Source organism: Peromyscus maniculatus, chromosome X, assembly GCF_049852395.1.
Source record: "Peromyscus maniculatus bairdii isolate BWxNUB_F1_BW_parent chromosome X, HU_Pman_BW_mat_3.1, whole genome shotgun sequence".
Lineage (NCBI taxonomy): Eukaryota > Metazoa > Chordata > Mammalia > Rodentia > Cricetidae > Peromyscus > Peromyscus maniculatus.
Window position 1 is genome coordinate 124,087,102 of NC_134875.1, and position 288,358 is coordinate 124,375,459.

The 288,358-nt window shown below is 38.7% G+C and overlaps 3 protein-coding genes, 2 non-coding genes and 1 pseudogene across 17 annotated transcripts in view; 2 read left to right on the forward strand and 4 right to left on the reverse strand.

Annotated features, from left to right (window-relative positions):
* The window catches only part of Rgn (regucalcin), an 11,623-nt gene extending 2,558 nt beyond the window's left edge, over positions 1–9,065 (reverse strand). Inside the window, exons 1-4 of one of the 2 annotated variants that reach the window (XM_006991405.4) lie at positions 8,901–9,065; positions 8,205–8,381; positions 6,064–6,246; positions 1,684–1,899 (exon numbers count right to left, since the gene is read on the reverse strand). In XM_006991405.4, coding sequence (XP_006991467.1) covers positions 1,684–1,899; positions 6,064–6,246; positions 8,205–8,367 — 562 coding nt within the window. In that variant the 5' untranslated portion in view covers positions 8,368–8,381; positions 8,901–9,065. Of the gene's footprint in view, positions 1–1,683; positions 1,900–6,063; positions 6,268–8,204; positions 8,382–8,900 lie in introns of both variants that reach the window. The other variant, XM_042269193.2, reaches the window with a different exon arrangement.
* Positions 9,066–31,583: 22,518 nt separating this feature from the next.
* Jade3 (jade family PHD finger 3) lies at positions 31,584–175,934 on the reverse strand. Of its 11 annotated transcripts, none has more exons than XM_076562013.1 (14): positions 175,842–175,897; positions 172,323–172,431; positions 168,707–168,798; positions 108,743–108,799; positions 107,909–107,988; positions 89,346–89,503; positions 77,683–77,760; positions 75,049–75,239; positions 70,119–70,330; positions 60,165–60,332; positions 56,949–57,065; positions 38,516–38,986; positions 37,378–37,495; positions 31,584–34,561 (listed from the first exon to the last, which is right to left on the reverse strand). In XM_076562013.1, the coding sequence occupies exons 4-14, from the start codon at positions 108,789–108,791 to the stop codon at positions 33,651–33,653; spliced, it is 2,553 nt and encodes an 850-aa protein (XP_076418128.1). In that variant the 5' UTR covers positions 108,792–108,799; positions 168,707–168,798; positions 172,323–172,431; positions 175,842–175,897; the 3' UTR covers positions 31,584–33,650. The 11 variants fall into 11 exon arrangements, with proteins under 11 accessions (XP_076418128.1, XP_076418126.1, XP_076418127.1 ...); XM_076562011.1 differs by lacking the exon at positions 175,842–175,897 and adding an exon at positions 175,437–175,570; XM_076562012.1 differs by lacking the exon at positions 175,842–175,897 and adding an exon at positions 173,618–173,746.
* LOC121825957 (U1 spliceosomal RNA) lies at positions 113,932–114,095 on the reverse strand. The gene has a single exon (XR_006068318.1). It is a non-coding gene; the product is annotated as a U1 spliceosomal RNA (small nuclear RNA).
* Positions 175,935–202,756: 26,822 nt separating the features above from the next.
* Rp2 (RP2 activator of ARL3 GTPase) lies at positions 202,757–243,099 on the reverse strand. 2 transcript variants are annotated; one of them, XM_006991402.4, is made up of 6 exons: positions 242,794–243,099; positions 225,716–226,381; positions 221,233–221,347; positions 206,599–206,684; positions 205,950–206,044; positions 202,757–202,839 (listed from the first exon to the last, which is right to left on the reverse strand). In XM_006991402.4, the coding sequence occupies exons 1-5, from the start codon at positions 242,893–242,895 to the stop codon at positions 205,961–205,963; spliced, it is 1,053 nt and encodes a 350-aa protein (XP_006991464.1). In that variant the 5' UTR covers positions 242,896–243,099; the 3' UTR covers positions 202,757–202,839; positions 205,950–205,960. The 2 variants fall into 2 exon arrangements, with proteins under 2 accessions (XP_006991464.1, XP_015865181.1); XM_016009695.3 differs by lacking the exon at positions 202,757–202,839 and having other exon boundaries at positions 203,478–206,044.
* Positions 243,100–252,043: 8,944 nt separating this feature from the next.
* LOC102913861 (PRELI domain-containing protein 2 pseudogene) lies at positions 252,044–252,590 on the forward strand (annotated as a pseudogene).
* An 18,345-nt stretch (positions 252,591–270,935) lies between these two features.
* On the forward strand, positions 270,936–271,099 carry LOC121825967 (U1 spliceosomal RNA). Its single transcript, XR_013048342.1, has one exon. It is a non-coding gene; the product is annotated as a U1 spliceosomal RNA (small nuclear RNA).
* The last annotated feature ends 17,259 nt before the right edge of the window (positions 271,100–288,358 follow it).

Sequence of the window (288,358 nt, forward strand, 5' to 3'; positions counted from 1 at the left end):
GCAATTGAAAACCAAAACCAAAACACGACAAAACAATGGGTCATACACCACTCACAAGTAGACAGTGAACTCTCAAGCTGGTTATAAATACTGGTCACTTATGCTTGTCTAGGGGCTGGCGTTTGAACAAAGGATTTTTACCACACGATTTGGGATAGATTCACTCCCTTTTGTCTTTATAAAGATGTATCTGTCTAAGATTTCTAAGATTTCAGAGAAAAGGAAATGTTTTTTTTTCTTTTCTTTTTCACTTCTGGAGATAGAATTCATAGCCTTGTGTATGCTAGACAAGTGCTCTACCACTAAGCCCAATCAAGCTGAATTATTTATTTATTTAGAGGCCAGGTCTCATTTTATATCTAAGGCTGGCCTAGAATTCATTGTGTAGCTCAATCTATCTTTGGAGTCTTAAAATCATCTTCTTGCCTCAGACTTCCGAGTGCTAGGATTAGTCTTGAAGGATCAGTCACCATATCATTTCAGAATTCTTAATAAAGTATCAATAGGTAGCTGTCTGAGACTGACCTAAACTAAGGCTTTGCAAGCCTCTCTCAGACATTCTTCAGTCTGTGGTTAAATCACTATCTTAGTTACCAAAATCCCTACTTTGACCAAGCCGAAGATCTATACGGCAGCTTAATGGTACCATGTGAATAATGCATGCATAAAACCTGGGCAGACAAGAATTATTTTTCCTTTCTTGCTACAAAATCAAGAAACAATATCTAAAGAGCTTACTTCTTAAAAGGGACATTCTAAAGTCCATAGGCTGCTTAAAGGAGATCCATAGTATATAAACAATGAACACTGAAAAGTAGAGGAGGGCTGGAATTGCACCTTAGTGCACACACAAAGAAATTAGCTTGATTCCCAGAACCTCAAAAAACAATGCAGAAGAACAGCCAGCTACAAAATTCAGGTCATTCCAGCAATCAGAATGAGGTATAATGGAAAAATGTTAAAACCATGTGTAAGGAAATTGGGTAAGAATAGTCATAAAAAAGAGCACTACATACTTCAAAGAAAAGCATCTGTCCTGGAATATTTTGCCCTTGATTAAATCTACATAAAGCCTTGTGACTTTTTTTCAAGTCATTTTTTATGATTGGTTTTGCTCTTCCTGTCTGGCACTTTTCATCAAACAGTTTCAAGGTCTCCCTTCTAAATTCTTCTAAATGATTTCTTCCCTAGAAGTTTCCAGTGATGGCTCATTTTACAGAACACTGATGGAGCTGAACCAACCTGGAAGCACTTTCCTGTTATTTTTCCATTTCAAAGGTTGTTCATTTGCCTCTGAATACTTGCCTATGGTTAACTAAAGATCAAATAAGAATCAGGAACCAAAATGTTCAGTTTTCCCCCTTTATCACATTCTGTTGTATATTGTGTGTCTCTAGGCACTGTCTGATAGGGTAAGATTCATTCTCCAGGAAGGCCTTTCCATTTGTGGAAAGAAAACGTACAGGCCTAGCTGCAGTAGACCAGCTGTAGCCTTAGTCCCAAATACCAGAGTTCAGATGTGCTGAGGACCACAGTTTGACTGTCTGTGTCACCATTATTTTGAAGTTTTCTACTTGTCAAATAAAGACTTTTTCACATGGGCTTTGGGAAAGATCCCTCACTGCTCATTAACATACAAAATGATATGAGTGATATTGTAAAAAATAATAAAAATGTTTATACCGATCTGTCCTGTTTGCAGGTCATAGTCAAAGGCATCCACAGAGTAGGACAGGCTGTCAATATAGTAGAAAATTTTATGGTCCAGGGACCAATCCAAACCATTAGAGATGTCCACTTGGTCAAAGTATTTCTTCACATTGTGATCAGGAAAGAGGGAGTACAAGGACCCCTGGTGTCGTTCAAGAACTGCTGGGGCTATTTCCTCAGCCATGGTGCCTTTGGGAAACAAAGAACATTATCTCAGTCCTGCAGATACTCACCCTGCACACAACCCCATTCTTCCTCATTAGGGATCATTTGCAGTATTTAAGAGAATTTTATACAATCTCAAATTTAAACAATCTCTTTTATATCTTTTAAAGATGGCAACTGCCTATCTTATAATGGAAATAAAAATCCAAAGTAAGGCTAGGTGTGGACACACACACCTTTGATACCAACACTTTAGATCATAGACAGGATGGTGAATTTGAAACAGCTTGGTGACTTTGAGGTCCAGTTGGGCTACATAACACCCCCCCCTCTCTCTCTCTCTCTCTCTCTCTCTCTCTCTCTCTCTCTCACACACACACACACACACACACACACACACACACACACACACACACACACAAATGCATACTCACAATTTAGCAGTTTAGAGATATGGTTTCAAATATGAAGGGATAAACATGAACTAACCTCATTTTCTCCTACTGAGCACAAGCATAAAACCTGAACAAAATGCATGTTATAAGCCAAGTGTGGTGGACCCCTCCCCTGTAATGCTAGCACTCTGGAGGCCAAAGGAGGAAGATTGAGGACAGCCAGAGATATGTAAGAATGTAACCCCTTAAAAGATATTTATGAACGCTTAGGCTCATCCTCAGCCTGTATCACATAGATCAGATTGTAATCAGCATTCCAGAGATTTTGGGAATGGAGGGAATGGAGCTAATGGGTAGAAGTTCTCTGCCCCAAATTAGCTGAGAGGTTCACATGTGGGATAGATCCTCCTTGTTCCTAATGCAAAGCAGGTTGGAATGACTGGCCTTACTTTAAATGTATATGCTGCTTCCTGAAGTAACTATAACATGCTCTAAAGGATTTAAACAATGTTCAGGGTCCCATGAGACAATATGCATAATGTCTAGGATATAACCTAAAATTATTTGGTGCTATAATTTGGTATTGAATGTCTCCAAAAGCCCATATGTTAAAGGCTTGTGAGATGCGGTGGCTCTTTTGGGAGCGAACCTGTTAGAAGTCTTCAGGTCATTGGAGGCAAGACCTTTAAAGGGACTGTGGAACACTGGCCAGTCTAGTCATCCTTTGCTTGCTGGCTCACGAGATGTGAAATTTGCTCTACCACACAGTCTCAACACAATATATTGCCCCACCAGAGGCCCAGAGCAATAGGATTATTTGATCATGGACGAGAACCTTTAAAAACATTATCAAAATAACCTTTTTTTCTCTTTGTAAGTTAATCACCTCAGTTATCTCATTATTATGATGGAAAGATAACTAATAAATTCAGCAACACAGAGAAGAGTGGAGGACTCAATCAGTGTAGGAAATCAAGAGATTCTGAAAATTATATGGCACAGATGTTAGAAGGTTTTGGTAAAGACTAATGAAAGTTTTATAAAAATAATCATAAACAGTCATGAAACTCAAACTAGAACATGTTACCAAAGTGGTAGAAGCTGTGAAGTAGAACAACAAAACTGGAGACTGCACTGGACCAACTCAATAGCAGAAGAGCATCAACAAGAGCAAAGAGTCAGTGGAGCCTACGTTAGAGCAATAGAAACCAGGTAAAGTGAAAAGCAGAGGGGAAAAGAAAACTTTGGAAGACAAAAAGAACAGAGCCTGTAGCCATGGGACAGTAAAAGGGCTAATACCTCATTGGATGCCTGGAGAAAAAGAACAAGTGCAAGGTCAAAGGTTTTTGAAAATTTCGTGGCTCAAAACTCCCCAGATTGGAGAAAAGCATAAAAGTTTTCAATAGATTTAAGAAGCCGAGCAAATCTAAAACATAACAAACAGAAAGGAACCCACAGCCAGACACACTGTGATCAAATTGCTGAAACTCATTCAAATAAAGATACTTGAAAACATTGATAGAAAAATGTCAAATTACATATGTTGGGCAAAGCGGGGAGTTACAGGTTGAAAATGGCTAATTCACCAAGAATACACAGTAATTCCAAATGTTTATGTGTTCAATAGTAGAGATTCAAAATACACAAAGCAAAATTTGTCATAACTGAAAAGCGGTAGAAAAATACTGAATTAGCTGGGCGGCGGTGGCGCACGCCTTTAATCCCAGCACTCTGGGAGGTAGAGTCAGGCGGATCTCTGTGAGTTCGAGGCCAGCCTGGTCTACAGAGCGAGATCCAGGACAGGCACCAAAGCAACACAGAGAAAAAAATAAAAATACTGAATTATACTGGGAACAATCAGTATCATTCTCTTAGTGGTAGCTAGAAGTAGACAAAATGTTGGCAATGCCATAGAAGAACTGAAAGCGGAGAGTTACTGATGCTTACAGAATGCTTCACCCAACAGCAGCAGGATATGCTTCTTCTCAAGTGCTTCATTCACTAAAGTCATTATTCAGTATTCAGGGAGATGGACTTGGGTGTCACATGATCTCAGAGGCCAGAACAGACTCTGATTGGAATGAAGAAACCGACAAACTACCATACCATACTTCATTTGAAAGAAGAGGAAAATAGATTGCAAACAAGAGAAGAAGCTTGAGTAGCAAGAGGACAGGGTAGGTCCTCCTTCCCTGGGGATGACAGGTTACTCAGCAGTTTCCTGCTATCTCAAAGTTGGGTTTCCTTCATGAACTTTCTTCCACACTAGCTACCTCCCGGGAAGAGAATGAAGAACGTGTGGAAGGGCTATCCTTCCTCTTTCCTCCTTCTTCTTAGGTTATGCTTTGTAGCCCAGGGTAGCCTTGAACTTGCACTATTCCTGCCTCAGTTTCCTGAGTGCTAGGATAACAGGTGTATGGCATCAAGATCAGCTTCAGGATTCTTTATCTGGCAGAAATTATTGGCAGAGGAACTCTCCATGGGTTCCCATATTTAATCTTTCAACCTGGTTTCAACCTTACATCCAATATCTGTGGTTGTAAATAGTCCAACAAGATGAGGATCAATACATACATAGCCAGTTTCTCAGATCTTACCTGCCTTTCATGGTTTTGAGGGTGAGTCACCATAGGAAGGGTATCATAGCCAACAACATGGAAAGGTAGTGTAGGGAGGGAAAAATAGAGACAGTGAATCAACTCTGGCTAGTTTCCAGGGTGGTTGTGATGGGAGGTAAATGAGAAATAGCTGTGATATTTTAAACTACAGCTAAAATTCTTTTGAAGTTATACATAGTCAGATGTGGTGTTTGATGTATGTGTCTATAATCCTAGCATTTGGGAGCTGGAGGCAGGAGGATTGCAAGTTCGAGGCAAGCCTCTGCTGCATAGCAAGTCTGAGGGCATCTTGGGCCTCACAGTGAAATTTTTTCTCAAAGCAACAAAACAAAACAGCAGTTACTATGAAGCAGAGGAATGCAGCAGGACTTCAACATCACCAATGAGGGGCATAGGGACAGCGTGTACCTCCAGGCTGGATGCCCTGGGAAGGACAGGACATCACCTCCACAGTACTCCAGCCAGGAATGTCTAACATTAAGCTAATCGCAAGGAAACATCAGACATCTACAAAATGAAGAATGTTCTATTATTAAAGAGGGTGGGTGGGACCATATTCTTTAAAAATGGCAATGCCATAAAAGAGAGAGAAGGGGGAGGGTCAAGAAAATGTTTCATATTAAGAGGATGAAAAGACAAGTACAGTATGTGATTCCAGACTGGCTCTCTCACTGGAGGGGAAAATTCCATAAAGGACATTATTTGGTCAGTTGACATGACAGGAGTATAGACTTATTGAATCAGTGCTAAACCTCCGTAAGTTGCTTACTAAATTGTGTTCATGTAAGAATATGTCATTCTTACCAGGCATGGTGGCACATACTTTTTATCCCAGAACTCAGAAGGCAGAAGCAGGTGGATTTCTGTGAGTTCAAGGTCAGCCTGGTCTACATAGCAAGTTCCAGACTGGCCAAGGTTGCATAGTAAGACCCTGTCCCAGAAAAAAGCCATTTTCCTTAGAGAACATACAAAACACACACACACACACACACACACACACACACACACACACACACACACACACACACAGAGAGAGAGAGAGAGAGAGAGAGAGAGAGAGACAGAGAGAGAGAGAGAGAGAGAGAGAGAGAGAGAGAGAGAGAGAGAGAGAGAGAGAGAGATATTCAAACACAACAAATAGGGGCAAAAAAAAAAGAGAGAGAAAGAAATCATACCAGCAAAGTATCTCCCAGCAGGATCCACCTTCCCATCGTTGAATCGATTGTTTGTCTTATCTTTATCCACCATGGCTAGGACAAATACTGATTGATCCTCCCAGTTCAAAGCACAAAACTTGGTTCCAATGGTGGCAACATAGCCTCCCAACTGTCGAAGTGCCACTGAGCTGACTGGGGCATCTGCAGAGGTAAAGACAATATCTAGAAGGTAGTAAGTACTCTGGTGGTCCAGCACAGAGGTCATTGTGTCATGTAACATCTCTTAGGAAGGGGTCTAGTGACTTAATGGTACCAAGATGTTGTCTGACCATGTAGGTGAGGGCAGCCTCACTCTCAAGATTCTCTTGCCTGTACATTCTGAATGCTGGTATTATAGGTGTGCACTGCTATATCTAGTTAATGTTATTTTCAAATTTAATGTACTTAATTACAAATTGTTTCTCATTTCTCAAATATTTTTTTAAAGAATACATGGTAAAAATAATACAATTATATGTGCAAAGAAATACAGTCCTTATATGTTTTTATTATATTCCTATGTTTTTATTTTAATAGTTTAGCTTTTCTGGTTTTAATATTCTTCCCTGTATTTAAAAAAAAATCTTTTTAAGTGAGAGAGATTACCATGGTGAGTATCACAGGAAATACATTTATCTGAGTTTGTTTAGAAACATGTCCTAAGCACCTCATCAAAGCTAATGCCCTTAGCTCAAAGCCCTGCTCAGAAGTTGACTCAAGCCCTTGGGGGCCCTGGGAATATGCAAGACCCTATAAGGAGGGTCATGCTCTTAACAAGGAATCTAACTAGGACCTGAGATGCCTCCTGATAGTTTAGCTTTCTAAGCTCCTGCTAACACACAGACCATTTTGTAAGGCTGGGAGGCTTTGCAGATTAGGGGTAGGAATTTTGTGAATGCTGGGAATGAGGGACCAGGGAAGGCAGAGGCAGAAGCATTCTGCTTGGAACTATAAACACGTTGATAGGTAAATTAGAAACTGCTCCTAGTGAAAGCAAGAATCTGTGAGTTTCACATCAATCTTAGCTACATAGCAAGTCCTTGTCTTATAAAGAAAATGGCTCAGCAAGTCTGATGATCTGAGTTCAATCCCCCAAATTCATATAGTGGAAAGAAAGACTCCCCCAAACTGTCCTCTGACTTCCACACATGGTGGAGTGAGTGAACGAACTCCTGCAAGTTCTTCTCTGACCTCAACATGGCTGCTGTGGAAGCAGTACGCCCCCAAACACGCAAAATCAATTTTTTTCAAAGAAAGCTGCTTTTAGTCTGGGAATGGAGCTGGTGGTATGCGCACGTCCTGGGTTCAATCTCCAGCACCAGGGAAAACAAGCTTTAAACTCGCAGTTGGATTCGTGGGAAGAGATAGCAGAAACCAGAAATTCCCGTAATCTTAGGAAAATCCTGCTATCTCTTCCCATGAATCCAATAACAAAAACAGAAACTTGTTTGTCTACTGATAATCACACCCGGGCCATTGCCTTGAGCCATAGAAAGCCCTAGAAACTCCTCTGAAACCACAAAGCTCTCTTGGGAATCCTGTCAGTAATCTCACATTTGTGCGGTGAATAAACAGTCCTGGTTGATGCTTTTGAAGCCTAGGAACTCTTCTTTTTCACAAAGAAGTAAATGATCCATCTGCTGTTATTATTATATTGTTGCTTTTTTTGTTAATGGCCAGAGTAGATAGCTTGCTATGCCACTAGTGGAGTCTTCATTGTGGATGCTGTTATCTGAAGTCGATCAGGAAATAGACACTATAGTACCGTAGCATCAAAACAAAAATAGGGCACTGGAGGTATAATTTCATAGTAGAGTATTTGCTGAGCATGCCGGAGGCCCAGAGTTCCATCCCCAGCATCACAAACTAAACAAAGGAAGTTAGGAATGCTGTGCTCCATGCAAGAGAATGAGAAAAGTATTGATGATCCATCATTGAGTTCAAGAGAAAACACATGGATCACAGACACAGAGATCATGACAACCCAAAAGGTCTCAAAGCATTTTCAGTCACGCTTTAATAAGAAGGACCCAGGGCAATGATGCCCCCTTCACCTCCCCCACCTCTCTCTGGGAAAAGATGGCTAACTACAAGGCAAGGAGCTCAGCTTTCATTCTTACCCACAGCCACTCGTTGCACTTGCTTGCTGAGTGAATCCCATCGACAAACTTTCTTTGCAGGGATGTCTACGAACAGCAGAGAGTTGGATGCTTCCTCCCATACTGGAGACTCCCCACACCTGCAGTTCTCACGTAAAACACACTCAATCTTGATGGAAGACATGGCTGCAGGAAAACCTATTAAAGTTAACAGAGAATAATGAAAGGCAATTACACGGAGCAAATTCAGCACAAGACCCAGTACAGATGGCAGGGATACACTGGTTTTTGGCATTGTGCAGATACTACAGTTTTCACAAATTGCAGGTTAACGGCAATCCTGCATTGAGCAATTCTATCTGCACCAGGTTTTCAACAGTTCAGACAGTACTTAGAGTTTTGAACAATAAAGTATTTTTTTTTAGTTAAGGTATGCACAGTAGCATTTCTGCACATTGTAAATGTAACTTTTATATGCACTGGAAAGACAAAATATCCGTTATTTGTTTTATTATAAAATTAATCTTATCAAAGCAGTCTGGGACCAAATATGAATTCTCCTTGAGGTATGCCAGTGTTAGATCAGAACAGAAAGGTGGGTGGGTGTACTTCCCCTACCCCAAGAGCAAGCAAGGTGTGCAGCATGACAGGTGGTGTGTAGGAAAAAGAAAAAAAAGGCTGAGAGGACATGACATGAGACACCTTCAGTCAACTTACCAGTGAGGGCTTTTTCAAGCTACCTTTAAAACAGAAAAGAAAGGAAATACTCTGCCACCCACACCTTGGCGATCATAACTCTCAGCAAGACTGCTAGTCAGTCAGTGCCCTTTATGCGAGCACTCTGACCTTCAAGGGGCGGGCAGCTCCCTCATTGGTGGCCCCTCTGGGTGTCTGTAGGTCACCTTTTTATGCTGTCACTCCCCCCTCATCCATTGATGCTATTGATCTCCTTGGGGGCCAGCCAGATTTAGAAATGTGTTTATCAGTGATAATATACTGAATTAAGTTACCAGCCAGAGGCCTGGTGTATTGCTGGGGTAGAAGAGTTTCCTAGCCTGTGCTAGGGCCTGGGGTTAAACCTATGTCCATTTTCAAATTCAGACAATGGCAAGTGTGAAGGGCATTTTCTCTGGTACGGGAATATACTTTTAGTGGCAGTGCTGGGGATAGAACCAGGACCTTGAATGCATTCTGCTACAGAGCTACACTTCTGGCTCCACTACGAGTGAATGGACTCACAGCTTCCTTAGTTGAACCTTGCCTCCTTGAGGCCAGTTTAGCAGGGAGCCTTGAACCACACAGGAAGAGAACATTCTATGCTTGAATTTTAGGACCAAGTCTGTGACCAGTGAACTGGAGAAATAAATAAAGAAAAAATTATCAGGAAAATAGAGATCAGTTGAGAATCCTCCCTTGAAAGGGCAGGAAACTTTGCTCTGCAAGTCTGCCCCAGTGGGCCTTAGAGCTGATGGAAATTGCCTGCACCTTCACACTTCTTCCAGGTGTTTACCTGCTTTGAACTAAGCAGTCCCATGCCTGGGTGGGCAAATGAATACAAGCGGCGCGGGTGGTGGTGGTGGTGGTGGTGGCATGTGTGTGTGTCAAGTTTTGGCTTAATGTTTCCTTTAATAAATTGCATGTTTTTGGAAACATAGCTCAGACCTGTCTCAAAGTATTAACTCCCAGCGCTGTAGCATTTGCCACGTTCATTTGCTGTTAAAAATTGGCCCAGGCTCCAAACAGCTTTCATGCTATCCAATCTTAGATAAGCCCCAAGATCAGACGTGGGAATTTTGCAATAGCATTTTTAACCCCACGGTCTGTCTGTCCTGAAAGCAATGTGTGCGTGTGGAGGCGGGAGGGGGCAGTGCTGAAATGACCCATTTCTGCCCCTGGTTCTGGCTGCAAACTGGTGGCTTGGGCGGGGTGGGGGAGGGGTGGTGATAAAGGACTGCTGTCAGGGGTCCGCACTGATGTGGAGTACCTGTGCCAACGGGGTTTCTCCGTACAAGCTGGTAGCGCTGCTGCGGCCTCCCGGGGTTGGGGGCAGTGACTGCAATGGCAGAGCTCTGGGAAGCTGAACGCTGCAGCCGAGCCTGCCCTTGCTCCTGGCACTGGTCTCCGCTGGTCACAGGACAGTCTCTGCCCTGGTTTGGGAGAATGGGGTGAGCGAATCTAGCTTCCGGGTCACCCGGGAATCTAGCTTCCTTGTCTTCTCCACTAATGCTGTCCTGTCCTGGATATTCACAGGGCTAGTGAGACTGCAAAGGCGACTCAAAGGTCAGGCAGGGAACCTTGGGAAGGGGGCAAAACCTACTCAGGGACACAGAGGCCAGGTAGGTGGATAGCCGCAGGCCTGGGGATTAGCAGAGACCAGCAACCCCTGAGGGCTCACCCTTCTGGTTCCTGGTGCTCAAACTGTCCCCTCATCTCCCACAGCAACTGGAAGTACCCAGCTGAATCCACTCGGGCAGACGGAAGAAGCGACTGGGGTACAGCAAACGTAAACTTTGGAGTTTGAACAGCTATCTAAAGTTAATCTCTTAGTTCAACAAACAGAAAGAAGTTGTTAAAATGCCCAAGGGATTGGGACAGAGATCTGGTTAAACACAAATAGGTTAAAAGGAAAGAACAAAGCGGTTAAACAAAGCCCTTCCGCTCCCTAGCTGGGAAGACCTTGGTGGCGGCAGGCCAACACTTGCAAAATACTTTTGGAAGGAGAAAAATGACTTTATTAGATAAGGATTAAAAATCACATGGAATAAATGATCCTAAACAACACTTAGCTTTACAGTCCCCACTGAGATCCATGCATAGCTACACCTTTCTCCAAAAACACTCCTGAGTTTGGGCTGGTGCTAGAACTCAGTAGTATATAGTGCTCACCTGGTATATCTGGGAGTTTCAAAGGTACTTTTATGTTATTTCTATTCCTTTCAATTTTGTAGGTTTGGGGTCAAACTCAGGGCCACCCACCTCCAGGTGTTCCACCACTGATCCACACCCCTAGCCTCTAAGAAATTGTTGCGTGACAGTCTCATTGTGTATCACCAACGCCAAATCAAAACTCAGGCCCCCTTTCTTTTCTTTTGAGACTGTCCCAGGTAGCCTCGGTTGGCCTTAAACTAGTTATGTAGGTGAGAATAGCCTTAAATCCTCCTGCCTCTGTCCCTCTTTTTCTTTTTCTAAAGAATATTTATTTTTATGTGTGTGAGTGTTTTGCTTGCATGTATATAAGTGCACTGCATACATTCATGCCTGGTGCCTGTGGAGACCAGAAGAGGGTACTGGGAACAGAACCCAAGTCATCTGCAAAATTAGCAAGTGCTCTTAACTGCTGAGCAATTTCTCCAGCCCTAATTTTTCTTCATCTTCTTCTTCTTCTTCTTCTTCTTCTTCTTCTTCTTCTTCTTCTTCTTCTTCTTCTTCTTCTTCTTCTTCTTCTTCTTCTCTCTCCTCCTCCTCCTCCTCCTCCTCCTCCTCCTCCTCCTCCTCCTCCTCCTCCTCCTCCTCCTCCTTCTCCTCCTCCTTCTTCTTTGCCTGCATGTATGTCCCTATGAGGGTGTTGGATACCCCGGAACTGGAGTTGCAGTTGGGAGCTGCCATGTAGGTGTTGGGAATTGAGCCCCGGTCTTCTGGAAGAGCAGCCAGTGCACTTAACCACTGAGCCATCTCCCCAGCCCCCTAAATTTTTTTCTTAAAAAGCAGTGGAGGGTGGTGGATATGGTGGTGTATGCATAAAATCCTACCACTCCAGAAGTGGAAGCAGGAGGTCACTGGAAGTTCAAAGACAGCCTGGTTTATGTGAAGAGTTCCAAGCCAGCCATGGATGCATAATGAGATCATTTCCAAAATTCAAAATTAAAATAGGGGCTAGGAACATGACTTATTTGGTAAAGTACTTGCTGTGAGAGCATGAGGACCCAAGTTTGGATTGCCAGTGCCTACTGAAAAGGCCTGGTATAGCATGTGTCCTCACATCTGTAACTCTGGAGTAGAGACTGTAGCATCTCTGACCAGCTAGCCTAGCTAAGTTCAGTCCCCAGGATCCATATGGTGGAAGGTAAGAACAGACTCCCACAAACTTTCCTCTGACTTACACACACAAACTATGACATAAGCATGATTTCCCTCTCTCCTGTAAATGAATAAATGTAGTTAAAAATAAAACATCTAGTATTTCACTTGAGATTTGTGTACTTTATTGTATGTAAATACTCTGATAGTCTGTCCTGAATATACTCTCCCATTCTTTCCATTCTGAACTATGCTAAAATCCCCTGACACATTTAAAACATCATCAGCCTGGCATTATAATTTTAATTCACTAATAAGGAAAGGAAGAAAAGGAGCAACCCAAAGCACACACACACAAAATGAGACATGTTGGACATGATCAGAATAAACTCAGTTCCAAGTTTTCTTTCTTTGGGGACAGTGCTCGGGATGGAACCTAGGCTTTGTCCATATGCAGCACACACAGTAGCCCTGAGCTGCACTCTCGGAACTCAATTCAAAGTTTAAGGACAGGAACTTGGAAAAAGCAGTTTTTGGCTTTCTTCACCCAAGGACATACTTAAACCAATTACTCTACTGTGTTGTCAAACATCTCTCCAGACAACTTAAGGGACTCTCTTCTTCCTCTATGTAGGTTCCAGGGATCAATCTCAGGCTGTCAGGCTTGGCAGGGTAAGTGCCTAAAAAAAAAAAAAACAAAACAAAACAAAAAACACCTAGCCATCTTTTGGCCCTAGTCTTGTATTTATATTGATCCCTCACAGTCACAGCGCAGCCCTGTCTGATGTTGGCGATCTATGAAGCAGTGCATATTCAATAGGAGAAGATGAAGACCTTGCTAACAGCACCATGGCAGCTTCTGACTGTCAGGAGCTGCATTTTGTGTTTGGTGTGTGTGTGTGTGTGTGTGTGTGTGTGTGTGTGTGTGTGCGCGCGCGCGCGCGCGCGCGCTCGCGTTGCTGGGAGAGAACCCAAGCCTTGTACATGCTTGGCAAACATCCCATCCCTAGCCTGGAACAATTTTTATAAGACCAAATTGTAATGATGGGAAGACCTTGACAATCAGAATGGGTCTCCAAAAAGAAATGGACTTGTTAAAATGTTTAAGGGAGAAATAATGAAATTTTTGTCAACCAAAAGTTAAATTCGAAGTAGTGACTCTGATCCAAGGAGAAAGCCATCAGAGTGATTTCTGTTTCTTCAGCCAGGTGTGGTAGGTAGCACACACCTGGCATCCCAGCATTTGGGGTGGGTTTGCCAGCAGTAGCAGAGGCAGAGGTACAGCTCTACACTGTCGCCTGGAGCAGTCTCAGGAGTTCTCTTAACCATTTAAGGATCTTAACTAGGTAAAACCAGATCCTTGGCCCCAGCACAGAGACTTTCAGGATGAGCCAGTAGGGAGCAGAGTTGGAGTTCATTAGAAACAGGAAGAAAGGCAGGCAGGGGAAGAAGCCAGCACACTCAAGAGTATGGGTATGAGCTTCTCAAAGAAGAGGCACTTTGAAGTCTCTTGGCATTGGCTACATATACAGCTTTGATAGCTCTCAAGTTACATTTCAAAGGGCTGCTAAGCAATCCTTGCATTTTTTTGATAAATGAGATTATAAGGTGGCTCTGGAGGAGACTTGGAAGGGACTACAACTGATAAGAAAAAATCCGGAGCCACTAGGGCTACACAAGGGATCAGGATGTGTCTTTTTTTTTTTTTTTTTTACTATAAAAGGGTATCTGGTGAGATTCCTAGAAAATTGTACGTTTTCATCTGGGAAGGGAAAAAGGCATTCAGCAGTTGGTAACTGTGATGGAGATTTTTAAAGATTTATTTTTAATTATGTGTTTGTGTCTCTGTGTGGGTATGTGCACATGAGTGTGGGTGCCTGAGGAGGCTAGAAGAGGGTGTTGGATCCCATGAAGCTGCAGTTAAGGGTTGTTGTCAACTGCCTGACGTAATTGCTGAGGACTGCACTTGAGTCCTCTGCAAGCACTGTTAACCCTTCAGCCATCCTCTGCAAGCACTGTTAACCCTTCAGCCATCCTCTGCAAGCACTGTTAACCCTTCAGCCATCCTCTGCACCTTGTGTTGGGAATATTGACTCTCAGTTGTTGAAAGGCTTCAACCAGACTTTGGGATGAGGGACTCCTTTCCGTTCATATGTCCCTATAATCTCTCCTGTCTTTCTGTCCTGCTTCAGGGGCAGGAGGATCCGGAGTTCAAGGACACCCTTGCCACTAACAAACAAAGAAATGGGAGAAGACTCTCAAAGGTAAAAAAAAATTACTGAGTGGTTAAATAAAACTCTATTGTGCTTCCTATGGAGTTGAGAATAATTTTCAGCTCCTGAAACTTCTGCCACTTCATTCCAAATGCTGCTGTTATAGGCATGCACTACCACACTTGGCTGTTCTGTTTTTTAAAACAAGGTCTTACCCTGTAGTCCAGGCTTGTCTAGAACTCACAATGTAGCCTGGATTGATTTTGATTTCAAACTCTTGGCAATCCTCTTGGCTCAACTTCCCTGGTCCCAGAACTACAGTCATGTGCCACCATGACTAGCAATCCATCACTGAACAATAGATATACATTTTTCCAAAATTTTTTTTTTCTCAAAGTCACAGGCCTTCCAGTTGGTTGCTGTGTGAAGTACAGTAGGCAAGATAAAGTGGGAAAGGGGAAGAAAGATTGCTGAAGAATCAGGAAATTAGCCTTGGACTGAAGTATCTATTTGTCAGTAGCTTCTGAAGTGTTCTTAAGAATTCTTAGGGTTGTTAGAAGGTGGTGCATGCCTTTAATCCCAGCACTCAGGAGGCAGAGGTAGGTGGAGCTCTGAGTTTAAGGCCAGCCTGGTCTACAGAGTGAGTTCCAGGACAACCAGGGCTACACAGAGAAACCCTGTCTCAAAAAAAAAAAAAGAAAAAGAAAGAAAGAAAGAAAGAAAGAAAGAAAGAAAGAAAGAAAGAAAGAAAGAAAGAAAGAAAGAAAGAAAGAAAGGAAGGAAGAAAGAAAGAAAGAAAAACCTAGGGTTATTTTTTGCAGGAGGGGAGAAGCTGGAGGCTAGAATTCAAACAGGGCCTGTTACATGTGGGTTAAACATTTACTACTTAGCTACATCCGAAGCCTGAATTCTTAGCTTAAAGTGGCCCTAGGGAATGGTCCCAGCAAAGGGATGTTTACTTGTCAAGTCAGGAAACTGGAATTTTATGTGATGTCAGTAGCTGACAGTGCCTGACAAGATCTTTTCATTTAAGGCTTAAGGGCAGTTTTTCTCTGGCATCTTTTAGAAAACAACCTTTAGGTTTGAGATTTTGTACATGCTTGAGGGCATTTTTTTCCTTTTTGTAGTTTTGATGATGAAACTCAGGGAAGCCTTCTCCTCCTGAACTCCATTCCCAACACTTGTGCTTACTGAGGATGAAGCTGAGGTCATATCTGAGACCCTAAAATAGTTGGTCATATCTTCTTAGAATAGGGCACAGCTCAGAAATGAGAATATTTTCCAAGTACCTGTACAAACTCATTATTAGCTCAGAAGGAGCTAAACTTGGGACTGCCAGAGGAGACAGAACTTTTTGTCATTAAGATGACAGCAAGCCAGGCATGGTGGCACATACCTGTAATCCCAGCACTTGGCAGGTAGAGACAGGAAGATCAAAGCTAGTCTCAGCTACATAGAGAGTTCAAGGTTAGCCAGAACTACACAAGACCTTATCTAAACAAACATCTAAAAAATGAGTCAACTATTTATTATGAATGATTAATTTATTTATTTTAATGGCTGCATTTTAATTTTCATTCCTGTAGTATTCATCTGTGAATGTAGTCAGTACAGGAAAATGAAGCCAGTACAGGAAAATGAAGCCATACTTTTTGACTGTTAGGGTATTCATCAATCTGATTACTGGAGTAAGCCAGTTCAATTCAGGTACCCTCTCCACTATTTCTAGTAGTCCAAGCTGGGGTCATCCTTGGGGATTCCTGGCAACTTCCCTAGCACCAGGTTTCTCTCTATGCCCATGATATCTCCCTCCATCATGGTATCTCTCTCATTGCTTTCCTACTCCATCCTGTTCCAGCTTGACCATCACATTCCCTTATGTTCTCATCTCCCATCCCCTACCCTTCATTGCCCATCCCTCACCCCCAGTTCATTCATGGAGATCTCATCTATTTCCTCTTCCCAGGGCGATCCATACATCCCTCTTTGGGTCTTCCTTGTTAGCTACCTTCTCTGGAGTTGTGAGTTGTTGTCTGGCTATCCTTTGCTTTACATCTAGTATCCACTTATGAGTTGGTAAATACCATGTTTGTCCTTCTGAGTCTGGGTTACCTCACTCAGGATGATATTTTCTAGTTCCATCCATTTGCCTGCAAATTTCATGATGTCATTGTTTTTCTCTGCTGAGTAGTACTCCATTGTGTATATGTGCCACATTTTCTTAATCCATTCTTCAGTTGCAGGGCATTTAGGTTGTTTTCAGGTTCTGGCTATTACAAATAATGCTGCTATGAATATAGTTGAGCATGTGTCTCTGTGGTATGATTGGGCATTCCTTGGGTACATGCCCAAGATGGTATAGCTGGGTCTTAAAGAAGATTGATTCCCAATTTTCTGAGAAACAGCCATACTGATTTCCAAAGTCTAGCCAAACATTTATAATTAACATAAGCCTCTGTGTGGTAATTTGGGAAGCAGCTGCCTGGGTATTTAGTAATTGCTGACTGGACAGAAACTTCCACCTACAAGCTGACACTTAAAATCCTTATCATTTGTAGCAGCAATATAAAAGTTTTATAAAATTGGACTTTTTTTTCTAAGACATCTGTTATTATCATTCTATTTAGCTGTTTTCATGTGTATGTAACTGTAGAAACAATGGGGACTCATTCAAATCCTGAGGGTGTAGGGTGCTGGGTGTGTAACCAAGTGGCAGAGCACTTGCTCCATAAGCATGAGTGAGGCTCCAGGTTCCATCCATAGCACTGCAAAACACAACAGCAAAACCATAAGAAAGTAGAACAGGGAATTTTAAAAAGTTTAAATAATGTACCCCTTGTTCTGTATAATCTAATATTACATATACTGTGCTGGCAATTTAATTTTACTTCATTTTTTAATGCTGTGGATTGTTGTTGTTTGTTTTTGCTATTTTGGGGGGCCTGCCACCCAGCTCCCAAATAAATCACACATGAAGCCTTATTTTTAATTATAAATGCTTGGACTTAGCTTGGCTTATTTCTAGCCAGCTTTCCTTAACTTTAAATGAACCCATCTGTCTTTTGCCCCTGGGCTTTTAACTTTCTCTATTTTTGTATGCTTTCTTTCTTACTCTGTTGCTGGCTGTGTAGCTGGGTGGCTGGCTCCTGATCTCCCTCTCACAGATTTCTTTTATTTATTCTCTCTGCCTGCCAGCCCTACCTATCCTTTCTCCTGCCTTGCTATTGGCCATTCAGCTCTTTATTAGACCATCAGGTGTTTTAGACAGGTACAGTAACACAGCTTCATAGAGTTAAATAAATGCAACATAAACAAAAGTAATACACCTTAAAATAATATTCCCCAACAGTGGATGGAGTTCAGGGCCTTGTTCATGCTGAGCAATATCTCTATTACCAAATTACACCTCCTGCCTTTGATATTATTTTTAAATTGTAAGTGAATGTTATAAGACTCCCAATTGTGGGTGAGCTAGTGGTGGACACATGCTTTTACTCTCAGCACTTTAGGAGGTAGAGGCAGGCAGATCTTTGAAGACTAGCCTAGTCTACATAGTGAATTCCAGGCCAGTCAGGCTATGAAGTGAGAGCCTGTCTCAAAACAAGAAAAACAAAACCATAAATAACTCAGTTGTGTCAGAAGCTCTTCTTCGTCTTGGAATTAAGTTTCTTTCTTTCTTTTCTCATAACAATAGTAACAAAGTCTTTTTGTCATGTGAAAATATTCCCAGGACCCACAAAAAGAAACACAATTTAATAATCTTTTCCCCCTGTTTTTAGACATGACACATTTGATGTCACATTTAACATTTTATCTAGACACCATATTCCTGGAGTGTACCTATAGCAACTAAATGGTCTCTTTTTTGGATTAATCTTTAACATTTTGCCAAGGAGAGTAAAAGACAAGGATGGCAAACAACAACCTAAAACTTCAGAGGGAGCCACCTTTAGACAAGCATACAGTCATCATTGTAAGGGACTTTGTTTCTTCTTGAAGGATAGAGAATAGCAAGATAGACAAAGTTCAGTCTGACAAATACACTGTGAGGGAAGGGAGCTAGATTACAGCAGGTTCAGAAGACAACATGGGCCCTTGACATTTCTCTCTCTCTCTCTCTCTCTCTCTCTCTCTCTCTCTCTCTCTCTCTCTCTTTTCTTTTTTGTATTACTGGGGATGGAAGCCAAGACCTTGCTGGTATAACTCAAGTGTACTACCACAAAGTTCCAGTTTCTCTGGTTTATTTATTTATTTATTTTTGATTTGGGGTATCTCTATGTAGCTCTATTGAGTCTCAAACTCCAGGATAGTCTTAAACTCATAATCCTCCTACTTCAACCTACTAAATTCTGGGGTTACAGGCACAAACCATCATATCCAGCTTCAGTACTTAACAGTTTTACCAATCTGAGGAAATTTAAAGTTTAACTACTTCTTACTTCTTGAAATATGTTATATTGATTGATTTTTCTTTCTTTTTTCTTTTTCAAGACAGGATTTCTGTGGTGATATATTCTGTACCCTAATAAAATTTACCTGAAGATCAGAGAACAGAACAAGCTACTAGATTAAACATAGAAGCCAGCCAGTGATGGCACACACCTTTAATCCCAACACTTGAGATCTCATGCCTTTGCTTGGGAAGCACACATGCCTTTAATCCCAGGAAGTAATATGGCAGGGCAGAGAAAACTATATAAGGTGTAAGGAAATAGGAACTGAAGGCTTTTCAGCAGAAGCATCTCTTTCAGCTAGAGGCTTTTTTTGGCTGCAGCCTTTTGAGTGAGGACTCAGAGGATTTCAGTCAGAGGATTTGTGGAGTTGGCAAGGTAAAACATGGCAGTGGCTTATTCCTTTGTTTCTCTGATCTTTCAGCATTTACTCCAATATTCTGACTCTGTTTTTTATTATAATTATAAGACCATTTTAATATTTGTGTTACATCTGGTGCCCAATGTGGGGCACAAATTCACAAAAAGCCACTTGCCTGTGGCCTTGTAGTCCCCAGCTCAGGCCAGAGCTGCATGCAGCTAGATCCTCCAGCCCATGTGGGCCAGACTCTAAGTTTTTGTTGAAGCCTTTCTGTGGCAAACTTCATAGGCTTTTGGGCTCTAAAAACCGCAGGAGTTAGCCACTTTCACATACTTCTCCCATGCAGATGGCTGGATCTTTTGCTTCTTTCCTCTCTTGGTGGATTTTGGCTTTCTCTGGGCCCCCTCCTCAGGCTGCTGCCACACTGTCATCTGAATTGCCACTGTCAGCAGATTTGGTAAGTCAATTAGGATTTCTTAAAGGGAGGAATTAGCTAAAAGAAAGCTTTTTTCCCCACATTAAAAAATGGGAAACATTTTTACAATGGAGGGAGTTTGGTCTCTGTTTGATAATACAATAATGATTGATGGTTTAAAAATGGAACAATTCAATGAGAGGATAATTAATGTTAATGGGATTTATGTAATGTCAATTATAAATATTACTTGTTTGATAATTTTTGTTTTATCATTAAAAATTTGGTTAATATGAGTGCCAAGATAAAAGTTTTAGAAAAACTTGTTTAAAAAGACCATAGAGATATTCAGACCCAGACAGAAGAATTTAAAGGTGAGCCAATCTCAACATTGCATTATAAGGTTACAGAGAAACAACCTAGTGCTTTCAAACAGCCAACCTTAATCTATCCAGTAACCTTACAGGAACTCCCCAGTGATAGACATCCTCAAGGCTGTGTAAGAGCTGACTGGGCTCCTGTGCAAATGTTAGATTTGAGGAGATTCAAAGAAGCAATAGTCTCATATGGCATTCACTCATCTTTAATGAAGCAGATGTTAAACTTGTGGTCAACTTGTAATAGAATTATCCCTCAAGACTGGAGAGATTTGGTTACAGCAGTTTTAGAGGTTGGTCCCCAATTACAATGGAGGACCTGGTAGAAGGATGAGGCTAAAACCATTGAACAACAAAGTAGAGCTAGAGGTATGGAAATTTCCCAAGATTAACTTCTTGGAGAAGGTGATTATGCTGATATGCAAAGACAATCTTTATATGATGACCACACCCTGGCTTTGTGCCACATGGAGGCCTTGAATGCTTGGGACAGAATTAAAGAAGTAGGAAAGAAAATTGAGTCATTTACAAAAGTTATACAGGGCCCAAAAGAAAACTTCACTGATTTCTTACATAGACTTACTTCAGCAGTAAATAGAATAATAACAAATTCAGAAGCTAGACAGCTAATAATTGAATATCTGGCTTTTGAAAATGTTAATGCAAAATGCAAAAGGATAATTAGGCTGTTAAAGACAAGATCCACTGCCCTTGGAGGAATGGATCCAAGGTACAATTAATATTAAATCTCATGACCATGATGATACTTGGATAGGAGAGGTTATTTCCAGAGGTTTGAAGAAAAATAGTAATGTCAAATGTTTCAATTTCAGTATACAAGGTCACCTAAAAATGGACTAAAAATAGAGTGTTCCTATAAATAATGTGTTTTCAAGGAATAATCCCAATAGAATGCCCCCCCTTCTAGATTATGCAGAAGGCGTGGCAAAGGCAGACATTGGGCTAATGAATGTAGATCAACAAGGAACAGACAAGGTAATTCCTTACCTTTGCCTTCAGGGAAAACCCTGAGGGGCCCCTCGCAGCCCCCCATGTCAAATTCAGTTCAGTTGTTCCCTTCCATCATTGAGGAAACTCCTTCCCAGAGCAATTAAAGAATCTAATGCCTATTGTAAAAAACCATACTGCTCTAGATGATAGAACAGCTTTAGAAAATAAAACAAAAATTTAAGGAGAAACCATAAATCAAAATTGATAAAGATTAGAAAAGGGAAACTCCCCAAAGTTAGGATTGGGGAAGGGTTTTGTTTTTGTCTTTCAGAAGAGTAAAGGCTAAGGAATCTGAAGAATCCTGGACAAATGAGACATCTGAAGAAAAAGGACAAACCATCAGAAGAAAAATTTCCCATGAAAAAGATGGCCATGCCTAACAGCAACTTTGAAGTCTCCAAAAAGATGATGGGACCCCATAACAATGATTCCATCAGGACAATTATAATGCCATTAAGCTGACAAACACCACCCAAAGATCAATCAGTTTTGGACTACAAACTGCTCAGGACAATCTTGAAATGGCTAGCTGAGATGATACAGCCTCACAGACTACTCCAGTCAGATCTTGATCATAATTCAAAATTTTCTTTGTGTCCCCATAAGATTACCAGCACCCCCAATCAGCAGGAAGTAGCCTAGAAAACTATGCTCACATTCCCCAAAAATGGATTACAGGTGTTTGTCTTTGTTTAGGAGTTGGTTAAAAATTATTGGTCATAGTCAAGCTCTTTCTAAAAGAAGAAAGAGGGATATGATATAGAAATGTATTATATAGAAATGATAGGATAAAAGGGTAGATTATTGAATCTACTCTGAAAAGAAAAAAGGGAGGATATGGATATGATAAGATAAAAAGACAGATTATTGAATCTACTTTTAAAAAGCAGCTACTAGTTTTAAATATTTTATATTGGATTGGATTTTTGTATATTGTATACAAATTTTATTAATAACAAATTTTGAGATTATTTTTGTTAGAACATACTGTGTACATGTTTCTAATCATGTTCAAGATTTTGTACCTACACAACTCATTTATCAATATAATACAAATTACTAGTCATTGAAAGTTATTATTACCAACTAATTAGGATATAAAGAAATGAAAGTTAGTAGTTAGTCATTACAATCAAACTTGTAGTCAGGCTAGGTATGTTTTCAAGGTCAAGCAGAGATATATTTTAGATAGCCAGGTCATCTTCAAACACTTCAGAGATCTATAGAATATGGCATTTAAGGTGTTTTAATAACCTAGATTCTTTTTTTTTGTGTGACTATGAGACATGTCTGCTCCTAGCAGCACCAATCTACTTCAGAGAAGATGATGGGCATCGAAGAAACTCTACATGGAGTTTACTTTTTTTCTTTTTTTTTTTAAGATTTATTTATTTATTATGTATACAGTGTTCTACCTGCATGTTTATTTATTTATTATGTATATGGTGTTCTGGCTGCATGTCTGCCTGCAGGCCAGAAGAGGGCACCAGATCTCATTACAGATGGTTGTGAGCTACCATGTGGTTGCTGGGAATTGAACTCAGGACCTCTGGAAGAACAGCCAGTGCTCTTAACCTCTGAGGCATCTCTCCAGCCTGGAGTTTACTTTCTTTGTGGCAAAAGTTAGCCACTGGGCAAGAAATTGCCCTTGCCTCAACTGCTGACAGTATGCTCTCCAAATGAAAAAGTAGGATATAAAAGCAAGGACTGCTGAACCTTGCCAAGAAAAGGTAGAAAAGCTCTTTAGAAAATCTTGCTTCATAGATGAGTCTGTCAGACATGTTAGGCCTGTAGGCTGAAGATGGATGCCCCAACATTGCAGAGAAACCTTGGGTGACTGTCTAGGCAGCTAGCTGTTTCTGTCATTACTCACATTTTTTGGAAGTCACTTGTTTGCACTTCCTGTTTAACTAGGTAATATTATTTCCTTCTCAGGTCTCTGACAGAGTTGAAGATTAGATAGTTATAATTATAGTTTTCCTTGTTAACAAATTCAGGAAAGAAACTAAAGAGGTGTAAAGTGTATACGTTTGAAAGACATCAAAAGACAGTTTTAGGTTGTTAATACAAGTTAAGATAGAAAGTGAATTATGTACAACACTTTGGACTCACCAAAATAGGATAAATAATTGAGTATTTTCTCTGAATCTGTCAAATGTTAATGAACTGGGAATTGTTAATGTAATTCTTGACTGTATATAGTTATTGTATTTATTATATATAGTTTTTGTTATATTAGTTATAACCTTTTATTATTTTAGATAACCTTTTATTATTTTAGATAAAAAGGTAAATGTGGTGATATATTGTGTATCTTAACATTCATGTTACAGATTTCTCTGTATAACATCTCTGGCTGTCCTAGAACTCTATAGACCAGGCTAGCCTCAAACTCAAGAGATCCACCTGTCTCTGCCTCCCAAGTACTGGGATTATAGGTGTGCACCACCAAGGCCTGATTTAATTGATTTTTCAAATGTTAAATTGACCTGATTTTCAAATGTTAACTATTAAAAGTATTTCTGAGGTAAATCTCACCTGGTCATTTGACCTACTGTGGGATTTGGCTTACCAAGTTTTTGCTTTTGTTAAGATTTTCCTAAGAGCTTTGCATATATACTTACACTAATAAATCTGTGGTTTTCTTTAGTGTTTGGGCTTGTTGCCAGGGTAAGTTTGGCCTCCTAGAACTATTTTATTTTGTTCATTTTTGGGGATTTTTTTTAAAGAATCGGTCATATTTGTTCTTTGAAAGCTAGTTAGACTTTACTAATGATGTCATCTGGACATGGAGTTGCCTTAAGAAAGTTTTCCAGAGTTACTCAATAATAAAGAGCTATTCAGGTATCCATTTCCTCTTTAGTGAACTTTTAATGTACCTTCAAAGGCATCTGTCCATTGTTGATATGTTCATCTGTCATTGACTTTTTTTGTATGTTTGTTCATCATATTTTGCTGTTATCAACCTTCTTAGTGTCTATATATCATCTCCTCTCTCATTTTCATATTGATAATTTGCCTTTCTTTTGTTTTTCTTAATAAGTATCATAAGACTGATTTATCTCATTTTAGTTTTCCAAAGAACCAACTTTGGAACGTATATCCCCAGCATTCAGGAGGCTGAAGCAGAAGATTAGTTTAAGGTCATCTGTTGCATAGCCAGTTTGAAGCTAGTCTGGGCTACCTTGCCTCAAAAAACAACAACAAAAATAAAATAAGTAAGCAAGTAGACAATCAAAGCGACTTTTGGTTTAAAAACTTTCCTTTTTTATTTCAGGACTGATGTTTATAATTTCCTGTCTTCTACTTACTTGGAATTTCTAAACATTTACTCATTTGTTCACTATTTATTTATGTATGTGTGTTGTATGCACTTGTTAGTGTGGGTGTGCATACAAGTACATGCATGTGAGTGTAGAGGCCAGGGGTCAACATTAAATCTTGACTTTTATTTCTTGAGACAGGGTCTCTCTTTGAATCTGAAGCTCATCAGTTCAGCTCGCTTTAATTGGTCAATGAGCCCTTCCTGAGACCTAGGTGCTGTGGTTATAGGTGTGCATTACCATGCCAGGCATTTTACATGGTTCTGGAGATCTGAACTCAGGTTGTCTTGCTTGTGTGTAGACACTTTACAGACTGATCCATTTCCCCGGCCAATTGTTTTGTTGACTTGTTTTTATTTTGAGATAGGATCCCACTATGTAGCCCTGACTGACCTGAAACTATGTAGACCAGGCTGGCCTTGAAACTTGTGTCAGTCTGCCAGCACCCCCACTGGACCCTTGCTTTCTAATATAAGCACCAATATTGCTTTAGTAGCATCCAAGTTAGGTTTTCTTTTCATTCTATTTAAGGTTTTTTGTTGTTATTGTTAAGATTGAAACTAAGGCCTGTTCATGCTAGGTAACATACTCTTCCATAGAACTACATAGCCATTCAAAACATGTTCTATAATTTCATTTTGAAAAATTATCTACTATCATCTATCAATCATCTATCATCTATCTATCTATCTATCTATCTATCTATCTATCTATCTATCTATCTATCTGTCTGTCTGTCTGTCTGTCTGTCTGTCTGTCTGTCTGTCTGTCTGTCTATCTATCTATCTATCTATCTATCTATCTATCTATCTATCTATCTATCTATCTATCTATCATCTATCTATCTGCTGTCTGTCTGTCTATCATCTATATCTACCATGATTCTGGGGATTGAAGCTGGAATCTTTAGCATACTAAATCTTAAGCATGAGTTTTGCCACTAAGCTACACCTCCAGTCCCATTATTTCTTTTCTTTTTTCTTTTGAGTACTCTACTGATGTATTACTTAGAAGTGTGTTTTTTAGTTTCCTCTACTTGGATTGTCCAGGAATGTTTATAATTGATGTATAATTTCATTTCATTGTGATCAAAGAACATACTCTGTTTGACTTGAATCCTTTAAAATTTGTTTTGGCTTAAAATAGAAATGTATTCTCTTAGTCCTGGATGACAGAAGTCCAAGGTTACTTACATTGGACTAATATCAAAGCGTTGGCAGGAATCACTCCTTATATCATCTAGCTTTGATGGCTGTTGGTATTCCTTGGATTGTGTCTTTTGAAAGTACTAAGATATGGGAATGGTGCTACATGCCTGTAATAGCACCACTTGGAATGCTGAAGGAGGATTGTGAGTTTGAGGCCAGCCTGGTCTACATAGTGAGCTTTACGCCTTTCCTGGATCTCACTCTGTAGACCAGGCTGGTCTCAAACTCACAAAGATCTGCCTGGCTCTGCCTCCCGAGTGCTGGGATTAAAGGTGTGCACCACCGCCCAGCGAGACCCTGTCTTAATACAAAGCAAAACAAAAAATTGCTTATTGGCCTGGAAAATGTTTTTTTTGCTTTAGTAATATTCTGGGTCTTTTAAAAGTTTTATTAATTTTTGTATGGTTTTGAAATGTGCTGCATATGCATGTGCTCAGAATAGAACCAGGACCTTGAGTATGCTGGGCAAATGCTCTGCTATTGAGCTATACTCACAGCCCTGGTCTATCTTGATAAAATATTTCTTGTTCACTTGAAAATGTTGTGTATTTTGGAGTTGTTAGTTTATACGTGTCCATTAAATCTAGCTACCTGAGTTTTATTAAAATTGTCTACATTTCTACTGATGTTTGTACTCATTCTATTATTTATACTGACTATAATTGTGCAATAGTCAATTTCTCCTTGTAATTCTATCATCTACCATTTAATGTGTTTAAAATGTTTAACATTATTATCATGTAAGATGTATGTAAAGATGAAGAGAGAGAGAGAGAGAGAGAGAGAGAGAGAGAGAGAGAGAGAGAGAGAGAGAGAGAGAGAACATGCCACAGTGCATATGTGTAGTCAAAGGACAACTTTGTGGAGTCAATTCTCTTTTCACCTTTACTCTAGCTCTAGGAGTCAAAATTGGGTCATCAGGCTTGTGCAGCATTTTTACCTGCTAAGCCATCTCACCAGCTCAGTTTATTGTATTTTAAAGCTGTGACAAGGTATATAAACATTTAGAATTGTTTATGTTCTCTTGATGAATCTATCTTTGTAGGCTATTCATACAGTGATTCAAGTCTTCTTTTGGTATATCCCTTTCTATCCTTTTATTCTTTTTTAAAAGCTAGGGTTATACTGTACATCTCAGGCTGGCTTCCAAGCTGGTATCTTGCTTTAGCTTCCTGAGTGCTGGGATTACACTGGTGTGTTACTAGATCCAACCTCTATTCTCTTGGTTTTTAACCTATTTGTGTCTTTACACTTTAAGATTTTTTTTTATAGGCATCATAGAGTCGTGTTATTTGATTCCCAAGCTCTGACCAGGTATTGGGCTCTCCAGGAACTCCCTCTTGCGCCACTCTCTTTTTTGGAGGAGGCTTTGCTAGAGCATCATTCCTCACAATGAGCTAGTACTCCCTTCTATCCTCTCCCATCTGGATGAACACTCAAGGATTTATTTATACTTTCCAAGGACACTGCTTCAGACAGCATGGATATACAAACTTATGCTAACCTGACAAGCAGTGCCACGCTGGTCATAAGTAGGTCTGTGGATGATTACTCAAGGATACTTGAGAAGTACTGAGGGCTACTGGAAAAAGTTGGGAAGGCAGAAATGAGAAAACTGTATTTCTATAGGAAAAGATTTTACTGATAGAAAAAAATTCATGTGTTTTCCATTTCAAGGAAGTGTTTCAGTTAAGAGCAAAAGTAAGGGCTGATATGTAGCCCAGTGGTAGAGAGTGGTTCCCTATCATGCACAAGGCCCTAGGTCCATTCCCTAGTACTGCAAAACCAAAGTGAAAGTACAGGGCCAACTTGAGGGTAATCCAGTTCAGACAGCTCAGTTGGGGATTAGGAGCACCTTTCTGAAAGGCTGGGGAGCACATACTCTATGCTCAATGTATTAGTTTCCTCCTTCTGATGTAACAAATTGTCACAAATTCAGTGCCTATTCTTATTCTTCCAAAGTCTAAAATCACAGTGTGGGGGAAGGCTGAGTTTCTTCTGGAAACTTCTAAGGAGAATGTATTATCTGGCCCTTTGTGCTTTCTGGAGGCCATTGGATCACGGCTCTTCCATTGTCACATATCTGGCTAGGAACTTTCATCCTTCTAATTCCCTACTTTGTATAAAGTACCCTTGTGATGATATTGGATGAGCCTGGTTAATAATACGAGATAATCTATTTCAAAGATTTTTTTCAAAAGAAAAGTCTTTATTTACGAGTTAACCCGATGCAGCAGCTGAGCATGAGAGACCCTGAGTAGCAATCAAGCAAGGTTTTTTAAATAATGGCTAGGGTAGGGGATCTGGGAGAATTCCAACTCTATATAGTTACAAGCTCAGGATTGGTGCTTACTTAAGGTTAGAAATGCTTGGCTTGAACTGATTGGGGAGTTGCAGCTGCAAGGAAATTGCCATTTCCTCTAGCAATCTATATCATCATCAGACCCATTTTTTTTTTCTGACAATAAGACATGCCATTTCTTATCTGCAGGAAATTTGCTCCCTCTATGGTATATAATCTATCATATCCTTTAGGTTATGGCAGGAAATGTCTTCCTGAGTTACTTCTAGAGGGGGGAATGAGAGGATGAAAGGTTTGCAGCCATCTTAGAGAAGGGTCAGACTGGGGGCAGCAGGCCCTGGGAAACCCCCCAGACGATGTGTTGCCCCTCCAGCCTAAGCCCTGGGAAACTCATCAGAGGACTAGACTGGGGGAAGCAGGCCCTGGGAAACCCCCTAGAGGATGTGCTGCCCCTCCACCCTAAGCCCTGGGAAACTCATTAGAGGATTAGACGGGAGGAAGCAGGCCCTGGGAAACCCACCAGAGGATGTGCTGCCCCTAGACCCAGACAATTAAGAGCCACATAAAAAAATGAGTTCCAGATATTTCAAGGATCTTAACTTTAGTTAAATTTGGAAGGCCCCCTTAACCATTCAAATAACATAGTAGGTTCTAGGGATTAGGGTGTGGGTGTATTTGGAGATCCATGGCTTAATTTCTATAGCCAGTTAGATGATTGACTAGTTAGGCAGAAAGTAAGATCTCCAGGTCCTAGATCTGATGTGGGGCTTACCCTGCCAAGATTTGTTTGAATCATCCTGTTCCTTGAATACAAGTTTCTTGTTTGCTTTTGTATAAGATGTCTAATTTTTTAAAGATTTATTTTATGTGTATGCATATTCTATCTGCATGTATGTATCTGCACTATGTGCATGCCTGGCACCATGGAGGCTAGAAGAATGTGTTGGAGCCCCTGGAACTGGAGCCCTGGATGGTTGTGAGCCACCATATGGGTACTGGGAACTGAACCTGGGTACCCTGCAATAGCAACAAGTGCTCTTACCACTGAACCATCTCTCCAGCCCCTAAGATGATTAATTTTAATTCTTCAGTTCTATCCAAGATGGCAAGGATTAAGTGGCATTAAATCTATGACTAATCCTCAACAAAGGTTGATTTCTTCAGGGAGAAAATAAGTAGGAATTCTTGGAGAAGGTACCCTGCATACAGGAATCAAGCATGATTGTACTGGCTTCCATCTTGATGCTGCTGTATACTTACCTGTAGGGCCTTGAACAAGTCTTAACCATTTGGCCTGTTTTCACATGTGCCAAATGGAGCCAAAAGTCTCATCTTCCTGTAGTTGTGTATAGGCCTGACATAGCAGTGTTTTATTATTTGAAGGCTTAACTGGTCCCAAGTGGGGTTCCTGGTTTGTCTTTGGTTGTTCTGTAAGGAACCCAAGAAACTATCTTTTTTTTTTTTTTTGGTTTTTCGAGACAGGGTTTCTCTGTGTAGCTTTGCGCCTTTCCTGGAGCTCACTTGGTAGCCCAGGCTGGCCTCGAACTCATAGAGATCCGCCTGGCTCTGCCTCCCGAGTGCTGGGATTAAAGGCGTGCGCCACCACCGCCCGGCTAAGAAACTATCTTGAAAGTAATCTTTATTTACTCTATTCTTTGCCCAAATAGTTCTGTCCATTTGTGGGATTTTGAGGGCATGACACTGGGACAAATTCTCTGAGATGCAGGCAGGCCTGTTCCTCATTGCTCCACCACTACTATTCAGTTAGCAAACATAACCGAAAAGGCTGAGCGGCCACAGTTATTGACTCAGCCAATAGCAGCCTTGTGAACACTCTCCTTGTTTTTACCCCTGTAGACTCTGTTTGCAGAGACAGAGAAATGGGGAAGAATTTTAACTAGAGTTTCTATTTTCCAAAGTAGGAAGAGGAAAAGCTTGGTGGGAAAAAAAAAAGCAAGGATCACAGGGCACAGGGCAGGCTTATCAAAGCAGGAAGAAGCATTTGATGCCCACGCCCCCATGAAGCAGAATGATCTAGAATAGGTACTGTCCAGCTGTGGCCATTTATTTATTTTATTGTATTTCTTTTAGTGATGGCATTACTTCTGTGTAATTTTAATTTTCTAAATTTCAAGATTTTAAGAGTTTAAGGGGAGAAATGACTAAAGTAACCCATGATTTTTACATGTGCTTCAGGAAAGCAGCTCTATTACAGCACAATACTTCCCAGAACTCAGCAAAAGGTGGTTCTGAAGATGTTCTCTCAGTTCTAGCCTCTGGTTGTGGTCACAGCCTGTGCTGCTCAAGGTTCATCTTTCCAGATTATTTCTAAGCTACTTGCCACTTACTTATCCTAACTGAAACAGAAGGGAATTGAAGGAATAGTGAAGGGAGGGAAAGGATGTTTGGAGCCTGGTGGTCAAAATGCTCACACCCCAATCCACCTCAACAAAATGATAAATGTATTTGGAAGTATAAAGTGGAGGAATTCACCAGCGACTAGACACAATGGGTTGTGCAATTGCCCATTTCATTGCAAAGACAAAAGTCTTTAGATCATATAATCTCTTCCATTTTGTGAAGTAAAATCATCTGAACTCCTAGAAGCCTCCTTTAACAGTGCTAAGCTGTGTTAGAAAGTTGGCTGCAGAGAGGGCCAGTCCCAAGGTGGGACTTATTAACTAAACCTTCCTTTAAAGCCATTATCACATAACTGCTGTTTTCCACAAAACAGTCAAACTGAGAAACCAAATGTTATATAATACAGTTTTTGAAATAATACCACATGAGTTAATGGGTGCTGAATATACTTTTGCTGTTGTGTACTTTTCTTCAGTTCTTGCAGCTCAGTGGGAGAGTGCTTACCTAGCATAATCAAAGTCCTGGTTTCCATTCTCAGCACTGCAAAACAGAAAAACAAAACAAAAAACCCAAATAAACAAGCAAACATTGAGGATTTTGATCTTGCAGGGAAAAAAAACCCGAGACTGTGCATTATCTGGCTTGCTCTCTACATTTAAACATTTCTTCAACACGAAAGTTCACCTCCCACTAGAAATGTACACATTCTTATAAACCCTTTGTTAGCTGTAACAGGATATACTTAGTAGTTTAAAATCTTCAGAATGAATTATTAGAGCAGTCAACTATTAACAAGTGAGGTAGGTAGAGGCAGAAACAATCACTTTTATGTTTCACTACTGATTTACTCAATGACCTTTGACAACCTGAAAATATTTACCCTTTCAAAGTCCTGCCATGAGACCATATAACCTTGATTACATGACAGACTCCCAGAACTCGGCATTATATAATGAGTATTATAAACAATAGCTTTGTGTATCCTGTCACTTTAAATAAGATCTATGTCCCCGGCCATTTTAAATGATGATCCTAAGGTCTTTATTTTACTAGCCTGATGAAATCATGGTTTCTGGGCAAAGTACAAAGGGTTCTCTTTGACTTCTGGTATTGACCTGAATTGTGAATTTGTGCCTTTTCTTGATAGGGTCTTGATATGTATTCCAGGCTGTCCTAGAAGTTATTATCTTCATGCCTCAGCCTTCAATGCTGGGATTCTAGGCGTGTGTTACCATACCCAGATGATTTGTGCTTCTAAACATTCAATTCTTCATCCCTGAACCTCTCTTCTAACATAAGTAAATTCATAGATTTTAAAAAAATCAGTATGCCAAAACAGAAAATTACCACACTGACAATAGTTAACAGTTTTCATAATTTAATGAAAAAGTATTGATAAAAAGGTGACATTTGAAAAAAGATTGATTTTATCTTCAAAACTTGAATTATATAAGACAAGACAAAAACATTAACAAAGGTTAAGAGGTAATACTTCAAAGAACAAAATGTTGCAGATGCAGTTTGGGGCATTTGGAATGTATACAAACTGAAGGCTCATTTGTTTACCCAGGAATATTCTGTAAAAATATTACCATTTTATCTCCCTGACTTGAATGATATTTCAGGCAATACTCTCCCAATGGCATTACATATGGAATTTGGCTAAAGCACTGTTTTCATGTTTGCTACCCCCCCCTCAGAATTCAAAGGCATGAAAGGACACAGGCAATTGACTGGCCTTTAATGTAAGGAACTTACCACTCACCTCCATTATACTCTCATTACCATGAAAGTGTCAAATTTGTATGTACCTATGAGTATTCAAATAAGCAGAGGCCAAGGGTATTAAGAGGAAATTCTCTTCCTCATTTTTCAACTAAAACAAAATACAGGACACCTACTACATGTTATATTATGTTCACACACATTCATAGGCACAAAAGAAACATTTTGAAGATGCAGCAAAAGGAGAGGCAAAATATAAAAGTTTTCAAAAAAGAAAAAAAAAACAAACCCCAAAGAAGCCTTTAACAAGGTTCTATGAACGAAAGTGGGAGAGAGGCAAACTGCTCCACAGCATTGGCTAGAGGGCTATTGCCCTCTCACTGCAGCTGGCTTCTTTCACCAGCATGAAACTTCAGAAATTGAAAATGGCCTCTTGTTTGAAAAAAATCTCTCTATATGTTCCCAAACTAGAAGAAAGAGAATATTATTTTAAGGCTAAGAAGAAAAGGGAGCTGAGAATTACAGTCTGCCTCACATTTTTACAAACTGATACTTCCCCCTTTTTCTTAAATGGGAAGCAAACCTGTTTCATCCTCTGCTTCAAAATTCTCTTCCTCTAGAAATGAATCAAGGCTGATTATTTGGTAATGTGGTATAAGCAAGTTCTGAAAAATGGCTCCAACTTTTATGCTTGGGAAATTGCCTTGGTTTCAAAATTCATACAAAGCTAAATTATATCCATGTGTTAAAACACATGCTTTCAAATTTGTCTGACAATAAAAATCTGTTTCAAAATTAAAGCAGGTAAGAATACTTAACCCTCTGTGCATTACACTATATTTTAATTATACCTCAATAAAAATTTTATAAACATTAAAGCAGGTATACAAAAACTGTCAGCCAAACTTCAGTCAAACTTATTTGAAAACAACACAAAAAACCCTGACCTGGTACAAATATCCCAGAAAAGGTCACACTTTGGGAAAGGCTCTGGAGGTCTTCACAAATGCCTTGAGAAGCAGAGCATTTTCCTTGGAAGTAGTACTTCTGTACTTTTGTAAACACTATCCACAAGTTAGCTTGTTAGCTGGATAAGAGAGTTATGAGTGTGTTCCCAGCAAGCAGGTCTAGGAACAGGCACTGGACACTTAGGAGAACTGACTCTATCGGATACGATACTGTGAAAGAAACTCAACCTTGCATGAAGCAAGGAAGACAATAGTAAGTGACAGTATCTGAGAATGCTGCTCTCCTGGTCTCTCCCTTGAAGAGGTTTTATAGATACCAGTGGAATTAGAATTTTTCTACAAACATGAGCACTAAGGAGTCACATGTTATAGTTTTAAAAGATAAGTAGTTTTAGTGTCTGTCATGTTCTTTTGCAAATCCATCAACAATGCAAAGGATTCTTAATACGTAGATCAATCAGTGTTTTAATGTAACCAAAAAGCAGCCCAGAAGTACTTACTGAGCAAATACTCTGGGCCCAACTATTCCCAGCAGCCTCCAACAAAGCAACCCCAGACAATCTGCAACTCTTGTAATGTGCTTATAAAAACTAGACCTGAAACCTTTTCAAAAAACGTCAAATCATCATTTTCCCTGCAATTCCTCCTAATATACACTAGAATCCTTTTGGTGTTTAGATTTCCCCCAGTATGTGGGGCAAAGGCAACGGCTGCGTTACCCTTAGGTGTTTCTGATCACCTTTGCATTGAGCTATGGGAATGAGGATGTGTCTTACTTTTCCCATGGCACTCCCGAGCAGAATCATGAGAAGGATTTTCTCTGTCAGAACTTTCTCTCTTTACCCTTGCTGTTTCTTTATTCCCCTCCCCTTCCGCTTCTGAATCGCTGGGCTCTAAATCGGGGCAATACCCATCGGTTTCCTGATATGGAGCTCTTCCTGTCGACCGCCTGAGAAGCTGTCTACCCCACAACTGCTCCTTAGAGCTCACATTCTTAGTTGGCTTAACACAATACTGGAGGTCCTCAGTGGGCCTCACCCATGTATTGGTGGCCTCCTTAAAAGACCTGCTGAAGTGTTCTATGCCAGATTTTCTAATGTTACCCTGACTGGGCAAGTGGGAACTGAGCATGGACTCCTGGTCACAGAACATCTCATCTGAATTATCTTTCTGGGTGATGTTCCCAGACCAGTTGCCCTCCAGGCCATTGGAACTGGCAAGCCTGGAGTTAGGCTGACTCTTCCCATTACCAATAGAAGCCTGTCCATGGAGGGCAGCCTGAAGGGCCAGAGGCTTCCCTAGTGATTGCCCATGATAGAACTCTGCAGATGGAGTTCTCTGAGCAGGACTGGAACTCTTGGCTTCACTTCGAGAATGGCTGCGGCTAGCCAGCAAACAGTTACTCTTGATTTCTAGTGGATGTCTTGGATATATTTTCACATTCGTGTCCAGTGGCTCCTCAAGCATCTGTGGGCTCCTTTTGTTGTGACCAGGGGAGCTGCTGCCAGGAGAGGAAGGTTGATTCTCGGTTTCTGTGGAGCTGTCTCTGCAGTCTTCTGAGGTTGATTTAGGCATTTTCAACTTTAAGGTAATTCGTGGTGGTGGGTAAAACAATGAGTTCTCTAGTGCATTTGTCAAAGAAAGTCCTGAAATCAGAAAGAAAGATTTGCTTAACACCTGATTTAATTATTAGCATATGTGCATCACAAAGTGAGTTCATGAATTTATTGTTCTAAATGTCTAATGAGCACCTGTCTTTGATGAGAATGTATACTAAGATGAGCAGATGGAGTGAACTACAGTACAGGATGAACCCAGAGTCCCACAGAAAGCACTATCCATGGCTTTCAACCTTTACACCTTTGCTTTCCTAACCTATAAAACAATAGCAACAACTAGTGTGCTCTGTGCTGTGGGACGGTCTGTATGTCAAATTGCTCTGATTGGTCAATAAATAAAACACTGATTGGCCAGTGGCCAGGCAGGAAGTAGGTGGGACAAGGAGAGAGGAGAATTGTGGGAAGCAGAAGGCTGAGGCGGAGAGACACTGCCCGCTGCCGCCATGACCAGCAGCATGTGAAGACGCCAGTAAGCCACCAGCCACATGGCAAGGTATAGATTTATGGAAATGGATTAATTTAAGCTATAAGGACAGTTAGCAAGAAGCCTGCTACGGCCATACAGTTTGTAAGCAATATAAGTCTCTGTGTTTACTTGGTTGGGTCTGAGCGGCTGTGGGACTGGCGGGTGACAAAGATTTGTCCTGACTGTGGGCAAGGCAGGAAACTCTAGCTACAGCTCTGTTTTATGACTCTATCTCCATGCCTTTCTTTCTTTGTGTATGTGTGGGAGCAACTGCACGTGTGCGCATGCATACATACATATAGAGGCCAGAGGTCGATGCTAGATGTTTTCTTCAATCACCCTCTACTTTATTTTTTGAGACAGGGCTTTTCACTGAACCTAGAGAGTTTATCAGTTGGTTAGACTAGCAAATTCCTGGGATCTTCCTGTCTCCACATAACTAGTACTGGATTCACATCACAAGGGTGTGCACCACACAGGCTTTTTATCTGAGTGCTGGGAATTGGACTCACTAACAGAGCTCTTCCCCTAGACTTCTCCTTGCCTTTCATTGCTATAAAGAATGTCACTCACAGTGTTTTGGAATGAGTTCTTTGTGTGTTTATGATTGGGCATACAGGTAATAAGCAGGATTGAAGATGTGCTTCAAATACAAGACATTTCAGATTTTATCCCCCTATCCTCTCCAGGCATTCCCAAACAAGTAAAACAGAAAACTGCAGAAACATAGTTCAGGATTTGGTAGGGGAAAGGTACATAGGTATTTTAACTCGGCATTAGAAGTGGTGGGTGGTTCCTGAATATTGTATGCCCTTAGTCTGTAATATCCTGATTACAAATTATCATTATGGGATGTGGAATCATTAAAAATATTACTGGACCCATGCTATGGGCACACATGCAATAGCATGCGTGTGGAGGTAGATGATGTTATGGAGTCAGTTCTCTCCATCTTTACATGGGTTCTAAGGATCACACTCAGGTCACCAGGCTTTTGAAGCAAATGCTGTTACCTTCTGAGCCATTTTGCTGGCCCTGGGGGAGGTTTGATAGTGGTAAGGGCCAGAAAGAAAGAATCACAACATATAGGATTATCCAGGGAAGTATTAATTACCTGGATATATCACCCTACACCTGGCATTTGCCCATTATAGTCTTACAATATGTAGTTTCATAAAAATGAGATATAGAGAGGATGGCTTGTAAGTACCCTAAAAGGTAGCATGCATTCCCCAAGGGTTCATTTTGAACAACTACAGCCTCCATCTCTGCTAGGGATTTTGCCATCTGTTGATGCTGTAAGCCATATTCTTATAATCAGAAGCCACTTGGCTGAGTCTAATCTTGTCAGCACACAGGGGGTCCTCCCTGTTGTCTTTTGCTTCTTATTGCTTTGACAGTCATGTTACAAGGTAACCTTGTGCCTGAGTATCCCTGTTACTTCCTGCTGCGATGTAGTCACAAATACCCTAGGAGCTTTTGATGCCTACCTGACATCTTGTTTCTATGTGTTTATTTTATTTTATGGTTGGCTTTTAGCAGGTGCTGATTCTATATATTTTGCCCAAGTTACCCTTAGTGATGATCAGGTTCTCCCACCTATTTCTGTATTAAAATAAACATAGGGAAGTGTCACTGTATATGACTATCATAATGCTAGCCAAGCTTCCACTTTAGGTACCGTAATTATCATTACCTATCTCTCTCATCAAGTGGGTAATGCATGGATTTCTCTGTTGATTGCTCTATCTTCTAGTTTAGTTCTTAGTCCCTAGTACAGTGGTTTTCAACCTTCCTAATCTGCAACCCTTTAATACAGTTCTTCATGTTTAATGGTTCCCCAACCATAAAATTATTTTGTTGTTACTTCACAACTGTAATTTTGCTACTGTTAAGAATTGCAATGTAAGTATCTGCATTTTCCAATGGTCTTAGGTGACCCCTGTGAAAAGGTCATTCAACCCAAGGGGTCATGACCCACAGATTGAGAACCACCGCCCTAGTAGGTTCTGAATAAATATTAGAATAATTTTTTTAAAGCAGGTGCTAGCTTCTTGATTTTAAGTGAATTTGATAATTACAAAACACTTTCATGGCTGTAATTACTAGATTATCTGCCTTAGACTTGCAACTCCTCTAATCCTATCCTCAAATTTCTTTTCCTTCCTTTCATTTTTTTTCCAGGAGGGGGATTTCTACCCAGAAATTAATTTACCACCTTGTAAGTCGACAGTGAAATAGGCCACATTATCAGGATTAGATTGAAATAAATGAAACAATTTTTAAGTGGCATAATAGATATAAAACTAAACTGTAAAAATAATTATAATCAGAGTCTCTATATTTGCTAGGACAGTTTTAACACACAGGTTGTTACCTTCTGTAACTTCTTGGTTGATAAGCTGGACTTGCAAACCGAAGATCTGTTCTTGCACTTTGGTGTGTGACAGTTTCAGCTTTTCTCGCCTGCTTATCATATAGCATAGATTTCGGACCTACAAGCCCAATCCCCAGCAAATAAAGATTTTTGTTATATTAAGCAAATTTATAGTTGAAATTGTTCAGTTCATTCTGGTGGCTGTGGGAGTGAGGAGTGAAGGGCCACAGACCATGACCCAAATCAAAGGAATTACTATTACAGCATGACAATCATGGGGACATGGTTCCCATGTCAATCTGCATTAAGAGCAAGTGTCTAAGCTTCTCTCTGAAACCTATTTTCTAGTCTACAATCTAACAGGATCAATATTTATGTACACAGTCTAACTGAGAAGATAATGACATCATACTTTAGTCTTCCCTTTCTATCCCTGAGTATGAATGATAGCACTTGGCATCTGTACCACCAGGCCTGGTTCATTTCTAGAATTCAACACTTACGAAATTTCCTAGGGTAAACACAGCACCTAACTTTTCTTTGAATTCTTAAAGCGCTTAATCTACCTGATGAATATATCATGAGTTAAATTACCCAGTGAAGTGGCTGTCAACCAGAGATGGTTTTAGTCCCTAGTAGGAACCTAGTAAATTTGGGAAACAATTTGTCAGAACCAAGTGTGTAAGGGGACTGGCATCTAGTGGGCAGAGGTCACTGACACTGCTCAACATCCTATCCTGCCACTTACAATAAAGGGTAGTACTCCACAATAAATAACTAACGCAGCTCGATGTCAACAAGTGCTGAGTCTGAAAATCCCTGAGATAGTGCTTTTCTGAAAAAAGGCTTCAGTCTCTGGAATATGTCAGTAAAATATAGCTGAGCCATTTTTGACAGTGAATTAAAAAGTAAACAACTGAGAATAATAAATTCAAAGTCAAAGTTCATAGAGCAAATACACGAGGCCTTTCCAATCACCAGTCAAAATTTAAACAGAACCCAATGTCTGGAACCACAGTGAACTTATATGATAAGGAAAGACACAGAAGCTCACACTATATAATGCGGTGATCATTTTAAAACTGGAAGTGGTATCTCCTATCTCTATGTAGACAATAGTCAGAGCTGGTCACCTTACCCTCTCTAGGTCCTGTCGCAGGTGCATAAACATTCTCATGCGAGTATGAATGCTTTCTTCTTTTGGCTGTACCAAGCCATTTTCCTCTTCCTCTTTTGGAGGAATTAATGGCTTGTTGAAGTTGCTTTTGCGCTTCAGTTTCCAGTAGTTATAGATAAAGTCGACAGTTAACGCAGATAGCCTCAGCTCTTTGGCAACATCTTCTACCTGGACCAAGGTGTAGAATTCTTCCTCTAGTTCACGAAGCTTCTGTGCCCGCAGGCTGGTTTTCTCACTTTTTGCCTGGCTCTGCTCTGCAGCTCTGTGGTGGTGGTACTCAGCCTCCCCAACTTTCGGCTTGTTTTGGCTATGCTTGATGCAAAATGACTTGAACTTTACTTCATCACCCTCATCTAGGATCGTCTTCATTTCTAGGCCGTGCTCAAAGGCACAGGTGACATGGAAGGCAATAATACAGCTTTTCACAGAGCACTGAAGGAGAAAAAAAATGTGTTAAGGCAGTACATGGGACGAGGACAGGGAACTCTCTGCCTCTGGGCCCCAACTGTGAGCTTATAGAAAGCAAAGGAAAGACAGGGGGAAGGCTTGACCATGACAAATATTTTATAAGTAAAGAAAAAAAAGATGAAACAAAAAGAAAAAGAGAAAAATATTTTCCAAGTAAGAATTTTTTTAACAAGTTACCCAGGAAACTTGCTCATATAGAAAACAGCAAAAACAAAGGCAAAAAATATGAATTTCCATTTTTACGTTTCAATTCAAGCAGCAAGCATTGAGTTGCCTTTTTTTTTTTTGAGAAGTCTCTGATTTATGTAAAGTTATATGGTTTCTTCTCTGCATCCTCCACATTACCTATATATGCTTTTATTGTAGTACTTTTTATACACTCCCTACTAATAGCTGAAAAATTCCTGGACATAAAGCTTAAGACAGAAGCTATGTCAACTACCTCTATGCACCAGTATGTCATCAATTCAGGCAATACCATAAACTACTGAGAAAGCAGTTGCTCAGAATAAATGAAAGAAAAGACACAGTTAATATTATTGCTAGGACATCAATGGCTCTAAAAGGTCACAAGAACTCCAGTATCTAAACAACCTAATTTCCTGAAATTGTTCTGATACAGCTGAGCTACGCGTCAGACTAGACAACTAGTCATGAAAGGCTATTTAAATTTAAATGAATTTAGGGCTAGAGAGATGGCTCAGCCGTTAAAGGCTAGGCTCACAACCAAAAATATAAATTTAAATGAATTTAAATGGGGCCAAGATGTTGAGCCATGTTAGAACCCTTGTGCTACACATGCGAGGCCCTGGGTTTCATCTCCTAAACTACAAAAAAAAGTTAATTAAAATTACATACTATGAGGACCAATGGCTCAGCAGATAAGGAGGCCTTGCCACCAAGATGACTCTTAAGTTATTCCCTAATCTCCACATGTGCACTCCCTCAATAAATACACATTATTAAAAAAATGACATACAATGAAAAATTTAACTCCTCAGTCACATTAGCCACATTTCAACCAAACTAGATAAAACACACACACACACACACACACACACACACACACACACACACACACACACATTTGGTTTTTCAAGACAGGATTTCTCTGTGTAACAGTCCTGGCTGTTCTGAAACTCACTCTGTAGACCAGGCTGGCCTTGAATCACAGAGATCCGCCTGCCTCTGCCTCCTGAGTTCTGGGATTAAAGGCATGTGCTACCACAGCCTGGCAAGAGTAAATATTTTTTAAAAGAAGAAAATAGTAGGATTTTTCATAGTTAAAGCAAGTGCTAATTCTTTTGGAAGCCTGCATTGGGAGGCCACTATGCTTACTATACATGCGTTGAAGTCTTGATAATTAAACAGAGAACAAGCTTGGATATAAATTAAGAGAAAGAACACAATACATGACAGTCTTCTTAGAAATTCAAGATACCCAACAGAAATGAAAACAAAATAACAGCAGCATTATTTTCTAATAGTCGGCTTTTCCTTTTTACCACCAAAATGTACAAACCTTCAGTTATAATATCATATAACTTTAAAAAATATTTGTTTTATGTGAATGTGTATGTATGTTTACTATGTGTATGCAGTTCTCATAGAAGTCAGAAGAGGTGTCAGATCACCTGGAACTGGAATTACGGAGTTGTGAGCAGCCCTATGTGGGTGATGGGGATTGAACCTGGGTCTTCTACAAGAACTACAAATACTTTAACTGCTGAGCCATTTCTTCAGCTCCCAGAATGATCTTTTGTAAAACTAGATGGTTTTATGACAGTTTGCTAAGATATATTCCTAATTATCATCTATGCATTTTTATTTGGTGCAGTCTATATTTCTATGTTCTATAACTTTGATCTGAGAGACAATTTGTTTTTAACACCATATTGATAGTTACTGAAGAATGTCTTTTCTTATTTGTTGTATAATTATTTCATTTCTCTTGAATATTCAATCCTCTTAACACAATGCTGTCAACCATCAAAGCAATTTTTTGGAGACAGGTTTTCTCGTGTTAACAGCCCTGGCTGTCCTGGAACTCAATATGTAGACCAGGCTGGCCTTAAACTCACTAAGATTGTCTGCCTCTGCCTCCCAAGTGCTGGGATTAAGGTGTGTACCACCAACTGCTGGCAAGAGGTTTACACTTAAACTCAATGGGATAAAAGAATTTCGGGAATGGGACATAATTCTAACATCATCTAACCCAGCCTCACATTTACTATTAATTAAACTTCTAAAAAGTACCTGATTTAAACATGTCCCTTTCCAATTAAGTGGTAACTTAGCCACATACTAGATTCTTTCACTGAAAAAAGCTCACATTCTCACAAAAACATCCCTCCTTAGCTCTGGATAGTTTTTGGAAAATTTGGTTATATTACATGGAAATATGTATTCTTAAAATTTCCACATATTTGACAAACCTCATGAAAATGAGGATGATGGTAAGCTCAAGATGCATTTTTTTTTTTTGGTTTTTTCGAGACAGGGTTTCTCTGTGTAGCTTTGTGCATTTTCTGGAACTTGCTTTGGAGACCAGGCTGGCCTCGAACTCACGAAGATCCGCCTGCCTCTGCCTCCTGAGTGCTGGGATTAAAGGTGTGCGCCACCACCGCCCGGCATGATGCATTTTTATCTGACTATATTTTTTATTATCACTTGGCTAAAAAACTATACAGATACTTAAAAACCAAACAGGCCGGGCGGTGGTGGCGCACGCCTTTAATCCCAGCACCCGGGAGGCAGAGCCAGGCAGATCTCTGTGAGTTCGAGGCCAGCCTGGTCTCCAAAGCGAGTTCCAGGAAAGGCATAAAGCTACACAGAGAAACCCTGTCTAGAAAAACAAAAACAAAAACAAAAAAAAAAACAAACAGTAAAAGGCATATTTTAACAACAACCATAGAATGTTAAAACAGATGTCTCTCAGGACAAATTTATAGAATGTAGAGAAATAAATTATTTAAAAGACAAATACATGGATGATAGTAAAGAATGTTTCTTAGCAAACTCTGCCATAAAACCATCTAGTTTTAGAAAAGGTTATTCTATGGTATTTGTAATTGGAGGTCTGTACACTTTGGGGCTAAAAGAGAAAAGCCCAGCCAGGTTTTGGAGCCAAACATTTATTTATTGCTATTATAAAATAATGCTATGAAAATTTATGTAGAAGTTTTTATTTATGTTTTCATTTCTTTTGCATAATGTATAGCAAACCTTGCCCAAAGAAGAGTTTGGCCCTTTGTCTCTAGTACCTGAGAAGTAACAAGCCTTTGGACTGGTCTGCTACGTACAGTCTATGCTAGCTGTGTGACTATGGTAGAGGCTTTTGGTTACATGCTATCAACCTGCCTTCCAGAAGGACCCAAGAACAAGGTGTCAGGCAAATGGATAGTTCACTCTTTCTATGTGGTGAATCCCCAATATTACCTCTGGCCTCCAAGGCTCTGGTGAGTGGAGAAATAAACACTGAATGCATGGATTTGGGATTGGTAGGGAGCATAACACATACAGCTCCTTGGATAAGCTGTGGCATTTAGCTAGTGAGTGGAGGGCATGGTGGTCACTGACCCTGACCACTGTAATGAGTCATAAACCCAATTATCTGAAGACTACTGTGGAGACTAAGAGCACAGAGTGCTTGGCCTTTGGGGCTGATACTTGGCCATTAGGTAGGCCTAATCTAGGGGTAGCAACTTATTTCTGCAGCCTTCTTTGGGGTTATTAATTCCTGGGTGGGGTCCGGCAGGCAGAGTGCTGAGTTTCCTTGATTCTTTCTGTCTGGTACAGACCTTGGTGCATTGTTTGCCTCCCTATTCTTTGATGCACTTGCAGAATACTCCTAAGCATATGCATTAACTGGCCATGTAAGCCTTAAATCAAATATGAGGATTTGGTGTGAATCTTGCTATATCCCAACACACACAGACACACACACACACAACACAACACACACAACACACACACAACACAACACACACACACACACACACACACACACACACACACACACACACACACACACACATACACACAGAAACAGAGAGACAGAGACAGACTAACAGACAACCTGCTTGGCTCCTGGGCTGCTCACTACAGCCAGCATTGGCTTCTAGTGGCTAAAGAGGGGAAGCTTCTAGAGCAAATGCATTCCTGATATGTACAAAGTATCTTGGATAGGTCCAGCCCTATAGGAGCAGCAGCATATAGCACCAATTTGTAATCTGGGAAAAGAGGTATTAAGATAGATCCAATTCCCTCCCTTCCCCAGAGCTGGTGCATTCTAATATTTAAAGACGGGGAAAGGAAGCTGTATCAATTATATATTTTAAAAAAACCAATCGATTTATCTTTTTACCATAGTTTTAAGCCTTTCAAAAAATTGTTTATAGTTTATTCCTATTCTTACTTTAAGCTGCTTCTATTTATATCTTTTATATCTGTATTTTAAAACTGCTTATTCTTTTCCTCAGCTTCATTTTCCCCCTTTTAAACCTTGCTGCTGCCGGGCGGTGGTGGCGCACGCCTTTAATCCCAGCACTTGGGAGGCAGAGCCAGGTGGATCTCTGTGAGTTCAAGGCCAGCCTGGACTACCAAGTGAGTCCCAGGAAAGGCGCAAAGCTCCACAGAGAAACCCTGTCTCGAAAAACAAAACAAAACAAAACAAAAAAACAAACAAACAAAAAAAACCTTGCTGCTGCTTTTCCCTCCATTTTTCCTATTCCTCCTTTATTTTATTTATTACCTTTATTCATTTTTTAGTTTGGGTTTGCCTTGAACTTCCAATCCTCCTGCATCCCCCTCCCGTGTGCTTGGAGATTACAGGTGTGCACCACCTTTATTAATTTTTTTTTTTGAGACAGGGTCCCACTAGGTGAAACTTGGCTGGTCTAGAACTTTCTATGTAGACTAGGTTTGTCTGGAACTCATAGAGATATGCCTGCCTCTGCCTCTTTAGTGCTGGGATTAAAGGTATGTGCCACCACTGCCCAGCTCTACCTTTATTAATTTTTAACTCCATAGTTTATTCCACATTTTGCCACATTCTTTTATTCATAAAGATTACATTTTAGGTCGGGTGGTGGTGGCGCACATCTTTGATCCCAGCACTTGGGAGGCAGAACCAAGTGGATCTCTGTGAGTTCGAGGCCAGCCTGGTCTACAGAGTGAGATCCAGGACAGGCGCCAAAACTACACAGAGAAACCCTTTCTCAAAAAAACAAACAAACAAAAAGATTACATTTTAATTTTCAATTCTGTATATGTGGGTGTCTATACATGCCATGTGGATAAGAGTGCAGTGTCTGTGGAAGCCAGGTGGCTTTGAATCTCCTAGAGCTGGAGTTATAGGCAGCAGCTGTGAGTAACCCAACTCATGCTGGGAAACAAACCTGGGTCTTCTGGAAGAGTGTTATGTACTATTAACTACTGATACATCTCTACAGTCCTGCCACTTTCTTTTCTACAGCTACTGGTGATATAGCAGTTTGACTTTTGTTATATGTTTTATATTTGCTTTGTTTTGGTGTTGTGAGGATTAATCACCAATGTCAACTGACAGGTTTTAGAATCATCATGAAAACTTCTTTGTGGTGTCTTTGAGACTATTTCTAGAAATATTTAACTGAGCAAGGAAGGCTGACTGAATGTGAGTGGCACTATCCTCATTGGTTAGGGTTCGAGAATGAATTAAAAAGGAGAAATTGAGCTGAGCATCCATCTCACTTTCTGTTTTCTGACTGCAGACACAATATGACCTGCTGCCTCATTCTTCAGACATTGTGCTTTCCCTGCCATGGTAGACTGTATCTTCCAATTATGAGCCCAATTCAACCCTTCCTTAAGTTGCTTTTGTTAGGTATTTTGTCACAGGAACACATAATAAGTAACTAAAAGATGTGTTGCTGTTATAGCATTTTCTTTTTCTGACTGGTACTCATTAGGCCCTCAAGGGAAGGCTGCTGACTAAAGACCTCCATACAAACCCAGAATCTACTTAATAACAGATGCACTGTAATACAGAAACAGGAAATACAAAAAATAGAAAGAAAGAAGCAAGGCAAAATATGCAGATAGTATCTACCTGGGACACCCAGGGTCTGATATATGCATCTTTAGCAGTTCTTGTCATGCCATGGGAATAATATCCACTTTATTGTCTTTAATCTTTACCAAATAGATGGTGTCAGAACAATTTGGACACAGATCTGAGTGTGGTGGCACTCAGGAAGCAGAAGCAGGTGGATCGCTGGGAATTCAAGGCTAGTCTGGTCTATATAGGGAGTTTCAGGACATCCAGAGCTACATAATGAGACTGTCTCAAGTAACAATATATAATTTATTCTTTACTGTAGACTGATTTTTCTTTGAGCTGAGACACAGACACAGCCAGCACAGAGTGCAACCAAGAACAGCTCCCTCAGACACAGACACCTCTTGTACCTATTGGAGGAAGAGATGGGTAGACACCAATGCAAAAATACATACAACAGCCTAAAGAGCAATATGGCACCACCAGAACCTAGTGGTTCTACAAGACCTGAACATCACAACGTAGAAGAAACAGAAGAAAGCAACCTTAAAAATAACTTTATGAAGATGATAGAGGCCTTTAAAGAAATGAAAAATTCCTTTAAAGAAATTGAGGAAAAAACAAAAAATGGGAAGAAATCAATAAATCCCTTAAAGAAAACCAAGAAAAAGCAATTAAACAGGTGAAGAAAAACAGTTCAAGACCTGAAAATGGAAATAGAAACAATGAAGAAGACACAAACCAAGGGAATGCCAGAAATAGAAAATCTGAGTAAATGAACAGGAACTACAGATGCAAGCATAACCAACAGAATACAAGAGATGGAAGAGAGAATCTCTGGCGTGGAGGATACAATAGAGGAAATAGATTTGTCAGTCAAAGAAAACACTAAAGCCAAAAAAGTCATAACACAAAACATTCAGAAAATCTGGAACACCATGAAAAAGCCAAACATAAGAATAATAGGGATAGAAGGAGAATACCAACTCAAAGGCACAGAAAATATATTCAACAAAATCACAAAAGAAAACTTTCTCAACCTAAAGAAGGAAATGCCTATGAAGATACAAGAAGCTTACAGAACACCAAATTGACTGGATAAAAAAAACCCCAAAAAACAAAAAAAAAATCCCCCACTACATAATAATCAAACCACTAAACATACAGAATAATGTAAAAATATCAAGAGTTGCAAAGGAAAAAGACCAAGTAACATATAAAGGCAGACCCATCAGAATAACACCTGACTTCTCAATGGAGACTCTGAAAGCCATAAGGTCCTGGACAGACGTTATGCAGACACTGAGAAACAATGGATGCCAACCCAGACTATTATACCCAGCACAACTCTTAATCGCCATACACAGAGTAAACAAAATATTCCATGATAAAAGTAGATTTAAACAAATATATATCTATCCACAAATCTAGCCAAATTCAGAAAGCACTAGAAGGAAAAATCCAACTTAAGGAAGTTATATACATCCATTAAAACACAGGCAATAGATAATCCCACACCAACAAATACCAAAGAAGGGAAACACACAACACTATCACCAAAAAAATAACAGAATTAACAATCACTGGTCATTAATATCCCTTAATATCAATGGACACAATTCACCTATATAAAGACACAGGCTAACAGAGTGGATATGAAAACAGGATCTGTCCTTCTGCTGCATACAAGAAACATACCTTAAGGAAAAAAAAACACATCTCAACTTCAAAGACAGGCTGGGAAAAGACTTTCCAATCAAACGGACATAAAAAAGCAAGCTGGTGTAGATATCCCAATATCTAATAAAATAGACTTCAAACTAAAATCAATCAAAAGAGATTGGGAAGGACATTACGTATTTATCACAGGGAAAATCCACCAAAATGAAGTCTCAATCCTGAGCATTTATGCCCCAAATAAGAGGGTACCCACATTTGTAAAAGAAACATTATTAAAGCTTAAATCACACATCAAACACCACTGTTGGGGATGTCTTTCTGTATGCTGTGAATGTGTTGCTCTGATTGATTGATAAATAAAACGCTGATTGGCTAGTAGCCAGGCAGGAAGTATAGTATAGGTGGGATAAGCAGAGAGGAGAATTCTGGGAAGTAGAAGGCTGAGTCAGGAGATGCTGCCAGCCGCTGCCGCCATGAGAAGTAAGGTGTAAAGTACCGGGGTAAGCCACAAGCCACGTGGCAACTTATAGATGAATAGAAATGGGTTAATTTAAGATACAAGAACTAGATAGCAAGAAGCCTGCCACAGCCATACAGTTTTTAAGTAATATAAGTCTCTGTGTGTTTACTTGGGTCTGAGCAGCTGCAGGCCCAGACGGGACTGGAGAAAACTCCAGCTACAACCCACACACTAACAGTGGGAGATTTCAACACCCCACTCTCACCAAAGGACAGGTCTGCCAGACAGAAACTTAACAGAGAAATAAGGGAACTAAGAGATGTTATGACTCAAATGGACTTAATAGACATCTACAGAACATTCCACCCTAACACAAAAGAATATACCTTCTTCTCAGCATTCCATGGAACCTTCTCTAAAACTGACCACATTTTTGGTCACAAAACAAATCTCAACAGATACAAAAACATTGGAATAACTTCCTGTATATAACCACCATGGCTTAAAGTTAGATTTCAACAACAACAAAAATTACAGAAAGCCTACAATCTCATGGAAACTGAACAATGCCCAACTGACTCACCAATGGATCAAGGAAGAAATAAGAAAGAAATTAAAGGTACTAGAGAGATCAGGAATACAAGGAACATACCTAAACATAATAAAGGCAATTTACAGCAAGCCGACAGCCAACATCAAATTAAATGGAGAAAAACTCAAAGCAATTCCACTAAAATCAGGAACCAGACAAGGCTGTCCATTCTCTCCATATCTATTCAATATAGTACTAGAAGTCCTAGCTAGAGCAATACAACAACAAAAGGAGATCAAGGGGATACAAATTGGAAAAAAAGAAGTCAAACTTTCGCTATTTGCAGATGATATGATGTAAGTGACCCCAAATATTTTACCAGAGAACTCCTACAGCTGATAAACCCCTCCAGCAATGTGGCAGGATACAAGATTAACTAAAAAAATAAGTAGCTCTCCTATATAAAAATGATAAATGGGCTGAGAAAGAAATCAGAGAAACATCAACCTTCACAATAGCCACAAATAATATAAAATAACTTGGGGTAACTCTACCTAAGCAAGTGAAAGACCTATATGACAGGAAGTTTAAGTCTTTGAAGAAAGAAATTGAAGAAGATCTCAGAAAATGGAAAGATCTCCCTTGCTCATGGATAGGTAGAATCAACATAATAAAAATGGCAATCTTACCAAAAGCAATCTAGAGATTCAATGCAGTCCCCATCAAAATCCCAACACAATTCTTCACAGACCTTGAAAGAACAAAACTCAACTTCATATGGAAAAACAAAGAACCCAGAATAGCCAATCCTGTACAACAAAGCAACCTCTGGAGACATCACCATCTCTGACCTCAAGCTCTACTATAGAGCTATAGTAATAAAAACAGCTTGGTATTAGCATAAAATCAGAAATGTGGACCAATGGAATTAAATTGAAAACCCTGACATTAACCCTCACACCTATGAACACCTGATTTTTGACAAAGAAGCCAAGACTGTACAATGGAAAGAAGAAAGCATCTTCAACAAATGGTGCTAGCATAACTGGATGTCAATATGTAGAAGATTGCAAATAGATCCATATCTATTGCCACGCACAAAGCTCCAGTCCAAGTGGATCAAAGACCTCAACATACATCCAGTTACACTGAACCTGATAGAAGAGGAAGTGGGAAGTAGCCTTGAATGCATTGGCACAGGAGACCACTTAGATATAATACCGGTAGCACAGACACTGAGAGCAACAATAAATAAATGGGACCTCTGAAACTGAGAAGCTTCTGTAAGGCAAATGACACGGTAAATAAGACAAAATGACAGCCTACAGAATGGGAAAAGATCTTCACCAACCCCACATCTGACAGAGGGTTGATCTCCAAAATATATGAAGAACTCAAGAAACTGGACATCAAAATACCAAACAATCCAATTAAAAAATGGGCTACAGAGCTAAACAGAGAATTCTCAACAGAAGAATCTCAAATGGCCAAAAGACATTTAAGGAATTGCTTAACATCCTTAGTCACCAGGGAAACACAAATCAAAAGAACCCTGAGATACCATCTTACACCTATCAGAATGGCTAAGATCAAAAATAACTGGTGACAGCTTATGTTAGAGAGGCTATGGAGCAAAAGGAACACTCCTCCACTGTTGGTGGGAGTGCAAACTTGCCACTTTGGAAATCAGTATGGAGGTTTCTCAGAAAATTGGGAATCAATCTACCTCAAGACCCAGTGATAGCACTCATGGGCATATACCCAAGGGATGCTCAAGCATACCACAAGGACACTTGCTCAACTATGTTCATAGCAGAATTATTCATAATAGCCAGAACCTGGAATCAACCTCGATGCCCCTCAACTGAAGAATGGATAAAGAAAATGTGGTACATATATACAATGGAGTACTACTCAACAGTTAAAAACAATGACACCATGAAATTTGCAGGCAAATGGATGGAACTAGACAATATCATCCTGAATGAGGTAACCCAGACTCAGACAAACATGGTATATACATAAGTGGATACTAGATGTAAAGTAAAGGATAACTAGACTACAATCCACAGCTCCAGAGAAACTAGGTAATAAGAGGGACACATGGGTCCCCCTAGGAAAGAGAAATAGATGAGATCTCCTGAGTAAACTGGGGGTGAGGGGGGCAATAGATGGTAGGGAATGCGGGATGGGAGCATGGGGGAATGGAATGGTTGAGCTGGAACAGGGGCAGAGAGGGAGAGCAATGAGGGAGATATCTTGATAGAGGGAGACACTGTGGGGATAGAGAGAAACCTGGTGTGAGGGAAGTTCTCAGGAATCCACAGGGATAACCCCAGTTTAGATTACTAGCAGTGGTGGATGGGGTGCCTGAGGTGGCCTATCCCGTGGTCAGACTGGTGAATGTCCTAACAGTCACCATAGAGCCTTCATCCAGTAACTGATGGAAACAGATGCAGATAGCCACAGCCAAGCACCAGGTCAAGCTCCAGAAGTAAAGTCAAAGAGAGGGAAGAGTGATTCTATGAGCAAGTGGCATCAAGACCACAATGCGGAAACTTACAGATATAACTGAACCAAGCCAGTGGGAACTCATGAACTTTGGACTGACAGCTGTGGAGCTTGCATGGGACTTGACTGGGCCCTCTGCATGGGTGAGACAATTCTGTAGCTTGGTCTGTTTGAGGGGCCCCTGAGGGTGTGAATAGGATCTATCCCTGGTGTATGAACTGGCTTTTTGGAGCCCATTGCCTATGGTGAGACACCTAGCACACAGCCTTGATGCAGGGGGAGGGGCTTGGACCTGCCATATCTTTTTGGAGGAGGGGATGGGGGATAGGTCGGGGCGGGGGCGAGCAGGAGGAGGGTTAGGGGAGTGTTGCTGGAGAGCTTCTCTCCAGGTTCCCCAAGCCCCACAGTCCCACAATCCACTTATAAAATAATCACTCAGACGCTTATATCACTTATAAACTGTATGGCCATGGCAGGCTTCTTGTTAACTGTTCTTTTATCTTAAATTAACCCATTTCTATAAATCTATACCTTGCCACGTGGCTGGTGGCTTACCAGCGTCTTCACATGCTGCTTGTCCTGGCGGTGGCTGCAGTGTCTCCCCCCTCAGCCTTCTGCTTCCCAGAATTCTCCTCTCTCCTTGTCCCACCTACTTCCTGCCTGGCAACCTACTTCCTGCCTGGTCACTGGCCATCAGTGTTTTATTTATATAGAACGATATCTACAGCATTTCCCCTTTTCTTCTTTTTTTAAAAAGTAAGGTTTTAACTTTAACATGGTAAAATTACATATAACAAAACAATTACCGAGCAAGAATTATAGTTACAATATTAAAGATGTCCTATCTATCTTATATTTGTGAGTTTAAGGTTTTATATCTAACTAATCTTTTATCATAACTGAGGAAATTACAACTATCTAGTTTTCATCCACATCAAAGACCTGAGAAGGAACATAATGGTACCTGAGAAGTAGTAGATGATTGAAGACTAGCAGTTATAGTTACAACTTAGTATATATAATATCTTAGATAGAACATATTAAGTATTAGATTCAGGTTCTTTAGGATAGGACACCTTTGAATGATCTTTATAACATGCTGCTTACCTATGCTCTATACTTCTCTGGATTTTAGTATGTGTTTCTTGCTTGATATTGTTTGCATTGGTTGTAGTTACATCTTATCTAGGTCATTATCTCTCATTATTTCTGGACAATATTTGATAACCATTCCTTTGTATATAGTCTTGTATTAGTTTAGAACCTTCTTATTTAGACAAAAGGGGGAGATGTAGTGGGTAGCCATTCTAGCTTGGTTCTGGAAGTTCCAACCCCCATTGAGACTCTGGCAACTGTCACGCCTACGAGGCGGGGCAAGGGGAGGCGCCTGGGGACCCGAGAGCTGGATGGGCCAGCGCTCTCTCTGGGCGCTCTCTCGGTGCCGGGACGCTGACCGGTGGAGATTGACTGTGCAGAGCTCCGGAGAACACCGCTGGACTGCGTTACACCTTCCCCAGACCCTGCGACCTACCCATTACTTAATTTGTGAGTTACGCCATTAAATAAATATCCTTTTAACTACGTGGAGTGGCCAAAATAATTTCTCCAATAGGGGAGATCTGTGGTTGGTATGTGGAATTAATAAAAAGTTTCTTAATTAAAAAAACAAATTGTGAAATATGTGAAAAAAATGAAGTGCTTTCCTAGGTGGAAAGTAAAGGAGAGTGCCCTTTTATGTTGCTATGTGCACATATGTGGGGGCTTGACATCAGCTGTCTTCCTTAATTGCTCTCCACCTTATATTTGAGACAAGGTCTGTCTGTCTCTGAACATGGAGCTCACTATTTCAGTTGACTGGCTAGCCAGTTAAGTGATTCCAGGATCTGTTTGCTTCTGCACATCACTCCCAGTGCTAGGGTTATAGATGTAGGAGGCCAAACATTTAGTTTTAAATAGGTGCTGGGGATTCACATTCAGTTCCTCATGCTTGTGCAGCAAGTACTTAACCATTAAGTTATCCCTCAGAATTCCTTTAATCTTATTTCATTTTCCTCATTATATTACTTTTAATAGTCACTGAAAAAAAAGTACTTTATTTCCCAGTTCCACACTTCTTGAAGATTTTTATCTTTTAGAAGTTAATTTCCATTATAACTGAACTCACATGGGCTTAAGAGTAAACTCATGTTAGCTTTCCAATTTAAATTCTCTATACTTGTATGTGACTTCAGACAGGCTCATATCTCTCTACCATCAATCCAAGCCACAAATGTTGGATGATTCTATTCAGTTTGGCTGGCCAAATGAATGTTAGAGATTTCTATCAATAATCAGATTTACTCTAGGGAATAATAATATGGACATATGCAATTATTAGCAGTCCCACTAACTTGTATATTTATCTTTTAGATTCTATGCTAAGCTCTCTGCCATCTTAAGTAATTAGTATTATTGTCTCCACTTATAGATGTGCTAGCTGAAGCCCAGAAAAGTTAGGTAACTTTTTTTAAAGTTAGGTAACTTTTATAAGCTTACATAACCAGCAAGAAGACCAGGTTTCAAATCCTGGGAGACTGGCACCAAAGAGTATATTCCTCCTTTTATCTCGTCTCTCCCTTTTCCCTCCCCACTCCCTCCCATCTTTTCCTTCTTTCCATTCTATGTTTTTTTTTTTTTTTTTTTTTTTTTGGTTTTTTCGAGACAGGGTTTCTCTGTGTAGCTTTGCGCCTTTCCTGGGACTAACTTGGTAGCCCAGGCTGGCCTCGAACTCACAGAGATCCGCCTGCCTCTGCCTCCCAAGTGCTGGGATTAAAGGCGTGCGCCACCACCGCCCGGCCCATTCTATGTTTTAAGAAAGGGTCTAACTATATATGGCCTAGGTTGGCCCTGAACTGGTGGTACTATTGCTCCAGCATTCCAAGTGTTAGGACTTATAGGTGCACGCTATCATGCTCAGTTTCAAAGCCATATTTTTTTCTAGACATGGTCTCAATTTGTAGACTAAGCTAAGCCTCAGGATCTAGAGAGACTTCAATATAAGATACAGAACAAGCCGGGCGGTGGTGGCGCACGCCTTTAATCCCAGCACTCGGGAGGCAGAGACAGGCGGATCTCTATGAGTTCGAGGCCAGCCTGGGCTACCAAGTGAGCTCCAGGAAAGGCGCAAAGCTACGCAGAGAAACCCTGTCTCGAAAAACCAAAAAAAAAAAAAAAAAGATACAGAACAGAGAAATTCGAAAAATCTGGCAATTAGAGCAAGTATGTCTAGAACCTGGGCAAAATCCAGGGCTTCCTAGACATCTATCTTGAACCCAGACTAGTGTCTGCTAAAGGATTATCAGAAGCCTTCATGTTCAAAAAAGGCTCTTGTTTGTTTAAATATTGTCTATAGCTGCCTTTGCATTGCAAAGGTGGTGTTGAGCAGCTGTGACAAGAAACTACATGGTCCACAAAGCCTAACATATATTTACTATCTTGCTATTTATAGAACAAATTTACCAGTCCTTGCTCTAACCAATAAAGCCCCATATAATCTTTGATCTTCTTTTCCCAAACATTCCATTCTCATCTTGCTGGATTCTTTCTTGTTGATCAAATAGGCCAGGCACACTCCTATCTCATGGTCTTTTCAATAGCTGTTTCCTCTGCCTGAAACACTTTTTATCTTAAACATCTGCATAGCTTTTTCTCTTGCACTAAGTCTTTGTTCATATGTTACCTCCATAGTTAGTCTTACCCTAATCACTCAGCTTCAACTTGTAACTCATGCTCCCTACATCACATTTCCCAACTTCTTACTGTCTTCCACAGTCTTTTCTATAGCAGCTATCACCTTATAACATTTTATTTAACATCTATTGCTTACTGTGTACTTTTACAAACTAAATTATAAGCTCCACAGTGCAAAGTTCTTTGTTATTTCATTGGTAGACCCAAACCTTAGTATACAATTAGGCATACACATTTGCTGAATAAATTAAATCCTTTATACTAAAGTTTGTGATAGAGATGCAGTTCAGTGGTAGAGCATTTGCTTAACATACTTGAGATCTTGGGATTAATCCCTACTACCACACAAAAAATAAAAATGCACAATAGCCTCAATTTAGGGAGATTTCTCTAAAATCAAGAATCTGAACTTTAAAAAATGAAAATAAGAACCATTGGTCTGCAGATGAGAAACCTCCTTTAGAATGTTCCATCTACTCATCTGTTCATCCATCATCCATCCATCAATCTAGTGTCTATCATGTCAAGGTGTGGGAAAAAGCATAGAACAAAATTAGGGAAGATAAAACTCATAGATAAACAATACAACAGAAGACAGAGTGTGGAGCCTAAGGCTTCAATGCAAACTCAGATCTGCAAAGGCTAAGGCCAATGTTTTCTCTCACTAGCTATGTTACTAATTACTAACCAGTATAAAAATAATCTTTAACAGCAAAATAGTGGGAAATGCAGGTACCATAGTGAGAATAAGTAATTTATTGAATATGAATTCACTCTCCACTGTAAATTTATTAAATAATACACATGAAAAATATTTTGTTTTAATGGAAAATATGTATTATAAATTAATTTGATACAAGGAAACATATGTGTATTTATTCAGTATACCTTAAATGAATACTAGTGGGGGAACAGTGTATCATCTTGGCCTTTAAGAGGCTCATATATGAAGAGCAAATAGGAAGGAACTTAGATAAACAAACAATGTGTTAGGTTAGTGGCTTAGGATTTCTATTGCTGTGATAAAGTATCATGACCAAGTCTGGCATGGTGGTCTATGCACTTAATTCCAGCACTCAGGAGACAGAGGTATATGGATCTCTGTGAGTTTGAAGCTAGCCTGGTCTACAAAGTGAGTTCCAGGACAGCCAGGGATGTTACACAGAGAGACCCTGCCTCAAGGAAAAAAAAAACTCCAGAAAAAACAAAACAACAACAACAACAAAACAAACAAACAAACAAACAAAAACAAAAAAACTCACCATGACCAAAAGTAACTTGGGGAGAAAAGGATTTATTTCATCTCAGAACTTGCATCATCCAGGGAAATCAGGATAGAAACCCAAGGCAGGAACTGATGCAGAGGCCCTGGAAGAGTGCTGTCCACTGTCTTGCTCCTTATGGCTTGTTCAAACTTCTATCTTATAGCACTCAGGACCACTAGCCTGGGACTGGCACCCTCACCCCACAGTGGGCTGGAACCTCCCACATTAGTTGTCAATCAAGAAAATGCACCACAGGCTTGTCTACAAGCCAATCTATTTAGGGGCATTTTCTCAACTGAATCATTTCCAAAATGACTCTATCTTGTGTCAAATTAACATAACACTAGCCAGCACAGTCAGTATATATCAGGGGGATATTTTTCCTTTATAAATACTAAAATGTTATAGCTAAGATAAAATCAGCTGAAAGAAATTTTTAAAAAGGTAAGTGCTCATATGTGTTAGATGACAAGTCTGAAACCTGCTAAGCAGGAGAGAACTAGGGCTGGAGAGATGGCTCAGAGGTTAAGAGCACTTAACCTCTTCCAGAGGTCCTGAGTTCAATTCCCAGCAACCACATGGTGGCTCACAACCATCTGTAATGAGATCTGGTGCCCTCTTCTGGCCTGCTGTCATACATGCTGTATACATAATAAATAAATAAAATCTTAAAAAAAAAACAGCAGCGAACTAAATGAAACACCTAGAGCCACTGCCCTAAGTTATGACATTACAGAGACTCCTTTCTCTGAAAGTCTGCAGGAAAATCTAATATCAACCCGTCTGCAGCTTACACACACAGTAAGTCTATGGAATAGAAGGTCAGTCCTTCCTTCCTTACAAGTCCTTACAAGCAGTGCCACCTTATTATGTTTGGAACAGAAAGTGAAGTGATATTGTACCTCAGATATCTCAGAACACATTACCTGTACTACCACATGCAACATAGATGCCTATGAGAATGACTTTCAAAACTAGTAGCCAGACTTTATCTATTCAAATGTACCTTTCCACACCCAAATATTCACAGAGCCATCTATGTAATCATCCTGGATCTTAAATTCATTGACAATTAATGGGTAAGACTCATCAGAACACGGGCTATATAGTTTAGTTATAGCTTATTCCCACTCAGAATGAAATCACTCAGCTTCAGAGTCAGTTAACTCATGAGTGCTGACATTAAAAGATAAAGCTTTAATACCACTATGAGTATTATTTTGAAAAGGGTCTCACTATGTTATTCAGGCTGGCCTTGAACTCCTGAGCTGAAATGATTCTTCTGCCTCAATTTCCTGAATAGCTGGGCCTAAGGTGTATATCACTAGGCCAGGCAAACAATATGAATGTTAAGAACATTTATTGCTCTTTCAGAGGATCCAAGTTTAATGCCCAGCATCCATGCTGGGTGGTTCACAACAACCTGTAAATCCAGCTCCAGGAGATCAAACACCCTTTTCTGACCTCTGGGGGCACCCACACACATATGGTAACCCCAAACATACACACAAATAAAAATAAATCTTTGAAAAAGAAACAGGCTGAATAATTCAGAACCAACATCTGAAAAAGATTACCACAAACTGTCTCTGGAATGGCAGCATCCTGCACATGAGAGGGGAGATTTTGGGTTAACAGGACACTCTTACTGGGACCATGAGTCAGGTCAACTTGGTTTTGCTCATTTCACTACTTCTCAGGGCACTTACCTGAATACAAGCTCCTGTCTTCAACTTGCACAGGCTGCAAACTAAGGCCCACCGGCTAGGTGGAATATGGGAGATTTTTGTGATAGGTTCCATTCTCTCAGGACAAGCAATGCTGACCTACAAATAAGGCAGAAGCACCAGGGCATCTCAGAAGCATTTTTTTACAAACTGTTATATGTTTTATATATGTTATATGAAGCTGAGAACATTAAAACAATGAAGTAAGCCATATCTTCCAAGGTTAGTATGGAACTAAGAATAAACAAAACACATCTCTTTCCATTGCTCAGTCCTTCAATCATTTTTAGTAATGTAAACAATTCATGTATGTGATGAGAGTGCAGGAGTATAGACTAGGTAGGCATGGTTACCTTAAAGAATCAAAATATATCTATCTTAGGAACCAAAGAAAGCTACTAAGGAAAGAAAATAAAGTTCAGAAATTCTAGTATCTGTCTTATGTTAGAGATGGTACCACAAGCCTTGCTATTTCATATAATCAACTAAAAATAAAGATAGGCAGTGACAGATCTTTATATTTGGTTCACAAAGCAGGATCATATTGTTGGAAAGTAGCAGCAAATTTATGTAATGAAGAGACTGCAGCATGTAATTAGAAAGAATGAGGATGACACCACATCTAAACTCCAATTTTTAAAACTATGTAACTATTACCAGCTTACCCTACTCTCTCAGCCAAAGTAGCTTCAAAGTGAAATTAAGTCTTTAGGGATGCTGAAAGGAAAGGGATACTTTAAAAAAGATGAAAAAATATTTTTCCATATGGAAACAAAGGGTCATGTAACTACTGGTAAAAATATGTTTTCGGTTTCTCTTTTACAACTATATACATGACTTTTTAAGAAATAAACTTTAAAAAAGATTTATTTATTTTATTTGTATGAGTATTTTGCCTGCATGTATATGTGCATCACATGCATGCCTGGTGCCATGGATCCCCTGGAACTGAAGTTCCAGACAGTTGTAAACTGCCATATGGGTGCTGGGAACTAAACCCGGGTCCTCTAGAGGAGCAGCCAGTGTTCTTAACTGCTGAGCCCTTTCTCTAGACCCAAGAAATAAAATTTTAAAATTATTATTTTTCATTTTGTTTTGTGTGCACGAGTGTTTTGCCTATATGTATATCTGTGCATTACATGTATGCAGCGCCAACAAAGGCCAGAAGAAGGTATTGCATTCTCTGGGACTGGAATTACAAATGGTTGTGAGCCACCATACAGATGCTGGGATTTGAACCTAGGTCTTCTGGTAGAGTAGCCCAGTGCTCTTAACCCCTGGACCATCTCTCCAGCACTGAAAAGAAACAGGTTTTAAAAAGTGAGTAACTATCAAACTAAGATGGTTCATCTAATACAAGTTCTGTTCAGATCAGGAAAAAGAGATCTTTAATAATCCAAAATGTACTGGAAATCAAGAATTAGCAGCCCTAAGAGAAGGTTAATATTTGTGAAAGTTTATATTATTTTATTTTTGAGATAGCATCTATGTAGCTCAGGGTAGCCCTTAACTCATGATCTTCTTATTCCAGCCTTCTGAGTGTTGGGATTATAGGTGATTTGTTTTATTTTTATGTGTGTGGTACTAGGGATCAAGCCTAGGCCTTTGCACATGCAAAGCAAGTGCTCTACCTCTGAGCTACATTCCCTACCTCTTGTTTTTTGGTCTGAGACAAGGTCTCACTCTAGCTTAGGCTAGTCTTGAGCTTACTATGCAGCCCAGGGTTTGAACTTTTGATTATTCTGCCTTTCCATGCAAAGATGTGGGTTTACAGGCATATGTACCAGGCCTGGCTTCAACCTTTTTTAATTTTAATTTTTTTGATACGGGAGAATTGCCTTGTTCATGCTAGGCAAATATTCTACCACTAACTCATGCCCAAACCTAGCCCAAACCCTTAGGTTATTTTTTGTTGTTGTTTACAAGGATCTAGGTATGTAGGCTAGCTTTGAGCTCACTACACAGTTTTAAGCTGGCTTCTAGATCTTAACCCTCTTGCCTTAGTCTCCCAAGTATAGGGATTACAGGAATGTACTACCATGCTTAGTTTAGAAGCCATGTTTTAATTAAGTTAATTAATAATAGCACCTTAGGCAATACCTGCAACTACAGGATTGGGGTAGATAACAAGGAAGAGAATTTTGAATAAAGTCTTAGATAACTGTTGAGTTTAAGGCCCCCAAAGAGCTTTATAAGTAAAAGAGAACTAGGTATGGTGGCCTTTAATCCCAGAATTTGGAAGGCAGAGGCAGGTGGATCTTTGTGAGTTCCAAGGCAGCTAGTCAGTCAAACAGTTAGACCCTGTCTTTAAAAAAGTAAAAAACAAAAAGCAAAGGACAACCACCACAGTAGGCTCACTTTATTTTTAACAGCCTAAAGTCAGAGACCCAAAGTAGAATGGATAAATAGTATATCCATATAATGGTAAACTACTAAGCAATGTAAACTGATGAACTACTGATATATACTACAACATGGAATGCTAGCCAGACACAAAAGAATACTTACTCTATGAATTCCATTTACGTGAAGCTCAAAAATATACAAAACTTATCTATACTGATAAAGATCAAAATGGTTGTTGCTCTCAGGAAATAGGGAAAGGAGGGGCTATGAGGGGGCCTTCTGGGATGCTATTTGTATATTCTGTGGCATTTCATATCTTAGTCTGATTTGTGGCTACAGGTATTTTAAGGTAAGGTTTATTTTAAAAAAGTGTTTCTCACACCTTTGTATTTTTTAAAAAATAGTTTTATTCATTTTATAAATAGTTTTAAAATATTTGTTTTTAAAATTATGCATATATGTGTACGAGTATGTGTATATGTGTACAGGTGCCTCTGGAGGCCAGAGGCTATCAATTCCCTGAGAGGCAGAATTAAAGGCAGTCAGTTGTGAACCTGACATGCTACTGGAACTATACTCAGATCCTCTACAAAAGCAGTATGTGCTCCTAACAGCTATGCTATCTCATCACCCTCTTCTCTCACACAAATTTATCAAATACCACTGAAAGTATCACCCACAAATAAATATGTGCTAACATGCATATTTGTGATGTGCTACCTGATGTAGCACAGAAATCTCAGAAATAGTGGTGAGCAGGAAGAATTTCCATGACAAGTCTGAGTCTGTCTAAACATCATGGGAAGGAGGGCACCCTGGAGTAAATGGGCCCAGATTTGGATGGTTTCTTACCTCTGGAATCCACAGGGCACAGCTGACATGAGCCCATTTAGTCCCTGTCCTGGTGGTCTTCATGGCTCCACCCTTCTTAGGACATAAAACACACTGTGGATAAATGCCCAGGACACAGGAACGACATAGCCAGCTGCCTTCTGGAATTTTAAGGATGCCATAACAAGCCTGTAGGCATGAGGAAGAGAGGGAAGAATGGTCAGTGTCTTTGTATTAGCACCAACACCTGCTTTGACACAGTTAAGAAAATAATCTCTGTTTCTAGGAGAAAGACAAATATAGTTGAACAAATTATTCTGGATTTAGCAATATTTAAACACCCTAAAAAACCAAGCATCTGAACTAGGATTAGCATGCCTATCTATAAGAACTAACTTTAAAGGGAAATAGAAAAAGATAAGGTGGAGATTCACCACAAAGTTAGCCAATTATTAGTTGAGAGTTGGGTTATAGTCATTTTTCTTTCTTTTTAATTTTTTTTTAAATTGAAAATAGGTTCTTTCCCCTGTTTTCTAAACTGTCTTCAATTTTATATATTATAACAGGTCAGGAAAGCAATAACAGAGTAACTTCAACATGTCATGTAACTATTGTGATGAAGAAAAAAGGTGTTAGAAAATAGTGAAACGTATGAGATACAAATAAGCTAATGTTTATAGTCTAATAGTACCTGGTGTATAAAAAATTTCAGCATATTGTAGAAATTATTTGCTTGGGTTAGACCAAAAGGAGACTTGTGAATTGAATCACAATAATCCATAATGAGTTCAGGGAGCCTTTTTAATTCTTTATGGAATGATATTAGAAAATAAATGAATAACTCAGGGAGAAGGATGATAACTTAGAAATTATTCTAGACAACCCCCTACCTTCAATTGTCCATTTCACCCTCTTTATTGCTCTAATCTATTTCAGAGGAAAACTAGGTGCCTCTAGGTTCCTCACATGGCTAAATATACCCTATACCATCAACTGATTCACCCTAGCAGTTTCAAAATTTGTGGGTTCCAAGATATTCACCCTTAGGTGAGATTCATCAACCATTTCTAATCTTCTTTCCATGTTATACCATGCTTCCTTTTCCATCTTTCAGATCAAATTTCTGGCTTTTTATTACTCATTCACTGGTCCCTGGTACTTGCTTCTTACACCAAGGCTGAACTTCCTTTCCATTCCTATCCTCACCACTACTGCTCCTTCCAACTCATTGTCATACTATTCTACGATAAATTTATTTCTAAATTTGTTTATTCATTCTTTATAGCTTTAACCCTTACTCTAGTTAGTCATCAAATTCTTTTCAGTAAAATCAAGAACAGCAGTAAATTCTCCAGGGATTTCTCCTGTTCTTATCTCATTTGCCCACCATCATCTAAACTAGGTGTTGGCTTGTAGCTAGAGTTTTCCTGCCTTGCCCACAGTCAGGACAAATCTCTCCCACCCACCCGTCTCACAGCTGCTCAGACCCAACCAAGTAAACACAGAGACTTATTTTGTTTACAAACTGTATGGCCATGGCAGGCTTCTTGCTAACTGTTCTTATATCTTAAATTAGTCCATTTCTATAAATCTATACCTTGCCATGTGGCTCGTGGCTTACCGGTACTTTACATCTTCCTTGTCCTGGCAGCTGCTGCAGGCAGTGACTCCTTCTGCCTTCCTGTTCTTTTATTTCTCCTCTCTGTTAGTCCCGCCCATACTTCATGCCTAGCCAGGGCCAATCAGGTTTTATTTATTGACCAATCAGAGCAACTTGACATACAGACCATTCCCCAGCACAGCCAAGTGCAGACCATCTCAGACACCTGCACTCAGGCTTGTGGACCTCTATGCGGACCTGCTGGGTAAAGCCACGAGGAACCCAAGAACGGGCTCCCACAGCACATACAGAACATCCCACAGCACTGGCTACTACTTAAGACCTGTTTTATATGGCTAAAACACTGAGAATGTTTTTTACATTTTTAAAAAGTTGTAAGAGGAAAAAGAAAAAACACAGAATAGGACTGAATATAGCTGGCAAAGTCTAAAGTATTTCTGAGCCTTTAAAGAAAAGGTTTGCTGGCCTCTAATCTGAAGTTTGTACCTACTCACACCTTACTATTTCTTCTCACCTCCCATCATAGTTAAACACATGGTATCTAATTTGTATAAGCAGGCCTCTCAGTTATCTCCATAACTGTTCACTCTAGTTCTCATGTCCATGTGTCTTGTATCTGCCCTACTGCCGGACTCTCATCCTCTACTTCATGTGATTTCCCTCATCAACTAAACAGCATCTGTATTTTAGTCTACTAGTTTCGTTCTTGTGCTTCATAACCTCAGTGAGAATGGAAGGTAACTAGGCATAGCTTTCATCACTGATTTATAACAAATGCCCCTCTCCCTACTTAGTTTAAATAGGTAGGTGTGTTGTGGGAACAAATTATTAATAATTTAGCTCAAGAACCCAAGCTGGACTTCCAACTAGGCTAGACTTCAATGAGGCTGCTCGCATGTGAGCAGGGCATCATTTTATAAGCTTCCTATCTTTGAAATCCCTTTTCTCTGAGACCTAGAATGTTGCCAGGGAATGACAAAAAAATTCCTCCTCAAATTGCAGCCTGTTTGAAGTCAGTGGTTGGTTCTAAGAATGCTCTTGGTCTTTCTATGGAGCACAAAATAATTTAGAGTGAGCTCCTTTATAGGTATAATCGTCATAAGATCATAAAAGCTTATATATCATAGTGATTCTCAACTTTTTTATGGATCACAAATGATGACAGTTGTAAATTCTGTTGAGAAACTAGCATATGTTTGCTAATATGTTTTAAGGATAATTTCAGAATGTCAGACTCAGTGTCAACTATATTCATGACAGCTATAAAAACTACAGTATGATTGAGCATTCCTTGGGTATATGCCCAAGAGTGGTATAGCTGGGTCTTGAGGAAGACTGATTCCCAATTTTCTGAGAAACCTCCACACTGATTTCAAAAGTGGCTGTAGAAGTTTGCATTCCCGCCAACACTGGAGGAGTGTTCCCCTTGCTCCACATCCTCTGCAACATAAGCTGTCTGCAGTGCTTTTGATCTTAGCCATTCTGACAAGTGTAAGATGGTATCTCAGAGTCGTTTTGATTTGCATCTCCCTGCATGCAGCCTTGAGGCAGGGGAAGGGCTTGGACTTGCCTCTACTAGATGTGCCTCCCCATGGGAGGCCTTGCCTTCTTGTTGTGGGGAGTGTGGGTGGCTTGGGAGGGGGAGGCTGGGGGAGCAGGAAGAGAAAAGAGGGGATATTTGATTGGTGTATAAAATGAATGAAAAATTTTTCTTAATTAAAAAAACAAAACAACATCCAATGACTGATGGAGGCCGATGCAGAGATCCATGGCCAGGCCCCAGGTGGAGCTCCAAGAATCCAATTGGCGAGAAAGAGGAGGGATTGTATGAACGAGAATTGTTGAGACCAAGATTGGAAAAAGCACAGGGACAAATAGTTAAACTAGTGGAAACACATGAACTATGAACCAATAGCTGAGGAGCCCCAAATGGATCAGGCCCTCTGGATAAGTGAGACAGTTGATTAGTTTGAACTATGTAGGAGGCCCCCAGGCAGTGGGAACCTGTCCTTAGTGCATGAGCTGGCTGTTTGGAACCTGGGGCCTATGCTGAGACATTTTGCTCAGCCTGGGAGGAGGGGACTGGACCTGCCTGGACTGAATCTACCAGGTTAAGCTGAATCCCCAGGGGAGTCCTTGCCCTGGAGGAGATGGGAATGGGGGGTGGGCTAAGTGGGGGGTGGGGGTGGGGGGGTGGGAGGAAGGAGAACAGGGTAATCCGTGGCCAATATGTAAAATTAAATCAAATTATAAAATTAAAAAAAGTTTTAAATAAAGCCTTTATCACAAAGAAAAAACAAAACAAAACAAAACCCTATAGTATGTGCTATTAGCTAAATTTAATCCAATCTCTATCTAAGTATTCAATATTTATACTAAGAAGCAGAAATGAATACACACAAAAGGACCTGGAATGGTTTTAATTAACTTTCACATGTTTTTAAGAAAAAATTAAGTTGAATGATGTTAAAATCTAAAATCTATTGATACAAACTTCTAAAATAATGTATTGTTGTCACTGAAGAACAAACACTGAACACAATGTGGTGGAACAAAGAAGGTAAATTATGTTTAACAAATCCAGGTGCCAATATGTCACTATTCTTTTAGAGAGCAAACCAATATTCTAAATTATTATTTAAGTTACTTTATAGTCAACAGAGGGAGCTCTAACCTAAGTAGTTATTTATGATTCAAGTAATCACACCCACTTTAACTTGCTAGGTAGCCCACCAAACTCATGAATCTCCTGCCTCAAGTGTACTGCCATGCCCAGATTGGAAGAAGCTCTTTTTATGAAATTTCATATATTCCCAGCATCCACATATATCAGATTATAGTCTCCAAGGTCCAGTAAGCTGTTATTGCCAAAGTGTGAGAAGATTATCATTCATAGTGACTTGGTGTGTTTCTAAAACAAATGCCATATTCTTGGGGGAAATTATTATGTTACAGCTAATTTTGTTAGTACAAGAATCTGAGAATAATTCTTTAATATTTTGCCCTAATTGTAAAAGACAAACACAGAAAACAAATACAGATGACCTCTGCCTTATTGCCTTCAAGCCTACTATAGATCAATAATTATCTGAAACCTCTTTGATAAGAAACATTATGAAGTTCAGAACTGTTCAGATCTTAGGAAAGTTATACATATTGGTATATTATATAAGCCCAGTGGTACCAGGAACAATACCATATAATATGTTACTATTTCTCTAAAAATGTATTTGCATAAAATAGGTAAAGACTATAAACAGCCTCATATTAGCGAAATTCTGGTATTGTCCACAAATCAGTTCTGGTTCAGAGATTTCTAATTTTGAAATTAACTGTATGAGAGGATCTATGCATCTGTACTATCAGATACTTTAAGTTCATAGTTAAGTCATAAAGATTTTGCTTCCATTGAAAATATAATACAAATGCCAATAATTGGTACAATAAAAATAAAATTTCTAAATTCACTATTTTAAAGATAGAAGTAAATGAAGAAAAAGGTTAAATTTTAACCTTTAAAGGTATGGTGGTCTGAATAATAGTGGCCCCCATAGGTTTGTATATTTGAATATTTAGTCACTCGAGAGGAGAGTGGCACTATTTGAAAGGATAGGATTAGGAGGTGTGGCCTTGTTGGAGAAGTATGTCACTAGGGTGGGATTTGAGGTTTCAAAATTCCATGCCAAACCGAGAGTCACTCTCTTTGCCTATGGATCAGGATGTAGCTCTCAGCTACTGCTCCAGTGCCTTCCTACCACCATGTTCCCTCCCATGATAATAACAGACTAAACCTCTGAAACTATGAACAATTAAATGCTTTCTTTCTTAAGAGTTGCCTTGGTCATGGTGTCTCTTTACAACAACAGAACAGTGATTAAGGTAAGTGGTGACAAAAAATTCTGGTATCCTCCTATGATACAGAAGGCTATGGTTAGGAGACCCAAAGAAGTCTTAAGTCCTGGTTATTTTCTATCTCCTATGTGTGGTGGTATTGTGTTCCCCAAAATATTGTGTACTCTAATAAATATATCTGGGGTCAGAGAACAGACAGTCACTAGATACAAAGGCTAGAAAATGGTGGCACTCACACCTTTAATCCTAGCATTCCAGAGATAGAAATCCCTCTGGATCTCTGTGAGTTCAAGGCCACATTGGAAATAGCCAAGCATGGTGACACGCCTTTAATCCCAGAAAGCCAGCCTTTAATCCCAGGGAGTGGTGGTAGAAAGCAAAAAGATATATAAGGCGTGAGGACCAGAAACTAGAAGATTTTGGCTGGTTAAGCATTCAGGCTTTTGAGCAGTAATTCAGCTGAGACCCATTCCGGATGAGGACTGAGAGGCCTCCAGTCTGAGGAGACAAGACCAGCTGAGGATCCGGCAAGGTGAGATAGCTGTGGCTTGTTCTGTCTCTCTAATCTACCAGCATGGACCCCAATAACTGGCCTCAGGTTTGATTTTATTAATAAGAACCTTTAAGATTCCTGCTACATCTGGCGCCCAACGTTTGTGTTATGAATTCATGAAAAAGCTGGTTGCCTGTGGCCTTGTGAGCCCCAGCTCAGGCCCAAGTTACACTCAGCCGGTTGTGGTGGCGCACGCCGGTAGGATTTGCTGAAGGAGATAGAGGCAGGAGGATCCCGAGTTTGAGCCGGCCTAGGAGGCTTGGGAGAAGCTTTGGCCTGGACTGAGCCACAAACAGTGGTGGGACCATGGAAGCAGTGGCTACTGCTCCACGTTGCCAGCTCCTTCTCATCATGTTGGTGACTGCGGTGATGCTGCTACCTGGGACGAAGGGTTTACTGCTGCTGGTTCAGAGAAGAATTGCCAGGACCATCATGTTACAAGAAAGCATCGGCAAAGGTCAGTTTGGAAAAATTTGGCAAGACAAATGGTGGGGAGAAATTGTTGTGAAGATTTTCTGTTCTAGGGAAGAATGTTCATGGTTCCGAGAGACAGACTTTTATCAGACTATGATTGCTCCAAACCACAGAGGAGGCAAAAAAAAAAAAAAAGTCTGCAGGAAACCATGACCATGCCTAACAGTGACTTTGAAATCTTCAAAAAGATGACAGGATCCTACAACGATGATTCCACATGGACTATGATAAAGCCATTAAGCCGATTAACACCATGGAAAAATCGACTTTGGACTACAAACTGGTCAGAACAATTTCGAGAGGACTAGTTGAGATGATCCAGCCTGACAGACTACTCAAACAAGGACTTGAAACAAGCCCTGAACTTTCCTATTATGCAGAAACTAGACAAATGATACAGGACTTGATGATTAACCCAAAAATTTTCTTTTCAAGATTCCCTAAAGATATTTTCACCCCTAGAAAGCAAAAAGAAAAAGAGAATATAGATATGAGATAGATCATCGAATCTACTCTGAGAAAAAAGATAAAGAAATAATAGGATAAATAGGTAGATCACTGAATCTACACTGAAGAAAAAGGGGAAGATATAAAAATGACAAAAGGTAGACTAATGAATCTATTATGAAAAGAAAAGAGAAAGAATATGGATATGATAAGATAAAAAGGGAGATTATGGAATCTACTTTTAAAAAGGAAGTACTTGTTTTAAATAAGATAAGTAATGAAAATTTTTTGGTCTGAGTTTATCAGGTGTTACTGGACTGGACATTGTTAATATATATAATGGAGTTTTTTTTATCTGAATCTGTCAAATGTTAATGGACTAGATATCATTAATGTAATTTTTGGTTGTATATATTGTATATACTTATTGGATAGTTTTTCTTGTATTAGTTATAAGTTTTTTTTAATTTTAGACAAAAAGAGAGGAAATGTGGTGGTATTGTGTTCCCCAAAATATTGTGTACTCTAATAAATTTATCTGGGGTCAGAGAACAGACAGTCACTAGATACAAAGGCTAGAAAATGGTGGCACTCACACCTTTAATCCTAGCATTCCAGAGATAGAAATCCCTCTGGATCTCTGTGAGTTCAAGGCCACATTGGAAATAGCCAAGCATGGTGACTCATCATGCCTTTAATCCCAGAAAGCCAGCCTTTAATCCCAGGGAGTGGTGGTAGAAAGCAAAAAGATATATAAGGCGTGAGGACCAGAAACTAGAAGATTTTGGCTGGTTAAGCATTCAGGCTTTTGAGCAGTAATTCAGCTGAGACCCATTCCGGATGAGGACTGAGAGGCCTCCAGTCTGAGGAGACAAGACCAGCTGAGGATCCAGCAAGGTGAGATAGCTGTGGCTTGTTCTGTCTCTCTAATCTACCAGCATGGACCCCAATAACGGGCCTCGGGTTTGATTTTATTAATAAGAACCTTTAAGATTCCTGCTACACCTATGTTTTTTTTTGTTGTTGTTTTTGAGACAGGGTTTCTCTGTGTAGTTTTGGTGCCTGTCCTGGATCTCACTCTGAAGACCAGGTTAGCCTTGAACTCACAGAGATCCGCCTGGCTCTGCCTCCCGAGTGCTGGGATTAAATGTGTGTGCCACCACTGCCCACCCTATCTCCTATGTTATGTAGGCTCATCGTTCTAGTAGTTTTGACCAAAATTATATTTCTAGAATAAAAATATCCTTTTAGGGTTGATGGAATAAATCAGAAATTTATTAGTTTGTCAGAAGATCCTTCACATGTGTGCCTTTTTTCCTTCCATACCCCCAGCTCCTGGATTTTCCTACTCCACTCCTCTATTCTTAAAGTACTCATAGATGGTTCCAAAATATTTTGCCCACTTTGACTACTTGCCACAAACATATATTCTCTTCTGATTGAACAGACCTCTCTGGTTTAACTGACATCTGTTTTTACTGAATTAAGATTCAGCATGGGTGCCACTTATTGGAAGTTGTTTCTTACCTTGCATTTCCACATGGATTTATAATCTATAAAATCGCCTGGCACTCTGGTAAATTGGTAGTCATTATACTGTGGTTTTCCTGGGAGCAGGGGGAGAAAGCCTATCTGATTCTTCATCACTATGTCACAATAATGCAGCAAAGTCCTGGCTCATTGATGGTGTTTAGTGCATTTACAATGTTTGTTAGATAAACTAATAATATGAGTAAAATACACAACTTGTTCAGAAGAGGAAAAAATTCAGTCAGGTGAGAGAAGTCGAGAATTGAACTATAGCTTGGAAGATATGTACACTTTGATAACTTAAGGTAGGAGACAAGACTGTGTGTAGGTATGCTCATGTATACATAGGTACTTGTGCGTGTGTGTGTGTGTGTGTGTGTGTGTGTGTGTGTGTGTGTAGGTCAGAGGTCACTGCTGAATATTTTTCTCAATTGGCCTCTACCTTGTTTATTGAACCAGGGTTTCTCAAAGGATTTGGAGCTTGATTCAGGTAGACAGGCTGGCCAGCAATTACCAGGAATCCTATCTCTGACTCTCCATGTGTGCCCCTGTACATGCATTTTGGGAACTCAGGTTCTCATGCTTTGACAGCAAGTACTTCACCAACTGAACCATCTCTAGTTCTCAGAAGTTTTTTTAATTCAGACATGGCTGTAAAATGGAGATAGGATAGTGTTAGCAATATTAATCACTGTACCTTAAGTGACCCTGTTTTACCACAAAACAGAGCATAGGATATGGGCAAGAGTTGAAATGAGTACCGATACCATTAATGTTAGCATTATTAATATGACAGTGTGACAGAATGAATGTCAAATAACTTGGGTAAAGTCACTTAACCTTTCCTTATATTGTTTGTATTACTAAGGTGTTAAGACAGCCCTTTAGAGTCCATGAATACTGTGGTCTCTAAAAGTACGGTTGACCTAGTTTCTGGGATAGGGAGGGCCTCAGGTACTAAAATAAGAAATCTTGCCTTCTCTTTATATATGTTACTGATAACGGGTCAGTTATGATTTCCTAAAGATTCTAAGGCATAGGAATATCTCCAATGTAGAGGAGAGTCTCGTAGGCAAGCATAGGGACTTCCTGAGTGAATCAAATGATAAAAATCTCAATGGTCTAGACATGAAATGACATAATAAAGACCTAGGTTTAGCCTCTTGGGGGAATATTAGTAGGTAAAGCAGCTTAGGGATCATAAGAAATAATGTTTCTAGAGAAGTACTGAAGAACAGCAGAGCCTAATTTTATTTTCACCTTTAAATATAAGACATTTTCCAGATATGAGTGTTAGAAATAGTAATCACTGAGCTTCAAAAATGTTGACCATTGGACCAATGAGGTGGTTCATCAGGAAGGGCACTTGGACCAATCCTGATGATCTTAGTTTAATCCCCTGAATCCCAACATAGAAGAACCAACTCCTAAAAGTTGTCTCTTGACTTTGACACTAACGTTAACCTTGTATGAGGGGGTGGTCTCCATTTTCACTAACCTGATGCACACAGACGTTACACTTATCACAGAATACCATATCATTCCCTTCTTCACTGTCTGGAGAACGGCATACATCACAGATCACATCTTCATCATATTCTATTCCTAGCCCTTCTTCTGTTTCAATAGCATGGTTCATATTTTCATGGCAGTGGCGTTCCAGAACTTCTATTGTCTTTTCCATAAGAGTCTCATCAATTGGCCCATAACCTGCACAAGAATAAAAACAATCAGCCAACACATCTGTCAGCTGTCATTCCCAAATCATCCACTGAAGGGGGGTAGGTAGGGTGCTAAAGGATAAAGACATCTTTTTTCTGATCTAAAGCAACCAGATTTCAAGGATTTTTTTTTAACTAGGGAAATTCTAACACACCAATATAATAAAATTAGCATTTGATACATTTTTTTTTTTTTGGTTTTTCGAGACAGGGTTTCTCTGTGTAGCTTTGCGCTTTTTCCTGGAGCTCACTTGGTAGCCCAGGCTGGCCTCGAACTCACAGAGATCCGCCTGCCTCCGCCTCCCGAGTGCTGGGATTAAAGGCGTGCGCCACCAACGCCCGGCGCATTTGATACATTAATGAAGAAATACATTTTAGCACATTTTCTTAAAAAATTACAGACATTTACAGTTTTTACTAAATCATAGTCATGGGGCTAGTAAATGGCTCAGTGGATCAAGGCACTTGCTGCTAAGTCTGATGACTTGATTTTAATCCCTGGGACCCTCATGGTGGAAGCAGAGAATCAACTTTTGAAAGTTCTCCTCCACACACATGCATATGAGATGTGGTATATGAGTACCCACACATACATAAATATATAAAAAATTAAAAAATAAATCCTAGTTAGTCTCCTGCTAAAACTTTAATTGATTTTCTCTTATTCCTACTAATATAGGACTTTCACCAAAAGGTGTAACTTTGAACACTTTTAATTTGGAGCATTTAAATCTCTTACTTCTTTGAACACAAATAATATATTATTAGTAACTTAGCTTCACTAAGAACTATCAGGAATTTTTCATATGATAATGTATTACCCATAAAAGAAAATTCTAGGTAATATGTATATGAAATACTGTTTTTAAACCTAATTTTTAAAAAAATCAAATACTATTTTCAATGACAAACAGTAATAGAAACCTCTTAACATTCACAAAGATTTAAATGTAATTCTGGAATTACCTTTTCTTTCTGATTCTTTTTTCTTTTCATTTCATTTATTTTTCTCCTCACCCTCCACACTTAACCCAACTGAAAGATTCATAGGGCTGATGCTGGTAAAAAGCTAAGTATTTTTCTTCTTAAGAGAACCAATGATTTTTTTGGGGACATTATTTATTTATTCTTAGAAGCTAAGAAATAATTTTCAAAATGATCCAAGATAAATTTACACAACGATATTTGTAATGTAAGACATCATAAAGAATTTTCAAATCTGTATGAATTACCTTTTAAATTTTTATCTATTTATGAAGCAAATTTTCTCAGGCTTATTCTTCAGCCTAGACATATATATATACACACTTATATACACATATATATGTAGGAAAAAATGTATAGTGTCTAGTTTTGGTATATACCCAAAGAACTCTATATCTCATCACACAGATATTTGTATATCCATGTTTTTTTTACCGCTGCTCTATTGAAATATCAAGGAAATGGAATCAGCCAAAATAAATGCCCAATTGATGAATGGAGAATAAAAATACAGTATATATATACAGCAGAACTTTATCAAATCATAAAAATAAAATTCACAGGAAAATGGATATAATTGGAAAATATTGTACTAAGTGTGGTAGCCTGGTCTCAGAGAGATAAACATCATGTTTTCACTCATATGTGGAGCCTAGAGTTTAATTTTAATATATTTATATTTATGTGAGAATGATTATGTATAGAGTTCAGGAAAATAGAAAAGGATCTATGAGATGAGAAAAAAAGAGGCCCTAATTAAGAAAGAGGGATAGGAAAGGTAATATAACATGTGATTTGAAAACAGAAGGGGGAATACCAAGAATGTAAGGGCTTAAACAGGGATGGGAAGTAGGGAGATGAGGGACTGGGGACAGGGTCAACCAAAACTCAGTATTATGAAAATGTAATAAAGAAACTTGCTACTTTGTAAGCTAATTTTAAAAAGCAGAGTTATAGAGTCTAGTTATGAGAACTTGGATTCAAATTCCAACCTTATCTCATATTAGCTATGTAAACTTTGCTATCTTACTGTTCTTACCTATAAAATAAGGGTAATACCAAATTCATTAACATGAAAGGATGAGATATTTGCTCATAGCTTAGTATAGTACCCACTATGTAGTCAGAATACATTTTAAATTCTTTAATTTGAACAAAAATGCTTAACTTAACATAATTTTTTTTTTTTTTTTTTTTTTTGGTTTTTTGGTTTTTTCGAGACAGGGTTTCTCTGTGTAGCTTTGCGCCTTTCCTGGAGCTCACTTGGTAGCCCAGGCTGGCCTCGAACTCACAGAGATCCGCCTGGCTCTGCCTCCCGAGTGCTGGGATTAAAGGCGTGCGCCACCACCGCCCGGCAAATTTTTTTTTTTTTTTTTTTTTTTTTTTTGGTTTTTCGAGACAGGGTTTCTCTGCGTAGCTTTGCGCCTTTCCTGGAGCTCACTTGGTAGCCCAGGCTGGCCTCGAACTCACAGAGATCCGCCTGCCTCTGCCTCCCAAGTGCTGGGATTAAAGGCGTGCGCCACCACCGCCCAACTTAACATAATTTTTAAAAGTTTATTTTAAGCTCTAAAATATGTGACTATAATATCATTCATCTTATGGAAAAACTTGACACAAGCCAATCCTCCTTAAAAACTCTTCTAAAGGGGCTGGAGAATTGGTTCAGTGGTTTAGAGCACTTGTTCTTCCAGAGGACTTAGGATCAAGTCCCAGTACCTACATGGTAGCTTTTAACCATTCATCACTCCAGTTCCAAGGGATTTTATGCCTTCTTCTGGTCCTCGCAGACACCAGGCATGTATGCAGTGCATATACACAAACTCTCAGTTTTTATTTTTTTGAGATTTTAATATATTCACATCATTTCTCCCTCCAAACCTTTTGATATACCTTCCTGATTTTCCTTCAAATCCATGGATTCTTTTTTCATTAACTGTTGTTCCATGAATGTGTATATACATATATGTTCCTAAATATAACCTGTTCAATCTGTATAATGTTACATGTATGTATGTTTTTAGGGTTAACCATTTGGTACTGGGTAACCAATCATTGTGCTCTTCTCTATTTCTCTTGCTCTCAGCATTGCTGAATTGCTTGTAGTTCTTTGTGTAGGGTTGAGCATAGCACAATAACTCCAAGGATGCAATAGTGGTATGCATATCTTGGCAGTAAGCAATAGCTCTCTAATTGAATTTAAAATCCACTTGATAAGAGCAAAACTGTACTGGAAACTTAGCTAATTACTCAGTGCAAGCAAAGTCATGGATATTGAAAGAGAACCTGCAACCTCTACTTTAATAAACCAGTACAATCCCTAATTACATTCTAAACACTTGTCCTTATGTCCACAGATAAGTGTAGCCTTCACCCTTCATCAAGGAAACTTGTCTAGATAGAGATCACCACAGAAAACCACAATCAATCAAAGTGTGAGTTGTGGAGCACAGTCTCAATTGATGTATCTACAAAATATGTCCACTAATGCTCAAGGAACATTGCAGATGAGGGAGCAGAATGATTATAAAAGCAAGAAGACCAGGGCGTTTGCTTTGAGATTGTATCTCCTAGTGATGTGAGAAGCTATACACATAAAATCTCACCAACATGACTACCTAAACATGAGCTGAAAAAGGACGAACAGACATGCTAAACTAGACAGGGAAAGAAGCCATGAGGCCTCACCCCTACATATATAAAACACTTCTGAGATTAAATGAAATGTGTTGTCCTGGATGGGATCCTAGACAAGAAAAAGATTAGTAGAGAAAAAAATCGAAAGCCCAAAAAAGTCTGGAATATCAGTTAATGGTGATGGTACCTGTGCTGGTTTCTTTATCCTGACAAATGCATCATGGCAAAGAAATATGCTAATATTACGGACACAAAATATATTTTAGGTATACATTTGTATTCTCTGTACTGAATGTCCATTTTTTTCCTATCAAACTATTCCATTCTCTGTGATTTACACTCTAAATTGGCTACTCCCAATTCCTCTTAGAGGACAAATTAATAGAAAACAAAACATACTAAAATTTTAAGAGCAAAAATTAAGATTTAGTTGTTAGCAGAATAACTTCCATCAACATGCCAAAGAGGATTTAAATATAATTTTAACTTTTTTTTTTACATGTATTCATATACTAGCTTTAACATAGAGAACTCACTGAAGGTAGCAAAGAACTACTTTGGATATATTTTTCCATAGGCCTACCATTTTGAGCAACAAAATAGAAGCCTATAAAAAGTAACCTGTCACTTGTAGTGGGATAGTGTTAAATGCTGTAGATAGACCTTTTCTCTAACACCTGGAAGACACACCTCTACCTATGGCCTTGCCCATTAAGAGTTATTTTCAAGACTGATCCAAGAATAGGTCTCAGTATCCTTTCAAACCAGAAGTTCAATCAACCTACACTAACATTTAGCATTATGAAACAACTTCATGAAACTTATGTGCCATCTATGTTTGTGCTATTGTACTGAAAAATGAGTCATTTAAATTTTATTAATGTATTTTAATATAGATTAAAATTAATATTGATAAAATACTGCTATATTTTATGCACTTGAATAACTCATTTCTTCAAAAATAAAAATAAGTGAAAGGGTGGGTAAGAAAGGAAAGCAAGATGAAAGTAAGTTTTATAGGGTTCTAAAACTTAAAAAAAAATCATTGGTGAAGTTAATGTACAACTTACTTGTAAGAAAACAACTTACCCATTTCTCCAAGGTCTTCATTGAGTTCCTGAAGCCAGAAGGTGTCCATGTCATCTAGGTCATAGCGGCATGTAGATGCTGCCAGCTCTAGGGTATTGATATAGCCAGGCTCTGCAGACTCTGGGCTGGAGCAACGGATATATTTCCGGGGCCGGACAAAGAGAACTTCCTTTACTTTTTCAGATATAATCCTAGAAAAGCAATAGAAAGACATTGGTAACAATTAACAAATGGCATATTTCAGGTACTGACAGGATAAGCCAAACAGCTCTGGTCATACCGGGGATCATGCCCTGCTATTCACTCTGGGAGATATGGCAGACCCCTTTTTAGAATCAAATGGTTCTGTGAATTCAGTTTCATCATTTGCTGTGAACTTTTTGACTGATAATGATATACTTCATTCACCTCCACAGATCTGGACCTCACTACTATTTATTATAAGAAAATGTTAATGTATTGTGTGTTCTTGGTCTAATGACACCAAGTATATTTAGAAGATAAAAATCTGGTAATGAGTGTTATCTGCACAAAGGTATCACCCTTAAACATACACCTCAGCAAAATCTATGATTTTCTTCCACGATAAGACTACTAGATGGTAGTGCAGAGCACAGGTTTTAGACTCACACAAGCTTGTTTTGTTTTCTGTTATTCATTTGTAAAGTGGTCCTGAAAAATTACTTAATTTAGATAAGGTTCAGTTTTCTTTGTAAAAAAGTAGGGACAACAATAATAAAGTTATTAAATTAACTTTTATTAAAGTTATTAAAATAACACCAAACTGGTAATATTATTATGCTTACATGAAATAAAATATTTGGTATGGTATATAATAAAAACAGTAACATTAGTGTTATATTTCTTACTACTTCCATTATGCAAATGAGTTAAACTCAAGAGATCATAGAGTTGCATAAACTCAAGGTATTTCCCAACCATATGTCTGGGCCAGGGCTACATGATGGAATAAAAGATTCCTATTATTGCATCGACTTTTGTAGTAAGCTTGAGCAAATCCATAGCCCTCCTGATACCTAAGAACCCAAGGCAAGAAAACCAATCAGGGGAAGAAATGGAAATTTTTCATGCCTACAACTTATTTTATAACTGATGGTTTAAGTACCAGATGAGGCATCAGAAAATATAACCAAAAGAAAATCTGGATTATTATTTCATGGCACTTTTTTTTAAAGAACAGTGTGGATTATCTAAAAAAAAAAGAGAGAGAGAGAAAGGAACAGACACACACGCTCATGTTATCATAAAATAATGAAAACCATTCCTCTGGAAGGATTTGAGAGCTAATTTAATTCTAGAGTCATTATATATGTAGGAGAATTAATAAACATATCAATACATGTAATATGTATAGTTGACCATGTAAGTATAGAAAGTACATATTTTCTTCTAAGCATTCTTCCCAAAGCCTGATTCCAAATAATGTATTTTGAATAGTTAATAACTACATATTTGTACATTAAAATTCTTCTATCACATGGAGATCCAAAACCAAAAGCAATAAATATTTGAGGAAAATGCAGAAATTTTAAGAATTGAAGCTAAAATTTTGGGAACTGAATTCAGAGGACTGTTTTCAACTGAAAAGGACAAAATACATGCTCTCCAGAGACTTCAAGATACAGCGCTTCTTTGGTGTATGGCCTTACAAGGCAATTATAGAATATTTGAATTTTTCCAAGATATCTTTTTCTAAAAAAAGACTTTATAGCTAATGATTCATCTCAAGTGCTTTAAATTGTACAAGGAAAAAGGTAGATTATAAATTTTCTTGATTGAAGCTTATTTTCATAAAGCTTCTGGAAGAACACAAAGGAGAATATGTTTATAACATCAGGGTAGGCCAAGATATTTTAAATGAAACACAAATGCCATCAAACACAAAAGGAAAAGACTGAAAAAACACATATACTAAAACTCTGGTTATTAAAAGAGAGTGAAAAAGCAATTCATGGGGTAGATGATATTTGCAATTAAAGACAGACAAAAAATCCAATTAAAAACTAAGCAAAAGATTTAGACAGATACTTCATAAATGAAGCTACCTCTTATGGCAAATAAACAACTAAAAGGCTTTCAACCTCAGTAACTATCATAGATACTGAATCATAATCTCTTGTTATCTATCAGAATGGCTAATATTTAAAAGACTGACCCCAAACTAGTCTATGAAGGTCTAAGTGATGGTTAATAAACTGAAGCAAATAGACCTATTATTACGTTGCCAGCTTGGGCATGAATTGATAGAAGCAACTTTGGCAGCAAATATTATAGTTATAGGGTATATATAGGTTATGAACAGACATATGTCCTTTGACCTAGCAAATCTACTCCTAGGTATATATTTAATAAAAATGTACAAACATGAGTGTAAAAAGGTTCAGTTTCTACAATAGCTGGAAACAACCTAAATGTCTACTAAAGGTGAGTGGATAAATTGTGGCATATTCACACAATGAAATATGATGCATGAGTGAAAATTAATGAACTATTACATGCAACAGCATGGATGGATCTCACAAGCATAATGATGAACAAAACAATCCAGTCTCAAATGAATACATACTATAGGATTCTATTTATATGAAGTTCAAAAACTGGCAAAACTGTTACCTACGGTGAGGGAGGTCAGTTACTGGCAGGGAGCAGAAGAAAGGCTTCTGGGGTGTTGGTAATGTTCTATTTCTTGATCTGAGTGGCAGTTAAATGAATATGTTTAATTCATGAAAATTCATTCAGCTATACAATTATGCATTCTATATTTTCTGGGTGTACATCATATTTCAATGCAAAGCTTATCATAATGATAATTAGAATGGTGATGTCATCTTCGTCGTCTTTCCATTTAGTATAATGAACTAAAGTCTGAATCTAAGGACTAAAACAGTAATACCAAATGCAAGAAAATACATGGATAAAAGGTCAAATTAATGTAAATTTATAAGAGAAGTTATTGAATTTATGATAGAGGAGAAGATCTGTGAAAATGTTATATTGGGATTTTATTTTATTTTTGGCTTTTTGAAATAAGGTTTCACTATGCAGCCTTGGCTATCTCGAAATTCACCATGTAGATTCGGCTAGTCTCCAACTCAGAGATCCACCTACCTCTGCCTTCTGAGTAATGGGATTAAAGGCATGTACTACCATGCCTGGAAGATTTCTTTTTTTGAGACAGGTTCTTGCTATGTTCTCTGCTTCAGCCTCCCAAGTGCTGGGATTACAGGTGTGTTAATATCCCCAGCCAAGGCCTTTTTAGAAGACAGTTTAAATCATCATTTACACACACGCACGCACACACGCACGCACATGCACAGGTACACATGCACACAGGCACACAAGCACGCACGCACAAACTTCTGGTTAGAGAGAGACAGAGACAGAGAGAGACAGAGAGACAGACTTCTATAGCTTCAGAAGTGGTTCTCAACTTTTCTAGTGCTGCAGCCCTTTAATACAGTTCCCCATGTTGTAGTGACCTCCCAACCATAAATTTATTTTGTTGCTATTTCATAACTGTACTTTGCTACTGTTATGAATTGCAATGCAAATATCTGATATGCAGGATATCTGATATGCAACCCCCCCAAAGGAGTTGAGACCCACAGGCTGAGAACCACTGCGTTAGAGAAAATCCTAGGATACTATGATTTTCTTTGCAAGCCACTATGGACTAGGTATAGAGACACTATGAATGGCATCAGATCCCAAACAAATCAGCAAATGTTCACAAACTCAAAGGTTTAAGTAATTTTGTCAGGACAAGATAAGCATAGTTTTCAATTTAGATCCTTTAGTATAACTGAATGTTGTAGTAACTTTCTAGATGACTGGCTTTTGGTAAAGGACCTGCATCCACATCTCTATATAGAAAGGTTTATTCACCTGTTCTTCACCTGTAGGTCAGAGTGGCTGGAATACTATTATCTCTGGCCCACTATTATTACTATTAACTGATGTGCCACTGAGGAGTCCATTGAAAATGAAACTACTACTATTGTTGTTTGACCTAAAGCTTAACATAGTGTCTTATTGACAGTGACCTCTCAGGGACTTTCAAATGATCTAAGATTTGAAAGATAGAGACTACGCTGTTTTCTAATGAGTGCCTAGAATTTTTGAGCAGTACAGAAACTATATAAATATCACATTATAGAATTTTTAAAGATTTGAAATGAGTATCTTAAAATTAACTAGATAATAGTCTCAAAATTGCCTTTTTTTAAAAGATAGGGTCTCAACTCTGTAAACTCACCACAAAATCCAAGCTGTTTTTAAACTCATGCTAATCCTTCTATTTTTTTCTTCCCAAGTGCTATATTTATAGAAGTGAACCACAATCCCTGACTTCCTAAATATGTTTAGGTATAGTGTCCCCCAAAATGCCCCTTGTTAATCTTGTTACTCTGTGATGACCTCTTCTTCCAAAGTCTCTGTGACTTAGTGTATGAGACAGATACTATTTCTATGACATAATGGCATTTTCCAAATCCCACATATTCTTTTACAATGTGACCCTGATATTCTCCAAGTTCTGAAGATTTACTCTCCTCTCTTTGAATAAGGGGTGGCTTGTAATGGTTTTGACTAGCAGAAGTAATACTATGAGCACTGAAAGGCTGGGTCATAAAAAGGAATGCAGCCTTCACCTGGCTGTCAGGAAGGAACAGATGTACTTCAGAATCTTGTGCCTGGAGCCTATAAGGAATATGACTGTGCTGAGATTGTCAGACTATGAGAGAGTCAAGCCACATGTAATTCTCATGTCATGCCAGTTTAAGGAAAATGCCTTTATAGGTTTCTAAACTTACCCCCAGCTACTGTGCACCCTTCAAACTTCAAGTCCAGTTGCTCTGAGCTGCTAAGTTTGGGGGCAATTTACTATTCGCACTGAAACTTATAATGGAAACAAACAATAGGGACAGCTTTAAACTTCAAATAACATAAACATGCATGAAAATGCTCTATATATTGTACATGCTACTCAATTTTCATATTAAAAATATCAAGAGTGGTAGAATTCTGTAGCCAAAAATGGAATGGGAAAGAGGTGGGAAGACAGGGGGTAGAGGAAGTAGTTGGAGGTGCAAGATGCCCAGATGCCCAGTGAAGTTAAAAGGCAGGCCTCTGTACCCATGCATCATTAAGGGACATTTTCTTTCCAACTTAGTACATGAACTCTGCATGTATTTTGAAAGTAGAGTCAACAGGATCTCATGCATATGGAAACTGAATATGGGTCATAGGACAATAAACAGTAAAAGATGATCCCAAGGATGTTGGTCTCAAAAAAACCCTTATCTCTTATAATATTTACTGTTGAAGCATTCCGTGTGTGTGTGTGTGTGTGTGTGTGTGTGTGTGTGTGTGTGTGTGTGTGTGTGTATGCGCACGTGGGCATGAGATCAGATGACTCCCCCAACCCTACCCCTGGCAGAAGGCACCCTGTTCTCTACCTGACCTTATTTGACTGTCTCTAGACCCAGATGCAGTATGACTCTTGACACAGTTCCCTGCAGAAGCTTTACCCTTGCTGCCCATATGGTAATTAGATATTGTGCTAAGGGGCATTACAATAGGACTGTGCTTCCACATATGATAACTAAGACTTGTACTAGGAGCTTTATGATAGGAGTAGGCTATTTAATGCCAATTAGGTGATGCCCCAGACTATCTCCATCCTTTAGATCTCCCCTCACTGTGGAATAAAGTTGAGCTAATTTACTGAAGTTATCTCCTGGAGAGCTATATCCATTGTGCCCACAGGCCACACAAAGCTCTCTGTTGTCACTTCTGTCCCTTGTCTTTGTGGACTGGTGACTAACAGGCCTCGAGAAAAATGGTGTGTGTGTGTGTGTGTGTGTGTGTGTGTGTGTGTGTACTGAGAGGACTGAATCCAGGGCCTAGGCAATCACTCTACCACAGAACTACTCCTCCAGCCCCCTTTGAGTATGCTTGATAAGTCATTTCTTATTGAAAACTAGATATCTGGGGTATTAAAAACCTGGGACCAAATTTAAACCTTTAGCTGGATTCATACCGAACTACTACAGTTGGTCATGGTTGGTCATCAGAGTTGGGGTGGAAGACACTGTCTTGTTATTGTCAAGAAGTCATAGTTTACCACTTGTCCTGTAAGACAGGGATTTTCTGTTACTAATGGGGTATGTCTGGAAGTTCTGGCTCCAACTAGGCCTTCAATGATACCTCCCTCATTGAGATTAGTAAAAATGACTGAATGGCCTTGACTGATATCACTAGGGAAGGAGGAATCCTCATTATTACCACGTAGAAATGAAAATATTATCTCTTCATTAAGTTTCCTGTCACAACCCTAGATAGGCTCAATCATCACTGTAGGGTTAAGATAAAGTCTAGGCTTCTTACTGCACCTGTGCTGGAGGAGAGGACAGAGGACAGAGGACAGAGTAGCCCCAAGTATTTTTTCATGGTGTTTGGCTGGGGATGAACATTATCTGAAAGATTTCTGTCTTGATAGGCTGTCCCTTTCCCAGTCACTATAAAGAGTAGGCTTTTCTTATATATTTTTTAAAATCATTGCTGGATGGTTGTTTCTTGGTTGCTACCTTTTCCAGTATCAAGTCTGGGAGCAAAAAGAAAATTTAGGGAACAGATAGCTCTGTTGTTCCACCTTCTTTTGATCTTTTAAAGACTGAGGTTTAGTGTTTTACAAGATGCTCAGGACTTTTAGTTGTACTTAATGGGAGGTGAAGTCATAGAGAGAAGTTCATCTACTCAATCTTTGTGGAAGTGAAAACCTAGCCAAGACTGTCGAATTTAAATATGACATCAAAAGAAAGAACATATGAATATATGCATACATATAAATTTGACAACTTAGATAAAACAAGCTAATCCCTTAAAGCACTCAAGTACTAAAAGTCACCCAAATATGAACTATGGAAGGTAACTATGAAAGATTAAATTTATAGATAAAATACCAAAAAAACAGATTTAGAGTATTTCACTGGAGAATTATATCAAACATTTAACTAAGAATTGAGGTTGAAGAGATGGCTCAGCAGTTAAGAGCATGTAACTTCTCTTGCAGAGAACCTGAGTTTGGTTACTAGCATCTATCTACCAGCTCATATCCCCAGCTATGAAAAATCCAATACCTATGGCCTCCACATGCACCTACATGTATGTGCACATACCTATACTCCTTCTCTCTACCTCACATAATTAAAAATAATAAAAATAAATGTAAAAAGAATCAACACTAATTTTATATAATATCTTCTGAAAAATAAAAGGGTAGAATATTCCCCACCTAAAATATAAAATTTATTTTTAGCATAATACTTTTATTAATTTGAAATTTTTAATATATTTCCAATGTATTTTATTATATTCAGCCTCCACTCCCCCTGTGAATTTCTCCCAGATCGACCCTCCACCTCCCTCCTAACTTCATGCCCTTTATTTTTATAACCCACTCAGTTCAATTTGTGTTCCCCATATAATCATGGGTGTGGGGCCATCCACCAGAGCATGGTTTGACCTGCCAAGGGACTATAACCTTAAAGAAAAATGACTTTCCTCCAACAGCCACCAATTGCCATTAACTCCTCAGCTAGAGGTGGAGGACTTAGAATCCCTTCCTCCTTCCATACCAGAAGGCTGACTGGGACTTGATCTTGTACAGGCCTTGGGCAGATATTTTCTGGGTATGACAGGACTGTTGCAATCATGAACTCACAGCAGCTGTGGAAGCCTGTACAAGGCCTCCCCAACTATTTTATTAGGTCAGTATCATCTCTATAATATAACACTTAATAAAAACATCATGAAGAAATAACACAGGGTTTTTCTCATGTCACGAACATAGACAAGACATTCTTAACAAAGTATCACAATTGTATCAAGCATTGTACCAAAAAATTCTAAATTCAAATAAACTGGGTGTTATATACTGAATTGTGTCATTCCACAGCCAAAAACTAACCTCAATGTGACTGTGTTTGGAGACAGGGTAATAAGGGTAGTTAAAGTTAAGTGAGGCTATACAGATAAAGCTCTAATCTAATGGGACTATCACCATTATCAAAGAGAAAGAATTCATTCTCTCTGCATGTTCATGAAGAAAATGTCAGGAAAAACTAACACCCTTATCAGAAGCTGAATCCAGCTGGACCTTAATCCTGAGAAGTTCAGCCTTTAGAATTTTGAGAAGTAAGTTTCTGCGGTTAAAGGCATTCAACCTATGGGATTTTATTATGGCAGCCCAAGCTAATATATGAAGGCTTGTTTCAACAATGCAAGTATAGTCAATATTCAAATACTTCCATCACAATCTATGATATTAACAGGCTAAAGGAGACAAATCCACATGCTCCTACCATTTCATACAGAAAGAGAATATGAGATGATAAAAATTATAATGGTTTAGGAGCAAAGGTGAGATTCTTCAACTTGATAAGCAACATTTATAAAAACCCTAAAGGCTAATATCATACTTAATACTGAAAGACTGAATGTTTTCCACCTAAGACTGGATAGAAGGTAAGAGTCTCTCTTCTCAATGTGATACTTCAAGTTTTAGCCACTGTAATAAGTCAGCAAAGAAAATAAAAGATGAAGAGACTGGGAAGGAAGAAGGAAAACCATTCTTATTTTCAGGTGATATGATACTGTATGTAGAAAAATCCCAAGGAACTGAGAATTTGGTGGTTCATGCCTGTAATCCTAACACTATAAGCAAGATCCTATCTCTAGCCTCTGTGGACACTGCCCAGACATATATGCAGGCAAAACACCCATACAATTTAAAAATAAATACAAATTAAATATAATACAAATTAAATAAAAAAGCCATACAAACAGCCAAACACCTATATGCATAAGAAATAAATAATTTAAGAAAATTTAAAAAGTGAAATTATGAAATTTGCTAAAAATGGACAGAACTAGCAAATATTGAGGTAACCCAGACACTCAAAAACAAATGCTCTTTCATATGTGGATCCTAGCTTTGAAAATGTATGTAGATGTTGTGTTAACTTGGAGTGTCTATAAAGACCAGGCAAACCGGGCAGTGCACGCCTTTAATCTCAGCACTCCGGAGGCAGAACCAGGTGGATCTCTGTGAGTTCGAGGCCAGCCTGGTCTACAGAGTGAGTTCCAGGATAGGCTCCAAAGCTACACAGAGAAACCCTGTCTCCAAAAAACAAGAACAAAACAAAAGACCAGGAAGCTAGAAAAGTGCCTTGAGAAGGAAATAGTGGAATACAAGTGATACAAAAGTTGTGAGGAGAATACTGTTATTTAGAATGGGTAAAACAGAAATTAAGGTGGGTGGAAGAGAGAGAGAGATGAAGGAATAGGAGGAAAAGCTAATAAAACTTAAGAGCTATGAAAAATCTATATGGAAACATACTACTAAATGGTTGTAGGATAGGGAGAAATGTTGTAAAACACTATCTCTTGGACATGATATGGCTACTGCATTCGTGAGATCACAGCAGCTATGATTAACTTCATAAGACCTACATAAGATTTGGCTCTTGAACATTCCATCATGGACAGGGGAGCAGGCTGGGAAGCTCCACTCTTCCCTTGAGGAATGAACTATTGGCTACTGGGGAAGAAGATCCATTTTCTTCAGTGGTGTAGCCAGTAGATGTTGCCTATGTTCTCGTAAATAACCTTCTACTCATGCTCATGTAAGCAATCCTAATTAAGCTTAAAACACACACACACACAATCAAGAGCGTTATTTGTTGGGAAGAAGTACCTCAATAGGAATAGGAGGGGATTAGAGAGGGTAATGGAAGATGTATATGATCAAAAGGTATATGTATGAAATTGCCAAAGAGTCAAACTTTAAAAAAATTAACTCAAAATAGATCATACATTTAAATGTAAAGTACACAACTATAAAATTCTTGAAACACATGAGAAAATCTTTGAAATGTACGCAGGGTTAGGTGAAAAATTCATAGATTTGACACCAAAAAAAAAAAAACAACCTAAAAGAAAAAAAAATGACCTAGAGTAAAAACACCTTTACTTTCTAAAAGACTGTTAAAAGGATGAAAAGAAAATTTAAATTCTATATTAAGCTCTGAAAAAGTAAATGCAAATCACATTTTTTGAGGCAGAGGCTATGTAGCTCTCTCTGTTTGTCTTAGAACTAGATATATAGATCAGGCTGGCCTTGAACTTCCAGAGATCTTCATGCCCTGCCTCCCAAGTGATAGGATTAAGGACATGCACCACCACACTGGAGGCAAACCACATATTTGACAAGAGACTCATATTGTAAATGTAAAAATAGTTCTGAAGACTCAGTGTTAATAAACCAATATTAATAAACTCAATATTAATAATACTGTCAAGGTGGCTCTGTGATTAAGGGCACTTATCACCAAGCCTAATGACCTGAGTTTGAGCCCTGGAACATACAGGCTAGATGGAGAGAATTGACTTCTGAAAGTTATTCTCTCACCTCTACATACAAGTGTGTGTGCCTACCCCATCTAAAAAAAGTAAAAGGAAAAAAAAAAAAGAATCAGAAAGTGATCAAACATCATGAAGATCCATTCCACTGAAGAGAATCAGGTCTTATACAGAAGCCAGTCTTGCAGCCACTTCATGTTATGGGGTCAAATAAGTCTGATATAACAACCCAAAACATTAACTGAATTAATTTGATTTTATTTTTGAGTCAGTGTCTCATCATATACAGCCTGGCTTTGAACTTTTGCTTCCTAAGTATTGTATGTACCAGTATGGCTAAATTTATCTTTGAAAATAGAGATGAAGGCATAGAAATGTATTATTTTTCAATATTCTAATATCATGTCACAAAGAATTTTTAAAGGTGGTCTACAAAGTCCAAAAAGTAAAAACCATAGAACAGTTTGACCTCTGAAAAATGCTAGTTATTAAAAGTAGCAGGTGCAATAAGCAGTTGTAATTGAGATCAGGTATTTCAAGCATAAAGCTTCAATTCTATAATTGAACCTCCAAATATAGTTGATTACTACAAACTGCAGAGGCTAGGAAGATAAATTAGTTGGTAAAGTGCATGCTTTGCAAACACAAGAACCTGTGTTTGATACACAGGACCCTCATAAAAACAAGCAGACAAACAAAAAAGAAGCCTGGCATAGTGGTGTGATTTTGAAATCCCAGCACTGGGGAAATGGAGACAGGCAGATTCCCTGGGGCTTACTGGCCAGCCATCATACTTGAAGAATTTCATACTAGGGAGAGACTGCCTCTAAAATAGAAAAAAATAAGGATTCTTCTTCTAAGTAGCCTGAAGTGACTTGTGAAAATAGTTCACTATTCTCTTGGCCTAGAAAACTCTATAAAATCATACAAATGAAGAGGTTCAAATATTTGTATTCCCTTTAGGAATACCCCTGAAACTTGTCTAATTCATCAAGGGCATGCACATGAGAAAAGCCACCAAGTATCTGAAAAATGTCACTTTAAAAAAGTAATGTGTGCCCTTTTGGTAGTATAATATTGAAATGAGTAGGTGTGTCCAGGTCACACAGTGGGGCTAGACATAGGGTCTATGTTTCAAAAACAATGCTGAGTTTTTGCTGCATATATTTAAAATTGCAAAGAGTAATGCTGAACTTGAGGGTTTATATGTAGAATCTGTAGTCATTGGACACATACAGGTTAACAAAGCACCTAATAAGATGGGCTATTGAACTTACAGAGTTCATGGTCTCATTAACCCATACATGAATGCCCTCTGTCACACTGAGATGATCTTCACTAAGAAAGAACAAATTGTTCTTTAAGCCAGAAGAAGTTGCACAGAATAAAAAGATATCCCTGAAGAAACATAAACACTTATGGCTTGGGAATAAATTCAGCATAAAATAAATACAAATCAAAGTTAATATAAAAAAATGGATGGCACCTGAGGAATGGCATCCAAGGTTGTCCCTGGAATTCCACATGCTTGTACTTAAATATGTATGTGCTCGCGTGCGCGCGCATGCACACACACACACACACACACACACACACACACACACACACATACACACAAGCACACATATGCACTAAATTCTATTAAATTCAGGAAATATGATTAACATAGGAAATATGATTAACATATTCCATAAAAATTGTTCCCAAAGTGTCACTCCTAGACTATTGGTATAAACACTGTGAGAAACTGCTAGAAATTTTTAGCTGAGTGCAGTGTTGCATGTCTGTAGTCCCAGCACGTGGGAATCCCACACAGGAGGTGGCAAGGAGCTACATACACAGTGATATCCTATACAGATCAACAAAACAAAACAAACTTAATCCTCACAATTCAGATCTACCAAATCAAAAGCTCTGAGGATATAGTTTAAAAGTCTTTTTTTTTTTTTGAGACAGAGTTTCACTATATGTAGCCATGGCTGGTCTGGGAATTTGCTATGTAGCCTGGGCTGGCCTTGAACTCATAGAAACAAGTTCGCCTGACTCTGCTTCACAAATGCTGGGATTAAAGGCCTGTATCACCACGGCCCCAGCAAGAAGTCTGTTTTTTAACAAATCTTTCAGGTACCTTTGCTAAGCAAAGGAAATATATATTATAGAATAATTCTTATTTGACACCTTCTAAGAAACTGAAAATACAATCTACCTATCAAGAGCATCCAGTTCTGAATTTCATTAAGGAATTTGATATGATCAATAGTTAATTTAGTAGCTTACCTTGGCCAATTAAAATTAAGAGCTTTATAAGATAGGCAAAGAACTATGTGAAACAGAGGAGATTTAGTAAAAATCACAACATATAAAATGGTAAATATCCTACATTCTCAGAACAAATATTAGAGCACTGAGGGCTCATATGAATTAGGGAGATTAGGGAGTATATGTCTCTGTGAGAGGAAGCTCTCAATCTCTAAATTTACTCTTCTTAAACCATCCTAAGTTTATTGTGCTACTTATCAGATAGATGTAATTTTTAAAGTAGTACATCCTCCACTTATCCCCCAAAATTATCCCCCAATAAAGTATATTTGATATACTGACTTACTACCAAGACCAAACATTGAGGTGTTTCAATAGTCCTTGGAGTATTAATGGAAAATGCAGCACATGGGTCATTATATTTATATAAAAATATGACAGCAAAGACATGAAAATATGACCTTCTCTCTCTCTCTCTCTCTCTCTCTCTCTCTCTCTCTCTCTCTCTCTCTCTCTCTCTCTCTCTCTCTTCACTCCTGATGTTATTCTGTTTAGGAGGCAGGAGATGGTCAATGATAAGCAAGTGAAACTTTGAATGTGCGTTAAACAAGAAAGGGTTTGGGAGCTTTCCTTAACAGAGTGTGGGGTACCTGGGTCTGCATTCCTAGAAGTGATTCAATAACCACTTCTAGAGTATAAATAGGACATATGAACCTGGTGATAGGAGTAAAGAAATTAAGGATGTTTATCTCTATCCTTTAAGAATCTAACATGTATTAGGTATGGTTGTAATCCCAATACTCAGAGGGCTGAGGCAGAAGGAAGCTATTCTGGGTATATAGTGAGTTCAAGGCCTCCCTAGGCCATACAGTGAGACACTATCTGAAAAAAGGTACTTTATTAAGTAGTAGAAATAAATGTACAATGAGATCTATACTTTCTCACAGTAACCAAAAGGTTCTACCAGCCCTTTATCTGGAGCTGTGTGTTCTACTTATTCATTCTTGCATTCGCTCAAACTTATATTGAACATTCTACTTCATGTCAGACTTGTGTAAAGCACTGGGAACACCAAAACCAGTAGGATCAAATGGTTTCTAAATCAGCACTACTCTTGAAGACCTTACTACATCCTCTGGAATAAAACCTCTTTTCCACAAAATCAGTCTTTCTATCTTAATTGTTTTCACATCTTTAAAATGAAGGTCATGTGCTTACAGTCACCTTAACTATTCTATTACTCCCTTTCCATTTGAGTTTCTGTTTTAGAAACTATATGCTCTGGCTACTTATTAGTACCATCACTAATGAGGCTCCACTTATATTGAAGCAATTTCCTATGGGAAAGTTATCTCTTCAAAGACTAATAAATGCTACCGATGGCCGAATCAGATATGGAAATCTTGGAGAAACCTTTTCCTAATTTTAGATTGGACTTCAAAGCATTTCATCTTATAAATTTCTTAGATAAACAAGCTGGGATTTATTGATCAATCATGATCTGGTTTGTGAGTTAGGTTAACTCTGTATGTTAGAAATACACAGAAAACCAAGAGAGCTCTTTCCCTAAGTCAAAGTTGTAAACATGCCAATACCTGAGAGAAGGTGTTGGAACAGAGTCTGGATTGGCTGGTACTTGCACTCCCTTTTCCCATTCTTCTTTCCATGTGTCAGTAAAGAGGTAATAGCTGTCAGGATTAACATGATGAGAGTCAGGAATTTTCATGGCACTGATGAGGTCCTTTCGGAATACCTGGAAAGATACATTGCACATACTTTAAAATCACTATGAAACTGATACTGTTTAATGTTCTTTTAAAAAAGATTATCCCTGCTCAACATTTATTTCCAATAAGAGAAACATCTCCTGATTCCTAAATGGGAATGACAATTTCTGTTTGGGAAGATTTGACATACTGACAGGGAAGCCAGCTGTTCTGGATTTAATAAAGGGTAAAAGAAGTCCTTTCAGTATTTTTTTTTTTGGTCTTTGAATTTAAATAAACAATATAGGTTATTCCAAAGGATTTATTTTAATAAAAGAAACAATCCTTAACTCTCTTAAAGTAATAAATATCTGCTAATAACTTCTAACTATTTAGGCATTGCCTCATTTAAAACTTTACCTAGAAATAATTATACTTTACTTTGAGACAATCTTAAATCCTGCACAAAAGAATTATGAAAATGCGGGCTGGAGAGATGGCTCAGCGGTTAAGAGCCCTGGCTGTTCTTCCAAAGATCCTGAGTTCAATTCCCAGCAACCACATGGTGGCTCACAACCATCTGTAATGAGATCTGGCGCCCTCTTCTGGCATGCAGGCAGAACACTGCATGCATAATAAATAAAACTTTAAAAAAATTATAAAAATGGTACAGTATTCTTATATATCCTTCAGATAGTTTCACATACTATTACTATCTTAAATGATCAGAGTAAATTGTTCAAATTGTTTTGCTTTGAGACAGGGTCTTATTGCATATCCCTGGCTGACCTGGAACTTGCTAGGTAGACCAGGTTGGCCTCAAACTAAGAGATTCTCCTGCTTCTGGATCTTAGTGCTGGGAGTAAAGGCATGTGCCACCATACCTGGCCTCAGAATAAATTTATCTAAACCAGAAATATTTTGATTTAGTTTTGAAGAAAGATCACACTCTAGCTAATGTTGATAAGAACTTACAGGAATCTTGCTGCCTCAGCCTTATAATTGCTGGGATTACAGGCCTGAATTGCTATATTGGCTCCTAAATTAAGAAACTAACATTACAACATACCATCACCTAATCTATAGACTTTATTCAATTTTCACCCATTTTCCTTAGTATCTTTCTGTTCTGGAGTTCAACCGAGGATCTTGTATTACAAACATAGTTATACCTCCTTAGTATCTTCTTTTTTTTTTTTGAGAGTGTTTCTCTGTGTAGCTTTGGAACCTGTCCTGGAACTTGCTCTGTATACCAGGCTGACCTCGAACTCACAGAGATCTGACTGCCTCTGCTCCGGAGTGCAGGGATTAAAGGAGTGTGCCACCACTGCCTGGCTCCTTGGTATCTTCTAATCTGTGAGAACTTTTCAGTCTTTCCCTGTCTTTCATGATTGACACTTGAAGAACATTTGTAAAATATTTTGGAGTGTGTCCTGCCAATTGAGAAGTGTCTGGTGTGTTCTTACTGGTTTGAGGATATACATGTTTGGGTTTTAGGGTTCTTTTGGTAAGAATATCACAGAAAAATTGCTGTGTTCTTATTCTATCAAGGATGTATGTTAAATGTCGTGTTTACTGAAATTTGACTACTCAGTTCAGACAGTATCGTGTTAAATTTCTTCAGATGCTGTCTCACTAGTTTTCATTGCTGTTAGGTTAGTATATTTTCCTTTTGTAGTGTAAATATCTTGGAGTAGACACTTAGAAGACTATAAAAACATCTTGCTTCTCAAATTGTCACAGTTGCTTGTTTCCTATTTAATGGAAATTACTGATGTTTTGTGAAAATATTTTATCTTATTCTGGATATGCACTTTTAAGGCACTTGAGAAAGTATATTCTTTATTGTCTCTAGTAGCAAAATACACAGTTTGATAGCTATTAGTTAGATCTACCTTACTATGTATGTTCTTTAGAACTTCTATTTCCTAATTTGTTCTTATTTACTTAATCTGTGTGATACTCTAAGATGTGTTCTGTTTAATCCCCCACCCCTAGTGGTGTTGGAGCTGATTCAACCTTGGGCTTCTTATCTACCACTGAGCTATATTATCTATGTTCCCATTTTTTTTTATAAAGCAAGGTTTAAGACTGTAGCCCAGGCTGGTCTCAAACTTGTGGATATCCTCCTGCCGCAGCCTCCTACATACTAGTATTATAGACAAAAACCACTGTGCATAATCCTTCAACTATGTCATATTTTATAATTACATGCATTATGCTATATTTTCTGTTTCTTTCTTTACCAGATGTGCATTTTTTACTCACATGTACACACAAGTGCATGTGTGTACACCTAGAGATACATTACACTTTGGAAAATAGATAGCTTTATTCTAAGTTATCTTTATATTCAGAACTTTATCTTAGCCAGCTTATCAATGATTTTCATTATCAGTGAATTACTCATGAGTGAGAAGGATATGAATGATAAATATACTATGGCCCAAGAGACTCTTAATGAAGGCCTAAACTCCATCTCTTGCAGAGAGACCTAGCTGTATAGGAAGTTCAAATGTCAGAGGTAAGGCAATGATTAATGTACATAGTTATAGTTTGGACTCATGTAAATTAGCCAGGAAACGTGATTCAAATGTTTATGGTAGCCAGCTTAAAATTCTGCCTTGCCATCAAAAGAACAAAAAAGGTATAACACAAATTCTTAAGCTAACATGGCAATAATTTTGGTAAAGAATGTCAAATTAACATCTAATAAAGAATCACACTTTTACATGAAAGCATACATACACTAGTCTATGCTTCACAATGCCTACTATGAAATATCATACCATTTACAGGACTAAGATAAATGTGCCTACATTTCTAGAAAATCAAGGGAAGAGATGCTATCAAGCAAATTTTGGTCTTTAATATGCTTATCAAGTCTCTCAAAGGAGAATGTCCAAATTCTGTATAAGCTGAAAGTGGAAGTACATATTATGAGCAATGAATTCTCAGGAGCTACAGTCATGTTTAAACTGACATCATTTTTACAAAGTATAAGGCCAAACTATTACATAATCAAATGGTGACATTTAAATGAGGAAGACATCACCTCATTTCCTACTTTGTAGGGACAATTGAAAATATTTGTTGGTTTCACTTAGGGAAGATTTTTAGAGCACAGCATAGAAGTCGTCTATATTAAACACAAAGGTGGTCAGGTGGCAACAAAATGATTTTACTAAGAATCCTGGCTAAGCTAAGGCTACAAGAAGCAAAAACTGGTGGTTTCTTACATAATGTCTCATATAAGTAGATAAGAGATCATAGACATAATTGTTTACCATGTTTTGCACAGAGCTCAGTGTTCTTCTGAGTTATTAGGAGACAATAAATCATTTTGCTGAACAATATAACCCATTTTTATAAATTACTAGAGTGCTTTTAACGAGCCAGTGGCTAAGTAGCAGTAGACATAATAACTAATGTCTTTGAGAAAAGGTAGTAGCAGGGTGGTAGTGGCGCACGCCTTTAATCCCAGCACTCAGGAGGCAGAGGCAGGCGATCTCTGTGAGTTCGAGGCCAGCCTGGTCTACAGAGCGAGCTCCAGGAAAGGCGCAAAGCTACACAGAGAAACACTTCCTCCAAAAACCAAAAAAAAAAAAAAAAAAAAAAGAAAGAAAGAAAAGCTAGTATTGTGGTAATCCTATCTTAAATCTGGAAAAGACAACTAGAGCTAAATATTTGACAACAGCCCCAAATATGTCATTATTTTCCAAGTGATGTTCTTTAAAGAAAGATTTATTTACTTTTATGTACATGCTTTGCCTGCATATATCTATATACACCACATGCCTGGTGCCCACAGAGGAGAAAAGGGCATCAGATCCCTGAGTTACAGGTGGTTGTGAGCTGCTATCAGGATGATGGGAACTGAACTCAGTTCCTCTACAAGAGTGGTAAGTACTCTTAACTGCTAAGTCACCTCTCCAGACCTGCTTATAAAATATATCAACTGATTATAAAACCACACTATGGACTTTAAAATAAAATTACAGTATGAACTTTAAAAGCCATACCATCAAATGACACAGTATAAGCAATGTGTTCATACTTTATAACTCTGCTTATGAAAATCTGTTCTATATGGTTTCTTAGGTAGCCTGGAAACATGTTAGTAGGTTGAATGACCACATCCTAATTTCCAGAATTTACAGATGTTTAAATGTTTAGAGAAAGAGATTTTGCAGCTTTATTAAGTTAAGGATCTGGCAAAGAGATAATTATGGAATGTTGGCATGGACTGTAAATCTGGTAGTAAATGCTCTTACTAGATAAAGGCAGAAGGAGATCTTTGAGAAAAGGAGTGGGAGGCAGTGATTGGGTGATGCACTGATAAAAAAAATCAACAAACAAAATCAATAAATGCTACCAGAAACTGAAAGAATTATGGAATCTCCCCATAAAACCTCTCGAGTTCAGACTGGCTGATTTTGGACTTCTAGACTCTAGAACAGAGAATAAACCTCTATTATTTTAAAAGTCACCTACTTTGTGGTAATTTATTAACCAAGGCCTAGGAAGCTAATACATATATTTATCAAACAGAAGAGTAACTTAAAAAAAGAGTACAGACAAGGAGAGCGGAGACTAAGGACATCTGGTCCTTGCCCATGGTTCCAGAAATACTAAACCTCCAGGGATCAGGTACTCTGCAAAGTCTGGGGAAGCTCAAATTGCAGACTAACCAACCAACCTATACTCATTTTTCTTAAGCAAGTAAATCCAACAGCTAGTACAGTTTTCCCTTCCCCCTTTTGAGAAAAACAGATGGCTTATGTGATCAAGCCCAATTTCAGCTTTATAAGTTAGTTATATTAAAACGTGTCAGACCCAAGTTTTCTAGATTAGCATTTTTACTCAAACCATAGTATAAAAGTCTGGACTATCATGATATGTAAGTTGTGGTGGTATTGTGTTCCCCAAAGTATTGTGCACCCTAATAAACTTATCTGGGGTCAGAGAACAGAACAGCCACTAGATACAGAGGCCAGAAAATGGTGGCCTTAACGCCTTTAATCCTACCATTTCAGAGGCAGAAATCTGTCTGGATCTATGTGAGTTCAAGGCCACATTGGAAACAGCCAGGCATGGAGACACAGCCTTTAATCCCAGGAAGTGAGGGCAGAAAGCAGAAAGGTATATAGGGCATGGAAAACCAGGAACTAGGCTGGTTAAGCATTCAGGCTTTCAAGAAGCAACTGAGCTGAGATTCATTTGGATAAGGACTCAGAGGCTTCCAGTCTGAGGAAACAGGATCTGCTGAGGAACTGGCGAGGTGAGGTAGCTGTGGCTTGTTCTGCTTCTCTGATCTTCCAGCATTCACCCCAATACCTGGCTTCAGGTTTGATCTTATTTTTTTTTTTTTTTTGGTTTTCGAGACAGAGTTTCTCTGTGTAGCTTTGCGCCTTTCCTGGGACTCACTTGGTAGCCCAGGCTGGCCTCGAACTCACAGAGATCCGCCTGGCTCTGCCTCCCGAGTGCTGGGATTAAAGGCGTGCGCCACCACCGCCCGGCTAGGTTTGATTTTATTAATAAGAACATTTTAAGATTCATGCTACAATAAGTCAACTATTTCAAGCATGAGGCAATGCTGAAGAGGGGGATAGATATGTAGGTTCAGCAGTCAGCTCGATATCTGCAAAGTGATAAATATATTTACTACACTTGTCTTATGAACCTATTTTTAATTAGAAAAGGTATTCTCAACATTTAAAAAATATGAACATAAAGAAAATAGCTAAAGCATTTCCTGATGGAGATATATATATATGCATATTTGAATGTATTTTCATAAATAAACTATAAAAGGATGTGCAGGTGAGGTGAAGCAAAGGGAAGGGAATATCTTAGACTGTATCTTATTGTTATATAGTATTTGAGATTGACTCATTTAAAAAAACAGATTTATCTGGCTCATAGCTCTAGAATTTGGAAGTTCTAAGATGACAGTGCTTATATGTGGTGAGAGCCTTATTCCTGCAGCATCCTAGGGTGGAAGGGAATAAGGGCATGAAACAAAGACCAAGACAAGACCAAATTTGCAAATTACAACAAATCCATTCTGTTTTTTTTTTTTTTTGGAATTTTTTCAAGACAGGGTTTCTCTGTGTAGTTTTGCACCTTTTCCTGAAACTAACTTTGTAGCCCAGGCTGGCCTCGAACTCACAGAGATCCACATGACTCTGCCTCCCGAGTGCTGGGATTAAAGGCATGCGCCACCACTGCCCAGCAACAAATCCATTCTTATGAGAGGCAGAGGGAAACGAAAGCTGGATTTTTTTTTTCATTATTTCAGGGATGAGGACCGAACCCAGGGCCTTGCACTTGCTAGGCAAGCGCTCTACCACTGAGTTAAATCCCCAACCCCAAAAGCTGGATCTTTTAAAATGTATTTTATTTTATAGTTTGATGTTTAAACTTAGAAAATGTTTTATACAGCTAAACATTTTTAAAGAAAGGAAAAAAGGTACTGTGATAAACTACCTGGTTTGGTCTAGTTTTCAGCAAATTATCTAAATTCTCTTTCTCACTTTACTTATCTATAACATGGGGATAGTAACATTGTTCATAAGTGTTGTTTTAAGGATTAAATACATATATTTGTATAAAAGGCTCAGCATTGTATTGGGTTCACTGTGGCTGTTAATGAATATTAGGTGGAATTATTTTAATAACACCATTAGTTTCAGCTTCCTTTCTAAAAGCAATCAAGAAGTATATAGTTGAGTTCTATCGAGTCAATCAAGTAATTGTTGAGAAAGTGAGAAAGATGTGAGATGGTTACTTAATGAACATGTGCATTGTTTGACTCCAAAACCAGCAGGATTCCCAAGCAAGAGCCCTAGCAAGAATATGAACTAACATTCTAGAAGTCACAGGTAATACAGAAACTTCATAAGAAAAACATAAACATTAGTTGCCAAGTTAAAGATTGTAAATTAAAGTTATAAATATATTCTTTATAGACAATGAAGGTGAGAAGTTTTACAAGTTCTTAATTGTGTGTCTATTTTAGATGCAGTAGTGGTTTTCCCCAAAGTTCCAGAAACAAAAGGACTTTGTATTTACCAGATAACTGCTCATTTATGGTCAAAGAAGAGATTCACAAGCTAACATACAGTCCAGAAGCTATGCCAAGTCCAACACTGTGTATGCATTTGGCATCACAGATGCTTGTAGAAACAAAGGAGGCCTCACTATGAATCCAACTAGAATATCAATTCAGACAGACAGATAGACAGACAAAGAGAAAAAGAGACAGAGAGACACACAGAGAACAAATACTGACAAAGATTTAGGAGAGGGAGACCTATATACACTGCTGGTAGAAATATAAACTAGTCTAACCACTAAGGAAATCAGTATGGAGGTTCCTCTTAAAACTAAAAATAGAACTACTATATGACCTACTTATGCTACTCCTGGGAATATACTAAAAAGGAATCTAAGGTATCTAGTACCATCTTCTTGGTGCAGGACACCTGCATGCACGCACACACACACACAAATAATAAAATAAATCTTTAATAAAAAAGAACAAAATTAGGTAATCTGTAGAAAAATAGATGAAACTAGAGATGATAATCATATTAAGTGAAATAAGCTAGACTCAAAAAGACAAACAAGCCATATTTTCTTTCATATGTGGAGAATCTGGATTTAAAAATATAATAACATAAGGCTGGGAATTAAGCTCAGTGGTAGAGCACTTGCCTAGCAAGTGCAAGGCTCTGGGTTTGGGTTCTCAGGTCTGACAAAAAAAGACAAAATTACAGAAATATAGTAACATGAAAACTAGAAGGGACACTAACAGGTAAGAAACTAATGGGAAGGTGGAGGTAGAACTAAAAAATGTAATGGGGTTGGTAACCATGAGCAAAGTGGAAGATATACATGTGTGAAGCTATCATAATGAAAAAACTATTTTGTACACTCATTAAAAAAATCAAACAGTATGGGTCCTGAGGCCTATATGATGGAACACATCTGTAATCACAGAACTCTGAGTGTTTGAGGACAGCCTGGGTAACATAACCAATTCGAGACTAGCATGAGCTACAGTGTGAAACCCTTTCTCAACTCTTCCCTCGTCAAAATAAAAATAAAACACAAACAAACAAAAAACAAGAGTATGAGCACTTTGGGGAGGGTTACTGGCTCAAGAAAAAAAAATTCCCTGTAAGAAACACCCTTAAAACTCTCTATATAATTTTCAGAAGCTATATAAAACCTCTGAATCACATGTGAAAGTCATAAAACTTTACTAAAATCTCTTTAACAGATAAATTGGGAGAAGCATGCATAGCAATCTTACTGATACAATATTAAAAATAGCTATTAATGTAGCTAATTGAACCATAAAGAAAAAGAAAATTCATATTATACTTCAATGACTGTCTTCCAGAAGAAAACAAATCATCATAATATTTGATGCCTCTTCCCCAGATCCTACCACCAAGTGAAAGCCTCTACTGATAGTAAGAGTGGCTAACAACTGGGAATGCTACCAGAGACAGGATCTCTAAAGACAAGAACAAAGGGACCCTAAGACCCTAAGTCAAGAGGGCAGACAAGAAGGTCACTAAAGAATCTGAAATCCGTGGTACTCAGAGTGATAACAAATTCAAACACCAGTATACACTTCTGGTAAGTTTGAAAAATGCTGACACCACTTTAGAAAACAGCCGGAGAGCTCTTCAAATGATTAAACAGTTACTATATGATCCAAGAATTTAAGACAACTGAAAATATGTTAAGTCATAATAGCTAAAAACTAGAAACAATGCAAATATCTATCAACCGATGAATAAATAAACAAAATGTGGTTGTTTATACAATGTAGTATCATTTGGTTATAAAAATGAATGAGGTACTGGTATGTAGTACAACATGGGTTAACCTTGAAAACAGTATACTAAGTGAAAAGAAACTAGACACAAAAACCAAATACTGCATGATTCCACTTATAAGAAATGTCTAGAATAGGCAAATCCAGAGATAGTGGTTTTCAAGGCCTAGGAACAGGGAGACTGGGGAGTTAACTGCTATGCGTGAAGGGGTTTCTTATAGGAGTGATGAAATATTCTAAATTTAGATTGTGGTAAAGGATACATAACTGTGGATATACTAGAACCTATTTAATATTATACTTCGAGTTGATAAGCTGTATGAGGATTATATTTTAAAAAATATATTGAAAAATTTTGAGACAGAGGAGATGTGTCTCATGTAGTCCAGGTAGATCTCTAGCTCACTGTGTAGCAAGAGGATGACCTATGAACTTATGATTCTCCTGCTTCTACCTCCTAAGGGCTGGGATGCTAGGCAAATGCTCTATCAACTGAATTACACTCCTAAACTATGTATTGTCTTTATAGGATAACTAACATGGTATTAAAGGCTACCAACGGAGAAACCTTGATGTCTACTCCTATCTATTATTAGTAAGGAGTTCCCCTTGTCAAGGTGGTGTCAGCACAAACTAGCTAGATAGCCTGAGCTGTTATCACTGCATATCAGTAATATGGTACCCCTTGCTACTACCACTCATCCTATTAGTTGAGGCAATAAGGTGAGTATTTCTATCCCTACCAAGTAGTAACAGAATCCCATGTCTCCTAGATAAATAGCAGAACTGAGAAGGGGAACCCAAGTATCCTGCCACTGGTAGAAACAGCACTTTTATTCCCACTACCCTGGTTATAGCAAATTGTGGTGATATATTGTGTGCTCCAGTATATTGTGTACCCTAATAAAACTTATCTGGGGTCAGGGAACAGAACAGCCACTAGATTAGACATAGAGGCCAGACAGTGGTGGCACACACCCTTAGTCCTAGCATTCTGGAGGCAGAGAGCCATCTGGTTATCTGTGAGTTCAAGGCCACACTGGAAACAGAGCCAGGCATGGTGGCACACACCTTTAATCCTAAGAAGTGATGGCAGAAAGCGGAAAGGTATATAAGACATGACGACCAGAAACTAGATGCTTTTAAACTTTTAAGCAGCAGTTCAGCTGAGCTCTATTCCAGTGAGGACTCAGAGGCTTTTAGTCTGAAGAAACAAGATCAGCTGAGGAGTTGGTGAGGTAAGGTTAGCTGTGACTTGTTCTCAGAAATTACCCAATATCTGGCTCTGGATTTTTTTTTATTAATAAGACAGTTTAGCAATTCATGTTACATCTGGCTTACAGCAAAGGTTTGATAAAAGAAAAGATTTAAATAGATTCAGTGTCTTATAACATAATAACAAAAAAGTTCAGAGTACAATAGAAAATTAGTTGCTATACTAAGAACTAGGAATGAGAATAGACAATTAATAGGCACCAACACCAAGATGACCAGAATGTTAGAATTACTGAACAAGAATAGCATTCAGGGGGGTGGGGGGGAAGAGCAATTTCCTGAATTTATAATTTATCATTATTCCTTAGAAAGAATGTTTGAAGAAATAAAGAAAAAATCGCCTTGTTGGGAATTACAAATTGTTCCTTAAAAGATACAAAGAGGAGATTCTATTAATTATTTAGGACATAAAATAGGTCTACAAAAAATTAAACCCCAAAAGGTGCAAGTTAGGAGAGATCGATTACAGACTTTCAAAGATTTTCGGAGACATTTCTCATCTATGGATTGTTGTTGGGGTAAAAAATGATGAACTGAGTAATTTGTTCAAACCCTTAGAAGGTGACAAGGACTTAAGTAGTCCAAGAGAATTATCAGCTGAAACTGAGAGAGAATTTACTTTGGTGGAAAAGAAAATACAGGATGCACATGTGGATCTTGTGGATCCAAAGCTTGATTGTATTTTGGTTATTTTACCCTCTAAGCATTGTCCTAAAGGAATTTTCATGCAGAGGGAAGATATTATATTGGAATGGATATTTCTACCTAATAAACAGAGTAAAAAATTAAAAACTTATGTGGAAAAGATCTCTGACTTGATTTTAAAAGGAAAATTGAGACTTCATCAATTAGCAGGAATAGACCCTGCAGAAAATGTTGTACCTTTAACTAAGAATGACACTGATAAATTATGGGCAGAGAGTGAACCTTGGCAAAGAGCTTGCAGTAATTTTTTGGGAGAGATTAACAGCAAATATACCAAAGTGATAGAATTCAATTTATAAAGAGAGCTGATTAGATTCTGCCTCACATTGTATGGGAAATACCATTATCTGGAGCCCCTCCCTACATTTTATTCAGATGCAAAAAAAGAGGGAAAAAAAGGAAAAGCAGGTTACAAATCAGAAAATTTAAGTGGTTTGAAGTCCTTATAATTTGGTTCAAAAATCAGAATTGTATGCTATTCTGTTGGTATTAATGGATTTTTTGGAACCTCTCAACATAGTTACTGACTCTCAGTATGCTGAAAGGGTGGTCTTCCATATTGAGACTGCAGAATTTATCCTTGATGAGTCAGAATTAACTTTGTTATTTATTCAGTTACAAGCTATAATCAGGAATAGGAAGTATCCCTTATATATAATTCACATCTGATCCAATACGGGTCTGCCAGGTAATGATGAGATTGATAAATTATTGATAGGAAATGTGCTGGAGGCCTTAGAATTTCATTTAAAAACATCATTTCAATAGTAAGGGTTTAAAAAAGGATTTTTCCATAACCTGGCAACAAGCCAAGGAAATTATAAGGAAATGTCCTACTTGTTCTTTTTACAATCAGACTCCACTACTAGCAGGATGTAACCCAAAGGGTACTCAGAGAAATGAAATCTGGAAGATGGATGTGTTTCACTTTGCAGAATTTGGAAAACTGAAATACATACTGCTCTATTAACTGGATTTTCTCAATGCTAATGAGAAAGGAACAACAGCTGAGGAGAGACATTGGATAATAGAAAAAAATTACAGAATTAAATCAGCCTATATACTTTAAAGATGTGATGACCTCAGAATGGAAACCAGGATATGTATTACATTGGGGATGATGTTTTGCTTTTGTTTCTACAGGAGAAGATAAGCTATGGATACCATCAAAATAAAGGTTCAATTCAAACAAGAGAGACCTCTTGATTAGAAGAGGTGATAGTTCATGATAGTTCAATCAGCATGATCACTCAATTTAAATTAATTTATACAACAACTGCTTTTCATTTAATCAGATATAACTTGTCAAAGGGGAACCTCTCCAAAGTTAGAGTTAGGGAATGTTTTTTGTTTTTGTCTTTCAGGAGAATGTAGGCTAAGGAATCAGAACAACACTGGACAAATGAGACATTTGAAGAAAAAGGACAAATCATCCAGAAAAAATGTCCCAAGAAAAAGAGGAAATTGGCCTATTGGTATATCACATATAAAATTTTGTAAGTCTTCCTAAATGTTTGTTTCTGCTCTTCTCTAAAGACACTTAACACAAATGGTCTTTATGTAGTCCCAGTTCAATTAAAAATTAAAGTTGGCATTGGAGTTGGAGAATGGCTCTCTCTTTCTCTAAACCCAAGCATGCTTGTTAAAGGAAAATGCAAAATCTCTGTATCATGTCAGAAGAAAGAGCCATCTTCTGATATGGGACAGAAGAAAAGGAAAAAATTAAGGGACTATTCTATTGCCACTAATCTCAATTGTTTGATTCTATTTTGATTCTTTAAACTTTTCTTAAGGTATGAATTTTATATCAAAATTTATAAGATTTATATATACGTATATATATAACTTTTGTCATGATATTAATGGTCATATAGAGTACTAACTGATCCTAGAAAAAAAAAGGCTTCAATCTAGCTTCCTGTACATGATTTCAGGTTTGAGTCTCATCAGTTTTCTGCAGGGAACCATAACAGCAACTTTGAAGTCTCTAAAAAGATGATGGGGCCCCACAATGGTGATTCTATCAGGACAATGATAATACCACCAAGCTGACAAACACCACACAAAGATTGGCTTTGCACTACAAACTGCTCAGGACAATTTCGAGATGGCTAGCTGAGATGATCTAGCCTCACAGACTACTCAAGCAAGGACTTGAGACAAGTCCTTGCACTTTTGCATTATGCAGAGGCTGAACAACAAATAATACAGGTAACTCTTCCAGAACCTAAAAATTAACCCCAAAATATTCTTTTCAGGATCCTCTAAAGATGTTTTCACTCCCAGACAGCAGGAAGTAATTTTAAGAAAATGACGCCCACATTCCCACAAGGTGGGGTGGGTGGTTTCTGGTCATTTAATGGGTTATGGATAATTGTCTTTGTTTAGGATTGCTGGTTACAAGTTGTTAATTGGTAATGATCAGAAAAAAGGCTAAACAAAGGAGATTAGATTTAGGGTTCTTGTTTGAAGAAAGAAAAAAGAGGACATAGATATAAGATAAAAGGTAGATTATTCAATTTACTCTGAAAAAAAGAAATGATGGCTAAAGGGTAGATTATTGAATCTACTCTGAAAAGAAAAAAAGAGGATATAGATATAAAACATAGATCATTGAATCTACTCTGAAAAGAAAAAAAGAGGATACAGATATGATACAATATAAGGTAATTATTGAATCTACTCTGAAAAGAAAAAAAAAGAGGATATAGATATAGGATAAAAAGGTAGATTATTGAATCTACTTTTAGAAAGCAACTACTTATTTTAAATATTTTACATTGGATTAGACTTTTGTATAATATATACAAATTATGTATATTGATACAAATTTGAGATTGATTTTGTTAGAAAATACTGTACATATATTTCTAATCTTGTTCAAGGTATTATACTTATACAGCTCATTTAACAACGTAATGCAAATTTCTAGTCCTTGAAAGTTATTATTACCAACTAATTAGGATATAAAGAAATAAAAGTTAGTAGTTAGTCATTACAATCAAATTTATAGTTATATTAGGTATGTTTTCAAGGTCAAACAGAGATATAGTTTAGATAGACACGTCATCTTCAAACACTTTAGAGATCTACAAAATATGGCATTTAAGATGTTTTAATAACATATTTTTTTCTTTTTTTATGACAATGAGACATGTTTGTTCCTAGCAGTAACAATCTACTTCAGAGAAGATGATGGGCATTGAAGAAACTCCTTATGGAATTACTTTCTTTGTGGCAAAAGTTAGCCACTGGGCAAGAAAATGCCCTTGCCTTCATTGCTGACAGTATGCTGTCCAAAATGGACAAGCAGGACACAAAAGAAAGGACTGCTGATCCTTGCTAAGACAAGGTAGGAAAGCTCTTTAGAAAATCCTGCTTCACAGCTGAGCCTGTCAGATATTCTAGGCTTGTAGGCCGAAGATGGGGTGCCCCAATGTTGCAGAGAAACCTTGGGTGACTGTCCAGGCAGCAAGTTGTTTCTGTCATCTCAATTTTTTTTTAGAAATCGCTTGTTTGCACTTCCTGTTTAACTAGGTAATATTATTTCCTTCTCAGGTCTCTAAGGAAGTTGAAGAGTAGATAGTTATAGTTTTCCTTGTTAAGAAATTCAGAAAAGAAATTCACTAAAGAGGTGTAAAGTGTATAAGTTTGAAAGACATCAAAAGATAGTTTTGGTAATGCAAATTAGGATAGAAGGTAAATGAAATACAATCCTTTGGATTCACAAAAATAAAACAGATAATGGAAAATTTTCTCTGAATATGTCAAATGCAAATGAACTAGACATTTTTGATGTATTTATTGCCTTATATATTGTACTTATTTTATATAGTTTTTCTTATATTAGTTATAATTTTTTTATTTTAGACAAAAAGGGGAAATGTGGTGATATATTTTGTCCCCCAATGTAAACTAAAGTTTATCTGAGAATCAGAGGAAAAAGCCAGCCACTACAGTAAATATAGAAGTCAGGCAATGGTAGCACATGCCTTTAACCCTAGCATTTGGGAGGCAGAGATCCATCCAGATCTCTGTGAATTCAAGGCCACACTGGGAACAGAGCCAGGCGTGGTAGCACACGCCTTGAATTCCAGCACTAACCATAGAAGTCTGGAGGTCTGTACAGACAGACAGGAAGTGATATAGCTGGGCAGAGACAGGAAGTGAGATGCAGAACAGAAAGGTATATAGGCATGGGTATATAGGAAGTAGGTCTTTTGGGCTGAGAATTTCCAAGTGGTAAGAATGTGGCTGGCTTCTTTCTGCTTTTCTGATCTCTCAGGTTTTACCCCAAAATCTGGCTCTGGGTTTTTTATTAAGACTGTTTAGCAATTCATCTTACATAACCTGAGTGAGGTAACCCAGACCCAGAAAGACAGACATGTACTCACTTGTAAGAAGATATTAGCTGTAAAGAATAACTATGCTACAATCTACAGACCCAGAGATGCTAAGTAACAAGGAGAGCTTGAAGGAAGATATATAAATCTCCCTGGGAAGGGGAAACAAAATAGACATTGCAAGTGGAGAAGGTGCATGAGGAAGGGGAAGAGGCAGGATCAAGTTGAGGGAGGTCGGAGTGAGAGAGTACTGGGAGAAACAACTGGAATTAGGGGACATTCTGGAGACAAGCTAGAAATCTAGTGCAATGGAAATTCCCAGGAATCTACGAGGGTGACCCTAGTTAAGACTCCTAGCAATGGGGTATATGGAACCTGAACCAATCATCTCCTGTAACCAGGCAAGACTTCCAGTGGAGGGATTGGGACATCAACCCAGCCACATAACCTTCAGCCTATAATTTGATGTGCTGGGGTAAAGTTGACATAGAAATTGTGGGAGTGGCTAACCAATGACTGGTCCAACTTGAGACCTATGCTACCAAAGGAAGCCCACCCCTGATACTGCTTGGAGAGCCAGGACCTAGAGACTGGATAGCCCAGAGACCTAGGATAGAACCAAACATGACTGGTCAAAAAAAAGTCAATGAAATGATTCCTAATGATATTCTGCTATACTTGTAGAATGGTGCCTAGTGCAATTGTCATCAGAGAGACTTCATTCAGGAACTGATGAAAGCAGATGCAGAGACCCATAGCCAAACCTGAGGTGGACCTTGGGGAATCCTGCAGAAGAGGGGGAGGATTATGGGAGCCAGAGGGGTTGAGGACACCATGAGAACATGGCCTATAGAATCAACTAACCTAGGCTCATAGGGGCTCACAGAGACTAAACCAACAACCAGGGAGCCTGCGTGGGACTGACCTAGGCCCTCTGCATACATGTTACAGTTGTGTAGCTTGTTCCTCTTATGGGACTCCTAACAGTAGGAACAGAGGCTGTCTCTGACTCTTTGTTGGCTTTTAGGATCCTTATCCTCATACTGGGCTGCTTTGTGCAGCCTTTAACTTGATATGCCATGTTTGGTTGATATCTATGGGATGCCTTCCCTCTTCTGAATAGAAATGGAGGAAGAGTAGATGGGGGGTGCAGAGGGGATGTGGAGAGCCTGGGAGGAGAGGAAGGAGGGGAAACAGTGGCTGGTTGCAAATACATAAAGAACTAAAAAAATTATGTAGAATTAAAACCTAAAATATAAAGTAAGATAGGGATGTAGCTCAATAATATAGTACATTTTCATTACTTATTCATTATGCATGGATGTGTGTGGATGTGGATGTGCCACACCTCAAGTGTCAGGGAAAGAGGAAAACTTGCTGGAGTGAGTTCTCTACTTCTACCATGTGGGTTTTGGAGACAAAACTAGGTTGTCAAACTTGGCACCAAGTGCCTTTACCCACTGAGCTATCTTATCAGCCCTATATTTTTTTTTAAGTCAGGGAGAAGATAAAAATTTCTACAGGATATTATCAAATATATTTGTTAATTCTTTCCTTCAGGAAGTGATTCCTTGCCTAATATTATCCCTGTATTTTAGTATACCAGTCTTAGTGAAAAGAACAAGAGAAAGGAAGAAAAAAAAGAATGTTAATCAAATGATAATCCTTGATATAATGTGACAAGAAGGGCTCTTCATCCTGTTATATCATTCTCCCAAACCTTAATTATAGTCTAATCATAAGATATATACAGACAAACCTAGATTAGAGGAAATTCTATTAAACACTCAACAGTATTCTTAAATTTTTTTTAAAAAGATTTATGTGTATGATGAGTGTTTTGTCTCCATGTATGTACGTGTAGTACATGTGTGCCCACTGACTGAAGAGGACAGAAAGTGTCAGATCCCCTGGAAGTGGAATTACAGATGGTTGTGAGCTGAATCTATATTCTCTGGAAGAACAGCCAGTGTTCTTAATTGTAAGCCATTTTTCCAGTTCCCTCCAGTCCAGTTTTTGTGCATTATATTCCCTAAGTTTTTCCTGTATGGTAGACACTTATGAAAAATACCCTGACATTCTACCAGGCCCACAAAGATCCCTGACAAAAGGAGATGAAACTTGACTACTGAGAAAGGAAGAAATGCTCTCTGATGGACACACTTGAAAAATAATCCCCATCAGTTAATCTATTTCTGTTAGAATGAGTAGAACCTATGACTTGCTTCTAACCATAGACTATGGTAAATGTTTTAGAAGATAAAACAATTTTTAAAGAAATGTTGATGTCACTGTCATTATTTTGTCATATAAAATTTCATCTTAGCATATGAGAGAGAAAGATTCTCTTTGCTGCCTCTGAGAAATTGGCCCTGTTGTGAGAGAAGGCCAAATTGCAAGAAACTATAAAATCTGTCAAAAGACTACAGGAAAACAAGAATCTCGAGTCTTTTAGCTTCAAGGAAAGGAATTCTGCCCATAACTTGAAAGTAAATTCTTTTCTAATCCCTAGTGAGAACATCCCAGTAAAAGCACAGAGATCACAGCCCTTAAAGACTATGAACACAGAATCTAGTCACATTTAGTACAGACTCCTGACTCACAGAAATTGAGATAATAAATGTAAACTATTTTAAGCCATTAATCTTGTGATTATTTGCAATGCAGAAACAGACAACTAATGCACTCTCTTCTTCCTTTCTAGCTAAAGATGTTTATTCTTAGTGAAAATGAAGGAGCATAGAATCATTTTTTCATAATTTAATTTCCACCAAGGAAAGTCTGTATGATCTAAGAAAGGCAAGTACAATTTTGATAGCCTGATACTCTTGGGGCAGATGACCAGCATCAGAGAAGTGAACTTTTTTTTCTAGTCCAGTAGTATTTCAAAAGCTGTTAGTACTCAGTCCTTCCCTCTCCACATACAACCTCTTTAACCTATCCCTTCTTGTACTATTTAAAATAACTTTTCAACACTAGGCTATAAGAGCTTGGAGCCTTCACAGATCTCCAAGTCTAGGTCTCTTTGATTTCCTGGCTAGGGGAATCTATACTATAATGCTGGGAACTTATTCTTCAAATGAAATCAGTGTAAACATTACCATTCTCATAAAGGAGAAAAGAAATGAAATATTTCTTAGAAGATAATCATCAGAAAATGAGCCTATCTATCCACTGGTATGTATTTCTTTGCACATTTTCAAATTCTGAGTATTGTAATTATGTTGGCAGGAGATAGATACTAGTTAAGTGTAAAATTGAATATCTAATCTCACCTCAGCAGACTTCTTATGTTCCTTAGGATTTTTTGACTTCTTCCTATACATTGAGCTAGAAGTAAAGGAAGTGGAAGGACCTGCAAAAGATAAATTAGAAAAAATACTGAAACACAGTACCCACTACTCTAACTAAATGCCAAGTAACTAGATACATGAAAGACAGGAGACCAGAAATCTCATACTACTGAAGAAAGTATTCAATTGTACCCAAGAGAGTCTTGATGGAGTTTAATGTTTATTAGTGACCATCGAGACTACAAAAGCTTTAATAATGGCTGTAAAGATTCAACTTGGTGTAATCATACCTCATAATATTTTGGAATTACCCAATTCATATTCTGCCTGGAAAAAAAGGTCTACCAACAAAATAAAACAATGCCCCCCCGAAAAAAAAACCAGAAAAACTAAGAATGTGGAACAAATAATCTTTTAGCACTTCCCTAAAAGGTATTGTTAAGGCTTTAAACAAATCAATGACTGACCCACAACCAAACATTTAGCACTGTAGTTATAATCAAAATCAGGATTTACAGTTTATATTCTCAAAACTTTTTTCTTCCTTTCTAGAGAAGTTCTATTAAAGCATTGGTAGATCTAGCTTTTGTTATAATTAAATTTAAAGTAAAAATCAAAGTGTTATATGATACATAAAACCAATTCTTTTACTTAATTTATACATTTCTAATGAAATTAAATGAAAAAATGGATCTTGACCTTTCCTTCTCAGAAACACTTTAACTGTTGGAGGAAGCATGAAACAGTTTATTCTTAAGTCAAAGAACAGATACTCAAGAGACAAAGATACACAGGTTACTAGATAGTTCTACTCACACTCATCTGAACTCTCACTGCTGCTGAGAGGTCTCTGACGTTTCATCATGGTGCATCCTGGGAAAAAGAACAACACTGAGTGAAATGATCAATATACACTTGTCCTAGAGGTCAGTCAACACTGTCCCACATTGAGAGGCTAACATCAAAGAACTGCTATGAATTCAAAGCCAGCCTAGATTATAATAGTGAGACCATCCCAACAAACCAATACAAAGTATGCCCAAGGTTGAGTGAGGCCATAACATTAGTCCAAACTACAGACACTGAGTGGTACAATGCTGGCTAGAGTCAAATTAAGGGGGTGTCAGCTAGGCTATCTCCAGTCAGAGACCCCAATAAGAACATGAAAAGAAAAATCAGTCATGAAGACATAGCTTTCAAGAGCCTAGGCTGAAAGGCATAAAAAACAGATGGCTGATGGAAGCACACCTATCCTTTAATAGAATGACCATGACCACACAGCCTTTCCTCCTGCCCCGTTTCCCTTTTCCTTGTTCCCATTTCCCAAATAAGAAACCTAATCTAAAATATCTCTATGTACACAGTGAAGTTTTCTTATAAAAAGTTCCAATATTGTGAAGCTTTGGACTACATCTTCTTAATGCTTCAAGTGCCCTTCCCTGAGTGTTGCTAATAACAGATTAAAAGGGACCATCACCTTTCTGGGAACACACTCACACTAGACTTAAGGAAAATACAAATACCTAAAATGAGAGAGTGGAACATCTGGCTTCAGGTCATGGTGTTAGTGGTGTTGAACACCAGGGGACAAATTAAAAATGGATGATGCTGTGGAAGGCAAGAAGATTTTTGTTCAGAAGTGTGGTATTCAAGCATATGATTGGCCCAAATCTCCATGGTTGGTCTGTTTGGGAGGAAGACAGGTCTGCTGGTTTCTCTTACACAGATGCCAACAAGAACAAATATATTACCCAGGGAGAGAATACACACTGATGGAGTATTTGGAGAATTCCAAAAGTATATACCTGAAACAAAAGTGATCTAGGATTAAGAAGGGAGAAAGGACATACCTAATAGCTTATCCTAAAAAGGCTACTAATGAGTAACACCAATGTCAGATTTATTACAAAACGGACGTCTCATGGCTTTTAATGTGTACCATAATTTAATTCATACACCAGAATCCAGATCATGAATGTCTAACAATGTTTTTGTTGGACCGTCCTGATTTAAATAAAATTGACTTGTTGTAAAGTGGATATGATCTTTCTAAAAACAACAATTTCAGTTGGCATAAATACTGCCACTGCTTTCCCTTTCTCAAGATAGGGCTGGACTTAATTAGCAATGTTCAACTTTCCACAAAGATGGGGTGTTACCTCAGAAGCTACTGAAAGGTTTTATACTTAGATTTATATAATTGGCATTTGACTGTGTTTAAACACTGGGAAAATACTCACTGTCTCTGAACAAAGCAGAAGTTACCTGTCTTTCAGTTTGTGATCTCTGGCCTGTTACAGACAGTGGTTAAACACCAGGAAGTAACTGTCTATTCTTAACAATGCCAATTAAATTAGAATTCCCTATATCAAAGGATGCTGCCTTTTACTGCTCAGAGGCATTTTATTGTGGTTTATGTATAATATCAAGTAGAATGTTTAACACTTCTTTAAATTAAATTAAGATGCTTTAAAAACCCAGCAACTTAGACCCCTACTTTTAAATTCTTTATTATCTAAGACTAAGTTGTAATTCAGAATTGCCTTAAACACACATTCAGAAACACACAAAACTGGAACTGCTGTATATATGTGATTGGTAGTAGTATTCTTTGCAACTTTATTAGATGTAAAGATTAAAATAAAGGAGATAGTTTGTAAGTTGTCAACAGTAAGAAATTAATTAAGGGGCTGGAGAGATGGCTCAGAGGTTAAGAACACAGGCTGTTCTTCAAGAGGTCCTGAGTTCAATTCCCAGCACCCATATGGTGGCTCACAACCATCTGTAATGAGATCTGGCTCCCTCTTCTGGCCTGCAGGAATACATGCAAACAGAACATTGTATACATAATAAATAAATAAATCTTTAAAAAAAAAGAAATTAATTAAAAGCAATCACAGATCAAGAATAGACAAAACAAAAACAAAAACAAAAAAACCAAAAACAAAAAACTCAAACACTTAAAATCACAAAGGAAGTATTAAAAACAAAGTAGAATTGACTTTTGTCAGTTAAGGACTGACATTCTTTTATATGCCACAACAGAAAAAATGCTAGCAGGCACTACAAGGGTTCTATATATAAAGACCAAAGGTGTTGACTTCAAGCCGCTCACAATCTACCAAGAAGGAAGAAATTCAAGTCCATGGTCACTACTGAGTAACCATAAGCAACAAGAGCCACAAGACTGTATGTTAAAAGGCTTGCACAGTCCTACTTCTGGCATAACTGTATATAGAGCTCTGTGGATCCATTCCTTTATAAAACTGGCGAGGTTATTTCAATTAAAACCACAATAGCCAACCATCAGAAATCTCTATAAATGGTCTTAAGGACATATAGCAAAGGAAGGAACATCTATTCAGGACAATCTACTAAAACTCAGAAAGTAAATTAAGTAAATGACATTTTATGGCATTTGACCTCAATTCATTTCCTTTGTCTCTCTAGCACAGACCTCATGCCAAACTGGTGCAGCTAAGAACATAGGGCTTCCTCTTCCCCAAATGCCAGTTGGAAGTCTTTCTTCCTGGTGGGAGCAGGACCATCAACAATGCTTATTCTGCCACCAGCTACCTGCTGTTGAGGCAGTTTCAGTTGACTAGGGATGAGAGGTTGTGTGGGGTAGACTGGTTTTTTTCTACCTAACCCTTAATCATGGGATGGAGACAATGCTTTGGCTGTGGTACTGCTAAAAATACTGAGTCCTTGATTGTCTTGGTCCCAGCTTGAGGGGGTCAAGATTCTATGGGAAAGGCAAGCCCAAAAGACCTAGAGCTTCCATTCAGAAGGACTTTGCTGTGACTCACAGATTATTCCCTGCTAAAGAGAAAGGCAAGCCACAGAATAGAGGGCTCCAATTCTTCCTGAGTGGATATGACTTAATTTTCAGATGAGTATGACAAGCTCAAGCATAGATTGTCCAATATACCAAAGCAAACAAGAGGAAGAGGGGAGGGAAGAGCCTCTTGGAGTCAGAAGAAACCTCTCTCTACAGTGCTGGGATTTTATCCATGGCCCTGTACATGCTATGCAAGTACTCTACCACTGAGGTACACTTATTCCACCCCAAAAATCTCAAATACCAATTATCAGGAACTACCTTTTCAAAGGACCACTAATTTGATCTGATCAGTTTGTGTAGCAAATTTATGCCCCAAGCAAGATGCTACTGAAAATAGCAGAATAGGGGCTTGAGTGATGGCTTGGTGGCTAAGAGCATTTCATGCTCTTGTAGATAACCTGGATTCAATTACCAGCATCCACATGACAGCTCACAAACATCTGCAACTCCACTTAAAGGGGTTGTGATGCCTTCCTTCTTCTGGTCCCTGTTGGCACAAGGCATATACAAGATGTACATACATATATACAGGCAAACTGATACATCTATAATAAAAATAAATTAATATTTTTTAAAAAGCAGCAGAACAATTAGCTATCCATTAGTGGAGTTTAAAAGTGAAATGTGAGGGGCTGGAGAGGTGGCTCAGAGGTTAAGAGCACTGGCTGCTCTTCCAGGGGTCCTCAGTTCAATTCCCAGCAACCACATGGTAGCTCACAACTATCTGCAATGAGATCTGGTGCCCTCTTCTGGCCTGCAGTTGTACATGCTGTATACATAATAAATAAATAAATCTTTAAAAAAAAGTGAAATGTGGGGCTGGGTGTGGTGACACATACCTTTAATCCCAGCACTCTGAAGGCAGAGACAGGCTGATCTCTAGGACTTCAAGGCCAGCCTGGCCTACATAGTAAGTCCTAGGCCAGTCAAAGCTACTTAGTAAGACCCTGTCTCAAACAACCACCACAAAAATCAAAGAAAATGGAGTGTAGTTATGGAGGGAAAGAGACAAAGGAACCCTTGTCAAAACTACCATCACCCCAGGGTGACTATGGACATATCCAAGACTGTACTTATGAGGCTATATTAGAAGCTTTACACTTCAAGATAGAGGTCAGGGATTAGTAAACGAACTTCAATAAAGTAATTCAGCTACTCACTAAAGAAGCAAGCAAGCAAATAACAAAGCTGGGTGTGTGTGTACTCACTGTTATATTACTGAAAACATCCAATTTCCAACAAAACTGGCAAGACATTCAAAGAAACAAGAAAGAATAACCAAATAGCAAAAAAGTAAGCAACTGAAACTATCCAAGATAGATTTAGTAGACATAGACTCATATTACCTATGTAAATATTTTCAAAGAACTAGAGAAAACCATGTTTAAAGAAGTAAAGCATGATGACAATGCTTTGATAAACAGAATTTCACTAAAGAAACAAAGTATGAAACAGGACTAACTGAAAAAAATCTAGTGTTGTAAAGTATAATAACTAGAAATGTAAAGAGCTCTAAGAGTAGATTTAAACTGACAGAAGAATCAGTGAACTGGAAATCATCCCATAGATATTAGGCAAGCTGAAGAGTAGAGAGAAAAAGAGATGAAAATTGAACAGAGCTTTATAGAGTAATGTGAGGTACTTATTATATGCATTAACATATATGTAATGGGAATGCCAGTGAGAAACATCCTCCCTGCCAAGAACTTTCCAAATTTACTGAAAAATAGTAGTTTTCATATGCAGGAAATCGAACAAACTCCAAGTAGGATAAATACAAAGAAAACCACAAATACAAACATTATACAAAAACTGATAAAAGCTACAAAAAAAAAAACACACTGAGAAAACCTTGAAAGAAGCCACCTTGAAAAAAACCTCCTCATGCACACCCCCCCAATAAGATCAATATGATTAATGACTTCTCATCAGAAACAATAAAAATAAAAAAAACAGCAGGCTAACAACTTTAAGGTGCTCTGTGGTAATGACTGCACATATCTGTAAAGTTATTAAAATCATTGAATTGTATACTTAAGCAGGTGAACTATATGGTATATGTTTTATCACAATAATGCCGTTAAAGAAACAAAAAAAATCTGCATCAAAAGTTGTATGTTGATCAAGCATGGCCTTGCAGGTTTTTTGTGTTTTTTTTTTTAAGGGGAGAGCGCGAACGCAGTCCCCCACTACCACAAATTATGCAGTCGAGTTTCCCGCATTTGGGGAAATTGTAGGGGTCAGCACATCCGGAGTGCAATGGATAAGCCTCGCCCTGGAAAAACCACCTTCGTGATCATGGGATCTCCCCTTCCAGGTAAGTTTTTTCTTTAAACTTTTATTGATTCTTAGTGGATTTCCCATCATTCCTCCCAATTCCACCCACCACCACCCCAATCTTGTTAACTTCCCCCCAAAACAAAATTCAAAAGAATACTCAAAACCAAAGCATACAAACAGACCAAAACAAAGCAAAACAAAACAAAGCAAGAAAAAAAAGAACCAAAACCAAACCAAACCAAAAGAGAAGAATCTCATCATGGAAGCTGTAGTATGGCCCAGTGTGTCATCCAGTTCACCCTTTAGTCCTTTCATCTTCATTTGCAAGTGTTCATTGCCATGAGTCATTGGTCTAGTTTGAGGTCTCTTGTCTCTGCTACACCATCAATAATGGTCTCTCACTGGGGTTCCTCTTGGATATTCTCTTGTCCTGTGTCATGGCGATCCTGCAGTTTTGGATCTGTAGGTTTGTCCTCTTTACATGCTCCAACAGTTTATAGATGAGGTGGATGTTGGGGTGGGCCCACTCATAACCCTGGGCTGGTCAGCCTGCCAGCTTTCCCTCATTGCCACCACCCAGGAGAGCTCTCTGCCTTGGCCAGCACACCCAATGCAGCCTGCAGCAAGAAGTGGGGGCCAGTTCTCTTTCTCTCAGAGTCTCCGGTCCAGTTCACCCACACTTACACCACCAGGGCCAGCTCCACTGTCTTGCCCAGGAGAGGTGCAGGGCTCTCTCTCCCAATTACCGTAGGAGGTATATGAGGTCAGCTCTCCTGGCTCACCTGCATCCAGACAACAGGGTCAGCTCTAGTGTGCTGCCCTGGCAGGATGCAGGTTCTGCTCTCCTGTGTGGTGAGGGGCAGGGCTAGTTCTCCAATTCTTGTGATCTAGGGGCCAGTCCTCACACCCGCTATGGGCTGGAAGGGGTGGAGGGGAGGGCAACTTTCCCTGGCACAGGCCATTACATGGCAGACAAGTGTGTGTGTGGGGGGGCAGAGATAGCTCTGCTACTCTCACACCCTCAGGGCCAGCTCACCTTGAGTCCCCTAAAACAGGGGCAACACGAGCACACCTTTAATCCCAGCATTCAGGAGGCAGAAACAGGAGGATCTCTGTAAGTTTGAGGCCACCCTGGCCTACACAGTGAGTACCAGACCAGCCAAGGCTACATAGTGAGACTGTATCTTAACTAAATGAAAGAAAAGAAAAATTAATACTTAATTTAAAATCACAATGAATATGGAAATTCAAGTAAAAATAAAAATAATGTATTTTCTAACTATTCCATTTTGAATGCACAAATTTGCTTGTGGGATCACTTCATTTGTATAATTGCACAAGGATATTACTACACACATTCTCTCTTATGTATCAATGTGTGTGTATATGTGTGTGTGTGTGTGTGTGTGTGTGTGTGTGTGTGTGTGTGTGTGTTATGGCCAAGCATTTACAATCCTAATTATTTGTCAGGTTTGATAGTATATGCCTGTTATCCCACTTGGAGTTCGGAAGCTGAGCTACTTGGGAAGTTGAGCGAGGAAGGTTCCAAGTCCCAGGCCAGTTTGGGCTACACAGCAAGACATTGTCTTAAAAGAATAAGCAAAAATTAAAAGCAGAAAAAGTTCGTAGCCATTTAATAATGGGAGCTTTCCTAAAATATCTGTTAGTTTAGTAGTGTTACAGTAACAAATTACCATAAAGTTGGTGGCCTAAAACTATATACATTTATTTTTATGTTTCAGTGGGTCAGAAATGTAGTCTGGCTTCACTGGGCTAAAATAAAATTTGCCAGCAGGGCTGCATCTCTTTCTAGAGGCCCTTTGGAGAATTTATTTCCTTCCTTGCCAAGTCCAGTTTCTAGAGGATTCATTTTCATTTCATGGACCTCGGCCATCTTTAAAGCAAACAATGCTACATCTCTCAAATAATAACTTCTATAATCAGATCTAGACATCTTTTCCACTTTTTCACTTTCAAGACCCCTGTAATTACATTCAACCCAACCAAATAATCCAAGATAATGTCTCTACTTTAAAACCACTGCTTAGCAACCTTAATTTTCCTTTGCTATATAGCCTAACATATTCCTGTTCTTAGACTGATATGTTTTTATCTTATTTTCAAAAGACTTCCCCATAAATATGCCCAATATATTTTAATAAAAGTATACAAATAGTGTTGGAATGGTACTAGAATGAGAACCTCAACCAAAGTCTAAGTTGTTATACAAAATTTAATTCATGATGTAATATACACTAAGGGTAAAATCCATGAAATATTTAGAAAAAGCCTAAGAGGCCAATGAGACTGCATGGAATTAAAAGCAAAATAAAAAGCAAAAGAAATGAGAATGAGGTAGTCTACAAAATGGGAGAAAATGTTTTCTAGCTGTATAACTGACAGGGGATAGTTAGGACCGGGTTTCTTATTTTTTTCCATTGAAAATCCCCACTCCTGAGAAACTTTTACACGACCTCAGGGAGACAAATCAAACATTTGCTGATAACAAACTATAAGGAAACTTACTTTAAAGCCAACTCTTTGGTATACATATACTAATTTTACTATTATTGAAGATTAAATTAAATTTGCATACTAATGAGTTGAGTATGTTTAATTTTTACATGAAGAATGGAATCTCAGCTGACTATTGATACATTAGATATGGAGAATCTTCAACATTTTCCAAACCTGATTATTTTAAAAAATATATTTTTGTGTGTATATGTGTGTGCAAGGGGGGAGAAGGGAGGGAGAGGGAGAGAGAGGGAGAGGGAGGGAGGGAGGGAGGGAGGGAGGGAGAGAGAGAGAGAGAGAGAGAGAGAGAGAGAGAGAGAGAGAGAAAGAGAGAAAGAGAGAAAGAGAGAAAGAGAGAAAACATTCCATGTGCACATGCCCAAGAAGGCCTGAAAAGGTGTGGTATCTCCTGGAGCTGGAATTACAGGCAGTTGTGAGTCACATGGTTGCTGGGAGAACTCTGATCCTCTGTAAGAGGACCTAGTACTCTTAACACTGCTGAGCCACTTCTTTCCCCCTGATTGATATTTTGATTTTCTGTCAGTGCTAAGAGTGTCACTTCACACAAAGACACAGTATAAAATGGCAGAAATATGTTTAGAACCATTTCAGAAATTGTCAAAAATTCTGTCTCCATACCAAGCCAAAATTCATTTAATATTTTTATGTGAAATTTTAAACTCAAATCAAATAAAATCAAATAGTACCTTTTTAAAGACAGGACCTCTGCTGGGCGGTGGTGGCGCACGCCTTTAATCCCAGCACTCGAGAGGCAGAGGGAGGCGGATCTCTGTGAGTTCGAGGCCAACCTGGACTACCAAGTGAGTTCCAGGAAAAGGTGAAAAGCTACACAGAGAAACCCTGTCTCGGAAAAAAAAAAAAAAAAGACAGGACCTCATTATGGCCAGAGAGCTGGCCTAGAACTTTGTATGAAGACCAAGCTTACCTAGAACTAACAAAGATCTACCTGGAGTACTGGGATTAAACAAAGGAGTATGCTACCACATCTGGCTTCAAGTAGCCATTAAAAAAGATTTACCTATTATTTTTATGTGTCTGTGTCTGCATGAGTACATGTGCATCACATGCATGCAAGAGACTGTGGAGGCCAGAAAAGGGTGTCAATCTCCTGGAAATGGAGTTAAAAGCAGTTATGAACTGCCATAGGGGTGCTGGGAACTGAGCCCAGGTCCTCTGCAAGAGTGCTCTTAATTGCTGAGCCATTTCTCCAGTCTATCAAACAGTAATTTCACCTATTCTAACACAATACTATCCAAATGTATACTAATTTGATACCTGTATCCCAAAGAATGATAGTAGAAATAGAGTGAAAAGACTTTGCTTATTACTATTATGTTTAAGAGCAGAGAACTTTAATAACAGCACTGCAATGTATAACATCTGAACCAAGCTTCAGGCAGAATTAACTGGCATTGCATGGTACGATATCAAAAGCAATGCAAAGTGCACATGTTGTGTATTCAGAACCAAGACAGCTGTGAAATCATGTGATGTAACACAGGAGTGTACTGCCAGAAAAATCTGATTCATTATGCACTTGATTTTGAATCAAATTTAGTCATTGCATATTCAGTAACTTATTATTTCCAAACTCATGATTCCCACATTCAGTCATGAAAGTCTCCCCAAATGGGGTCATGACCTACAGTTTAAGACAATATATGATCTAGCACATATATGTACAGAACTAAAAAAATAACAACAACAAATCACCAACCCCCCTCTAAACAATCTAATCAGTAAATGGGCAAATAAACATACACGTCTCAAAAGTACTAAAAATGGCCAATAAATATGTGAAAAAATGCTTAACATTCATAACCATCAGGAAAATGCAAATCAATACTATATTGAAACTGGAAAGTTGTGTTACACATCTGTAATCTCGGTACTTGGGAGGTGGAGGCAGAAAAAAAGAGGAATACAAGGCTAGCCTCAGCTACAAAGCATGTTTGGAGGCTAGTCTGGGCTACATGAAACCCTGACTCAGGAAACCAACCAACACACTCACCCATCCACCAACCAACACCACTGAGATTTTATCTCACTCCAGTCAGAACAGTTATAATCAAGAAAGAACAAATTCTGGTGAAAACGTGGGGAGTTGGGGGTGGACAGAGAAACCTTTTCCTATACACTGTTGTAAATTAGTGCAATAACTATAGAAATCAATATGGAGGTTCCTCAAAAACTAAAATCATAACTACCATAGGACCCAGTTATACCATCCCTGGGAATATACACAAAGGAATCTAAATAAGTACACCACACAGATACCTACACATCTATGTTTATTGTGGCACTATTCATAATAGTTAAAATGCAGAATCAGTCTAGACACCCACTAATGGATAAATGAATAAAGAAAATGTGTGTATACCAAATGGGGTTTTTGAAGGGTTCACAACACGCTCCCAGGGTTGCATATACCAGGCGGACACTTCCGCCTAGCCAATTCCAAGTCATGATAGCCATTTCCAGGTCAAGGCGTCTCACGTGACCAGGATCCGTGACGTTACATGGCCACGTGAGCGCGCAACGTGACCATGTGATCTGCGCACACTCGTGGAGTAGTGACGTGACCTGGCCACGCCCCCAGCCGGTTTTTAAAGCGGAGCGCCATGTTCCCGGCCCTCTCTCTCTTCTTCTCTCTCCTCTTCTCCACGCACGTGTCTCTCCCACAGGCCTGTGCACTCTCTATCCCTTTATCTCTAATAAACTCTTATAAGCGGATTCTGTCGTGTTTTGTGACACTTCCTTGCAGGGTAAGAACACAACGCAGCTAAATAACTAACAGTTTTATTCATCCATAAAGAATGAAATTACATCATTTGCAGGATAATGGAAGGAACTGGAGATCATATTAAGTGAAATAAATCAGATCAGAAAGACAAACATTGTGTTTTCTTTCATATGTAGAATGTATCTCGTGTGTGTATAAATGCACATATACATAAACATCTGTGTGTGTCATGAAAGTAAAAAAGGATATATTTTGGAAGAGGAAGACAACTAACAGAAAAGAGAATGGAGGACAGAGGAGGGCAGTGGGGGTGAATATGGTCAAAGTATATGATACACGCAAATGAAAATGTCATGAAACTCATGACTTTGTCCCATTAATATCTGTTAATAAATTTTTAAAAGAGAAACATAGGAGAAAATATCAGAGATATGCACAGGATCCATAGATTCAGAATTCTTAGAATTTCAAAGCATTATTTGGCCAAGGAAAATTTGTCCTCATCAAAATGAAAAGCTTTTTCTCTGAGCAACCTAGTGAAACCATGTCTCAAAACAAAACAAACAAAAATCAGATATAAACCAAGCTCTAGAATAGTCAAAACATACATTGTATATGTGTAACATTTAAATATTTATTACAAAATGCATATCTGACAGTCGACATATATTTAAAATATTTAAAGAAATGATCAAACTCAACAGCAGGGAACTAAATAACTCAATTTATGAATGGATACATTGCCAAAAAGACAAATGGCAAGTAAGCATATAAAAAGATGCTTAATACCATTAGCTATTAGGGAAATATAAGTTAAAACTACAGTAAGATATCTTTATACATTTATTAGAAAGGCTGAAATTAAAAAAATAAAGTGAAAATATCAAATGCTAGAGAAGATGTAGAGAAACTACAATTTATATTTTGCTAGTAAGACTTAAAACAGTACTGCTAATCTAGAAAATAACTTGGTCATTTCTTGAAATATTAAGCATTCAAGTACTAAAAAAATTCAGCAATTATATTCCTGGACATTTACCCCAGAGAAATGAAAACTTAGGTTCACATAAGTATTTATGGCAATTTTTTTTTGTTTGGTTCGTTTTTTGTTTTGTTTTTTTTCGAGACAGGGTTTCTCTGTGTAACAGCCCTGGCTGTCCTGGAACTTGCTTTGTAGACAAGGCTGGTCTTGAACTCACAGAGATCCACCTGCCTCTGCCTCCCAAGTGCTAGTGCTGGGATTAAAGGCGTGTTCCACCACCACCTGGCATTTATGGCAGTTTTATTCATAATAGCTTAAAACTTGAAACAACTGAGATGTTTTTCAACAACTAAATAAATAAAAATATCTGAGGCAAATTCATACTATAGACTACTTGGTAATTAAAAGAAACAAATCACTGACACGTAATAAAAAAAGCAAGTGAAAAACAGTAGTATGCTATCATAATCACAACACAAAGACAAGAGAAGAGAATCATCACATGATCTCATCTATAAGAACTATTTAAAATAGATAAATCTATAGAGACATGAAGTAAGTAGATTGGGGTAAGAATGGGGACTAACTGTAAATGATACAAGGCTCCTTTGTGGGGAGATAGAAAAGTTATAAAATATGGATAATGTTGATGGTTTCATAAATGTGTGAAACCCTATGGTATTGTACACTTAAAATAAATAAATTGTATGGCATCTTAAGTTATTTATCAGTAAAGCTAGGATAACTTAAAATTACCAAAACATTTCACCAATAAAAACTGTTTTGGCTGTGTCAAGAATAACAACAGAAAAAATTATGTCTACTGAATACAGCCTTCAAATGAGTGCCTCATGATGGAACAGAAGGCAACACATTCTTATTCCCTAAATTTTTAGCTTTAGAAAATAAAAGAAACTCAAAATGATTTTTGATTTCTAATAAATTCTACTATGAGATGCTTTTCTCCTTAAATTTTACCCACATACACCCCTAATGAGTTTTATCCTAACATCTACCACCTGATTTAAAGTAATCATCAAAACGGCCGGGCGGTGGTGGCGCACGCCTTTAATCCCAGCACTCGGGAGGCAGAGGCAGGCGGATCTCTGTGAGTTCGAGGCCAGCCTGGGCTACCAAGTGAGTTCCAGGAAAGGCACAAAGCTACACAAGAGAAACCCTGTCTCGAAAAACCAAAAAAAAAAAAAAAAAAAAAAAAAAGTAATCATCAAAACGATTATTAGGAAAAGCCACTTTTATCCAGGTGATAGTAAAAATAACAAGTACACATTAATGCTGTGTTGAGAGGTCAGGCATTTCCCTAACCACAAGAAAGGAGACAATGAAAAAACAAACAAAAATGAGGAAGACAATTTCTTTTTCCTAGACGTACAGAAAAGAGAAACAAGTTTAGAAAGAGAGGATTATGAAGATAGTAGAATGCTGTGGGATGTTCTGTATGTTAAATGTGTTGCTCTGATTGGTTAATAAATAAAACACTGATTGGCCAGTAGCCAGGCAGGAAGTATAGGCAGGACAAGGAGAGAGGAGAATTCTGGGAAATGGAAAGCTGAAACAGAGAGACACTGCCAGCCGCCACCATGACAAGCGAGATGTAAGTTACCGGTAAGCCACAAGCCACATGGCAAATTATAGACTAATAGAAATGGGTTAATTTAAGATATAAGAACTAAATAACAAAAGGTCTGCTGCAGCCATACAGTTTGTAAGCAATATAAGTGTGTTTACTTGGTTGGGTCTGAGCAGCTGCAGGACTGGCGGGTGAGAGATTTGTCCTGACCATGGGCCAAGCAGGACCAGGAAAACTTCAGCAACAGTAGAAGCCTAAAGTTACTGGGGAATTATGACTAACTAATCAGTTTCATCTGCACTGAAGTGCCAGTGAATGAATGCTCATGTAGACATGCTAAATTACTCACAGGCCAAGAACTCTTCCCAGTTACTGCAGCTCTTGGTTAAGAAACCACTTTAACTGTGATTCTAGCTGTTGACTGCCTGATCTGGCCATCATGCAGAATCCAAATTCCAGAGGCATGAATTAATTAAACTAGGGATTCAACATGATGAAAAAGGTTGTTATCATAGTAGGTAAATTCTGATTAACATCAAAGGCACCAATGCAGTTGGGAGCATCTGTAAGAAAGCTCTCTTTACTTCAGTTGCAGTAGCTATTGGCTGAAAACTTGCCCATAAATTTTAGACTATGATAAATCCCCACTATGGTCTTCAGCCACTCTCCCCTATTGGCACAGTGGAACTCATGGAAGATGAAGTCATTTATAAATATAGAAAAGATCAACTGATCACTTTTACTTCACTGTATCATCCAATGATCATTAAAAATAGTTTATCATTAAAAATAATACTTATGTGATCAGAAATTTGCTTAGTCCATTTGACTGTACTTCATAGCCATTAATATTTAAAAAAATATTAACAACTCTGTGCTGGTTGATTATTTTTTCTGTTTAGTCTCAAATATAAAACTATATTAAGTGCAATGAAAATTATGTCATCAAATGAATTAACATAGTTTGCTACTTTTTGTTGAGTGTTTCATATAACTCATGCTACTCTCTAACTTACTATGCTGCCAAAATTGGCCTTGAACTCCAGATCCTTGTCTCTACCTCCATAGAGTCTTTTTCTGGAGCTAGAGTCTTATATGTACCCCAGATTGGACTCAAACCTGAAATTTTTCTTACCTCAGCCTCATGAGTGCTGGGATGACGGGCATATACTATCACACCTGACCTAGATTGCTAATTTTATTTTGTTTTTCAAGACAGGGTTTCTCTGTGTAGCTTTGCGCCTTTCCTGGAACTCACTCCGTAGCCCAGGCTGGCCTCAAACTCACAGAGATCTGCCTGCCTCTGCCTCCCAAGTACTGGGATTAAAGCCGTGCGCCACCACTGCCTGACAATTGCTAATTTTTATAGAGGAAAATTACTGTAGCTCTTCATATATAAATAATACAAATGCATAAAACCTTTCTTTCCATATATATTTTTAAAGCTAGTACTGTGTTCTGCAGATTGCAAAGCTGCTTTAAGGATGTGACCTTTTAATAAATTTTTAAGATTTATTTATTTTGTATGTATGAGTGTTTTTCCTGCAGGTATGTATTTGTACCATACCATGTGCATGCCTGGTGCCCATGGAGGTCAGAAAAAAGGTAACAATGGATCCCCTGGAACTGAAGTATGGATTGTTGTGAACTAGTATGATGGTGCTGAGATCTGAAGTTAGGTCCTCTATAAGAGCAAACAGTGCTCATAACTGCTGAGCCACCTGTCCAGCCCCTATGTGATTTTTCTTCTAATCCTCTATTTTATTGTTTTGTTTTATATGACTTTAAATGGTTTGTATTGTTTTTATATGATGATGTATATCAAAATTAGGAAAGACGAGGATGGCAGTTAAATATTTGAGAGCCATTCTAGAAGAAAGCCTTGATTTCAGAAAGGGTGGGTTGAAATACTTCAGAAAGTTCAGTGAACAATTTTACTACTGATGTTTTGCCATTTTTTCAGAAAATTAATTCAAAAATTTGAAAACCATAGCCCTGTCTTAGAAAATTTATTATGTGCTTTAAAAGAAAAATAAAAAAAAATTCTGTAAGCCAGAGTAACAAGGTGAGGAGTACAAGACACAGTTACCATGACTTGGGTGATCACAGCCTAAAAAACTGTTGATGTGTGACAAGCCAATGAGAGTGGGGTTTCAGAGTTAATTCTAAAATCAATCAAGGAAGATGTGTATGTGAAGTGAAGGGGGATTGATGTTAATTAAGCTCATGTCCAGTCAGAGAGGCAATGGGAATGGAATATGGAAGTTAACATACAAATCAGGACTAACTTCAAGAGCAGCACAAAAAAGGGTTGAAAGGCAAATGAAAGGGTCTCAGAATCATGTTAATGTCAATTTAAAACATAAGAAAGAATATTTTGCCTTCACAGTAGAGGTTGTAAGTTCCTATTACACATGAAAATCTTCTAGGGACATGATAAAAGTCCAAAACAATAATTTCTCCTCAGTGTTAGAAACTTTCATTTTAAATAACAATGACTTCTTTAATATAACCTTCCTTATTCTTGTTTTGGGTTTATTTTACTCTTCTCATTTCTTAAACTGAGAATTTAAGATTTTTCATTTTAGCCTTGTATCTTTTCATTGTATACACACCCAGTGCTATGAATTTCCCTCTCAGCATTAATTTAAGTTACATTCTACAATTTTGGTACACTGTATTGTCATTTTTATTCAGGTAATTATAGTTAGTTTTTCTCCTTTTTTTAAAAAAAATATGGCTGGCTTTGATTGTTTTTGTTTGTTTTTTTCCGAGACAGGGTTTCTCTGTGTAGCTTTGCGCCTTTCCTGGAACTCACTTGGTAGTCCAGGCTGGCCTCGAACTCACAATGATCCACCTGGCTCTGCCTCCCGAGTGCTGGGATTAAAAGCGTGCGCCACCACCGCCAGGCTATGGCTGGCTTTGAATTTATAACATCCTGACCGTCTCTTGAGTACAGGGATTATAGGTACATATGATCATTCCTGGCTCCTGGTTTTCTTTACCCTTTTCTACTTTTATCTCTAAAAACTACCTATAACATTATATTGGATGGGAATAGATTGAAGAGTGAAACGGGTCTACTACATCTAGTCTATAACTGGAAGTTTGTTCCTCTGCATTATTTTCAGTTCCTGTCTAAATTTATTTATCCCAAAGTTTTGTATTTCCAAATTACTTTTGTCTTAGAGTGAAAAATTAATTATTATAAGAATAACCATATGACAAAAGTACAGATACTTATTTTTCCACCATATCTATAAGATATTAATTTGGAAAAAAAGGAAATTAATCAATTTACAATCTTAAAAGATTTTACTCACTGCACTCTCCTAGAGCAAATAAATGGGCAATAAAATAAACCAGAAAGAGAGAGAGAGAGAAAGGGAGGAGGGAGGGAGGGAGGGAGGGAGGGAGGGAGAGAGAGAGGGAGAGAGGGAGAGAGGGAGAGAGGGAGAGAGGGAGGGAGGGAGAGTCTTTTCAGTGCTATTTTGGTTATTTTATAAAAATATAGACACAAAACTCTCAAAATTCTGAAAAAGAAACTCACTGTTGAGGTACAATTTGTAGAAAGTAAAAACCTTGTTAAAAGTGCTTATGAGCCTAGAGCACGCAGATAGTTAATGGCAAAAAATTTCTGGACCTCAAGTTTCAATGTTTTCTTATTTAAGACTGTTAAGTTTAGTTTTATCCCTCAAGATCAAAGGCAAATAAATTAACTTGGCCCAGTGATATAAGAGAACTCTGCAGAGCTGCCAGGGGGGAAAAATCCATTCGTTTGTAATGTGTGATGGTTAATACTATCAACTTGACTGGATCTAGGGCATGTTTTGCAAAGGAGTTTCTAGACTGGGTTAGTTGAGGTGGGAATATCTACCATAAATGTAGGCAGCACCATTCCATGTGAGCTGAGCAGTAGCATTCCTCTCTGTTTCCTTGCTGTCAATACAATACGACCACAAGCCTCAAGTAGCTGGCATCATGACTTCCAGGCCATGATGGCCTATGCCCTCAAACTGTGACCACAAATAAATGTTTCCTTAAGTTGCTTATTGTCAGGTGTTATTGTTTCATTGAGAAAAATAGTTAATATGTAGTTCCTTTTCTGTAATTTTTTTCATACAATATATTTGATCATGTTTTACATCTTCCCCAAGTCTTCTCAGCTCCTCCTCATCTCCTTAACCATCCATCTTTATGTTCTTTCTCCTTCAAAAAAAAAAACCTACAAAAACAAAATCAAAACAAACGCAAACTAGTAAGACAAAAATTCCAAAAACAAAACAAAAGCAACATTGAGGAAAATACTGAGAACTGAATAAAAGCTGACTCACAAAAGCATTCACCATTATCTTTCTAGACAGCTGACCAAAAGATACCTTTTACCCAACTACTCCAATGGCTCAGTACCTAAAAGGTAGTCTATTTTAAATTTTCAACAGCTCTAAATGAACGAACTATTTTATATGTACAGAAAGCTTGCACTTTAACTTCCAAATTTTGCATCTATACTAATTTGATGGCTTATCTTCATTGTCAGCTTTACTAAATTTAGACTGATTTAGAAGACATACTCCTGGGAAATTTGTGAGAGGGGTTTATAAGAAGCTTAACTAAAGAGAGAAGACCCATCATTAATGTTGGCAGCACTATCTCATGGGATGTAGACCCAGACTGAATAAAAAGGGAAAAATGGAGAGGCGGGGGCTGTGAGATGCCTTTATTAGATCAAAGCATTTGTTGTGCTAGCCTGATGACCTGAGTTTGACTTTTGGAACTCATGGTATGTAAGAACCAACTCCTCAAAGCAGTTCTCTAGCCTCTATATGCATATCATGGCATGCATGTGCTCATGAATCACACACAGGATGATGATGATAAATGTAAAATTTTCAAAAAGGAAAGCTGATCACCACCATTCATCTTTCTTTGCTTCTTGAATGATCCATGTACTATAACTAATCACCTCATGCTCATGCCTCCAGGTCTGCAATGGCATACTGTATCCACAAGTTGTGAGCCAAAATAAACTCTTCCTTTATTATTAATATTTTATAATTAATTTAATTTTACATATCAGTGCATGAGCTGGCTTTTTGGAACCTAGGGCCTATGCTAACACTTCCTTTTTTAAAGTTGCTTTCTCTCAGGTACTTTGTCACAGCAACAAGTAAAGTAATACACAACACTGGTACCTGGAGTGGTGCTGTTGCTATGATAAACCTGACTATGTGATTCAAGTGCCTTTTGAACTGGTTTGCAGGGAGAATGTAGAAGAGTTTGAAGCTGTAAGCTAGAAAAGCACTAGAATACTGTAAGCAAACTTAATGGGTACTCATGGTGGGAATCTAGAAGACCAAAATGCCAAGAGAAATACACAATGGAGGCCTACTTCAATAGATTTCAGAAGAGAACAAGGATTCTACTGGAGACTTGGGGTAAAAGTCATTCTTGTTGCATTCTGGGGGAAAAATCTGGCTGCATTCTGTCAACATCCTAAAAACTTGAGTGAGGCTAAATTTAAAAAAAAGACAGACTAAAATGTTTGGTGGAAGAATTTTCAGGCAAACCTAACATCTAGGGAATGATATAGTTACTGCTCATTGATCTTAGTCAGTATTACAGTGTTATGAGAGCAGCAATCTATGAAAAGCATGCAATTTAGTCAGAAAGAGGAACAAGTTTCAAGTCAGAGACAAGGTAGGTCTAGAGAAATGAAACGTTAAAAAGAAACCTCACACTTTGTATCAGGACTATAGGAAAGGTACCCTGAAGTCTTAAGACTCCACCCACCAACCAACTGGTAGAAATGCAAATTCAATGGAAAGAGAGAGGTGAGTTGCAATGCCACTGAGGTAGGTTCTTGGTTCAAAAACAACTTCCTATAAAGTGTTTGCCCAGTTTCAGCAACCAAGATTTTGTACACAGTCCATTACAGCTGTTGTAGATGGAGGCCAGACTACATCATGATTTGGCAGCAGAATTTGGCAGTATAAACCACATGATGCTGATTTTTGCAGTCACAAAAAAATGCAAGAGTGAAGTGGTCATGGAGGTTTTCAAAGCTGCTGAGGCTAGGCAGCATGTGGAAGAGTCAGATTCCAATCAAGGAAACCCTGAGAAGTCTCTGTAGAAACTGACACTGATGCCCAAATTGCAATGCAGATCATGGGACATGCACTGAGGATAGCTGCAGACAAAAAGTGGAGCTAAGTTACACGTGCTACAGGCAGAAGAACTGGAGGGGCAGGGCTTCCCAAGCCCATCAGAGCCTACATGATCACAAATTCCAGATTTTAGACATGAAACTATAGGGTTTGATGTCCTGATTGGTTTCAGTTTTGCTTTGGGTCAATCTTTACTTGCTATACCTCAAGTCCTCCCATTTGGAATGGTAGTGGTTTTATACATATGCAAAATGTAAGATTGAAGGGGTCATAGAGGCTTACACTAAGATTGTGTCATTGTATACTAAAAGTGAGTTGTTTTGCTTGTCTTAGTTAAGACTTTGCACTTAGACTTCTGAACAATATTTTGCTAACACTTTTAAAAGGGTTTTTGAGGACTTTAAAATATGGATTAAATATATTTTGTCGTATGGATGAACCAGAGGCTTTAAGGGCCCAAAGTGGAATGTTACCATTTTAAGTGATAGATCACTTAAAGTGACAAGGAAGGAGTGGACTTGTGATGGTTAATCTTTATGGTGAACTTGATTACTTAGAATCCTTAGACTATATACCACTGGGCATATCAGTGAGGGTGTTTCAAGGTAAAGATGGAAAAATCACATTGAACATGAGCCACACCATCCCATAAGCTGGTGTGATTTATCTTTGTTTCCAGACTGCAACATGGTTTCAGTCATGACAAAGAGAGTTTGGGAGGGCAGAGAAACTCAATTCTGGGCATTCAAGAAAGGAGGTGGGGAGTAGGGATAGGGAGATGGCGAGGGCAGGCCAGTAACAAGCCTAGAAGGAAAGGGAGAGAGACAGAGACAGACAGACAGAGACACACATGGGGGTCGGGGCTTGCTAACAATCCTTCTCATTTTCTCCCTACAGTCTATCAGAGTACTAAGCCTATGGGATTGTACTAATTATGTTCAGAGTAGGTCTTTCCACCTGATTCTTTCCTAGGCCCTTGTAAATCTGATCAAATAAATTATTAATATTAACCACCATAGGGGGGCCATGGATCAAAACATTTTTGTGGTACAAGGAATGGTAAATGAAGAACCTCATGCACACTAGGCCAAGTGCTCTACCATTGAACTACACTTCCACCTCTTCTTATATGACAGCTCAAAACTGTTCCAATTAACAAGGCAGACTCAAGGCATTTTTAAATGTTACAGGAGGGATCAGGGATGTACCTCAGTGGTAGTCTGCTATGCATGTGCAAGGTTTGAGGTTCTATTTCCCCAGAACTATAAAAAAAAAAATAAAGATGTCATAGGTGTAACTTTTAAGAATCTAGAGAGATCTGGTTATGGTAACATATATCTATAAGCCAGCACTTAGGCAGATGAGACAGGAGGATCAGAAATTAAAGCCAACCTGGGCTACATAGTGAATTCCTGCTTCAAAACAAGAATAAACCTAGAAAGAAAAATGATTTCAGTTCTTTGTCTCTGCCGCCTTCTCCTCCTCCTTCTCCTTCTCCTTCTCCTCCTCCTCCTCCTCCTCTTATTCTTTCTCCTTCCTTATTTTTTTGAGGAGTGGTGAGACAGGGTCTCATATAGCCAAATCTGGCCTCAAACTCCTAATCATCCAGCCTCAACCTCATAAGTGCCGTGATCATAGTGTTATGTCACCATGTCCAATTCTACCTTTTCTTTTATTGGTGTCTTTTCAAGGTGGCTTTACAGTACTTTAACTCTAGATTGCCTTCTGACTTGGTTAGAATAATAGAATATGTCAGAGGTATAGTATAAGTTCTAAGCCTAGGCCTCAAGAAGTCTTGCTGCTTCCCATTCTTATTAAACTTCCTAGACACTACAAAAGCCAGGGCTAGTTGCTGTTAGATGAATGAATGACATGTAGCCTGGAGTTCCTACTCTTTATCTTTGTCCCAACTGTCAGACAGTCAACCTCAGAAGCAGCTCCCTGCTTTATTGTAGTTGATCATATGCATAACGGGGATTAGCTGAGAACAACGTAACTGCTCAACTGAATCCAACTTACTTAATGGACCCACAGGTACCAATTACTCTTCTAACTAGTGATATAACATAGTTAACTGATAGAACTCAGAAGACAGTTAATGATTACCTATGCCTACTATTGAATTAATTTAGATACAATCTAAACTTACAAAGTAGATACCATTACTAGGATCCAATAAGATGACATAACTAATGCTATGATCATAGCATGGTTAACACTTGATCAAAGAAGAAGCCTTAAGAGCAGCCACACAAATATGAAATGTTAGTCTATCATAGGCTTCTCATCCTATCTAATGCCAAGGCAGTCATATTTCCCTAGACCAGAGACAATGGCACCTGCAACTAGCAATTAACTAGACCATCAGCACTAACATCATAATTTCTTATCTCAAGAGTTTTAAGCTCTTCATGAAAACTCAGCATTGCCATTGGAATCCTTCTCTTTTTTAGTTACTCACCTTATTTCCACCAGTCACCCTTCAATACACTCCAGTAAAGACTAGGCAGATAACCAACTCAAAAGATTAATTATACACATGTAACCATGAAATATTTTTTGTTTTCAAAACAAATATACCAAAAATCATTCATCCAATTACATGCTGGTTTTTGAGAAAGCCTCTAGAGTAGCAAATGTTTATTATAGCAATATATTCTCTCTAAATACACAGGACAGTTTTTTTGTTTGGATTTGCCTTCTGTTCCTTCAGCACAATATTTCTTCAAATAAAGGTCAACAGAGGTATTTTCTCCTTAGAGAATGAATTTATATTTTGGAAGCAATCAAGCGTTATTCCAAGTACATTCAAGTTAAGATGCCATTAAGGTGTGTGAAACCAGTTTTAATTAGAAACAAGGCATGAAAACACATTTCAAAGCTGATTTATAGTTTCAATTGTATGACTCAACTGTCATTAGCTATCAGGCTAAAATTTCAAATGAGCACACACATACACAAAACAAGCAAGCAAACAAAACAAAACCTCAAATTCTCTATAGCTCAAAATACAAACTTTAAGTTTCTAAACTATGCATCTGAGGTACTTCACAATGTGGTCAAAGCTAGCTTTTCATCTCACTTCCCTTATACAGTCTCCTCTTCTGTGACATTAAGTCCTTCACTGTGCCCCACTTTCATGTGTTGGTGCTTTCTTTTTTAAAATTAATTTTATTGCATGTGTATGAGTGTTTGCCTGCATGCGTATATGTGCACCACATATGGTGCCTGCTGGAGGCAAAGTTCCTTGAAACTGGAGTTACACATGGTTGTGAGCCACCATGTGGATCCTGGGAAGAGAACCCAGGTCCTCTGCAAGGGCAAGTGCTCTTAACCACTGAAGCCATCTTTCTTGAATGGATGCATTTGTGCACATTTCTCTCCTGGACTACTCTCCATGTCCATATCATCTCTCTTTCTGCCCCATATAATGACCCACACTGTAACTCTGATACTTACTAAATGAAGTAAATAATTAATTCCTTTGGTAGTTTAGTGGCTTTGAAAGTAATTTAAAAAAGTAGAGTTCCAAAAACATTCTGAGTGGTAGATTAAATAGCTAATTTCTAACACACATTTAAAGGATGAAATCATGGAATGCTATGAAGCAACTAATTTGTAGTCATACCTAAGAATTGATGAATCAAATACTGAACATAAATTAACTAAAAGTTCCAGCAATACTCCATTCTACTTGGATGATGGATCACATTGTGATATGTGATAAAATATGGTAGATGGCATTGTATTTTAGACAGCAGGGTTCTGGGTTTTAAAAATTCTCCCCTTGAGAATAACTAAATTAAGAGCAAATACTACTTTGATAAGAAATGGTCATATAACAAATTATTTCAAAAAATAAAGATTCTAGAGCTTGGTTACTTTTTTATTGCTACCTGGGGAGGTTAAAGTCTATTTCAGCTTACACTTCCAGGAAACATCAGTGAGAGAAGTCAGGGCAGGGGCTCAAGGCAAGAAACTCAAGACAGGATTTGATGCAGAGACCATGGAAAAATGCTGTTTACTGGCTTGCTTTCCTCAAGGCTTTCTCAGCCTGCTTTGTATACACTCTAGGACCACATGCCCAATGTTGTTATCACCCGTAATATGCTGAGCCCTACATCAATCACTAATTAATAAAATGTACCATAGGCAGCCGGGCGGTGGTGGCGCACGCCTTTAATCCCAGCACTCGGGAGGCAGAGCCAGGCGGATCTCTGTGAGTTCAAGGCCAGCCTGGGCTACCAAGTGAGCTCCAGGAAAGGCGCAAAGCTACGCAGAGAAACCCTGTCTCGAAAAACCACACACACACACACACACACAAAATGTACCATAGGCTTGCCACAGGACAATCTAATCTGGTAAGTTTATTTTCTCATCTGAGGTTCCTTCCCAAATGACTCTAGCTTTTGACATAAAACTAGCCAGTGCAGCTAGTAATCCCAGAATTTGGGAGGCTAATAGGTTCACAAGTTTGAGGTCAGCTTGAGCTATACAATGAGATCCCATCTCAAAAAGAAAAAAAAACTGAAAAAGAATTTATGGAACTTTCCCATTTTGGGTGAAACTAAAAACACCACAATAATAAATTGAGAATATTCTCAAAACATTGGTATAATGAAATGTAAAAAAATCACTATTGCTGTAAGTCAAAATGTTTGAGTATCAGCAATTTCATATGGTTCAATATATTTCAGGATTTTGTTCACATACAAAAACAAGCAAAGAAAAGCTTCCTTCCTTTGGTTTTTTTCTTTCATCTACAAAGTCCATTCTCACTCTAGAGAACTTAAATTCCTATGAACTTTTGAGGACAAAAAATACACTAAGACTTTCTGAAAAGTACATTTTTTTAATTCTTAGTTCAAAACTCCTAGTTTCCTTTAGGAGTTATATTTCACTTATCAGACTCAAGGTAATTGGTCTGTGGGTACCCAGAGAGGTATCAGGTCTTTCAACCTACACCTCAAATTTCTAGGTCAGATCTGAGCATCATCTTCCCATGTTCCATCTGTACACAAAGAATTCCTGATGACATTTTGTGCAAGAGGAAGATACTGACAAAAAGGTATTCTATCAGTGTGCTTAGTGGAAGTTGAGGTTTATGTGTGCCAGATAGTCTAGGGTTTTTTGTTATTTTTGTTTGTTTTTGTGTGTGATGTTTTCTTTATTTTGTGTATGTTGTCTTGCTTTGTTTTTGTTTTTGATTTTCTGCCTCAGAGTTGCATGAAGTCATCTCTGGGTCTCTTCATAGAGGAGGGGAACCTTCAATGGACACTATATCTAGTCCTGCAAATATGGCTGCAGTGGTGAGGCTGTTTGATGCCATCTTCATGGGTAGCTACAAAACCCTGTGAGGAGTCACAGGTGCTTCAACTAACTGGCATACTCCCAGATCACAGTCACATGCTTAGAATGGAGATTCAATTTTAATCCTTCTGAGGCATTTCACAGATCATCCACTATACAAACATGTAATCAATGTAATGCTTTTGTGTGCTCATGGGGTTTTGAAATGCTAAATTTTCTGTACTGACATTTTAAGAACTTCCTGCACAGAAATTTTTAGTTACCCAAGACAAGTATAAATGCAATCTCCTTTATGGTGAATGTTATTTCATGAAAAACGCTGCATACATAATTTCAGCTTCAGTGGTCAGAAGATCCTGTGCTTTTAAGGTTTGTTAGAAATGTAAAACAGAGGCTGCAAAATTTTATCATCACACCTTTGTTCCCTCAATACTGTCAAAGATTCTTTTAATAAGATCTTTCATCCAGTGTGTTTTATGTAGCATTTCTCTATTTCCACAAGATTATTTCAGTATAATTATATTCTCCCTTAGGAAGTACCATCCCTGATACACAAAGAAAGAAGAAACAATGGTGTCAAACTGTACAAACAGAAATATTTCACTTTTATCAACTTAGAAATTATAAAAATTAAAACTTTAATTATAAAAATTAAAACTATCATTTAAACATCAGGAGTTCCCAGGTAACTGGTATAACATTCTTTGTTCATTTAGTGCTTTCCTAGGTTTTACTTTCAGAAACCAACAGACATTGACAGTTGATAACATCACAATCACCAAAAAACAAGTTCAGAGTGTGTGTTTTTGTAGGTAGTAGCTTAGAAGTAAAGCCAAGGCTTCTCACATGTTCCCTCTCATGGGGCCTAGAGAAGAAATCAATAAAGATTTGCTGAAGGAACATGGGTTAGAATTTGGGAAGCCTGGATATTAGATGAAATTTCTAATCCATTAGCAAATCATTTTATTATGATGGCTTTGTTTCAGGTCTTAATCTGATGAAACAAACTCCCCTAGCAAAATTTTCTGATTCATGGGCATTTATTCTTTCCAAACTGTATCTATTTATAACACTTGGTGTAACCCCTTTTGCTCACTGGTGCTCACTACCACTTTTTAAGAGTGATGTAGTAGAACAGAGTATGACAAGTTTATGGCTAACACTGAATGTTCAAAGAATGAGCCAATGTCACCACCAGAGAGCCCCTTTCTCTGCTCTGGTTCTTCACCAGGCTTATTTTCACCTTTAAAAAATATTTAAGCCAGGTGTGGTAATTCATGCTTTAATTCCAGCACTTCGAAACAGAGGTAAGTGGATCTCTGTGAGTTTGAGACCAGCCTGGTCTGCATAAAGAGTTCTAGGCCAACCAGGACTACATAGTAAGAAACTGTCTCAGAAAAAAAATTCAACAAGCTGCACATCATTGGTCCACACCTGTGATCGTAGCCCTTGGAAGGTGGAGACAGGAGGACTGTGACTTCAGGCCAATTTGGATTATACAGACTTCTAGACTAGCATGTGCTATACAGCCATATTCTGTCAAAAACAAAACAAAAAAACAAGAACCAAATTTTTTTAAGGATGCCATGGAAAAGGTCCCTGTGACCACCTTCAGAGTCTGTGATTCACTAGGAAGTATCACAGGGTTCAATATATAACTCAGGGATATGATTTACTACAATGAAACAATACAAGCACCATCATTATAGATAAAGAGTACACGTGAAGGCCAGGAGAGATCAGGCACAAGCTTCCAAGAGTCTTTTCCTACTATAGATATAGCAGACAATTTGTCCAGTCACATCTTATGACAACAAATGTTGCCTACTAGTGAACCTCATTAAAGACTCAGTGCTCACATTTTATACTGGGGTAATCACACAGTTACTTTCTGATTCACATAAACCAAAATTCCAGACTCCAAGAAAGAAAACAGGCATGCAGCACAAACCACATGCCAGTACCAACACAGTTCAGGCACAATAAGTTACCTTTATTAATTCTAGGAATGAATGGCAGAACCCTCCTAAAAAACAGGTTCCCAGACAAAAGTCCAGGGCCAACCCTTGTAAACATGTTCTTTCAAAATAAAATGATACACTTTCTTTCTTTTGCAAAGATGCCAATCATTAGCCTAGCTGGGTACCTAGATGCCCTTCTCAGCCTTAAAAGGTATACAAAACTGGGACAGTACTCTGATTAGGAGACTAAAGGAACAAGAATGGAGAAACATCTACCCTCCCCAAGCATGGTAGCACATGTCCCAAATCTCTACAGTTGGGAGGCAGAGGCAGAAGGATTACTCTAAATTCAAGGCAAGTCTTTGCTACATAGTGAGTTCCAGGCCACCCTGAGCTACATAAGACCCTGGGGATTGGGGGCAAGAAAAGGAAAGAGAGAAATGCCTATCCCCCTTCCTGATAGCAAGAAAGGACAATAACTGCTTCCTGGGAAGAGACAAAGCCAGAACCAGAGCCAGGTTTGGACCCATAACAGATATTGTATAGTGCCTAGATTTAAATCCCAAGTGTGTGAACTTGGCTAGTTAACCAATCAAAGCTTTATCTTGGGAATTAAGTTATTCACATGAGCTGTGGCTATTAATCACTTTTATTCCTTGATTAAACTTTGTATGGCTTCCAAACCTCTTTCAGAACTATACAGCCCTGTCAGAGGTGGTACCAACCTTTTTTTTTTTTTTAACTCCACCTGTGTCCATTCAGTCTCTGTGATCCAACAATTAGTGTTTCTTTTCAGTGCCTGTAGCATGGTCTTTTCTTTTCCCATGGCTTTGTATGTACTATCCTACTGTCTTACTCTGGACTGCTCATCATTATTCTACCTTACTAAATAGATCATTCTTACTCAAGTCAGGTTTCAATTCAATCAACATTTCCTCAGGGCAGCCTTCTCTCACCTGCCTTAGAGTGGCTCAGAACCTTTGTCATTTGCTTTTCAGAGCCAGTAATTTGTCTTTTTTTAAAATCACTGTGAGCACATTAGAGTCCATTTTTAACATGGCTATATTTTAAAAAAGTAAGGATCATTTGTGTCATTCATGTTGCTAACTCTAGAGCCTAATACAGCACTCATTACATAATGAGTACTCAGTAACTGTATGAATGAAAGATTAATGAGGACCTACTTAATGTCCATGTGATCGGAATCTGAGTAACTTCCCCTTCCCCCAAATGTATATACATCTATCTCCTGGGTCTAAGACACATGACCCAAGCTAGACCAGCAAGTTATCTTAAGGTTTATTTTTATTCATTTCTGGCAGTGCTGGGGGTAGAGACCAAGGCCTTATGCATGGAGGGAAGTACTCTACCAGTGAGCTGCCCCTCCAGCCACAACCTAGTATTTGAAGTAGTGGGAAGAAGGCACAGTATCTGATATAGATATTCTGATTAGAAGAAAACTTAAATCAGAGGAAATGAAAATCAACAGTAGAAAATTCAGGGCTGCTCTAGGTACCGGATATAACAATTCCCAAAAGCAGAAGCAATCTATAGCCTGTTAATTTACCAGAAAACTGTTTCTTAAGCTCATTTAAGTTAGATTTTGACATGTGTTCCTACAAGTCCAGTTATAAAACCTGCTAGAACTAGACATATAAGTTGGTACAAAGGACAAGATAAAGCCTATCAGAAAATGTAATCTGTGATCACTCTAGCTACTAGCCCACAGAGTCCTTAATAGCTCCGCAGATGAACAGACTTGGTTATGGTATATGACAAAAAGATGAACTAGCTAGGTGTGATGGCACATACTTATAATCCTAGGAGTTGGTTAAGTGGGTATGGAGGATTACAAAGTAATGAGCTCTAGACCATCCTAAATACAATGATACCCTGTCACAAAACAAGGAGGAGGAGAATAAAAGACAGGAAAAGGAAAAAGAGCTGCTTTAGCTAGGAAGTACAGCAGGTATCCAGGTTGATATTAGTGGAATCTAAAACAGAAACTGGATCACCAATAGGCTAATTAAAAAAAAAAAAGTAGTTGTTAGCGGCAAGTACAGGGTCTCTGTAAATAAGACATTCTGAACTTGTAGACTTATTTTTGTTCTAGTCATTCAATTTATTTGAGAAAATTGCAGATATATTATATGAAGATGCAACTAGCATGTCTCATAGGATTTTACTGTTGAGAAGATGAAGGACCCAAACTACAAACAGGTAGCTTGAAAGGAATATTGTGGGATATGGAGTTTTGCTCTAGTCTTGCTTTAATTAAAACTCTGATCAGTGACCCATGGTTATTAACTCTGGGAGGAATAATATAAATCAGAGGAAAGGAGAAAACTCAAAAGCCAATATCCTAAGTAGAAAAAGTATAGGACATATGGTAAAGTGACTGCAATTTTTCTATTTATTTGTTTATTTGATATTTATTTATTTATTGGTTTTTTTGAGACAGCGTTTCTCTGTGTAGCCCTGGCTGTCCTGGAACTCGATCTGTAGACCAGGCTGGCCTTGAACAGAGATCTGCCTGCCTCTGCCTCCCAAGTGCTAGGATTAAAAGCAAGCACCACCACTGCCTGGCTGACTACAATTTTTTTAAACATCCAGTCTTTTTTAAAAGATGATAGAAATTCAGCCTTTTTTTTCCACAAGGGAAAAAAACCTTTAATTACTAATTTTCCAGACAATTCTTGACTAGTCATACTAGTTTGAAATATTTGGACCCAAATTTCTCTGTGGTGAACTATACAATACAGTTCAGTTTTTTATAGTAGTAAGTACCAAAGGGTGATGCAACTACTAAATATGGAACAAATTCAGAAACTTCAGCTTGACAACAACCATACAACTATATTCCAACCTGAGTATTACTGTTCAACAATGACCAATAAAAGTGTATCTAGGAAGAGAAAACAAGATTAGAAAACATTTGCGGGATTATTTTATACACAGAACAGCTGAAAGGATGGGAATCTAACTGAAAATACCCATATCCTATGAACCAGCAATCCTATTTTCTAGATACACATCCGAGAAAAGCTCTCAAAACTGTATAAAATGATCAAAATAGAACTGTTTTAAAAGCAAATTCAGTAACTGCTTAGGCTTCTGTCAACAGGTAAATGGCTAGACAGAATAAAATCCATTTAGACTCTGGGATACTTGCAGACATTAACAACAATGAAATAGGTCTACATATTAATTACAATGGGTTAATAAACCTAAAATGCAAGTGGTATAGCACAACCAAAGCATTATGCTACATGTTTCAAGTGAGTTGGGAATGTGGTTGAAGAAAGGGCTCAGTGGTTAAGAGCACTAGTTGCTCTTGCAGAGAAACCAGGTTAACTTCTATAAATCACATGGTGGTTCACAACCATCCATAACTCTAGTTCCAGGGGATTTGATCTTTTGATCTTCACAACACCAAGCATGCATATGGCATACATACACATATGCAGGCAAACGACTCACACAAAAATGAAATGAATAACTTCTAAATTAAAATGTAAAAATAAAGTGTATTGGATGGGAAGTTATTACAATTATTCTTAACCCAAGCTGTCAGAGGCTCCACCTCTATCACTAGGAGAATGGAATGTGACAAAGCTCATACTGGCTCTTGAACTTCCATTTGGAAATATAGCTGTTAGTTTTACTGGCACTTTATTGACCAAAACAAGTTGCATGGTCACATCTAACTTCAAAAAGGACAGAACTCATGCTTACCTATGCCTAAATAGCACATGGACCAAACTATGTGTAATAATCAGTACAAATGTACTATGGAAATATTAATAGAAGACACATGAAAACAGAGAGCTAAGCTACATGCTTTGCTATGTAGAAAATACTCATTCAAATGAAAATGCCTATCTGAAACAAATCTATATATTTATACACACACAAAAAAAAACTGAGAAAGGACTAAGAACACCAGAAGTAATCAAAAGGAAAATAACTATTTGTATGTTTTAATTTTAGCTAAGAAAATAAAATATGGTAAAATATTAATTACTGACAATTTTCTCTGATGGAGAAGAAACTCTAGTATAACCAGTACTGTTGGGTCTAGAAAAAAACATAGTATTCAAATTTCAATAACTTGAGAATACTTAAGAGCTTTATGGACTGTTTTTCCCCCCAAAGATTTATGTATTTATTTGTACGGGGACATGTGCAGAGGCCAGAAGAGTTTGTGTGGATCCTCTGGAGCTGAAGTTATAGGCAGTTGTATACTGCCCAACGTGATGCTGGAATCTGAACTCAGGTTCTCTGGAAGAATTGTACGTGCTTTTAACCACTGAGCCATCAAAAGGCTCAGTATGTGAGCCTTTGCAAATGAAAAATGAAAAGCAGCAAAATGAAAAGATATAACATCAGGAAGACAACAGTATGGGGAAACAAGAGATGAATGTGAGAGTTATGAATGGACGTCTAGAAGGCAAAGGTTGCTGAAAGATAGCTGGGCAGAACAGAACAAATGCCAGAAAGGTAGAATCTAGGAAAACTACACAATTGGTGGTATAGCATGCTGATGAGAACAAAGAACATACATTTTTAGATGAGGATGAGATTATCAGAATGCCTTCAAAAAAGTGACTCTGCTTGTCAGTGGATATTTAATATATCCAGTCAATAACATCTCTTCTTGCAAAAACTAATGCAGCACCTCTGCTTACCCTTAGCAACTTTTGCTTGAGAACAGTGGTATGCATCTTTAATCCTAGCACTTTAGGAGGCAGAGGCAGGTATTCTTTGAGTTTGATGTCAGTCTGGTCTACATAGTGAGTTCCAGGACAGCTGGAGCTACATAGTGAGACCCTGTCTCAAAAAACAAACAGAAACTTCAACAAATTTTACCTACCCAAATACACAAAACTCTCTCAAACCAAGTATTTCAGAGATGTAATTACTCTGAAGCAGAGCTATCAACCCAAAAACATCCAATAAAATATCACTTAAGACTTCTGGTTCCAAACAAAAAAATGTAACTTTTTTTTTTAAATAAAATGGGATATATATACACACTCACCTTTCTTTCCCACTGGATATAACTATAAAATCTGCAAAGAAGGAAAAGGCAGTGTGGTGGTTAGAATCTAATTGGCCCCCATAAGCTCATAGGGAATGGTGCTTTGTTAGAGTAGGTGTGGCCTTGTTGGAGAAAATATGTCATTGTGGGGGTGGGCTTTGAGGTCTCCTATGCTTAAGCTATGCCCAGTGTGGGACAGTTCACTTCTTGTTGCCTGTGGATCAAGATGTAGAACTCTGAGCTACCTCTCTAGCACCATGTCTGCCTGCATGCTGCCATGTCCCGCCAAGATGATAATGAACTAAAACTCTGAAACTATAAACTACCACAATTAAATGTTGTCCTTTGCCGGGCGGTGGTGGCGCACGCCTTTAATCCCAGCACTCTAATCCCAGCACTCGGGAGGCAGAGCCAGGCGGATCTCTGTGAGTTCAAGGCCAGCCTGGGCTACCAAGTGAGTTCCAGGAAAGGCGCAAAGCTACACAAGAGAAACCCTGTCTCGAAAAACAAACAAACAAACAAACAAACAAACAAACAAACAAAATGTTGTCCTTTATGAGAGTTGCCATGATCATGGTATCTCTTCACAGCAATAGAATCTCTTCACAGCAATAGAAACCCTAAGGCATCCAGGTTGGCTCAGAATTTGGTATGTAGCCCAGACAAGCCTCACACTTGTGGCAATCCTCCTATTGTCTTTTGGATGCTGGGATTATACCTATCCTAGAAATCTTAAAAGTATAACAATAGAGGATCAGGAAAGAGCATCAGAATGTAAAGTACAACTGAACTGACAATACCTTCACTGCCTTTTTTTTGTGGGATGCCAGAAATAGAACCCAGGACTTTGTACAAAACTACCACTGAGCTATGCCCCACCTCACTTTAATCATTTTTACTCCTCTAGTATCCTCTGGCCTGAACTTAACACAGCAAAAATCTACTGTGAGTGCTGTGATACAGCATGTGTTCTGGTTCAAGTTTTGTTTTGTTTTAAAAGGGAACTTATAACACTCAGAGAAAATGGAGGGAAATCCCCTGGGTTTTTCTCTCTTTTTCCTCCCTTCTCATGCCTGGAAAATCCCACTGTGGGGGCTATGGCAACAATGATAGCGATCAACTTAGGGACACTATAGGAGTTAAAACTCCAAAGGAGAGGAAACTTTCGTTCCATGTGGTAGAACCATCAATGGCTCCAAAGAGTCAAATTATATTTTGTTTAGCTTTTGAGATAGGTTCTTAGCTTGTAGCCCAAGCTGACCTGGAATTCACTTTGTAGTCCATCACCTGCACCTGCTGAAGGGTAGCTCTTACCCTAATGGGGTGCATACATACGACAGATTTGTATAGTACTTCAAAGACACTGACTGATGAACTGATACTGGAACTGCTACCAAAGAAAGCAAACTGGAACTTGTAGTTTGAACCTTACTAGGTTAACCAATGCTAAAACAAATATATCTACAGCCTTCTGGGGTAGTTTGAATGTAATTGGCCCCCATAAGCTCTTAGGGAGTGGCACTATTAGGAAGTGTGGTTTTGTTGGAGTGGGTGTTGCCTTGTTGGAGGAATTGTGCCACTGTGGACTGTGAAGTCTCATATATGCTCAAGCCATTCCCAGTGTTTCAGACCACTTTCTATTGCCTGTGGGTCAAGATGTAGGACTCTCAGCTCCTTCTCCAGCACCATATTTGCCTACACACAACCATGCCACCCCATGATAATGGACTAAACCTCTCAAACTGTAAGCCACCCCAATTAAATGTTTTTCCTTTATAAGAGTTGCCATGTTTTGTTGATGCTCAAGAGACCCGCCCTTTCCTAAACAGAAGCAGAAGAAGAATGGATTGAGGATGAGAACAGAGGAAGGTGGGTGGTAGGTACTGGGAGGAGAGGAGGGAGGAGAAACTGCAGCTGGGATGGAAGATAAATTAATTATTAATTAATTAATTAAAAAAACAGTTGTCAAGGTCATGGTGTCTCTTCTCAGCAGTTGAAACCCTAAGACACATTCACTGCACTGCAACAAGATCCAAATTCGGCCTGGGCTCAGCATAGACTCCATCCCTGGGCACCAGCCACTCTGAGGAAGACCTGCCCAACTTGGCCCCAGGTTCTGGCCAGCGGGCAGGTTCCCTTCTAGCCCTAATGGGAAGGCTCCCCTTCTCCAAGACCGCTGGCAGACCCTGCAATCTCCACACCCTGTCCCTACGCCCATCGACCCGAGACCCCAGCCATTTCCTGAGACTTAGAGACCGGCCCCTAGCGCCCATCCTGCCCCAGACTTCCTGTCTGGACAAGAGCTCCCATTCTGCCCCGGACTTCCCGTCTGGACAAGAGCTCCATCCTGCCCCAGAGTTCCCATATGGACAAGAGAGAGAAAGACTTCCTGAATCTGTCAGCTCTGTCTGGACCAAGTGCACTGATAAGACCAAGAACGAACCACAAGAAGATGAGCAGACATCAAGGCAGAAGTACATACAACAAAATGAAGAGCAATACAGCATCACCAGAACCTAGCCCTCCTCCAACCTAGACCCGAACATCAAAAATTGGAAGAAGCAGAAGAAAACATCCTTATGAATAACATCATGAAGAAGATAGAGGCTTATATAGAGGAAAAGACAAACAAAAAATGGGAAGAACGCTATAAAAAACTAGAGGAAAGGACAAATAAAGTAGAAGAAAACAATAAAACCCTGAAAGAAAAGCTTGAAAAAGCAATGAAACAAATGAAGGAAACAGTCCAAGACCTGAAAAGGGAAATAGAAAAAATGAAGAAGACACAAACAGAGGGAATACTGGAAATAGAAAATCTGAGTAAACGATCGAGAACTTCAGATGCAAGTATAACCAACAGAATGCAAGAGATGGAAGAGAGGATCTCTGGCGTTGAAGATACGGTAGAAGAAATAGATTCATCAAAGAAAACACTAAAGCCAACAAAGTCATGACCCAAAATTTCCAAGAAATTTGGGACACCATGAAAATATCAAACCTATGAATAATAGGGATAGAAGAAGGAGAAGAATACCAATTCAAAGGCACAGAAAATATATTCAACAAGATCATAGAAGAAAACTTTCGCAACTTAAAGAAGGAAATGCCTATGAAGATACAAGAAGCCTATAGAACACCAAACAGATTAGACCCCCCAAAAAAACTCCCCTTGCCACATAATAATTAAACAACTAAATGTACAGAATAAAGAAAGAATATTAAGAGCAGCAAAGGAAAAAGGCCAAGTGACTTATAAAGGCAAACCCATCAGAATAATACCGGATTTCTCAATGGAGACTTTGAAAGCCAGAAGGACCTGGACAGATGTGATGCAGACACTAAGAGACCATGGATGCCAGCCCAGACTAATATACCCAGCAAAACCTTCAATCATCATAGACGGAGTGAACAAGACATTTCCAAGACAAAGCCAGATTTAAACAATACTTATCCACAAATCCAGCCCTACAGAAAGCACTAGAAGGAAAATTCCAACCTAAGGAAGTGAGATACACCCTCGAAAACACAGGCAATAGATAAAGCCACAGCAGTAAACCCCAAAGAAGAGAAGTACACACATAATACCATCAAAAAATAACAGGAATGAACAATCACTGGTCATTAATATCCCTTAATATCAATGGACTTAATTCACCTATAAAAAGACATAGGCTTACAGAATGGATACGAAAGCAGGACTCATCTTTCTGCTACATACAAGAAACACACCTCAAATTCAAAGATAGACACTACCTAAGAATAAAAGGCTGGGAAAAGACTTTCCAATCAAACAGTCTTAAGAAACAAGCAGCTATAGCCATCCTGATATCCAGCAAAATAGACTTCAAACTAAAACCAATCAAAAGAGATCAAGATGGGCATTACATACTCATCACAGGAAAGATCCACCAAGATGAAGTTTCAATTCTGAACATTTATGCCCCCCACACAAGGGCACCCACATATGTAAAAGAAACATTACTAAAGCTTAAACCACATACAAAACCCCACACATTAATAGTGGAAGACTTCCACACCCCACTTTCACCACTGGACAGATCTCCCAAATCGAAACTTAACAGAGAAATAAAGGACTTAACTGATGTCATGACTCAAATGGACTTAATCGATATCTACAGAACATTCCATCCTAACAAAAAAGAATATACCTTCTTCTCAGCACCCCATGGAACCTTCTCTAAAATCGACCACATACTTGGCCACAAAGCAAATCTCAACAGATACAAAACAATTGGAATAACCTCCTGTGTTCTATCAGAACACCATGGTTTAAAGTTAGATTTCAACAACAACAAAAACTACAGAAAGCCTACAATCTCATGGAAACTGAATAATGCTCAACTGAATCACCAATGGGTTAAGGAAGAAATAAAGAAAGAAATTAAAGACTTCCTAGAGGTCAACAAAAATGAAGACCCACTTATGGGACACTATGAAAGCAGTGCTAAGAGGGAAATTCATAGCACTAAATGCCCACATAAAGAAGTTGGAGAAATCTCACACTAGTGACTTAACAGCACACCTGAAAGCTCTAGGACAAGAAGAAGCAAAGTCTCCCAGGAAGAATAGACACCAGGAAATTATCAAAGTGAGAGCTGAAATCAATAAAATAGAAACAAAGAGAACAATACAAAAAATTAATGAAACAAAGAGTTGGTTCTTTGAGAAAATCAACAAGATAGACAAGCCCTTATCCAAACTAAACAAAAGATAGAGAGAGAGCATCCAAATTAACAAAATCAGAAATTAAAAAAAAAAATTCTCAAATAAGCAACATTAAATGTGAACCCATTCAAAAGAATGTCAAAATAAGCTGTGTCTAGTGGCATAGACCTACAATCCCAATAATTGGAAGGTGGGAGCTGGAGAATTAGGAGTTCAAATCAGTCTGGATATATAAGACCATGTCTCAAACAAAATGAAAGCTAAAATAAAATACATGAGTTAAAAATTCTACAAAAATATAAACAAATTGAAACTTCAGGAAAGGAAAATGAAATAACCAAATTAAAAATTAACTGTATCACAGAATGGAAGACAAAGTGGACTTAAAGATAAAGAAATCATTCAATCTAAATGACAGGGAAAATGGAATAAAGACAAACATCGGGAATATGTGGTATGATAAAGGATCTAACATTTGTGTTCAGATACTCTACAAAGAAACAAAATGTAATACCGAAAAAAAATTATAAGAAAAATTAGTTAAAATCTGCTGAAAAGCAGAGAGAATACCAAACAGTATAAACACAAATAAATTCAAACTGAGACACATCATAACTAGACTACAAAAACTAAAGACAAAGAACTGAAGAAATGAAGCCCCCACTGTTGATAACAGAACTTGAAAGAAAATCAGTAAGACCACAGAAAATGTAAGCAACACTAGCATCTACAAAACAATCCTTTGAGGACAAGCAAAATAAATATGCTTTTTTTTTTTTTTTTTTTTTTTTTGCGGGATGGGGAGGAAAGAGTTTATTTTGCTTCCACTTCCATCAACAAGGTAAGGGAAGGCAGGAATTGATGGAGAGGCCATGAAGGAGTGCTGCTTGCTAGCTTGCTCTTAATGGCTTGCTCAGTTTGCTTTCTCATAGAACCAGGGCCATCAGCTCAGAGGTGGTACTCTCCACAGTTAGCTAGGCTCTCCCATGTTAATCATCAATCAAGAAAATGCACCACAGGCTCGCTTTACAGGTTATCTGGTGGGGGCATTTTCTCAATTGAGGTTTCTTCTTCCAAAATGACTAATCTGTGTCAAGCTGACATAAAAACTACCAGCTCATGGATGCTATACTAACATATTTTCTTCCAATACATAATTCATTCAAAAATAAATATGCTTCTTAAGTATACAAGCTATATTTTCCAGAAATTGATGATTGGACAAAGTGAGTTCTAGGCCAGCCAGGGATAGAGTGAGACCCTATCTTAAAAAAAGAAAATTCGGGCTGGAGAGATGGCTCAGAGGTTAAGAGCACTAGCTGTTCTTCCAGAGGTCCTGAGTTAAATTCCCAGCAACCACATGGTGGCTCACAACCATCTGTAATGAGATCTGGTGCCCTCTTCTGGCATACAGGCATACATGCAGGCAGAACACTGTATACATAAAAAATAAATTTAAAAAGAAAAAGAAAAAGAAAATTCATCCGAGTGTGGTGGCACATGCCTTTAATCCCAGGACCGGTAAGTGTGTGTATGTGGGATATATCGATGAGTGTGCCTTTAGAGGTTAGAATTGGGGCTCAGATCCTCCTGGACTGCAGTTATGGATGGTTGTGAAGCACAATGTGGGTGCTGGGAACTAAACCTGGGGCCTCTGCAAGAACAGGTGCTAATCCATGTCTCCATCTCCTCAAGATAAAAAAAAATTAAAAACCCATTTAAACGAATGAATATGAAATTATCAAAATCAGTGGAACTGAGCTAAAGCAGTGCTGAGAGGGGAATTTTAAGCACTATTACTTACATCAGAAAACAGGAAATCTCAAATCAATAATCAAAGTTCCCACCTCAAGAAACTAGGAACAGGAGAATAATAATCCTTAGAATAGGATATTAAAGTTGATGATGGTTTGAGAAAAAAGAAAATCAACTTCTAAGTAGCAGCAATAATGGGTAGGTAAGTCAACCACTTTTGCCTAGGTAGGGTAAACAGAACAATGTCTGGTCAGAGAAACAAAAACTTATGCCAACATCTCAAATGAATGTTGCAGATAAATAATATAAAAATTAAGCTCAGTATATTAAGTATTATATATAATAATAGTATATTAAGAAGTATATTAATCTCCCTTCTTTACCAGGAGATTCTTTGGTTCCTTAAGAATGTTCATTCCTGGTGAGTTAGGCTGCTCCTAGATATAACTGATAGATGAGAATCCTATTAAGTATATTAACCTTTTTGTACTTAAGTGGAATGTATGTGTTGTATATTGTGTGTACTGATATCTGTCTTATGATACATACATTTCTGTCTTCTGTCTCCTTAACCTTTTTTAAGCTGATCAGTTACCTTAAGAAGCCTTGAGCTTAATTTGTGAGATATTGGCATTAATTTTTCTCTCTGCCCAAAGTCACAGTTCATATCATTGATACTATAGTTCACTGGATATTACTCTAAACCATGAAGGGCTAGACAGCAACTAAGTTTAGACTCGTAGGCCATTCAGTCAGCTTTAACTATACAAGTTTACCACAGTATTGTAAATCAAACCATAGACAATATGTAAACAAGCAGATATGGCTGTGTTCCAATAAAATGCCATGTGCAGGCGCTGGAGAGATTGCCCAGTGGGTAAAGGTACTTGTCATCAGTCTTGATGACCTGAGTTCAATCCTTGGAACTTACACAGTAGAAAGAGAGAACCAACTCCTTTAAATTGTCCTCTGACTGCTACACCCATACTCCCATACACAAATAAATGTTTGATGGCTTAGAGCAAAAGTGATAATGCAGGAAGAGACTGTCAAGGTATAAATGCATTTCAATAGGTATAGATGCAATTTATATGACAACTTTAACATAAAAAGGATAGGGTAAAGGGAGCTCCTGAGTTAGGTGTATGCATTCCTCTATACATAGCAAAGTATTGTCCTAAGTAGACTGTACAAATGTATAATGTCCTAAGTACATTATAATTTCTAGAGAAACTACAAAAATATTTGTGATAAACTTAAAAAACATAGTTGATTATTTAAAACATAGTACTAAAATGTCCACATAGCCTAAAAGAAGACAAGAATTGTAAATTTAAAAAAAGAGGAAATAAAAACAGAGGTAAGGCTAGAGGTGTGGCTTAGTGAAACAGTACAGGCTTAGCATGCATGAGGCCTTAGGTTCAAGTCTCAGCACCAACTAACAAACACACACTGAGTTAGCAAAAATTTAAAAGAATTAAATAAAGCTAGGCATGGTGTCTTGTATCAGTAATCATCCCAGCACTCAGGTAGCTGAGGTAGGAGTACTACAGCAAGTTCAAGACTATCCTGGACTATGTAGTGATTATAAAAAGCCAACCTGAGCAATATGATAAGAACCCTAAATCCCCTGAAAGACACAAGACACACACACAAAAATGCAATGGTAGACCTAAAACATACTGTAGCTAGTATCTTCAACCTTTGTATTTGGGAGATGCAGGCAAAAAAAAAAAAAAAGTAGGTGTCAAGACCAGCTTCAGCTACATAGTGAGTTTGAGGCCAGTCTGGGCTACATGAGATCTTGTCTCAAAAAGCAACAACAAAACCAAACAGCCGGGCGGTGGTGGCACACGCCTTTAATTCCAGCACTCGAGAGGCAGAGGCAGGTGGAGTTCAAGGTCAGCCTGGTCCCCAAAGCGAGTTCTACACAGAGCAAAGCTACACAGAGAAACCCTGTCTTGAAAAACCAAAAAAAAAAAAAAACCAAACAAAAAAAGCAAACAAAAAAAATCTTATCAATAATTCCATTAAGTATAATGCTGTAAAAATACTGATCTAAAGGGTTTAACAAGGCAAACCAATTAAATAAGACAAATTGCCAGATTTAAAAAATGTAACATATTTTACATATTGTAGACAACAACATGTTATCTATAATAAAATCATTTCAAATATAAGTGGTTATAAAGTAAAAGAGTATATTATGCAAATACTGATCAATAGAAAGGATTCTGGAGCTAAGGGTAATTCAGTGGTAGAGTGTTTGTCTAGTATGTGCAAGGCTCTGGCTTTGAGCCTCAGCAGTGGAAAAAGAAACATAATTTAGAGGCAGGAACATTACAAAAATAAGGGCTAAAGGGACATGACAATGCTAAAAGGGTTAACACAGACAAAATTCTGATTTTGTAAACACTTAACAACAAGGTTTCAAAGTAAGTGAAAGAAAAACTGCCAGATCTAAAATGAGAAAAATTCAAATATATTGGTATGCTTCCATATTCCTTTTTTTTTTGTTTGTTTGTTTTTTTTTTGTTTTGTTTTGTTTTTTCGAGACAGGGTTTCTCTGTGTAGCTTTGCGCCTTTCCTGGAGCTCACTTGGTAGCCCAGGCTGGCCTCGAACTCACAGAGATCCGCCTGGCTCTGCCTCCCGAGTGCTGGGATTAAAGGCATGCGCCACCACGCCCGGCCCATATTCCTTTTTTAACTAATATAAAGAACTAGTAGACATAAAATCGTCAAGAACTTAAAACAACTAAAAACTCTCTCAAACAAGTATAGTTAGCTGACATATGTGGAAAACTTCACCCCAAAACAAAATGTTCTTCCAACAAGAGAGACCATAATTCAAACCTTTTCATACATAAAACTGAAATTGTAAAGAATATGTTCCCTGGCCATAAAAGAATTAAAATGGAAATTGACCACAAAGAGAAAATTTCAAAATACTTTTAGAGTATCTATTTGTTTATTAACTAATTTTTATTGGGGACTGAATGCTAGGCAAGTACTCTACTACTAAACTACATCCTCAGCCCCTAAGTAGTATATATTTAAATAACCAATTAAAGGAAGAGAAACTTCCCAAAAAATAGTTTGAGGGGCTGGCAATATGGCTTGGTAGTAGAGTGAAAGCTTATGAAATAACTTGAATTGAAGAAAAATGAATATATGTTATAAATATATGGGTTGTAGCTGAAAAAGTTTTAGAGGGAAATTTATAGTAAATACTTTCAGGAAGAAAATATTTCAAACCAATAATGTATCCTTAAACCTCAGGAAACTAGAAAAAGAAGAGCAAACAAACCCAAAATATATAGATTAAGGAAATCATTGAGATAAAAAAAGTCAGTACAACTGAAAAACAATCAAGAAGAAAAAAAATCAATGAAATGAGACAGGTTGTTTGAAATAACCAACAAAATTGATAATCTCTGGAGTGACTGAGAGGGAATATTTAAATTAGCAAAATCAAGAATGAAAGAGGTAATTATCACTTTTGATCTAATAGATACTTGGATGTCATGAATAATTTTATGTATATTAGCAAATTAAATGAAACAGGTCAATTCCTTGAAAACCACAAATTGCCAAAATTCATTAAGATGAAACATACAACCTGAAGAATATTCTGATACATACATATGGAATATATATGTGGAAATGTATATATATTGAATATATATGTATATATATGGAAATTGTATTTAAATCCCTGTTTAAAAAGAGATTCCTAGGCACAGATGTTTTCATTGGCCAATTCCAAAAAATACTAAAGAATTAAAGCCAATTCTGCAAGATGAGGTTTTTTTTTTTCCTAGTTTACATTATAAAGTCCCGATACCAAACCCAGACAAATACAGTACAAAAAGAAAACTATAGCCTGGCGGTGGTGGTACATGCATTTAATCCCAGCACTTGGGAGGCAGAGGCAGGCAGATCTCTGAGTTTGAGGACAGCCTGGTCTACAAAGTAAGTTCCAGGATAGCCAGGACTGTTACACAGAGAAACTCTGTCTTGAAAAACCAAAGGGGGAAAAAAAGGAAGGAAATTATACACCAATATGCCCCATAAATGTACATACAAATCACAAGCAAAATGCTATCAAATCTAGTATTTTTTTTTCTTTTTTCTTTTTTTTTTTTTTTTTGGTTTTTCAAGACAGGGTTTCTCTGCGTAGCTTTGCGCCTTTCCTGGAGCTCACTTGGTAGCCCAGGCTGGCCTCGAACTCACAGAGATCCGCCTGGCTCTGCCTCCCGAGTGCTGGGATTAAAGGCGTGCGCCACCACCGCCCGGCTAAATCTAGTATTATTAATACACAAAATTATAACATTTTATAATCAAGTAGTACTTAGTTTAGGAATGCAGGTTCAATACTAGTAATTTTCAGCAAATCCAGGAAATTCCTCACCTGATTAAAAGAATTTAAACATAAAAGACTGAAAAGTGAAATAAAGGGAACTTGTTTTAAATTTTATTTTATTGTTCTTAATTATGCATATTTATGTGGAGGGATGGAAAGGTCAGGTGTTTGCCAAGACTACAGTCCTTGGATGTCCTTGGAGCTAGAGTTTTAGGCAGGTGTGAGTCATCTGACTTGGGTGCTAGGAGACAGGTCTTCTGCAAGAGCAGTGCACTCTTAAGAGTTAAGCCATCTCTCCAGTCAGCCCCTAAAATTCTTCATAAGATTCCCATTAAACAACATATTAAAATCTTAGCCTATATAACCTACATACGAAATAATAGTATCCTTTTTTCTTTTCTTTTTTCGTTTCAGTACTGGAAACTGAATTTAGGACCCCAGTTAATGCTAGGCAAGTACTCTACTACTAAGATACATATTCAGCCCTGTTTTAACCTTTTATGTTGAAAGAGAATTCCCTAGGTTGGCCATGAACTCACTCTGTAGTGAATTTATGATTTTCCTTATCAGCCTTCTGAGTAGCTGGAAGTATAGACCTGTACTACTGGGACTTAATATCATTATTTTGTTGATTGCTTTGAAAAACATCTCAGGGAGTGTTTTAAAAAAAAATCTCCTATAACTAATAGCTTAACAATGTATAGAGACATAAAGATGGCACAAATATAAAGCATATTTACATATACTTGCAACAAATAATCAGAAATTGAACTTTTGTTTTTAATTAACATCATTCAGTATCTTCAAAGAAACAAAACACTTATGTATAAATCTAACAATGATTTATGAGATTTTTATGCAGAAAATACAAAACAAAGAGTATCTAAGCAAATGGAGTAACATACCGTGTATTTAAGACTCAACATATTAAAGATTTTGATTCTGTCCAAATTTATTAAATTTAACTCAGTTCCAACAAGCATTCCAACAGTTCTGTAGATTTATAAATAAGCTGATTATAAAATTTATTAAGAATAAGAACTAAAATAATCATAAAAAAAGAATTAGAGACATCAGCTGGGTGTGGGTGGCACACACCTTTAACCCAGCATTCAGGAGGAAAAGGCAGGTGGTTCTCTTATGAATTAAAGGCCAGCCTAGTTTACACAGCTAGTTCCAGGCCAGCCAGGACCACATAGCCTTAAAGAACAAAACAAAAATGAATTGGAGGAATCACATTAATTAAGTTTATGACTTACTACACCTACAATAATCAATATGGGGGAACTAGCAAAGAGATAAAAACATAGATCAATGGAACACAAGAGAAAAATCCAGAGACTGACCCACATAAACAGAGGCCACTCATTTTCCACAAAGAGAAAGTAACAATTCAAAGACATCTACATGTACAAAACAGACTTTCACCTAAACCTGACATTACATAAAACACAAGATAAATCTAAATATAAATGGAAAACTAAAATTTTAGAATACAGTACAGAGTCCTCACAACTCAGAATTTAAAAGGTATTCTAACATTTGAGTATAATACAAAAGCCTTTTTAAAAGTGATACATGAAAAATTGGACTTTGTTAAAATTAAAAATCTTAGCCAAGTGTGGGGATGTGTGATAATTCCAGACCAGGAAGATGAGGCAGGATTATGACTATGAGACCAACTTAGGCTGTATAACAAGATGCTGTCTCACCCCACCCCTACCACTAAATTAAAATTATGCTTAATAAACACTGTTAAATCAATGAAAAGCCATGTTACCAACACAGGGGGGATGGAGTAACTCAAAACCTTGTAGTAATTTAGATTTTTTTAAATTGGATTTTGAATCCAGGGCCTCCATGGATATAATAGGCAAGTATTCTGTCACTGAGCTACATCCCCAGCAAACCCCAAAACTTTTACTCAATGAGAAAAGAATAAGTAACTCCATTTAAAAAACAGGCAAAATACTTGAACAAGTATTTCTAATATATATGACTAAAATTCCCTGGTGATCAAAGTGACAAATTTAAAATTAGCCCAACCTTGTATAAATTGGAAAGACTGGAGTAACATTCTTCATAGCTACCTACATTCTGAGGCAGAAGTTGGCCCAATTGATTAGTTGTTTTGTTTTGTTTTTTTCAAAATCACAATATAAAACAGTAGTTTTGTCGGGTGTTGATAACATATTCCCAGCACTTAGGAGGCAGTGGCAGGCAGATCTCTGTGAGTTTGAGGCCAGCCTGGTTTACAGAGAGAGTTTCCAGGACAGCCAGGGGCTACACAGAGAAGCCCTGGCTTGAAAAACCCAAATAAACAAAACAAAAACAAAAAAGACAAAAAATAGATTTTAAATGTTTTTGTTAAAATATGTTTTTTTTTTTTTTTTTTTTTGGTTTTTCAAGGCAGGGTTTCTCTGTGTAGCTTTGCGCCTTTCCTAGGACTCACTTGGTAGCCCAGGCTGGCCTCGAACTCACAGAGATTCGCCTGCCTCTGCCTCCCGAGTGCTGGGATTAAAGGCGTGCGCCACCACCGCCCGGCTAAAATATGTTTTAAATAATCACCAGGGAAGAAAGCAGGCTGAGTTTTTCTTCTACTCCTGTCTCATATTGTCAATCATCTATGTCCTCCTTCACTCTGATGTTTTAGAATTTTGGTTCATACTTTTAAAATGGATGACTATGCCATATAGAATGTTAGTAGTTTGGGGCTGGAGAGATGGCTCAGCAGTTAAGAGGACCCAGGTTTGATTTCCAGCACCCACATAGGACAGTTCACAACCATCCTTAACTCCAGTTCTAGGGGAATGATACTCTCTACGCCGCTGCAGGTACTGCACACATGTGGTGCACAGACATACATGCAAGCAAAACAACCTTACACATAAAATAATAGTAGTAGTCATAAAATTCACACTTTGTTCTTTTTGTATGAATTTGATTCTTTTAGGAAGAACAGTTTATTGAAGACACGTCCAAGAGGGCACCAGAATGGATAGCCTGCAGTTGAGTTTAAATTTTTACTTTAAGATATTTATTTTATTCTTTTTTTTAATAATGTTGTCTTTCTTTGGGTTTGTATTGCTGTGATTAAAAATCTCATGACATAAAGCAGCTTGGGGAGGGAAGCCAAGGGAATTCAAACCAGGCAGAAACCTGGTGGCAGGACTAATACAAAGGTCACTGGAGAGTACTGCTAGTGGCTTGCTCCTCAGGGCTTGTTCAGCTTGCTATTTTATAGAACCCAGGACCCAGGGGTGGCACCACCCACAGTGAGCAGGGCCCTCCTACATCAATCATAAATCAAGACTATGTACCACAAGCTTACCCATAGGCCAGTCTAGTGGGAACATATTCTTAACTGAGGTCCTCTTTTCTAAAATGACTTTAGCTGGATGGTGGTGGTGCACACCTTGAATCCTAGCACTCAGGAGGTAGAGCCAGGTGGGATCTCAGTGAGTTCAAGGCCAGCCTGGGCTACAGAGTAAGTTCCAGGAAAGGCACAAAACTACACAGAGAAACCCTGTCTCAAAAAAACAAAAAAAGCAAAATGACCTTAGCTTGTGTCAAGTTTACATAAAACTAGCTAGTACATCTGTTAATCTAATTCAGAATATTTGTAAATAGTTGAGATAGAGAAACATACTTTAACCTGCTATTTTTTCTCCTGATGGTTCAATTCTTTAACATTATTAGTAGTTTTAAGCTTGAGATGGTGATGAATACTTGTGTTCCTAGCATTTGGGAGACTGAGACAGGAAGAGGCTGAGTTAGATGTCAGCCTGGGCTACACAGTGAGACTTTCTCAAAAATATCGAACAGTCTAGCAGATAAAGGTTTTAATTAATATGAAAGACTCCACTCCTTTTCTTGATTCTATTTTTTGAGTCCTTCAGGTACTAACAGGGCAGACTTCAACTTTCAGTTCAGGCTCTGATCTTTTCTTGCATTCCTATAGCTGCAAATTAGTGACACTGAGTACTAGGGAAGCCTGCTTGCATTATAAGTTGGGAGAAATGGGGAACATAGTACCCAAGAACACTGGGCATTTGTGGAATTTATTGATTTGATTATATCCCCAGTACTGTGAAAAGGAAAATGTTAAAATAAGCCTGTTAGGAAAAAGGGGGTTTTATCATAAGCTGCAGTTTATTTTGCCAAAGCTATCAGATTTTTAAGATAGCAGATAGCTTAACAATTTTTATCACTACCGTATAGTTATTTTATGACCATTACTAGCAAAAATAAATTACAGAAATATTGCTTGACAGGAAAGAATGGTACCATGTGGGTCTTTCTTCTCTGGATCTCCTAAAACAAAGAATTCTTAATGCATTTTCTCCAAATACAGAAACAGGAAATTGATAGAAATAAACATCTCTTTCCTTTTTTATGAGAGTAGTTACAGAAAGTCTTTCTGTAGTATTACTAAGTACCTGCTGAAAGGGTATCCAATCTTCTTTCTGTGAAATCCTCATTAGGTACAAGCATAATCAAAAAGTATTTCAAGGAGCTAGTGTAAAATCAAAATTAGCAACTCAGATGGGCAAATTGGTACAGACCCTGAAATTCTGACCTATACAGGAAGCCCCTGTCTCAAAACAAACATCCCCATTCCAAGGTACAGTAAAGAGACTTGGTGTGAGATGGAGAATAATCTACAGGCAATGCTGAAGGATATCTGGATATAAAAATATAACCTTCAAGGTTAAAAACACAAGTCACATGCAAATACCAAACACAGATCAAATACTCATCTAGCTTAGTAAGAGAATTGACAGGATACAAAGAAGATTAAAAGAGTATTTGAGTCTTGGTATATACAGGCACTGAAAATAAGAATGCTAGAATAAGACTGCTAAAACAGATATAAAATGGTTATAACCTAAAGAAAGTTAACCTGAAGCCTCTGGGATTGATTCTACCAAACAGTATCTTCTGTTTCTCTACCAGACTAAAATCTGTAAGTTAACATGACTTAAAAAATCTACTCCCTGGCCAACCAATGACTAGTCTAGTCTAAAACCCATGCCAAGAGACTCAGCCCATCCCTGACACTGCCTGGAGCTCCAGGACCCAGAGCTGGATAGCCCAGAGACCTAGGATAGAACCAAACATGACTGGAGAAGAAAAATGTCAATGTAATGATGTCTAATGACATTCTGCTATACTCATAGATTGATGCCTAGCCCAATTGTCATCAGAGAGGTTTCATCCAGCAATGGATGGAAACAGATACAGACCCAAAGGTAAACATTAGGCAGAGTTCAGGGAATCCTGCAGAAGGGGAAGAGTAAGGATTGTAGGAGCCAGAGGGATCAAGGACATCACAAGAAAACCCACAGAATCAAGTAACCTGGGATCATAGGGGCTTATGGAGACTGAACCAACAACCAGGGAGCCTGCATGAGACTGACCTAGGCCCTCTGCTTATATGTTACAGTTATGTAGCTTGTTCCTCTTATGGGACTCCTAACAGTGGGAGCAGGGGCTATTTCTCACTCTTGCTGGCTTTTGGGATCTTACTCCTCATACTGGGTCACCTTGCCCAGCCTTAATACATGGAGAGGTGCTTAGTTTTACTACAATTTGATATGCCATGTTTTGTTGATATCCTAAGGAAACCTGCCCTTCCCTGAACAGAACAGAGGAGTACTGGATTGGAGGATGGGAACAGGAGGAACGAGGAGGGGGAGACAGACACTGGGAGGAGAGGAGGGAGGGGAAATTATAGCAATCAATCAACTGAAAATTTATTCCCACACCAGCAAGATGGCTCAGCAGGTAAAGGCACTTACTTATCTCCAAGTCTGACTTCAATTCACAGGACCAACATAGTGGAAGGAGAGTATCACTTCCCACAACTTGTCCTCTGACTTCCACATGTGCATAGTGGCACGTGCATGCACATGTGTATGTATACACAAGTGTATGTGCATATGCACAAATAAATAAATATAATAATTTTTAGAAGTCTACTCCCCTATATTATAATTGTATGAAAATATCCTTAGGAAAATTAAGCCATCCACTTATCATTTTGTTTTGCTTTAAATAATTTCTGTTAATAAAGGAAGAATGGTTTATTTTATACCTGAGTCTAAGCTTCTGAAAATAAAATTCTGGTCCTAGGGGAATACCTTTTAGAATAATGTGGTTATGCTTATGCATATTTACTGTTCCATAGCATACTTAGACATTTTTATGGATGTGTATGTGTACTTTTCTTGTATATGTGCAAGTACACATGAACATTTACCCTAAGATAATCATTAAGATCTTAAAAGTCACCTGTTAAATATCTAAAGGAGAATAATCACAAAACATTTGTGCGCCAAGAAGGAAACTAGTACAAGAAAAAAGGAAAACGACATTACTGAACACCTACTGTATGTGCATGTTTATTTTTAAAGGGCCAAATTTAATTTCATGTAATAACATGTTACTTATACATTTTGCCATATTTAGTCAAATAAATGGATGTTTGCACAATTTCTTTGAACTATAACTTAATTAAAAATTACATACACTATAATACATCCTTTTTCTGGCTGTCTCTTGACCATTGCCAGCAGTCTATTGTGGGGGTATTTTTATGGATTTCTTTGGGCCTCTCTAGCACTTTGTTTCTTCCTTTTCTCATGTGGTCTTCATTTACCATGGTCTCCTATTCCTTGCTCTCCCTCTCTGTTCTTGATCCAGCTGGGATCTCCCGCTCCCACAGGCTCTCTTTCCCTTGACCCTCACCCTTCATTACTCCCACTCATGTCCAGGTTGTTCATGTGACCTACTCTGGTGATGGGATGGCCAAATACCCTAACTGTCATGCCAGAAACCCCATCCAACGACTGAGGGATCTGGATGCAGAGTTCCATGGCTAGGCCCCGGGTGGAGCTCCGGGAGTCTAATTAGCAAGAAAGAGGAGGGTTTATATGAGTGAGAATTGTTGAAACCAAGGTTGGACAAAGCACAGGGACAAATAGCCAAAGGAATGCAAACACATGAACTATGAACCAATGGCTGAGGGGCCCCCAACTGGATCAGGCCCTCTGAATAGGTGAGACAGTTGATTGGCTTCATCTGTTTGGGAGGCATCCAGGCAATGGTACCGGGTCCTGTGCTCAATGCATGAGTTGGCTGTTTGAAACCTGGGGCTTATGCAGGGACGCTTGGCTCAGTCTGGGAGGAGGGGACTGGACCTGCCTGGACTGAGTCTACCAGGTTGATCTCAGTCCTCGGGGGAGGCTTTGCCCTGGAGGAGGTGGGAATGGGGGGTGGGCTGGGGGGAAGAAGAGGGGGGCAGGAGGGGGGAGAACAAGGGAATCCATGGCTGATATGTAGAACTGAATGGTATTGTAAAATAAAATAAAAGGAAAAAAAATATCCTTTTTAATGTACAGTTTGAGTTTTGACAAATGCACAGTTATAATCACTACAAACAAGATATAGAACAGTTCTGAGCATAGTTGACTTTAAAATGTCAATTAATCAACAACTATTCTTTAACAATTGATGCATCTAATAGCTAATGATTAGTTGCAATAAGGGGAGTGGGAAAAGGCAGAAGTAAACAGTTATTATGCTCACCAAACTTCCAATACAATTTGTTTCATATACATGAACCAGATAATGGAAAGAAACAGATAATCCACTAAGTAATAATTTGTGTGAGATGTGAATTCTAGTCTTGATACTACTATGATATGACATTGAATAAGCAATTACCAATGATGATTTCTTACCTGAGCTTTGCTTTCCTACTTCATAACTGGAAAGATTATTCCAATCTTTAAGGACTGTAGTAACTTTGAACACATGTGATTCAGATATTGAGCATTCAGGGTGATGACAGAGGTTTGGGAAGCCTGGAAACAGCTTTATAGCACTGAGGTATTCAATGGATTGACTCAAAAGGATTAGTAAACAAGGGTAAGTAGAAAGGATGCAACATGAAGCTGATGTAAAGAATAAACTGTCATGAGGCTATCTATGATTTGGGCAAATATATAGACACTGACCCAGTGGAGCAAAGTACAGGTGTTATTCTGGAAGAATATGTCAAGGCCAAACTTTAGATTGTTGTGAGAGCCAGGGAGAATCACAAGACTGAGAAGCTTGAAGTGAAACAAAGACAGTGATTCACAACAATCTTTTACTGAAAACCTTCCATAGGCATGCCCTTTAAGACTTTTAGGGGATACAGTACTACAAACTGTGCCCTTTCAGTTATTTATTGTAACAATCATATAAAACTTTAGTGGTCAAAATAAGTCTCATTTTATTGGCTCACAATCCCATAGGGTAGCAATTTGGGCTACAATCAGCTAGATGGTTTTTCTAACCTTTTCTAGGGCCTCTCATGCAGTTACAGTAGCAAACTGGTTGGGACTGAACTGTCTAAGATGGCCTCCTTCTTACCTAGTTGCCTATTAACTGGGTCTTTCTCCTTATCTTATTTCTTCCTGCAGCAAGCTAACTGGAGCTTCACATTATGCATCAAGATTTCCATGGAACAAGAAAGAAGTTACAAGACTTCTTCAAACCTAGGTTAAATTTCCTACAATTAGCTTATACTATAGTGTATCAGACAAAGCAAGTCAAAGATATGCCACAATGAAGGAGTAGGTAAACAGATTCCATCTTTTGACAGGAGCTATTGCAAAGTCACACTGCAAAAGGGTGTGCTACACAGATGAAAAGACAGTGCATCCATTAAATATTCTATCATACTGTGTCATGTTAGTCATGAGTATTAAGCACATTTAGTTCCAGCTTCAGAGGTGGGAAGAACCACTGAGGTGAAAAAGATGAGATCTGGAGTACATCCAGGATGGAACAAACCCACAGAAATAGGAAGCATTCTAGACAAAGGCACTACAGAAGAATAACTTGTGCTTAGACACTAATAAATACAAACTTAGATAAAATAGGTAGAGAAGTTGGACCTGGGAGGATGGCATTGAAACATGTCAAGAAAGGGGCTTAGAGAGTTTCCCTAAAAAGCAGATACTTACCTAAAGGGGCTAAAGAACAGAAGAACAGTTTTTACAGGTTCATTTATTTAGTAGTATAAAAAAATTGAAGATTTAAGTTAGTTATCCCAGTGCTAGCTGAATTTAGACTCCTGACATGGATATATACACAAACATGCAAGGATCTACCTCTAATTATAAGAGGTTAACTCCTCCTCTAAGAGAGTCTTACTATGCAGCACACAGGTAGTAAGTATTACTGAGTCCTTCTTCTCTCCCTTGTCCTCTTATGAGTGAGACAGTCTCGCTATAAAGAGACTAAGCTTGTTTCAAACTCACATTCAGTCTCCTGAATGCTGGTATTATAGGCATGTACTATCATATCCACATAAGAAATGTTTCATGTGAAACAAGTAGGATACAGATGTTTACTAAATCTATCTATATTTAAAAGATACCCAAATAACCAATTACACAATGGACAAGAATTCCAGCACTAATCCTAACACTTAGGAGACAGAAGCAGGCAAGGTTGGTCTGCATAATGAGCTCCAGGAAAGCCAGGGTTACATAGTGAGACCCTGTCTCAACCATGCCTACACACAAAAGACAAGTGCTGGAGAGATGGCTTTTGAAGAGGACCTGGATTCAGTGCCCAGCATCCACAGGAGCACTTCACAACCACCTATAACTTCAGTTCCAGGGGATTCAATACCCTATTCTGGCCTCTGTGGGTACTGCATTCACATGATGCACATGCATACATTCAGTTTGGTTATTAATTAAATAGGAAGCAGCAATTTTCCTCCATATTTTTGAGAAATAATATATAAAAAACTTAAGTCTCATAATCTTCAAATAGCATTTTAGTTGTATGCCTGCAAGTAATACATATCTAAATTAGTTAAGGATAAGGAAGTATGACATTTATGTGCCATAGTGAATAGAAAAAATAAAATTTAACAGAAGTCTGAACATCGATTAAAGGATGGTACCTAGGAGAGTGGAATGAATCTCAGGCAGTGTGTAATGGGAGGTCTTTTGCTGACATAGTATTTGGAAAATAAGATTGGCAGGGCAACAAAAGAAGGGTATTTCAGCTGTGAGGAAAGGTTCAGGGTATGTGAATATGAAAATGAGAATTGGATTACTGGTAATGCAGAGAAGAGACAAAAAAAAACAGTTCAGAGGTGACACCTATGAAGGACTATTTGAGACTTATTTCAACTAGTTCTAAAATATGAAGCAGGAAAGAAGTATTTGTAGTTGAAGTTTCTACAAAACTGAACAGACAAGAAAAAAAATATTTATGTTCCTTGTTCCATATACTGAATTATAGCCATTGCTTGGTGAATTAACAGGTGGAGAAAATTCTCCAGGAGAGATGCATCTGCTTTGTCCTTGGTGCTATTCAGACTGAGCCAGGCCATACTACACAGAAGTCATGGGGAGAAGGGTAGTGATTTCTGTTGTATATTCTAATGATACAATATTTTAGGGAGATATTTGAGTGGGCATGAAAATTTTTTAATTTTTTTCAATGTCCCTCAAAAGTGAAGAGTTTGCCTGTAAATATGTTTTTTAATGTAACACTTGAGAAATTGTAGATGTTTCAATCATGTTGTGAGGACTCTGAGAAGACAGGCTTTGTCGGTGCCAACAGTATTTTGAAAAATTAAAAGATTTGTGGATATAGCTCAGCAGTAGAAAATGTGTTTAGCACACTTAAGGCCTTGGGTTTATATTAAGAAAAAGTTATGCCGGGTGGTGGTGGCGCACGCCTTTAATCCCAGCACTCGGGAGGCAGAGCCAGGTGGATCTCTGTGAGTTCAAGAACAGCCTGGGCTACCAAGTGAGTTCCAGGAAAGGCACAAAGCTACACAGAGAAACCCTGTCTCGAAAAAAAAAAAGTTTAATAATTTCTAAATGGCTTATTTTCTGGGGAGGTGAGGTACTCAAGTTTATACACTCGATGAATGCTTTACCTAGGATTTCCTGTATAGACAGTATGACAGTAGTTAATTCTGAGCTATTTTCATAGCTTCTTGTATAAAATATGGCAATACACTCAATTTTTGGTGAACATGATTCTTCCATGTTGAGAATATAAATCAAACCACCAAAACTTGCCATTTGATTCAACCTCAGGCTGTTACACAGACCTCTCATGCATCCATATTTACTATGGAAGTTTTTCAATTTTTTTTACACATTTTGAAGATATAACTAGCAAGAATACCACAGATTAGTTATGCTTGCTTCAACTAATCAGACAAATGTTTCTGACAAGAAACAATTCTATTAAGCATAATAATGTACTCAGTGTACTAATATTGTTCAGTCTTTTATCCTTAATATGCTATTTATTTCACACAATAATCCTACATATTATTCATTTAACAACTAAGAGACACAGAGAAATTAAATTCATTCAAGGTTGTACAGCTAACAGTGAAAAAAAAAAAAGCAGGATCCAAACATGAGTTTCTGCCATTCTATTTCATCATTCAAATTCTAGTTAACTAGTTATTGTGAATTATAGTATAATTCTAACAATTTCATTCCCATAAATAAAATACAAACTTACATGCACACAAATACTTGCTTGTGAATTTTTACAGCAGCTCTACTCATAATCACCAAAACTCAAAAGTAATTCATCTAACCTTCCAGGTGGAACGACTAAAAAAATTGTGATATACCTGTACCATGGACTACTCTATGCGGCAAATATAAAGGAAACAAAATATTAACATAACAACTTGAATGATGTGAGTTCTCAAAAGTATTATGCTGAGTGAAAAACACAAGATTCACAAGATGACATTCATTTTATGTTAAAACGACAAAATTATAATGATGGAATACAAATTAATGGCATCCAGATATTAAAGTAGGAAGGTCCTGTGATTAAGAAGCTAGCATAAAATACTATTCTGGGGTAAAGGAAGCCTTCTGTACTTAGATCGAGGTGGTGGTTATATGAAAGTATACATGTTAAAATCCATAGAAATTCATACAACCCCCAGAATTTCCATTTAGCTTTATAATTTTTAAAGATATCATGTCATCTTTTTGGTTAGTACTAATTGTTGTACTTCCTGTTTTCTATATGCATTTACTAGAACTCTACCTACCACTAACAATAGGATTTAATATTAAAATAGATTAGAATGTATACATTTTAGAAATTACAATATCCTTCCCATCACAGAATTTTTATCGTCTTTGGAGACCTATTACTCTACCAGGACAGGCCTGTATTAGACTCAAAATCTAATGTCTTATTCATAACACAATGTGCAACCAACCAACATTTGCTAAACTGACTTGCTCTGGCAACGTGGAGGAAAGTGACAAACACATGGTCATTAACAAAATCTAATCTAGATAGACTAAATCTTGCTCTAATTTCTAATTAAACAATTACTAAGTTGTTAAAGATATGCTCAATAATTACAAGGAATGCATAGAATTTTGAAAGAAAGCAGACAGATAGCATCCTGCTAGTGGTACAGAGGTTTTTAAAGCCTAAAATAGGCAGAATCCAAGCAACAATGAATTACTCCATGCTCCCTAATCATAAAATTCAATGGGTTAAGTAAAAGAGATATAAAGAAAGAGATATGTATTGGCTTTCTAGATATGTGATGCCTTGTATTAGGCAACTTACTACAGGGATCACATTTCAGCTCAGATATGTAAAGCTTTCAGAGGCCATCATCCTACTCTTAAGACAAAAAAGCTTGCCAACTGAAGGGTGATCTGGCAGAGAAGTGAAGTTGTAGGACAAACTACTACCCTCATATCCAAAAAGACCAGGGACCTGCAGAGAGACACTGGTTTGGGCACATAAGCCTGTAGGAATTTTGAACCAGAAATTCTATGGTTAGCCATAGTGTGAAGCTTCTGTGTTCCATAGATTAATTTCTACCCTTTAAAAAAGCTTTTCCTGCAAGAATCCCACCAGGCTCTAATGGTGAAGACCAAGAAAAATCTAAGAGAAAGCTCCCATAGTGCTACTTGGCTGGCTGGATGACTACAACAGTCCACTGTGAAACTCACCAAGATCACCTTCTCTCATCTTTAGTATAGAATAAAGGGATAAATCCTCAGGGAGGAAGACATTAGTATACCAAATGGGGTATGGTAAGGGGTAGGAGGGAAGAGAAAGAAGCCCTACACAAGAAGAATGAACAGGAAACCTTGCTAGGACACACTCAAGACCCAGGTTCTAGTAACTGACCAATCAGATAATCAGAACACCTTCTCCTCAACCAACCACACCTGACATACTGCCTACCTGATAACAGTGCAATACAATTGGAAAAGCTATAAAAAATAAAAAAAAATAAAATAAAAAACAAAAAAACCCCCTACATTTAGAAAGCATCACAACGGACAACCCAAAACCAAGAATAGTAAAAATGAAGTTATCATGGGAGCTAGAAAGATGACTCAGCAGTAAAAAGCACTTGCTGCTCTTACAAAGGACCCAAGTTCAGTTTTCCAGGACCCACAATGGTGGCTCACAACCATGTGCAACTCCAGTTTGAGGGAATTCAACCTCTATGAGCACCAGGCACACAAGATAGTACACTACATACTTGCAGGCAAAGTACTCATCCATATAAAATAAACACTAAAAAATGGTATCACTAGAATAGGAAATCACTGGTGCCCTTACCCTGCCTCCCATCTTCACACGCTCAGGCCAACAAAAACATTGACCAGGCCAACTCGTCACTAAAGGCCTAGGAAAAGGCACCAGAGCTTTCTAACTACTAAAAATTTATCAGAATCTCTTGCCCATGTGCAGCTTTCAGGATGTTCATGAGGTGTATCAAAAGGTAAGAAAATACCCCAAGTTACAAAGCAGTTACTGGGTCGAAACACAATAGTACAGATGTTGAGACTATCAAAAATCAAATTTAAAAGAATTATGATTCATGTTAAGAAAGAAAACCTCTAATGGATAAAGTAGATAATATGCAAGTCCAGACAGATAATTTCAGCAAAGAAATAGAACCTAGGTGAAAAAAGCAAATAGAAATACTAAAAAGAAAAAAGTTAAAAAAACAAAAACAAAAACAGCAACCCAGTGGGCTCAACAGTAGACTTGATACAGCCAAGAAGAGTATCAATGAGTTTGAAGGTCATGTTTATTGATCAGGCCACTAAAAATTAAAACAAAAGGGGAAAAAGGAGAAAAAAAAAAAAGAACCAGCACACAGGGGCTGGAGTGATGGCTCAGTGGTTCAAAGGCCACTAAAAATTAAAACAGAAGTGGACAAAGGAGGGAAAAAATGAACCAGCATGTAGGGGCTAGAGTTATGGCTCAGTGGTTCAAAGCATTTGCTGCTCTTGCAGAGGACCTGGGTTGGATTCTGAGAACCCACATGCTGGCTCACAACCATCTGTAATTCCAGTTCCAGGGGACCTGACACCTTCTTCTGGCCTTCACAGGCACTGCACACATGTGGTGCAGACATATATTTTTATAGTTTAAAAATAACTATTAAAAAAAGAAAAACAGCCGGGCGGTGGTGGCGCATGCCTTTAATCCCAGCACTCGGGAGGCAGAGGCAGGCGGATCTCTGTGAGTTCGAGGCTGGGCTACCAAGTGAGTTCCAGGAAAGGCGCAAAGCTACACAGAGAAACCCTGTCTCGAAAAACGAAAAAAAAAAAAAAAAAAGAAAAACAACACACAACATTCAAGAACTGTGAGCCATTCAGTGTAACAAACCTGGGATTGGAATCCTAGACAAACAAACAAACAAAAAACAAAATAGGTAAAATTATTTGAAAAAATAATGGCTGAGAAATTAATGACATAAACTACAGATAAAAGGACTTTGGAGAATATTAAACGAGAAATATGAAAAAATATAAAGCCATATCTAGGCATATCATATTTAAATTGCTTAAAATCAAAGGCAAAAAGAAAACCTTTAGGAAGCCAGAGGTAAATAGAGGCAGACATTAGATATGCACAAGGATAATTATACCAGACTTAACTAGATGATATGCAATAGTGGAATAATATATTGAAGGAGAGGAAAAATCTCTTCCAACCATTATTCTATATCACACAAAATGTCCTTCAAAAGTGATTGGAATATGAAAACTTTCTTAGACAAAAACAGAATTTACTGCCATCTAACCTATCCTAAAAATGTTAAAGGAAATTCTTTTCTTCATTAAAATTATGTTTTATTTTAATGTAACAATTTTTATTAATTCTTTGAGAATTTCAGACATGGATACAATGTATTTTGATCATATTCACCACCTACTCTTCCCTCTAACTCCTGCAAGATCCACCTTCACCTCTCTCCCAACTTCATATGCTTTTTAAAAACTAACTCAACTTGTCCAATTTGTGCTGTCCATATATGCACTGGTGTAGGGCCATCCACTAAAGCATGGATAATCTATTAGGAACTATACTCCTAAAGAAAACTGATTTTCCTCCTAGCAGCTATCATTCTCAATAGCTCCTCAAGTAGAAGTGGAAGCTTATGAGCCGCCCCCCTTCCCCTCCATGCTGGAATGCTGACTAGCTAAAGAAAATTATCTAAGGGAGTTGGGAAACCAGGATTAACAAAAGAAATAAGAAGCACTGGAGAGCAAATAAATGAAGGTAGGGTATGACATTTTCATTTTTTTAAATGTTTAAGAAGTCAATTTTCCATCTATCAGTCAAGGGCCAATTTTGCAAGCAAGCCTTCTAAGACAACAGCCTCAAACCTGCTAGGTAAATTGCTTTCTACACAAAAGGACATATACTATAAAACAAACCCAAAATTCTACAGCTAGTATTATTGTTGATGAGAGACAAGAACAAGTTAAGTGTTCCCTTTTCACTACAATTCTGAAGAAGAAAATTGTCAGAGTACTAATATTACTTATTTCAAGACTCACTATAAAACTATAGTACTCAGGAAAGTGTGGTAACCAGTGTATCATGGCTGAGGATGAGGCTCAGTGGTAGAGCATTTGCCTAGCATGCTTTAAGCAATGAGATCTATCCTCAGCACTGCAAAGAGTGTAATTAATGGAAAAAATGGTTAAGACACACAAATTCATGGAACAGAGAAGCTCAGAAACAGATGCACAGATGCAAAGGCAATTTAATAAATAAAAGATAGACTTTTCAACAAATGGTACAATAAAACATCCCATATGTGGCAAAATGAACTTCAACACATACTTCACTTTCATGGCTTATTGGAATACAAACTGGCAGAACCACTTTGAAGGACAGTTGGTCCACTTCTATCCGAGAAAGATCAGCAATTCCATTTCCATGCAATTATCCAAAAGGAACTGAAAACTTATGCTCAAACAAAGACCTATAAGCTAATATTTACCACATCAGTTGTCCTCTAGTCTACACACATGTAATTCAAAGCTGGAGGTATAGTTCAGTGATATACTATGCATGCTGTACAAGAAAAGTCCTGGATAGGCTCAACCCCCAGTACTTTAAGAAAAAGTCAGAAGTATATCAAGAAGCATTTCTAAGGGGAAAAAACTTACCTGAATATCCATCTCTCTATCTAATACATAGGTGTGTGTGTGTATATATATATATATATATATATATATATATATATGATCTGATCAAGTCAAGTTGAGGAGGAGTCCATAATTCCTATCACTATGTATCAGTTCTCTTTTTAAAAACACATAATTTTTGAAATAGGAAAATAAACAACACATCTTAAAATTAAAAATGTATACATTAGGGGCTGGAGAGATGGCTCAGAGGTTAAGAGCACTGCTTGCTTTTCCAAAGGTCCTGAGTTCAATTCCCAGCAATCACATGGTGGCTCACAACCATCTGTAATGAGATCTGGTGCCCTCTTCTGGCCTGCAGGGATATGTGCAGACTGTATACATAATAAATAAATAAATAAATCTTAAAAAAAATGTATAATTAGAACTTAAGCAATGAAGTCTTGCTCTCAACCACTAGTCCACATCATGCATGCCACCAAACTGTCAGTGCTTGAACAGCCCTCCAGAAATATTTTGTGTCTATATAAGCAAAAATATATATATTCTTGCCCTCAACTCACTCTCTGTTTTACATAAATGGTAACACTTGCTCTACTGGTTCCTGATTTTTCTCACTGTATACATTATAGATTATACAATACACAGTGGAATACTCTTGTATAACTAAGCCCTGACTGATACTCAATATATCATCAATCTTCTACTATAGTCAATAATCCAATTAACTTGTAAGTATTTGTTGAATAAATTCTTGGATAAAGTGCTAAGTCAAATGCTATATTTATAAATATGGATGGCTCTTTTCAAGTTACTGACTTAAATATCAGGAATTATAAATTTTTATCCTAGGAGGAAATAAGAAAAATCTAAGATTATATCATCCCTCAATTTTTACACACCCCTATGATGCACAAAATGAACATTTTACTCAGTTTCCCATGTTTCCAAGAATCATTACATTTTTATATAATAAATTTCAGCCTTCAAGCTGTTGAAAAAAAACTGTTATGCAAAGACTGTTACCTTTGAGATCTTCCAGAACAAAGGTGGAAGCCTGATTCACCAAACTGGTGGATCTTGGCCAATCACTTCACAGTATGACACTGGATTCTTCACTGCAACCACAGGGATATTTTTTAAAATTTGAATAAATAAAACATAGTTACAAAGAATCCTTTGTTTTTATTATAATGCCCAAATAAATGTTTCTTCTCTTAGGTAAAAATTATATTTGAAAAAGGGGAGGGGCTACAGGCAAAATTGCCAATGTTCCTCTCATCGAATGGTGGTAGATTCCCAAGTCTTTTTGCTTAACTACAATATATATATATATATATATATATATATATATATATATATATATATATATATATATATATATATATACAAGGATTTTGTGATAAAACATGAATGGGTATTGAGGAAACACAGGAGCTCCTTTGATAACAGCTGTATAAGATCAAAGAATAATTGAACCATTTGTGAGCATATCTACTTCCAAAACCACACTGCCTCCCTCTGGCTTTCCATTCACTACCATTTATACATTATTGCTGGAAAGGTTCCCAATTTGTTCACAGCTCCTTATATCCACTCTTTGAATGGTTTCCCACAATGTCTCTGGACTTGGTCATGAAAGCATTCTTGTGATTTAGCAATGGAACAATAGCAAATTTGACAGCAAATTTGAAAACAATATTTATGTACTGGCTGGTGCTTGCTTTTACTTGCTTCTCTCTTTGGAGATTCTGAGATTACTATGTTAATAAGTCCAGACTAGCCACCTAGAAGAGACTACATAGTGATGAGCCATCCAAGCTTAGGGCCTCCTACCTAAACAACTAGTCGACCAAACAGCAGCTGTCTATGCAAAGCCACCCTAAATCATCAAGCCACTAACTAAGCACTTTCTCTTACCCCTAAAAGCTAACTAGTACAGGCTACTTAAGAGTATGTTTGTGACCCAATATGTATGGCAAGGCAACTCGAGCACAGCTTTTGTCTTGTGAGGTTTACGCTGTACATAAAAACATTTTCAAATATAAAAACCTCCACTACTTGAATGAAAATATGAAAAAACATTACAGAAAAAAATGTTTCAGTCTTTCCAGAGTCTCACAAATGTGCCATCACAGATGGCATACACACAAAGTTAAAAATTTACAAATTTCCATTTAGTCACAGAAGTATCTTAATTATGATATATTTAAACCAAAGCCTTATACTCCATAGTTTCATGTGTAATGCTAAATTCAGAATTCCAGAAATTACTTTTCCTCTCAATTCTAATTGTTTATCTATTTCACAGGGCTTAATGAAAGCTAACTGATTTCCCTTAATGAAGCCTAAAATGCAAGAGATATGAATCTAATTAAACCAGTATTCTTAAGCAGTACCTTCTTTTAGTATCATGGCAACTCTTCTTATCAATATTTACAAAAGACAATAAAAGTCATCTATCAACATTTTGGTGTAGGTTTTATACAGAAACATCACCTCTATTGGAATGAAAGGTGGAAAGTTGAAGTGACTTAACGCTTTTTTAGGTACCACTGGATACTTTTCTGAAGTACACACACATATACAACACCCCGTGTGCGTGGTTTAGGAAGTTTAATAAAATACTTTCAAGTAGCTTCTGCCTTTCTTTGAAATGAAGCACAAGCTCCTTAATGAGGTTCCACAAAGTCTGTCAATCTTCTGCCTACCTTTTTCCCCAGATCCAGCCAAACCTCTATGAATCCTTTATTCTATTCTCCCACCTCAGTACTGTCACAACAACTGCTTTTTCCCCTGCCTGGCAATCTCTTCTCTCTACCTTTTACCTTATTTATTATTATTCATTCTCGAGGCTCCAAACATACTCCACTGGTTTCAGTCACAGAAGAATTAATTCTATCTCTTCCTTGCCGTGTGACCTTGTGCAAGTTGGCTCTGCTTCACCATTTTAAGATTCATACCTTTGAGAGATATCCTCTGCTCAGAGAGCTATCCAGTGCTAAACATAAAGTAAACTGTTACCAAATCAGTTGCTATTATTTTTATTATTCCATAAGGTAATCAATCGCCATTGTCTTTCCTAAAACTATCAATCAGAAATTTATCTGTTGAAAAAAAAAAAACCAGAAATAGCCCCTTGGCTCCTACCTCAATACTTAACACTTTATATGTTACTCCCAACATACAGCATCTTTTTTTGGTAAGGGGAGATGAAATAAATGTTTACAGAGCAAATATTACTTCAACTAAATTCTCACTACCATCCTTAGAGATATGATTTGGCACATGAAGAAACCAAGGCACAGAGAAGTAAACTAGCCAAGATCAAGAGGAAGAGCCAGAATATGAGTCCAAGTATGCCTGAGTCCACTCCCTGTGGTGGATGTATAACCTCAAAGGATTCCCTAATTCATGAACTTTGTCACCTAAGAGCAAAAGGCCTTAAAGATGGATATATACAGTTATATCCAGTTAAGTGACTCCCAGATATCTACTCTTCAGATCCTTAACCAGGCCTCTGTTCCCATCAGCAGAACATTCCTCCTCCTAACTGTTGAAAAGATTCCTCAAATTCTTTCCACTGGACATTAAGCTCTTAAGGGGATGAGTATCTTTCTCTTTTTATACCCCTAGCAAATAGAAAGCACTCAGTATGTTTGCTGAATGAATAAAATGGAAACTATACTAATGGCCATAAAGTTTTCATAGTATTAAAATTTGACATAGGAAAATACACAAGAACAGTGAAAGGGAGAGGGTGTCTTAAATACTTTTACAATTGGTCATGATTTCTCTATGTAGCATCAGAGATTCCACTTGATTTACAAACATATGCCTGGTAGCTACAGGGAGACTTTACCTCTGGGCCCTGCCCCACCACCAATGTTCTGCTATATCAGTGGTTGCATCTGAGGCACTCTTCACGACAGGATGGCCTTGACAAGTATCACTCTCCCAATGGTTATGCACAAATGATTTGTAAAAAGAAACAGAAAGAGCAAATGAAAGCAAACTGCTGATAACTAGTGACCTTGGATAAAGGAAATATAGTGAGTCTTTGTACCAATCTTGCAACATTTCAGAAAATTATATATTTTATCAAAATTAAGTTTTCAAAAGCTAAAAAGAATAATACCAGCAAGTTTCCCAGGAGATTTCAACACTGAGGGTTTGATGTATAGGCCAAGCTGATATCACATTCTCTTGTTAGCTAGTCCAAAAACAACTTTCTAGCCAAACACAGTAGCCCACACCTTGTAATCCCAGAGCTCAGGAGGCTGAGGCAGGAGGATCCTGAGTTGGAAGGCCAGTCTGGGCTACACAGTAAACCCTGTCTCAAAATAACAACAACAAAAAACCCACACCAGCTTAGTTTTTTTTTTCTCTTATTAGCAGGTATCAGAAGAAATTGACCTTTACTGGTAGTGGGGCATAGTGATGGCTTCTGAGTTGGAGCAGACAAATTTGTAGCTTGAAGGGTACTCATGATATCATAGATGCCTCCTACTGGCCAAAGTCCCAGTATAACTTCAAGCCCTTGTCAGATCCTTTTTCTTCAGGGCATATCAGACTCCCCCCGAACCCCAGTACCTCCAAGGACATGCCCTCATGTCAGAAAAACAGCACTTTGAGTTTTTACCTTTCCTTTTCCAAGTCTGGCAGATTGGATCAGGTAAGTTTTTCCCAAAGACTCAGCACAGAGGCACTTTTGATTGTAGGAGCCTTGCTTCGCTTGTCTATGGAAAGACCTACAGAGAGGACACAAAAATAACCATGGGGGAGTTACAAAAACAGAAAACTTAAAGCAGTAGTTACTTGGTCTATAATGATCATCTGCTAGCACCCTCTTACTCAATCATCCTATCTAATCATCCATCCTAGATTCTCCCCATCCTGGAAACCTTTATAAAGCTGAGAATGCTTTATCTTTCTCAGCCACAATAACTAGAACAATTCAAATTTATAGATGAGCCAAATATCCCCATTTTATAAGGGTATCAGGGTAAGTGGTAGGTAGCTCAGTGGTAGAATGCTTGCTTAGCATGTGCAAGGCTCTAGGTTCAATTTTCAACACCAAAAATTATGGCTAGGATAGTGCCAGATGAATATCACCCAACACCCACCTCTCATCTAGAAAAGTGAGGCAAGCAAAGATCACAGTAAATTATCCCCTGATAAGAGATTATCTTAATATAAGAAAGCATATCAATTCTATCTTCTTCAGTTCCTATTTTTTGTAAGCTCCATGAAGAGGTAGTAGGTACATTATGTTCTATTATAATATTCAAATTCATTTTAGCCTTCCTCTTTGCATCCCTGATCAAAGCTTCTAAGAGCTCTCTAATGTCCCGTCTCCACAAACACCTGATGTCTCCTGATTTCCTCACCACCCCCAAAATATGTGATTAGTTTCAGCTAGACCTCAAAGTAAATAAACAAGAGACAGCTTTGTATTGCTTAGAGGACAAACATTTGTTATGGTTGGTAGAACACAAGAGGGGGAAAAGACAAGCATTATTAAAGTAGATGACCATACTAAACCTGTAAGTTTTCGAACATTCTTGTACTTTAGCTTTCACTAACTCATATGTCTCGGGTGTGATAACTGCCTGGGAATCATCAGCTGTGATAGTCCTGGGGCCCTCCTCTAAAAGCCAGAAAGTAGTTCACAAGTGGCCTGAAAGTTGTTTCCAAGTCATCCCTGGCTCCTTCACTTTGAACTGTCTGAGATCAAGAGTCATACCACAATGTCATGGTCTGATTCAGAAAATTGGAAATAAAGTGTGGGTTCTGGAATTAGAACACTGTAACCTGTATTATTCCGAACTAACCAGCTAAAAAATCTTTCAAGGCAACAGTATTGGAATAAGAGCTCTTCTCTAGTGTCAGAAGTATACAGAAGAGCACAAATGAAAGAAATGGCAATGATGGTACCTGATGTTGAGAACTTAATATGAACTGGGCGCTCCCCAACTTAATATGAATAGCACCTTCCAACTTCTGTAATCCTTGAACTGAGAGTTTATCCTCTAATAATTCAAGCATTTAAACTCAGAACTCACCTTAAATAAAAAAGAAAATGATAATTATCGAAGTAGGATACTCTTAAGGTTAAACAAAAAAGAAAAAAATCTGTTTTTATTTATCCAGAGTCATCATATAATGTGTAAGAACTACACTATTCAAAGGGTACAAAGGCCAGGCTCTATGTTCCCACCATTACAGATGTTCCAGAAATACTAAACTAAATAAAACACAATGCTTTGTTTCAAGTGGACTCTGCTCTTCTCCCCACCCCCATTCTCCAACCCCCAGGCTGACAAGAAGTGGCTGCAGGCAAGGTATTTAAGAAGTAGTCTGGAAAAGTGGATTCTGGTTATCATGAACTAGGCAACGATGTTGTGCAACCAGTTTTTTACCTTTTTTTTCATTATTTTTCAGAGTTGGGAGAGTAGCAGTTATCTTTATCTGACTCAATGCAGGGAATGAGGTCGCCTTTCCCTCTATGACACTGTCACCACGGTTTTGATTTCTTATACAATCAAACTGAGGAGGGTAGAGGGTGGGGGTCTCGTCCTCAGCTTCAGAGATGAGTGTATCTCACAAGGTGGGTGGGGGTCGACCCTTGCACACATCTCAGAACATGGATTTCCTTGCAACCCAGAACGCCAATGGAGCAGCCAAACAAGTTTCATGCCAAATCCCTACAAGCGACCTATGTCCTAGGGCTGCACAGAGATAAACTCTTAAGATATGTGATCACCATTAAGGACACTCGACATCCCACCCCACTTTCTTCCTGACAAATAATGAACACAGGTTGCCCTGTGTAATTTAAAGCCAGGCTCCACCAAAGCCAAGGTTCTGTTCCGAAATGCAGGAGAAAAAGATTGGAGGATTAAACAAATAAATGTGGCCCCCTCAGAGGAGGTAATAAAACGAACTAGAGAGCTGGAGAAAAGTTAACAACTGTGCCATGCCCGGTGGCAGAAAAATCTCCCCGTAATTGGCAAAGCCCTGGCGATTTTCCCACCCCCAGGACCGCAGGGCGCTTGGTGGCTGCGAACACTCGCAGCAACCTAACAATGACTGGAGAAAGGAAAGTTCACCGGCCGGCAGAGCGCCCGCGCTCCCGCTAGGTTGGCATTTCGCCTCTCGGGGTGCCTGGTTGCTCCCTACACTGCCGGTCTTCCCCTCTCCAGACACTCGGTGTCTTCCCGCTCCGCAAGGCTCAAACAGCCAGGGTGCGCCCTCTCGCTGCTAGGACCAGCCAGCCACAGGCAGTAGAAAGAGCATGCCCTCTAGCCCAGAGGTCTGGCCCCCACGAGTCCCTGATAGCACGGAACAGGCACGGGAAGGGGCGCCAGGAGGGGACTGTGAAGGGAACGGCCGCCACAGTTATGGCGCTCAATGCCTCCTGAGGTTTCCCGGAGGCTGCTGCCGAGCTCGCGTGTCCGTGTCCGCTCCCCCCCCACCCGCCCCCAGCTCGGGCCACCAGGCACAGCGCGCCACCAGCAGAGGGGCGACTGGGCACTTTACCTCAGCCCCCACACACTCCCGGCTCCAAAGCTCTCGGGGGACACCGGAGGCAACCGCTTCGTGGAGCTGGAGCTCCCCTGAGCGCAGCGAGGCCGGGACCCCTAGCTCCACGCCGCCCTCGTCCCACTCCTCGAGGCCGCCACTCCCGCCGCCAAAGCCGCACTACGCCCACAACCTCGCTGCTGCTACTGCAGCTACCCTCGAGAGCGCCTACCTTCGGCGCTGCTTCGGGCTCCGCTCCTTTCCTGCCGCACACTGGGGCCCCCTCAACGTGCCGGGCGAGTCCAGCTAGGGTGGTAACCGCCCCCTAGCCGCCCGCTTTCTTCTCTTCCCTCCCTCGCACCTGCCCCCTAATCTCCTCCTCGCCCCGCCCTCCCGCCCCGGGCCTCCCGAGGAGCCACGGGGGCCGCCCCCTAGCGCTCTGCTCCCGCCCTCCGCCCTGGCCGCCTGGCCTGTCAGGCCTCAGCCCTGGGCAGGCTGCTGGGCGGCGGCGGCCGAGGAGGCGCGGAGCACTATTGTATTCCTGACACTGTGCGCTCCCACGCTCCGCCTCTTCCCTTTCCTTCCTCACCACCGCCACTCCCCCCCCCCCCCCCCCCGCCGGCTGCGCTCGCCCTACCCGACCGACTCCCCGCCGTCTGCTCGCCGCGCGCTCTTCTGGCGGGCTGGGCGCCGTCGCCAACGCCACCGGCTTCGAGGCTCCGCCCACTTCGGGCTCCCGCACGCGCGGCGCAATGCTTCAGGTGGGTTCTCCTCCCCTCCTGCTGCGCGCGCTGCTGCCCTGAGGAGTCCCAGCCCCGTTAGGAGCTAGAAAGGGCGAGGTGCACTGGCTCCTGCTCTATCACAATCCAGACGGAGCATTTCAAGCCCCTGCTCCAACTAAAGTTCTACAAGTGCAATTTGTATAAAAACTCGGTGACCACCATTGATTTCTGTCATTTCTGCTTGAAGTATGGAAAAATAATAAACGCAAGGAGACAATTGACAACACATTTATCCAGTTGTAAGCAAACATGCTTTATGGTGTGAGGCTTCTTTTTCTGTATTCTGATATCTATTTAGTTAGCTTACAGCTCCCAGTTATTCAGACCTTCATACAGGTGTTGCTGTGGAGGTATTTTGGTAATATAAAGGCTGATTGACTTAAAAGTAGGGGTCATTTTCTTGGTTATTGTAGGTGGCCCATCAGAATTATTTGGAAAAGCCTTTAAACAAGGGCTGAGTTTTTCCTGAGAGAGAGGATTGGATGGAGAGTTTAAAAACTTCACCCATGGATACTTGCTTTGGTCTATGCCCCTGATCGCCTGCTTTGCAGATTTTTTTTGTTTAGCCAATATCACAGTTATAGAAGATATTAGCTTTGTATGAATAAGTGGGAAATTATGTATATTAATAATATATAAAATAGGTGAATATAATTTACTAATGGTTCTGGCCCTTTGAATTCTGACAAATATAGAAGTTTGCAAGCAACTTTTTATTTACCTTTCTAGAACTGAAAATACATCATTCACAATTATAATAAACTCATGTAATCATTTTCACTAGGATAACATTAATGTGGACTCTTGTATTTTGTCTATTTTTCATACTTTCTACTTCATTATATGTAAATCTATGCATGGTAAAATATTCATAGTCCTTCACATTTACTGTTTTACTTGATTTATTTTAAAATAAAACTCCACAGGAAGATGCAAAAATATTAGAGGGGTCTCATGAACCCCTGTAAGTACCTCTCAGTTTTCTCCCAATAGTAATCTTACATAACTATATTAAAAGCAAGATAGTAACACCAGTCCAATCCACAGAGCTCATTCAGATTTCATCAACTTAACAAGCATCCATTTCTGAATGTGAATACGTAAGGTCTACACAATTTTATCACCTGTGTAGATTTCTGTGACCAACACAACTATCTCAAAGATTCCCCCTGGAATCCTTCATCATCAGTCGCCTCCTTTTCCTAAAATAATTCCTGGCAACTCCTAACATGTTCACCACACCATCCCTATAATTTTGTCATTTCAAGCATATTATATAAATGGAATCATACATTTTGAAACATGTCGGGTTTTTTCACTCAGAATAATTTCTTTAACATCTATCACTGTTTTTATTGCTGAATGATAATCTACAGTGTGGATATACCACAGTTTAACAGTTCGTCCATTGAAGGACATTTGGACTGTTTCCAACTTTGCCTGTTAAGAATAAAACTGCTGGGCCATGGAGATGGCTCAGTAGGTAAAAGCACTAGCGACTATGTCTGATGACCTCATTTTGATCCCTGGTATCAAAAAGTCGAAAAGAAAGAACCCCCTGAGTCTTGAAAACTGTCCTCTGACCTCCACACATAGGACACACACACACAAATAGGTGTAATACATTTTTAAAAAAAGAATAAAAGTGCTGTAAACAGTCTTATAGAGGTTTTTGTGAAAACAGTTTCATTTTTTTATGCCATGGATGGTCAGATGCTAAGTGTGTGCTTAGTGTTATAAGAAACATTTTTTTCAGACTAGCTGTACCATCTTGTTTTCCTAACTGCCATACATAAAAGATCAGTTTCTTTACTCTTAGTATTTGTTAGAAATAGTCACTATTTCTGTTTTAGCCATTCTGTGGTGATAGCTCATTTTAAATTGACTTTCCCTAGTGACCGATGATGCTGGACTTCCTTCATGTCTCTAGTTGCCATCTCTTTGGTGATGTGTCTGCTTATGTCTTTTGGATATTTTCTAATTGGATTATTTCTTACTATTAAATTTGGAGAGTTATTTATATATTCTGAATACAAGTCCTCTGTCAGATATGGATATGATCAGAAAATAGTTTTCCCGTTCTTCAGCTGATCTTTCATTTGTTTAACATGAGATTTCGCAAACTATTTTCAAAGAGAGCCAGTTTATCGAGTTTTGCACTTATACATAGTGCTTTTGGTGTCAGGTCTAAAAAATCTTCACCTGGTCCCATTTGCCTTCTCTCTTGTTTCCTCTAGAAAGTGTTATAGTTTTATGTTTTTAGTCAGTGTTTCACTTTGAATTAATTTTTGTTATAAACTTGGACCTAAGATAGAGATTCTAATGACTGTCTTTGCTTCATTAAATTGCTTTTATACCTCTGTCAAAATCAATTGGGCCATCTGTATGGGGCCATTTCTTGGCTCTTTTGTATTCTATTAATCTATGTGTCTCTCCTGTGAATACTAGTCTCAATTGTGATAGCTATAGAACAAGTGGATAGAGCAATCCTTCTCACTTTATTCTTCCAAATTGTTCTGACTATCCAAGTTATCTTGTCTTTGTTTTTTGTTTGTTTGTTTGTGGGTTTTAAGACAAAGTCTTACTATGTATCTCTGACTGTCCTGGAACTCACTTTGTAGACCAGGCCAGCCTTGAACTCACTGAGATCTGCCTGCCTCTGCCTCCTGAGTACTGGGATTAAAGGTGTGTGCCACCACACTTGGCTGGTAATTTGTCTTTTCATGTAAATTTTGTAATGGATTTATTTGTATTTATAAAAACCTTGATGTAATTGTTAGAGGAATTGCATCAAACCTATATATCAGTTTGGGAAGAACTGACAGCTTCCCAACTTCTAATCCTTTACATGATAATTTCCATCTCTCCATTTAGTTGTAATCTTCTTTGACTTCTTCATTGGCATTGTGGAATTTTATAGCATATAGATCCTATGTACAGTATGTTAAGTGTGTACCTAAGTACTTCATTTCCTTTGTCATGGTTGTAACTGGTAATGTGTTTTAAATTCCAGGCACACACTAATTGTTCACTGTCAGTATAGCAGAGAAATGCAATTGATGTTTGTGCGTTGATCTTAATATCTTGTGGCACACTGAACCCAATTATTGGTTTTATGAGTCTTTTGGCAGGTACTTTGGAAATTTCTATGTAAAAAATTATGTTATTGGGCTTGTAAGATGGCTCGGTGAATAAAGGCACTTGCTACCAAGCCTGATGGCCGGAAATGAATAAATGTAATTTAAAAGAAAGAAAGAAACTTGTGTTGTTTAGGAGTGGAGATGGTTTTAACTCCTTCCCAATCATATTATTTTTATTCCTTTTCTTGCCTGATTTCACTGAAGGCAGCATTTGAATTATGTTGAATGAGAGTGATAAGAGTAGACAACCTTTGTTGGGATAGATCTTAGGGAGAAACATTACATCTTTCACCAGTAAATGTGTTACTACCAAAGTTTTGGGAGATGTTCTTTATCAAGTTCCGAACATACCCATCTATTCATAGTTTGCTGAAAAGTTTTTTTTTTTTACCATAAATTAATGCTGAATTTTGTTAAATATATGATCATATAATTTTTCTTCCTTAGCTTGATGGATATGGTAGATTACATTGATTGAATGTTGGGGTTTTGTTATTTGGGCTTTTTATTGGTTTGTGGTTTTGTTGGGTTTTTTTTGTTTGTTTGTTTTGTTTTTGTTTTTGAGATAGTCTCACTGTGTAGCCCAGGGTGACCTCTAACCTGTGATCTTCCTACCCATGAGTAAGGTATATTACTGACATTTGTCTGATAGTTTTAAAAAAATATTTTGCATATGTGTATGTGGTGTACATGTGAGTATGCCTTTTTACATGTGCGTGGGTATATACATGGGAAGTGAACATGCACGTGTATACATGTGTGGAGACCAGAGATTGATATTGAGTATCTTATTTGATTGTTCTCTACTTTATTTACCAAGGCAGGGACTCTGACTTAACCCAGAGCTTGCCAATTTTGGCTAGTCTAAGTAGTCAGCTTGCTCTGGAGAGGGCATCACAATGTGGGATGTCTTCTCAGATGGGATCACAGGTGGGCCACTGTGCCTGCCCAGCTCTTTACATGGGTCCCCGGAATCTGAACTATGGTTCTCATGCTTACACAGTAACTGCTTTCTCTACAGAGCCATCTTCCCAGCCCTACTATTTTTTTAAATTCAAAACTGGGCATAGGGGTGCATGCCTTTAAGCCTAAAACTCAGGGGCAGAAGCAGGCAGATCCCTGAGAGGCAGGTCTACATAGAGAGTTCTAGGACAATCAGAGCTACATAGACCCTGTCTAAAAAACAAAAACCAACCAATCAAACAATCAAAAAAACAAAAAACCCAGCCTGGTGCGGGTGGTACAAGCCTTTAATCCCAGTACTTGGGAGGCAGAGGCAGGCAGATCTCTGTGAGTTTGAGGCCAGCCTGGTCTACAAAGTGAGTTCCAAGTCAGCCAGGCCTGTTACACAGAGAAACCCTGTCTCAAAAAAACCAAAAAAAAAAAAAACCCAAAAAAACAAAAAAAACAAAAACAAAACAAAACAAAACAATAAAACCCCACACAATAAAACCCCACACAAATTAATTAATTATTCATTTTATTTTATGTGTATGGATTTTTTGACTGGGTGTCTGTCTGTCTGCACCACATACATGCCTGGTACCTGTGAGCCCAGAAAAAAAACAAAAAACAGATGGATTGCCTAGGCCTGGAGTCATGGTTGCTTGTGAGCTGCCATGGGAATAGAACCTGGTTTCCTCTGAAAGAGTAACCAGTGCTCTTAACCACTGAGCCATCTCTCCAACCCCTCTAGTAGATGTTTTTAGAGATAATCTTACAGGGGTAGAGTTGTGGGTCAGCACTTAAAAATGTTTGCTTCCAGAAGACTAGGGGTCAAATCCCAGCACCCATGTCCAGTGGCTCACAAACACCTGTAACTTCTGCTCCAGAGGATCTAACACCCTCTTTTGGCTTCTGGGGGTACCCAGCACATGCTTTATACATGTGTGCATGCACACACACAGACACACACACACAGACACAAATATTTTTTAAATTACACTTATTTATTTTAGGGGTAGGAATATGTATGGAGGTCAGAGGACAACTTGCAGGAGTCAGTTTTTTACATCCATCATTTGGGACCTAGGGATCAAACTCAGGTCCTCAGGCTTGGTAGCAAACAGTTTTATCTGCTGAGTCATCTCCCAAGTCCCTAGTAGGTTTGGGTTGTTACTGTTTAAACTTTTGGTTGAACCAATCTTATATAGTTAGGAAAAAAACCCTCCTGGCTATAGTAAGATTATTTTTATACCTTTCTGGATTCTAGATTCTGTATTACTAATATTTTGCTGCAGATTTTTGTGCCCAAGTTCTTGTCAGATTAGGTTTTATCTTGGAGGGGGAAGGGTACTGTCATTATCTAGTTTTGGTATTAGGAAACTGCTGGTCTCATAAATGAGAGGAAGTTTTGGGGAAAAAATAGTAACAGGGCTTTAGTGGGAATCTAGAAACTTTGGTTTTAGGAATGTCCTTACCATTTCCAGAACTGATATTTGTGGCTTACAGTGCATAATCTGTTTGCACAAATGTGTATCCTAGGACAAACATTCAACTCTCCTGATTTCCAGGCTGCTGCAGAAAGACTTGACATAGCAAGCCTAACTACTGTTTTAGCAAGGCTCAGTTGCAAAGTGAATCCTTGCATGGCATTTGGAACTTGGTTTAGGGTAGGGTTCCTACCATTTCCAGACTAAATAACACACTCACTGTACCTAAGCTGTTTGTCTAAACAATATGCTTTATGGTGAACACCTATCTGCTTTCCTGTTAGGAATCTAGAATTTTAACTAAGTGCTAGGCAGGAAGTGCCTACATGAACAACCCCCAATATTGCCTCAGGAACTGAGTTTCTAACAAGCTTCCCTTGCAGACAACAGTTCACACATGTCACAACTTGTTCCTGTAGGAATTAGTACACCCCTTGGGTCTCTACTGGGAGCTTATACCTAGTTTCCTCTGGACTTCACCCTTTGCTAGTTTTGTTCCACATTCTTTTGCTGTAAAGAATCATAGCCAGGAGCATGACTCTTTGCAGCATTACGTGAGTCCTTGTGCTGAATCATCAAGCATGGGAATGACTTGGAAAACCCTTGACACAAATGCGTTCCTTATTCTTTGTTATTCTAGAATAGGTTGTGTTCTTTAAATGTTTGATAGCATTTATCCAGTCAAACCTTGCAGGTTTCCTTTTTAGAGACCTTTACCATTTCAAATAGGCTGGACAGTGGTGGTAAATGCCTTTAATCCCAGCAATCAGGCAGAAACAGGCTCTGAGTTCAAGGCCATCCTGGTCTACAAAGAAAGTTCTAGGACAGCTAGGACTGATACACAGAGAAACCCTGTAGTTGAAAGATTTTCTGTGCCCCACCCAGCCAGTGGTCAGGACAAATCTCTCTCACCCACAGTCCCAAAGCTGCTTATAAAATAATCAGAGGCTTATATTAATTATCGACTGTATGGCCTATGGCTAAGAATTCTTGCTAGCTAGCTCTTTCATTTTAAATTAACCCATTTCTATATGTTGCCATGTGGCTGTGGCATTACCAGTCTGCTGGCACGTTGTTCCTTGGGCAGCAGGCTGGTGTCTCCCCTGCCTCCAGTCTCTCTCTCTTGGATTTCCTGCTTGGCTATAACCTGATTTGCCATAGGCCAGAGCAGCTTCTTTATATCATAGCAACACATATTCACAGCATACAGAAAGACCATCCCACAGCAAAAACCTGTCTCAAAAAAAAAAACTAAACAAAACAAATATATTTCAAATACATTTTTAAATAGCTATTGGGCTAGATAGGCAGTAAATACTCATATCAGTTGAGATTCCTATGTCATCTGAGTTGTCACATTTATATGCATAACATTCTTTTATTTCCTTTACAGCATTACTAGAGCTATAGTAAGATCCTTTGTCTAATTTGTGAAGTTAGTGACTATCTTCTCTCTCTTTTTATCTTGGTCAGTATTTTTAATTTTTTTGAGATTATAATTAAATCATTTCTCCTTTCCTTTTCCTCCCTCAAAACCTTCCTATGTTCCCCACTCCCTTGCTCTCTTTCAAATTGATGGGCTCTTTTTGCTTAATGGTCGTAATTTTTTAATATTTATTTAGTTAGTGTGTATGCGCGCGCTTGTGCGTACATGAAAACACGTGCGTGTGCCACAGCTTGCATGTGGAGGTCATAGCACAGCTTGCCAGAGTTAGCTCTTTTTCCACCATGTGGGTCTAAGAGATTGAACTCAAGTCCTCAGGGTTAGCAGCAAGCACTTTTACTCACTGAGCCAACTTGCTAGCTCTTATAGTCTCTTAAGGTAGGATTTTACCTGATTTATTTGAGACCTCTTCTTTTTTTCTTTCTGTTTTGTTTGTTTGTTTGTTTGTTTTTAGTTTCTTAAGAGGATTTCTCTGTGTACTGCTGTAGCTGTCCTGGAACTCACTCTGTAGACAGGCTGGCCTCAAACTCACAGAGATCCTCCTGCCTCTCCCTCCCGAGTACTGGGATTAAAGGTGTGCACCACCACTGCCCAGTTCTTTTTTTCTAATGTGAAAATTTACTGCTGTAAATTCTCATGTTGACATAGCTACATTCCACAAACATACTGCATTCTTGTTTTCATTCAGTTTGTTGTATTTAAAAAAATTTTCCCCTTAAATTTTTTGACCTTTATATGTATTGTCTAGCTTCCAAGTGTTTGAAATTTTTTTGACTACTCTATTGATTTCTAATTTGATTTCATTATGTCAGAGAACATGTTCTATAATTCTTTTATATTCAGTGATGCTTGTTTTATGACCCAGAAGATGGACTGTATTGGTAAATGTTTCATGAATATTTTCAAAGAAATTGAACTATGCTATTGTTGGGCATAGTGCTCTATAAATTAACACCTAGGGCTTCCTGGTGCTATTGATTCATAGTCTTGCTGATTTCCTGTATAATAGTTCTATTTCTGAGAAGAGGCTATTGAAATCCCCAGCTATAATTATGGATTTGTGTGTTTCTTAGTTCAATCAGACTTTGCTTCATGTCTTTAAAGCTGTTTATTGGTATACTTATATTTAGGATTTCTGTGCCATTTGGGGGAATTGATTCATTTATCTTTATATGATACACCTCTTCATCCATGGTAATCTTATTTCCTCTGAATTCTACTTTATCTTATATTAGTATATATCTGCTCTTGCTTTTAAGAATTAACCTTTGTATAATTTCACATCCTTTTTAGTTTTTCTACTTATGTTATTATATTTGAAGTAGGTTTCTTGTAGATAGCATATACCAATTTTTAAAACTTATTTTGTACATTTCTTTTAATTTATTTATTTAGAAAACTCAACTTGACCACTATTATTGATATTTAGCATTTTATTTGTTGCTTTAGAATTTTTTCTTCTGATTCTCATTCCTCTTTTCCTTTTCTTGCCTTACTGTGGGGTTGCCCAAATTATTTTTAGAATTCTATTTTGCATAGTTTTCTTAATGTTTGTTCTAGATATTAAAATATATGTGTAATGTATCATGGGCTATCATTCCCAACATTTTACCAGTTCTAATATAGTGTAGAAACTGTATTTTTGTATGATTTGTAGTCATAGCTGACCTCCAACCTGTAGCACTCCTCCTGCCTCTGCCTTCTCAGTGCTGCGATTACAGGGGTGAGCCACCACACTTGGCTAGAAAACCTTGGTTTTTTTTTTTTTTTTTTTTTTTTTTTTTTTTTTTTTTTTTGCTAGCTCTTTTTATCATTCGGCTTTTGAAATAGAATTTTCTTATTTATGTCTTTTAGATTGACCCTACTGTCAGGTTGTATATTTTTTGCTTGATTTTTGTATAGAAAAACATACAAGGAAAGGGGTAGTATATTAGTTTTATTCTGAGTGTTATGTATGTCATTGTTTTCCTTCCTTTCTAAAGTTCCAAGACTCTTTCCGGTATCATTTCCTTTTGGTTTGGAGAGCTTCCTTTAGCCATTCATTAATGATACATCTGCTAGTGAAACTTTTATAAATTTTCTCTGTCATCTGAGAATGTCTTTATTTCCCTTTCATTCTTGAAGGGTATTTTCCCTGAACATGGAATTAAGAGTTGACAGTTTTTTTCTTTTGTCGTTTGAAAAATGTACCACTTCCTTCTGGCCTTTCTAGTTTTAGATGAGAAATCTGCTATCATTTAAATCAGCGTTCCTTTATAGGTAATGAATGGTTTTCTCTCTAGCTGCTTTCAAGAGGTTCGCCCTGACACTTTGTCTTTCTCGGTTTTAAGAGGTTCATTATGCTGTGTCTTGGTGTGTGTATTTTTGTCGTTTCCTGGCCTAAATTTGTGGGCTGCGGTTCCAATGACAATTTAATTTTTAGGGCTCTGCCTGTGCCATTCTGGTCTGCTCTGTATGTTAATTAGAAGCCACCATGAAAACCTGAATCACAGTATGCCACACTGCTAGTTCAGTTCCAGACCTGCAGGTGTGGTGATCTAGGCAGGTATCACATTTGGACCAGGCAGGTGCCTTTCAGGCGCTTCCCCTACAGATTTAAAAAATCCCTTTCTGCAGTACCCTGCTCTCTGAGAGCTTTCCTTTACTCTAATTGGGAGGGTGTGGGGCACCAGCTGCTGCTGGCAGACAGGGTGAAAGTCCAGACTTCTCACTCAGTTTCCACTGGCATGGAAACAGCGGCGGGGAGGGGGAGCACCTGTCTGCATCCTCCGCTGGTGCCCGATGGTGGGAGGGAAGTAGCAGATGTCCTGACTCTGTATGAGCTCTCTGCTGATGCCACTGACGATAAACAGGAAAGCGCCTCCCCAGCAGCCTGCCTTGTGGTAGGGGCTAAGGGATCTGATCCTCACTTGGTCCCCTCAAGTGCCTGTGGGTTTGGGGGTTGGAGAGTGTCTGCTAGGGCTGTCCACTACCACTACGTGGATGCAGACATAAGATGCTAACTCTGGTTTCCCTGTAGCTGGGGGCGGAGGTCTTTGCTACTTGGTGGGTATCCACCAAAGCTGCCAGCTGGGCAGAGCACGCCTCTGCCAGCTGCCTGGTGTGTTTGGAGGATTGGAGCTCCTGCTGGCTCTTGGCTGTTGCTGCTAGCCAGCAGCAGGGAGGAAAGTACTTCCCCAAGCTCCCTGGTGCCTTTGGGACTCCTGCTTAATCTCAGCTGGTGTTCTCTTAAGGGAGGAGTGCTTTTCCTCCAGCTGTCTAGGGCCACCAAAGCAAGTTGACAACCTCTAGACCCCACATAGGCCCCGCTGACACCAGGGCACTGCTGGTGTTGTCAAGTAAGGTTTTTCTCAACTGGGCTTGATTTTTCTCCTTCTCCAGTGCTTTGGTCACAAAGAACAGGTTTTTCTTTGGTTTGCTTTGCTCTAACTCAGGTTCTTGGTTACAGGCCTCTTTAGTACCTATTCTGACCTATGTGGAAGATAAAAGGGAAGGTCAAGGAGCTCACCCAAATGCCATCCCTAGAACCCTAAGGTCCCTGTCAAGTTGGCTTTCTGCTTCCTACCCTGCAGAGAACTTTCTGATGAGCCTTTGCATAGTTCTTCAGAAATTTGAGTTGTGTGTAGAGGGGAACAGCAAGGAGAATTATCTACTATCCTGTTTGAAACATAAAGCAAGCTTTGTAGTACTAGGGATTGAATACACTAGGCAAATTTTCTGCTACTGAGCTATATCCCCAGCTCTCTTTTTTGTTGTTTTATTGAAAGATTCTCACACTGTAGCCTAGAATATCCTGAAATTCAGTATGTAACCTACACTGACCTCAAACTCACAGCAATCCTCCTGTCTTAGCCTCTTGACTGCTGGGATTTATATAAATGGATGCTACCTAGCTCAATCTCATATTTTAAATAAGTAAATGAAGAGATTTTTCTGTTTCAGTTGGAAGACAGAATTTGACATTAAGGGTAATGACTTCAGTTTGCACTTTAAAGAGTGCAAACTTTGTTTATCTTGGTGGAGATACTTTCACATGCACAAGGGATTGTTTATCTATATTTCGTGAACCACTAGTAACTAGTGACTAGTTGATGAAACAGAATGCAAGATCTTGAAACTGCTTAGGCTGTTTCATACACTCCATGGTGGTATTACATGCCATAAATGAGCTCAGGGGACTCAAAATGAAAAGACCAAAGAAGTCTAGAGAATTAAATGATCGCTCTTGGCAAAATCTCCTATCCTTTTTCTACTATTATTTTTCTTAACTATCACACCACAATCTGTCCTGAGATAAGAATCAGTAGCAGGCAGCATTTTCCTTAGACAAGTAAATACCTGCTTTCCACATGGGTTCCTCTGCCTGTGCACTGCACTGTGTAAATTCATAGACCAGTGGTCTGAAAGGACACTGGCCAAAGTGATAATGATAGTTACCAATGGGGAGTGGGGAGTGAAGAGGTTTGTAGATTTAGCTCTTGTTTTTCTCCAGGGAAAATGAACCTCTATTTATAGTTAACAATTAATAAAGCAAAACAATCTGTGTGTGTGACAAGCCACATGAGTCTGATTTTAAAAAGCCTTTAAGTTATGCTTCCTTTCTGCTCAGTAAAATATTATTTCACACTTGTGAAACCTGGTGACACCTTACACTTGTCCAGAACATTACTACCATGACTTGCAAGAACATTTTTAGATAAAAATAGGAAAATAGTTGACACTTCAATTAAAGAAGCAATTTTATCTTCACTCAAGGTTGAAATGATAATGTGTAAAAATGGCCTTTGTGTGTTATGGTTTCAAAATGAAATGCCCCCATGGGCTCATGTTTTGAAAGCTTGGTCTTCATTTGGTGGCACTGTTTTGGGAGGTGCTAGAAATTTCAGGAGGTGGGACCTAGCTCAAGGAAGTTGGTTACTAGGGGCATTTACTTCTTTGTACTATGAGGTGATTTGCCCAGAACATAAGCTCTCATTGCTGTGTGTCCAGAGTTAACAGAGCCAGGGGCTATAGACTGAAACCTCTGAAACTAGGAGACAAAGTAAATATTTCATCCCTTAAGTGACCTATTTTGTCACTGATAAAGAAACTAACATAATATGCACAGAAGTAAATAGAAAAGAACCAGCAGTAAGAAGCTTTTGCTGGTGGTGGTAGTATCATTTTGTTTTATTTCATTTTTATTTAAAAAATTTAGGAGGCTCAGTGCTTAAAAGCACCTGCCACCAAGACTGATGACCCGAGTTCAATCACCAGAACTAACATGGTGGAAGGAGAGAACCAACTCTTGAAAGTTGTCCTCTAACCTCAGCATGTGCATCATGGCAGGTGTACACACATTTAATAAATAAACCTAAGAGAATGGTTTTTCACATTTTTATTTAGCATTCAAAGTCATGAGTTTCATTATGACATTTTCATACACACACATCACTGTATCTTACTCATTTCATGCCTGCACTACCTACCCCTGTCCATCTCCCAAACTGGCCCCTTCTCTCCTCTCATATAGTCCCACTTCTGCTTCCATGTTACACACAGACACATACAGACTCACTTTCCCTCCCTCCTTCCCACCTCTTTTTTCCTCCCTTTCTTCTCTTTCTTGCTTGCTCTCTTGATTATGCATGAGAGAAAATATACAATACTTTGACTTTATTTTTTTTATTACCCTCTCTTGTTCTCCACTTCCCTCTCCTACACTTTATACTTTCTCCTTCCCCCAATAGTCCCTCTTCTACTTTCATTTCCCCACTCTCTTTCTTACGCATGCACGCACGCATGCACGCACGCACGCACGCACGCACCTAAATTCTGCTTATGATTAAAAAAAATTTGTCTTTCTGAGTCTGGCTGCAATGAGGGTTTTATAGTCAATGTGATAAATTAATGAACACTAGAAATCTCACTTGGTACTGTGCTGCAGTTGCTGGTGGTGGTGGTGGTGTGTGTGTGTGTGTGTGTGTGTGTGTGTGTGTGTGTGTGTGTGTTGATAAAACTCAGCCCTACATGTACTAGAAATGTGCTGTACCACTGACTATAGTCCCAACCATTTTTGGGTTTTTGGGACAGGGTCTCCCTATGTAGCCCAAATGACCTTCAACTCATAATCTTCCTGCCTCTTTCTCCAGGGTGCTATACTCAACTGGAGAGAACTTTTAACACACAAGACTTTATATGAAAGCTGTATTCATGAAAAGTGACAAAAATGTTATTTGTACAGTATCTACTGTGTATTTGACTTAAATCTCCTCATCTAATCCTGCCCAAGCCCTCATGATAGTAATAATTATTTACATTTTACAGATAAGTAAATGAGCCCAGAGAAAAACATCATTAGTGTGGACAATAGGTACTCTTCAAAATAAAAGTGCTTTCAACTAGCATGTAGATTTGCATATTTTACAGTACTCAATCTCCATCTCAAGGAAGAAGAGTGGAAAGAACCAATGAAGCCAGCCCAATACTCTTTTAACATGTGTGGCAAGAGAAAATAATTTATGAAAGAAATGCACAGTTATTCCTTGAAATCCTTCCTTTTTAGGTATTCACTTCAAGTGAAGAACAACTTTTGTACCAGTTAACAGAGAGCAGTTTAATGGAACATAGCAATACCATACCCCCAGTAGATAGTTTTAGTTATTATAGTTTCCTCTTATCAGGTGACTAGTGAACTACCAATGATGTATTAAAGCCACACTGGCAATATCAGCTCTCTGGGCTTATGATTTATTTTCACAAAAAAGGAATCACTAATGAGATTTAAAAAGAAGCACTAAATTTCATTGCAGTGGTTAATTTTGTATCTTAGCACATGTTAGGCCTTAGTTAGCCTTAGTTAGGCCATAGGCCCAAGTGATAGGATCCTGTGAAAGTGTTTTATAGACATGATTCAAATCCATAACCAGTAAGGGGTTTTTTGTTTGTTTATTTGTTTGTTTTTGAGACTGGGTTTGTCTGTGTTGCCCTGGCTATCCTGGGACTTGCTCTGTAGACCAGAGATCCACCTGCCTCTGCTTCTGCTGGGATTAAAGGCATGCTCCCCCACTGCCTGGTTCAGTAAGGGATTTTTAAGGAGGATTATCCTAGATATTAATTCAGTATGTTGGAGCTCTTAGCAGAATTGGGCTTCCAAAGAATTCTGGCTACGAATGACAGCATCACCATGTACCCAATAGCTTTGCCTTCAGCCAGTGTTTTCTGATGGTCTGCCCTAAAGATAGAAAATTTTATCAGAGTTGCCTAGCCAGCCTCCATAATGTCTCCCAGACCCACACTGTCTCTTGGTGTATGTGGTATGTATATAAATGAGTCTCTTTTATATTCTCTAGCAGAATTTTGACTGGTACAATCATCCACTTTACTTTTGTTTTGCAAATCCAGATCTATATGCATTTTAAAAATTAATTTTCCCCAAACTTTTATGCTCTTTCTTTAGACTATTTTTATAAATCAAATGTTTCAAAAGGATTCCAGAGAATGGTCAACTTTAGAGACAACCATCCTTGTCCATATTTGAAGTAAACTGTGCTGTCTGACTTAGGAAAGACTTCTTCCTCTTGGGAACTATCATCTAAGTGAGTTCTCACAAGGCTCTGTAATCAGCTTTCTGAAGATAGAAGCACCAACTCCTTGTGGGAAAGAAGCCCATGAAAACTGCTCTAGGCCTCCTTCTATGTGTGAATTCTCCAAGTCCATCCATAAATCCTGTGTGCTGGATGTGATAACAACAACCAAAACCAACTGTGCTTAAAAACATCACAACAGCACTATTTTTCCTCCTTATGTTCTCCAGAAATTTCTTGGAAATTTTTTTACTTTCCCGGAACATAGTATCCAAGTGTTTTCATTCTACTCTTTCCCTGAAGGAACTTCTGGGTTAATTTCAGAAATGGTCTTAAATCTTTTCCTTTCTCCTTTTAATAGGGTTTTCAAATCCATATATTACACAAAGCTGACCCTTTTCAGAAGTTACTTAATATGAATGACAAATATGCATTAAATGAAACAAAACATATAAACAAAATTGGTAGAGGAAAGAGAAATAACAAAAGAGGAAAGAAAAAAGCCAGTAAAGAATAAAAGGGAACTAGAGATTAGAAAAGATAGTATAATTATCTATAAAATGTATGATTTAAGTTTTCTAGCAAAAGGGAGCTGTGTGGAAGGGAGGAAGGGCACCAGTGGGATGGGGATGGGAAACGAGGGGTAGTGGGGGTAATTATAGGTAAAGCTCCTGCTCTGCATGTGTAAGCATGCCGTAAGGATAGCCATTATTTTTTCATTTATTTAAAACATTTTCTAGTACAATAGAAAAAAGATAAACTATACACTTCAAAAGGTTCAAGAGAGGAAACCAAATCAACTTTTAAAGAGAATTACAAGTAGTTTTGATGTAAAGGGAGGCATTGCCCCCAGGGATTTGCTATTGTATCCTTAACCTTTTGCTTTCTTTAATTTTTTTGTTTGTTTGTTTTTGTTTTTTCGAGACAGGGTGTCTCTGTGTAGCTTTGTGCCTTTCCTGGAACTCTCTCTGGAGACCAGGCTGGCCTCGAACTCACAGAGATCCGCCTGGCTCTGCCTCCCGAGTGCTGGGATTAAAGGCGTGCGCCACCACCGCCCAGCCTTTACTTTCTTTAAAAAAACACACAAAGCAATGCCTCTAACCCCCAAGCACCATGGGAATGGTTTTAAACAGTATTTTCAAGTAACAACTTTTTCTAATTTTGCATTTTATTCTATTGACCTAATTTGGGAAGAACTTATCTGTAACTGCACAAAACGTAATGAATTCTTACTTAATGTTTCACCCAGGACCTCCTGTGGAGGTAGCCAGGTGTAGGGTCAAGGATCCTCCTGAAGTGTTTATTTACCTGGTGTGGATGTCAGAGAGCAAACAAAGCAAAGAGAATGCACAGGTGAGGGGCGGGTGCTTTCCAACCTGGGGCCTTGGTGCTTGACATCCAGCAGTGTGATGTGTTCTAAACGGTTTGTCAGATTAATGTGACAAATAGTGATAGTTGCTTACCTAGTATCCATTCTTTTCATCTTTTTTATTAGAATCTCAATCTTTCAAAACAACAACGTACCTAGTGTAATTATCTCCTTGGCTCCCTTAAAGCTAGGCTAGCTGTATATAACCCAGCTCTAGCAAATGAGAAAGTTAACAAAGTTAATGTTTTCTTGATGAAAGAGGACAGCATTCACTGTTTTTTTCTCACTCTCCTTCTCCAGTCTTTCTGCTTAGAATTCAGTTACAGGATTTAGAGGTATGAGAGTCACTCTACCTACAGAAAGCAGAGCCACATTTAAGATAGCAGAGCAGAGAGATGGAAAGGTTAGGACTTTAAATTAGACACTGTGGAGATTCTGTGTTGCCTATCTTAAAGTTTTGAGCTGTGTAACCTAGAGTGTTACTACCCCCTACCCCTTGGAATCCTGTTTACTAGCTTTCCCCACCTTCCTGGTCCACTTCCGCACTGGTAGCTTGTGGGAGGTAGTCAATGAGTCGCTGATTCAGTGGTGTACGTGTCCAAGAGTCTCCTCAAACAAGTCCATATTTGCATTCATCTGGCTTTAGGCAGTTTCGGGCTGTCTGAGCCTGGAGGGGATGTGGACAGAGGTATAGGTCCACAGAGAGCTTTGTGTCATTTTGGAAAAACAAGGTAAAAGAAAAATATGTTTAGAGAGGAAAACTAAGACTAAAGTCTAGTATTTTTACCTTATTCTTTAGAATGCCCCCAAATAACTGTCAAACTGGTCAGAATTCTCAGTTTGCAGATGAGGAAATTAAAGATATTGTTTAGGTGACAGAGATTTTTCACAGTGGTATGTAGCAGGAAGTATGTCATTCTCAGATCTGAGAGTTCTCTACTCTACTTTTTTGTGTGTGTGGGTTCAACTCTGACGTGACTTGTGTGAAAAAAAAATCAGTCGTCAGTGGTTTCCTGAAGCAAAGAGAGCTTGGGCCTGTACTGAATGCTGGGCAAAATCTGAATACCTGAGATGGGAGTGGGAAAAGGGATTCTAGATACAGAAAGGAACTAAGCAAAAATGAGTTTTCATTGATTGCCTCTGATTCAATAGTCAGGAAGCCTAATGGGAAGGCAGAGGATTGATTTCTTGAAGCAATTATCTGTCAGCATCATGGCCTGTGATAGTAACTGTGGAAAAGTCACTTTCCTCTTTGGGAGGGGGTACATGGAATATAATTGCTGTTCAGTTTTCTTTTTTCTTCCTCTACCCTCTTTTCTCTGCTGAAGATTGAACTGAGAATCATTGGATTGCTAAGCATGCAGCCTACCTCTGAGTTGCAGCCCCAAGGTTGCTGTTCCATTTTTCATGGTTCTGGTCTTTAAAATAGTGTTACTAGCTGGGGAGAGGAATTATTTAAGAGTTTCAAGTAGAATGTGTCCCAAGCTGATCCAAGAGTAGAGAATAAAAGCCCCAGAGCTATGCTTTTCTCTGCTGTACTTTTATTCTCAGTGTAGGGAGGCAACAAGAGGAAGCAAGGAGACAAGCTCTCAAGTAAGGACTCTAGTTAGGAGGCTGATGAAATCATTGCAGGGTCAGTAGCACCCATCAGGATTTTGAGGTTGAGCACAAAAAGGAGAAAGAACATGGCCAAAAGAAACATTGCCCAAACAGCCTAGGTAAGAGCTACTTAACAAGGTGCAAAACCACTCTGACATAATCCTAAAATGTGAGCAGTAGAACTGAGAAAACTGCATGCTACCACTGGAACGAGATGCTAGGATGGCAAGACTGTCTAGAAGGATGGAAGTGGTATTTTCAGTTTATTATGTGTAAGACCAGGAGGACTATTACTTCGTTATTATTTAAATGCACATACTGGGCAGAAAGTTGCGACTGAGAAAATGGACTCAGATAACAGCCAGCCATGCTTGGTAGGGTCCTTATATCTATGAGAAAGGTTCATGGACTTCAAGGAAAGAACAAAAGAGCCACAGCCACCCTTCACACACCTCAACTTCCCATCAATATCATGTCCCATTAACTACTTGGATATGATTTGACAATGTTGCTAGAATGTTTCTTATCTAGAACTATGACATACCAAATCTGACCAAAACAAATTGAGTAAATTTTAAAGGAATTGAATTCTATCATAAAGTCAACTCCAGCATGGATTTCTGGATATACTGACTTTGCCCATTTTCAAAGCCTCCTTTGCTATCTGAACCAGAATCTCCAGATTTAATCTCCAGTCTCAGGAATTTTTTCCTTTGCTACATCTTGCATTGACTTAGGACAAAAATGTGACCACAGATGAAATACTACCCTTACTTTCCCAACATTTTTTATCTCTTCCTGTCCTTCCAGCTCCCAGAGAGTTCCTAATATGGCACTTTTGGTGCTGTATGAGGAAATATGATACTTAATAATTGTCTCCCTACTTGTTTGTTTTTCTAACATCTTTTATCAAAAGGAAAATTGAGTTTCTTTTTTGTTTTGCGACAGGGTTTCTCTGTGTAGTTTTGGTGCCTGTCCTGGATCTTGCTCTATAGACCAGGCTGGCCTCGAACTCACAAAGATCCGCCTGCCTCTGCCTCCCAAGTGCTGGGATTAAAAGCCTGTGCCACCACCACCTGGCGGAAAATTGAGTTTTACATAGCTGGTTAGATACAAATAGTGCTCATCTCCCAGTTCAGAAGTTATAATGAGTGCTTGTTAAAAATTTGGTATTAAGTTAATGGCTCAAAATAAAATCTAGATTAACCAGGCATGGTGGTGTACCCCTTTAACCTCAGTAGGTTAATCTCTGTGAGTTGGAGGCCAGCCTGATCTACATAGTGAATTCTAGGCCTACAAGGGCTACGTAGTGAGACCCTGTCTCAAAAAATACCTAGAAAAACCCCATAGAGATGAGAATAGAGAACTTTAGACTCTTTTGCTCTTCATTTGTTTGTTTGTTTTGAGAAAAGTTCTCATTATATAGCCCACAGTAACCTTGAACTCAGTCATCCATCCTCTTGCTCAAAAGTATCAAAAGTAGACAGGCGCTGCACACCTGGACATGATTGACAAATGAGGTGGAGAAGGGTAAAGGAAAGCTAGAGGATCTAGATAAAGAGACTAAGTCCTAAAATTGGAAAATTGGACTCTATCAAAGTACTGGTCAAAAAGAACAGTTATCCACGTAAGGAATCAGTCTAGGGAGACATTTTAAACAATAAGGGAGAGGGCCTGGTGAAATGGCTCAGTGATTAAGAGCATTTGTTGCTCTTCCAGACCTGGATTCAGTTTCTAATGTCCATAATGGTGGCTTACCTGTAACTCCGGTTCAGGGGATCCAGCGCCCTCTTCTGACCTCTGCAGGTACCAGGCATGAAAGTGCACATACATACATGTGGGCAAAACACCCATACACATACATTTTTTACATGATTTTAAATTTTTAAAAAAGAATAAGGGAAACAAGAACAGGGAGGGTGTGAATAAAGAAACACCTAAGGACTGTGACAAGACTAAAAGCACCCTTGGGAAGTTAAGTGCCATGGACGGTGGTAGCAATCATTCTTAAGAGGTGTAGAGGAGCAACAATAAAAGTTGTTAGCTGCTTACTTTTTATCCATTAATCAAGTTAGAAGTTCTTCTTCAACGCCACTGCTCCAATTGGTCATTAAGCAACAATCTTCCTCTCTGGGCCCCAGGGCCAGTCTTTGGTATGGAGCCAAAGGTCACCTCTTTCCAGCTGTCTCTGAGCACTAATCCTTGCCTTCCCTGAGTTCCATTTCAAAAATGAAAAACAAAAACCTTGCCTAACTGGTTTTTGAAGAAGCAGTTCTACTTGCTGTTTCTTTTTATCTTTTGTTTTCCAACATTTTTTGTTTTTAACATTCAACTTTTGTTTTGAAGTAGATAATCCATTTACAAAGTTTAAAGATCAGAACTTTAAGAGGTATGAAATTCCATTCTCATTATTTTGCTGTTTGAGGGTTCCATTTTTGTCAGTCATACTTCTGGCCCCCATCACCTTCATCTACTTCCTTCCTGTATATAATTTCCTTTCCTCTTTCAGTGGTTCTTATAAGAATGGGTTTCATCATGACTTTTCCATACATGAATACAAGGCATTTTGATCAGATTCACCATTACCTTCTATTGTGCCCATCCTACTTCTGTTGATCTTTCCTCTTCCAAACTAATCCCCATCTGCTTTTGTGAGTGTTTTGTGTGTGTGGGTGGCAGTGACTTTAATAAGGATTATTTACAGGAACATGGGTAACTTAGCAGTGGTTCTTTATGTAAAACACACATACACAAACATACATACATCACCCTGTTTTTTTGTTTTTTGTTTTTTTTTGTTTTTTTAAACAAAGGCGTACACAATGGGAACACTATTTCAGGTCTTGGTTTTGTAACCTAACAGCAAGATTTCTTCTCAGTAAAAAGAGATCTTTGGTTTTTGTTGTTGTTTTGAAGTGGGATCACCCTTTCTTTGATCCACTCTTTCACTTTTAATGTTTTGCACACTCAACATATATAGGCTTTCTAAGTAGAGGGTCATATATACTTTGAAAAATACTCTCAAGTTATTTTGGCACATGCCTCCCTCTGGAATAGTGGCAAAGAGACATACATTGGTTTATCCCCAGCACACATATTTATTTCCTCTGGTAATTCCAGTCTTTACCTCAGGATTTGTCTTCTCTTCTCCCCAAGCTCTCTGCCTAAAGGGGATGTTACACTGGGCTGGGAAAGTTCTTTGGCAGTAGGCTAAATACAGTCACAGAAAGTGGAACTTCCAAAGAATTAAAGTTATGTGGTCATTTTCATCTGTCTGGGTGTACCCTTTTGCTCAGGCCTCCCTTTGAAGTAGCTATGCCTAGAATCAGAGGTTGTCAGCTTCAAGACAACACTTTTTCCATTTTTTCCCTCTGGCACTCATAGGTAAGACCTTGTTACATCTGTGTAAGAAGAGCCAAACATAGAATATGGGCTTTGAGCGGAGCGGTGTTGTTGTTGTTGTTGTTGTTGTTGTTGTTGGTGGTGGTGGTGGTGGTGGTGGTGGTGGTGGTGCTGCATGCCTTTAATCCCAGCACTCAGGAGGCAGAGCCAGGCAGATCTCTGTGAGTTCGAGGCCAGCCTGGGCTACAGAGTAAGTTCCAGGGAAGGCACAAAGCTACACAGAGAAACCCTGTCTCAAAAAACAAAAACAAAAACAAAAACAAAAACAAAAACACAAACAAAACAAACAAAAAGAGAATATGGGCTTTGACCTTACATCCTAATAGATCCCCATTACCCAATTTCAAGTATGTGAGACTGAACAAAGAGGGTATTTGACCTAAGTTTTAATTTCATCTGGCAAAATGGAATCAATCATACAGACTTTACACAGTGGATGTAAAGATTAGGTGACAAGATATGGAAAACACTAACACAGTGCCTAGCTATCATGCAAGTGCTCAATAAAAAGGTGATGTTACTGTTATTAATGAGTACAATATAATGTTTGAAAATAGAGGCTTTGAGGGGCTGGAGAAATGACTTAGAGGCTAAGAGCACAGGCTCTTAACTCTTAACTTCCAGAAGTTCTGAGTTCAACTCCCAACAACCATTTATAATAAGATCTGGTGCCCTCTTCTGGCAAGCAGGGATACATGCAGACAGAACATTGTACATAATAAATCTTTAAAAAAGAAGGAAAGTAGAGGCTTTGGAGTTAAACTGTTCTCTCAGTGAACTTGGTCCAGAGTTGACTGATCATTTTTTTGTCACAGGTAAGTTAACTAACCTCAGTTTCCTCAATCATAAAAACATGTAGATGTAGAATCTCTTTTACTTGTGGAGATTTCATTTGTAATTAACCCAATAGCTAAGTAGCTCCTGTACCTTAAATGCATTTTAAAACCCAAACCCAACTAAACTTAAATGATTTATGCTCCTTCAATTAAAGTAGGAGGTACCTCTTCATATATTTTCTTATAAACAATTTACTTATAAAAAGTGCATGTACAGTATGGCACATTTGAAATGTGTTGAGAGTAAATCTCATGTTGTATTTTTTTCCTCACAGTTTGAAAAAAACTGTACTCATGGAAAAAAGAGTTTTAGAGAGTAACATTCTGAGCATGTACTACATGTTCTGAAGCTTATTTTTTCTTTGTATTTAATGTTAACATAAAAATAATCAGAACAGCACCTATATGTAGTGCTGTCTACCGGATGCAGTGAGCAATACCATATTAGATTCAAATACTGCCCTATCTAGACAGCACTGCTTTAACCTTTGATCATTTATTTGCTCTACAAATACTTGTGAACACCAAAAGATTTACTATGCCCCTGACAAAGACGTGTAAAGGATGGAGTAAGCATTTTTTTCCCCTTTTGAACAGCTGAGCCCTGGCTCACGTCAGAGGTGTCTGACTCCAGATCTAACCACCGCATTTACGCACATGGTTGTCTTTTCTTTTCTTTCTTTCTGTATTATGCTGTATTTAAAATAGTAACGGGAAGAGGGTAATCATATGCTTTGTGGATCCTGGTTGCTACCACAGACTAAATGTAATCACCTTTTAAGTAACAAAATCCAAGAGTCAGACAGAGACATGAATGTATTTATACTGAGTAATGGGAAGAAAAACTAAAATAAATAAAAGTAAATTATGAATTTGGGGTTTTAGTTTTCTTATAATGTTTAGACTTACAGCTAAGCCTTCACTCTAGAAAAAAAAAGGCCCCAAATCTGGAAACGCTGAGCTTTCCTGGACAATCACACGTTTTACGAATAGCTAAGCTCATATCTGAACATCTGAAGTAAAAAGATGTCAAAAGATACAGAGGGTGACAGATCTAAGGGGACCAAGTAATCAACTTCTCCCTATGTCCAAAGCAAGTAGCTGACTGTTCTTTATCTTAATTCAGCCTAGCATCAACAGATCACCTAAGCTTCAACATAGAAACACATCAGATAAAAATTTAAGTAAAAAATGTCTGTGATCTTGTTTCTAGTGAACATCACTGATATTCTTAAAGCTTCCCAGGAGCCTCTGTGGACAAAGATGGTAGTTATTACTTTAACACAAAACAAACAAAAAACAAGTTTAATGTTGAAAAGTGTTTGTTTTTAATTCCCAAACCAAGGAACGTGCATGAAGAGAGGAATTAGTTACACAAGAAGCTAAAATTGTATAATAGATGGTGGATAATCTAATCAAAAACATTTATTAAACACAGATCACATTATTGGACACTAATCTATTCCTTATGTACATAATGACGTCTGAGCTTTGATTCTAGAGTTTGGGGTCAAATAATACAGAATGGGCTTTTCATACATTAGCATAAATGCACATAAACACCTGAATTACCTGAATAATATATTCATAGATGTTTAGTCAACAGGTCAAGAGTGGGGCTTATTCTATCCAGTTCCTAGGTGATGCAGATGCTAGACTAGAAATACAAGTAGCCAGACAGGCATAGAAACGGGTTCTTGGAAATCTCTATGGAGCATCATGTGAGCATCAAGCAGGGACCTGGCCTTTCTGTCTGTGATTGTTGGAAAGGGCTTCACGTGGGAGGTTGAAGTGAGTCTTGTTCCCCTAGTAACCACAAGGGGACAGCAAGGAGGGCTACACTGCAGTTCAGTGACTATGCTATGAGCTTGATAGGCCATCCAAACTTTCTGACCTTCAGTTTTCTTTCTCATCTGTAAAATAAAAAAATTGAGAACATTAGACTCTTCACAGCCCTAAAAACTAATACTAATGAGAAATAAGGATGGTACATATCTCAGTGGCAAAGTACTTGGGCTCCATCCCCAAACTTAAAACTAGTAAATCATTTACTATCTGTTAATAAGTTAAAGAAAAATAGTATAAAAGATTTCACTAATGAGCCTAACAAAGCAAACTACATTTTACAATTGAAAGTGAAACATACTGTAAGAGCACAGCACTTAAGCCCTAACTGCCACTTATACTTTTTTTCCCCTACTCAACTGCCTGGTTGTGGTGAGGTATATGGCCCAGACCACTAAACTGTTTTAAAAAGCATCATATCCACTTTGTTCATCACAATGATACTTAACATTTATAAGTTACCTTTCACAACAAACATCAGTTAATGGACACAACAAACATCAGTTAATTAGTTGTCCCACAATTGAAGTTATTTTTCATTAGTCTAATTACAAGTGGACCATATTAAACTGGAGCAGTGAAGGCAGGTGACAGGAGGATCAGAGGCAGGATGAGAATGGTGAAGGCTCTACCAATTATGTTCGCTATTTATAGGTGAAAACGAACCATCACCAAGAAGTGAGAAATCACACACACACACAAAAAAAAAACCAAAAAGGAAAAAAATCAGTTTCTGAACATCTTACCACTAAGGGCCACAGTGTCATAAGCAAAGGGATGACCTATAATGGCTTATCTCTATTCCTCCCCAACATTCTGTATATACCAAGAAGGAAAAACAAGTCAGCAGTGAAGGAAATACTTCACTTATCAAAAAGGTTTTCAACTATTAAGATTTATGCTGATGTTCCAAATACCTGAGGAAAACCAATTTTAAGGAGAAAACTTTATTTCAGTCCATGTTTTCAAAGGTTTCAGTCCATGGCCAAACGATTAACTGTTTTCAGGCCTGTGGCAAGGCATCATAGCATGGAATTGGAAATACAGTAAAGCTGTTTACCTAATGGTGCCTGGGAAGCATAAAGAGAAGGGGAAGGGGTGGTAGTCCAAATATCCCTTTGAAGGGCATTTATCAGCAATGACCTTCACTAGACCCTATTTCCTAAAAGTTCCATCACCTCCTGGTAGCACCACAGGCTGGTGACCAAACACATGGACTTTTAAAAAATTGTGTATAGCTGGGCAGTGGTGGTGCACACCTTTAATCCCAGCACTTGGCAGGCAGAGGCAGGTGGATCTCTGTGAGTTTAAGGCCAGACTGGTCTACAAAACAAGCTCCAGGACAGCCAGGGCTGTTACATGGAGAAACCCTGTGTCAAAAAAACCAAAAACAAGTATATTCTTTGTAATTTCATATATTAGTACAATGTATTTAGATCATATCCACCCCCACCCCCAATTCTTCCCAGGTACCCCACCACATCCCCCTTTCAACAGTTGGGACAGAATCTCATAAGCCCTACCTTTATCCATGTTGGAGTGTTGACTGGCTTGATCTTGTGCAAGTATCAGGCAGGCAATCACAGCATTGCAAATGCTGGGCAGGCAACTACAGTTGCTGAGTTTAGTAGTGTAAGGGCTCTGTTATGTTCAGAAGACACTACTTCATAGTAGTACTCACTGACCTCTGGTTCTTACAATCTTTCTGCCCCTCTTCCTCAGTGTTCCCTAAGCCTTGGAGGGGAAATATAATACAGATGTCCCAAACATGGACCTTCTAAAATTTTTATTATTGTGAGAGGGCATACATGTCATGGCACATGTGTGGAGGTTAGAGGACAACTATGTGTAATCGATTCTTTACTTCTTCTACCGTTATGTGGGTTTAAACACAGGTTGCTAGTCTTGTACAGCAAGCCCCTTTATCTACTGAGCCTAACACATGGACCTTTGAGAGATACTTCAGATTGAAGCTATTATACATAACTATCATTCACACAAAGGCTGGCTTTTTCAGTGTTATACTTAAAAAAAACGTTTTAAGGATCCTGTGCTGTTTTTGAAGTAGAACAGTATTTATGGACACAACACAGAAATCAAAAGATTGCAGGGAACCCAATCCCAATTGATATATCTACATCACACTTCCTGCATCTATTTTTCAAACATTCAGTCTTTGGGAATTTCATGTGACACATTTTGAACATGTTTACCCTTTTTGCCCAACTCCTTCCATAACTACCCTCCCTATCCTCCAATTCCTTCTCATGCAATTTTGAGATTTTTTTTTCTCCCATCAAGTCCAGTTTGTGTTGCTAGATGGTTTTGGGAGTGTGGCTTGTCACAGCCTATGGTCAACCTACCAGAGGTCACATCATTAAAGAAACCTGATTCTCTCTCTCAGCAGCTATCAAATGCCAGTAGCTTCTTAGCTAGCGGTGGGATTTTTGTGCCTACCTTCCCCCCCTCTGTGCTGTGATCTTTTGTCTGGCTGGAGGTTGCACAAGACTTGTGCATGGTGTCACATCACTCTAAGTTCATGTGTGCAACTGCCTGTTTGTAGCCAGAAAATAGTTCCCTTGATGTTATCCACCACCTCTGGATCTTTCCAACTCCTCTTCCAAGAAGATCTCCGAGCTTTGGAGGGAGGGCTGTGGTGCAGTTGTCCCATTAAGGACTCAGCACTCTACAGTCTGTTATTCTGCATGTTAACTAGTTGAGGGTCTCTGTGTTAACTGCCATCTACTGCAAAGGAGATGCTTTTTAAAAGATAAAATGTTTTCTAGAATTTTTTTTTAAAAAAAGATTTATTCACTTATATATATAGTGCTCTGTCTGCAAAATGCCTGTATGTCAAGGAGAGGAAATCAGATCTCATTATAAATGGCTGTGGGTCACCATGTGGTTGCTGGGAACTGAACTCAGGACCTCTGCAAAAGCAGTCAATGCTCAATCTCTGAGCCATTTCTCTAGTCCGTCAATGGGTTTTGAAGGCACCTTGATTCTACAGCTTGGAGAACTAACAGTATAGAATGAGCATCTTAAATTTTCATATGCATCAAAATCACTTTCCCTTTTTATATAGAAAACTTAAATATATCTTTTATGAGAAAAACAATGTTTAGACATCAAGAAGTATCCAACAGGAAGTAATTTTATTATTGTGTTATCATTTCTGCTTGTTCCCAATGCTCCGAATGTTCTTATTGTGCTTGTAGAACCTTTATAAGTAGAAATAAACATAATGTTATATTTTTTAAAACTAATTTGCACTTTCAGTATTTGTTTAATGAGCTAGGAAAGGAGTACAAAGATTGATAGATTTGACAATAAAAATACCATCTACTTTTATAAACCTGAAAGAAAGTTTATCACAATTCTTTATTTTTTGAGACAGGCTCTCACTATGTATGTAGTCCAGGCTGGCCTGGCACTCAATGCATAACCTATACTAGCCTTGAATTCTCAAATGCTGGGATTACAACTGTATATGCTACACCCAGCTTTTTTTAAAATATGGAGGAGAAAGATGCCTAATCTTAGCAAATATTCAGTCAAAATAAAATGACTTATTTTAGCAGAGAAAACATTATGCTAGAAATTCCTTATATTAAAATGTTTCTTTTCACTTCTTCAGAGTACCTTGTGTATATACACAAGCACATATATACATCAAACACATATACACTCACTCAGCATACAGTTCATTTCTCATTAGTAGAAGACATAGATTAGACCACTTTATTTTGTTTTTAAAATTAAAAATTGTGTAACAAAACACCCAAAAGCAAAATAAAAATTGTATCAAATTTTGGTACATGTATGAATAAATATAGAAGTACTCATCAAAAAGTGTTAACCCATTTTAAATTTTTAACATTTATTGCAAAGCATATTTTATAAACACTAGATAAATTTACATATAAAAGCTACACATAAATATACAGATCCAAAAGAAAAATAGCAGTACTATTAATGCAAGAGAAATAAACTAAGATGTTTAAACAAATACAACAATAAAAATCATTTTCATTGCTATTTATTTTTCATGAATTAAAAACTACTCAGAAATGAAATGTAGTTAGTATATCATGATTACTACCAAAGTTTAGAATTGCAGAAACAACTAACATAGAACTAATTATTTTAAAAATCTTTCAAATATTCAATAGTCAACTGACAATTATTAATGTCAATAAATATCCAACGTCAGTAAAAGTTCTTATCTAACTGAGTAGACAATATTAGGCTTTGGTTAACAGGCTAAATTTGGTGGGGAAAATCTTAAATTAATGTCTCATTTACATTATATTCCTGAGTTTTTGAACAATGCTACAGAAAAGATAAAAAACTCAACGTATTGCTTTGTATAACATTGCATTTTAGTTCTAAAAAACAAGTATTGAGATTATTTTAAATGTGACTCATGACATTTAATAATCAAGACAGAAACAAATGTATTTAATTTAGCTTAGCTCAGGGAAACATTAATGCCTCTGACCACAATTTGCAAAGATTATTTGTAAAATATGATAGAAATTCTATTATACCTTCCAGCAGTTTTTATTTGCACCTTATGAGATCACATTGACTTTGTAGATGTTGCTTTTATAAAAGAAATGTTCAAATGAAGACAGTCAGCACAAAGCTAGGCACAATGTAGGTGCTTGATATTATTCATTTAAAATAACAAAGTATTATTTCTACATATTAACAATTCAACACGGTAGTTATAAGTTGACTTAAAGCATTTTAAACATGAAAATACACTTTTAGTAACAACCATAAAAGGAATTTTTACAAGTGGTCATTTTCAGTCTCAGTTTTATAAAAATAGAGTTTCAGATTCCTTTAAATGGGCCTAAGAAAGCTGTTCCTATTTGCTGCTAAATGTGATAAGACCAACCTATCAATCACACCTTCAGAACTGATTAGTTTAGATGACAACACACCCTAAAGCAGTTTCCTTTGAGAACTGAATCTGTGCATCTGAAGATTGGATCCACCAATGTGTATTTCTGAACAATTCTCATACCTCCTGGAAAATTACTATGAACAAATGGATTTGAGAAATAATGATTTCAGGTAACCAAAACTTTTATCATACTTGAACATTACTTTACACAAGTAAAAAAAAAATGTATAGAGATTTTGAATAACCTGCCTAGCTTATTATCAGACCTTACTCAAAAGTATTCCTTACCTAAAAGTCACAGGTTTTGCTCTAGGACTCTTGATAGTCACAAGAGCTATCAGACAGTAATCACCTCTCTCAAATCTACTAGTGATTGGTGTTCTATAGTTTTATGTTGTGTATACTTTTCCTTACTAGGAAACAGAAGAATCGTCTAGCAATTGTATTTAAAAAAAACAGCCATACTACTTATGAAGTAGTTAGTTCTTAAAACAGCAATGCCAGCATCAGTCAGAAGTATTTGCAATGCTGATTATTGAGTATCTTAGTTTTTTCTTTCTTTTGAAATAGGGTCTCACTATGTTGTAAAGGCTGGTCTTGAACTCCTGAGTTCAAGAGATTCTTCCACTTTCACAACTCAAGTAGCTTGGGTCTACAGATGACACTACACACTCAGCTTTCAAATTCCCATTTCTTTAAAAATTTTCAATTTACAAAATAGTATGTTAACTTCATGTACAAAATCTCATTAGTCATATAATGCAAGAAGGAAATGATTATTTAACTGGATATACATTTTTGAAAAAAGTGCATAGGTTTATTTAATTATCACCTAATAACAAATTCCGCTAAATTGAAAGAGAAAATAAGTAACAAAATACACAATCAAATGAATACCATAGAGCAGCACTAAGGAAAGTTGGAAAGTTTAAATTATCAGAGATTTGAAACAAATTTTAATTAACATTAAAATTGTGAACTGATAACCACTTCTGTTTTCTTTCTTTTTTTAATTTTTTTGAGACAAGGTTTCTCTGTGTAGCACTGGCTGTTCTGGAACTAGCTCTATAGACCAGGCTGGCCTTGAACTCACAAAGATCCGCCTGCCTCTGCCTCCCGAGTGCTGGGGTTTAAGGCTTGCGCCACCACCACCCGGCTACTTCTGTTTTCTATTATATGAAAAGAAATAAAACTGAAAACTTATTGAAGGAGGTTAAATAATTTATAAGATGATTAGAATACTTAATTTAAATGAACTATTTTAGGTCCTCAAGTAAATGATACGGTATTCAAAGAGTTACTTTAAAAAAAGCCTTTAACAATTTTAGCATTAGTAAAAATTACTAATGGCTTTAGAGTAATATACATAAGTATGTTATCAAACTCTCTATATAAAAGTTGGAAAGGACTTAATACCACAATCCGCTTCAAATCCCCATCTGTATCTCAGCAAAGTTATAGAAGCTGTCAACATCTCCAGATGCTGTCTCCTTCTTTTCTGATACAAACATCTATTTAAAATACAAAATAAACAAAAAATTAGTTCTGTAGCCCTTAAATACCACAGGCCACATCTTTACAGAACAAAGTCAAAAGCTTAGGGTTTTATTTTTTAACTTTATTTTAATTTTATGTGCATGCATTTTTGACTGCATTTATGTGTGATTAGTGCTGGATCCCCTGGAACTGGAGTTACAGAGTTGTGAGCTGCCATGTGGGTGCTGGGAATCAAACTTGGGTCCTCTGGAAGAGCAGTCAGTGATTTTAACCACTGAGTTATGTCTCCAGCCCCCAGGGTTTTTTTTTAAATTTTATTTTTTAAGATTTTTTTAGATTTATTTCTTTATGTGTATGAATGTTTTGCCTGCAGGTATGTATGTGTACCACGCACATGCCTGGTTTTCTCAGAGGTCAGAAGAGGCTGTTAGACCTCTGGAGCTGGAGTTACAGATGATTCTGAGCCTATGGGTTAAAGAATATACTATAGATACAAGTACTATTTGGTTGTAAGGGAAAGGAGATAAAATAGAAAGTTAGATTGAGATATAGTCAGTAAGATCTATACCTTTGTCCCATTGAATATCTCATTTACAATAAGGTGACATCCTTCTACAGCACCATCTCCATTAAATTCCAAGGCAATCACTGGACCTAAAAGGAACCCAAAGAAATGTTTTCTTAGCATTACTTAGAATACTTAGAATACAAATATATTGTAAAATTAATTCTTGCATTTCTTTTGTTTTAGAGTTTTGACATAGTCTCACTATGTACCTGGGTGGCCTGGAAGGCACTATGTAGACAAGACTGCCCTTGAACCTTTCTCCATCCTTCTGTCTTTACCTCCTGAGTACTAGGATTATAGGTATGCACTACACCCACCACTCATTTTTTTTATTCTTCCCTGAGAAATTTCCAGTATCTTCATCAGGTGGGAAAGAAGAAGGAGGTAGATAGAAGGGCACATCATTTCAGCTTTTTTTTTTTGCTATCCCTGTCAATAAAACAAATAAACACTAAGTCTTATCCTATGATGAGCAGTTCTAATTCTATTATAGGACTAACGTCACATTTAAAAAAATTATGTATGTGTGTGGGTATGACCATGTGGAGTGCCTTGTGGAGTACAGAAGAGGTCAATGGATTCCCTGTAGCTGGAGTTACAGACAGTTGTTTCTGAGCTGCCAGATTTGGGTGCTGATACCTGAATTCCAGTCCTTTGCAAGAGCAGCAAACATTCTTAACTGCTAAGCCATCTCTCCACCCCCCCTTACTGTCACATTTTCAAATGTTGGAAATTGTCTGGTTTCTTTGGTTTTTTATTCTTCTTTTTAAAACAAAACAAACAAAACCAAAGAATCTCCACTCATTTAGCAGTACAAAGACTAGTGGGAAAAATACCAAATGAGAGAAAAACAATCCAAGTCAACATACACAAGTCTTACCAGGCATCCTGCCTTTCTTCCAGCTCCCCTACTTACCATCAAAGTTCTAGCCCACCAACTATGGAAATAAACCAAAAGGGAATTGAGGCCAGGCACCAATGCAATACCTCTTTGAAAGAATTTTCCTTGGAGTGTATCTTAAAGCTACATTTCTTTTTTGTTTGTTTGTTTTTAAATTTTTATTTATGTACATTGGTGCTTTGCCTCCATGTATATCTATATGAGGGTGTCAGGTGCCCTGGAACTGGAATTACAGACAGTTATAAGCTTCCATGTGGACGCTAAGAATTGAACCTGGGTCCTCTGGAAGAACAGTCAGTGCTCTTAACCACTGAGCCATCTCTCCAGCTCCTTAAAGCTACATTTTAAAAGCAAAGATCAATTTTTTTATTTTTAATCCTCTGAATAGAAAGATTTGTGCCTCTTTTCCCATCCATTAATTTGAATGCTTTTAAAACCCCCTATGACTTACATTTTGGGTTAAAGATTCATGATTTAATCTTTGGTAAAACTGGACTATAACAGATTTGTTGATAAGCATGGCCAAGGCCATGAAAATGTGCACTTCAATTAATGTTTATTCAGCTATCACTATATTCCTAACAGATCAGCAGTTTATTTCCTATGGTGATGGAGAAGTTTTGACCTCCAGGAATTTACAAATGGGCCTTGAAAATAGATATAAACTGTTTAAACAAACATTAAACAATATAGAATAATGGAGTACTAAGTATGAAATACTAAAGTGAACAAATATGAAATGCTGAGTATAATGTAGTTCTGTGTCCTGGACAAAGCACAAGAATGAGAAAGATCTTATTATATTTGGCACCTAAATAACTGGAGGGTTGCAATTTAATACAGAAACATACAGGAAAGGCAAGCAATATAGTAGTCAACTGTACAATCACCCAGACTTAGAGAGCAAGCTAACTATGAGTTCACAGCACCACAGTATCTGTAGATTATGATAGGTACTGAGTAAAAGAAAAGGTAACAGCTTACATTTTCTTACTCTTGGCAAAAAGGCTCTGTGGAAAATGTGAGTGATAAGAAGAGGGTATCAAATGAAACCTTACAAGGAGGAATAATTCTAAAGGTAGCCTTCTAGGAAAAAGTTCTTATGTTAGAGAACCTACTCCAATCCAGAGACCTGTTCAAAAAGCTTGATTGTGATGTAAAGGGGGAAATATCATAAGCTCCCCCCGAAATGTTTACCTATTGAAGGAAAGTGGGGCGGGGAGTCAAGTGTTGTGGCATGGATGCAGGTAAAAATTCTCTCAATATAACTTGGACATTGGAAAGCATGTTAGTATCTCAAAGCTAAAAGTAAATGTGGGGAAAAGAGCAGTTCTAAAACTATAAGCAAACTAAGATAAATGAGTCTATCAAGTTAGTGATATGAGCATACAAAGACTTATTCTAAGCAACCTTAGAAGGCAATGTTTTGTCTGTATACCCTCAGTGGTATATGGCCTAAGTACAAATATATAGAAGCGGATTTTAAAACTTCATTAATCTTACTCTGGTAGTAAAAGATGCTGTTTATTACAAAACCATTATGTTAAAACAATATTGTAAGAAACCAAAACATTCAGAAATATTATAAAAGAAAAAAAATTAACTAAGTCTTATATTGGCTATGAGCCTGTGTAATTTTTTTTGTAATTGTGTTTGGATTTTAGCCCATGTGTTAAAAGCTTAGTTCCCAGCCCAAAGCACTATTTGAAGGTATTAGAAACTTTTAGAGATGGTGCATAGTGGGAGATTTTATGTCTTTGGGGACATATCCACAAAACACTGTGGGGCCTCATCTCTTCTTCCTTTTGTTTCAGGCACAGGGTGGATGGGCTTCTTCCTGACATGTGTTTCCATCACAGTGTACTGTGCCACTGAAAGCCCACAAGAACAAGGCCAGTCATAGACTGAAAGCTCCAAGAGTTGCAAGTCAAAATAAAACTTTTCTTTTCTACTAAGTTGATTATTTCAGTTATTATTTATTATAGCAATGGAAAACTCATGAACATATTTGGTAACTGTGAAAGCAAGTGGTAGTTACAGGGCTTTGTTACATTATCAATCTACTTTTTTTGACTTTTTTCTTTTTTGAAACAGAGTCTCACTACATAATTAGCACTGGCTGGCCTGAACTTGGTATATAGACCAGGCTGGCATCAAACTAACAGAGACCCACCTGCCTCTGCCTCTAACTTCCAAGTACTGGGATTATAAGCATGTACCTCTGGTTGGGGATTTAGCTCAGTGGTAGAGCATTTGCCTAGCAAGTGCAAGGCCCTGGGTTTGATCCTCAGCTAAAAGCATGTACCACCATACCAGGTTCTTCTGTCTACTTTTGTTTTTCCCATGACAGGGTTTTTCTAACACCTCTGGCTGTCCTGGAACTCGATTTGTAGACCAGGCTGGCCTGGAACTCACAGAAATCCACCTGCCTCTGCCTCTTGAGTGCTGAGATTAAAGGTGTGCGCCACCACTGTCCAGCACTTCTGTCTACTTTTTGTCTGTAAAAATTCCCCCATTAAAACAAAAGATCTGAGAGGTGTAGTTAGCACATGTCTATAATCTTATCACTCAGGAGGTAGAAGCAGGAAGATCAGAAGTTTAAGGCCAGTCTCAGCTACATAGTGAGTTTGAGGCCAGTGTCTTGTCATATAGTCCAGGCTGGTTAACAACTCACAATCCTTCTGCCACAGCCTCCTGAATACTGGGATTACTAATGTGCACCATCTCATATGCAGCCAAAATATCTTGTTGAACCAAAAAGCACTGAAATTATCCAAGGCCAATGGAGTATATTAAAAGGATACAAAAGACAGCCTGAAGGGGTTACCAATGACTAAACATGAGATGTGGTAAAATCAGAAGAAATAATTACAGCTTATTAGAACACACTGAATATATAAAAATCCTTGAGTTTGCAATGGTATTTAGACAAAAAAGGAACAAAACTCACGAGACACTACTGGGGGCTGCTAGGGTGCCAATTCATTATTCTGAAAATTGATGCTTATTTTTCCTCTTTATTCTGATTTTCTGATATGAAACATATTTCAAGTCAACTAAACAGTGCTGTGTCAAGGTGTTCTCATAACATCTACTAATAAATGTAGAGGTGGTGATATAACCAGAAAGTGATCATTTTGTAACTCTTGTTAAAATATTTGATTCAGGAAAAACTCCTATGGTTTTGGCATCCTACAGGGGACTCACCTTGAAAACGTCATTACCACCTGAGCCTGAACCTGCTGATGATTCTTAGCATGAATCTTAGCATGACTAAAAATTCCTCTTTTTTTGATTTTTTTGAGACAGGGTTTCTCTGTGTAGCTTTGTGCCTTTCCTGGAACTCACTTGGTAGCCCAGGCTGGCCTCGAACTCAAACATCATGGATATTTACATTTAAAGCAACAAGAGACAGTGTCACCTATGAAGTATTCTTGCCAAAAAAAAAAAAAAAAAGCCTGAATGTAAATGATTTAACTTCTACAAGAAACATAGTGGAACAAGTTAATCCCATGAATGCTGAAGGACAACTGACCAAACTTCATTAATAAGACAGAGGCATGAAACAAAAATAAAGAAGAAAAAAATTCCTGTTTTTTTTTTATTATGAGATACAAGATATAAAACAACAAATTACAAGTGGGCCCACTTTTAGACTTGAATTAAATTAACTGCAAAATGACATAAAGAATATGACAATGAAGATAATTTGCATCTGAATATTAAAGGATCTTTAAGGAACTACCATTAACCGTTAGGTATTACAATGCAGTATGGCTACTCAAGAAAACATGCTTTAAATTTTGCTTAATTTGAGATAAACAAATATTTGGGAATGAAATGTCAAGACAAAATAAAATTGTATTAAGAATATTTCATGAAAAGAGAGGCTAAAAGTTTTTTGTTGTTGTTGTTTTGAGACAGTCTTAACTCTATAACCCTGGCTAGCCTGGAACTTACTATGGAACCCAGGCTGTTCTGAACTTTGTAGCAACCTTCTTTTTTTCTCACCTTCCAAATGCTGAGATTATAAGCACGAGTCACTATAGCTAGCAAGATGTTTTAAAAGTCTGACAAAGGCCGGGCGGTGGTGGCGCACGCCTTTAATCCCAGCACTCGGGAGGCAGAGCCAGGCGGATCTCTGTGAGTTCGAGGCCAGCCTGGGCTACCAAGTGAGCTCCAGGAAAGGCGCAAAGCTACACAGAGAAACCCTGTCTCGAAAAACCAAAAAAAAAAAAAAAAGTCTGACAAAAGTTGATGGAAATAGGGGTTGGAACACATGGGTTCATTAAATTTTATTTTTTAAAGATTTACTTATTTTATTTTAATGAGTGTTTTCCTTGTATGTATGTATGTGAGGTGAGGGTGCCGGATCCTCTGGAACTGGAGTTATGGATGATTGTGAGCCATATGTGGGTGCTGGGAACCAACCTTCAGTCCTTTGCAAGAGCAACAAGTGTTGCTAACCACAGAGCCATTTCTTAAGCCCCCAATTCTATTTTTGAATAGAGGCAGTATGTTTAGAAAGTTACAGAAGATAATTTTATTCTTCCTTAATTTTGGTATTGGAGATTGAATCCAGAGCCCTGGGATTGTAAGGCAAGCACTCTACCCCTGAGATGTGTCCCTAGTCTTTCTTCCTTTTTAAATTAGGTATTTATTATTGACAGTTCCTGTTTTCTACAAAGAGAATATAATCTAGAATTCAGAAAGAACTAAATAAGCAGGTATATTGGTTAATATTCTTTACTAGAATATGGTGAACTTCCAATAAGTGGCTTAATAATTTTCTAAGACAGTAATACCAATAAGACAGGTATGTAAATGTATCAGTTTACACTAGGATAATCCTAAATTTAAGAAAATATGATAATGACTCTTGTATAATATTAGCGGGACCAGCCTTAATATTATATATCCCTTGGGCTCAGGAGAGAGAACTACTAATGGCGAGGACTATTTTCAGGAAATAGAATCTCAGCACACCAAGCTCTATAGTCCACTTTCTTTAATTCCTCTGGCATAACGTCTACATATACACAGCTTCAGTTCTGTTCTTGTGCCTAGCTCCTTTCTTGCCTGATTTCTCTCTGTTATCTATTGCTCCCTCTAAGTTCTATCTTAATTCTCTCATCTTAATTCTGCCTCATCTAGGTCCTTTTCACCTTGTTCTTACCCAGCTAGGACTTTCCCATCTGACTCTTCCTCATCTTCCATCTCGTTCCTCTAGTACTCTCTTCTAGCTCTTCAATCTAGTTCTTTCCCATCTCAGTTTGTTCCTCTCAAGTTCTTACCCATCTAGTTCTTCCATTCTCTTTTCTCTTCTCTGTCCTGTGCCTTGGAATTCCTGGTATAAAAAGAGAGGGTTCAAGCTAAATTGTGTAAAGCTATTACTTAACGTCCACCTCACCTAGGCAGTGTCTCCTTGTGGAATTTACCTTAGGTCAGGAGACTTGCATGTGGGCTGTTATCACTGTTAGTACTCGGAAGTTGGGGGACCACCTGGGCGGTGTCTCCTTGTGGAATTTACCTTAAGTCAGGAGACTCGCATGTGGGCTGTTATCACTGTTATCCTCGCATGTGGGCTGTTATCACTGTTATCCTCGGAAGTTGGGCGCCCCCCTAGGTGGTGTTTCCTGTAGCCCTTGACAGTGGCTAAGGGAGATATCTGATTCCAAAGGAGAAAGCCTTTCCCCGAGGCTGTTCTCTAAACTCCTGGAATGTGTGTGTCCAGAGAGTGATCAGTCCACACTGTTAGCCCTTCCAAGGGAAAAGTCAATTGGGAAAACTATGAAGGCACACATGATTTTCATAACAGAATACAGCTGATATGTAACAAGCCAAATAACACCAAAAGCTCCTTGGAATTTGGCTTTCTCTGGAGGAAATCCTTGATCCCTCCAGGTAGTGATTTTGCCATAACCAGCTGAGTTCTTATGATATATTCCTGTGGCGTGCAGCAAATGACAGTGTATTCCTTAATTAGCCCTATGTGTCTAATGATGCTTACTGAAATTACTGTGATTATTTCTAAGTGAATTATGAGGTCAACAAGGATACTGGTCATGTTTTAGTGTTTCAGTGTAAATTTCATATTCAAATACTCTACAATAGCTTTAAATCTAGGCATCTCAGCTGTCATGAACAAACCACTATGCTGCATCAATTAGATTAGAGCAACAGCCTATCTGGTCTCTCTGCTTGTACCCTACAACAACCAAAGTAATAATAATTGCATTTTAAAAGGACCATGGTATTCCTCTCTTCTAAAACAGCCAGTTAAATATGATCTCTATTTTTCTTATTTTATATTGCTCTAAAAACATGTGACAACTCAAAGCAATAACATTAATAATCCATTATAACAATGCATCATAATAAACATAATAGTAAAAGAAATGATAAGGAACACAATATGGAAAGGGAGATCTGAAAATATGTTAGCAGGTTTTTATACTGAGTGAAGTTGGAGAATATTAGAAGGTAGATGTAAATTACCTAAATTTTAATTTACTTCTATGAAACTAAATTTTATAAAAACATGTAAAATTAACAAGTCAATAGAAGGTTAAATGGAATTATAAAAATGTTCAATTACATGGAAACAGAGGTAACAAAAATGTAACAGAAAAAAGCTAGCAAGATGACAGACTTTGATCCAAATTTATCAATAATCTCCTTCAATATGAATGCTCTAAACACAGCAGTTAAAGGAAAGACTATTAGACTGGACTGAAAAGCAAAAACCAACTATATGCTATCAAAAATTTTTACCTTAATTGTACAGATTTGATAAGAAAAAGATACACCTATAGAGTTCAACATTTCTCTCATTAAGGTATCAAATAAGTAGGCATAAAATTAAGGAGAGAGATAACTTGCATATTATTATCAACTAAGTTGACATAGTAGATATTTATATACTATTCTATCAAGCAACTGATTTTACATTATCCTCACATGAGCATGAAATATAAACAAAACAGACTGTAGCCTGTGTCATAAAACAAGTTTAACTAACTGTAGAAAACAGTATGCTTGTTTTTTTTCAGAGTATATGCACTTGAGTGTAAGTGCCCATGGAAGCCAGCAGAGGATGCCCTACAGTTTGAGTTATAGGTATTCCTGATCCACCCAACATGAGTACTGGGAATTGAACTCGGGTTCAAGTGATCCTAATGACTGAGCCATCTCTCCATTCCCCAATTTTTTGTTTTTCTTTTCTTTTTCATTTTTTTGAGACAGTATTCTAATAGGTAATCCAAGTTGATCTTGAACTCACATATAGCCTATGCTGCCTGGTCTCAGGAATGTGCCACTATACTAGCTTTAAAAATACTTCTCACTAAATTAAATGTCATTATTTTCTCTATAAAGGACCAGAAAATCCATATTTCTGAGATTCCCTACTCATTGTGGTGTTGACATAGCCCCCAAACTTGGTGTCCATTGTACCTCAGTGAGGAAGGTTGTGCTGTGCTTTGTAAGAACATGTGTGTACATATGCTTCACTCAGGCATGCTGCTAGCTGTAAGTTTTCAATGTCAAAAATCATACTAAAATCTGTAACTTATGCTCATACTTTAAGAAGCTAGAGAAAGAACAAATCATACCTAATGTTAGTGAAAGTAAGGAAATAATAAATGTGAGAACAGAAACCTAATGGAATTGGAAAGAAAATTGAAATGCAAAACACTTCTTTGAAACTATCAATAAAATTAGAAACATCACATGAAAAGGTTCTGAATGTCACTAATCATCAAGAAAATGCAAATCAAACCCATGATTAGATATCAACTTCACATACATGTTATGTGGGCTAGTATCACAAAGAGAAATGCATTGCTGAGGATATGGAGCAAGAAAAACCTTTGTGCACCACTAGTGGGAATTTAAATTGTTATAGCCATTATGAAAATACTTCTTCAAAAAAATAAAAAATAGAACTACCATATAATCCAGCAATCCCACTTCTGGGTATATATTCCACAGAAATCAAATAGCTACCCAGAAAAAAAATTCCTGCATTATTGAGGCATTATTCACTATAACCAAGAAATGGAACCAAATTTAAGGGTCTTGTTGACAGATGGGTGGACAAAAAATATGATATGGACTACTCTTGGTGGCTTATGTCTTTAATCCTAGCACTTAGAGGGCAGAGGCAGGCAGATCCCTGTGAGTTCTGGGTCATCCACGCTAGAGACTGGAGAAACTGCAAGATGCTGGTTACATCATATAAACTAGTGTAGTTATATGATTAGCAAGTTGGGGCTGCATATACAGCTTGAGCTATCTACTATCTAGAATGCACAGCACAACCACAAGCACACACAGGCTGTACAAGCCTGGAAACCTGAGTTCAATCCCCAGATCCCAGTAAAGGTAGAAAAAGGGAAGTGACTTAGCAGAGTTGTCCTCTAACCTCTCTAGTTGTGCCTTGGAACATGTGTGGTGGTATTGTGTTTCCCAAAATATTGTGTACTCTAATAAATTTATCTGGGGTCAGAGAACAGACAGCCACTAGATACAAAGGCTAGAAAATGGTGGCACTCACACCTTTAATCCTAGCATTCCAGAGATAGAAATCCCTCTGGATCTCTGTGAGTTCAAGGCCACATTGGAAATAGCCAAGCATGGTGACACACGCCTTTAATCCCAGAAAGCCAGCCTTTAATCCCAGGGAGTGGTGGTAGAAAGCAAAAAGATATATAAGGCGTGAGGACCAGAAACTAGAAGATTTTGGCTGGTTAAGCATTCAGGCTTTTGAGCAGTAATTCAGCTGAGAGCCATTGGGATGAGGACTCAGAAGCCTCCAGTCTGAGGAGACAAGACCAGCTGAGGATCTGGCGAGGTGAGATAGCTGTGGCTTGTTCTGTCTCTCTGGCCAACCAGCATGGACCCCAATAACTCGCCTCGGGTTTGATTTTATTAATAAGAACTTTTAAGATTCCTGCTACAAACATGCACCCACATACATACATATAATAATATATTTTAAACAAAAATTTAAAGATAATTATATGAGGTAGCTGTTTGTGGTAACCATTTATAATATATGGATAGGTCAGGTCACTAGATTATATACTTTAAAATGTAATGTCTGGCAATTATGTATCAATAAAGCTGAAAAAATTTTTAAAAACTACCAAACAAAACATAAATCTCTAGACTGATGGGAAAAAGAGAGTAAAAGCCTGACAACCTGCGTTTGATCCCTGGTACCCACATGGTAGAAGAAGAGAATCAGCTCCCATAAGTATCCTCTGACTTTTACATTTGTCCTGTAGCACAAATGTGCCCCCACTGCAATGCAACATAAAAAAGTATAGCAGATACCAGCTCATGATGAGCCTAGGCTGTGATGTAAAGAGAAGGGTACTTCACTTCTACAAAACCTACAAACCTTCCTAACCCGAGAAAACAGCAGACAATCCCCAACAGAACAATATTCTTCACAGCAACTGGAAGTGTTTCAAAGTTTCAGGCTATGAAAAACAAAAGAAGGTTGAAAACTGTCATAGAGTTGGGGAGATTCAGGAAACGTAGCAACTAAAGCCAACGTGGGATCTAGAATTGAATTCTGGAACTGAAACTTGTTGATAAACATCTGGTGAAATGAGAACAGACTGTATTAGTTAACATTTTACCGATGTAAATTTCTTGGTTTTAACAAATGTGCCTTGGCTATGTTAACATTTGGAGAAGCAGGTAAAGGGTATATAGAAACTCTTGGTACGGTCTTTGCAAATTTTCTGTAAATTTAAAATTATTCTAAAAATGTATTAAAAATAAAAAGCATGAAAATTGAGACTAAACCATCAAACCTGGAGTGGCCTACAAATCACCATTTTGTCTGACTGCCCTCTACTAGTGTTCATATCTCATCTACTGTTTTTGTTGAAGAAAATTAACCTCTAAAACAAAGGAAAACAAGTCTAATTAGTGCTCAGGACCATTTGAGAATCTACCAAAATGTTGATTCCAAGGACATATCATAAAGGCTTCTAAGATAGTAGTTGGAAATTTACATTTTTAAACACATCACAGATGGTTTTGAGGATTAGTCAGATTTGGAAGTCCTGGAATGGAAAACCACAGATTCTCTTATTAATAGTCAAACAATAATATTTATTAACTAAAAGAGTTAACTAAACGAACTAAATTGTGATTAAAGACTAGTTTAGATTCAGCTATGAATTACAATAAAAGTGAATTTTCAAGATCAAGCCTATGCTTTAAAAAAATGGTTTTCAACTAAGAACTTATTCTGCCCCCTTAAAAGACATCAGGCAATGTCTAAAAACATTTTTTGTTGTTGTTGCTACAACTGAAGAAATGTGTATCAAGAGGGCAGGAGCCATAAATGCTGTTCAACATTCTATAATGCACAGACCAGTCCTACTCAAGACAATGACCTGCTTGACAATAACTACTGGTCACCTCAGAAGAGGGTCCAGTCCACCCTGTTAGAATATTAGGACCAAGTCTGCTTGCTATTCCACATGACCTAATATATTCACTATTAGGCAGATTGCAATATTTTCTCCATTTTGGGGGGTTTTGAGAATAAGATAAAAATTTAAAAAAATTTAAAAGATAAAAATTTAAAGTTTCTATTTTACTCTTAATTATTTTATGTGTATGAGTGTTTTGCCTGCATGTATGTCTGTGGACAGTGTGCGCGCAGTGCCTTTGGAGGCCAGAAGAGGGCATCAGATCCATAGGAACTGGAATTACAGACAGCTGTCAGCCAGCCACCACTGAGACTAGAACCTGGGTGCTCTGGGGGAGCAGCCAGCGAGTGCTCTGGAGGAGCAGCCAGTGAATGCTCTTAAGTGTTGAGTCATTGCTCCAATCCCTCCAATTTTTAATTAAAAAAAAAAAACTCACACATTATAGAAATACTAAAGAACATCATAAATATCCATCTTACCTTTACCTATAGTCACCAAGAGTCAAAATTTAGCCACATAGGTTTTTTTAAGCAATTGTTTGTATATTTACTTCTTTTTGGAGATGTGGATGTATGTGGGCACTCATGCCATGGCACACTTATGGAGGTCAGAGGACAACTTATGGGAGTAAGTTCTCTCCTTCTTTCATGTGGGACCCTGAGGCTGAACTCAAGGTCATGAGGCTTGGTAGCAAGTGCTTTTACCCACTGAGTCATCTTGCTGGCCCCTACATACTATACATCGTGTGCACACACATGCTTTATTTTTGTTTTGCTGACACCATGATACTCAGCACACATATCCTACCTAACCACAATACTATTTCCATACCTAAGGAAATTAAACAACTCCTATCACCTTCAGACTCCCAGTTTAAAAACTACCTTTTTAGTCCACTTCACATCAATCCCATATCAAACCAAGGTTCTCTCATTGCATTAATTGTTACATCTCTTCAGATTATTTTAATCCAAAAGAGTTCCCTTATCTGAAGAAACATAGCTAGTTATCTTTATAGAATGTCTTGTATTTTGGACTTGGTTCATTGTTTCCTTGTGGTGTCATGTAACTTTCTTTCTTTCTTTTTGTTCCAGATAGGGTTTCTCTGTGTAGTTTTGGTGCCTGTCCTGGATCTCACTCTGTAGACCTGGCTGGCCTCGAACTCACAGAGATCCACCTGGCTCTGCCTCCCGAGTGCTGGGATTAAAGGTGTGCACCACCACTGCCTGGCTGTAACTTTCTTTCTTATCTTAGTTCAGTTATCATACAGACTGAAAAGATTTCCCTTCTCCAGATTTAAAAAAGAATAAAGAAAGACAAAAGAGGCAGGAAAGCAGAAGGCAAGAGAGGCAGCCTATAATCATAATGCTCACCGCCTTTCTTTGGTGTTTTGCTTGTTTGTTTTGTTTTTGTTTTTGAGACAGGATTTTACTATATACTCTTGGCTGTCCTAGAACTCGCTCTGTAGACCAGGCTGGCCTCGAACTCACAGAGATCCACCCGCCTCTGCCTTTCTAGTGCTGGGATTAAATGCATATGATACCACTGCCCCATCCCTCTTTTGTGAAATGGTCCCAAACAGCTCAAGCTGGTCCTGAACTCATCATATAACTAAGGACGGCCTTGAACTCATGAATTCCTCTTGCCTCTACTTCCCAAGTACAGGGATTACAGGTATGCACTACATTGCTTAGGCCTTTCCTTTCCCACAGGTGCATAACAGTTGTTAAATTACCTGCATTATTCTTTGTGGGGTTTATTTATTTATTTATTTTGATGCTAGAAATGGAATTCAGGTCCTCAAACATGCTAGGCACCTTTACACCAACCCCCATTATTCTTTTTAATGGTCAAACTGTCCCCAAATTTTGCCAACACAAACTCCTTCAAGCTGATTCTTTTGACCTGACATGACTGATTCAGTCTTTGAGTACTTCCTGTAGGCATCTTTGCATTTTTAAAAATTTATTTGTTTTTATTTTATGTGCACTGGTGTATTGTCATGGGTGTCAGGTCCCCTGGAACTGGAATTACAGACAGCTGAGAGCTGCCATGTGAATGCCAGGAATCGAACCCGAGTCCTCTGGAAGAGCAGTCAATGCTCTTAACCACTGAGCTATCTCTCCAGCCCTGGCATCTCTGTTTTTTAAGACTTGTTTGTATTACATTTATTTCCTGAAATTCCCATAGCATCTGCTCACTGGTTTTAGTTCTACTTTTTCCAGCAACAAAACATTTTACTACTTCCATGTGAAACATTGTATTGTTTAAAGACAGATACTGTTTAGGTTGAAGCAATTCTATCATATTTCTTTACTAATATTATACAAATATATAAATTCTTGATTCAGATTGCTGACTTCAACACTAACCCTCACACTTTAGGATATCTATTAGACTTTCTGCTCAATTCCATTCCTAAAAGTTGAAGAGAGTTTCAAGGTTCATTTTCAAGATTTCATTTGAATGTTCCTATATCAAAATATATTCTGAGGTACTCTCAAGCACTGGATTAAGTCCTTCCACTACTACAATAACTAAAATAAGGATATGAAATATTGTGCTAACACCTACCAGCCCAATTACACAAAGCATCACTGATTAAAATTATCCTAACAGTCCTCCAATGCTTTTTTCATACACATTTTTAGAGTTCATTATAATTTATTTATACATAAAGAACACACATACAGATGTGCCCTGTCTGTAGGGTATACCTAATTAGCAGTCCATATTGCTATTCATACTGACTTAGAGCCTTGAGCAAACAATGTCCCTCCTCCCAACAGATGGACAGTATTTTGACCTCCAGAATCAGTATGCCTATAAGAAAATACAGGCAAGCAGCAGCCCTTCAGCAAGATACACAGATTCTAGCTCCTCTCTTGTGCACATTTCTTCAATATCTGAAACTTATTGCTGGTATTTACTTACTAGGGAAATTATAATTTTTCACGAGAAGTTAATTATATGAAAACAGAAAATAGTGACTTTATATTTCTTACTTCTTTTTCAGTACAGCTAAAGCACATCTTTATCATGTACTTTGCAACAGTACAAAGGTAAAATAGTAATAAAATCAAAACTAAAAAAATATAGAAATGTGACTAAATACTAAGAACACAAACAGGAAAAAAGTGAGTTATACAAGGCTTCTTGGGTATTGGAAAAAAGACAAAACAAAAGAGGAAGAGAAAGCAACATAGAAGAAGAGAAATATTAAGAGAGTTAATCAAGAAAATATGCACAAAAGTAGCCCAGTTATCCAGAAAATACCTTTGTTCAGAAGAAGAAAAAAGTCAGATGCCTTTTCTCGGAAAACCCTTTGGGCATCTTCGGCTTTCATTGACACTTCCTTTGTCTGCACCAGGCAAAACCCTTTCCCAACCATCTGTGGAGAATAAAATTTCATTCAGATTTTAAAATGAACCTCTGGGATGAAAACAAGGTCTTGTCACTTGAGCATTTTTCTGTATATAATGCAACACAGCATTCTGATTTTTGTTTTAGTTCTGAGTAATTCACACTCTGCTGTTGTTTCTTTACAACTACTAAACAGAAGCTTAATTTGATGATACAGTAAATGTTCAATGAAAAATACCATAGTTCATTATAATTAACATAATTTGTTAAATATAATAAAGATGTTAAAGTAAAATGAAAAAATACTCCTGTTAATTTTAAAAGCCATCACAGCAATTTGTATAGTATAGTGCAAGAATGATAGACCACATGTATGAGAGCATTTACTAGTACATGAAGTTTTCTGAATGTTATGTATTTTATATATACATATACATATATATATTTAACCTTTCATGAGACAGGTACTACTACCATCTTCCTTGTAGATAACTAAGATATGACATGGTTAAGAACTTTCCCAAGGTCATATAACTATTAGTCAACAGAGCTTTGATTTTAATTCAAGTTAATGTGATAGTGGATTAAAGAATTCTTTTTTAGGCTAGGTGGTGGTGGCTCAGTTGTTTGATCCCAGCACTCAGGAGGCACAGGTAATAAGATCTCTGAGTTCAAGGCCAGTCTGGTATACAGAGCGAGTTCCAGGACCGCCAGGCCTACACAGAGAAACCATGTCTGGAAAAGCAAAACAAAACAAAACAAAACAACCCGGAGAATTCTTTAAAAAAAAAATCAGTTACCTACATATCTTTATAAATTTGTATTTACTTGATTGAAGACATTTTACAATTTATTCTATAAAATCAGTGGTAACAGCTCATAATATTTCATGCTATGGTTATATTATTGAATATCACATCCTCAAATTGAATGAAACTCAAATCCTATTTCAGAATTCTCACTCAGTGCTCCCTCAGACAAGAAGATACATTAAAAATTACGAGAAACCCTATGGACATTATTGCTAGACAGTAACTGTAAAGACTTAAAATATCAGAATCAATCTCACCAGTGTTTCTAATTTTATAGACAGATATAAACAAAAAAAAATTATGCTTAAATGGCCAAGCATATTGGTTCATGCTATAATCCTAGTGCTCAAGAGGTAAAGTCAGGAGGATCAAAAATTCAAGGCCATCTTTGGCTACATACCTAGCTCAAGGCCAACACAAGCTGCATAAGACATTTTCTCAAAAAAAAAAAGAGATTAATTGAAAATACCATTATCTAAAACAAAACATGAACTATGAAGTTGTATCTACCTTAATATTTTCACTGAAGATGTTTAGAGACTCTTTTACATGAAAATCATATTTCTGAAGACTTTTAAATTGTGGTGACTAACCAATTTCAATTATAAAATATACTTAATTCAAGCTTTGTTTACTCTAATTTATCCCAGAAATATATGTGATTCATCTAAAAGCAAGCAAGTCTTAGCTGTCCTAACATGGTTGTGCTGTGAGAAAAACTTAACTTTTATTTTTTTCAGAACTAACTAGTTTCTTTGCTAACTCAAGTATTAATTTAAAATACTATATAATCTCTCAACATAACATTTATGTCTGTTCCTTTTCCTAGCATGATGGATTGAGTCATGATGTGATGAAGACCCTCAGTGTATTAGTTGGGCTCCTTATGCCTTTTGTATTCATTAATGGTTTTGAGGATGCATGGAGTAAACTCACTGAAAACTCAATCACATATGAACCAATGAATTCAAATATCATTGCTCACTTGCCAATATTATGCTGTATACAAAGAAATATTACACATTCCTTGTGAGGAAAAAAGCAAAAGAAAATAATACCCATGGAACTTTTCAGAAAATCAACAGAAAAAGAAAAATCAAATTCACATTAAATGGAAAACTCTGGGACCCATGTGCATTTTACCCTTTCCAATTAAACATAGGCATTACCTATGAATTCTCTGGAGAGGGAAGTTGATTAACTTAACTATGGGACTGTGGCTGCCTGTGAAGTACACTGCCTGTGGGAATCATCTTTAACCTATTCCAAAGTTATCATCTTAAGTGAAGAAAATGCTTTGTGGCCCATACTTACAAACTTTTTAGGTGGGAAGGTGGAAGGAACTTTCCTCTATTTTAAATCTTTAATGTCATTTTAAAAAAAAGTTTTATAATTAAAAATGTGTTGGTATTTTATTATTTAGCATGCTTTGATACTCTCAATATGTAATTTTCATTTTCAATTTCTTTCTTTTGCACTCTTTTCCTTTTTTTTTCTTTTTGTGTGAACCAATTAGTTTATTGGGCTTACTTACAGAGCATAAGTGAGGCATTACAGGAACACTGGTGACCTCTAAACAACTTCATTTTAAATCATTTATTCCTTCATTTTGTGCTTTCAGAACTAGACAATACTAACCAAAGCATCTTTAGTTTAGAAGTCCCCTGACTCAACAAGCTTTGGGTCACATTGCTACACCAAGCATCCATCAGCTTTCTTTCAGCACTGGGACAGCAAAACAGCTTTATGTTTAAGGGTTACTACACAGGAAGACTATCAGCCTGCATGGATGAATCACAGCTTTGCTGTTTAACAGCTAGCTAAATGACCTTTGCCAAGTTACTTACCCTGTCTGTGGTTCACAGGGTTGTTTTGAACAACCTTTAATTCATGTAAATCCCTTTTAACAGTGCCTGACATATATCTAACATTATAAGAGTAAGCTACTATTATTAGTAGTAGTGTAGGATTTTTATTTTGCATTCCAGAAGGACATTTAAAGAATATCACTCTTCTAAGTCATAATCTTGCGAAGGCCATTTCACATATCAGATACCAAAAGTCAAAGGGTTCAAAACATTGATGACTCACGAAGACTGTGCTGATGGCTTTTTTCTTTAAACATGTTAAAATATCTGTGTGTTGACTCCTGATTATCTACCAAAATGGAGTTTAACTTGAATGATTAATGTTCTGTAAATTATATGTAGTAAAAATTCACCATACAAAAGAAATGTGCCATACAACATAATGAAGATATTTAATTCTCAGATGTTGAATTAACATGTGACTAGATAGTGCAAAGGCTACAAACATATTTTTCTACATCTTACAAAACTTACAGCATGCTTCTTATCATACTGGCATAACAAAAGAAAACATCAACATCTTAAGCCAGACACAATGGCTTAAGCCACTGGGATGCAGAGGCAGGAGGACTGCTGGAAGTTCAAGACACAGTCCTGCTCTACATAGTAAAAAGGTCAGGCAGGGCTACACAGAGAGACCCTGACTTTTTAAAAAAAGAGAAAAGAAAATATCAAAATTATACTTCAGCTTCTATACTTTTAAAAGCTGTACCTCAAAATATACTTTGTAGATGTCAGACAGGGGTTCTCTGCATTACAGATGTATACCTACAGGGAGGTATTTCTTTTTACTTCTTGTTAACACCATCACTGCTTTTGGTATGCTTCAACTTTAAAACAATCCATATAGAAAGAAACTTACATATCCACCTCTGGAAGCTTGAGTTTGAAGTTCAAACAGATTCCTACTGGATAAATTCTGTTCAATACATCTTCCTACTGGTGCACCTACCAACAAAGGAACTACTGCTTCTGGAGCCTTAACCTCTCCCTCCTCAAATGCTTTGAGGGGAAGCTGCTATGCATTCACTCTTCTCTACTTAATGAACTCATTGAAAGCCACCACTCAAAAGTCTTGGAGATTTTGCCATTCTAATTCCCATCTTATTCATATTATTTGTATATCCCAGCCTCCTATCAATGGTGATAGGGCAATAAAAAATAAGGAGCCCAATGTGGATGACAGTGTCAAAGCAGGGTCTAAAAGTTGTGTTCTTAAATGTCATTTCCAACCTCTAGCCAATTAAAACTCCAAAGAAATTTTCTTAGTAAATCTTTAGAAAAGGTCATGTTTCAATATGCAGTACTATTGTGAGTGTGTGTGGAAATTGAATTGTTTGAGGCAAAGAATTGTATCTGTATGCCTTAATTTCCAGCATCACCTACGTTCTATTATTTCTAAGTTGCAACTAATTACAAGGTATTTCAGCAAAGATGTGGAAAACAAACACGCATCACATAATGAATGAAATATAATAACAGTATAACCTGCACATAGTTGGTGCTAATGAATGCTTATTAAATTGAATTAGATTAAAAAGTTGTCTTGAGAAAGGAGTTTGAGGCCCAAGGGATCTGCTTCTAAGGAGTTGGGAGACTATAGCTTGAGGGTTGCCAGTATTTCTAATAATTTGTACATAATAACAACGATAAAACCTAGAGATTCTCCAAAGTAGCATGGTCCTATCTGTCTATTTCTCTTCTTTTTCTCCTTACCTCATCAATTAGTTTCCTGGCATTTGCAGTTGTATAATCATCAGCAAATAATACCACTAGGCATGACTCATCACTGCTCTTCTGTCTCTGACCCTTGGATATGGGAACAATGCTTCTATTGGCTTCTGTGGAAATTCGTACAGCTTTGAATTCTTCAGTAGCTGGAATAGGAACATAGTCTTGAACCACAGCATTTTCTGGAAGAAGGCTCCAGTTGAGCTCTCCTGATACAGGTGTAAAATCATGAACGTGACTCCATATGTTATTGAAGATACTGAGCCCTGCATCTTTGAATTGGGCTGCTAATTCAGGGTAGTACCACTGAAAACAGCCAAATTTGATATTTGTGGAAGATTCAATAATAGGTTGAGTGGCACAGCACAGAAAGACTTCCAACTTTCTACAGTCCCTCACACGAAATTGTTGGCAAGCTAATGTACACTTGCAATCCCTACAATTTCGGAAAAACACGCTGCCTTTCACTGGTCCCAAAAAAAGTATGCAGTTGGTGCAGTCATCAATGGTAATGGTGGCTGAGTGATCAAAAATATAGATGTTACAGTTCTCACAGTCTTGAATGACAAATTGTTGTCCTGCCACTTTTCCAGGTAATCGACCTACTGTTTCATCCTTCAGTCCACTGAACATGTAATCTTTTGGATCAACCTGCAGGGGCAAAGCACAAGACCTTGAGTATTGTTAACAGTATTCACCAAAACCAAATAAGTGCCTATGGGATGCCAGATACAGTTGTTAATGCTAAAACTTAGGTTTCCAATTTCATTGAATTTGCAATAAATTAGAAAATGAATAGGACGCATCTTTTTTTCCAGTAAATAAAAAGGAGGGAGGTAGACCCTGCAATCTCCACGCCCTGCCCCAACACCCATCCGCCTGAGACCCCAGCCACTTCCTGAGACTTAAAGACCAGCCCCAGCTCCCATCTTGCCCGCTGACTTCCCTTCTGGACAAGAGGTGAGTGTATGGGCTCAGTCTAGATCCCATCCCTGGGTACCAGCCACTCCGGGGAAGACCTGCCCAACTTGGCCCCAGGTTCTGGCCACCGGGCAGGTTCCCTTCTAGCCCTACCAGGAAGGCTCCCCTTCTCCAAGACCCCTGGCAGATCCTGCAATCTCCAAACTCTGCCCCCACGCCCATCCGCCTGAGACCCCAGCCACTTCCTAAGAGTAGAGACCAGCCCCCAGCTCCCATCCTGCCCCCGGACTTCCCTTCTGGACAAGAGAGACCCCAGCCACTTGCCGAGACTTAGAGACTGGCCCCCAGCTCCCATCCTGCCCCCGACTTCCCTCCTGGACAAGAGCTCCCATCCAGCTCCGGACTTCCGGTCTGGACAAGAGCTCCCATCCTGCCCCGGAGTTCCCATTTGGACAAGAGAGCTCCCATCTGGACAAGAGAGAGAGACTTCCTGAATCTGTCAGCTCTGTCTGGACCAAGTTCGCTGATAAGACCAAGAACAAACCACAAGGAGATGGGCAGAAGTATCAAGGCAGAAGTACATACAACAAAATGAAGAGCAATACAGCATCACCAGAACCTAGCCCTCCCCCAACATCTAGACCTGAACATCAAAACTTGGAAGAAGCAGAAGAAAACAGCCCTATGAATAACATCATGAAGAAGGTAGAGGCTTATATAGAGGAAAAGATAAAAAAAAAAAGGGAAGAACACTATAAAAAAACTAGAGGAAAGGACAAATACAGTAGAATAAAACAATCAAGTCCTGGAAGAAAACAATAAAGCACTGAAAGAAAATCATGAAAAAGCAATGAAACAAATGAAGGAAACAGTCCAAGACCTGAAAAGGGAAATAGAAAAAATGAAGAAGGCACAAACAGAGGGAATGCTGGAAATAGAAAATCTGAGTAAATGATCGGGAACTTCAGATGCAAGTATAACCAACAGAATGCAAGAGATGGAAGAGAGGATCTCTGGCGTTGAAGATACGGTAGAAGAAATAGATTCATCAGTCAAAGAAAACACTAAAGCCAACAAAGTCATGAACCAAAATGTCCAAGAAATTTGGAACACCATCAAAAGACCAAACCTACGAATAATAAGGATAGAAGAAGGAGAAGAATGCCAACTCAAAGGCACAGAAAATATATTCAACAAGATCACAGAAGAAAACTTTCCCAACTTAAAGAAGGAAATGCCTATGAAGATACAAGAAGCCTATAGAACACCAAACAGACTAGACCCCCAAAAAAGTCCCCTTGACACATAATAATTAAACAACTAAATGTACAGAATAAAGAAAGAATATTAAGAGCAGCTAAGGAAAAAGGCCAAGTGACTTATAAAGGCAAACCCATCAGAATAACACCCAATTTCTCAATAGAGACTTTGAAAGCCAGAAGGACCTGGACAGATGTAATGCAGACACTAAGAGACCATGGATGCCAGCCCAGACTAATATACCCAGCAAAACTTTCAATCATCATAGACGGAGTGAACAAATCATTCCAAGACAAAGCCAGATTTAAACAATACTTATCCACAAACCCAGCCCTTCAGAAAGCACTAGAAGGAAAATTCCAACCTAAGGAAGTCAGATACACCCTTGAAAACACAGGCAATAGATAAAACCACAGAAGTAAACCCCAAAGAAGAGAAGTACACACACACTACCACCAAAGAATAACAGGAATGAACAATCACTGGTCATTAATATCCCTTAATATCAATGGACTTAATTCACCTATAAAAAGACATAGGCTTACAGAATGGATACGAAAGCAGGACTCATCTTTCTGCTGCATATAAGAAACACATCTCAAATTCAAAGATAGACACTACCTAAGAATAAAAGGCTGGGAAAAGACTTTCCAATCAAATGGTCTTAAGAAACAAGTGGGTGTAGTAGACTTCAAACTAAAATCAACCAAAAGAGATCAAGAAGGGCATTACATACTCATCACAGGAAAGATCCACCAAGATGAAGTTTCAATTCTGAACATTTATGCCCCAAACACAAGGGCACCCACATATATAAAAGAAACATTACTAAAGCTTAAACCATATATATAACCCCACACATTAATAGTGGGAGACTTCCACACCCCAATTTCACCACTGGACAGATCTCCCAAATCGAAACTTAACAGAGAAATAAAGGACTTAACTGATGTCATGACTCAAATGGACTTAATCGATATCTACAGAACATTCCATCCTAACAAAAAAGAATATACCTTCTTCTCAGCACCCCATGGAACCTTCTCTAAAATCGACCACATACTTGGCCACAAAGCAAATCTCAACAGATACAAAACAATTGGAATAACCTCCTGTGTTCTATCAGACCACCATGGTTTAAAGTTAGATTTCAACAACAACAACAACTACAGAAAGCCTACAATCTCATGGAAACTGAATAATGCTCAACTGAATCACCAATAGGTTAAGGAAGAAATAAAGAAAGAAATTAAAGACTTCCTAGAGATCAACGAAAATGAAGACCCACTTATGGGACACTATAAAAGCAGTGCTAAGAGGGAAATTCATAGCATTAAATGCCCACATAAAGAAGTTGGAGAAATCTCACACTAGTGACTTAACAGCACACCTGAAAGCTCTAGAACAAGAAGAAGCAAAGTCTTCCAGGAAGAATAGACACCAGGAAATTATCAAAGTGAGAGCTGAAATCAATAAAATAGAAACAAAGAGAACAATACAAAAAATTAATGAAACAAAGAGTTGGTTCTTTGAGAAAATCAACAAGATAGACAAGACCTTATCCAAACTAACCAAAAGACACACAGAGAGAATCCAAATCAACAAAATCAGAAATGAAAAGGGGGACATAACAACAGACATTGAGGAAATCCAGAGAATTATCAGGTCATACTTCAAAAACCTCTACTCCACAAAACTGGAAAACCGAAATAGAAACAGTCATTAAAAGTTTCCCTAGCAACAACAACAACAACAACAGTAACAAAAAAAAAAAAAAAAGCCCAGGACCAGATGGTTTCAGCACAGAATTCTACCAGATCTTCAAGGAAGAGTTAATACCAATACTCTCTAAATTGTTCCACACAACAGAAACAGAAGGAACATTACCAAACTCTTTCTATGAGGCTACAGTTACCTTGATTCCTAAACCAAACAAGGATACAACAAAGAAAGAGAACTACAGACCGATCTCCCTCATGAATATTGATGCAAAAATACTCAATAAAATACTGGCAAACAGACTCCAAGAACACATCAAAACAATTGTCTACCATGATCAAGTAGGCTTCATCCCAGGGATGCAAGGGTGGTTCAACATACGAAAGTCCATCAATGTAATACGCCATATAAACAAACTCAAAGAAAAAAACCACATGATCATCTCACTAGATGCAGAAAAGGCATTTGACAAAATCCAACACCCCTTCATGATAAAGGTCATGGAGCGATCAGGAATACAGGGAGCATACCTTAACATAATAAAGGCAATTTATAGCAAGCCAACAGCCAACATCAAATTAAATGGAGAGAAACTCAAAGCAATTCCACTAAAATCAGGAACGAGGCAAGGCTGTCCGCTCTCCCCATACTTATTCAATATAGTACTTGAAGTTCTAGCCAGAGCAATAAGACAACATAAGGAGATTAAGGGGATACAAATTGGAAAGGAAGAAGTCAAGCTTTCCCTATTTGCAGATGACATGATAGTATACTTGAGTGACCCCAAAGATTCAACCAAGGAACTGATACAGCTTATAAACACCTTCAGCAACATAGCAGGATACAAGATCAACTCAAAAAAATCAGTAGCCCTCCTATATACAATTGACAAAGAGGCTGAGAAGGAAATCAGAGATACATCACCCTTTACAATAGCCACAAATGACATAAAATACCTTGGGGTAACACTAACCAAGCAAGTGAAGGACCTATATGACAAGAACTTTAAGTCCCTGAAAAAAGAAATTGAAGAAGATGTCAGAAAATGGAAAGATCTCCCATGCTCATGGATAGGCAGGACCAACATAGTAAAAATGGCAATTTTACCAAAAGCAATCTACAGATTCAATGCAATCCCCATCAAAATACCAACACAGACCTAGAAAGAATAATACTTAACTTCATATGGAAAAACAAAAACCCAGGATAGCCAAAAGAATCCTGTACAATAAAACAACCTCTGGAGGCATCACGATCCCTGACTTCAAGCTCTACTATAGAGCTACAGTAATGAAAACAGCTTGGTACTGGAATAAAAATCAACATGTGGACCAATGGAATTGAATTGAAGACCCTGACATTAATCCGCACACCTATGAACATATAATTTTTGACAAAGAAGCCAAAAGTGTACAATGGAAAAAAGAAAGCATCTTCAACAAATGGTGCTGGCATAACTGGATATCAACATGTAGAAGGCTGCAAATAGATCCATATCTATCACCGTGCACAAAACTTGATCAAGGACCTCAACATAAATCCAGCTACTCTGAACCTGCTAGAAGTGAAAGTAGGAAGTAGTCTTGAATGCATTGGCATAGGAGATCACTTCCTAAATATAACACCAGTAGCACAGACACTGAGAGAAACAATCAATCAATGGGACCTCTTGAAACTGAGAAGCTTTTGTAGAGCAAAGGATACGGTCAACATGGCAAAGTGACAGCCTACAGAATGGGAAAAGGTCTTTACCAACCCCACATCTGACAGAGGACTGATATCCAGAATATATAAGGAACTCAAGAAATTAGACATCAAAATGCCCAACAGTCCAATTAAGAAATGGGCTATAGAACTAAACAGAATTCTCAACAGAGGAAACTCAAATAGTTGAAAGACATTTAAGGAATTGCTCAACATCCCTAATCATCAGGGAAATGCAAATCAAAACAACTCTGAGATACCACTTTATGCCTGTCAGAACGGCTAAGATCAAAAACACTGAAGACACCTTATGCTGGAGAGGATGTGGAGCAAGGGGAACTCTCCTCCACTACTGGTGGGAATAGAAGCTTGTACAACCACTTTGGAAATCAATATGGCACTTTCTTAGAAAATTGGGAATCAATCTCCCCCAAGATCCAGCTATACCACTCTTGGGCATATACCCAAGGAATGCTAAATCATACCTCAAGAGCACTTGCTCAGCTATGTTCATATCAGCATTGTTTGTAATAGCCAGAACCTGGAAACAACCTAGATGCCCTTCAACTGAAGAATGGATAAATAAAATGTGGTACATATACACAATAGAATACTACTCAGGGTTGGGGATTTAGCTCAGTGGTAAAGTGCTTGGGTTTGATCCTCAGCTCAAAAAAAAAAAAATACTACTCAGCAGAGAAAAACAATGACATCATGAAGTTTGCAGGCAAATGGATGGATCTAGAAAAAAACAGCCCGAACTGACCTACTCTGGTGATGGGATGGCCAAACACCCTAATTGTCATGCTAGAAACCCCGTCCAATGACTGAGGGAACTGGATGCAGAGATCCATGGCTAGGCCACGGGTGGAGCTCTGGGAGTCCAATTAGCGAGAAAGAGGAGGGTTTATATGAGCAAGAATTGTTGAGACCAAGGTTGGATAAAGCACAGGGACAAATAGCCAAACGAATGGAAACATGAACTATGAACCAATGGCTGAGGGGCCCCCAACTGGATCAGGCCCTCTGAATGGGTGAGACAGTTGATTGGCTTGATCTGTTTGGGAGGCACCCAGGCAGTGGTACCAGGTCCTGTGCTCATTGCATGAGCTGTCTGTTTGGAACCTGGGACTTATACAGGGACACTTGGCTCAGCCTGGGAGGAGGGTACTGGACCTGCCTGGACTGAGTCTACCAGGTTGATCTCAGTCCTCGGGGGAGGGTTTGCCCTGGAGGAGGTGGGAATGGGGAATAGGCTGGGGAGAAGGGGAAGATGGCAGGAGGGGGGAGAACAAGGGAATCCGTGGCTGATATGTAGAACTGAATTGTATTGTAAATTAAAATAAAATTAAATTTAAAAAAAGGAGGGAGGAAAGGGGGAAAGAACCAATCACCAAGTGCTTGGATCTTGTTCCAACCATTTCAATTGTAAATATGGGTTTTTTGCAACTTTGGATATTCATGCACATGCACAAAGCCTATAACCTCAAGGACTTCTTTTTTTTTTTTCATTTTCTAAGTGTGATAACAACACTGCAATTACAAGAGGCATGAATTCATTAATTTTAAATAATATAAAGTTTATAACCTTGGTTAATATATATGTACCTCTTAAGAAATGGAGCTACTCTTTCTGCTATCAAATTTCATGCCTGGGCATGCAAAGCTAAAAGGAAGCCTGTGTGACACTGATTTGGGTCTTCCTGTGTGTTAACCCAGGTGATGTATCATCATTGCTACTATCAACAGTTTATTTGGAATCTGTATAACCACAAAATTAGTATGGAGTGCAAGGGTAAAGAATATATTTTTCAAACAATTATTCTAACAGAGTAGCTATGTAAGTCAGGCATGGGGGTACACATCTGCAATCCCAGCACTTGGGAAGCTGAGGTAGGAAGATTACTAGGAACTCAAGTCCAGCTAAGGCTACAGAGCAAGAGTCTGTTGCAAAAACATTGCTAGGAAAGTAAAGCTTATGTCCTTTGCATCTATACTAATCAGAACATACTATTTCAGGCTGGAATGTAGCTCAGTATAAAAACATGTGTTTAGAATGTACAAGGCCTTGGGTGAAGCCCTGTAACTGAAAATTAAACATTAAAAAAATAAAGATACGGGAGGACAGGGGAATCTGTGGTTGGTATGTAAAATGAATAGAAACTCTCTTAATTAAAAAAAAATAAAGATACACACTATTTCAGCTTTCCAGTGATTTGCTTTTCCTGATGCTTCAATTTTTAAAACTTCAATTTCTTAAAAAACATCTTAAATTGAATATATTTTTTTATCCTACTACAAAATAATATTTGAGTATAAGTTTCTAAACCCTAACTGAAATTTTCATGCACTACAAACAATGGAAGAATATAAGGACACAAAAACCTTGATATGTTGGCACTTAAATCTACAAATTTCATTTATTTATTTTTATTTACCTTTTTTGTTTTGTTTTTCGAGACAGGGTTTCTCTGTGTAGTTTTGCTGCCTGCCCTGGATCTGCAGACCAGGCTGGCTGGCCTTGAACTCACAGAGATCCACCTGGCTCTGCCTCCCAATGCTGGGATTAAAGGCATGTGCCGCCACCGCGGCTAAATCTACAAATTTTAATCAGACATGACTAAGCTATTCATCCAGTGTAACTTTTCAAATTTTGCCATCCTATTAGATATTATAAACTATGCCTCACACAAACTTTTTTTCTTTATTTTATAATTTAATTTTACATATCAGCCACAGATTCCCCTGTCCTCCCTCCTCCCGCCCCACCTCCCCAGCCCACCCCCTATTCCCATCTCTTCCAGGGCAAGGACTCCCCTGGGGATTCAGCTCAACCTGGTAGATTCAGTACAGGCAGGTCCAGTCCCCTCCTCCCAGGCTGAGCAAAGAGTCCCTGCATAGGCCCCAGGTTCCAAAGAGCCAGCTCATGCACTAAACTAGTGGAAACACATGAACTATGAACCAATAGCTGAGGAGCCCCCAACTGGATCAGGCCCTCTGGATAAGTGAGACAGTTGATTAGCTTGAACTGTTTGGGAAGCCTCCAGGCAGTGGGACCGGGACCTGTCCTCACACATCTTTTAAGTAGTATGCCTAAAATATGTCACATTATTTTTTTTAACTGTGCTACCAAAATGTAGTCAAAGGCTAGAAATATAACTCAGTGATAGTGTGCTCAGCATGCCTGAGGTTGAGTCTAATCTGGAGCACATATTTCCAACACACAGATACACACACACAACAGACACAGACAGACAAACAGATAGACAGACAGACAGACAGACAGATGAGAGAGGGGGGGGGAGAAAGGGAGAAAGGGAGTGTATTAATAAAAGGCCAGTCTGACAGTTTAAAACAGTTGAAAATCTATTACCTTTTAATCTATTGAAACTATTTTAACTGCTTATGCATATAAATATTTCATGCAAAACTATATACTAGAAGCATGTTCTGATAAATACAGTACATATATTGTTTATTTACAAAGTAACATGTAAGCATGTTAATTGTTACTAAACTAGCTTAAAGTGACTTATTCCATCAAACACAATATTATATTTATCCAATTTTACATAATGTCCTAGGATGAACACTGGTCTACAGCATGAGGCAGTAAGAAGTACTTATTTTTCTAGCCTCAATTTTTGTCACCTATGAACAACATAATCTTGAAAATGTCACTTTACCTTTCTGGATCTTCAGTCACTCAACCAACATTTGAATACCCAAAATGAACCAGACACTATTTTGGGCACTAAAAGGGAAGTGACATATACCTAAATAGACCATTTAAACAACCTGACCATGTAGTGAGAGGTGCTGAGAATAATTTAGAAATACAGAGGAGAGACACATAGGGGACAACACAAGACTTACTGTACAGAGTGAGAACGTATAAGTTGGAGTTTACTGGAAAGATTGGGAAAGAAAGACCATACCAGACAAAGGTAACATATTGAACAAAATCAAATTCTTCAGTTACCAGGAAGAAAATGGAAGGGGGCCTGGTATTACTAGAGATACTAGAGTAGTAGTAGATGAAACTAGAGGATTAGGCAGGGGTCCTGGTATAAAGTTTGGAAGCTACAGACAACAGAAGCCACAGAACAATTTAAACATGGTAAATATACATTTCAGAAAGATTAATAAGAATATGGAAATATGGAGTGTGAATCTGAGAGGCTTAGCCAGAAAGGGCTGAAATAGTTAGAAGGGAAGAGAAGGATGGGATAAATTTGAGAAATGTTGAGGAAATAGAATCAGCATATGTGTGAAGCAGGAAGGTTGTCAATTTGAGGCCAGCTTGGGCTATATACAATGAGACCCTACCCAAACCAACCAACCAAACAAATAAAAAGACAAACCTATCTAAGGAGAAGAGGCTCAGTTGTACAGCACTTACCTAACATTCACAAGGCCCTTGGTTGTATCCCTAGTACTTCCAAATGAAGTAAACTAAATATAAAATAAAATCTAAGGAATATTTTATAATACTACTACTCTCAATTACTTATAGGTAAAAAAAATCCCCAAATTAAAATCTAGAAATGCAGGATTGGAGGGATGGATTAGTTGGTAAAGCCATACACACACATATGGGCATGAAATAAATAGGCTGTTGCAGGAGAATATCCAGGTCCAGCCTATATTAAATAGCAAGATCCTACCTCAAACAGGAAAACCAAAACAATCCATGTACCAGAACGCAAAAGGGCCTCAGAGGGGGAAAAAGGATAATTCTAGCACAGGGACCTGAGTTCAACCCCCAGCAGTTATGTAAAAAGTTGGCTGTGGTGGTGTAAGCTTATCACCCCAGCACTGCAGTCAGTGACAGGCAGACTGGCCCACTGCCTAGCATAACTGGAGAATTCTAGGGCACTTGAATGTCTCAAAACAGGGTGTGTGTGTGGATGATGCCTGAGGAATGACACCCAAGGATGTTCTTAGGCTTCCATAGGCACATACATGTGTATGTGCACCCACACACATGCACCAGCACATACATACACATGTACATGTACCAAAATACATAAAACTAGAAATACAGAAGACCTGAACCCACAACAAATAAGCTCAAATTATACATCTAATAAGAGTAAAATCACCTTGTCCATAAGCATACAGTGGAAAATGTATAAATGAAATTGGGGGATTGGAAAAATGGCTTAGTAGTTAAGAGCTTGTTGCTCCTGCGGAGGACCCAGGTCTGATTCCCAGCTCCTACATGGCAACTCACAGCTGTCTATAACTCCAGTTCCAAGGGATCCAACACCTTCCTTGGGCACCAGGAATGCACATGGTACACAGACAGACATACATACAAGCAAAACATGTACATACATAAAATAAATAAATGCATTTAAATTTCTTCTTAAAAATGAAGCTGGGTGTGGTGGCACACACCTATAATCTCAGCACTTGGGAAGCTAATGCAGATATGAGTTAAGATCCCCAGAATTCACATAAAGCCATACATGGCAACACACATGTGTAATCTTAAAACAAGAGACAGGAGGAACCCTGGGAGTTCACAGGCCAACCAGCCTGGCCTATGCAGCATCAAACAACAAAAGACACTGTCTCAAATGAGGAGGAAAGCCAGCACTGACACTCAAGGTTGTCCTCTGATCTTCACAAGCACACCAAGTCATATGTGGGCCCACACCACGGTTAAACAAATTGACACCCACACCCACATACACACATACCCCTATATAAGTCATTACTAGGAGTTAAGACTTGTAGTTGCAAATACCAACATAAAATCCATTGCTAAATTACTGAGCTATTTTCTTAGAAGGCTTGAGTGTGCTGTGGACTTATGTTCATGTCTCCTCCATTTTTAATGCTACTGGGGACTGAACTCTGGGGATCACTGAGCTGTACCTCCAGCCTGTCTCCCCAAATTTCAACATGGAAGCTCTGCCTTCAATATCATGGTATTTGGAGGTGGGGCCTTTAAGAAGTAATTAGAGGCCTTCATAATAGGATTACTGATCTTATAAGATGTGGGAAAAGGAGAATGCTGGAGCTGGAGAGTATATAGAGGGAAAGTCAATAAAAGGACACAGCAAAAAGATAGCTATCTAAAGCCAAGAAGAGAGCCCTCATTAGACAACAAATCTGCCAGCATCTTGATCTTGTGAGTCTCAGGCTCTAGAACTCCAAGAAATATCCTTGTTGAAGCCATCCAGAATATGGTAATTTGTTATGGCAGCCTAGCATAGTTGACTCCAAATAAAAAAGCCTTTTAATCTCTGTATGTTCACCAGCACTTTCCTCTATGTGGAGTCAGGGGACATGACTGTGCTGATGTATCTTCTTATAAGATCACTAATCCTGCAGGATCAAAATTCCACCCTTATGAACTTATGTAACCTTATTTATTTCTTTAGTGGCCCTAACTCCAAATATAAGGGGACTTAAGCCTTCCACAATTTTTGATTAATACTCATTCTATAACAGCTCCCGATGCTGATGAGTTCAATGTAATTTACTATTCTTAGTTTCCCCCTAGATAGTCCATTTTTTACTAGCTCATGAGAAATTAATCCTGTAGCTAAAGATTCTACAGGTAATTTTACAGTATAAAAATATTTGGATTGTCAACCAATATTCAAAGGCATAACTTAGGATTTGTGTTAATATATTTTCTCAGAAATTTATAAAAGTTCTTCAAAACAAAAATTAATCTGAAGTTCAGAACCATAATAATTTTGTAAAAGTTACTAGTTCTTAAAATATCTAAAATTATAAGCATAAGTTGTAATCTAAAGTATTTTAACACAAGAGCCTTGATGAAGTGAGCATAGTTTATATTTATATTTATTACCTATAGCCCATTCTGGCCTCAAACTTACGATGTAGCAGAAACTGGAGTTAACCTGATATTAGTACCAACAGATATTAAGTATTATTTTCCTAACAGAAAACAACAGTGAACATTTTATTCCTTTACTGAGCAGCAAGCAAAATTTTCATTAAATTTCATTTCCATAGTTAACTTCAGTAATAATATTCTGAGATATAGTAATGGAATTTGTTCAATTTAATGGAAATCCAGTTTACAAAAAAAGAGGTCTTCTTAAAAAGCAGCTCTTAACAGATAATTATTTAAGTTTTAATATGTACATTAAATGTTTTCTCTTAGATCTTAAAATATATGTAATGAAGGGCTGGTAAGATAGCTCAGTCATTATGAGTACATGCAGAGGCCCTGAGCACATATGTTAGGTGGTTCATCACTGAATGAAACTTCAACTCCAGAGGATCTGATTCTGCTCTATACAGACACCGCCCTCATGTGTACAAACCCACAATCAGATACTCACATATACACATAACTGTCAAATAAAAAATCTTATATATGTAATGAAACATTGAAATCAGAAACAGTGATTTTGGGGAAAACAATGTAGCATCTACTAGTCTCACAGGAGTCACTGATCCTTGGAGCTCTTGGCCTTGTGAAGAAGCCCAGACTACACGTGGAGAGTGCTTGGCCTTCAGTCTCAGTTGAGCTCCCAACTGAATGGCTATTATCAACCTAACAGCCAGCTTTGGGGTTAAGGCATCCTGAAGGTGATCCTTCAGTCCCTACTCAAGTTGCCACAGTTGATGCCATATAGAGTTGACCCTGCTTAGCCCTACACAAAGGGCAGAGTCATAAACAAAATCAGTATTTGCCAGTGTTTGAAGGTATTAAGTTTGGAGTGGTTTAGTTCACATCAATGGACAACAAATTACCTCATATACTCAGAAGATGATGAAAATAGCATCTACCTTCTTACCCACTTCACATACTTCTCTTTAGTAGGTCACCCATCCAACCTCTGAAGGTTCTAACATAGACATTGGTTCCCCACAAAAGTCACCCCTTCTATTGATGAAAATTCTGATCTCTTTTAAGTTGTGCTCAAAGGATATCTCTGGAGATTATCATTACTGTCTAATGTCTCTTCTTAAAAACAATTAATGTCTCTTCTTCAGGACAGACTCTCACCTTGCTAAATTGTGCAGAACTCTTTAGCACTAGCCAACTTTATAGCTAAGAAACCTGAAATGCACAAACTGGCTGCTTTACCCAAAGCTGCACAGCAGATACTTGAATTTCTGGTCTAAGGCTTTGGCTTTAATAAGTACTATTTCTGATGAGACAAATACAACTGTGTTCTTCATACTGAAATCACAATTTTCATACTTAGGTCATCATTTAGAGAACTATTTTTGTCTTTCTAAGGAGTCAAGATCTCAGTCTCACAATGACCACACTCACACAGGGCAGCCTGAAACCCAGAGCTCACAAGCACTGATCTTCCTGAGTTGCTAGAATTACTGGTGTGTACCACCATGTCTGGCCAAAAGAACTAGCTCTTATTTCTATTATTTAGGAGTTTTAAATTCCAGCATGAATAACTGGAAATTGAAAACTACTTTTCTGTGCCATTCATCCTCACTTCATTTTTGCTTCAGTATTTCCTGTTTTCACTCTAAAGAGATAGCAAACTCTTGGAGGGCAAGAATAATAATTTCGGCTCTTCCTTAGTGTTTGAATAAATATACATTGAATAATTTGCTTAGCTATTGAATGCAGCATACAAATAATAAGGAGAAAAGCATTTCTTTCCAAATGATTTAAACAGAGACCTTGCAATTCAAAAATATTTCTCATCATGTCAGTGTAGTAACTATGTAGTAAGCCTTTTTTCCTGTTTCAAAGTCAGCAGCAATGGAAAATGAATTTCTTCCACTGTTGACTGCAGTAGGTAAGTTGCCATGACACTACTTAGTCTCCAAACATTCTTTCTAATTGAGACAATTTCTCCTTGCTTCAATCCCTCAAGGCTGACCCAATTACCCAACACAAAACACAAAACCCATGGGGTGCCTGTCAACTCTTATTATACAACCAACAAAATTTTAAACATCACTTTTCAATGGTAAGGAAATTACAGGCAACTCATTTTTTAAAAAGTCTTACAGGTTGATTAATAGTTTGATCTAACTTTAAACCACATAGGCTTATACTCCACAACATTATGAAAACATAATGCATCTCAGTTATTTCTGTAGGCTGTGTATTTACATTCAATTCCTTCTAGTAAAAAACTAAAAGTTTCAAGAGCTAGTAAGACCAGGCTCAGAAAAAGGACACTGGAGAGCTAGAGGCACAGAGCAGTGGTAGAGTGCCTGACTAGCATTCTGTGTTCTAGTCCTAGCATCACAAAAGAGTTTATAATATACATACCCAGAAGCATAAGCTTATTTTAACATATCCAGTAACATCTCTTACATCTCTATAACTACAAAACTTAGTAATGTTCTCAAAAAGGGGTTCCTTTAATATTGTTTACATATAATGTGTATGTATATGTGTAAGCATGTACAAATATACAAATACAACCTGCTGAGTCTGTTTTTACTGTTTGTGTGTATATGGTTTCAGGGCTGACCACTTTGTATTGGATAAAAATATGTAAAAAATAAAAATAAAAATGTAAATGTTCATTTACTTCAGAAAGCATGCTCACGTAGTAGGGGAGGGGGCACTTAGATGTTAGTATCCACTATGCTATTTTTTTCAGTACTTTTACTTAGACAAAGAGCACAAGAAAAAGAAATCACAGAACGCATCCACACGAAAAATCCCAACTACCAGGGGGTGGTAACACAAGTCCATAATTTCAGTACTCAGTAGACTGAGGCAGGTGGATTGCCAGAAGTTCAAGGTCAGCCTGGGCTACATAATGTGTAACAGGCTAGCCAGAGGTACATAACGAATTATTGTCTCTAACCAGAATTGGTGATGCATGCTTGCAATTCCAGCAATCAGAATATGGAGGCAGGAGTGTCATTCAAGGCTATTGGAATTACATGAGACCTTGTCTCAAAATATAATAAAAAAGATCCTGTCGCAAAAATAACATAATACAGCAACAAGAACAGAAGATCCCAACTAACCAGAACTTTGTTAGTAGAAGTTAGCTGTAAGACAATTATTGTGAAAAAGTGAGCCATAGTCAACCAAGACTACCACAAAAATGTAAAGCACACTTTTAGTTTTAGCCTGTGACCTTAAAACAAAAAAACTAAAAAACAACTCTCTGGAGCAGGAAGTTCAAGCTTAAAGAGCATTGTTTAGCTAGGGATGCCACTCAGTGGTAGAATGCTTGCCTAGCATAGTTCAATCCCTAGCACTGGGGATAAAAATTTAAACAGCACTGTTAGAAATCCCAAGGCTGTCAAAAATGAATATTTCAAAATCCACCCACCAAATAACTTTGATAGGTACAATCTTCTTATAAAACAGAAAATAGACCACTTTCCTATATGATAAAATACTGCTATAAGAGAAGAGGAACAAAAGGCCACATGGCCCAAGAAGGGTTTCAGAGTCAAAGGCAAGCTGAGCCTGAGGATTCTACCAAAATCTTCCATTTTTTAAAAGCCAACACTTTGAAAATCTAGTTTATATGAATACCTACATTCTGCTGGGGATTTGAAATGCTTCGGGATGATTCATTATACCAAAACGTTAATAACAGACCTACTATAAAGTATTTTTCTTTCTTTCTTTCTTTTTTTTTCTTTTTTTGGTCAAAGGTGTTGCATGAAGCAATAGTTAACCGACACCCATTTAAAAAAGATCTCACATTTTATTTGGGAAACCAAAATAACAGATGTTTATCGAAGTGTTTTACTAAGCAACTATACTAGGCAGAAATGAAGAACTATGTAGAAAGAGGAATGAACCATTGCGAAACGTATGCCTAAAAGTGTGTTTTGTGCAAGATTAGGGGACTTTTTCAAACCGTTTTGAGTTCTAGTTATGTATGAGATAAAAATAAGGGCGTTTTCATTCATATAAAGCAACAATAATAAGCTACTTCCTGGTTTATGTTGGGTACCTTACACAATACATTCCAAGACTGCCTCAATTTTCATTATTCCTTTCTGTAAATGGAAGAGAAGGGAGAGCAAAGGTGGACATGAAACAGTCCATTTAGTAACTGAGAAACACCAAGAGGCACCAAAAACGATTTGTCAGGAGGGGCAGACAAAAGAGAAACAGCTCAGGAACACAAGCCGCGGAAAAGATGAGAATCAGTCTGGTGTGTGTAATTCGACCAAACCCCTTTGGCCGCTGCTGGTGAAATGAGCTGATTGGAGATCCAGCACCCTCCCGGCTCTTTCCCTCCCCGGAGTTCATCCTGGGATGGGGAGTCAGGGTGCAGAGCCAAGGGAGAGGCTCTGGGGGTCTGGCTAGGCAGACCACCAACTCCTTTGAGCCCTTCACAGTCCGCCCCCAAAGTCCTGCGTCCGGACTTTAGTTCCCTGAGTGCGCGAGAGAAAGGCAGTTGTGGGCCGCCCGCCTCGCTGTCCCGTTCTCGCAGTCAGCTCCTTCGCGACCCCCCGAGGGGCAGTCGGGGAGGACTGTAGGGGAGCCCCCAAAACATCACCTTCTCCCGCTGGTCCCAGCTGTACAGCTTGGGCTGCTCCTCCTCTCCCTCAGCCCTCGACTCCTTCTCACTCTTCCGTCTCTTAGAGAAGCAGCAGCCCATGGCGTCGGCCAAAGGGTCTCGCTAGTGAAGCCCACGCACTGGGACACTTCCCAGAGGGTGGCGCAAACCCAGGGAGATTCGGCCAGCAGCTTCCCGGACACCGCCCAGGAGAGCAGTTCAGGCGCCCACAAACCTCAGCACTCCCGCCAGGCCCAACACCCTTCTCCTTTTTTCCACCCCTCGGTCGCCATGACAACCTATCGCAAGCCAATAAGCGGTCAGCAGTCACTGAGCCAATCAAAGTCCCGCAAGCTGCTCTGCACCTATGAGCTCAGACCGAAGAACTCACTCACCAATCCAAGCCTGGCGCCTACGTCAGTAATCGAGCTAGCGGCGGCGGTGCATTCTTAGAGGCCCAGCCCCCAGGTCGATCCTGCCCCGCCCCCAGCTCCTCCCCTCCGGGAACTAGGCTGTGCTAGCTGCCTGATGTTGGGTCGGACTATCCTGTGTCCCTTTCCCCTAATGTGGTGCTCAAGTTTCCAAAGTTTCTAAATTCTAAGCTCTGGAGGGGATGCCATGTGGAATAGTAGGCTTGTTTTATGACCTAAATCGCGAGAGAAAAAGAATTCTTCGTAAGAAGCCCTGAATTTGTAAGACCTAAAATTTGTGTCCTTTACTCCTCCCTTTAGCACACTTCTCAATAGGCCTCACAAGCTTCTGATCAAGTCGTGCATGCCTGGTGTCTGTGGAGGTTAAGAGAGGGCTCAAATCTGGTTACTGATAATTGTAAGCCACCAAGTGAATGCTGGGGGCCGAACCTCTGCAAGAGGAGCAAGTGATTCTAACCACTAAGCCATCTCTCCAACCCCTTGAAAGTTTTCTAAAAACTTCTATTTATCTCTCCAAAACTGGATAATTATCTAGTAAAATAACCAAGTATTGTTTCCTTACTAGAATTTGAGAGCAAAATGATATCGTAAAGGGGCATGTATCTTTGAATCTCTCAGCCTACGTGCTCAATAAAATGTTTAGCAAGTGATTGCATGCATCTAATGACAGAAGCACATGTAACCTTTCCCCTATATCTTCCCAAAGAAAGTGACCCAATTGTGGCGGTGGTGGAGACATGTGGAGTTACCACAAAGGGATTTTTGGAACTCAAGCAGTGCACAGCCTATTAGAGAATATAAACCCTGCCATATAAACAATCAGATCTGTTCAAAGTACAAAGTTTGCCTGGATGAAGGATATACACAATTATTAATGTTTGTTGTATTTGAGTGGACTTTTAGTACAATACAAATGTACTGCTTTCATAATAGGTAAGTTGATTTCTCTGAGGTACAGTATTTCATCATCATGCTAGCACATCTAATGCAGATCAGTTATTTCAAATTTGTTTATCTTTTTATTTTATCACACCTATCACATTTAATGTGGATTCTAAATGAGCCTCTGACTTAATATGGGCATTAAGATTGTTCCCCATTTCATTTCCTGCCCTTTTTGCACAATCAGGAAGAAACATACAGTGCTTAAGAATTGTAAATGACTGGAAATTTAAGTTCCAGATCTTGGTCAGTAAAGATTGTTCATTACACCTTTTTTTAGTGTCAGTTTAAAGTTCTATGTGAGGATAGTTTTGTATTAGAGCCTTGCTGCTGGTTTATATTCATAGAATAGCAAAACTTTGATCACTGCATAGTGCAGAATAAGAAGCCAAGATCCAGAGATGAATCTGTGACCACTATGACAGTAATTGAGCAGGTAACTAGAAAAACCCAGAATCTGTGTTGTCTGGAGCCTTTTCCTGTCTTTATATTGTTCATCTCTAATTCATCAGAGATAAAGAAATAGAGGTGCAGGGGCTGGAGAGGTGGCTCAGTGGTTAACACCGGCTGCTCTTCCAGAGGACCTGGGTTCAATCCCCAACACTCACATGTCCGCTCACAACTGTCTGTAACTCCAGTTCCAGAGGATCCAACACCCTCACACAGACATATATGCAGGCAAAACACCAATGCACATAAAATACAAATAAATACATTATTTTAAAAAAAAGAAATAGAGATGCATGTGCCTCAGCCTTCTGGTGCCTATGGGAGCTCTGTCCCTCAGGGACAATGTTCTACATGAAGATACTACTAAATAAAACTATTTTAGGGAAATGATTTCTAAAACTCATTGCTTTGAAATATGTGCTCATGAGAAACTCAAACCTGAAACAAAACCCAAATCAATCTGTAATTTTTTCAGAGACCCTAAAATAAAACTGAAAGTTAAGGCTCCTCTCTATTAACTCTCAGCCCATTGTCAGTCTAACCCCAAATCATATTAAACTAAAATTAAATTGAGATTATACAAGTTGTAGCTGAGTGTGGTGATATGTTTCCAGCACTTTAGAGATAGAAGCAGGGGGGAGTTCAAGACCAGCCTGGGCTACTTAAGGCACTGTCTCCTCCTTTCCACATGGCCCTCCACCCACCCAAGAAAACCCAGGACTAAAAAGCTACTCTCTCTCTCTCTCTCTCTCTCTCTCTCTCTCTCTCTCTCTCTCTCTCTCTCTCTCTCTCTCTTTCTTCAAAGGTACTAGGGATTGAATCTAAGGCCTTGCACATGCCAGGCAAAGTGTTCTACCCCCAAGCTATATCTTCAGCACCTCCCTGTACCTTTAGAAAATGCTTTAATTTTGAGACAGGGTCTGGCTAAGTTGCCTAGTAACCCAGACAGTCCTTAAACTGAGTCCTCATGTCACCAGGCCCATGTCTCTCTTTCTTTTATTTTTTCTCCCTGTCTCTCTTTAGCTCCTCCTACCATGAATTTCCATAACAATTTTTTTTTGCAAACCAGCTCTGTATTTACTAATAAGCATATACATAGCTGCCAACTGCCATCCTACCTTGAGTCCTTCTGGTTCTTCTGTCCTAGTGTACAATGAGCTCCTTATACGTTAATTCAAATTCTGAAGGGAGATAGCCAGACAAATTTTGGCCATTTAATTGTCTATAGATTGATGTGCACACATGTTCTGATTGCTGCAATGGCAGGAATGGGTTACATATTATAAAAGTACGTGGTGAACAAGTCCTGGAAAGATATGTGCTAGGCATAAATTCAATTACTCTTTCTGCCTGGACCCTTCCCACTATTTATACTCCTGTTTTTCTTTCTGTGGAAAGCTTCACTTTGTGTTTAGTGTTATATACATATTCATCTGTATTACAATGTTGAGTTGTGGCTTTATGCCTGACCTTTATGCCTAAGTTTGAGAGATAGTTCTGGTTCTCCTATGTCTTGACCACAGAAGTGACATAGTTACTTCCCAGAAGACAGCTTTGAAGATATATATATATATATATATATATATATATATATATATATATATATATATATATTGGTTTTTCGAGACAGGGTTTCTCTGTGTAGTTTTTGTGCCTGTCCTGGATCTCTCTCTCTCTCTCTGTAGACCAGACTGGCCTCAAAATCACAGAGATCCACCTGTCTCTGCCTCCCAAGTGCTGGGATTAAAGGTGTGCGCCACCACCACCTAGCTGAAGCCATATATTTTTACAGCATGAATAAGTGAATAATTTTAACAATGTTAGCTGAAAAATTCCCCATGTTGGCCAGACATGTCCTTGTTCACTCTACACCCACCTGAGGGGACACACTTCACATCAAGTGAAAGAGGAGGAAGAGGAGGAGCGTTTTAGTTACCGACTGATAACTTAATGACTTATAATTGCTTAACCACTGCTAGATTTTCTCATGAATCTGCATTTTAGGCAGGAATTGACAGCAGCAACTCAACATTGATCCATAGTACATCTATAGCCTAAGCTGGGCTAGCTCTAATAGTCAGAAAGCTGGTCACGAATCACTCTATATGAAATCTCAGGGGCTTTCTTCACCATCTCTTCAGTACTCCATATGTTGTGCTCGGTCTCCAAAAGTGAATGATCAAGAGACCAAGGCAAATGCTATAAAGCCATGTATGGCTTCACCTCAAAAGCCACGCATCACTCCCACTGCATTCAGTTGGCCACCTGAGGCCCACTGTAACTCATGAAGACTAAACAAAAACAATAAGTACTGTAAAGTACAGATCTTCTAGGTGTCATCTCAGATGCTGGCTCCTGCAGTGAGAGTCAGTTCTGCTAATGTTTAAGTATTGAAGAAGAGGATTAGAAGATTTCTGAAAAAAATTTACATGTGCAGGTGACTTTTGAAGCCAACATTTCTTTTCACACTTTAACTCTCAAACAATTCTTTTGGACCTTCTTTCTTATTGACCAGTTTTGGTTATTTTTAAAAGCACTAAAAATTGTGTGTTGGGACTAGAAAGACGGGTAAAGTCCTTGCTGTGCAAGCTTCAGTATCCACGTTAAAAGATACTGGGAAGCAGAGACTGGAGGACCTTGGGGTGGGGGTGGGGCAGTGCTCATTGGCAATCACTGAGCTCCAGCTTCAGTGAGAGACATTGTCTCTAGAAATTAAGGTGTAGGGTTAATGTGATGGCTCTGAAGGTAAAGGAGCCCATCACCAAGTCCAATGAACTGACTTGATCCTTGGTACCCACACGGTGGAAGGAGAATACTGACTCCCACAAACTGTCCTCTGACCTCAACATCTGTACCATGAAACATGTACACCCAAACACATACACCGAGCACAACCAGAATGAATAAATAAAATATAAAAATAATAGGGTGGAAAGCAATTGAGGAAGACACAAAGCATTCACCTCTGGCTACCACATGCATACACACATGTGCAAACACACACAGAACACATGCATATATACACAATAAATAAATAAAAGAAAATTGGGCCTGGGAAGATGTTTCAGTGGGTCAAATTATTGCTATGTAAGTATGAGGACAGGAATTTGGATTCCCAGCACCCATGTAAAACACCAAGTGGACATGGTAGATTGTCTATAATCTCAGGACTCAAGAGGAGAACACAGGGGATACCTGGGGCAAGTTTTCTAGCTAGACTAGCCAAATCGAGTCACTGAACTCTGTTCAGTGGGAGTTTATGCCTTAATATGTAAGGTAGAGAGTGATTGAGGAAGACACTTAATGTCAGGCCCTAATCTACACACACACAGAGACACTGAGATAGAGATAGAGAGGGAGGAGAAGAAAAAAGGAGAAAAGAAGGAGGAGGAGGAAGAGGAGAAGTAATTATGTTATAAAGACTATATTTTTTTCACCAGGTGGTGGTGACACATGCCTTGAATCCCAGCACTTGGGAGGCAGGGAAGATAGAGGCAGATGGATCTATGTGATTTCAAGGTCAGCCTGGTCTACAGAGTGAGTTTCAGAACAGCCAGGGCTACACAGAGAAACTCTGTCTCTAAAAATAAAAACTAAAAAGAAAGAAAAGAAACTATATTTTATTTTAAAAATTCTAAATTAGAGCAACACCTCTATGCCATGTCATGCTGCTGGGGTGGGTGGAAGTCAGGCTTGCAAGAGGACTCCAGTGACACCTCAGCACCAACCAGAAGCCAGCCCTGCACCAGAGGCACCAGTTGGTCGGGCACTATTATGATCTTGGTGATGAGGAAGCATGATGGACTAAGTGAGACAAAGAGACCTACATGCAGGCCTGGAACGTCTGCCCTGGACTCTGAGGAGAAAACTCGGGCCCACTCAGTACCTTACGGCACCAGGCAGACAGGCACTACTATGGTAAGCAAATGTATGATATGGTATGGGGAGAGAGAGACAGATACAGAGAGAAACAGAGACAGAGACAGAGAGACAGAGAGAGACAGAGACAGAAAGAGACAGAGACAGAAACAGGGAGACAGAGACAGAGAGAATGGTTCATGTCCTGTGGACAGAGGCATATCTGAAGAGGAGAAAGATATGAGGAGTGAGCTGAGATGGGTGGTTTGATTGCCACCCAGGGTCATGGTGATGTTTGGGCCTGGGATGTTGCTGGGGCCCATGTCTGAGTTCAGGCTCTGATGCAGCCCATGGTCTCTGTTGATGTATGTATGTGGCTCCTGATACTACCAAAGGCAGAGGGGAGAGGGCTGTACTGAGTTGGCCCCACCCCCCACTGACTGCAGCACTAGGGAGGACTGGTCCTGTCCCTCACTGAAGGACTCAGCAGAGAGGGTCCTACACCTCACCTGGGTAGCACAATAGAGCTGATCCTGTTTGTAGGGGCATGGGCAAACTGGCCCGGATGGCATGTGAATGGGAAAGTGTGGAAGGGAGATCAGCTTTCAGATAGAAAGATAGAGGGGAGAGAAACAGAAACACAGGATAGCCTCAGGAGGGCCTGGATCCTAATCCACCAGCCCCTTCTGTCTCTTCTAAAGGGCTATTTATAGGAATGCCAAGGGGAGGAGCAAAAGACCTCCCTCTAGCTCAGCCAAGTGCAGACCCTTTCCAATCACCTGGTAACCACACACGTGGTCAAGCAATGCAGCTCTGCTGGATAAAGCAAGCTCAGATCTCACTAGGAACTTTTGTGGGCCTCCAGAGAGAGCCCCTCTCATATGTCATGTGGTGGCATGAGTGAGGGAAAAATGCCCTCCTCCCCTCACCCCTTGCAACAGATGGGGGACCTGACCCAACTCCTCACCAGCTGCAGCACTCTGGAGGACAGGCTCTGTGCCTCACCAGGACAGCACAATAGAGCTGACCCTGTAGACAGGGGTGCAAGTGAGCCAGCCCTAAGGATGTGAGAGGGGCATAGCTGGTACTGTCTTCCTCATCTGTGGTGTGGTGGTGGGATCCAGAGAAAGATGCTCTCTTCCCTTGCCCTACCATCTCCAGCTGGCAAGGGAGCTGAGCTTGCTCTTCACCAGCTGCAACACTGGGGGAAACGGGCCCTGCAATTTGTCTGGGTAGTACAGCAGAGCAGAGGTGTGGGTGAGCCAGCCTCGAAGTTGTGAGTGCAGGAGAGCTGTCCCCACTACTTGTCTGTCATGTGGCAGCATTGTCGGGGGGAGAGATGTTCCTGCTTATCCCTCTCCCATCTCTCCTGTGACAGATGAGGGAGCTGATCCACCCCTTATCAGCTGCAGAACCCAGGAAAGCAGGCCCTGCTCCTCTCCTGGGAAGCATAGTGGAGCTGACCCTGTTGGCAGAGGCACAGGTGAGCTGGCCCTGAGGGTGTGAGAGTGGGATAGCTTGCCACACCCCCTCATCTGACATGTGGTGGAGAGGGCTAGGGAAAGATGACCATCCCTCCTTTCCCCTGTTACCTGTGGTGGGCAAGGGAGCTGACCCTCATCCTTACCAGCTGCAGGACTCAGGAAAGTGGGCCCTGCATCTCTCCTGGGCAGCACAGCAGAGCTGACCCTATCGACAGGGGTGTGGGTGAAGCGGCCGGAGAACGTGAGCGTGGGAGATCTGGCACCATCCCTCATCTGCCATGTGGTGGTGTGGGCTGGGTAAGAGATGCCCTCCCCATCACTCCCATTCCTCGCAGCCTGTGGCAGGTGAGAGAGCTGGCCCTGAAATCATGAGAGCGGGAGAGCTGTCTCTGCCCCTTACCAAACTGCAACACTCAAGAGAGTGGCCCCTGCACGTCACCTGGGCAACCCAGTAGAGCTGACCCTGAGGACATGAAAGCAGGAGAACTGGCCTCACCCCCTGATCATTTCTACAAGGGGTGCAATGCTGGAGAGCTCACCCTGGTGGTGAGGACCGGGGATAACTGGTGCACTGCTCAACCCTGCAACTCCCCAGACCCAGAACCAGGGTTATTAGTTGGCCCATCCCAACGTCCACCACATCTGTGATCTGCTGGAGCATGTGAAGGGGCCAGTCCTGCAGACACAAAGCTGCAGCATCTCCATGACACAAGGCAACAACAGATATCCAAGAGGAGTCCCAGTGAGGGCCCAGCATGGATAGTGCAGCAGAAACCAGAGGCCTCGAACCAGTCCAATGACTCTTTGCAATGAACACTGCAAGTAAAGATATATGGACAAAAGAGTTTCCTGTGTGACTCACTGTGTCACACTACTGCTTCCATGATAGATTTTTTCCTTTTTTTTTTAAATCTTAAACTTTATTTTTTTGGGGGAGCTGCAAGGGCAGATATGAAGGGACAGGGAAATGAATAGGATTGAGATGCATGATATGAAAGACACAAATAATAAATAAGAAAGTTTAAAAAATTCTAAATTATTTTATTTATTATTATTATTTATTGTGGGGAGGGACAAGCATATGTGTGCCATGGCACATGGAATTAAGAAGACAACTTTCAGTGGTCAGTTTTCTTTATCCTCCACCAGGTGGGCCCCAGGAATTGGTTGTATGGCAAGTGCTCTTACCTGTTGAGTCATCTCACCTGTGACCAAACTGTATTTTCCAACTGTTCTTACATAGGATGCCTCATCTACTGTTGTTGGTGGGAGTCATTATTTAGACGAAGTGAAAAATACTTTTCTATCAATGATCTGACTATCCAACCAGATTTTTCACTGTGTGAGTGTAGCCTGTATTCAACCATTCTATTGCTACAAAGAGACACCATGACCAAGGCAATTTATAAAAGAAAGCATCTAATTAGGGGCCTGCTTACAGTTTCAGAAGTTTAGTCTATGATCATCATGGTGGGGAGTGTAGTAGCAGGAAGGCAGGCATGGCGCTCTGGAGCAGTAATTGAAAGCTTACATCTTGATCCTATGCAGCAGGCAGGGAGAGGGGGAGAGAGTGGAGAGAGTGGAGAGAGTGGAGAGAGTGGAGAGAGTGGAGAGAGAGAGAGAGAGAGAGAGAGAGAGAGAGAGAGAGAGAGAGAGAGAGAGAGAGAGAAGAGAGAAGAGAGAAGAGAGAAGAGAGAAGAGAGAAGAGAGAAGAGAGAAGAGAGAAGAGAGGGAGAAGGAGGGAGAGAAACTGGGACCTGGCATGGGCTTTTGAAAGTTCAAAATCCAACCCCAGTGAGACACTTCCTCCAACAAGGCCATACCTCCTAATCATTCATAAACAGCCCACCAACTGGGAACCAAACATTCAAATGTATGACTGTATAGGGATCATTCTTATTCAAACCACCACATAATTATAGCAACTTTTTACACTGAAGTAGTTCCAGGGGCTGGAGAGATAGCTCAGTTGGTAAAGTGCTTGCCAAACAAACATGGGGACCTTGAGTTTGCTTCCCAGAATCCCCATAAAAATATGGATGTAGGGCTGGAGCTCAGTGAGGCACTTGGAGGCAGGTGCATGACATGGGGGTCACCATGGACATTCACCAGGTATTCCAGTACCCCTTAAAGCATGTGGTCATTTGTTTCTCCCAAAAGTATCCCAACCCCACGGAATAAAATGTCATCTCTGTAAAAATTTGTGGCAGAAAAGAAAGATGAACTAACAGGATTCATCTATAGAAAGATGATTGATATCTGTCAGAATTTGGTTCCAGAAATTTTAAGAAAGGTGAGTATTTTAAAGTTACCTGATATCCAAACAGAAGAAAAACCATGTCTCAGTCCTCAGGAATGGAACATGGCTATATGAAGTCACTGCCTCACATGGACACAGTATACATCCATGAGGGAAGAGACTGTCTTTTGGGAAAGTGTGCAAAATCCAAATTTGACAGAGTTCCTTCAGAGGGACAGAATTTCAATCACAGGGGCTGGATTTCTCAACTGTATTTTGGAAACTTTTTTGAGTGCCTTATTAAGCCAGGGAGCCAAGAAGAGAATTAGAATAATGGAGATGCTGCTAAAGGACCAGTGTTGTGCCCCACTTAGTGGAATAAAGAATCATTAGGAAGCTGCCTCTGTGTCTACTCTTTTTTGAGACTCACTACTTGGCTGCAGCATCATAGGTATAATTACTGGATGCAAGTTTCAGGACACAGAGTCAATGGCTTCGAAAAGCAGAAACCTTTCTGCCAGAGCATATATTGACACTCCACTTTGGAATTTGCTTCAAATAATGGGACTCACAGACATGAGACCTTTTCAGCTGGAATTTTATGACATGGTCTCTTTACAATCTTATGAATAAAGGGAAAAAACACAATCAGATGATAATTTTAAAAATCTGGATGTAGTGGTGCAAATGTGCAATCCTGGTGCCAAAGAAGTGAACATCTCTGGGGCTTGAAGGACAGCCAACCTAGCCTAATCAGGGGTCCCCAGGTCCTGGTGAAAGACATTGTCTAAAAACACAAGGTAAATGGCTCCTGAGGAATGACACTCAAGGTTGGCCTCTGACCTCCACATGCACACACAAAGACACCCCCCATGTATGTGCACACACACACACACACACACACACACACACACACACACACACACACACACACTAGTTTCTGGCCAGGGATAGTGGCACATACCTTTAATTTCAGAACTTGGGAGGCAGAGACAGGTGGATCTCTGTGAATTCAAGGCCAGCCTGGTCTACATAGTAAGCTCCAGGACAGCCTGAGCTACATAACAGAGAGACCTGATTCCCCTTCCCCTCAGCAAAGTTAGTTTCTGGGCTAAAAATATAATATAGTGAAATTTCTACTTTCCAAATATTCATTTCAATGCTTTTCAAGAAAAGGACAAAAATAAAAGCATAAAGCAAATCAGAATGTGTTAGAAAATCTGTTTTTTTTTTTATTGAAAATAGATTCTTATCTCATATAATACATCCTGACCACAGTTTTGCCTCCCTTCACTCCTCTCAGCTCCTCCCCCCCCACTACCCCTCACCGTTCAGATCCACTCCCCTCAGATCAGGCCTCTAGGAGACAACAACCAAACACAACAAAATAAAATACAATAAGACAAGGCAAAAGCCCTCACACTGAAACTGGACAAGGCAATCCAACATGAGGAAAAGAGTCCCAAGAGCAGGCAAAACAGTCAAAGACACACCCACTTCCACAGTCAGGAGTCCCACAAAAATACAAAGCTAATAACCATAACATATATGCAGAGGACCTGGTGCAGACCCATGAAGGCTCTGTGCTTGGCACTCCAGTCTCTATGAGTCCATATGAGCCCTGCTTAGTTGATTCTACGGGCCATGTTCTCCTAGTGCCCTCCATCCCCTCTAAATCCTACAGTCTTTCTGTCTCCTCTTCAGCAGGATTCCCTGAGACTCCAAGGGGAGGGACTCTATGGAGACCTCCAATATAGACAGACTCTCTTTCCTCATAATATCTGGCTGTGGGTCTCTGCATCTGCTCCCATATGCTGCTGGAGGAAACCATTCTGATGATGACTGGACAAGGCACAGATCTATGAGTATAGCAAAATACCATTAGGAATCATTTAATTGATTTTTTTTTGTCGGGCATAGGCCTCAAGTTAAATCATACATTAGTTAGCCACTCCCACAAGTTCTGTGCCACCATTGCCCTAGTATATTTTATAGGCAGGACGGAATGTAGGTGGACAGTTTTGTAGCTGGGTTGGTGCCCAGGTTTCTCTTTCAGTAGCCTACAGAGTACCTTCCCACACAAAGAACTAGAACTTAGGGTTGAAGACTCCCTGGAGGCCCCAGTTCTACCTCTCCACATTCAATGAGCTGTGTGGATGTTGTCCATGGCAATGGGGCCCTGCTGTCAGTTTTTGGAGAGCAACCCTCTCTTCTAGCATCAAGACTGGGTTGTTTGGGGATCTCCACTGGACCCCCCCCCTTGGCCAACAACTCAACTGAAAGCAATCTAATCCTGCCCCTGGAAGCCTTTCCTGGCTACAAGAGATGGCAGTTCAGACTTTATATCTCCCATTATTAGGAGTCCTCACTAGGATCACCCTCATAGATTCCAGGAAGTTTCCACTGTACTACATTTCCACCCCCTCTAACCCCCCACCAATTCCAGCAATCTCTCCCCATGCTCTCTCCTTTTTTCTCACTCTCCATCTGATCTCTTACACTCCTATCCCCAATGGCCCCCAGTCCACCCAAAATGTATTCGATTTCCCCTTCCCAGGGAGATCTATGTGTCCCTTCCCCAATACTCCTCTTTGCCTAACCACTCCGGGTCTATGGACTGTAACTTGGTTATCATTTGCTTAATGGCTAATAACTACTTATAAGTGAACATATACCGTATTTGTCCTTCTGGGTCTGGATTACCTCACTCAAGATGATTTTTTTTCTAGTTCTATCCATTTGCCTGATGATGTCATTTTTTAACAGCTGAGCAGAGCCACATTGTATAAATACATACCATATTTTCTTTGTTCATTCTTCAGTTGAGGGACATCTAGGTTGTTTCCACTTTCTGGCTATTATGTAGAAAGCTGCTATGAACACACTTCAGTAAATATCCCTATGGTAGGGTGGAGTATCTTTTGGGTATGTGCCCAAGAGTAGTATAACTGGGTCTTGAAAGTAGATTGATTCTCAATTTTATGAGGAACTGTCAGATTGATTTCCAAAGTGGCTGTACAAGTTTGCAGTCCCACCAGCAATGCTCCACATCCTCGCCAGCATGAGATGTCACTTGCATTGTTGATCTTAGCTATTCTGACAGGTAAAATGGAATCTCAAAGTAATTTTTATTTACATTTCCCTGATGGCTAAGGATGTTGAACATTTCTTTTTTTAAAGATTTGTTTATTTTATGTATATGAGTGCTCTATCTGCATGTACAATTTATGCCAGAAGAGGGCATTAGATTACACTAGAGATGGTTGTGAGCCACCATGTGGTTGCTGGGAACTGAACTTAGGACCTCTGGAAGACCAGTGCTCTTAACCACTGAGCCATCTCTTCAGCCCTGTGTTGAACATTTAAGTGTTTCTCAGTCCTTTGAGATTCTTCTATTGAAAAGTCTCCTTATATCTGTATCCAATTTTTAAATTGGGTTATTTGGTTTTTTTTGATATCTAGTTTCTTGAGTTATTTTTTTATTTTGAATATTATCTGTCTGATGAATGTGGAGTTGGTAAAAATCTTTTCCTATTCTGTTTTATCCAATTGATGGACACTTTGCCTTACAGAAAAATTTCAGTTTCATGAGGAGGTCCCATTTACTAATTGTTGATCTTAGTGACTGTGAGATCAGTGTTCTGTTCAGAAAGTCATCTCCTGTTCAAATGTGTTTATGGCTATTCCCTGCCTTCTTGTATAAGGTTCAGTGTGTCTGGTTTATATTGAGTTCTTTGATCCACTTGGACTTGAGTTTTGTGCAGAGTCATTAATATGAATCCATTTGCATGCTTCTTTATGCAGATATCCAGTTTGACCAGCACCATTTGTTGAAGATGCTTTCTTTTTCCAGTGTGTATTTCTGGCTTCTTTATCAGAAATCAGTCAACCATAGGTGTGTGGATTTATGTCTGAGTCTTCAATTCCCTTGATCAAAGTGTCTGTTTTATGCCAATACCATGCTGTTTTTATTACTATAACTCTGTAGTACAACTTGAAATCAGGGATGGCGAGAACTCCAGCAGTTCTTTTATTGTTCAGGATTGTTTCAGCTATCCTGTTTTTTTTTTTTTTAATTTTTACATAGGAAGTTGAGAATTGTTTTTTTCAAGGTCTGTAAAAAATTGTGTTAGAATTTTGATGGGAATTGCATTGAATCTGTAGATTGCTTTTGGCAGGATAGCCATTTTTACTATGTTAGTCCTACCAATCCATGAGCATTGGAGATCTTTTCATCTTCTGATATCTTCTTCAATTTCCTTCTTCAAAGACTTGAAGTTTTTGTCATACAAGTTTTCACTTGCTTCTTAAGAGTTACCCCAAGGTATTATTAGAGGCATTTGAGTATAGGAGGGTGACTGATTTTTTTTCCAGTAACTCTTGTATCCAGCCACCTCAATAAAGTATTTATCAGCTATAGGAGTTCCCTGGTAGAGTTTTTGGGGTTGCTTTTGTATACTATCATATCATCTGCAAATAATGAAAGTTTGACTTCTTTTTTTTTTCCAATTTGTATCCCCTTGATCTCCTTCAGTTGTTTTATTGCTCTAGCTAAAACATCAAGTACTAGATATACCAAATTGGAAAAATCTAAAAGAAATGGATAATTTTTGCAATAGGTACCACTTTCTGAAGTTAAATCACAATCACATAAGCAATTTAAATAGACCTATAATTGCTAGTAAAATAGAAGTAGTCCTTAAAATTCTTCCAACCAAAAAAAGTAGACAAACTTGTCTTGTTCCTGATTTTAGTGGAATTGCTTTGAATTTCTCTCCATGTAATTTGCTGTTGGCTATAGGTTTGCTTTAAACTGTCTTTATTATGTTTAGGTATGTCACTTTTATCCCTAATATCCCCAAGACTTTTTATCATAAAGGGGTATTGATTTTGTCAAAGGCTTTTTCAGCATCTAATGAGATGATCATATGATTTTCTTCTTTCAGTTTGTTTATGTGGTGGATTACATTGACTTGTTTTCATGCATTGAAATTATCTCTGAATATCTGGGATGAAGCCTACTTGATCAGGTGGATGATACTTTTGATGTGTTCTTGGATTCAGTTTGCAAGTATTTTGTTGAGTATTTTCATGAATGTTCATAAGGGAAATTGGTTTGTAATTCTCTTTTTTGGTTGAGTCTTTATGTAGTTTGGATATCAGGGTAACTGTGGCCTCATAAAATGAATTTGGCAGTTTTACTTATGTTTCTATTTTGTGTAATAATTTGAGTAGTATTGGCACTAGCTTTTCTTTGAAAGTCTGTTAGCTTCTAGACATAAATCAATCAAAATGACATTATGTGGAAAATGTAATCTTGTGGGTTTTGTGGGTTTTTCTATATAAGCCCCCATATGAGTGCAGTAAGAGGCGGCTCTTGCTCTTAGGAGCAGAGTTTGCCCTTCTGTACAGAAGCTTTAATAAATTCCTCGTGCTGTTGCATCAACTGGACTGGAGTCTGGGTTCTTGGGGCGCCCCCTTGAGACCCCCAGATTTGGGGGTCCAACAGTATCATGCCTTTTAAAGAAAAATAGTACAAAATTATTAACACAAAGTAGCCAGGGCCTTTCCAAGAGTATATGCAAGATTCATGCAAATGAAAGACTCTAAAGTTTAAATTTCATTAGCTGTACTATAATACTGCCTGTCTAGCCAGGCATGATGATGCACACCTTTAATCCCAGCACTTGGAAGGCAGAAGCAGATAGATCTCTGTGAGTCTGAGACTAGCCTGATCTACAAAGCAAGTTCCAGGTTATGTAGCTAGGGCTACATAGTAAGATCCTGTCTTAAAAAATTGGGGCTGGAGAGATGGCTTAGTTATTAAGAGCACTTACTGTTCTTGTAGAGGACCTAATTTCAGTTCCTAGCACCTACATGGACGATCACAAATCATCCTTAAGTCCAGTTACAGGGGATCAGAAATCCTCTACTGGCCTCCTTAGGTGCTAGGCATGCACATAATATACATTCATATGTTCAGGCAAAACACTCATACACATAAAATTAAATTTAAAAAAATCTGTAAAATAGCCTGTCCAAAGGTATCAGGGATATTATTTCTTGAGGAGTCAGGATCTAAATTTACATATGCTACGTATTCTTTTTACATACCATTTGGCTTCTGAATGCCTCCATGCCGGAATAGTACATGGGCAGAACAAAGAACAAAGACTTTGCCCAGCATGCCTCAGATCTGCCACATCTCACGAAAACCTCAAGAGGAACAGAGAAGAAAATAGGTGTAGGCTGATGAAAGCCAGTCAAAGATTAACTACTAGAGTCAGATATGCTTAAACAAAATCTCAATGCATACATTATAGACTCGTTAGCAATCAGCAAAGACAACTGTACAAATATTCTGATGACCAGTGGCATGTATTTAATCAATACTTTGAACCGGTCACTAAGAAAGGTAAGTTAGTACTATGAAACTTATGTGCAGGCCCAGTATTTCAGATTTAAATTAGTATGACTGCAAGCTTTCCTTTTCTCCAAATGTTTACAAAGTTAACACTTATGCTTCCTGTTAAGATAGTCTGAGTTCTTATCATATTTGTCATATTGTTCTTTGCTAGCAGAAATAAACCCAGTTCCAAATTTTATCATACTTTGATTTTGACAATAGCATTTAATTTTATAGATAACCCATTGGTTTTCTAGTTGAAAACTGTACCAAATGTATTGGATGTATCAAACAAATTACATTCCTGGTTCAGAGTCAGCTGAACCTTAGTTGGGCTTATTGGATGGTGCTCCAGAACAACATTCAAAAGTCATGCAAGGCAAGAATCATGGCACACACCTATAATGCCAACATTTTGGAGGCAGAAGCTGAAGGCCACAAATTCAAGGCCAGCCTGGGCTACATTTTGAGACCTGAACTATAAAAGGTGAAGGGGGGCAGGGCTGGGGAGATAGCTCATAAGGTAAAAGTACTATTTGCATAAGTCCAAAGACTCAAATTTGATATCTAGAACCCACATTAAAAAAAAAAAACAGAGGCAGGACCAGTAAGATAGCTCAGCTGGTAAGGGCCCTTGTCACCAAGGCTGACAATTGGAGTTTGATCCCCAGGACTCTCATAGTGTAAGGAGAGAGGCAAATCGCAAAAAGCCAGGAACAATATCTCACATCTGTAACTTGTATGGTGGAATGGGAGGTGGAGACAAGAGAATCACCTGAGAGTTTGGAGGTTAGCCAGCTTGGAGTATACAGAGCAGCAGCAGAAACTACACTGCATTAACAAAGTAGAAGGTGAGAAGTGACTCCTGAAAGTTGTACTCTTACCTCCAAATGTACACACACACACACACACACACACACACACACACACACACACACACACACACCACATTCAGTGATAAACAAATAACAATGAATAAAAAACAAAAATCAAGGGATGGAGATGTAGATCAGTGGCAGGTCAATTGCCTAGCATTCCCAAGATTTTGGATTTAGTCTTCAACAAGGAATGGTGGTTAACAAGGCATGCAATTGTCTTACTCAACTCCATATTTTTTATAACTGTTCTTTTAAAAACAATTTATTTTATTTTTATTTGTTTGTGTATGTACATGTGTGTGCAGATACCCTCAGAGGCCATAAGAGGGTGTCTGAGTCTCTGCTACTGGAGTTACCTGACATGGGAGCTGGGAACCAAACTCTGGTCCTCTGCAAGAATAATAAGTGCGTCCAACAGCTGAGCCATCTCTCTAGTACTGAATCATTAACATACTCTGGAATAATGTGATTGATGTGATCATCAGTAATCTACAGCTGAATCACACATAGTACTTGAGGTTTGACATTAGGGTGTCCCTCAAAAGCCTGAAGGATCTTCTTTCGTTTTGTTTTTGTCTTCTGTGCTGGAGATGAAAGCCAGGTCTTTTGCCAATCAAGCTCAGAGAGCTCCATTTGTAGCCAAGAATCTGGAGCTTAAGGCCATGTTGGCTCTTTGGTTTTCAGAGTAACAGAAAATGTGTTTCTTGAGATACATTCTAATCTCCTAGTCTAACTATACTGAACACTAAGTTAACCAATCAAGCAATGGCTCTGGGTGACAGAACAGGTGAGACAATGCTAGATTGTGTAGTAGTTCCCCCAGAACTCATACTTTGTGGTTTTAACCCTCTGTACCTAAGAATGTGGCATTATTTGGAGGCAGTCTTTACAGGGATAAGTAAGACAAAATGAGGCTACTAGAATTAATTCAATAGAATTAATGTCTTTATATAAAAAAGGGAGGTTTGGACACAGGTATACACATAGAAAGAAGATGTGAAGAGACATGAAAAATACAACCACCTGCAAGCTAAGGAGAGAGACCGACACCAAATTTTGCCCTTTTGGCTTCAGGAACTTGATCTTGGACTTCCAGCTCTGTGAGACAATGCATTTATGTTGTCTAACCCCTTCCCCGATTCTGAGTCCCTTTGTTAGGGCAATATAAAGCACTCAGAGATACATGTGAGGGTTTCTTTTCACTCATATGGAATGGGGCTTTAGTTTTGGTAAGACTTGTGATAAGTATGCAAAATCTTCCTGCATGAATACTTTTACACATTTATCAAGGAGGCCATGGGACCTTTTCAGATGGACTTTGGGGCTTAGAGAATTTCCTAGAGAACAAGAAATATTTTCACATAAGCGTGTAGCTCTGAAGAAACAGAACCGAACAAAAACACAAGTAATAAGTATTGTGTTTCAACTTTAAAATCCCATTTCACTCCATCTGTAACCAAAAAGTGTTTCATGTGGCACATTAGCATGCTAATCTACATGTGCCATCTCCTCCAGAAAAGTCCTACCTTGGAGAGAGAAGCTGTTTCACCAGGCCCATGAATATGATATGGTAATCTTAGTGTGACTCCATGCATACGTCCTCAAGATTGCTTTAGCTACTTGAGATTGCTTCTGGATCCATATAAATTTTATGAATTTTTTCCATTTCTTTAAAATTGACATGGGGGCATCTTTAGTCCTGCATCCAGGAAGCAGAGGCAAACAGACCTCTGAATTATTCGAATTCAAGGTCATCCTGCCTTTTTTTTTTTTTAAGAAATGTATAGTTTAATCAAGTATTCTGGAATTAAAATTCAGGGAAATAACTCAGTGTATTGAAAGATCACAAGTAGAAAATAAAAACCTATTATGTTCTCTCCCTGTTTTCTCTCTCTGCCTTGATGATTATTTCTTTGTTTTTCTTTTCTGTCATCCCTGTTCTTTGTTCTCCACTTTATTTTATTGTAGCCAAATAAATTCTTATTTTCACTCTTGCTTCTTGCTTACTTTGTTTTTCTACTATTCTTTTAGAATAGGAAAATTGAAATAATTTGCCTAATTCTGGTAGGTTAAATATCAAAAGAAGTGACATCTTGTAATCTTTATTATTCTTTTTTTTATTTTTCTTTATTAAGAAATTTTCTACTCACTCCACATACTATCCACAAATCCCCCTCCTCCTTCCTCCGACCCCCCAGCCCTCTTTCCCAAGCCACCCCGCATCCCCACATCCCCCAAATCGAGGTCTCCCATAGGGAGTCAGCAGAGCCCAGCACACTGAGCCTAGGCAGGTCCAAGCCCCTCCCCACTGCACCAAGGCTGTGCAAGGTGTCACACCACAGGCACCGGATTCCGGATTCCAGAAGCCTGCCAAATAGACCAGGGACAGATCCCGATCCCCCTGCCTGGGTGCCCCCCAAACAGTTTGAGCCAAACAACCGTCTTCCATATCCAGAGGGCCTAGTCCAGTCCCATGGGGGCTCCCCAGCCACCCGTCTACAGTTCATGGGCTTCCACTAGTGTCACCCCGCTTTTTAACAGTGAGTTCCTAGCCAGAATAGGACTACATAGTGAGACCTTATCTCAAAATTACATATATAATTGACAGAATTTTAATAAGAGTTTCACTGAACTGTAGATCACTTTTCATAATTTGAACTAAACATTTGAGCTAGGCAGTGGTGGCACACACCTTTAATCCCAGCACTCAGGAGGCAGAGGCAGTTGGATCTCTGAGTTTGAGGCCAGACTGGTCTACAGAGCAAGTTCCAGGACAGCCAGGGCTATCCAAGAGAAATAGTATCTCAAAAAACCAAAAAAAAAAAATCCATGTTATGGGCATTTTAACAATGTAATTCTTCCCATTCATATATAAGGAATATATTTCTATTTGTATATTGTATTTTGGATAATTATATATAGTATTTAGTGTACATATTTTAACCCCTTGATTACACTTATTCTTTCAAAATGATTTATTTTTATTTTTATTTATGTATTTGTACATGTGTGGGTGTGCTTATGCCCCTCACATACAGGTACCTATGGAAGCCAAAAGAGGGTATTGGATCCACTGGTAGAATTATAGGCAGTTGTGAGTCACCTAATGTCAGTGCTGAGAACTAAACTGTGATCCTTTGGGAGAGCATCAGCCATTGGGCTATTTCTCCAGCCCTTAAATTTATTATGGAAGTAAATTTTCTGTGTGTGTGTACGTGTGGCTATTGTAAATTCAATTGATGAAATAATTTTCTTGTGGGTGTTCATTATTTATGGGTAGAACTATTATTGGGTATTTTGTGCTGCTGGGTTTGTACCCTTCAAGTTTTCTGAATTTAACATCTTTTGTGAAGTTTTTAGAGTTTTGTATGTATTTGATCGTTTCATCGGAAAAAAAAAATCACTTCTTCCTTTTTAGCTTGGATGCCTTCTTTCTCTTTCCTAATTTCTCTGAGAAGGACTTCTTGTAATTTTCCTTACCAGAAGCTGACTTAAAGAAATGATGAGAAAAGGATAAAAACTTATAAACAAAGACTTTTTTTGGTGATATTTTAAATAGTTTAAAACAGACATATTTTAAATACTTATTAATATGACATCAGTGGGAAATTATAGAACATCCAATGATGGAATCTTATGCAGACATTTAAAATTATGTTGAAAGTTTTAAAATGTGTGAATATGCTTATCATATGTATCAGAAAAATAGAATATGAATGGAATATTTGCTATGAAAATAAATCATTGTGTGATTTACATAGGCAAAAAGAAAAGTATAAGGAATTATGTTTTAAGTATTGACTGGTAATGGGTAGTGAGAATTCAACAAGCATTAGTATTTACATTCTCCAAGCCAAAATAGGTATATATTATAGATGTAACTTGCAATTAAGAAAAACTCAAATCTAAAACATTCCAATTATTCTCTTGGACTTTCATTATGTCCTATGAACATTATAACATCATTTCCCAAAAGTTCCCCCACTCCAGCTCCCACATTTCAAAGAATCTTTTGTGAGGTTTCTTTCTAGTTTCACAGACTTCTAAATACTAGACATCTGTTCTTTGTTTCTGCCACCGATAAAAATATGTAAAGTTCTCTTTGTGATATGAGTTTGAAATTAAAATATATAGTAAAATATTGGACCACTTGTTAGCATAGTTTAACAATTGTAGGGACAGTAATTCAGATTTTTTTGAGTAAGGAATCATCAAAATTTATATCATAAACAGACTTGATTAATAAAGCAATCATGTGCTTAACATGTGCTAGGCACTGTTCTAGGCACAGGATATATAGTATAAACTATATAGAAAAATTTCTTGGTTTCATGGATCTTAGCTTTTTTAAATTTCTTTTTAAAGTTTTATCTTATGTATATGAACATTTTACCTGCATATATGTCTGTGCATCACATGTGTGTCTGATGCTGGCAGAAGACAGAAGAGAGCATGGGATTTCCCTGGAACCAAAGCTGCCACGTGGATGCTCAGACTCAAATCCAGGTCATCTGGAAGAGCTTATCTTGGTAGTTTAAAAAATATATATATCAATGTTGGGCTGGTGAGATGGTTCAGAAGGCAAGGGCTCTTGGTGCTAAACTTGAATTTGATCCCTGGGGTCCACATGGTGGAAGGACAGAACTGATAGAACAGATCTGATCTCCACATATGCACCATGGTACATGCATGCCCCAAACACACACACACACACACACACACACACACACACACACACACACACACACACACACAGAGAGAGAGAGAGAGAGAGAGAGAGAGAGAGAGAGAGATTAAATGAATAAATGTAAAAAATGTGAATGACAAGTAGTGATAAGCACAAATAAATATAATCCACAAAGGTATTCAGAGATACCATCAACCAATTCCTTCACTCCCTACATATGTTTGCTGTTCTTCCCACCAAAAGGTAGAGTCTATTTTTTCTCTCTTTCTATCTTTCTGAGAAAAAAGATTGGTAGTGTCAGACTAGGCAGGGGCACAAATAGGACTATGAGTTGGACTGAAGAAGTTTCTGGAAAAAAGGTATGATATGGTCTGGTTGACAAGTTAAAAGGCTCACTTGGAAGACAAGAGTGAGAACAAGGCAAGCAGTAAGAATGCTACTTCAGTGATGCAAGTCAGAGTTGGTACTGAGTTAGACCAGGAAGGCAGGTGGAGAAATGTAAGTTTTGTTAAAGGCAGAGTCCATGTGACTGATGGGTCCAAATAGGAAAGGCATAAAAGAGGAATCAAGAATGATTTGGGGAGCTGGGTAGTAGTGGTGCACACCTTTAATCCCAGCACTCCGGAGGCAGAGGCAGGAGGATCTCTGTGAGTTTAAGGCCAGCCTGGTCTACAGAGCAAGTTCTAGGACTGTCAGGACTGTTACACAGAGAAACCCTGTCTTGAAAAGTTAAAAAAAATTATTTGTGGAATCATTTTATTAAAAAAAGGAAATGAAATGACTCCTAATGATATTCTGCCATACTTGTAGACAGGAGCCTAGAATAATCACCATCATAGAGGCTTCATCCAGTAACTGATGGAAATAGATGCAGAGACCTACAGCCAAACATTAGGCCGAACTTGAGGAATCCTGGGGAAGAGCAGGAAGGATTGTAAGAGCGAAAGGGGGGAAGGGTTAAAAAAAACCCACAGAATCAGCTAACAGGCTCATAGGGGCTCACAGAGACTGAAGTGACAACCAAGGAGTCTGAAAGCAATTGATATAGCCCCTCTGCTTATATGTTACAGATGTGTAATGTGGTCTTCTTGTGGGACTCCTAACAGTGGTGACAGGGGCTGTCTCTTACTCTGTTGCTTGCTTTGGGTGCCCTTTCCTCCTATGGGATTGCCTCATCCAGCATTAATACGAGGGAAGGTGCCTAGTCTTATTGCAACTTGATATGCCATGTTTGGTTGATAGGCCTGCTCTTTTCTGAAGAGAAATGGAGGAGGAGTGGATGCAGCGGGGGAAAGAATAGAAGTAGGGGAAGGGACTGGGAGGAGAGGAAGGAGGGAAAACTGCAGTCAGGATGCAATATTATGAGAGAAGAATGAATAACAAAGAAAAAACAGTGATTTGAACATGATTTCTATTTACAGAGACAGGAAAGTATGAGGGAGGAATAATCAAACGTACATCTGGAAGTGTTCAGTTTAGTGCATGCATTAGGTAACTGAAGATGTTGACTATCTGGGGTTCAAAGGAATGGTCATGGTTGATGATATTTATTTAAAAGCTACTTATGACAGTTATTAAAGCCACAGTATTTGAAGAGATTGACTAGAGGGGATGATACCTAGAGAAGATAAGAAATATGAAGAAAGAGCCATGGAGAAAGGATGAATCAGCAACAAAATCTGATAATGGACCTCAAGTTCTAAGACAGCACAGAGCTAATCCGTTCCACGATACTCCTCTCATTAATTTGTAATAAATAATCTGCACGAAGTTGGTAGAAGAATCTTGTGGTCATTAGATGACTCAGAGATGTACTGAAGAGAACTTTGGGACTTAAGTACTCTGGTAGCCAGACATTGTGGCCCATGCACTTTATTCTAGCATTTAGAAAGGTGAGACAGGAGAATCGCCATGAATTCAAGGCTAGCCTGTGCTACACAGTGAGTTCTAGTACAGTTTGGACTATAGAGTAAGACTGTCTCAAACAAACAAAACTCAACAATAAAAGAGCAGCACCATAGTAGTTAGTTTTGTGCTTTGTGTATCTCCCTAATATCATGGCCTAGGCAGTAGAGGGACCCCAAATTCAGAAATGTCAATAGGCACACACAAAATAATGTCTTCATAAAAGCTCACTCACTCCTCATTGCTAAAGGACCAAGTAAAGGGCAGGTCAACAGAGTAGAAATAGTTTGAGTCTACTTGCCCTACTTCAGATGTGCATCATCAAGAACGCCATATCTTTCTTCCTCTCCACTAGGAAGTGGCAGGACAATTACCAAGAGAAGGGAACAAAGAAAGTAACTTTTAAAATCTGCCTATAAAAATCTGTGCTTACCTTTTTCTTAGCAGTTCAAATGTGAAACTGAACAGAAACAACAGAGAAATACTTGGGAACTGAACACTACTCAGATTTGACAGTAATTTTAGGGCATCATATATCTGAGCAGATCCAAACAGTGCTGTAGAGACTGAAAAGTAAATGTGCATTTGGACCACATCCCAGAAATGTGGAGTAAGATTATGTTGCCTTAACCTAAACAGATTGTCTTCTATCCTAGAAGACTCAAATAGGAACCAGAATCTTTAAATTGTAATATATAAATTGTCTAGAACATAAAAATTACTAACTCTACCATGAACTATGAAATTTTAAGCTTGTGCAAGTGAATGCAGTCAACAGTACCCAACAGCAAGATGACACAGCCTTGGAACTGTTTCACAATGATTTAAAAGTAATTGCGATATAACTGATCCAACAAGCAGTCATGAACAGTCTTTAAACTGCTGAAAAAATAGAAAGTCTCATCAAAGAAAAAAGATACAGTTGTGAACCACACAGAAAGTTCAGAACTGCAAAATACAACAGTTAAAATGAAAAGTTCACTTGATGTGTGCAATGACAGAATGGAGACAAAGGAAAGAGCCAGTAAACTAAAGATAGATCAACAAAGTATCCAAAATGAGCAAGGGAGAAAAACACACATTTTAATTAACAGTTTTGGGAAACTATAACAACAATTAAAATGCAGAAGCCTAAAAATTCAAGGAGTTGCACAAACCATAAAAGTAGACCTTGGGGCTGGGGAGATGGTTTAGTCAATGAAGTGCTTGCCACAAAAGCACGAGGACCTGACTTCAGATTCCTAGCACTCAGATAAAAAGCTGAGCAGTTTGACACACATTACTAATTCCAGAGCTGGGGAGGTGGGAAGTATATCCTGGGGGCTTTTTGGTTAACCAATGTAACTGAAGCTTCAAGCTGTCAGTTCAGTGAAAGACCCTGTCTCAAAAGTTAAGGTGGAGCCAGTTGTGATGTTGTTTTCCCTTAATTCCAGCATTTGGGAGCTGGAGCCAGACAGATTTTTATTAGTTTGAAGTCATCCCGGTCTGTATAGCAAGTTTCAGGACAGCGAGGGCTATATAATGAGACACTTTTTCAAAAAAAAAAATCAAGGTGGAGAAGCAATTGATGAAAACACCATTGTTTCAGGGAAGTCACAGTGGCAGAAGTAGAGACAGTTGGTCACATTGCCATGTAGTCAAGAAGCAGAGAAGAAGGAATTAATATATGCATACTTGTCCACTCTTACACAGTTAAGGATCTCCTGCCTAGGGAATGGTGCCACCTACAATTTGGCTGGTCTTCACACCTGAAGTAATGTAATCAAGATAATCCTCCACAGACATGTTAACAGGCCAACCTCATGTAGATAATCTCTCACTGGCATACTCTTCCCAGGTGATTCTAGATTGTGTCAAGTTACTAATTAAAGATAACAATTCATAACACTATGCCTTCATCAGTAGATTAATACAATGATAGATTCAATTTTTGAATAGATTATTGGGATATGGTGGAACTGTGGAAGGAAAGGCCTGGGTGGAGGCAGTGGGTTGTTGAAAGTAAGTCCTTAAAGATTATTTATGTGGACTCCAGTCCTGTCTTGCCTCTGCTTCCTAGCTACTATTAATCCCACTGAACAAGAGTAAAGACCACTACCCAAATTAGTCTAATTTATAGCAAGCTTTATTATATGTACACAATATAGCTGGTCCAGTAAATGCTTCTTCCTAAATTTAGGATTTGGGAGGACTGCCTGAACATAGAAGAAGTGGAGTTTTTATAGCCACAAAACTGCAAAACTAGGGGGTTTCCTAGGGTTGGGGAATTTCCAGGGGAATTTTGGTTATGTAGGAACTTGGCAGAGCATCTCAAAATAATTTAGCAGAATATGTTATCTTATGAAGGTGGAGGGTGCTGGACCAAGTCAAATTCTGGGAAGGTTCAAGATAGAGTCAGGTCAAATTCTAAGAACCAGAAATCTAAGTTTTACAGTAAACAGAAACTTACTTTGAAGTTGTAACAAGATGGTGTCTAATCTTTTTTTATTTATTTTTGAGACAGGGTTTCTCTGTGTAGCCCCACTGACCTGGAACTCACTCTGTAGTCCATGCTGGCCTTGAACTCAGAGATCTGCCTGCATCTGCCTCCTGAGTGCTAGGATTAAAGGTATGCACCGCCACTGCCCAGCTGGGGCCAGGATGGTTCATCAGTACCATTGAAGTAAGCAGATTCTGCCACATGTTCCTGCTTGCTGTCAAGAAATTCTGCCTTTATTCAAGCTAAAAGCAAGCAAAGGATCCATCAACCTTGGAATACAATCTTGAATCAAACTAAATCTTCCTTTTGTATTTCCTGCAATTAAACACAGGGTCTCACTAATACTAGATAAACTCTATCACTGGCTACACCCCAACCTTCTAACTTTTGAGAAGTTTTGTTTCTCTCAGATATTTTTCACAATGAGAGAAAGCTAACTAGCACAAATATAAGGGGATGGCACAGAAAATCTCTTTGTGGTCATGACACAGTTCTGTGTCTTGATTGTAAAAATGGTTGCATGAACATATACTGTGCATTATCTTCTTGGAATAAGCACATGTAAAAATTGGTGAAATTCCAATAATATCTGCAATGTCAGGTTTGATTATATAGTATGTTCATGTGAATATCTATCTTAGTGTACAGTTGGCTACATTAAGCCACTCTATAGTATTTGTGTTGCTACTTTTGGAGATAAAATGTTAAAAACCAAACTAATGAGAAATTAGTGAGATAGAAGAAGAATAGAGAGGCCAAAGGAATAATCTTTTATACAGACTTAAGTAACTTGGGATTTGTTTGTATGGAGGTTTTTAAGGACTTAGGTGAGAAGAGTTCTGACACAGAAGTGTGGACAATACCCTGACTGGAATGTGTTTGAGAGAAACCAGAAGGAGAGGAAGCAGGAACAATGAATATAGTGAAGGTATGCTTTGTAAGAAACACAACCAAACAAGGTAAAACAAAACAAAAAACTCAATAATTTTCATCCCAGTTTCTGTGTTCAACTGTAAATTATTGTTCATTGTCATCAAATGCTTGATTAACTTTCTTAGCAGGCTCTGGTGTTGTAAAAAATGTGGTTCTTTCCTACTTTGTTTTGTAGTTCTGGATTATGTCACTCTGAGGGCCTCTAAGGGATAAATTATGCTACTTGTTAATAACCAGGGTGGCAAGGGACTGTGTTTGAAGATAAGATGGAAAAATAGTGCTACAGATTAATTAATAATGTGACACATCTGGATGTTTTCAGCTCCTAGATTCCAGTAATGATACTATCTCCTTGACTACTAGCAGTTGTTCACACCTCAAAAACAAAAACAGTCTTGCAGAAGCTTGGCTATAGTACATAAAAAATTGCCTTTCCTCTGCAAAAAAACAAACAAACAAACAAAAAACAAAAATCCCCATTATGATGGTTTCTCCCATAACAGAATTTGTTATAGACAGATAAATTAAAAATTCAGTCCTTCTAAAAGATACAATGTAGAGATTTATGTGTGGACATTTTATAGTCCAGCTAATCTAACAATGGCTACCTATGAATGGAAGGCTCAAGAATCCATGGAACTGACACATTATTTCCATCATTCTACTGGTCAAAGCAAATTACAAAACTGAGCATGATTAAAGGGAGAGAAACAGGCTATGTTTCTTGACTAGAGCACTGAAAAAAATCATTGAAAAAGACACATAAGCAACCATGTGTGGCTGCACACACCTGTTAGCACTTTGGAAGCTGAGAGAAGGGACTAGTAACTTGGAAGCCAGTTTAGGCTATATAGAGAGACCCCAAAAACCAACCTGAAAAGAAGGAATATGGCATATAGGAAGGAGGAAGTGGGATGCTACTACCTAAAGAGAAGTTGGATGGCCTAAATTGGATTATTGTTCTGAAACTGGTTGGTGATTCCTGGGTCAGAGAGATGGCTCAGTGGTTAAGAGTATATAGTGTTCTTCCAGAGGACATGCACCCATATCAGATGCCTGTAACTCCAATTTCAGGGACCCAATGATCATTCTTGGACTCCTCAGGCACCTGTACACAAGTGGCACTTGCTCTGATTAAAAAAAAAAATCTTAAAAAATACACAGATTTCTAGAACCTATCAGAGACATAGTGAATCTGAATCCCTAGAAGGGGAGCCTGAAAATTACATTTTATTCTATAATTTTCTTCAACTAAATTTTTTACTGCCTACCCTGTTTTGGTACCATTCTGTACTCTGGAGATGAAGTGGTGCATGAGATAGACTAAATTTCTGTCCTTTCCCTATGGTAGGGATTGTGATGGATTAGAGAGACAAAAAAGGAACTAAATCAGCAAATGAGTATCTTTTTGTATTTTATTTCACTGTCATCCTTTTAAAAAAAGAAATAAATACTTACCTGGCAGGGGAGATACCATGATCACGAAGGTGGTTTTCCCAGGGCGAGGCTTATCCATTGCACTCCGGATGTGCTGACCCCTGCGATTTCCCCAAATTCGGGAAACTCGACTGCATAATTTGTGGTAGTGGGGGACTGCGTTCGCGCTCTCCCCTGAATAAAAAAAAAAAAAAAAAAAAGAAAGAAAAAAAAGAAATAAATACTGAATGCTATAAATACTCAGGAAACAGGTGAAGATTGGACACGTGTAAAAGTAATTTGTGAGCATCGATTGTAATAACACTAGATTTCTGAAAAGCAGTTTTATTTAAGTATAATTTAGGCACAATTGCAGGGGGCCGTGGGAATGTATAGTAGTGACAATTAGTGTTTAACAGGTTGACCCACCAGAAGCATGATTCCCTGTTGAGGGGCCCCACTTGGCAAAGCGATGGGGTTATTGACTATAAATGACTGGTTGTTTTCTGTCCATAACTTTCTCAGGTGGCACTGCTATGCCTCCCTAATAAGAACAGCTGTGAGGTTCTTTTTACAGCCCTTCAGTGGTGTGTTTTACACTTATTGGGCACACATCTAGCTGTGGATATTCTGGAAGATGATTTCTGTTTAGGCTGTATAATTTTGATGCATAGAAATAATACTAGGATATTTTCCGTTACTCAGACTGATAGAGTTCTCAGTCACAAAGACAGCCTTTTACACAGAGAGCTGATTTTGGGCTTCAGAAGAAATTCAAAACAGACTAAGTTGCTCCTACAGAAAATACACAAAGATTAATTCCCAGGTGTTGTCTATTGCTAAATCAAGGCCAGGCTGTTTACACTGAGACATAGCTCCTTGAAACAGTTCTTTTTCTGCACGTACTCTGACTGCTCAAGGTCCACGTACTCTGACTGCTCAAGGTTCAGCCAATTGATTACTGTCTGGGACCTCTCACCAACTTAGAGCTACGTGCATGGGTCAATGTGACATTACTAAGAGAAACTATGTGACTTATCTTGTGTTTTGAGAATGGCTAAGGCTCTGAAAATGTAACTTATACTTGTCCAGAGTTTGGCTGTGGGGCAGCAGCAGCCAGTGTGGAGAGAGATGCCTGTGTAGAGCTGAGGGAAAGAGCTGCTGCCATGGAAAAAAGAGCTACGTGAAGGAACTGTGGAAAGAACCAGGCAGTGAGTGAGTGAGTGTGTGTTTTAGAGTGTGAGTGTGTGTGTGCAGAAGGAACTGAGGAAAGAACATAAAAAGGCAGGAGAGAGAGAGTAAGAGGAATTTTTAGAGAGAAGAGGAGGCTGTGTAAGTGTGTGTGGAAAATGTAGCTGTATGCAAAGAGATGTAACTGTGTAGAGACAGATATTTTCAGAGAGAGATTTGGAGAGAATTTCTTAAATTGAAGTAAAATAGAAAGTTATCCTCAGAAAGCATGTGTGTTCCCTTATTATTTACCCCTCAGATAGAAAAAAATCTAACCCTCAGATATACATGAATTTTTCCTAAGCTCTTGCTGCATTTGTGGATTTTCTTGCATTACCCTGAAGGTGACCTTGGGGCAGGCTCTCTATAAGGCCACCAATACACAATGCATGACAACTATTTCAAGTTTACAAATCAATGACTTTTTAAAAGTTATTACATTTTAATTTTTAATTGTGCATATACGAGTACAGGTGTGCAAATGCCATGGCCCATGTGTGCAGGTCAGGGGACAACTTTTCAGAGTTCCTTCCATCATGAGAACCAGGGACCAAACTCAGGTCATCAAAGTGTAGCAAGCACTTTTACCCACTAAGCCATCTTGTCAGGTCACAAATTCAATGACTTTTGACGAACTTCAGATCCCTTTGGTTTCTATCTCCAATGCCAACTGAGTATTAATTTACTTTGCACATACTTGCAATATTTAGAATTTGTATGTATTGAGTTATAGAATGTGTAATACTAACATACCTTTAACTGATCCAAATGAACCACATGGTTCTTTTCAGGACATTTTTTTCAATTAAATATGAAGCTGAATGTTAGGTGTAAGTTTTTCACTAACCATTTGTATTGTTTGATGTAATGTGTTGTGCAGAACAGCATGTAAGGGGAAAGGGAGCCAGGTGTGGTGGTGAATGCCTTTCATCCCAGCACTCAAGAGGCAGATACAGGTGGATTTCTATGACTTCAAGGCCAGCCTGATCTGTTCCAGTAAAGCCAGTTATATAGTGAGACCCTGTGTCTTAGTTAATGTTTCTATGACTGTGATGAAACACCATAACCAAACAACTTGGGGAGTAAAGGATTTATTTGGCTTATACTTCCACAGAACTGTTCATCAAAGGAAGTCAGGACAGGAACTCAAGCAGAGCAGGAACCTGGAAGCAGGAGCTGATGCAGAGGCCATGGAGGGGGTGCTGCTTACTGGCTTGTTCTCTATGGCTTGCTCAGCCTGGTTTCTTATAGAACCCAGGACCATCAGCCCAGGGATGGCATCACCCACAATGGCCTGGGCCCTCCCACAATGATCACTAATTAAGAAAAAAAGTGTCCTACAGGCTTGCCTATGTTGTGGCCATGTATCGAGACCCCCCCAAGCAAGACCACCACAGAGCTGATACCTGATGCAAAACACACAGGGGGTTATTACAAGTCCAGGCTTGATCTGCATCCAACACACTGGCTAGTCAGGTAAAGGAGGATGGCCCTGAATTCTCAGGGTGAGGGGTTTTTAAAGAGAAAAACCGCAAACAGAGTGGTTTGGTGTCATATGATTGGGTGAGGGTATGTAACCTTTGAATTTACTGGTTGAGGGTTACAGTTACCATTTGGGGAGCAGGCCTGGACAAGTCCCAGGCTTTGTTCTTGAGCTGCCATGGGGGCTGGCTGGCCTTGCACGTACTGACTGTGGGGGCTGACTCAGTGGCCCAGGCTCTGTCCTTGAGCTGCCATGGAGGCTGGCTGGCCTAGCACGTTCACATTGACCCATGCACGTAGCTCTAAGTTGGTGAGGGGTCCCAGGCAGTAAACAACTGGCTGAACCTTGAGCAGTGAGAGTACGTGCAGAAAGGAAGCTACTGCAAGGACTATGTCATAGCCCTCCCAGAAACTGCTGCTCAAGACTCAGGAAACTGAAATTGAGGCCTGATCTCTGAGAGAAGACTGAGCAGCCTGTTATGGTGTCTGCTTAGTCCTTTCACCTAGAACCCAATCTTATGGAGGCATTTTCTTAATTGAGGTTCCTTACTCTCAGATGACTTTAGCTTGTGTCAAGTTGACATAATACTAGCCAGGACACCATGTCTCAAAAAGGGGGGGTGGTGGAGGGAAAGGAAAGAATCCATGTATGTACTACTATAAGCATAACTATCTCTGGCCAAAGCTAGCAATGTAAGTTGCTTATAATGGAAGGAGACTTGGGTGTCTGGGAGCTGGGGTAGGAAAGAGGCTTTTCATTGTAATCCTTTTTGTTCCTTTTGAATTTTATGCCACCTGAATTTATTATTGTCACTGTCCATTTGTAGTATTTTTAAGACAAAATACAAGAGACTGAGTAATTCATAAAGAATAGAAAATTTTTTCATAGAGTTCTGGAGACTGAATTCCAAGATCAAGTCACAGGCATCAGTGCTTATCTGGTAAGATAGAGTCTTATTGCTGTGTCCTCATATGGCAGAAGGTAGAAGGGCAAGAGCCTCCTCAACCTGGGGGCTTTCTATCATAATGCTGGTCTCACCCAGGAGGGCAGAGCTTTGTTGACTTAACCATGCCCTCTTAATACTGCTTCTTTGGGGATTAAGTTTTGAAAATTAATTTTGTTTAAACCATAGCACTCATTCAGTCAAACCATAATTTAAAATAATGTTAAAATCAAGAGGCTGGAGAGATGGCTTGTGAGTCTCCTTCTTCCTCTGGGATCATTGGTCACAGGTCCAAGAGCAGAGAGGGAGCAGAAGCAGCAAACAGGGTTCAGAAGGCTGTGAGTAGAACAGATTTCTGGGAATCTGCTTCAGAGTTAACAGCTCATCTTTATTCCAGAGTGAGGGAAATATATAGCATGGGAACAGCAGCTGGGGCCTCACCTAATTTGCGCTTGGTAGCATGGTTCTACTGTGCAGCTGGGAGCACAAAACGTAATTATCCTATGGGCCTGAGGGGGAGAGCATCTGCAGGAATCTGTGTCCAAAGGTCATGCTTGAGATAGGTAAGGCATCCAGGCTTATGGACAGCTTCTAGATAAAGTCAGGCTTCTGAGCCTTACAGACACTATCCAGGTAGGGAGGGAGCCCTACTGGAAAGGGAGTCTTTTACTGTCTGGACTTTAAAGATCTGTCTGGACATGGTGGACTGCAACCTTAAGTGTGGGGTACTCCAACAACAGATCAGCAGTTAAGAGCACTTACTACTCTCGCAGGACCGACATTTGGTTCCCAGCACCCATACTGGGATGCTCACAATCTGCAATGGCCTGTAACTCCAGCTCCATGTGATCCAACTCCCTCTTCTGGCTTCCACAAGCATTGTCACTCATATGTACATACCCACACACAGACATACATATACACATACTTAAAAATGAAATAAAATCTTTTTCAAAAGACAAAATTCTAATATAGAATGAGAAATTTCCTACAACCTTGGTAGATAAAAGATTTTGTAATACTAAAGAATTAAAAGCTTTAGTATGGAGGTGGTGTTCATGGATGTTTAGGATGTATTTGGTGCTTCATGCTTGTAATCTCAGCACTTGGGAGGGAGGTAGAAGTAGGAAGATCATGCAGGTTTGAACCAAGTCTGGGCTACATGACATCCTATTTCAAAAAGAACTTGAAACCTTCAAATTTAAAGGTGAATAAAATTATACTTGAAGACAGAAGCCACAACTAAACAAACAGATCCCAAAATGCATATGAGAACAACCTTGATACAAAAGCAAAGATAGGGAGTCAGAATAAAATATTAAAGCATAAAGCTTTATGAATGGAGTTAGCATGTGAATAGGCAGACCAATATATATGAAGAGGAAGCTCAGAAAGACACAGTGATGTACAATTATTAAGCCTCTGGGGGAAAGGTGGAGTTGGTGGGTTCCAGTCATGGAAAGGGACAATGAGGTTGACTCACCCTAGCTACAAGCAACAAGAGTGTTCATTTTCTAGAGCATTCAAAGCCATGGCACATCTGGGGAGATGGCTCAATGGGTAAAGCATTTGCTTTACAAGCCTGTTGATTGTGGTGATATTTTATTTGTATGTTAATAAATAAAGCTTGCCTGAAGATGGGGGTGGGGAGAAAGGCCAGCCATTTTAAGTAAACAAGAAGTCAGGCAGCACATGCCCTTAATCCCTTAGCATACAGGATCTCTGTGTGTTCAAGGCCACACTAGGGAACAGAGCCAGGCGCGGTGGCACACACCTTTAATCTCAGGAAGTAATGGCAGGAAGCAGAAAGATATATAAGGCATGAGGGCTAGGAACTAAGTTTGTTAAGCTTTTAGGCTTTTAGCAGTAGCTCAACTGAGATCCACTTGGATGAGGACTCAGAGGCATCCAGTTTGAGGAAACAGGATCTGATGAGGAGTTGTCTAGGTGAGGTTAGCTGTAGCTTGTTCTGCTTTTCTGATCTTTCAGAATTCACCCCACTACCTGTCTCCAGGTTTGTTTTTATTAACAAGAACTTTTAAGATCCATGCTACACAGAGCTGTGTAGGAAGAGGAAGTTAGGTAGCTGGGCTAAGATAGCCAAAGAGAGAGCAAGGCAATAAAGGTGCAGGTAGACTGGAAGTAACGCACATTTGGAAGCTGCAGAGTTGGTGAGGTAAGGTTGGCTGGTGGCTTTCCCTATTTCCCTGATCTAAGGCTTTCACCCCTATATTTGGCTCGATGTTTTTTATTTAATAAGACCACTTAGAAATTCATCTACAGTTGATTTGAACTCAATCTTTAGAATCCACGGTGAAAAAAGAAAACTGACTCCTGTAAGTTGTCCTGTAATCTCTACATGTGCACCATGGCACACAAATGCCTACACACACACTAATAATAATAAAAATTTCAAGTGGATGATGAGCAGTGCTTGATGTTGCACATCTATAAATCCAGAACTCAGGAGATTACTTTAAGTTTGAGAATAGCTTGGGCTACATAGCAAGACCTTGACTCAAAAAAGCCATAAAAATGTAACATTGACTAAATCAGCCTGATTTTTACTCTATCCTACATTAGTGGTGTTAAACAATACCAGTGATCTATTCCCTCCAACTTCAGCTGTTTGGTGGACTGCCCAGATCATTCTTTGGATTACTACTTGAGAGGAATATTTAATACAGCATATTGGTACAAGTGAATAGTACCAAAGAAAAAGATAAAATATTTCAAATAGACAGTTAAGGCTTTATACAGCTAGTGTACCTCAGAAATACAACATTATCCTGAACCAAGGCAGGATTGGAATTGTCATAGGTAAGGAGAAGAAACCCACACATGACTTTGGTCTTGTGCCAGGTTGCATTTTTCTTTATTTGCAAGTGCTATAAAATTTGCAGCAGGAATGAGTGCAATTAGGTATAGTTGTTTCGTTTTCTTGGTGTTGTATAGGACTATTCTCTGAGCCAAACTGCCACCATATTCAGGAGTTTGGCTGGGCCTGCTCACCAAAAATAATCACAGCTGGGCTTGTTGATTGTTAACGTTCCCTCTTGGGGGCCCAGGAGAAATGTGAGACCCTCACCTGAGTAACCACTCACCCCTCCCTGCAGTTGTATACAATTCTGCCCTAATTGCATATCATATGAGAGAATCTGGGAAGAACTAGAGGATATAGATGGAGAAAAATGAGGTTAAGGGAAGGGAATCCATATATAAGGCATGGATGAATCATCATCCATACTGGATTCAGACCTTCCAGTGTGGCTGCTTTAAGGACACCCATGCTCCTTTCCCAAGCCCCTCACCCATTGCTCTGTAAGTAATCCCAATAAATTCACTGGTTCCCTAGATTGAACTTTCCTGGTGGTATCATACCTTGGTTTGGTTTGTCATTGTGACAGTTGGAGGAGAGGCTGGACATTATTTACATCTCCCCAAGTGAAGGAATTTAGCAACACTAGGGATAGTTGGTGTAAAGTGCAATCTCATTTTGACAATGTGTGTGTGTGTGTGTGTGTGTGTGTGTGTGTGTGTGTGTGTGTGTGTGTGTGTAAGAAAGACAGAATAATGAGAACAAGAGGTGAAGGATGAAAGGAAGGAAGAGGAGGGAAAGAGGAGGGGGAGGGAGGGAACGCAGGAGAGGGAAAGAGGACTTTTTTCTTTTGTTTTTTGTTTTTTGAGACAGAGTTTCTCTGTGTAGCCCTGGCTGTCCTGGAACTCACTCTGTAGACCTAGCTGGCCTCAAACTCAGAGATCCACCTGCCTCCGACTCCTTAGTGTTGGGATTAAAGTTGTGCACCACCATCACAGGGCTATGAGAGAGAACTTTTAGTCAAACCAAGGAGCAAAGGTTCTGACAACTCTTGGGCTATTTGGGGTAAGTTTCTAAGGTAATGGTGGATTGATTAGTTTAAGTCTTGAATTTAGTAGTCACTATAGCTAGCCTCAACTTTTCAAGACTTCAAGTTGACCTGACATCACCTTCACTCACAATATAAAGGCTAAACAAACAGGGCTAAATAGACAAAATTTGAAAACAGGACAAAGGGTGGTGGTTACCTCAGCAGGTAAAAATGCCTGATAACCCAAGTTAGAGCCCTGGACCCCACATGATAAAAGGAGAGAACCAACTCCCACATGCTATCCTCTGCTGCCCACACATGCATGGGAGTGTACACACACACTACATATATGCATAAATGTAGAAAAGAAGAAAGAATTGATACTAGGTGAGTGGCCAAAAGTGTCATCATATAGTTACAGTACTTACTGAAAAGTGGGGTGAACATGTAGAAATTTCATTTTGTTGTATGAATCAGGTTGCTGAGGTGAGTCCCAAGAACCTGTGACCACAAGTAAATTAATGCTTCTGAGCTTTACTTTCCTCCTATGTAAATCAAGGATATGTTGATGTGCTACAGACTCCATGTGATTGTTGTGAGGATTAAAAGAAACAATGTGTGGTACAGCAGAGTATCTAATAAGTACTCAAAATCACTAGTAAGGTACCCATGAGATGGATGAGTGAGTAAAGGTGCCTGCTACCAAGACTGACAAGTTTGATTCCCAGGACCCATCTGGAAGAAGGTGAGGACCAATTCTTGCAAGTTGTTCTCCAACCTCCACATGTGCATGGTGACACAAGCACACACATGTACACATACACAGTAAGTAAGTAAATAAATAAATAATTGATAAATATAATTTAAAAATTACTACTAAGGTAATGATCCAGGATTAAAATGTTTTGTGATATTGAATTTCATTAAGAATTGTTTTATTTTGTTAAGATATGATGGAATTTTTGGAGATGCTTTACACTGACTCAGTCTACTGGCATTTGTTTCCCTTCTAGGAGTATTGACATATATTAATGAGAATTATTTAGCAATTTCATCACCAGAGTTCTTTAAGAGCAATAAATATGGCCTGGCACGGTGGCACATGCCTTTAACCCTAGCACTCTGGAGGCAGAGTCAGAAGGAACTCTGAGTTCAAGGCCAGCCTGGTCTACATAGTGAGATTCAGGACAGCCAGGACTACATACAGATACAGAGACCCCTCCCAAAAGAAAAACAACAACAACAACAAATACACTCACCTGACATTACATGGGTTGATTTGCCTGGTCTTTCCACCTGAAAGTATCAAATGTATGCTGACATTTTTTTGGTGTTGGGATGGAACCCAGGACCTTTGCTAGGAAAGTGCTGTGCCACTGAGTTATAATTGTGACATAATGTGGTAACCAATAAAGGAATCAAAGCCACCTTATAATTTCCATCAGTTGGCCCCAGTTTTTGAAAGGAGATCAACATTTGCTAGGTTTTATATAAATCATCAGGCACACAAAGCTCTTACATAGGTCCCTAGAAGAATGCCTTTTACTACAAACTGCTCTATAGACCCTTCCTAGCAAAATGAATTCTGAAATGACTGACTATAATCAGACTTCTCCTGGATTTCTCATATCCCTTACCCCTAACTATAGGAAAGCTACCCACTGTCTTTACTAAGGCTGAATTCCTAGAACATTATCTCAATTATATCACCAACTTTCTCATTCATCTCTCTCAACTTTTACATTTGTGAGGGTTGGTCTTCATTGCCACATTGATTGGATTTGGATCACCTAGGAGACGCATCTCTTTATGTTTCTTTAAGGATGTTTCCATAGAGGTTTAATGGAGGGGGAAAGACCCATGTTGAATGTGGGGGAAACAACCCAAATGGGCTAGGATGGAAGACTAAATTAAAAGAGAAAAAAAGAGGCAGCAAGCTTAGTACCAGCATTCCTATTTCTCTGACAAGCTGTCTCATGCTCCTACTGTCTCACCTCACCATGATGTATCCCTTCTTAAATTGTGAGTCAAAAATAAATTCTTCTATTAAGTTGCTTCTGTCATGTACTCTGTCATAGTCGTGAGAAAATAGACCAATATAACCAACTCAAAAAATAATATTTCTAATGCCACTGACCTCAGATGGATGTCTGTCAGGGACATGAGTTGGAAAGAATATATTTAAAGTGAAGTGGAAAGACAAAGGATAACCCCAAGGGAAAGATAAAGAAAACATGTAATAATATATAAAGATGAATTACCAATACCAGAGTTTATTCCTTTACTTTCTAGTACCCAGGCTTGTTGCTTGTTTTTGCTGTTGTTGTTTTGATTTGATTTTTAATTTTGCCAATTCACAAATTTATTTAATTCATTTTGCTAGTTTGCTGATGTTGTGACAAATACATGGAATAAGTGGACTGAAAAGGAGAAAGGGTTTGTTTAGTCCATGGTCACTTTGGCCTGTTGCTTTATGCCTGTGGTAGTACAGTAAATGCTGATGGGAGTGCATGGTAGATGGTAACTGGCAAGCAAAAGAGGGGCACAAGAATGGGCTACACTCTTTTTCATAGGCACACCCACAATGACTTAACTTCCTCTGAGAAGGCCACATTCCTTAAAGGTTCTACTATGCCCCAAGAGCATCACAGATTGTTGATCATGCATTTAATAAATGGTTTATAGGACATTCCAAATTCAAGCCATAATATTTATAAGCCCTCAAATTTATTTTTTTAAATAAGATTTCATTCACGATGTAGTCCTGGCTGGCCTGGAATTTGCTATGTAGATCAAGTTGGCCTCAGACTCACAGAGATCATCCCACTGTGTCACCCATGGATGTGTGATCCTGGGTGGTATAAGAAGGCAGGTTGAGAAAGCCATGGGAAGCATGTTAGTAAGTAGCACTTCTCCATGGTTTCTGCTTCAGTTCCTTCTTCCAGGTACCTATCTTGCTTGAGATTCTGCCTTGGTTTCCCCTGAGGATGGACTGTGATTGGGACCTGTAAGCCAACAAAACACTATCTTCTCCATTGGTCATGGTCTTTATCACAGCAAAAGCAAGCAAACTAGTAAGATTATTCAATTACTCTTGACTATAACATAACTGATATCAGAAAGCAAATGAGAATATATATATAGACTTATTTTGCAAATTGTAGTGTTCAAGTACAGAGAGTGAATTTTTTTCTATATCTTTCAGCAAGTGTGATTGAGAATCTCTATGACTCACACAAGGTTTTCTAAAAGTTATTTATTTTAAAAACAGGGTGGTCAAAATATTGTAAGGAAAAATTTAATTATGTAGTTGAATGTCATATCCCATAATGGATAATATGCCACTGAGGTCAGTGGCATTAGAATGGGAAGGATTTCCTTTGAGTAGGCAACAGTTCCATTGATGTCTGTTGCCAGCAGGTGGCAGCAGGGAGCCATACCAAGGGAATTCAGACTTAAGGCTGTAAATTGGGCCTGTGGGCTTAGGAACCAGTATGTATCTGGAGGGTTGGTAGAGAATATGGTTCAGTTCCCAGTATAAATAAAAATGATGACAGGTTCCTCCAGAAACCTAGAATGAGAGCCCAATGTCTAAAACAAAGGGCTCCCGAGTTGCGGTGATTGATAGGGAACAGGGATGTGTGGAAGGCTAAGATAGAAGAGTAAAGCCATGCCTAAGGCAAGGAGGAGAGCATAGGTCAAAGAGCAGAGGTAAAGGTTAGTTTGTGGTACTCAGATAACAGTACAGAATAGGAAGCAGAACAGAAAGGGTGGAGACCATTGCTTTTTGGATGGGCTGCTGGTGGCACTGATTTTTAAAATTCTAAGGATAAGTGAACATTTGTTCATATGTATAATATGTGGTATATCCATATAATGGCACTTTAGTTGCCTTAAAGGGGAAGGAAATTCTAATATTTGCTACAACATGGATGCATGATAAGGACATTATCTGAAATTAAATATGCTGATCATGAAAAGATCAACACTGTATGATCTTACCCAGTGAAGAACCAAAACACCCCCATTTCAAGCAAGCCCCTCATCCCAGCTTGAAACGGGCCTGAGTTTCAAAATTCTCAGAACTGCTGACATAGGTCCCAGGACAAAGTCAGGATGTTTGAAGGACTATCTGGTAGCAATTGATTAACCATAGAATGTCGCAATGCTGGAGGTAGTCTATAAAGTTTGACTACCTTGACAAACAACTGGTTAAAACTACAAAGTAAGATAACACAGAAATTCTGAAAAGGCCCTCAAACTTGAGCCAATCAAAATTGTACCCATACTAGCACCCCTAAATGATGTAACTTTGTGGTTTTTGCCTTAAAAAACTAAGCTTGCAGAGGGGCGGGCACCTCCTCTAGCCTCCGCTGTGTCAGGGTGCTTGACCAAGGTCCCTGCTACGGCTTGAACTGCTTCAATAAACTTTGCTTTTGCATTTTGGTGAGTTTGTATCTCTGGGGGTCTCTCTGGGGGTCTCGTGCCCAGGGCACAACACCCATAAGAGGTGCCTAGAGTACTTGAATTCATAGAGAAAAATATAGAATTGTGGTTGACAGAGATTATAGGGCAGGAGAATAGGAAGTCAGTTTAATGGGTACAGAATTTCTGTTTTTTTTCCATGATCAAAAAGTTCTAGAGATGGATGATGGTGATTGTTGCACAATAATATGAATATATTCAATATAACTAAACTCTGCAATTAAGTGGTTATAATAACAATGTTATTCCAGACACATTTTGCAACAATTTAAGGATTTTTTCCTTAAGCATATTTCATCTATTCTGTTCCTTAAGGCAGTATAGCCCATTCTAGGCAGGGTGATAGAGCAGGACGTGAGTCCAAGTTAGCATTAAAGTAATAATACCTCACATCTAGAGGGCACATTGCAATTTACATAGTTCCCTTGTGGAAATGCATTACCTTCTGAAATTCTCTTAACTAGCGTATGGAATGGAATGAGTGTCTGAGATAAAAGTGAATGAACTTTGTGAAGGGTGAGTAGAAAGGTAGGAAATGACTGAGTTAACAAGGACAAATGGCAGCTGGATGGAAGAGAAAAGGAAGAGCCAGTGGCTCTTTTTTTAAATTTTATTTTACAATACCATTCAGTTCTACATATCAGCCACAGGTTCCCCTATTCTCCCCCCTCCCAAGCCCTCCCCTTATCCCCAGCTCCCCCTCCATTCCCACCTCCTCCAGGGCAAAGCCTCCCCCCGAGGACTGCGATCAACCTGGAAGACTCAGTCCAGGCAGGTCCAGTTTCTTCCTCCCAGACTGAGCCAAGCGTCCCTGCATAAGCTCCAGGTTTCAACCCGCCAACTCATGCAATGAGCACAGGACTTGGTACCACTGCCTAGTTGCCTCCCAAACTGATCAAGCCAATCAACTGTCTCACCTATTCAGAGGGCCTGGTCCAGCTAGGGGCCCCTCAGCCTTTGGTTCATAGATCATGTGTTTCCATTCATTTGGCTATTTTTTTCAATAATTGAGTAAAACTGAGATTTATTATAAGCCACAGCCGTCCTAGGGACCTCCATGCTATATATATATAGCCTCCATAGTTCTATGGGTTGTGGTCTGATTGTTCTTTATTTTATATCTAGAATCCACTTATGAGTGAGTGTATACCATGACTGTATTTCTGGGTTTGGGTTACCTCACTCAGGATGATTTTTTTTCTAGTTCCATCCATTTGCTTGCAAATTTCATGCTTTCATTGTTTTTCTCTGCTGAGTAGTACTCCATTGTGTATATGTACCACATTTTTTTCATCCATTCTTCAGTTGACGGGCATCTAGGTTGTTTCCAGGTTCTGGCTATTACAAATAGTGCTGCTATGAACATAGCTGAGCATGTATCTTTATGGTATAAATCAGCATTCCTTGGGTATATGCCCAAGAGTGGGATGGCTGGGTCTTGAGGTAGTTCGAGTCCTAATTTTCTGAGAAACCACCATACTGATTTCCACAGTGGTTGTACAAGCTTGCATTGCCACCAACAGTGGAGGAGTGTTCCCTTTGCTCCACATCCTCTCCAACATTGACTGTCATTGGTGTTTTTGATCGTAGCCATTCTGACAGGTGTAAGGTGGTATCTCAGAGTTGTTTTGATTTGCATTTCTCTGATGATTAAGGATGTTGAGCATTTCTTTAAATGTCTTTCAGCCATTTGTAGTTCTTGTTTTGTGAATTCTCTGTTTAGCTCTTTAGCCCATTTTTTAATTGGACTGTTCAGTATTTTGATGTCTAGTTTCTTGAGTTCTTTAAATACTGTGGAGATCAATCCTCTGCCAGATGTGGGGTTGGTGAAGATCTTTTTCCATTCTGTTGGCTGTCTTTTTGTCTTATTGACTGTGTCTTTTGCCCTGCAAAAGCTTCTCAGTTTTGAGAGGTCCCATTTATTAATTGTTGTGCTCAGGGTCTGTGCTGTTGGTGTTTTATTTAGGAAATGGTCTCCAGTGCCAATGCGTTCAAGAGTGCTTCCTATTTTCTTTTCTATTAAGTTTAGTGTAACTGGATTTATGTTCAGGTCTTTGATCCACTTGGACTTGAGTTTTGTGCATGGTGACAGATATGGATCTATTTGTAATCTTTTACATATTGAGATCCAGTTATGCCAGCACCATTTGTTGAAGATACTTTCTTTTTTCCATTGTATAGTTTTGGCTCCTTTGTCAAAAACCAGGTGTTCATATGTGCATGGATTAATGTCAGGGTCTTCAATTCGATTCCATTGGTCCGTATGTCGGTTTTTATACTAGTACCAAGCTGTTTTTATTACTATAGGTCTATAGTAGAGTTTGAGGTCAAGGATGGTGATGCCTCCAAAGGTTGCTTTATCGTATAGGATTCTTTTAGCTATCCTGGGTCTTTTGTTTTTCCATATGAAGTTGAGTATTTTTCTTTCCAAGTCTGTGAAGAATTGTGTTGGGATATTGATGGGGATTGCATTGAATCTGTAGATTGCTTTTGGTAAGATTGCCATTTTTACTATGTTAATCCTACCTATCCATGAGCATGGAAGATCCTTCCATTTTCTGATATCTTCTTCAATTTCTTTCTTTAGAGATTTAAAGTTCTTGTCAAAAAGGTCCTTCACTTGTTTAGTTAGTGTTATCCCAAGGTATTTTATATTATTTATGGCTATTGTAAAGGGTGATATTTCTTTGACTTCTTTCTCAGCCCTTTTATCATTTGTGTATAGGAGGGCTACTGATTTTTTTGCGTTGATCTCGTATCCTGCCACTTTACTGAAGGAGTTTGTCAGCTGTAGGAGTTCCCTGGTAGAGTTTTTGGGGTCACTTATGTATACTATCATATCATCTGCAAATAATGAAAGTTTGACTTCTTCCTTGCCAATTTGTATCCCTTTGATCTCCTTTTATTGTCTTATTGCTCTAGCTAGAACTTCTAGTACTATATTGAATAAATATGGGGAGAGTGGACAGCCTTGTCTTGTTCCTGAATTTAGTGGTATCACTTTGAGCTTCTTTCCATTTAATTTGATGTTTGCTGTTGGCTTGCTATAAATTGCTTTTATTATGTTTAGAAATGTTCCTTGTATTCCTGATCTTTCTAAGACCTTTATCATGAAGGGGTGTTGGATTTTGTCAAAGGCATTTTCAGCATCTAAGGAGATGATCATGTGGTTTTTTTCTTTCAGTTTGTTTATATGGTGTATTACATTGATTTTCGTATGTTGAACCATCCTTGCATCCCTGGGATGAATCCTGCTTGGTCATGATGGATAATTGTTTTTATGTATTCTTGGATTCGGTTTGCCAATATTTTGTTGAGTATTTTTGCATCAATGTTCATGAGGGAGATTGGTCTGTAGTTCTCTTTCTTTGTTGCATCTTTGTGTAGTTTGGGTATCAGGGTAATTGTAGCCTCATAAAAAGAGTTTGGTAGTGTTCCTTCTGTTTCAATTGTGTGGAACACTTTGAAGAGTATTAGTATTAGTTCTTCTTTGAAAATCTGGTAGAATTCTGCACTGAAACCATCTGGTCCTGGGCTTTTTTTGGTTGGGAGGTTTTGATGACTGTTTCTATTTCTTTAGGGGTTATTGGTCTATTTAAATGGTTTATCTGGTCTTGATTTAATTTTGGTATGTGGTATTTATCCAGAAAATTGTCCATTTCTTCCTGGTTTTCCATTTTTGTGGAGTACAGGTTTTTGAAGTATGGTCTGATGATTCTCTGGATTTCCTCATTGTCTGTTGTTATGTCTCCCTTTTCATTTCTGATTTTGTTAATTTGAGTGCTCTCTCTTTGCCTTTTGGTTAATTTGGCTAGGGGTTTGTCTATCTTGTTGATTTTTTTCAAAGAACCAACTCTTTGTTTCATTGATTTTTTTGTATTGTTCTCTTGTTTTGTATTTCATTGATTTCAGCCCTCAATTTTATTATTTCCTGGTGTCTATTTCTCCTGGGTGAGTTTGTTTCTTTTTGTTCTAGAGATTTCAGTTGTGCTGTTAATTCATTGGTATGGGATTACTCCATCTTCTTTATGTGTGCATTTAGAGCTATGAATTTTTCTCTTATCACTGCTTTCATAGTGTCCCATAAGTTTGGGTATGTTGTACTTTCATTTTCATTGAATTCTAGGAAATCTTTAATTTCTTTATTTATTTCTTCCTTGACCCATTGATGTTTCAGGTGGGCATTATTCAGTTTCCATGAGTTTGTGGGTTTTCTATAATTTTTGTTGTTGTTGAGGTCTAACTTTAAGGCATGGCGGTCCGATAAGATACAGGAGGTTATTCCAATTTTTTTTGTATCTGTTGAGATTTGTTTTGTGGCCAAGCATGTGGTCAATTTTTGAGAAGGTTCCATGGGGTGCTGAGAAGAAGATATATTCTTTTGTGTTAGGATGGAATGTTCTGTAGATATCTATTAAGTCCATTTGAGTCATAACATCTGTTAGGTCCTTTATTTCTTTGTTAAATTTCAGTCTGGTAGATCTGTCTTTTGGTGAGAGTGGTGTGTTAAAATCTCCCACTACTAATGTGTGGGGTTTGATGTGCATTTTAAACTTTAGTAGTATTTCTTTTAATGTGGGTGCTTTTGTATTTGGAGCATAAATGTTTAGAATCGAGACTTCATCTTGGTGGATTTTTCCCGTGATAAATATGTAATGTCCATCCTAATCTCTTTTGATTGATTTTAGTTTGAAGTCTATTTTATTAGATATTAGGATAGCTACACCAGCTTGTTTCTTAGGTCCATTTGCTTGAGAAAGCCTTTTCCCAGCCCTTTACTCAGAGGTATTGTCTGTCTTTGAAGTTAAGATGTGTTTCTTGTATGCAGCAGATGGATGGATCCTGTTTTCTTATCCATTCTGTTAGCCTGTGTCTTTTTATAGGTGAGTTGAGACCATTGATATTGATGGATATTAATGACCAGTGATTGTTAATTCCTGTTAATTTTTTTGTGGTTGTATTGTGTTGTCCTTCTTTGGTGTATGTTGGTGTGGGATTATCTATTGCTTGATTTTTCATGGAAGTGTTTAGCTTCTTTGGGTTGGATTTTTCCCTTCTAGTGCTTTCTTTAGGGCTGGGTTTGTGGACAGGTATTGATTAAATCTGGTTTTATTCTGGAATATTTTGTTTACTCCGCCTATGGTGATTGAGAGTTTTGCTGGGTATAGTAATCTGGGTTGGCATCCGTGGTCTCTTAGTGTCTGCATAAGATTTGTCCATGATCTTCTAGCTTTCATAGTCTCTATTGAGAAGTCTGGTGTTATTCTGATGGGTTTGCCTTTATATGTTACTTGGTTTTTTTCCTTTGCGGCTCTTAATATTTTTTCTTTGTTCTCTGTGTTTAGTGTTTTGATTATTATGTGGCGAGGGGATTTTTATTTTTTTGATCCAGCCTATTCAGTGTTCTGTAAGCTTCTTGTATCTTCATAGGTATTTCTTTCTTTAGGTTAGGAAAGTTTTCTTCTATG

Excerpts from the sequence above, each read along its gene's own strand:
- Jade3 (XM_076562008.1), bottom strand. The coding sequence starts at position 109,471 with ATGTTCCACTCTCTCATTTTAG. Across the intron at positions 107,989-108,742 it reads CAGTGAGAGTTCAGATGAGT|GTCCTTCCACTTCCTTTACT; the intron begins GTGAGTAGAACT and ends TATCTTTTGCAG. Across the intron at positions 77,761-89,345 it reads GTTCCAACACCTTCTCTCAG|ATCAAGAAATAGAACATTAC; the intron begins GTATTGGCATGT and ends ACTGCCACTCAG.
- Rp2 (XM_006991402.4), bottom strand. The coding sequence starts at position 242,895 with ATGGGCTGCTGCTTCTCTAAGAGACGGAAGAGTGAGAAGGAGTCGAGG. Across the intron at positions 221,348-225,715 it reads CCAGGAAACTAATTGATGAG|ATGGTTGGGAAAGGGTTTTG; the intron begins GTAAGGAGAAAA and ends TATTCTCCACAG. Across the intron at positions 206,045-206,598 it reads AGATATTCAATGGGACAAAG|ATGTTTGTATCAGAAAAGAA; the intron begins GTATAGATCTTA and ends TATTTTAAATAG.